General features: G+C 37.8%; 4 protein-coding genes, 1 long non-coding RNA gene and 5 pseudogenes across 11 annotated transcripts, besides 4 other annotated features; 2 read left to right on the forward strand and 8 right to left on the reverse strand.

Moving 5' to 3' along the window:
* Positions 22,570-23,070: an enhancer, noted in NCBI's record as "H3K27ac hESC enhancer chr8:82298809-82299309 (GRCh37/hg19 assembly coordinates)". NCBI's record gives its function as "activates a minimal SCP1, AML or CMV promoter by ChIP-STARR-seq in naive H9 embryonic stem cells {active_cell/tissue: H9 hESC(naive)}" and the evidence as "EXISTENCE:reporter gene assay evidence [ECO:0000049][PMID:30033119]".
* Positions 63,509-64,105: an enhancer, noted in NCBI's record as "OCT4-NANOG-H3K27ac-H3K4me1 hESC enhancer chr8:82339748-82340344 (GRCh37/hg19 assembly coordinates)". NCBI's record gives its function as "activates a minimal SCP1, AML or CMV promoter by ChIP-STARR-seq in naive H9 embryonic stem cells {active_cell/tissue: H9 hESC(naive)}" and the evidence as "EXISTENCE:reporter gene assay evidence [ECO:0000049][PMID:30033119]".
* On the reverse strand, positions 76,322-83,435 carry PMP2 (peripheral myelin protein 2). Of its 2 annotated transcripts, NM_002677.5 has the most exons (4): positions 83,310-83,435; positions 80,813-80,985; positions 80,496-80,597; positions 76,322-79,444 (listed from the first exon to the last, which is right to left on the reverse strand). In NM_002677.5, the coding sequence occupies exons 1-4, from the start codon at positions 83,380-83,382 to the stop codon at positions 79,394-79,396; spliced, it is 399 nt and encodes a 132-aa protein (NP_002668.1). In that variant the 5' UTR covers positions 83,383-83,435; the 3' UTR covers positions 76,322-79,393. The 2 variants fall into 2 exon arrangements, with proteins under 2 accessions (NP_002668.1, NP_001335310.1); NM_001348381.2 differs by lacking the exon at positions 80,813-80,985.
* On the reverse strand, positions 94,249-97,575 carry FABP9 (fatty acid binding protein 9). The gene is made up of 4 exons (NM_001080526.2): positions 97,447-97,575; positions 95,161-95,333; positions 94,598-94,699; positions 94,249-94,429 (listed from the first exon to the last, which is right to left on the reverse strand). Exons 1-4 carry the CDS (start codon positions 97,517-97,519, stop codon positions 94,379-94,381), a joined length of 399 nt encoding a protein of 132 aa, NP_001073995.1. The 5' UTR covers positions 97,520-97,575; the 3' UTR covers positions 94,249-94,378.
* Positions 97,454-215,440, forward strand: LOC101927118 (uncharacterized). Of its 2 annotated transcripts, none has more exons than XR_001745980.2 (9): positions 97,454-97,970; positions 161,839-161,960; positions 162,270-162,452; positions 190,553-190,704; positions 196,653-196,783; positions 197,369-197,517; positions 205,372-205,517; positions 207,677-207,793; positions 215,291-215,440. It is a non-coding gene; the product is annotated as an uncharacterized LOC101927118 (long non-coding RNA). The 2 variants fall into 2 exon arrangements; XR_242492.3 differs by lacking the exon at positions 97,454-97,970 and adding an exon at positions 159,053-159,314.
* Positions 114,415-119,229, reverse strand: FABP4 (fatty acid binding protein 4). Its single transcript, NM_001442.3, has 4 exons — positions 119,091-119,229; positions 116,422-116,594; positions 115,410-115,511; positions 114,415-114,911 (listed from the first exon to the last, which is right to left on the reverse strand). The coding sequence occupies exons 1-4, from the start codon at positions 119,161-119,163 to the stop codon at positions 114,861-114,863; spliced, it is 399 nt and encodes a 132-aa protein (NP_001433.1). The 5' UTR covers positions 119,164-119,229; the 3' UTR covers positions 114,415-114,860.
* FTH1P11 (ferritin heavy chain 1 pseudogene 11) lies at positions 157,516-158,423 on the reverse strand (annotated as a pseudogene).
* On the reverse strand, positions 160,977-226,135 carry FABP12 (fatty acid binding protein 12). Of its 4 annotated transcripts, XM_011517577.3 has the most exons (6): positions 226,049-226,135; positions 175,614-175,739; positions 167,239-167,369; positions 165,434-165,606; positions 163,016-163,117; positions 160,977-161,116 (listed from the first exon to the last, which is right to left on the reverse strand). In XM_011517577.3, exons 3-6 carry the CDS (start codon positions 167,309-167,311, stop codon positions 161,042-161,044), a joined length of 423 nt encoding a protein of 140 aa, XP_011515879.1. In that variant the 5' UTR covers positions 167,312-167,369; positions 175,614-175,739; positions 226,049-226,135; the 3' UTR covers positions 160,977-161,041. The 4 variants fall into 4 exon arrangements, 3 of the variants coding, with proteins under 3 accessions (XP_011515879.1, XP_006716528.1, NP_001098751.1); XM_006716465.4 differs by lacking the exons at positions 175,614-175,739; positions 226,049-226,135 and adding an exon at positions 169,798-169,938; NM_001105281.6 differs by lacking the exons at positions 175,614-175,739; positions 226,049-226,135 and adding an exon at positions 169,798-169,863 and having other exon boundaries at positions 167,239-167,386.
* Positions 235,920-236,695: an enhancer, noted in NCBI's record as "OCT4-NANOG-H3K27ac-H3K4me1 hESC enhancer chr8:82512159-82512934 (GRCh37/hg19 assembly coordinates)". NCBI's record gives its function as "activates a minimal SCP1, AML or CMV promoter by ChIP-STARR-seq in naive H9 embryonic stem cells {active_cell/tissue: H9 hESC(naive)}" and the evidence as "EXISTENCE:reporter gene assay evidence [ECO:0000049][PMID:30033119]".
* On the reverse strand, positions 239,880-267,273 carry IMPA1P1 (inositol monophosphatase 1 pseudogene 1; annotated as a pseudogene). Its single transcript, NR_146081.1, has 8 exons — positions 267,044-267,273; positions 262,883-262,948; positions 262,058-262,191; positions 260,353-260,455; positions 258,399-258,444; positions 256,004-256,109; positions 249,717-249,824; positions 239,880-242,822 (listed from the first exon to the last, which is right to left on the reverse strand). The product of NR_146081.1 is annotated as an inositol monophosphatase 1 pseudogene 1 (transcript).
* On the reverse strand, positions 253,143-254,241 carry NIPA2P4 (NIPA2 pseudogene 4; annotated as a pseudogene).
* Positions 263,243-263,795, forward strand: RPS26P34 (ribosomal protein S26 pseudogene 34; annotated as a pseudogene).
* Positions 266,750-267,044: a silencer, noted in NCBI's record as "tiled region #11945; K562 Repressive DNase matched - State 4:PromP". NCBI's record gives its function as "represses a minimal TATA promoter and a strong SV40 promoter by Sharpr-MPRA in K562 cells {active_cell/tissue: K562}" and the evidence as "EXISTENCE:reporter gene assay evidence [ECO:0000049][PMID:27701403]".
* On the reverse strand, positions 270,320-271,438 carry SLC10A5P1 (SLC10A5 pseudogene 1; annotated as a pseudogene).

Consider the following 286,712-nt stretch of genomic DNA (forward strand, 5'->3'; position numbering starts at 1 on the left):
CAAGAGATGATGGGATTTAGGGTGAGGAAGAAGGGGAGGAGTCTGTAAGGACATCTCCCAGGACTTGGAACTTGGGTGATGGATGGACACGTGAATGTTCCTTTTCAAAAAGTCTGGAGGGAAATCTAAGGTGCAAGACAGAGCAGCGGAGAGAAGCAGTGTCCAGGAAAGCGGTATAATTTTTTCTGATAATAGTATAGAGAAGCTTGAAATGGCTTACAGAAGGGGAGAATGCTGAGATCCTCAGCACACTCTAAATATTGTTGCATAGACTTCTGCCAGAGAAGAAGAATTGAAATTATTATTTATTATTGTTCTATTCACATGATATCTCCTTCTCAGGCTGGGATGCTTGTCTCACACATAAAAGGAATGCTATAGCAAGAGAGTACCACATTGTGTTTGCGTGTGTGTGTGTGTGTGTGCATGTGGTGTATGTGTGTGTGTGTTGCGTATGTTTCATATGTGTGATGTGGGATACTTTTTCTAATGTGACTTCACAGCATTATCCAAAGTTTCTATAGGTATCCTTTAACACAGTCTCAGACTAGGGCATAAAGGGGCTCAGAGAGTCTGTCTTTTGTTGTAGCAATGTAGTCAGGAGAGGGAAGTGAGAGATGATTTAGCCAAGAAAAACTCAGATAGGGGAAGGAGATGCTGTTGTATGAGGCAACACAGAACAGTGGGGCTTATGTTGCTGAAAGCCACTTAAAGTCACTGGCCCGAACATGTGATCCCACTGCAAACCGAGTTCTCCCTATGTGACTCACTGAATGACACAGTGTGAGCTATTTGACTTCCGGTTTCCTGCCCCATTTAACAGGAATAAAAAAGCAGATAGAGGTTTTATTGTAGTAAACAACAAATTAACATAAAAGATGTTGCATGCACAATAAAATATTCTTGTTAAAAGGTGAAATGATTGACAAATTTAGCATTAAAAATAATATCCTTTTGCATCAGTGTTTATACAGGAATTTCAGACCTCATTTCTAAACACTGTTGTCATTCATACAGTTTCATTCACTGATTTGGTGCTGTGGCATGTTAATTATTTTTTCTCAGAAGTCTTTCTAGTTTGAGAGATTCACAGTTCTTTCTAAAATTCAAACCAGAAAAGTAAATAATTAATGCTAGTATACTTAATCTTCCTACATCTTTAGAAGTGAAGAAACACAAGTATATCTTTATGGGATCATGTCCCCTTTGATCTTCACAGTCTTTCATAGCAGATTTTTTCCTTTAAACACAGAATAATTGATACCAATAGAGCTAAATGTGTTAAACACTAAAAGATAAACACTGACAGTACATAGTGTTTATATTTAAACAAAATAACAAGGAAATACTTGTTTAATGCTCATAAATTCCCTCTGAAGTTAGTACTATGATTATTCCAATATCACAAATGAGAACACTGTGACTTGGTGAATTTAAGCAACTGGGCCAAGGCCAAACAACTAAGTCTTTTTTTATTCCATTATTCTCATTATTTATTTATTTATTTATTTATTTATCTTTCCAACTTTTATTTAAGTTCAGGGTGGTATATATGCAAGCTATTTCATGGGTAAATTGTGTGATGCAAGGGTTTGGCATACAGATTATTTCATCACCCAGGTAATAACCATAGTACCCAATAGGTAGTTTTTCAATCCTCACTCTCCTTCCACCCTCCACCCTCTTGCAAGCACCAGTGTCTGCTGTTTCCTTCTTTGTGTCCATGTGTACCCAATGTTTAGCTCCCACTTATAAGTGAGGACATTCAGTATTTGGTTTTCTGTTCTTGCATTAATTCGTTTAGGATAATGGCCTCCAGCTGCATCCATGTTCCTGCAAAGGACATGGCCTCATTCTATTTTATGGCTGCATAGTATTGCATAGTGTATATGTACTACATTTCCTTTATCCAGTCCACCATTGATGGACATTTAGATTGATTCCATGTATTTGCTATTGTGAATAGTGCTGCTATGAACATATGCATGCATGTGTCTTTATGGTAGAATGATTTATATTCCTTTGGGTATATACCCAGTAATAGAATTGCTGGGTTGAATGGTAGTTCTGTTTTGAGTTCTTTGAGAAATCCTCAGACTGCTTTCCACAGTTACATTTCCACCTGATGTAAATTAGGTTGAACTAATTTACATTCCCACCAACAGCAGAGTATAAGCACTCACTTTTCTCTGCAGTGGCACCAGCATCTGTTATTTTTTGAAATAATAGCCATTCTGACTGGTATGAGATGATAGCTCACTGTAGTCTTTATTTGCTTTTCTCTAATAATTAGTGATATTGAGCATTTTTTCATATACTTGTTGGCTGTGCGTATGCCCTTGTTTTGAGAAGTGTCTGTTCGTGTCTTTTGACTATTTTTTAATGGAGTTGGTTTTGCTTATTTATCTAAGTTCCTCATAAATTCTGGATATGAGACCTTTGTCAGATACATAATTTGCAAATATTTTCTCTCCTTCTTTAGGTTGTCTGTTTACTCTATTGATAGTTCTTTCACTGTGCAGAAACTCTTTAGTTTAATGAGGTCCCATTAGTCAATTTTTGTTTTTGTCACAATTGCTTTTGGGGTCTTCGTCATGAAATCTTTGCCAGGGCCTATGTCCAGAATGGTATTTCCTAGGTTTTCTTCTAGAATTTTTATAGTTTCAGGTTTTACATAAATCTTTAATCCATCTTGAGTTGATTTTTATATATGGCCTAAGGAAGGGGTCCAGTTTCAGTGTTCTGCATATGGCTAGCCAGTTATTCCAGCAACATTTATTGAATAGGGAGTCCTTTCCCCTTTGCTTGTTTTTGTCAACTTTGCAGTGACTAAGTCTTATAACTGGCTTTCAAATTCCTGTTTGATCCTTTCTCAGAGACAGAAGGAAAAACAGTAATCTGAGAAGCTTTGCTTTTGTTTCCTTTACCAGTTTTTCCTTGCTTAGCTCACACCAGCTGCCTGTGTTCAGAGACACTTTATAACCTTGCTATTACATCAATGCATTTAAAGAAAATTATTCCTTTCACATATTTCTACCAGTGGTTTTTTACCCCCAAAATGAGAATTTGGTCATGTTATGCTTCTCTTTGAAAATATCCAGCAGCAATTTATTGCTTAAAGGATAGTTTAAACTCCATAACATGGCATGATACTGATAAACATATTAAATGAGAAACATTTACAATAATTGTTCCATATCTTAGTTTTTGTTAAAACACTCCTGTGAGAAAGGCACATGTCAAATATTCTCCCCAAATCGTAAACTGATGAAACACAGCTGAATTACTTTCCAAAGATATCTAGGAATTAGACGATGGAGCAAAGAACAAATCATATTTCATAGTCTCCTAGTTTACTCTATAACAATTTTAAAGAATCTTTTATCTTTATATCAGCTTTGACACATACAATAGGCACTCTGACATGTACCACACATTCCCACGTGCATACTAATAACTTATCCTATTGCTGGTTCTTTACAAAATCTCTCTTTTCTATACCACTCATGACATCATATTAGAGTATGATTGTGAATGAGGGGTAATGTAGTATCAAGGATATGAATGCTTGCAATAGCCAAGCTGTGGAATCAACCTGTGTCCATCAACAGATGAATGGGTAAAGAAATGTGGTATATATTCAAAATGGAATACCATTCCTCCTTAAAAAAGTAGAAAATTCTGTCATTTGTGACAACATGAATGAACCTAGAGGACATTATGCTAAATGAAATAAGATGGGCATAGAAAGATGAATACCACATGTTCTCACCTATATGTGGAATCCAAAATGATGGAACTCAGAAGCAGAGACTAGAATGGTGTAGGAGGAGGTCAGTCAGAGGGTACAAAGTTGCAGCTGGGAGAAATAAATAATAATCATTTAAGGTGATGGATATGGTAATTAGCTTGCTTCAATCATTCCACACTGTATACATATATCATAACATCACTGTTTACCCCATAATTATATACAATTAGAATTTGTCAAAAAAAAAAGGATAAGAATGCATGTTTTAAATATATATATATAGGAATTTGGGTTTAGGTTCTGATACCTACATGGCTGTAAGACTCTGGGACAAATTGCCGAACCCCTTACCACCACTTTTTTGTTTTGTTTTTTGAGATAAGGTCTTACTCTGTTTCCCAGGCTGGAGCACAGTGGTGCAATCATGGTTCACTGAAGCCTCTGCCTTCCAGGCTGAAGTGATCCTCCTACTTCAGCCTCATGAGTAGCTGGGACTACTGGCATGTGACAACATACCTGGCTAATTAAAAGAAAAAAAATGTATAGATGAGATCTCACTATGTTACCCAGGCTGGTCTCAAACTCTCCTGGGCTCAAGCTGTTCTCCCATGTTGACCTTCCAAAGTGCTGGCATTACAAGCAGGAGCCACCATGCTTGGCCTTTGAACCTCTTTAAGTCCCAATTTTCTTATCTGTAAAATGGGAAGAATAAAATATAGATCTTAGAGATTTTATGAGAATGGAATAAGATATTTGTAAAGTGCTTAGCACTTTTGACATATAAAAATTGTCCAAGAAATGCTCGTTTTAAAACTGTTCTGCTCTAATTTGTTTAGAAATTTCCTGTTTAGGGGTTTGAACTCTATTTTATTAACATGTTCCTTGCAACACAATCTCCTGATGGATCATGACACAGCAGTGTGTGATGATACCATGTTCCAGATAATACATCTTTAAAGTGGTTAACTAGTCGGGGGCACTGTCAGAAATCTCCCATGCAGTGTGACCTCCTCCAGATTTGGGCAAGCCTGAAAAGCAGGTACAGAGCACAGAAAGCAAGTGACGTAGCCTCTCTATCACAGCATCCCCAAACTGTTACTAAGTAGAAATGCAGAACAGAATATGAAGGCAAATTGCTGCAGTCAGTGGTTTATTATCTACAAGGCTTTTGAAAAGAACATTCTCTTGTATTAGGATGCCATTTGGGGCTAATAAATATTATACAAGCATTAAAGACATTTTTGCAATTGCTTATGTACTAATCGAAATATTGCCGATTCTAGGATTAATAAGAGCAGTACTAAAGCTGCTAAAAGCCAAACGTTTGACATCATCTGGAGCCCATTCAAGTCTTTGCTCCTTCTCTTACCAGCTTTATGTTCTTGAGTAACTTACGTGTCATCTCTGAATCTCTTTACACAGCTGTGCAATGGGAATAATAATAGGACTTACTTCATAGGTAGGTTGGTTGAGGATTAAATGAAACAATACATATAAATGCTTAGTACAGTACCTGGCTCATCTTAATGACTCAAACAATATTAACACTCATTTTTCTCATATGAAATATTTAACCAGTTTCTTATTTTATTTCATTTGAAATAGTCTTATTTTTATATCTAAGTTTATCCTCCCTTCCCTCTCCATACCACACACAGTTTTTCTCATCTCTGGGATTCAAAGAAATTGTGTATACAGCAAAGAAACCTCAACTGGGATGAAATGGAGCTGGATGACAGAGGACCTAGTGTTTGGGTTTCTTGGAAGAGCCTTAACTGGGACGTTGGTCAGGAAATGTTACCAATGCTATTTGTCATGCTAAAAGGAGATGTGACCAAATAGAAAGGACTGTGGGGACCATGAAAGGAGAGTAAATAGGCTCTGGCTGGTTCTGAATTCTGGGATCTCATTAACAGTCATCAGGAGCAGACAAGCTGGTCGTGTTCTGGGGCCTTCCAATTTGTGCCACAGAAAGGCTCTCAGAGAAAAGTGCCACTTAAGCCTTCCTGTCATGCCTGGGAGTGTCAGAAAGTTGTTTGGTATGACTCAAAGCCTGATTATAGTTTGGCTTGTAAAACCACCATCTGCCTGCATGATTTATCTCAGCCTTTTTAACAATATGGTTTTAGTTATAGCATTGGGAGTTTTTAGGTGTGATAAATGGTAAGAGTAAATTACCCCTTGAGATGAAGAAACATATGTTATGAAGATTAGCATTATCAAGCAGTTTATAATGTATTTTGTTCTTAAGGGAAAATTTTATGGAAATTTGAATCATCAATTACAATGAATCTGAAGTACCACCAAGAGTTGCTTCACTCCCCCATCTTTCTAAATTAATTAGTGCTGTCCTCATTTTCAATAGAACGGAGTGGCTGCCTTTTGTTCGGCTTGCCTAACAATGCAATTGCAGACCAAACTAGTGCCTGGAAGAATTCACATAGCTGCTTGAAAATTCAGTAACGTTGCAGGACATTGGACAGAAAACCCAAGATGTCTGGGACTATCAGGAAAGTTGTCAAAAAAATGTAATAGAAGATTATGGCCTAATCTGCAGCCTGTTTTTCTTAGCGTGGTGCCTCTTCAACATCTTCTAATCTATTCCTCTTTTGCTTTCACTTATATCCCTCCAACTGCCTCAGATAAACACACTTATGTATACATAAATGTGCTTTAATATTCATACGTCTAACATATTTATCCCTTCTTCAATCTTCCTCTTTTATGAAAAAAATAGAACAAGCTTTAGGAATCAGATGACTATAATGTTGTTTTTCGAATGATTTTAAACTTATTACTTGACAATTATGCATTCATTAGTAGTTCAGAAAACTAGCAATTTCACATGTAAGAAGTTAATTTCTTAGGTTAACAAAGATTACACAAGGCACAGGGAATGCAAAGAAGCTAAATAAACACTTGTTGTTTCTTTATTGTTGTTGTTGGTTATAATTCCCTCTAAGCTGTAAGCCCTATGAAGATGGAAATTGTGTCTGATTTTTCCACCATTATATTGTCAACACTTAAAACAATGTCCAGTGTATAGAAAGTGCTCAATAAACGTGCAAAGTGAATGATCTCGTTGAACACTTACTATATATATGTCATGTACTAAGTTCAGTTCTGAAAAGATGAAGCTTCAATATTGAATGTCTTTGCAGTCTACAAAATGCTGTGGGAATACAGATGAGGAGCAGTGAACTCTCCTGATGAGGCGATAATGGAAGACACAGGAAATCACATGAAGAGGAATTGAATTTCAAGCTGGGCTTGGACCAGCAAGTAGGAGTTCAGCAGATAAAATCGGAGAGTGGGGAGAATATGCTGAACAAAGAGAATAGGATTTAAAAAAGGGATGGAGGTTTGATGGTCCATTTGAGAACAATAAAGGAAAAATGTGGCCAGAATTTAGGCTGTCTGTGAAGGTGTGAGGCAAACAGGGCTTGAAAGGTAGCCAGAGTGTTTGAATTTCATCCTGTAGAGGGAGCCATTTAGGATTACAGTACTGTTATATATTGCCATAGAACAGTAACTGAACTCAAAGTGCATAAATGCATGAGAGGTGGGAAGTTGGAGCAAGGGCATCTTGTTTGGTAGGTATTGTAAAGGTCCATGAGGGAGCAGGGGGGTATGAATTGAGAGACAGCAGACAGGATAGGATGGAGGGGATAATGGTGGGATAGTTGGGTAGAGCTAATAGGATTTAGCCACTGAACTAATTGAATGATAAAGGATAGGAGGGAGTTAACTCCATTACTCTCTGGAGTGATGGTTTCTCTCTGGAGTGATGTGTATACTCAGATGACATTTGTCAAGACAGTAAATGGGAGAGTCGGAATATCTTTTGGGAAAATGATTGTTTGATTTGAAAGATGTTTATCAATGCTACCAGCTTTGATAGTTTTATAGTGATGGACAGGAAGCAATTGGAATATGGATTAAGAGCTCAGAAGAAATGTCAGTGCTAGAGAGAAAGTCAAGAATGATTTGCTTTAGAAGGGATAGTGGAAGCCCTGGATGAGATCATCAAGGTAGAGCATGCCAGATAAAAGAACAAGAAGACTAAAGCCTGAATCTTGGGAAATGTCTATATTTGAGGAGGGATGCAGAAAGGAATAAAGAGGGCACAGTTAAGAAAGAAGCCAGTAAGTAGTAACACAAACCAAGGGAGAAAAATTTCACAAAGGAGGGAAAATTAACAGTGTCAAATGCTGAAGAAGCCTGGTGACTCAGTAGAATGTGTTTGATATTGAAAAATCCACTGGTGTCTTTGGAAGTGTAATTAATTAATGACTGTGGAATTCAAATGACAGGGCCAGGGAGTTAAGAAGCAACTATGAAGAGAGGAATGAAAGCAGTGAGCATTGTACCTACTCTATCACAATGTTAATAACGAAGGGAAAGGAAGACCCATTGGGAACTTGGTGAAGTAGCCGTGTCTGGGAAGGTTTTTATTAAGACAAAGAGAAAAGTGGTCTAGGAAAAATAGTCATGGGAGAAAAAAGGATTGAAGGTCACAGAGAGAAAACATTACTCATGGACTGATCCAGAAAAATGGAAGAAGAAAATGGGGTATTTTACTTGGGCCTTAAAATGATTAAATTCATTCTCTCACTGTTGTCAGATGATGGAAATTGTGAGTTCTCTGAGGTCTAGAAACAATAAAGCTAGGGGATATTTATTAGCTGTACTTATTAAATAATATTAAGGTATGTTATTAAGAATATTTATTTTTATTTATTTATTTGAGATGGGTCTCACTCTGTCGCCCAGGCTGGAGTGCAGTGGTGTAGTCATAGCTCGTTTTAATCTTGAACTTGTTGGCTTAAGTGATCCTCCCACATCAGCCTCCCAAGTAGCTGGGACTACAGGCGTGTGCCACCATGCCCAACTAATTTATTTATTTTTTGTAGAGACAAGGTCTCATGATGTTGCTCAGGCTAGTTTTGAAGGAATATTTGTTAAGACTCACACCATTTTGAGGATTTTCTTTTTTAGGGCTGAAACTTCAGGATACATGGGAATACAAAGTGAGTCTGGCCTGAACTGAGAAGTGGTCAGCCAGGACTCTGCCCTGCATGTATGCAGAATGGGCACCACTGCTTTGGCTGCCTTTCCTTAGCCTTCAGCATAACCATGCCATTAGTTAGATTAAGGAAAGCAATTATTTGTAATAGAGTATATTTAACTTGGATCTACATTAGAAGAAAGCTCATTTCTGGTTATAATGTGGTTGTAAAACCTTACTCATGTACAGTGGGCAATCTGTGGGCTGAAAGATTAAAAACCCTGAACATATTTCTTCTGATTCTGTGTGCTGTGCTTAACATGGTAACCCTGCAGCATGAGTGAAGACTGCAATTGAATGGTTAGCCACTGAACCAATAAATACACTCATTCAGCACGCAGGCAATGGTGAAGCACAGAGTATTGTCCCTTCCATCATTCTTCCTGGAAAAAGCAAGCAAACGTAAGTAGAAGACATTTGCATTCGGTGAATGTGTTTGGTTGTAGAGGACTTGTGAGCTCAAGATGCTAATGGTTTTGGCAATACGCAGATAAGGAATGTGTTTAGACAGAATTATCTGCTGAGCTGTTACATGACCTTCATATTGGATTAAGCTTTGTTTTTCAGAGCAACCATCGATTTCTCATGAAGTAGAGTATATTTCATGATTGTTCTTTAAATGGGCTCTTTAAAAAAGTAATGACTATCAGTAATTAAAATATCTGGTGAATATCAAAACCATCAGGGCAGTAACTTGTACAAAAAAAACAGAGAGGCCTAAAAAAGTACAAGTTGTTGTTGTTTTTTTTTCACTTCTAAGCCAAAGGGAGAGTTACAGATTTACAGAGTGAAAACTTTGGCTGTTGGAACAAATTTGGTATTGCCTAAGTTGCTAAGTGAAGACTATCCTGAAGGAGAAGAGGAAGATATTTTGAATTTATTCAAATTAAATTTATTATTTAAGATATTTTGAATTTATTTAAAACAAAAGTGAATTTTTGAATTTTTGAATTTTGAATTTTGAATTTATTTAAAACGAAAGTGCTCAATATTTCTGAAAATAACCCAAGGAAAAAATCAATAGGATATAAAATCAATAATATAGGGTTCTCAGGTGTTTTTCTCAGCATACATTCTACGGGGCTGGTCTCTAATTTCTGACTCTGTTAGATGTGGCTTGTTAGCTACAGCAGTACAGGGCATACTGGGAAAGAATTTTGCCCTAAAACTAGACTCTCATCTTTGGAGATGGACAGAACTGTTTATAAAGAACCTAAGATCTAAGCCGAAAGACAAAACAGGGTATTGGAACAATAAGTCCTGGATATCTGAAGGCTGTGTCCCCTTGCTCTTTTCATCCCGAAGATATTGCATAATTCCCAGCATATGGAATTCACTCAAAAATTATTTGTTGACAAAAAGAAGATCAGGTAATGAATGATTCTACAGAAAAATACACTGTAATAATGGGGGTATCCAGGGATAGAAGTGTTCAGACATTCAGGCAATTGGCACTGGGGAAAAGTCTGTTAGGAAACAATGAGAGAGAAACATAGATAGGGGTTCAGAGTCAGGATCTAAGTCCCAAGAGAACAGGACTAGGGCTGGTCTTTGAGGTGCTGATAATGTAGGAAAGTTGCCAAAGCAAAATCCAAGTCTGAAGGATAAGACAAAATCTCATTTATCGAGCCTATGTGACTAAATCATTCATCTATTCATTTATTCATTCAACAATTTATTATTGAGTGTCTTCCCTGTGCCAAGTGCACTGCTAGATGCTAGGAATAAAACAAAAAGAGACAAAGATTCCTGTTCTCATGTGGCTAATAGTAAGAAGAGACAGAAAATCAAGAAAAAAAAAGATAATTAAAATACAGAGTTTACTAGATGACATCAAATACTTTAAAGAAAAATAAAGGAAGAAGAGATAGTAAGCATTGGACATTATCACTAAGGTGACATTTGAATAAAGACAAGAAAAAAAAAGGTAATGGAATGATCCCCAGAGATATCTCAGGGAGGAGTAGAGACAGAGGGAACAGCAGGTACAAAGGTCCTGGGCTCTGAGTCTGGAGTGGATCAGAAATTTTCCAGAAAGCAGGGGGCCTTGTGTAGCTTGTAGCAAGTGATCAAGTAGGCAAGTAACAGGAGATGAAATCAGAGAGGCAAGGGGAGGAGCAGAATGCAGGCAGATCCTGTAGGACTTTGTGGGATTGGACTAGATGTGCTGAAATCTGGCCTCTCTACAATCAGAACTGTTTTTCAAGATCAAGGTCAGGCAAAGCCTACTGGGATGGGTTTGATAAAAAGCACTTCTTGTGAGCTGTGAAGAGGTTGAGAACCACTTGGGTGCTATCAGTTAATCCTCAGGAAAAAAAAATGCTCAGGAAGCAAAATGTGTCATCAGCACCCTCAGCTTCTTCTGGGGACCTTTCCCATGTCACTGTGCCCAACCCTTAGAGGAACACACTTATGTCCTATTTCCATAGAATCTAATTTTCAGTGAAAAACTCAAGTATTAGTGTTTCTGGCTTAATATCAACCAAGGGTTATTTAAATTATAATTTGGCCAGACTACAAAGTCCTCGGTATGTAAAGTAACATAATGATGGAATGAGAAACCTTGAGTGAACATGCTCTGGCATGGAACTGGTTATCTTTGGCTGGTTTTCCACTGGCAACTCCTTGTATGCGCAGTACCTGATGTCTAAACACAGCTCCTGTTTTTATAGTTACTTTCTCTGTATATGTAGATGTATGTAGTTTATTATGTACATAGTTAACTATGTGTGTTGAAGTAAAATTCCTAGTGTAATTTAGCCTTTAAGTAAATATAATAAAACAAAATAAAGTCTGAATTTAAGAAATATAAGTGAGGCCAGGCACGATGGCTCACACCTGTAATCCCAGCACTTTGGGAGGCCCAGGCGGGAGATCACTTGAGGTCAGGAGTTTGAGACCAGCCTGGCCAATGTGATGAAACCCCATCACTACTAAAGATACAAAAATTAGCCGGGTGTGGTGGCACATGTCTGTAATTCCAGCTACTCAGGGGGCTGAGGCAGGAGAATCACTTGAACCAAGGAGGTGGGGGTTGCAGTGAGCCGAGATCATGCCACTGCACTCCAGCTGGGGTTACAGAGCCAGACTCTGTCTCAAAAATATAAAAAAAGAAAAGAAAAAAGAAAAAAAAAGAAAAAGAAAAGAAAAGAAAGAAATATAAGTATTCTCCAACATTCTAATTCTGGGTCATCAATGCCCCTCCATTATCTGTTTATTAAACCAGTTGCCCAGCAATATCTGACCCCTACATAACTGCTAGGGAAAGGACAAATGGAATTTACAGAAACAGAGACCCAGTAGAGGCATTTATGGACTAACTTCTATTTGCATAAAATTACCGGGTTTGTTCATTTTTAGATTATTTTGAAATGCTGAGAGGCCCTATTCCAGAAGGGATGGATGCCTGGTTCTTCACATACATTAAGCAGCAAGGGAGTGACAAAAAGAAGGCATATTGTTTTATCCTTTTTTTTCCGGGAAACAGGACCTCTTGAGTTGAGGGGACTCAGAACTCTCTAGGAATTTCGTTCTATTCTACTTCATACTCATCATAAGCCAAACCTATGCATCCATGAGTGTAAAATCAGTTGTTCAGCCACTGCTTAGCACAGCTAGTTTATCAAACAGGGTATTGTGGAGTCTAAATAGAAACAAAAAGCTTATTGATTTAGACAATTCTCTTGAGAGCTCATTGAATTTATTGTGATATTTTTCTTTATACAGAAAAGCAGATTAGTACCTGATAACAGATCAGCACATTTGTAAATGCTGAATGCTGAGTTGTAGTCAACATGTGATTGAATGCAGAATTCCTAATTATTTTGCTTTATTGTGTTAGCTGCAAGAACAGCGAGGGGTAATGAGGTTCTGATCTCTTCTGCAGGGGCCTAGCATAGCTATCGGAGAGGCAGAGATGGGCTAAACCCTGAGGTGCACTCCAGACCCAAGCGAGGCTGATTTCAGCAGTTGCTGAGAGGCTGTGCATGATAGGTGTCAGAGCTAAATGTGTACATTCAGAGAAGAAGGTGGAGGATGGAGGACACAGGTGCTCTGGCGGGTTAATCTGTACTTGAGATGACAGGTGTCCCTATTACCCCTGGGGTGAGATTTTAATTCCAGGGTGGAGGGGAGGTAGTGGTGAAGATGAATCCACACTTGGGGAGGAAAGCGTTGCTGTGGCGGTTATTCAGGAGGTAAGGGTCAAGGCAACTATTTCCCTGAATTATCAGGTTGAAAATACGGAAAACTTAAGTGATAATGAGATTAAGATCTAGTCCCTCAGAGGCAAGAGGAGATTGGTTTCCTTGGAGGTGAGTTGTACCCAACAGCTGTGTAAAGCGATATTTTTGTTTGCTATAAAGACAAAACAAAACAAGACACACACACACACACACACACTCTTTATTGATGCATGATATATACACAGAAATGTGCATATGTCATAAGCATACAGAGTGAGGAATATTTACAAACAGAGCCACTTGTGTAACCGGTACTCAGACCAAGAAACAATATTATCAACCAGACACCTCATAGTGTCCATTAGTTTTACCTGCTTTGGTATTTTATGTAAACAGCATCATGCTGTATGTAATCTTTCATGCTTGGCACCTTTCACTCAATGTTATGTTTGTAGGATCTATTCATATTGTTGCATGTTGTTATTATTTCTATAGAGTATTCCATTGTATGAATATCACCATTTTTATATCCATTCTACTCTTTATGGACATTTGGGTGGTTTCTAATCTTGAAGTACTATAAATAGTGTTTCCATGAGCATTCTTTTGGTGAATATGCTTACACATTTCTGTTGGGTATAAGCCCAGAAGTGGAGATGCTAACTGATGAGGGATATGATCTTCAGCTTTGGTAGATGCTGCCAGTTTTCCAAAGTGTGGTTGTACCAATTTTTGTCTGCCCCTATTTTTTTTTTAAATGTGAGTGGCACAAAAATTTTCACTTAGCTCTTGCCTGAAGTACTTCCTTATTTCCTTCTTGTCTTAAAGTGTCTAAGTTTTGGGTAACAACAAGGCTTTCTGCCAAGTCTCAAGAAGTTTAAGCTGTAGAATTTTAAAAAAGGGGGAAATTAGGGAATAAGTCTGAGCAATAAAAATAAAATTACATGAGGTTATTATGCAAGACTGGGCCCCCAAGTCTCTTTAGCTCTTATTTTCTCCCCCAAGTATCAGCCCTTTATTTAACTTTTGTGCCCCACTCTAGTATTTCACTGTAGTTCTTTTTTTCACGAAAGCTCCCAGTATCTTCAGGTTCCTGCACAAAGTCAAGTTGTAGAAGATGAATCTCAGAGTTCCCAGTACATTGGGATTTGTATTAGTCTGTTCTCACACTGCTATGAAGAACTACCTGAGACTGGGTAATTTATGAAGCAAAGAGGTTTAATTGATTCAGTTCCACAGGCTCAACAGGAAGCAGATGTTTTCATAAACAGATTCTCACTGTCAGCTTTTTCAGTCAACATTTTGCTCTTTCCCATAAATTTCAAGGCCCCAGGGGGAAAATTAATTTATATTTTTTGTTAACTGTAACTCTGTTTATGTGAGATTTACTTTCTTCTTAAAAAAAACAAAAACAAAAAATAACTGCTAGAATCAATGGTTAAAATATGCTCTTAAAGATAAGCCATGGAGCTTTCACTGTACTTTATATATTAAAGGCTTGAATTAAGAAAAGAATCATAGATAGAATATTTTACCTTAGGGAGCTTATATCTAGCTGGTGTATGGCTTTCATCAGAATTCTTCAGTTTCATTGATGGAAACCTAATTCAAACAGACTTAAAATAGAAAATTGATCATTCAATTCCTGCCAACATCTCTGCTCCTAACATTTCCACATTTCCATTTCCACTGGCCTAACTGCTTATTTTCAGCACCCTTTGCCCGTAAGCTCTTTCTGGCCTTATGTAGGGGAGAAAGGTTGGAAGTGCTCTAGAATTAACAATAAGGAGTGTCCATCTACCAATGACAGGGGTTGGTGAACAAATACCCCAGCCTCCTTGTCTCTCCAGGTCCTAGAGTTTCCTATTGAGATTAAATTCAAGTTACCCAACATGACACTTTGCTTGGTAATACACACTTTATTGGCTTTTTTCTTTTCTTTACCTTACTTCTCTACTCCCCTGATAGTATTTTACGACATCAATACCTAAATAAACTACTTGCACTATAAGCCTCATCTCGAGAACTACTTCTGGTGATAAAAAATCAGGTGCCACATGCAGGCTTAGAAAACAAAACAAAAACCCAACTCCTTCTGAGTGAACTCACACTAAAACAAGTGGCTTTTCTAAGAGAAAGAAATTCAAAGTAAATTTCAGGCACCCCTAAATCCAGGGGCTTAAGTGATGTCATTGAGAGTGCATTTCCCTTGTTTGTCTCTTCAGTTTTTTATCTTAGAGTTATTATCACCCATTGGCTTCTATTAAGATTGCCAGTGGCCCAGTGGCCCAAGATGATTGCAGTGGCCCAGCTGTAGACCATATTCTCTCAGCAGCACCAACTCCAAAAGAGCTATTCTACTCTGGTTTTTCTGATGGAAAGGGCTATGACTTCATTGGTCTGAATTTAGTCCATGTCTAGCTTTAATCCAATCAATATGAGAATAGGGATGGAATATACTGACTGGAATATACCTGGGTCAAGTATTTAATCCTGGAGCTAGGGTTGAGTTAAGCCCATCCACATCACATCTCTGCAAATAAAGGACAGTGGTTTTTTCCAAGGGGTAATCAGGTTTCTCTTTACAGAAAGAAAAGGATGCTAGAAAGGTAAACACTCTCAAGAAGCAAGATATTTATGTTCAAGATATTTACGTACAGCAGTGCAAGGCAAGTGTGGGTATCAAATAAGTGATGAAAGCATTTGTGATGTAGGCAGAATTATCATCCAGGAACTAAGAATGGCACCAGGAAGAGAAAAAGGAGAAAATGTTAATTCTTAATTCATCAATGGTCTCCATCTGTGAAACATGACTAATGTTATTCTAAAACATATAACTACCATCAGTTGAAGTTAGGCATAGGAAAACTCCTCCAAAGGTGGCCAGTAGCTTGCTGTAGTCCTGTGAAAGGATGGCTATTAATATACATTTTATAGCATAAGCCAGAGTACAGGAACCAATTCGTATAGTAAAAAACAATGGATAAAGAGCACTTTTATGGTCTTCTGTAGTACCATTTAGTACCATTTTATTCATAGTGGCCATTTTTATTTAAAGCATAGAATAACTATGAACAGAAGATTATAAAATATCAAATTGTTGTCCAGAGTATTGATATTTTCTACCAATATTCCTGTATAGCCTCTGTGTGTACAGTGAAGACATAGGTATATTGGAAGAGGAAAGAATTTGGAGTTGGACAGACTTGGGTTCAAATCATGGCTTTGTGATTTATAAACAGAATTTGTAACATTCTTCAGATCTCTCGACCTCAGTTTCCTCACTTGTAAGAATGATTTTATAATGCCTCTCTCACAAACTTGTGAGGATTAAATGAGATTATAAATAAATGAATTGGTCCTTAGTATAATGTGATTGTAATGATGGACACTGATAATTTTTAAAGAGAAAAATGTTGGCCAAAGGAGAGTAACAAGTAAAAAATAGTAATTAAATAACACAGTTTCAACAGATTCCATGAAAATTTGGCTGTTATCTTCAAAAATATTTTTAAGCAAGGAGAGACCATAGAAGCCTAATTCAGTTCAGGGTGTTGGTATATCCCACCAGTCCAAATCAATTTGACAATTCATTTTCTACTTTGCAGTAAGTAAAAGCAAAAAGAATGATTAACTTTTGTTCAAAAAGAAACAAATGCACAACCATGAAAAGAACTTCCCCCATATATCTTTGTGGGAAAATCAAGTAACCCTTTGCTTCTCTGTCCCTCTTGGGCATAGGAAATATGCTTTTGGTGGCACTGCGCCATTTTACTTTATTGCTTATAAGGAAGAAAACAGATGGAAATTTTCTCAGGAATTCTGATTGTCCTTTTCATGGTTAAAACATGGTTTGTGGTCTATTTTTTCTCAAATATCTGTTACATATATTAAGTAAGTTCATTGTTTTAAGAATAGATTGACAAAGTCATTCAGAAAGGCTGACAATAAGAGGAAGAGCAAAGGCAACCTATACAAATGCAAACAAAAAGAAAGCAAGAATCATCCTTTTTGGTGTTTGATTTTATCTTTTTAAAAATTTGTACAAATTTCTGGGTACATGTGAAATTTCATTAGGTATGTATAATGCATAGTGATGAAGTCAGAGTACTCAGCGTGTCCATTACCCAAGTACAATACATTTTTGTTTAACTATAGTCACCCTACTCTGCTGTCACACAATGACTTTATTCCTTCTATCAATTTGTATGCTTGTATACCCTTTAACCTATTGCTCTTCATCCTTGCTCTCCGATATTCACCCTTCCTAGTCTCTGTTACCTACCTTTCCACTCTCCACCCCCATGTGATCAAATTTTTTAACTCTGACATGTAAGTGAGAACATGTGATATGTCTTTTTGTGCCTGGCTTATTTTACTTAAGATAATGACCTTCCATTCATGTTGTTTTAAATGACATGATTTCGTTCTTTTTTTTGTGGCTGAATAAAGTATTTTGTTGTGTATATATACATTTTCCTTATCCAATCATCTATTGATGGATACTTAGGTTGATTTTGCAACTTTGCTATTGTGAATAAATCTGCAATAAACATGTGAGTGTGGGTATCCCATTGATACATTGATTTTGTAGACACGAATAGTGAGATTGCTGTATCAAACGGTAATTCTACTTTTAGCTATTTTAGAAATCTTCATAGTGTTAACTACAGTGGAAGACTAGTTTACATTTCCACCAACAGTGTATAACAGTTCCCTTTTCTGTGCATCCTCACCAAGATATGTTATTTTTTTTTTGTCTTTTTAATGATAGCCATTCAGACTGGGGTAAGATGACAAGTAATGTTGAGTATTTTTTTAATACACCTGTTGGCTATTTATATGTCTTCTTTTGAGAAATGTCTCTTCATTTCCTTTGCCCACTTTTTAATGGGATTATTTTGTTGTTGTTGTTGAGGTGGTTGCATTCCTTGTATATTCTGAATATTAGTCCCCTGCTAGATGAATAGTTTGCAAATATTCCGTTCCATTCAACAGGTTGTCTGTTTACTCTGTCGAGTATTTCTTTTGCTGTGTGGAAACTTTTTAGTTTAATTAAGTTCTATTTGCCTTTTTTGTTGTTGTTGCCTGGGCTTTTGAGGTCTTAGTCATAGATTATTTGCCTAGACCAATGTCCGGGAGAGTTTTCTTCAGGTTTTCTTCTAGTGTTTTTATATTTTCATGTCTTACATTTAAGTCTTTAGCCCATTTTGAGTTTATTTTTGTGTATGGTAAGAGATAGGGGTCCAGTTTCATTCTTTGGAATGTGGCTATCCAATTTTCCTAGCATAATTTTTTGAAAAGGTGGTCCTTTTCCAAATGTAAGTTCTTGTGGGCTTTATCAAAAAGCGGTTGGCTATAAATAAGTGGATTTATTTCTATATTTGGTTCCATTGGTTTATGTGTCTATTTTTATGCTGTTTTGGTTACTATAGCCTTGCAATACATTTTGAAGTCAAATAATGTGATGCCTCTAGCTTTGTTCTTTTTGTTCAGTATTGCTTTGGCGATACAGGCTCTTTTTTGGTTCCATATGAATTTAGGATGATTTTTCTAATTCTGGGAAGAATTATGTTGATATTTTGACAAGCATTGCATTAAATCTGTAGATTGCTTTGTGCAATATGATAATTTTAATGATATTAATTCTTCATCCATAGCATGGGATATTTTTCCATTTGTTTGTGTTTCTCTCATCAGTGTTTTTAAGTTTACCTTGTAGAGATCTTTCACCTCCTTGTTTAGATTTATTACTAGGTATTTTATTTTTCTTATAGCTATTGTAAATGGGCTTTTCTTCTTGTTTTCTTTCTCAGCTAAATCATTATTAGTGTAAAAAACACACTACTGATTTCTGGTAGGTTTATTTTGTATCCTGCAACTTAACTGAATTTGTTTATCAATTCTAAGAGTTTTTTGGTAGAGTCTTTAGGTTTTTCTAAGTATAAGATTATATTATCAGCAAAGTGGGACAATGAGACTACCACTTTTCCAATTTGGATGCCCTTTATTTCTTTCTGTTGCTTGACTGCTCTGGCTAGGACTTCCAGTATTATGTTGACTAGGAGTGGTAAAAGTGGGCATCATCATCTTGTTTTAGTTCTTACAGGAAATGCTTTCAACTTTTTCTCATTCAGTACAATGTTAGCTATGGGTTTTCCATACATAGCTGCTATTAATTTGAGTTATGTTCCTTCCATGCCTAGTTTGTTGAAGGCTTTTATCTTGAAGGGATGTTTAATTTTATCAAATGCTTATTTGCATCTATTGAGGTGATCAAATGGTTTTCATCCTTCATTCTGTTGATGTAATGTATCATGTTTATTGTTTGCATATGTTGAATCATCCCTGCATCCCTGGTATAAGTCCCATTTGATTGTGGTATATTATGTTTTTGATGTGCTGTTGGATTCGATTTGGTAGTATTTTGTTAAGGATTTTTGTACATCAAGCTCTAGGTTTTCCAGTTGGTCAGTGTATAGTTGTCCATAGTAGTCTCTGATAAGTTTTGTATTTCCTTTTTTACTTCTGACTTTATTTGGCTCTTCTCTCTTCTTTTCTTGGTTAAGCTATCTAGCGGTCTATCAATTTTGTTTATCTTTCTGAAGAACCAGTTTTTTGTTTCATTTTTCCTTTGTATTGTTTGTAGTCTTTATTTCATTTAATTCTGCCTTGATCTTTATTATTTGTTTTCTTCTGCTAAATTGGATTTCATTTGTTCCTGCTTTTCTACTTCCTTGACATGAACTATTAGATTGTTAATTTGTAAACTTTCTACTTTTTTTGATGTAGGCATTTAATGCTATAAACTTCCCTCTTAGTATTACTTTTGCTGTATTCCACAGACTTTGGCATGGTATTTCTCTTTTCATTTGTCTCAAGAAATTTTTTGATTTCCATCTTCACTTCTTCATTGACCCTATGGTCATTCAGGAACATGTTGTTTAATTTCCATGTATTTGTGTAGTTTCCAAAGTTATTGGTATTAAATTTTAGTTTTATTCAATTATGGTCTGAGCAGATACTTGACATGATTTTGATTTCTAAAAATTTGTTGGGGCTTCTTTTGCAGTCTAACGTATGGTCAATCCAGGGAAATGTTCTATATCCTGATGAAAAGAAAGTATATACTGCAGTTTTTGGGTAGAATTTCTGTAAATGTCTGTTATGTCCATTTGGTCTAAAGTCCAGTTTAAATCCAATGTTTCTTTGTTTATTTTCCTTCTAGATGATCTGTCTAATCTGAGAGTAGGATGTTGAAGTCTCCTGCTATCAATGTATTTTGGTCTATCTCTGTCTTCAGATCCAGCAATATATGCTTTATACATCTGAGTGATCCATTGTTGGGTGCATATTTATTTAGAATTGTTATGTCCTCTTGCTGGATCGATCCCTTTATCATTATATAATGACCTTCTTTGTCTTTTTAATTGTTGTTGACTTAGTCTTTTTTGATCTTATATAAGTATAGCTACTCCTGCTTACTTTTGGTTTCCATTGGCATAGATTATCTTTTTCCATCCGTTTACTTTCAGTCTATATACGTCTTTATTGGGAAGTGAATTTTTTTGTAAGCAACCTATTGTTGGATCATTTTTTAAAAATCCATTCAGCCATTCTGTATCTTTTAAGCAGGGAGAATATAATTCTTTACATTTAAAGTTATAATTGATATGTGAGTCTTTGTAATTTTCACATTCTTAATTATTTTCTGGTTATTTTTTATATTCTCTATTAGTTTCTTTTTCTCTTATTGTTAGTCTTTATGATTTGGTAGATTTCTGTGGTGGTATCATTTGAATCCATTATCTTCCTCCTTTGTATGATTGCTTTACCAATGAGTTTTATACTATCATGTGTCTTCATGAAGGTAAATGTCATCCTTTCACTTCTAGGTTTAGAACTCCCGTGATCATTTCTTGTAGGCCAGTTTAGTGGTAACAAATTCCCTCAGTATTTTATTTCTCCTTCATTTAAGAAGGATAATTTTTCTAGACACAGTATTCTTGGTTGATAGGGTACCTTTTTTTCAGCACTTTGAATATATATATTATCCCATTCTCTTCCAGCCTGTTAGGTTTCTGCTGAGAAATCCACATTAATCTGTTGAGGTTTCTTTATATGTGACTAGACACTTTTAATACTTTTAGGACTCACTGTTTATCTTTGACTTCATACAATCTGACTGTAATGTACTGTGAAGAAGACCTTTTTGCATTACATCTTCCTTGGAATTGCTGAGCCTCTCATGTCTGTATATCTAAATCTCTTGCTAGACTTGGGAGTTTTCATCTATTATTTAATTAAATAAATATTCTAACCCTTTCATTCTCTCTTTTTTCTCAGGGATACCAATAATTTGACTACTTGGCTACTTTATATTGTTCCTAGGGTGAAAAAAGTTTTGCTCATTCTTTAGAATTTTTTTTCCTTTATTTTTGCCTGACAGGCTTATTTCAAAATATTTCAAGTTTCAAGATTCTTTCTTCTGCTTGATCTAGTCTATTGTTCAAGCTTTCAAATGTATTTCGTATTTCATTAAATGGATTCTTCAGTTCCAGAATTTCTAATTGTTCTTTTACAAAATATCTATCTTTTTGATAAATTTCTCATTAACATCCTGAATTGTTTTTCTGATTTCTTTGTATTGGTTTGCAGAATTCTCTCATATCGAACTAAACTTTAAAATCAGTATTTTGAATTCCTTAACTGGAATTTCATTTTGATTGGGATCTCTTGCTGGAGAATTATTGTGTTCCCTTGATGGAATCATATTTTCTTGCTTTTTCATGTTTTCTATGTTTTTACATTGATATCTGCACATCTGGTGTAACAGTTGCTTCTTTTAATTTTTTGAGATTGCTTTTTTAGTAGAAGACTTTTTCCTGAAGACAGATATATATATTAACAAAGTTGGTGGATACAGTACTTTGGCTTTGATTTTGGGTGCCTGCAGTTGTGTGATCTTCAGCTGTAAACAGGTTTAGTAGTATTCCTGATTTCCTCTTTGGCTTAGGGTGTGGTTATGAGTAGAAGCTGTGGTGAAGTTTTGCTGGGGACTAGAATGCCAGATAGACTAGTCTTTGGGCCCCAGTGGTGGAGGTAGTGGGCTGAGCATGCCTGTTTGGGGGCCCAAGAGACACTGGCACCAGTGTTAGTGAGGTGGGTCTAGAAGGTCCAATTTTGGGGCCCCCAGGTGGCTTGCTTAGATACTGGTAGTGGCAGCAGTGGACTGGGCATGTGGGTGTGTTCTTGGGCCCCTGAGCAACTGGGGTGATGGCAGTAGTTATGGTAGAGAAACCTACTGGAACCCAAGTAGTCCATCCTGGTGTTGGTAGTTGCTACAACAGATTGAGCTGGCCAGTCTTCTGGCTCACTGGTGATGCATGTGGATGAGTTCCAGCTGTGGTGGTATAGTTAGGTTGGGCCAGCCTGACCTGAGACTCCAGTAGGAGTAATCAGGTGCCAATGATGGTAGACTGGCCTGAGATGGGTAATTCCCCGAATGGCATGCTCTAGTACTGAGGGGATGCAATTGGGCTGGTAGTCTGGCTTTCAGGCCCCCTGATAGTACATTCAGGCACTGACTGTGGTAGGCAGAAGTGAGGCTGCTGGCAGAATCCTCAGATCCAGGCACTGGTGGCTGCACTGCAGTTCTGCCACCAAGGAGGACAGTGCCCCTCTCAGCTGAAACAGTGCGGGTAGGTAGCTATGGGGAGTGTGGTTTACTCATGCCTCGATCCCACAGCAGTCCACAGCAGCAGCAGTGGGATTTGTCCTTAAGGTATGTGGCAATACCTGACCTCTCCTCTCCCTTTTTGGCTTGGCAGCAACAGTGGCAATGTCAGCCTGGCTCCAGGGTAGGATTCAGACCTTCAGAGCTTAGATCCTCAGAAGGGCACCAAGCTGCAGCTGCTGTGGGCTTGGATGCTTGTGGGACTCCATATAAGTTTCTTCTCTGGAGCAATGTCTCCGTGTAGTCTCTAGGCAGCTCCCTAGGTTAGTCTCGAGGCCCACATGGGTTGAGGGGTTCTCTTGTAGTTAAGACTGTAAAACACTGGCAGGAGTGTGCAGCCCTGAGAGTTTGGTTTCTCTCTTACTCTTTCCTCACATCTGGGAGCTTCTTACTGCTTTCCCAGCTGGTCCTAGTAAAGCAAGCTGCCTTGCATCCCTCTCCTTACTTGCTTTTGGTACTTTCTGTCACTCTGTTGAATCCCAGTATTCACTCTTAGATGATCTATTCAAAGCATGGATGTCTGCTTCCTATTTTTGTTCCTCTCTGTGGAGGAGGTATCTAGTCATCCATTTTGAATCAGTCTCCAAGGATTGTCATCTTAACATCAGTCATATCTGAATTTAGAGCAAATGAATTAAATAAGACAATGGAGAAAATTTTATAGTGAGAAACATTTTGACCCACAATAAAGAACATATATATGCCAATTAGCATAACATCACATAAATTATAAGGTAAAAACTACCAGAACTACAAGGAGAAATAGATGGAAACATAGTAAACTTTTCCAGGACATGGTTGATCAAGTCATGAACATATAAATAGGATCTGAAAAAACCTATGAGTTTTGGGAGGCCAAGGTGGGTGGATCACTTGAGGTCAGAAGTTCAAGACCAGCCTGGCCAATGTGGTGAAACCCCATCTCTACTAAAAATATAAAAATTTGCTGGATGTGGTGTTGCATGCCTGTAATCCCAGCTACTTGTGAGGCTGAAGCATGAGAATCGCTTGAACCCGAGAGATGGAGTTTGGAGTGAGCTGACATCATGCCATGCACTCCAGCCTGGGTGACAGAGTGAAATCCTATCTTAAAAAAACAACAAAAAAGAACCCCCAAACCCTATGAGGTAGGGATTTATTTTTATTTACTTATTTTTCTACAGGGAGAATAAACTGTTACAGTCTATCTTTGCCTCAATGATTTTCAATGCTTACTGTGTCATAAGTCAGGTTTCCATATGTGTAGATCTGTTTCCTGGGCTCTCTGTTTTAACCTATATAAATATAAAAAGATATCCAACCTTATTAGTCATAAAAATGCAAATTAAAGTCATTTCATATTCACCAAGTTGGCAAAATTAAGAAAGCAGGTAATATCAGATGTTTACACAGATATGAAACAATAGAGATGTTCACCCATTGCTGGTGAGAACGTATACTCAAAAATATTTAGAATGGTTTGGCGTTACCTAGTAAATTTGAACTCTCTGACCCAGTAATTCAATTTCTAGGCATGTTCCTCCGAGGAACTCTTCACCATGTATACAAGGAAGCATGTAGAAGAATGTTCACAACAGCATTGTTTGTAAACTAAAAACCTGGAAACAAACCAAACAGTTGTCACTGATAGCCCAGATATGTAACTTATATTGTATTCATATAATGAAAGATACTCAACAGTGAAACTGAATTACCAATGTGGCAAAATCTCAAAAATATACCATGAGTGAAATAAGCAGTCTCTGAACAATATATAAAGTATGAATAATAGATGATTTAGAGACATATACAGAAGTAATAAAACTATAAAGAAAGGCAAGGGAATGATTAATTCAAAAATTCAAGATGATAGTTTTATCTCCAGAGTAGGTTGGGATAAGGGGGGAATGTACTCAAGGGGTTTCTAAGCTATATGGTGGGTACATTAAAAATTATTTATTCTTTAAACTGTACATATAAAACCACATCATCTTTCATATATGTTATATGTTTTGTAATAATATTTTAAACGGAAATTATACAATATAATATCATAAATACTACCTAAGAATTATTTATTAAAATGTATTATGGAAGAAAATTGGAATAATTAAATAACCAGTTGCTAAGAAAGAAAATCATGGTATGCATTGGGCATGTTAAGCCAAAAAGCAGGGAAAAAGAAGTTAAATAGCTTTGTGGTCAGGGCCAGGACACAGTATCCAAGTGATAAAACTCAGGACAACAGACTGGACCATCAGAGGACAAATGATCCCTTGGTAGTACTAACAATTCAATGGGAATTTTATTACCTAACTCTTGTGTGTATGATCTTCATGAGGAGGAACACTTATTCTTCTGAGTGTACTAATTATTAAATATCATACCTTCTTTATTCCAACACAGTTTAAAAATAAGTTATATGTCCTGTGTTTTCAGAATCATTTTCATTGGTTACATTTTTGGTTGACTGCTTTATAGAAAACCACCTTAGATTGTTCCATAAATTTTTCCAAATTGTGTCATAAAAATTAGTTTTTTCTTATATTTTCTAGAAATACTTACTTAAATCAAGCTGTGAAGAATCTTGTTTAATTTCTTTATTTACAGAAAGTGACTTTCTCAACATCCCTAAGTTTAGCCGTCTATTTTTGGTTCTCAGTTTGCAGTAAGTAATTCAGTTACGATCTATTCCTTGAGATTGCATTAAACTTACTTTGATCTACACCAGAAAAATATTTAATTGAAAGAGTGTCTTTTCAAGTTAAAAAATAAAAAGTAAACAAATCTCAATTGTTTCTCTCTCTCTCCAAAGACAGTTTAAATTGTAGTACTGAATTAGCTTTTTGCAAACAATCTGTATGCCTTAACACTGTAAATGAAGAAATGTGTTTAGTTATGCTGTTACTAGTCTACACATCAGCTTCTCTGGGGTTCTTCAATCCAGTGTCTGGAGGATGATGATATGATATAGCAGTTCTATCCCTCCCTCCTTTACTTTCCTGACCCTGATCCAAGTCATTTGCCACCAGGCTATAAATCTGACTTTACTTGTCTTCCACTGAGTTTCTGTGAAAATAGCCCAATTGTAGTGGACTAAATTTATGGGCAATAAGAGTTGCAATGATGCTGGAACCACCCTGGTGGTTCAGCCCCAGGCAAGTGTTGATTTCTCAATTTCATTCAGAAGCAGGGCACAAATGTCACCTGTATTAACTGCCAGCTTTTTAGAGCTCGTTTTCTGAATTCACTTGGTCATAGCCACTGAGCTTTCTGGGAACTTTTTTGGAATATGATGGGTAAACAACAAGGAATTGGAACCAACTCCACATTCTTATTCTGAGAAAGCCCCTCCCCTATGGCAAATATTCAAGTATGGTGGGTGGGGTGGGGAGGAGAAAGAAAGAAACAAATTGTTCAAGGAGCTCTCTACAGTTTTGAAGGAAATTACTTCAGATATTGGCAGAAATCAAGAAATCTTTATCACATTGGGTCCACATAGATACTTCCTTTTCAGTTTAGGATTCAGTCCATTTGTTTTAAGGAAGAACAGCTGATTTACTCACCAAATCTCCAGCATCTGTACTTAGCAATCTTGCAATAATCCTAGTAATATTGACATCATCAGTCTTCAAGGTCTGTAAGGGAGGTTTGAGTGAATGAAATAATATAGTGTACTCTAAAAAAATGACAGCTTTTCATTATGAATCCCTTCATTTGATGCTGAAAATATGAATAGGTGATTTTAATCCTTGGGGCTATTCACAAATGTCCTATGTGCATAGTATTTGAAAAATAATTAGTAAATTTATAGAAGTCACATGATGCTGCTGGTAGAAATTCACTCAAAAGAAATAAATGACTCTGATAGTGTATTATTAGGAAGACTATGTCATGAGCTGATATCATGGGAAAATATAAACTAAGTCTGAAAAATAAATTCATTTGATTTATAGTTCCTATTAAAAACATCTGGAAGCAGGGTACAGTGGCTCACACCTGTAATCCCAGCACTTCAGGAGGCTGAGGCGGGTGGATCTCTTGAGCTCAGGAGTTCAAGACCAGCCTGGGCAACATGGCGAAACCCCATCTTTACAAAAAATGCAGAGAAATTAGCCAGGTGTTACAGTATGTGCCTGCAGTCCCAGTTACTCTGGGAGGCTGAGATGGGAGGAACTCTTGAGCCCAGGAAGTCAAGGTTGCAGTGAGCCCTGTCATCATGCCAATGCACTCCAGCATGGGTGACAGAGAGAGATCCTGTCTTATAAAAACAAACAACAAACAAATGAATAAACAGAAAATCTGTAAAAGTCTAAAGAAGATCAGGCCATAGATATGTTTAAAAATAATGAAATTGATCCACTTTTCAAGAAACAGACTATCAACTGCCAGGAGCAAATCTTGGAGTCAATGTCTTAGTTTCCCAAGACTAATCCTTGAAGCTATTGAAATAATGAAGTAAAACTGATTTTAATTTTTACTCTATTAAATAAAAAATAAAAAAGCCAAAATTGACAAATGGGATCTAATTAAACTAAAGAGCTTCTGCACAGCAAAAGAAACTATCATCAGAGTGAACAGGCAACCTACAGAATGGGAGAAAGTTTTTGTAATTTATCCATCTGACAAGGGGCTAATATCCAGAATCTACAAGGAACTTACACAAATTTACAAGAAAAAAATAACCCCATCAAAAAGTGAGCAAAGGATATGAACTGACACTTCTCAAAAGAAGACATTTATGTGGCAAACAAACATGAAAAAAAGCTCATCATCACTGGTCATTAGAGAAATGCAAATCAAAACCACAGTGAGATATCATCTCATGCCAGTTAGAATGGCGATCATTAAAAAGCCAAGAAACAACAGATGCTTGAGAGGATGTGGAGAAATAGGAACGCTTTTATACTGTTGGTGGGAGTGTAAATTAGTTCAACCATTGTAGAAGACAGTGTGGAGATTCCTCAAGGATCTAGAACTAGAAATACCATTTGACCCAGCAATCCCATTACTGGGTATATACCCAAAGGATTATAAATCATTCTACTATAAAGACACATGCACATGTATGTTTCTTGCAGCACTATTCACAATAGCAAAGACTTGGAACCAACCCAAATGCCCATCAATGATAGACTGGATAAGAAAATGTGGCACATGTACACCATGGAATACTATGCAGCCATAAAAAAGAATAAGTTCATGTCCTTTGCAGGGACATGAATGAAGCTGGAAACTATCATCCTCAGCAAACTAACACAGTAACAGAAAACTAAACACCACATGTTCTCACTCATAGGTGGGAGGTGAACAATGAGAACATACGGGCACAAGGAGGGGAACATCACACACTGGGCCCTGTCAGGTGATGGGGGGCAAGGGGAGGGATAGCATTAGGAGAAAACCTAATGTAGATGATGGGTTGATAGGTGCAGCAAACCACCATGGCACATGTATATCTATGTAACAAATCGACACGTTCTGCACATGTATTCCAGAACTTAAGTAAAAAAAAAAATTTTTTTAAGGGCAAGAATATTAGAAACAATAAAATAAAATTATCTATTTGACAAAAAATTATCAATTAACAAAACCAATGTCACATTTACTATCATATGCAAATATACAGAATACCTTAAAGATTCCTGTTTTAAAGTGTTCTTAATTCTTTTTATTATTATTATTATTATTTTTTTTTTTTTTTTGAGACAGAGTCTTCCTTTGTCATCCAGGCTGGAGTGCAGTGGCGGCATCTCGGTTCACTGCAACCTCTGCCTCCCGGAATCAAGCAGCCTCCTGAGTAGCTGGGATTACAGATGCCCACCACCACACCTGGCTAATTTTTTTGTATTTTTAGTAGAGACGGGGTTGCACCATCTTGGCCAGGCTGGTCTTGAAGTCCTGACCTTGTAATCCGCCCACCTCAGCCTCCCAAAGTGCTGGGATTGCAGGCATGAGCCACTGCTCCCGGCTCTTAATTCCCTTTAAATTTAGTTTTCTTGAAAGTTTGTATATGGGGGGAGTATAAGATATGAAACACTGAGAAAATATTTACTGAGTGGTACTTATGTTCTCTTGGTTAAATAAAATTACTGAAAAACTCGGGTTTTGTTGCTAGAATAGACAGAGAGGTTAAAGAATAGGAAGCAATGAAAGTGGGCATAAGGGATGTGGATATGGTTAGAAAAGAGAGGGGACAATGCTAATTGTGAGCCTGGAGATACAAATTTTATGAACTGATGATCATTTTTCAAGCTTATTTAAACACATAAAAAGACTGAGTAATTTAAGAACTCCATGGGACCTTCTCCACGATTATTTCTAGTTCCTTCCCAAACTTCCCTTCTCTCTTGATAAATTACACTGTGTCCATTCTTTTTTATTTTACTATTTTTAAACGATAACAAAAACTCTAGGGGTGTTTTGACTCTGCAGCTGCAGAGGTAGTTATTCTCGTCCAGTTGAAGTAAGGCTGGATACTGAGAGTTCAATTGTCAGGATGATGACCACTTCTGGCAAGCAGCTTTAGAGAGACCTTCCCGGTTTGCGTGACACAGGGCATGTTTTTCTGAACCAAAGGGAAGCAAATCAAAGTTTTGTTATCTCGACTTTTGAAAAATGGCCCGTAGTGGATGCAGTGATTGAAGCTAAAAGAATGATTGCATATTGAAATAGCTATGGGCTGTTTTCTCAAAAGTCATAGAATAGGGATAGGGTAGTCATCAGATGGAAATAGAGAAACTGACTTGTGGTGTTGCTATTAAAAAATAAAATAATTTTTTTTTGATTCAACGACTTCCTGTTGTTACTATAGAATGAGGTGACTGAAGGGAATCTTAAAAATACCTAATAGTGCATAGGAAGTGGAGGCTTCTTTTACACTTCGGAAGTTAACGTGTATCTTTTTTTCCAGAAATGCTAGGAAAAGAAGTGCCCCAAATGTCCCTCATGTTTTCTAGATTTATTCTTGGCACTGGCATGGAAATGGAAAAATCCAATCAACAGCTGTAACCATTTCCCTTTTTGAATTGTGATATTCCAGATAGAGTTGGTAGGAGCAAAAAAGCTCACCTCACACAAGGGGCTACTAAATGGATTCTAAAGTACCAGAAATCCCGTCTTCCCAAAATACCTCTTCTACCAAATGTAAATACCCTCAAGGTATTAACAATGGATTAGATAGGTGCATTTTCTCTATACAGCAGGTTTAAATTCTCTTTCAGTTTATTACAGAATATTTTCTAGGAGAAAGCAAGAGGACATCACAGCTTGTTGTAGGCAGGTCATGGTAAAAGGTTGATCACAACACTTGCCGGGGGAGTGGTTCCAGAGGAAAGCGAGAGGGATACTTGAATGCTACAAGAGTTGTTTTGCATAGTTCCTGTCCTCGATGGAACATTTATTTGCAGTGCTCCTTCATTACTCTTTAGTGAGTATAAATTTTGGAATTCTGTATTACTCCCGTATTAGAGGGAGAAATGTCTTATCAACTCTTACTCCTGGGAAATACAGTCTGGGGATTATTAGAGTGGGATAGCAAAGATATTATACAGTATTATTCTATCTCCTGAAAAAGCATTCCTAAGCTTGATGTTCCAGTCAGATAAAAATTGGCCAAAACCCAACTTCTTGGTTCTTCACTACTTCCCTCAGGTCATGGAAAAGTTCCAGAAATGACAGCTTTCTTCCTGCATGTTATCAGGTATGGACTCCACCCTGATGTTCTGTTAAAATGGTTTAGTTGCTGAAAAAAAAAAAAATGAAAAAAATGAAAGGTTTACTTGTAATCTCAATAGGCCCTAATTATGTATCTAAAATGGAGCCAAGACATAAAACTCCCTCTGGTGGAATTAATGTAGTGGAGTCAGCTGCACAGGTGAGGTCCATGAAGACACTGAAATGGTCTTGAGACTTTTAATGACTATAAGTATACATATGTCTGTGACCTTTCTGTGGGAAAGTGTCTGGTTTTTCATCAGGTTCTTAAATAGAACCATGACCCAAGAAATGTTAAGAACCATCATAGATGTGAAGCTTTGGGAGAATGACTCTGCTCTTAGGGGAATGACTGCAGAGAGTGATTGGGTTCAATCATTGTAGATTACATGTGTCTAGGACTTATTTCTGTTAGGTTCTTTGTTTTTTGACGTATTATTGTTGATAGTATTTTCTTATAATCTTTTGTATTTCTCTGACGTTGATCATAATTTCACTTCTATCCTCCAAACTTTTCCAACTTTTGCCCATTACACAGTTCTAAAGTCACTTCCACATTTTCAGATTTAATTATAGCAATACCCTACTCCTCGATAGCAATTTTCTGTCTTAGTCTGGTTTGTGTTGCTATAACAGCATACCTGAGACTGGGTTATTTATAATGAAAACAGACATATTTAGTTCACTGTTCTGCAGGATGTGAAGTTCAAGGGTATGCTGCTGGCTTTTGGTAAAGGTTTTGATGCTGCATGATAACATGGCAACAGTTCAAAGAGGCAGCAGGCATGTTTGAAAAGGGGCAAAACACAAGAAATATCCTCACTTTATAACAACCTGCTCTCACAGGAACGAAGCTATTTTCACATGAACTAATCTAGTCTCACAAGAGTGAGAGCTCACTCACCACGACAAGCAGGGCACTAAGTTGTCCACAAAGACAGGGCCCCCATGACTCAAAGGCCTCCCATTAGGCCCCACCTCTTAAAAGTTCTACCTCTTAACATTGTCATACTAGGAATTAAGGTTCCAACATGAGTTTTGGTGGGAACATTCAAATAATAGAAATTTCACTCTCTCCTGGCCTACAGTTTCTGCGGAGAAACCTCTGTAATCTTATGGTGATAACCTTGTGTGGGATGAGTCAGTTTTCTCTTACTGCTTTCAAAATTCTCTCTTTGACTTTGATAATTTGGTTATACTGTAACTTGGTGAAGATCTCTTTATGTTTAATCTCTTTGGGGTTCTTTGGAATTCATGGACCTGAATGTTCATTTATCCCTCCAGATTTGATGAGTTTTCTGTCATTATTTCATTAAATAAGCTTTCTGCCAATATTTCTTTCTCTGGTCTTTCTGCAATTTCAACAATGTGTATATTGGTTCACTTGATGGTGTCCTATAAGTCCTCTAGATTTTCTTTACTGTTTTTCATTCCTTTTTCTTTTTATTCTTCTGATTGGTTAATTTCAAATGACCTGTCTTCAAGTTTGCTGATTCTTTCTTCTGCTTAATTAAATCTGCTGTTGAAGCTCTCTATGGAATTTTTCATTTCAGTCATTATGTTCTTCAGCTCCAGAACTGTTTGGTTCATTTTTTATTGTTTCCATCTTTGTTGAATTTCCCATTTCTTCATGTACTGTTTTCCTGATTTCGTTTAGTTATCTATCTCTTTTCTCTTGTAGCTTACTGAGCTTTTTTAAGGTGATTAGTTTGAAATCTTTGTCAAGAAGTTTATAGATATTCATTTCCTTAGGGTCATTTACTGGTTATTTATTTTGTTCCTTTAGAAGTGTCAAGTTTCCCTGATTATCATTATCTTCATAGTATTGTATTGATGTGTGCACACTTGACGAAGTAGGTACCTATTTTAGTCTTTATAGACTGACTTTGACAGGGAGAGCCCTTCTGGGTGGGCCAGCTGCCAGGACCCATGGGTAGGCTTGCTGCAGGAGACCTTAATCTGGCTAGCCTGGTTTCTGCATCAGTGGGTAGGTGGGCCTGGTGCCTGGGGTTGTGGGGGAAGTCTTTGGGCCATGAGGGCTAGCCTGGAGCATGGGTCCACCAGGAATGGTGCAGTACTGTGGTGGGCCTGGAGCCACAAGGGGCAGGTTGATGCCACGGTTCACTGTTATGGGCCTAGCGTTTGGGAGCTACAGAAAAGTCAGGTACTCACTTCATTTTTCTTTTCCCATATGGAAGGTATTTTTCTCCATGCTACACTATGCAGAGTTTGGGGAGAGGTGACATAGATAATGTGAAACTTACTTTTCTACTCTCTTCAGTGTGTACTTTCTTATTTCTGTGCTCCATCCAGGTGCAGTAATCTCACCTGGGTTCCTTAGCTCTTGTGAAAGTATTTTCATATGTGGACGATTATTCAAATTGACGTTTCTGTGAGAGTGAGTGTTGAAAATGACTATTTTTCCCTCCTGTTGATGTTACTCCAGTCATTTCTTCTTAAAAAATTAAAAGTATAATTAATGCAGAATGAATATTTTTTAATAATAGTATTTAATAAGTATTTCTTTAATGGAAAATATAAACATAGTTTTCTTCCAAATACCCTTATCAAAAACTTTAACATAAATCTGAAATGCTTTTACTTTTAATATAAGATCTAAATAGTTCTTAAAGTGTTTACATAACAGCATATGAAAATACAAACCATCCTTAACTGGCAAGATAAAAGTGCTTTACCAATAATTTCTCTTTTAAAGAAAGTCAATTTCAGCCTATCAAAAGATAAACAAGAAGCCAGTTTGACCAATATTATTGTTCAGTTTGTCTCTTAAATTGCATCTTATGTGCATAGTGAATAGAGTAATGTGGTTGGATCACATGCTAAATAAGGAATACATTATTAAAGAAGGGGTATTGCATAGCTAACATGACATCAAGAAAAAAATGTTAAAGAGTAGAATAAAATACCCCTCACCTATTAAAAGGCAGCAGAAGTTTTCTAAAGGTCTCCTAAGCTTTGTAAGATCTGATTTGACCAAAGACAAATACTCCTACAAACTTATGACTTCAAAACATATGAACAATTACTAATTTTCATATAGTACTTGAAAAATTTTCCAGAGTGCTTTCAAACATATTTAATCTTTACAACAAACCTAAGAACTTTGGAGGAGAGGGTCTGTATCTCGTTCATGGTTTGAATTCAATACATTTTTAATGGATACATGAAAGAAAAGTAAAGTAACTTAGTCAAAACCATCAGTGTGTAAAGAAACTTGGGTTCAGTCTTGGTCTTACGATTCCGAATTCCTTATTTGGAATTGCATAACTCTAGCTCTTATTTCGTCTGTAAAGAAATAGTCAAATCTTTGATGCATATGTTTTCAATTTTTCCTTGATTAAAGAAAAACTTATTTTTCAGGATTCACACCCTCTTTTATCATTTTTAAACAGTGAAGTCAGGTAGTTTGAAATCAAATGTTGGCTGTCTTTTTCAATAAGTGGAAGATAGTAAATATTTCCAGCTTGTTAGGCTATGTGGCCTCTGTTGCAACTCCTCAACACTGTTGTTTTAGTACAAAAACAATAATAGATAACACGTAAATGAATAGGTATGGCTGTGTTCCAATAAAAATTATTTGAATACTAATACGCTGATTTCATGTAATTTCCTTGTGGGTCACCAAATATTATTCTCCTTCTGATTTTTAAAAATTACTCTAAAATATAAATGTTATTCTTAGCTTGTGGGCCCAATAAAAATAGGCAGTTGGTTAAATTTGATTCAGAAGGTCTTAATTTGAGAATTCTTGGTTTAAATAATGATAATAATAAAAAGAACTCGACCCCTCTGTACAGTTAATTAAAACATTCAGCCGAATCTTGTGTCAGTGAAAATAATATCTATTTGAATTTTCTCAGAGGTGTCTTTTTAATGCTGTTTGGTGGTAGGGCATTATTTCGTTTGGAGTGACTGAGTCAGAAAAAGTGACAGGGGATTCATGGGGTGGGGGGAGAAATGTCAAAGCACACTCTATTTCTGTAATTTGGTGACTTGAAATCAGTTCAGGATTGTGTCAGTATTGAATCTATCCAGGACTTCAGGAAAGGGAATGCTAAGTCAAACAAAAGAAAAATATTCCTGCTTGAGAACACACAAAGCATATTATTTATTTTAAGACAAAATATTTTTTGTTTGAAAACTTGTATGTTTATCCTGTCATGTTTACAATCAGAGTCAAGAACAAATCTCAAAACTTATATATGCTCTGGGGAAAGCAGACATAGAGAAATGTGGAATAAATTCAAAGAAAAAATTCAGAAGTGCTGCTGAGGGAAAGTTGAAGAAGTAGTAGAAGGAGACATTTCCAAAGCTAGAGACAAGAAGATGAGGCTTAACTGATTTAGAAAGAGAGGAACTGGCTACCTCCTTGGCTATGTATTGCATTAGTATTGTTAGAAATGCTTATTAAAATGCTGAAGTGCCGCCAGAGCATGACTATAAAATAATCTGCCATGTTCCATGAGAAATTGCACGAAAAATGGAACTTTAGAATAAGAATATAATCCCTGCATTCATTTATTCAGTTTTTTTGGTGGTTGGAGGTGAACTGATGAGAGAGTGAGAAAGGTAATGTCAGAATCATTTCATCATTGAAATGATTTTTCATTGATGGCACCATATTTTTCTGACCATTTTAAATGTGGTTTGGTCCCATTCACTCACTGAAACTCTCAAGGAACACAAATTTCTCTCATTGGTAACTGAAGGAAATGAGGATCTGAAAGATCTCTTCTGATAACTTAGTTTTCAATAATTTTCTTGGTTCTAGTAGGGACATATGTTTGGATTAGATAACTTGTCATTGTGTTGCTAAGTAAATAAAGAATTTATCTCCACTTGGACTGAAAGGATCATGTTCCAGAGAAGACCTTGTGAAACATCCTCATGAGAAACATTTTGTGTGAAAACTAGCAGACACCTCCTGGAAACATTCTTTTGATCTCAGGGAAAGACTGCCGTTATTCCAATCCACAAATTAGAGCAGGCCAAGCTATATCAAACACTCCTTCTCATTTGACCTCAAACTTTTGTTGTGGTTTTACTCAATAGGAGGTAAGACATGAAAACATGGAGAGACACAAATTCTTTTGAAACACCCAGCAGAGTCTGAGATACTGCTTGCCAAGAACAAAAGTTTATATTCTATTTTTGAATGTTTAGTTGTTTCTTGTATATAAAGCCTCTGCTCTTCAGTGTTGAATGGGGAAGTCACATAAACAGTTTATATTTCTCTTCTGTCATTTTTAGATGCTTATTTCTGAAGAATGAATGAGGGTGTATTTCCTGTGTGCCTTGTAGGGGTTTCTGTTTCATCTTCCTTCTCATTGACTGGAATATTAGACTATGACCTCCTGTTCTTGCCTTTTTAGCACATCCCGCATTTTCTCAGGTAAGTTTTTATGGACCTTTTGTACACCAACTTTGACAAGAGTCCAAAGAGAAAGATCTTATTTGCAGAGTGTCCTGTTTGGTGCCAAAATGGATACACAGTGGTCTACAGTGACAAAAACACACTGGTTTTTGTCAGCTCTGTCTTTAATAGCTTTGAAACATTGGAGAATTCACCAAATACCCTTCAACTTTTTCATTGTAAAATAAGGCGAATTGAACTACATTTCGGTCAGGATAAGGTTAGTTTTGCTCACACACCTAAAATTTCAGTTGTATTAAATAACAAAGGTTTTCACATGTCTATCATGGGATTGGCAGATCCTGGGTTGGGTAATCACTTAGGGATTCAGGCTCACTACCTTGTCAAATGCTAAGCAAAGCAACCAATGCATCCTACCCGTATTCAGTTTCAAACCTCTTCCTAAGACCTTGAGTTCATTAAGTACCTTATATGCTTCCAGTTTATCTCAAGTAAGGATTTACTGAAGGTTTGCCAGTGAAAAGCACAGACTGCCATCCTGTGGACTCCAAAGAACAGTTTCCTTGCCAGCCACTGTTTGGTTTGTAAACCAATACTATATATTTTAGTTTGGTACAGAACCCTATTTATAGATACTATTTTCTGTATCCATCAGGTTAGTATGGGTTGTGCTGTCATAGCCAATAACCTGCATGTAAATGAATGACAAAAACCAAAAAGTATTTCTCACTGAGGACACATTCAATTAAGTGTTGGTTGGATGTTTACACATTTCATTTCCTCAAGAATCCAAGCTCAACAAAGTATAGCCACCATGCCAAAATAGTTGGTTACTGTACCAAGGAGCAAAGAGAATCATAGAAGATCTTGCACCAGCAGCTAAAGACACAGCATAAGAGCATCATATGTCCCTTCTATTCAAGAAATGTCACATATCCCCAAGAAAATGTCACATATACCCAATAACGGGACTTGCTGCGTGCCCCGAAAGGGGACAACATGCAAACAATTGATAAGAAGCACTGATGACTAACACAAGCTAGATAAATCTCACATTCCTTTCTTTCTTTGTTTTTTTCTTGTTTTTTGAGCCTTGCTCTGTCACCCAGGCTGGATTGCAGTGGCGCAATCTCAGCTCACTGCAACCTCTGCTTCCTGGGTTCAAGTGATTCTCCTGCCTCAGCTTCCTGAGAGCTGAGATTACAGGCACATGCCACCACACCCAGCTATTGTGTGCGTGTGTTTTAGTAGAGATGGTGTTTCACCATGTTGGCCAGGCTGGTCCCTAACTCCTGGCCTCAAGTGATCCGCCCGCCTCTGCCTCCCAAAGTGCTGGGAGTACAGATGTGAGCCACCACACATGGGCTTATATTCCTTTCTATGGTCAAATTTCATGATGATATTATTCTTACTATGCTTCAAAGAAATCTTTGGGTGACTGTGCTAGCTAGGCCACAGAAAGATAATCATTATGCATGCATGAAACAGTTGAACATTTTGTTTTTTAAAAAATCCCTGGATTTGTAAAGGCTGTGCAAATTTCAGTGCCTGTGAATGAATATCTAACTATCACCACAGTGGAAAGTATGCTAACTCTGTTTGCATTCAGCTCACACTTCCCTAGCTACTGCCTTTGTTCCATGGTTTCTCTAGGACAAATGCAGTCAATTCCAGTAAAGATTGAAGTCAGGATTGGAAAAGGGCATGACACTCTCAGCTGGTTCTTAGCCAGTGTGTTGGCTAGTGTTGACGGCAGTGAATTTGCTGACAGCCAATTTTTTTCACCTACCTCTACTTCTCAGCAATTTTAAGGGAACTGCTGAGGCAGGAGTTATGAACAGAGGCATCTTTGGTGATGCTGCATGGTATTTTAAACACACTGATTGATGTGCAACCTGGAAACCACTGAAGCTTTGCTCTGTAAAAGTTTATAAGCCTGTGTATTGATGCAAAAGATGGCTGGTACAAAGGGTAGCTTGGAGTACTCTCCAGTTCTTTTATGTCTTTGTCCTTACCTTGCAGGAAGTGAGAAAAAAGAAATGTCACATTCTGTGGCCAAATGTACAAATGATTTTAGATACAGTTATCAGACTTCAAGTGAAAAAATAAACATTTTTCTCCCACGTGTGGCCCATAGTTTGCAGGCAGAACAACAAAGATAATCACTTTCAACAGGACAAACTACAGCCTCAGAGTTTGAGGAAAGGAATGACTGAGGTTGGATAGGAGAGTGATTAATGTCCCTGTAGCCGCTAGCCCTTATTCTTTCTTGGGGTCTGCTTATGAAATCTAACAAATGTTGAGTTTTATAATGAAGTCTTGCAGGAGTTTAGTCTTCTAGACTAGAAATTCTAGAGTCATCTTCGACAGCCTATCTCTGCAATCTTTCAGCTGCAGGACCTCGGGCAGTTATTTAACCTCTCTGTGCCTCAGTTTCCTCATACTTGAACACATTGCTACATGCAAAGCACTTAGTCCATAGTAAGCACCTAATCCATGTTAGCTTGAGGGTTCAGAATTTATCCATTTCTAAGGAATATGATTATATCCAATATTATTTCTGAATTGTGACTAAAGAAAAGATTCTCAAAGTGATCAAATACAGATGTTCTTGAAACAGATAATATGTAAGCATTTCCCCCTGCTCCTCCAGGGCTTTCTGCAAAGGTTTGATTTCAACAATTCTTGGTATACTTCTGTGTTCTAAAAGTCAGAAAGTTTCGTTCACAAAGACTCAAGTTCAGAATTCTCTGCATCTTGGTGTCTTCTGAGACATGGAAGTTGTGTTTTAAATACTTGTCTCAATCTGTTCTTTTCAACCCCTTTGAGAGAAAAGACTTGTCCATTACTGAAAAGTTGCCCTCAACAGGAACACAACTCCTCATAATAAAGCCCAAACTGACAGAGAATGTTATCTTAGGCCACTTTCCAGCGCTGATAAAGTCATTCCCTTATTATATTGAAGATAGCTCTCATTCCAAAGTGTATTCAGTTATTCTATACCCTAGGAATACCCACAGAATTCCAGGGAGAAGAGAAGGCTGGAAAGAAGAAGAATTTGAAGCTAAAATCAAGCAAATTATTTTACTCAGAGTTTTGGAAAAAATGTATACGAGAATTCTGTGTGGGCATAACATGTGGGATGTAGACTTGGTAGCTATAATAAAAGGGGCATAAATAAGATGGAAGTTGTTTTGCTCTCATATTCAAACCTAAGTCATATAGCAGCCTCTCTTCATGAAGCCAGCAGGGGCCCCAGGTCCTTTCATCCTCCTGTTCCTCTATCCCTAGGATGTTATCCTCATCTCTACGATAGAAAACGGCTCACCACTAAGTTCACATTCCAGACAGCAGGAAAGGGATAAAACAAAAAGGGAAGATACCGCCTTCCTTTAATGAGACAGCCCTTTTAGGTAACCTGAACTATTTTTATTCACATCTTATCTCAAAGTGGGGAAGTAATTAGATATAGCTACACAGGAACCGCAAATGTCATCTTTACTGTTGGTGGCCATGTACCCAACTAAAAATCAGTGTCATCAGTGGGAGAGAAGAGAGAAGAACAGATACTAGAACAAATAGCCTCTTACTCAGTAGGAGACAGGATGCTAGGTGATAGCCACATGTAAATCTGATACCTGCAGTATTTTATAAATGGTCCCAGGCTTGTGGATGTCTGTGTACTGTGAATTGGGTAGATGAAAGCTATTCCTGATGTTCTGTGTAATTTTCATCTGAAAAGCTGCCTGATATGTCTGTGCCTGAATCTGCCCAATTGCAAATTGGGAGCAATCACATTAACCATGAGAGAAGTCTCAGGAGTATTTGTTGGCTTGATGAATCTTAAATCAGAGTTTTTGAATGAATGAAACATTTTTAAAAACCAATTGAGTTAGTGTTATTCTAAAAAATAGTTTGTCATTGGTTGCATTCAATAGTTAAGAAGTGAGTGTTTTATTCTGCAACAACTTTATCCCTTAGAGAGAAGTGGCTGTTTTTATCTTTAAGTCAGATTTCAGACTCAAGAGGACCATTTATTTATTAAATTCAGGAGATGCCTCTCAGGCTAAAATGGCCACATTGTATCATAGTGTGTATGTGGTAGGTGAAGAAAATTTTTGATGAAAAAGTTGGGTTTGGTTTAAAAAAATGATGGTAGGAGAGCCAGTAAATCTTTAAAGCCTTAACATTAGGACTATACACATAAGCAACACCGAAACATCCCTTCATTCATTTGAAATATATTTGCTGGAACACCTACTGTGTTCTAGACTAGAAGCTGGGTATATAAGAATAATAAAGACAGACAAGATTCCAGTCCTCAACATTTTGCATGCTACTGGGGGAGATGGGCAATAAGCAAGTAAACACAAAAGGTAATAAAAGATTGTGCTATGAGAATCACTGAACCTGGGAGGCAGAGGTTGCAGTGACCCAAGATTGCGCCACTGCACTCCAGCCTGGGGGACAGAGCAAGACTCTGTCTCAAAACAAACAAACAAACAAACAAAAATAAAAAAAAGATTATGCTAAATGATAGAAAATAAATAGTATATTCTGACAGTGAGTAACAGGGGCTTCTGTTTTAGATGATGTGAGGGAAGTCCTTTCAGGACATTTAAGCAGAAACCAGAGGGAAAAGCTGCAGACATAGAAAGAGACAGGAGAAGAGAATTTTAGAGAACACAGTTCTGGGGCAGAAAATATGTTGGTCTGTTCAACATAAATGGCAAGGCTAGTAGGAACCAATATATTTATTTGCTGGATAATTTGGGAAAGTCTTGTGGCTTAGAACTATTACTTATGCTTCCTCATGTTCACTGTACCTTCTATTTTTTTTAAAAAAAACCTGTTAAATAATAGAAATTAAAAGAAATACAAAACACTGAAGTTTGATGGCCAAGTGGGAATATATACAAGCAGAAGCCCCTAGAATAAAGTCTTTCAGAAATGTGTATAGCAAATTACTGAAATGTAAAGTGCAAAAAATACTAGGACATGATTAATCTTAACCTTATTTAGGAAATCCTGGATGTCGCCAGTCTTTAATTGAGTGATTCTAAAACAGATCTCTCTTTAATTTTGAGGACACGTTGTCTCTCCCACATTTAGCTGTGGATATGTTTACTTTGTAATTGGAAAAATTATCCATTCCTAGTTCTGCTGGACTTAAGAAGGTTTGTTTTCTCCATCTTGAGTATAGGGCTCTTTTCCAACATGAATCCCTGAGGAGTCGTGCAATTCTATATCTGGAAATCCCATCATGTTGAGCACATAGCCATGGCGTCAGCCCTTCCGTGTTTTCAATGCATCCCCTTAAAGCACAGATGCTTGAGATATGCCTTGGAATCTTTACCAGCCATTTAGTGTGCTGACCCGATCCTCAAATATTGAGGACAGCATTTTGAAAATTATATCAAGAAAGTGTGCATTCTCAAATTGACTCAGTAACTTCCCAAATTGCCAAATCACCTTTCACCCTAAAATTTTCAAAAGGAAAGCCTTCGGAGTTGATAATAAAATTGGGTTTCTCTCTTTTTTTTTTTTTTTTAAAGATGTTCTCTTTTTGCCCTTTCGTGATGACCTGCCTAAGACTTGCATACAGTTTGGAATGGAATGCCTGGGCTCAAAGGCTACAGCCCACAGGTCAGCATCTGACATTTTCATGCACACCGTGTACAGCTCCCTGTGTGGTGGAATGTGTCATGTCAGAACATGAAGATCTGTGACAAGGCCTGGCAATGGCTTTGACAGAGAAACTTCTCAGAAAAACTTGCCTGTCTTTTTCTAATGAGGAAATCCCAAAAAGAGAAGCTGAAACTTTCCTGTTGTAGAAGGGTAATAAGTAAGCTGTGGAGAAAATTGGACAAATGCAGAAATCTATATAAAGCAAGTGTGACTTTTTCCCGGGAGAAGATCTTGCCAGAAAACATGGTGGTCGTATCATATCTGATTGACTGGTGCAAAACATGGACTAGGTAAGAATGGGTACCAGGAATTTCCTAGAGGACTTATGGTGGGGCTACAGCTTGACTGCTAAGTCTCCCCGCTGGTTCCTGCTTATGTGCTTGTAAGGGTCACTCGCAGGGAGAGCCTGGGGCATGCACAGCTTGTTTTCCTCTCCTCCCTTGCTCATGACTATGTTTAGCTCCCAAGCAGGAAGAGGCTGAATAGCTGTAAGAAAATCTAAGAGATTTGTTTGTATGTCCCTGCCATCAGAGGATGGAGTCTTAGATAATGGGACTACAAAACGACATAATTAATTTTCCATCAACTTTTTCCAAGGACTTTCAAATTTATTTTATGTCCTAAATTTATTCACCTTCACTGCCATTCTGTTTTCAGATTTTCTGTCCAATCATGGTACAGTAGCAAAAGTGCCAAACTTGGACTCAATAAACTAGTTTTATATGATTTGGGGCATGTCATTTTTATCAGTCGTGATATTTTAATGGATAAAATGAGAATCATGAAACACACGCCTATGCTATGAGCACCGAGTGGGTATGATTATGAAAGCATTTTGTACATTGTAAAGGGTTAAACATATGTTGGTTATTTATTTGTTTTATTTTGACTTGAGTGAAGAAGGTTTATTCTGGATTATTTATTAAATGCTAGGGGAGATGTAGAAATGAAAGTACCAAAAACAATCAATGCCCCAAGTTTCTTTAATTGTTGGAAGGGCAGACTATATCTTTAGGAAACTATCCTATATACTTTTATGTGCATATATATCACCTGGAGGATTTTCTTAAAATGCAGATTTTGATTCAGTAAATTTGGTGGAGTCTGAGAGACTGCATTTCTAAAAGCTCCCAGGTGAAGTCTGTAGAGCCAGTCCATACTCTACATTGAGTTGCAATGGATGAAAGAGAATGAGGTAAAGCGGAAAGGTAATACAGGTGAAAAGAGTGATCAAGACTGAGCTTTCCTGTCGGTTGTCCCTTTATCTTGAAACCATACTGGTGAAATGACTACATATAGAATAACAGTTGTTAAGTAATCTTCCTGCTGATATTGTATCTTGATATAGTTTGTTGTTCTTAAGCGAGTGCCATTCTTGGGGAGTAAATCTAGAGCAAGAGATAGATAGCACTAATTGTGGGCTTGGAACATGACAGCCCTGCCCATGATTTGCTGTAAACATGGTAGGAAACTAGGGAAATTCGGTTTGTAAAAGAAGTGTCTGTATTCTGCCAACTGAGGAGTGATCTGACAATGATAAAATCATTAGCCTCTATGACCTTAGCTGTATTTAAAGAGTATTCTCTTGGGACACCTAATATAATATGTCTTGATTGGACATTGTGAACTAGCATTCTTATTCACATTTAGAACCAAATGACTTCCTTCTGGCATTTTTACAGTGATTTGGTAGCCTGCCATGATATTATGCATTGTTCAGAATAATTTTCCATGTTGCTGAGGTTCATTTCCCTGATTTATAGCTATTTGTAAAAGTTGGCTCTCAAATGTCAAGAAGAAAATAACTTTATAATAAATTACTCCAAACGAAGAGGAGATGCTGAAATTCTTGAAATTCTGCTGTAATTCTGTAAAGGTATAGGGTTATAATACACAGCTCTTGGTGACTCAATTCTAATGGGCAACTGTTACACTTTAATTTTTATAGATACAGTAGTGTCTCGGCTTTTTGTTAGCTACCAAAATAACCACATCTGAAAATGTGCTGCTGTGGTTTGTAACAAAGCTACACAGGCATAAACTTTGTTGAGGCACCATTCTCTAAGATTTGCTGCTTACTGAATCACCCCTCTTGGATTGGCAGCATCTTGATTAAAATGATCAATAGGGGAACAGATAGTGAAATATCTACTAATAATATTAACTGATGAGATCCTTTAGCTCAATATTTTGAGCTCACTTTGTTGAGTGTATCTCACCTACACAATGAGAATTCTACCCTAGTGTTATGTTTAGTTTATTGTAGAGTTTTAAAAAGCATTACTATGGAGAATATAAGAAAACAAAAATACTCAATAGTTTGGTTCTATTATTAATTTCCTGTATCCTTTAAAAGGAATTCTTGAGGCTCTTAGCTGAGTGTAGCTGAGGTCTGTGAAATGATGCAGTCTATATCCAAGTTGGTAGTTGTTGCTGGCGTGCAAATCTGTTTCACATTCAACCTTAGCCATTATTGCTCTGTAATGATCCCATCTATGTACTGGGAATTTTAACAGTTATAGTGAATTCTTAGTTTCTCAGTTTCTAATTGCTCAAAAGTCTAATACTGAGTCTTCACCAAATATATTTCTCTAGGTTTAGTTTTCTGCACTGAACTGAAGACTGTCTTATGCCTCCAAAATGCACTGCAGAGTGTCTGCCAACAATTGTTCACTAGCTGTGAATGTTTGTTCCTTTTCAATGCTTCATCTAATTCCAGGTGCCAGTGACTTTGCTACCACTCTAAATGTGGTTAAAAAGAACAACTTTCAAATTGATTGTAAGTGGAAATAATAGGTCTTTATAATTTGTCTATAATATAAAGGACTCTAGATAAAACCGTTAAATCTCTCCCATGACTTACGTATAAAGTGCTGCTTTCATTTCACAAGGAAATTATTGATTTCAATTAGTTCTCTTTATACTAGAAATCATCTGGTATTAATTTAAAAATTTTTGAGATGTCTGTGGAATAAGCAAATGAGACAACAAAAAGCTATGTTTTAAAAAATAAAACTTTCTGATATATACAAAATTAATATTCTTTTGGGGAAAATTCAAAATATAGAAAATTATTGCTTAAGTCCCTGCAAAATTCTATCACCCAGAGATAAACATAGTTAACATTTCTTTTTGTGAGCATTCTCTAGAGATAATGCTTTTTTTCATATTCTTGGGCAAGTTATTCAGTCTTTCACTGTGTAAGCATATTTTTCCTCTTCTATAAAATGGGAATAAAAATGATACTTGTCACCTAGGGTTGGAGATTTAATGAGTTAATATGTATAAAATGTGTAACTTAGTACCTGAAAATAGTTAATAAAGATTTACTGACAAGGCATGGTGGCTCATACCTGTAATCCCAACCAACATATTGGGAGGCTGAAGTGGGAGGATCACTTGAGGCCAGGAGTTTGAGACCAGACTGGGCTACATAAGGAGACCCTGTCTCTACAAAACATTTTTTAAAAATTAGCTGGGCATGGTGATGCACATCTGTAGTTCTACCTATTTGGGAGGCTGAGGTGGGATGGGTGACAAAGTGAGACCTTGCTCTAAAAAATATAAGCTAATATTATAATCACCATATGCACGTATTTATAACTAGCAGGTATATTATTTCCAAAAATGAGGTAAAACTATACATATTACTTTTTAATCTTTCTTCACCTAGTAATATGTTGAGGTCATGTTTCCATGTCAGTAAACAGGGACCTATGATATTCTTTTAAATTGCTGCATAATATTCTATTATTCAAATGTAGTCAAAATTTTTAAAATTCTGGTGTTTATTTGATTTCCCTAACTGGTATATATTTGCACGTTTCCTTATACTAAGTTCTTAAAGGTGGAACACGGGTCAAACAATATAATTATCTTTGAAAGTTAGTGTTTTTAATGTAACAGCTAACAAAGCTTACTAAGAGGAGGAAGTGGAGCGATATGGCAGAATAGATGGCTCCACCAATGGTCTCCCCCAAAAGGACACCAATTTAACAACTATCTACACACAAAAAAGCACCTTAATAAGAACCAAAAAATCAGGTGAGAACACACAGTGCCTGGTTTTAACTTCGTATCACTGACAGAGGCACTGAAAATGTAGGAAAAACAGTCTCAGGTTGCTAACACCACCCTTCCTCCTTCCTCCAGCAGTGGCAGCATGGTGCAGAGAGAGAATCCGAGTGCTTGGGAGAGAGAAAGGACAGCAATTGTGAAACATTGCATCGAACTCAGTGCTGCCCTGTTATAGCAGAAAGCAAAAGGGATGAACTCAGCTGACACCTGTACACAGAGTATTTAGCCCAGCCCTAACCAGAGGGGAATTGCCCACCCCAGCAATTGAAACTTGAATTCCCACAAGCATCACTATTGTAGGCTAAAAGGCTTTTGGGCTCTAAATAAACTTGAAAAGCTGTCTAGGCCATAAGGACTGCAACTCCTAGGCAAGTCCTAGTGCTAAACTGGGCTTACAGCCAAGGGACTTGGGAGGGTGCGTGATCTACTGAGACACCAGTTGTGGTGGCTAGGGTAGTGCTGGCAGCACACTTCACCTAACCCCATGCAGCACAGCTTGCAGCTCCAAAAGAGACCCCTTCTTTCTGCTTGAGGAGAGGAGAGGGAAGAGTGGGGAGGACTTTGTCTTACAAAGACTTTGTCTTGCAAAGACAAAGATATGTAAACTTTTAGACAGGATTCAAAATAACTGTTTTGAGGAAACTCAACTAAATTCAAGGTAGCATAGAGAAGGTATTCAGAATTCTATCAGATAAATTTAACAAATAAATTAAAATAATTAAAAAGAATCAAGCAGAAATTCTGGAGCTGAAAAATGCAATTGACATACTGAAGAATGCATTAGAGTCTTAATAGCAGAATTAATCAAGCAGAAGAAAGAATTTGTGAGCTTGAAGACAGGTTATTTGAAAATACACAGTCAGAAGAAACAAAAGAAAAAATAATTAAAAAAAAAGCATGCCTACAGGATCTAGAAAATAGCCTCAAAAGGGCAAATTGAAGAGCTATTGGCCTTAAAGAGGAGGTAGAGAAAGAGATGGGGCAGAAAGTTTATTTAAAGTAATAATAACAGAGAACATCCCAAACCTAGAGAAAGATATCAATATCCAAGTATAACAAGGTTATAGAACGACAAGCAGATTTAATGCATAGAAGACTACCTCAAGGTATTTAATAATCAAACTTCCAAAGGTCAAGGATAAAGAAATCATCCTAAACGCAGCAAGAGAAAATAAATAACATACAATGGACCTTTGATACGTCTGGCAGCAGACTTTTCAGTTGAAACTTTACAGGCCAGGAGAGCATGGCATGACATATTTAAAGTGCTGAAGGGAAACAAAACAAAACTTTTACCCTGGAATAGTATATCTGGTGAAAATATCCTTCAAACATGAAGGAGAAATAAAAGACAAACAAAAGCTCAAGGATTTCATCAACATCAGACCTGTCATACTACAAATGCTAAAGGCAGTACTTTATTGAGAAAGAAAAAGATGTTAATGAGCAATAAGAAATCATCTGAAGGTACAAAACTCACTAGTAATAGCAAGTACACAGTTTTTAAACTACTCTTAAGTGTGGTGTATAAACTACTCTTAAGTAGAGCGACTCAACAATGAACCAATAAAAAATAATAACTACAGTAAGTTTTCAAGACATAGTACAATAAGATATAAATAGGAAAAACAAAAGGTTAAAAAGTGGGCAGATGAAGTTAAGGTGCAGAGTTATTAGTTTTCTTTTTGCTTGCTTGTTTGTTTATGCAAATAGTACCAAAAAAAGCAGGAATAGCTATAGTTATCGCAGAAAAAATAGGCTTCAAAACAAAAACTATAAGAAGGGATAAAGGTCACTATATAACAGTAAAGGGGGTCAATTTAGTAAGAGGATATAACAATTGTAAATATCTATGCACCCAACACTGGAACACCCAGATATTTAAAGAAAATAATATTAGAGCCAGAGAGCGAGAGAGGCCCCACTGCAATAAGAGCTGGGGACTTCAACACCTCACTTTCAGCATTGGACAGATCTTCTTCCAAACAGAAAATCAACAAAGAAACAGACTTAATCTGCACTACAAACCAAATGGAACTAATGGATATTTACAGAACATTTCATCCAATGGGTGCAGAATACACATTCTTCCTCAGCACTTGGATCATTCTGAAGGATAGACCATATGTTAGGTTACAAAATAAGTCTCAGAACATTCAAAAAATTGAAATAATATCAAGCATCTTCTCTGACCACAATGGAGTAAAGCTAGAAATCAATAATGAGGAATTTTGAAAACTACATAAATACATGGAAATTAAACAATATGCTCCTGAATGACCAGTGAGTCAATAAATTAAGAAGAAAATTGAAAAATTTATTGAAACAAATGATAATGGAAACACAACATACCAAAGCCTATGAGATATAGCAAAAGCAGTATGAAGAGAAGAGGTTATAAGTGTCTACATCAAAAAAGAAGAAAAACTTCAAATAAACCTAACAATGCATCTTAAAGAACTAGAAATGCAAGAGCAAATCAAAACCATAATTAGTAGAAGAAAAGAAATACTAAAGATCAGAGCAGAAATAAATGAATTCGAAATGACTAAAATCATACAAAATATCAATGAAAAAAATTGGTTTTTTGAAAAGTTAAACAAAATTGGCAAACCTTTAGTCAGGCTAACTAAGAAAAAATGACAGAAGACCCAAATAAATAAAATCAGAGATGAAAAAAAGACATTACAACTGATTCTGCAGAAATTCAAAGGATTATTAATGGCTACTATAAGCAACTATATGCCAATAAATTGGAAAACCTAGAAGAAATGGAGAACTTCTTAGATATGTACAACCAACTAAGACTGAACCATAAAGAAATTCAAAACCTGAACAGATCAATAATAAGTAATGAGATAGAAGCCATAATAAAAAGTCTTCCAGCCAGCAAAACAAGCCTGAGACTCAGTGGTTTCACTGCTGAATTCTATCAAACATTTAAAAAAAAAAAAGTAGCACTAATCCTACTCAAACCATTCTGAAAATTACAGGAGGAGGAGGAAATTCTTCCAAATTAATTCTATGAGTCCAATATTACCCTGATAACAAAGCCAGACAAAGACACATCCAAAAATACAAATAAAGAACCCATAGGCCATTATCTCTAATGAATATTGATGCAAAAATCCTCAACAAAATACTAGCAAACAAAATTCAACAACACTTAAAAAGATCATTCATCATGACAAGTGGGATTTATCCCCGACATGCAAGGATGGTTCAACATAGGCAAAACAACCAATATGACACATCATATCAACAGAGTGAAGGGCAAAAGCCATGTGATCATTTTAATTGATGCTGAAAAACATTTGATAACATTCAACATCCCTTCATAATAAAAACCCTGAAAAAACTGGGTATAGAAGAAACATACCTCAACATAATAAAAACCATATACAACAGACTCACAACTAGTATCCTACTGAATGGGGAAAACCTGAAAGCCTTTCCTGTAAGATCTGGAACATGGAAAGTTTGTCCATTGACACCACCGCTATTCAAACATAGTACTGGAGGTCCCACCTAGAGCAATCAGACAAGAGAAAGAAATAAAGGGCATCCAAATTGGAAAGGAAGAAGCCAAATTTTCCTTGTTTGCAGATAATATAATCTTACATTTGGAAAAACCTGAAGTCCTCACCAGAAAACTATTAGAACTGAATAAACAAACTCAGTAAAGTTTCAGGATACAAAATCAACATACAAATATTAGTGGCATTTCTATATGCCAACTATGAACAATCTGGAAAAACCACTCAAAAGATCAATGAATCCAGGAATTAGTTTTTTGAAAAAAAAATAAAATAGACCACTAGCTATACTAATTAAGAAGGAAAGAGAAAAATATAAAAAACACAATTATGAATGGTGAAGGGAATGTTACTACTGACCCCACAGAAATAAAAACAACTATTAGAAACTACAAACACCTGTATGCACACAAACTAGAAAACCTAGAAGAGATCGGTAAATCCATGGACACATACTCCCTCCCAAGACTGAGCCAATAACAAGCTCCAAAATTGAATCAGTAATAAATAGCCTACCAACTAACAAAAACAAACAGACAAACACAAACAAAAACAAAACAAAAACAAAAACAAAAACCCAGGACCTGATGGATTCACAGGCAAATTCTACTAGATGTACAAAGAAGAGCTGGTACCATTCCTACAGCAACTATTCCAGAAAACTGAGGAGGAGAGACTTCTCACCAGCTCATTCTATAAGGCCAGCATCATCTTGATACAAAACCTGGCAGAGACTTCACGCCAATATCCTTGATGAACATCAGTGCAAAATCCTCAACAAAATACTTGCAAACTGAATCTAGCAGCACAACAAAAAGCTAATCCACCATGATCAAGTAGGCTTCATCCCTGGGATGGAAGGTTGATTCAACATATGCAAATCAATAAATGTGATTAATCATAAACAGAACTAAAGACAAAAACTACATGATTATCTCAATAGATGCAGAAAAAGCTTTTGATAAAATTCAACATCCCCCTATGTTAAATACTCTCAATAACTTGGTAGTAAAGGAGCATACCTCAAAATATAAGTTATCTATCGCAAACCTATAGCCGACATTATATTGAATGGGCAAAAGCTGGAAACATTCCCCTTGAAAGCTGGCACAAGACAAGGATGCCCTCTCACCACTTCTGTTCAACATAGTATTAGAAGTCCTAGTCAGGGCAATCAGGCAAGAGAAAGAAACAAAGGGCATCCAAATAGGAAGGGAGGAAGTCAAACTATCTCTGTTCACAGATGACATAATTCTATATCTAGAAAACCCCATAATCTCACCCCAAAAGCTCCTTCAGCTGATAAACAACTTCAGCAAATTTGCAGGCTACAAAATTAATGTACAAAAATCACTAGCATTCCTAAACACCAACAATCAGAGAGCCAAATCAGAAAGGCAACCCCATTCACAACTGCCATTAAAAAAATAGCTAGGAATACAGCTAACAAGGGAGGTGAAAGATCTGTACAATGAGAACTATAAAGCACTGCTCAAAGAAATCAGAGGTGACACAGACAAGTGGAAAAAACATTCCATGCTCATGGATAGGAAGAATCAATATAGTTAAAATGGCCATACTGCCCGAAGCAATTTAAAGATTCAATGCTAGTCTCATTAAACTACCAATGACATTCTTCACAGAATTAGAGAAAACTATTTTAAAATTCATATGGAACCAAAAATAAGCCTGAATAGCCAAGGCAATTCTAAGCCAAAAAACACAAAGCTGTAGGCATCACGCCACCCAAGTTCAGATTATACTACAGGGCTACAGTAACCAAAACAGCATGGTACTGATACAACAACAGACACATAGACCAATGGAACAGAATAGAGAACCCAGTAATAAGACCACACACCTACCACTATTTGATCTTTGACAGAGCTGAGAAAAACAAGCAATGGGAACAGGATTTTCTATTCAATAAATGGTGCTGGGATAACTGGCTAGCCATATGCAGAAAATTGAAACTGGACCCCTCCTTACTCCATATACAAAAGTTAAGTCGAGATGGATTAAACACTCAAATGTAAGACCCAAAACTATAGAAAGCCTGGAAGACAACCTAGGCAATATCATTCAGGACATTGGCATGGACAAAGAGTTCATGACGAAGACACCGAAAACAATTGTAACAAAAAGAAATATTGACAAAGGGGATCTAATTAAACTTAAGAGCTTCTGTACAGTGAAAACCTATCAACAGAGGAAACAGACAACCTACAGAATGCAAGAAAATATTTGCAAATTATGTACCTGACAAAGGTCTCATATCCAGAATCTATGAGGAACTTAAATTTGCAAGAAACAACCCTATTAAAAAGTGGGCAAAGGATATGACCAGACACTTCTCAAGAAAAGACATACATGCGACTAACATCATATGAAAAAAACCTCAGCATCACTGATTATTAGAGAAACGTAAATCAAAACCACTATGAGATACCATCTCACACCAGTCAGAATGGCTACTGATAAAAAGTCAATAAATAACAAATGCTAGCGAGGTTGTAAAGAAAAGGGAATGCATATAAACTCTTGGTGGGAGTGTAAATTAGCTCAACCATTGTGGAAGATCGTGTGGCAATTTCTCAGAGACGTAAAGACAGAAATACCATTTGACCCAGGAAGCCCATTACTGGGTATATACCCAGAGGAATATAAATTGTTCTATTACAAAGACACATGCATGCATATGTTCATTGCAGCACTACTCACAATAGCAAAGAAAAGGAATCAACTTAAATACCCATCAGAGATAGACTGGATAAAGAAAATGTGGTACATACACACCAAGAAATACTGTGCAGCCATAAAAAAGAATGAGATCCTGTCCTCTGCAAGGACATGAGTGGAGCTGGAAGCTATTATCCTTAACAAACTAATGCAGGAAGAGAAAACCAAATATGGCATGTTCTCACTTATAAGTGGAAATTAAATGATGAGAACACATGGACACATAAAGGGGAACAACACACACTGGGGCCTATTGGAGGGTGTAAGGTGGAAGGAGAGAGAGGATCAGGAAAAATAGCTAATGGATACTAAGCTTAATACCTAAGTGATGAAATAATCTGTACAACAAAACCCCATTACATACACTTACCTGTGTGACAAACCTGCACATCCTGCACATGTACCCCTGAACTTAAAATAAAAAGTTAAAAATTAAATAGATATAAAAACAACTAGATTATATGCAAGGAGCTCAAACAACTCTATAGGAAAAAAAATCTAATAATTCAATTAAAATATGGGCAAAATCTCTCAATAGACATTTCTCAGAAGAAGACATACAAATGGCAAACAGGTATATGAAATGGTGCTCAAAATCATTGATTTTCAGAGAAATGCAAATCAAAACTACATTGAGATATCATCTCACCTCAGTTAGAATTGCTTTTATCTGAAAGTTAAGCAATAACAAATACTGGCTAGGATGTGGAGAAAAGGAATCCTTGTACACTGTTGATGAGAATGTAAATTCATACAACCACTATGGAGAACAGTTTGCAGGCTCCTCAAAAAACTAAAAATAGAGGTACCATATAATCCAGCAATGCCACTCTTAGGTATATACCCAAAAGAAAGGAAATCACTACGTCAAAGAGATATCTGCACTGCCATGTTTATGGCAGCACTATTCACAATAGCCAAAATGGGGGACAACCTAAGTACCCATCAACAGGCGAATGGATAAAGAAAATGTGGTACATATACAGAAAGGAATACCATTCATTCAGCCATGAAAAAGAATGAGATTCTGTCATTTGAAATGACATGGATGGAACTAGAGGTCTTTATGTTAAATGAAATAAGCCAGGCACAGTGTATTAGTCCGTTCTCATGCTGCTATAAGGACATACCTGAGACTGGGTAATTTATAAAGGAAAGAGGTTTAATTGACTCACAGTTCTGCAGGGCTGGGGAAGCCTCAGGAAATTACAATCATGGTGGATGGGGAAACAAACATATCCTTCTTTACATGGCAGCAGCAAGAAGAAGTGCAGAGCAAAGGTTTTTATAAGGGTTTTTATAAAACCATCAGATCTCATGAGAACGCACTATCACAAGAACAGCGTGGAAGTAACTGCCTCCATGATTCAATTACCTCCCAGTGGGTTCCTCCCACATGCGGGGATTATGAGAACTACAGTTCAAGACGAGATTTGGGTGGGGACACAGCCAAACCATACCACACAAAAAGAAAAACATCACATGTTCTCACTTATCTGTGGGTGCTCAAAATTAAAACAATTGAACTCATGGAGATAGAGAGTGAAAAGGTGGTTACCTGAGGCTGGGAAGGGTAGTGAGGGTGGGAGGTTAGGAGGGATGGTTAATGAGTCCAAAATTAGTTAGAATAAATAAGACCTAGTATTTGCCAGCATAACAGGGTGACTATAGTAAAAAATAATTTAAATATGCTTTTAAAAATAATTAAAAGGGTATTATTGGATTGTTTGAAACACAAAGGATAAATACTTGAGGTGATGGATACCCCATTTACTCTGATATAATTATTACATATTGCATGCCTGTATAAAAATATCTCATGTAACTCATATAATATATATCTACTATGTACCCACAACAAATAATGCAAATGCAATTAATAAAAAAGAAGCTGATTAAAAAATGCAATTTAATAATCGTATTTGATAGAGAAATGAAAAAAACTTGGTATTTGATTGTAGTCATAAGTAGTTGTAAGCACCAGCTTTCAGGAAGCTTATCAAATTCAAATTCAAGACTCACTAGTTGTGTGACCTTGTACAAGTTTTTAACCACTCTGCCTCAGTTTCCCTGTCTGTAAAATAGAAATAAAAAAATCTACTTTCTGGGTTATTTTAGTAATTAAATAGGTAACACAAACAAAATACTAAGAATAGTGACTAGCTTATAGTAAAAGCTCAGTAAATATTGTTTAACTTTTTTTATATAGGAAAGTGAGATAGCAGAGAGTACTTGTCAACTGAAATGGAACTTTATGTAACTTAGAAGTAATACAAATTTTCACAGGTTTCCCCAAAAGAACTATTAAACAACATTTCAATCCATTAAAAAAATTTTTCTCTCTCTCTTTCATGACATATATGCTGATATAGAATCACTTTCTTGGGCAATAGAGGACCAAATCATCTGAGTTAAACAGCTTCCTGAGCTGCTACTTCCCAGGGTGCTATGAATTCTGTCAAGTTATTTGCACTTAATTGCTTTAAACCCTAAGGCATTAACAGAAATCTTTCTTTTACTTTATCCAATGCTTGGCAATAGGATATAAAAGAAAACAATATAGTCATACATCGCTTAATGATGTCCCTTAGCATTACTTAACTACAAGAAGTTTTGAGATGTGTTGTTAGGTGATTTTGTCATTGTGTGAACATCATAGAGTGTACTTATGCAAACAGATGGTATAGCTTACTACACCCTAGGCTATTTGGTATGGCCTATTACTCCAAGGCCTCAAACCTGTACAGCATGTTACTGTACTGAATACTGTAGGCAATTGTAACATAATGGTAAGTATTTGTGCATCTAAACATGTAAACATAGAAAAGGTACAGTAAAAAATCATATAAAAGATGGTATGTCTGTATAGGGCAACCCTCTGTCATATATGGAGGCTGATGTTGACCAAAATGTTATGCGGGGTATGACTGTATTTTTAAAACATTGAAAAATACCAACTAAAACAACTTATTTTATATTGTTCTATAAAACAGCTTTAGTTCATTTCCAGCACTTACCCTATTAATAAGGTATGGTGTTCAACAAAGGGATGTAGTTAAAGTGAGGTGTAGGTTTTAATTAAATTTCTTTGGAAAATTTTTAAATATATTTTGCTATTTGGTTCAGCCTTCTTACAGACTCTCTCAATTCATGTCTTCCACTAATCATGCGGACTATTATAAAAGAAAAAGCAGAATTTGACCTTTGTGTTTACATGGCTTTCCAGACAAAAGTAATTTGCCAGAAACAGCTAAGACCCATACTGAATGTCATGAGAACTTTTAGTTCACCACAAAATGAGAACTGCCGGATGTCCTCTTTTAACACATTAAGATTTTCTCACGTACCTTGTATAGCCTTTACCTTGCTGGACTTGTTTGATTATGATTGGCTACAACTGCCAGCATAGTAAGTAAGAGATAATTGTGAGCATTAAGTCCCTGGTGCATGCTAGGCTGTGGCTGTGAGCATAGGGCAGGGAATTTGCACTGCTCATCAGGCCTGCCTGGGCTACACCACACTTGCAGTCGTAAGGGAAAGTTGATTTATGAAAGACTGTGGAAACTCCAATGATATAACTTCTAGGAAGTCTTCCTTTGCCCTTCAGGTAAAATTCTTAGTACAGACAGTGGATAATAGAGCATAGAACCACTCCATATCCATGTTTGAGATCATACCCAGTGCCTTCCTTAAATCCACCCTCAAAGAACAGCACCAAACTCATTATATATATATATATATTTGTTGTTGTTGTTGTTGTTGTTGTTGTTCACAACATGTTTCTGTTCTTCACCTCTGACCTGGTCCCCCCACTTGATGGCAGGGCCTCTTTTCACTCATCTTTCTTTCTCAGTAATATTTATTCAATGAAAGTCTCTGCCCATTGAATTAGGGCTGTGATTTGCCAAGCAAGTTACTTGTTTAAAGTGGTGTTTAACATGGTTTTTAAAAATTATTTTTAACAAATACTGTGTAGTAGAAATAGTGTGTTTTTCCCACTATATTTATTGGGATCAAGAAAGTGGGGAGGGGGATACAGCAGACTCAACTGATAGCAGTAATTTAAGTATGCCCTGAGAATGCAGATTCACCTGATCCGTATCAACTTTATGCTTTTTACAAATGGGAGTGGCTCTCTTGTCAAGCCCACTGCCACTGGACCATCTCTATGTCTTTTTACAAATGGTGGCAGTTCTCCTGTTCATCTCACAACCACTGGACCATCCCTGTATGTAAGTCCTCAGTAAATCCTATGTCTTGTTTGCTGACTGTGGGTCTCTTCTTTGGCCTCCTGGACATGGTGCCATCTCTGCTGAAGTCTATAGGGATTTCTCAGGACAATTGGTGAGCCAGGCAGGAGGTGGAGAAAACCCCAAGAGTGCAGAGATGACGGGATTAGGGAAGGGGTAATCCCTGGGGAAAATCCAGGCTGGCTGTCCACTTCAATGTGGGGCCTGATAGCCACCATCCCTGATGGATGGGGCCCACCATGTGGACACCCTGAAAAGGCTGGAGTCTGGAAGAGTTGTTGCAGGGGACAGATCTAATTGAGCGAAGGTCAGATTCCGAGTTGACTGGTCATTCCTGACTGCGCTGCAAGCTGAGGCTGAGCTCACAGTGCAGCCAAGAGTTCATCACTTGTTAAATGAGTTTTGACAAGATAGAGGTGCCAGATTAGTTCAGGCTGTAACACTGGAGATGTTACTGTCCTGCCTGAGGGAACAGGATGGCAAAATGGAGACCCTAGCTTATTGGCTAGTGTGTTTGAAGGGTCACCAACTCCCATGCCAACAAGATGAGGCTATGATGACTTAAATCGTCCTGGGACCCTAAGTCCTGGGACCCAATGGAGAGCTCTAGTGGGGAGGAGAGTGAGGTCTGGGAGGTGCCTAAAGAGGTTCCTGTTCTCTCTGCCCACCCGTGGTCACTACTGGAAAGGAGGCAACCTGGCCACACCCACAGGGAGTAGATCAGTAAAACTTGCCCCATCCTGAAAGACTGTACACTGCTGTGGAGCTGGTGGAGGTAAGAAGTGGGTTCAGGCAGTGGAGGAGGGAGTTGATCGCGGGGTGGCTTCTCCATCTGTGGGACATGGGGGCAGAGGGTAGTGTACTCTCTTGATTTGAGATGAGTAAAATGGCACCTATCATAGACCACTTGGCCCTGAGGCAGGGCCTCTATAGTGCTGAAAATGAGGATCGGGCCAGCCCCTTCCTCAGTTGGGTAGTTGTGGGTTACAAGGCAGCCTGGCCAAATGAGGTGAATGTCCCCACATCTCCTTTGCTATGGCAGACTATGGCGGAATTGCAGTACATCCCCTGGGAATTAGTGGGGAAGCATATTATCTATACTGACCGTTGCTGAGGTCCCGACAATGAGCTTTTCACTGCTGGCATGAAAGAGCCATCTTAAAGTCAGCACCCAACCAATGGTATGGTGCATGGGTACCCAACCTGAGCCCCTTGGTAGGACAGTCAGTGTCTAGAGCAGCCCTAGTGACCTCTGACTTAGGAGAGATGGAGAAACTCTATGGGCAATGGCGCTTTTGCATTTGGTTGCAAGGCTTCTCTGCATACCTGGCCCCAGGGAAATTGCAGAAAAATGGAGTGAGAGGAATGTGAGGGCCATTCAAGGGTATGCTGGGATGGAGTATCTGGCAGATGCACCTGACAGCAGTAGTTTAGCTTAAGCATACCCCGAGAATGCAGATGCACCTGATCTATATAAACCACATGCTTTTTACAAATGGTGGCAGTTCTCCTGTTCAGCTCACAACCACTGGACCATCCCTGTATGTAAGTCCTCAGTAAATCCTATGTCTTGTTTGCTGACTGTGGGTCTCTTCTTCAGCCTCTTGGACCTGGTGCCATTTCTGTTGAAGTTGATAGGGGTCCAGCACGACAGCGGTATTATTTAATGTTCTTGTGGCTTTGAACCATAATTTTACTTTCTGGAGTAATGCCACAAATCGTGATAGCCCTAATTTAATATTTGATGGTATTCCCTTCTTCCTACTTTCTCCAGGGAGGAGAACCTTTCATCAGGATAGATTTACATTCCTTTCTGTTCACCTGGGAGTTATTTCAGTTTCTACCTGGGAATTATTTCAAATACTTTCCCTCATTTCTCACCCGCTGCCATGCTGATGACCAGATCATTTTGGCTGAAAGCAGGCAAATATGCTTTAATTTAGGCATTTGCTGACTGTAGAATGGTCTAAAAATGATCTCACATTTCTACCAGCTGAATCTGCAAAGCGGATATAAATCAGCAGGAAGGCTGTGTGGATCTCTGATGGACCCCACAGGAATTCTGGGATTCAATGAGCTATAAAGATGGTTCACAAAAACGCAGAGAACCAAAGGAGTCTTCTTCCATGCTTTTCTAATAATTCCCTGTGTCCTCCTCACCCAAATGTTTTTGCACTCACATGAACATTTCAAAAATCTAAAACCAACATGAATTCTATGCAAGATAAATACAGAGCTTGCAATTGGAAATGATCTCAGAACTGCTGTAATCTATTTTGTTCAAGCAGAAATAAATCTTAATCATACAACTATTTCATAGACTCATTCATTCATCTGTGTTTGATGATTTTTAAATAAGAAAATCCCTGGCTTTCCTGTGGAATTATTTTAGGTACAATCTCTGGGCTATGCATGTGACTTACCAGAGAAACAGAGAAGCAGACAGATTTCCTGTTTAACATTCCAGGCCTAACCATTTCAAAAGGAAAGAAGGGGAAAATTAGACATGACAGCATACTATAATGGCCTTTCATTGTTCCTCTTTGTCTGCGAAATTCCAAGGAAAAGAATTTACCTTGACTAAACTTTGGGAAATTTATCCATCTGTTTGTTTTCCGACTCAGCATGGATGAGCCTTCTGTGTACAGGATACTGTGGCCAGAATTGGTGAACTGGTACTTATTCATGCATTCCTTTATTCAGCAAACATTTACAAAGACTCTTCTATAAATCAAACACTGTAGGCTGGAAGTTTTTAAAATTTAAAATTTAAATTTTTTTCAATTGAGCTCTCATTCTAGTATTAGAGGTTTAAATAAATTGTTATATTGCAGTGCTAGCAAAGTGAAGAGAATTATTAAATGCACCTCCTTCCGTTCAGGTCAGAGAAGTCAGAAATGAAATTTTTGTCTGTTGAAGAATGATGAGGTATCTATGGGATGGGAAACAAGGTGGGGTATGAAAGGAAATATGTGAAATACATATCTCTGTTCACGTAGAACTTCTGGAAGTGTTGGAAAGCAGACAGCTATTGAACAGAAAAGTTCACACAAAAAATGTTATTTCAATATCAAATAGACAATTATATTAGATACAACAGTATCAAAGTTATAACTAATTAGGATCTATCCAGATTAGCCCCTCCTTTAAAGATGGAGAAGCTGGGGCTATGCGATGATGGAATGAGCTGCGTGAGGTCACCCAGCTGGCAGGAAGTGGGAGCGGGTAATAGAACTAGGGTCCAAGTCTGCGATTTCAGATGCTGAATAAAACTCGATTTAACAGCATCTTATCTAATCTCTTTCCCTTTATTAGTTAGAACAAATCAAGGCTGTGTAATATACTTAATGTTATTCCCTCTATTTTTTACAACCAATTCAGGAGCCTGATAAACAGAAAAGGCTCTATATACAATCATTATTTGGAGCACTCATACAAGAAAGCCACTCGAAACAAAAAATCTCCACGCTGATTAAAAGGGTTTTGTATTCATGTGTGCTTAGAAACACAGGCATAATAATAACAATATTTTATGTACGAATAACATCTTACACTTTACAAAGTGCTTTCACAAGCATCATATATTTTTCTTCCATGTCAACTGTGTGGGGTAGCTATTATGGCTCCATTGTACAAATTAGGAAATTGCAAGTTAGAGTTTGTGACTTAATGCCACACAGGTAATAAGTGGCAAAGCCAGAGTTCAAATCCTTGTTTCCCCACTATACTTTCAGTATTCTTGCTTCTCTAATACACAGAATAGGCAATAGATGCCATGCAGCTTCCCATGTCAGCCTGGTATTTCAGTAATACTTGTGGTAACCTAGACTTTCCTGGGAGCTTTCATGGACACAAAGCAGTTTAGGTAGCTGTGTCCCACCTTCAACAGCACACAATCTATCTGAGGAAGATGTGACTGAAATGAACAAAATGAGGCATAATACAAGATAGATTTCAATAAAAATCTAAATTTTTGCTGGCTTTAAGGGCAAGTGTTCCCCAGAAGCCAAATTACATTAAGAAATAAAAGTCTATTGGTGATTTATTTTGGAAACCACCAAACCAAACTATCATCAATTTACACTATACTACTTAATTTATTTAATGCAATTTATATGCATTAATGATGCACTAATAATCTGGAAAAATGTAATTACAGAAGATCAAGAATAATAGTACTATAATGCCAAATGCCAGGTTGTGCAAAAAAATTTATGTCCTTCTTAAATTCCAACAAGGGAATAATACTATCTAGTTTTCTTAATGGATGAAAAACAGCCTTGTCGCAGATGGAGTTTTCAAAACCCTTTCCCGGTAGAAGCATCAATCCTTTGATGCTACCGGGAAATTCACTCTGTACCACCAGGCCAATTAAAACAGCTGCACAGCAGTTAGCTGCAGGGAGGATTTCATGCTCCAAAAAGACTGCCAAAATTCCAACCCAGATAACTGGGACCTGAAAACTTTGCATTCCATTATTGATGTTTTTTTAAGTAGATAGCAAAATGTGGGAAATACCTTTTAAATAATCAGCTCCATACTCATTTTTTTGAGTAATTTGACCTTTTAAAATACTGCTGAAAGATGATTTATATTTTGCAAAGGTGTATCATTATTTTATAGATCTGTTTTCCTTGTTGATCCACATTTTGCTATTTTTATACCTTCACTTTTCCATATGCTTTGTCTTGAGTAATGGCTAATTGTGTTGCTGCCTGTGGAAATAACAAAGATAAGATGTAAACGGTTGCTTCCTTAACAAAGGACTTGATTACATCTAAATTACTTTTAAGGTAGTATTTTTACTATCTACTATTATTTAATATCACATTGGAAACCCTTGGTACTCCTGACTTTGGTAACATTTTACTCCATTTTATTGACAGCAACACAATAGACTATGTTAAATTTCTAACTACGGAAGACTTTGGCACAGTGGTGCTTAAACTGGCCACATATTGTAATCACCTGGGAGATTAAGAAAAACAGTGTCAAAGAAAGTAATTAGGTTATTAGGCTGAGTGCTTTGGGTTCCCACCTAAGCAAAACTAAACACAATTTGGTGTAAACAGTAAAATGAAACTTAAGCTTATCCAATCAGAACTGCCAATTAACATCTAATTAGAGAATCTACCAATCAGAAACCACGAAACCACAAACTAACCTCTAACTAGAAATTTTATCAATAAGAAACTGCCAACTAATCTCCAACTAGGGATGTTCTGCTTTAACCAATTAAATATTTTCTGTCTTACTTCTGGAAATACCTTATAAAAGTTTTTCCCGATTCCTACCTGGTTAGAGCCCACACCACTTGTGATTTGGGGCTGCCTGATTTATGAATCACTGTTGGCTCAAATAAACTCTTTAAAATTTTTGTGTGCCTAAGTTTACTTTTTAACAATATTGGTGCCTGAGTCTCACCCATCACCCGTAATTTGTAAATCAGTGGGTCTGGGGTGCTAGCTTGGTATTCATATGTTTAAAAACTTCCAGGGGATTCTAACATGCAGATACGCTTAGGGAGGTACAATTTGGACTAGAGGAAATCACTCTAAAAGCTAAGCAGAAGTGACTTTTTTCTTAGACAGAAGGTCTCACTCTGACACCCAGGCTGTAGTGCAGTGACATAGCCATAGCTCACTGTAACTTCAAACTCCTGGACTCAAGCGATCCTCCTACCTCAGCCTCCCAAAGTGCTGGGCTTATCAGCACGAGCCACCATGTCCTACCGGAAGTGACTTTTTAAGAAATTGTGAATTAAATCGTTAGTTAAAAATTAGTAATATTATGGCCAGCATGAAAATAAGACTCTTGTTAATGAAATCCAAGTATTATGCTACTTGTAGGTAGTGATGTGTTAGTAAATGTTTAAAACCAGCTCCCTAAGAAACAAAGCTCTGTTTAGTTGTGTTTGTCTGTTTCTCTGGTTGTGTTTGTCTGTTTCTCCCATCATAGATGATTTCAAGCTACCAATGGTTTTACAACTGACTTGCCAAGTTTCTGAAAATTTAACTCTTAAGCCAATTTTAGCCAGCTTCATTGTACTACTGCATCTAAGAGAACTAGATCAGGCATGCCAATTATCACCTGATTAATATTAGTTATTTATCCTTTGGAGATAAAATGCATTTATTTAGGCCTCACTTAGGTTAGAGAAGATAATCATCAATTCCCGTTTTTTGAAGTTGCTTAGACTAGCAGTATTGTTAGTCTGTCTAGGATTAATTTTAACAAGTTTCTTGATTGTTTTTATCTTTGTGAAAATAATATTCTTAATAAATTTAGTCACTTGGTATGCAAATCACTTAAAACATCAACAGCTCTGAAATCTTGTGATGTTCTCTTCATTTTGAGGTATAATAAAATGTTCTACTTGAACATCATATATATTACTAGATAAATGATAATAAAAAGACATTTCTATAATGCTTTTTCTGTGCTAAGAACTGTTCTAAGCACTTTACATATATTAACTTAAAGTTAATAAATGTTTAACTTATAAGTTAAATATAAGTTAACTTAAACATGTTAGACATATAAGTTAAATATGTCTAACTGATATTTAACATAGAAGTTAAAATAAATATTAACTTATTTTTTACAGCTCTTTGAGATATATTCTATTGTCCCCATGTTTACAGAGGAAGGAACTGGGGGTGAGAGAAGTTATGTAACTTGCCAGTGACACACAGCTAGTAAGTAGCATATTGGAATTAGAACTAGACAGTCTGTGTTTTTTTAAAAAAAAAATTTTAATTTTTTTATTTCAATAGGTTTTTGAGAACCGTCAGTGGTTTGGTTACATGAGTAAGTTTTTAAGTGGTGATTTCTGAGATTTTGGTGGATGTATCACCCAAGCCGTGTACACTGTACTCAATGTGTAGTCTTTTATTCCTCCCCATACCCCACCCTTTCCCCCAAATCCCCAAAGTCCAATGTATCATTCTTATGCCTTTGCATCGTCATAGCTTAGCTCCCACATATGAATGAGAATCATATGAATTCTGATTCTCAATCATATGAATGAGAATACAATGTTTGGTTTTCCATTCTTGAGTTACTTCACTTAGAATAACAGTCTCCAGGGGGGAGGAGCCAAGATGGCCGAATAGGAACAGCTCCTGTCTACAGCTCCCAGCGTGAGCGACACAGAAGACGGATGATTTCTGCATTTCCAACTGAGGTACCGGGTTCATCTCACTAGGGAGTGCCAGACAGTGGGCGCAGGTCAGTGGGTGCGCGCACCGTATGCGAGCCGAAGCAGGGCAAGGCATTGTCTCACTTGGGAAGCGCAAGGGGTCAGGGAGTTCCCTTTCTGAGTCAAAGAAAGGGGTGACAGAGGGCACCTGGAAAATCGGGTCACTCCCACCCGAATACTGCGCTTTTCCGACGGGCTTAAAAAACAGCGCACCACGAGAGTATATCCCGCACCTGGCTCGGAGGGTCCTATACCCACGGAGTCTCGCTGATTGCTAGCACAGCAGTCTGAGATCAAACTGCAAGGCGGCAGCGAGGCTGGGGGAGGGGCGCCCGCCATCGCCCAGGCTTGATTAGGTAAACAAAGCAGCCGGGAAGCTCCAACTGGGTGGAGCCCACCACAGCTCAAGGAGGCCTGCCTGCCTCTGTAGGCTCCACCTCTGGGGGCAGGGCACAGACAAACAAAAAGACAGCAGTAACCTCTGCAGACTTAAATGTCCCTGTCTGACAGCTTTGAAGAGAGCAGTGGTTCTCCCAGCACGCAGCTGGAGATCTGAGAACAGGCAGACTGCCTCCTCAAGTGGGTCCCTGACCCCCGAGCAGCCTAACTGGGAGGCACCCCCCAGCAGGAGCACACTGACACCTCACACGGCAGGGTACTCCAACAGACCTGCAGCTGAGGGTCCTGTCTGTTAGAAGGAAAACTAACAAACAGAAAGGACATCCACACCAAAAACCCATCTGTACATCACCATCATCAAAGACCAAAAGTAGATAAAACTACAAAGATGGGGAAAAAACAGAACAGAAAAACTGGAAACTCTAAAAAGCAGAGCGCCTCTCCTCCTCCAAAGGAACGCAGCTCCTCACCAGCAACGGAACAAAGCTGAATGGAGAATGACTTTGACGAGCTGAGAGAAGAAGGCTTCAGACGATCAAATTACTCTGAGCTACAGGAGGACGTTCAAACCAAAGGCAAAGAAGTTGAAAACTTTGAAAAAAATTTAGAAGAATGTATAACTAGAATAACCAATACAGAGAAGTGCTTAAAGGAGCTGATGGAGCTGAAGACCAAGGCTCGAGAACTACGTGAAGAATGCAGAAGCCTCAGGAGCCGATGCAATCAACTGGAAGAAAGGGTATCAGCAATGGAAGATGAAATGAATGAAATGAAGCGAGAAGGGAAGTTTAGAGAAAAAAGAATAAAAAGAAATGAGCAAAGCCTCCAAGAAATATGGGACTATGTGAAAAGACCAAATCTACATCTGATTGGTGTACCTGAAAGTGATGGGGAGAATGGAACCAAGTTGGAAAACACTCTGCAGGATATTATCCAGGAGAACTTCCCCAATCTAGCAAGGCAGGCCAAGATTCACATTCAGGAAATACAGAGAACGCCACAAAGATACTCCTCGAGAAGAGCAACTCCAAGACACATAATTGTCAGATTCACCAAAGTTGAAATGAAGGAAAAAATGTTAAGGGCAGCCAGGGAGAAAGGTCGGGTTACCCTCAAAGGGAAGCCCATCAGACTAACAGCGGATCTCTCGGCAGAAACCCTACAAGCCAGAAGAGAGTGGGGGCCAATATTCAACATTCTTAAAGAAAAGAATTTTCAACCCAGAATTTCATATCCAGCCAAACTAAGCTTCATAAGTGAAGGAGAAATAAAATACTTTACAGACAAGCAAATGCTGAGAGATTTTGTCACCACCAGGCCTGCCCTAAAAGAGCTCCTGAAGGAAGCGCTAAACATGGAAAGGAACAACCGGTACCAGCCGCTGCAAAATCATGCCAAAATGTAAAGGCCATCGAGACTAGGAAGAAACTGCATCAACTAATGAGCAAAATCACCAGCTAACATCATAATGACAGGATCAAATTCACACATAACACTATTAACTTTAAATGTAAATGGACTAAATGCTCCAATTAAAAGACACAGACTGGCAAATTGGATAAAGAGTGAAGACCCATCAGTGTGCTGTATTCAGGAAACCCATCTCACATGCAGAGACACACATAGGCTCAAAATAAAAGGATGGAGGAAGATCTACCAAGCAAATGGAAAACAAAAAAAGGCAGGGGTTGCAATCCTAGTCTCTGATAAAACAGACTTTAAACCAACAAAGATCAAAAGAGACAAAGAAGGCCATTACATAGTGGTAAAGGGATCAATTCAACAAGAAGAGCTAACTATCCTAAATATATATGCACCCAATACAGGAGCACCAAGATTCATAAAGCAAGTCCTGAGTGACCTACAAAGAGACTTAGACTCCCACACATTAATAATGGGAGACTTTAACACCCCACTGTCAACATTAGACAGATCAATGAGACAGAAAGTCAACAAGGATACCGAGGAATTGAACTCAGCTCTGCACCAAGCGGACCTAATAGACATCTACAGAACTCTCCACCCCAAATCAACAGAATATACATTTTTTTCAGCACCACACCACACCTATTCCAAAATTGACCACATACTTGGAAGTAAAGCTCTCCTCAGCAAATGTAAAAGAACAGAAATTATAACAAACTATCTCTCAGACCACAGTGCAATCAAACTAGAACTCAGGATTAAGAATCTCACTCAAAACCGCTCAACTACATGGAAACTGAACAACCTGCTCCTGAATGACTACTGGGTACATAACAAAATGAAGGCAGAAATAAAGATGTTCTTTGAAACCAACGAGAACAAAGACACAACATACCAGAATCTCTGGGACGCATTCAAAGCAGTGTGTAGAGGGAAATTTATAGCACTAAATGCCCACAAGAGAAAGCAGGAAAGATCCAAAATTGACACCCTAACATCACAATTAAAAGAACTAGAAAAGCAAGAGCAAACACATTCAAAAGTTAGCAGAAGCCAAGAAATAACTAAAACCAGAGCAGAACTGAAGGAAATAGAGACACAAAAAACCCTTCAAAAAATTAATGAATCCAGGAGCTGGTTTTTTGAAAGGATCAACAAAATTGATAGACTGCTAGCAATACTAATAAAGAAAAAAAGAGAGAAGAATCAAATAGACGTAATAAAAAATGATAAGGGGGATATCACCACCGATCCCACAGAAATAGAAACTACCATCAGAGAATACTACAAACACCTCCACGCAAATAAACTAGAAAATCTAGAAGAAATGGATAAATTCCTCAACACATACACTCTCCCAAGACTAAACCAGGAAGAAATTGAATCTCTGAATAGACCAATAACAGGATCTGAAATTGTGGCAATAATCAATAGCTTACCAACCAAAAAGAGTCCAGGACCAGATGGATTCACAGCCGAATTCTACCAGAGGTACAAGGAGGAACTGGTACCATTCCTTCTGAAACTATTCAAATCAATAGAAAAAGAGGGAATCCTCCCTAACTCATTTTATGAGGCCAGCATCATTCTGATACCAAAGCCAGGCAGAGACACAACAAAAAAAAGAATTTTAGACCAATATCCTTGATGAGCACTGATGCAAAAATCCTCAATAAAATACTGGCAAAACGAATCCAGCAGCACATCAAAAATCTTATCCACCATGATCAAGTGGGCTTCATCCCTGGGATGCAAGGCTGGTTCAATATATGCAAATCAATAAATTTAATCCAGCATATAAACAGAGCCAAAGACAAAAACCACATGATTATCTCAATAGATGCAGAAAAAGCCTTTGACAAAATTCAACAACCCTTCATGCTAAAAACTCTCAATAAATTAGGTATTGATGGGATGTATCTCAAAATAATAAGAGCTATCTATGACAAACCCACAGCCAATATCATACTGAATGGGCAAAAACTGGAAGCATTCCCTTTGAAAACTGGTACAAGACAGGGATGCCCGCTCTCACCACTCCTATTCAACATAGTATTGGAAGTTCTGGCCAGGGCAATTAGGCAGGAGAAGGAAATAAAGGGTATTCAATTAGGAAAAGAGGAAGTCAAATTGTCCTTGTTTGCAGACGACATGATTGTATATCTAGAAAACCCCATTGTCTCAGCCCAAAATCTCCTTAAGCTGATAAGCAACTTTAGCAAAGTCTCAGGATACAAAATCAATGTACAAAAATCACAAGCATTCTTATACACCAACAACAGACAAACAGAGAGCCAAATCATGAGTGAACTCCCATTCACAATTGCTTCAAAGAGAATAAAACCTAGGAATCCAACTTACAAGGGACGTGAAGGACCTCTTCAAGAAGAACTACAAACCACTGCTCAAGGAAATAAAAGAGGATACAAACAAATGGAAGAACATTCCATGCTCATGGGTAGGAAGAATCAATATCGTGAAAATGGCCATACTGCCCAAGGTAATTTACAGATTCAATGCCATCCCCATCAAGGTACCAATGCCTTTCTTCACAGAATTGGAAAAAACTACTTGAAAGTTGATATGGAACCAAAAAGGAGCCCGCATCGCCAAATCAATCCTAAGCCAAAAGAACAAAGCTGGAGGCATCACACTACCTGACTTCAAAATATACTACAAGGCTACAGTAACCAAAACAGCTTGGTACTGGTACCAAAACAGAGATATAGATCAATGGAACAGAACAGAGCCCTCAGTAATAATGCCGCATATCTACAACTATCTGATCTTTGACAAACCTGAGAAAAACAAGCAATGGGGAAAGGATTCCCTATTTAATAAATGGTGCTGGGAAAACTGGCTAGCCATATGTAGAAAGCTGAAACTGGATCCCTTCCTTACACCTTATACAAAAATCAATTCAAGATCGATTAAAGACTTAAACGTTAGACCTAAAACCAAAAAAACCCTGGAAGAAAACCTAGGCATTACCATTCAGGACATAGGCATGGGCAGGGACTTCATGTCTAAAACACCAAAAGCAATGGCAACAAAAGACAAAATTGACAAATGGGATCTAATTAAACTAAAGAGCTTCTGCACAGCAAAAGAAACTACCATCAGAGTGAACAGGCAACCTACAAAATGGGAGAAAATTTTAACAACCTAGTCATCTGACAAAGGGCTAATATCCAGAATCTACAATGAACTCAAACAAATTTACAAGAAAAAAACAAACAACCCCATCAAAAAGTGGGCGAAGGACATGAACACACACTTCTCAAAAGAAGACATTTATGCAGCCAAAAAACACATGAAAAAATGCTCATCATCACTGGCCATCAGAGAAATGCAAATCAAAACCACAATGAGATACCATCTCACACCAGTTAGAATGGCAATCATTAAAAAGTCAGGAAACAACAGGTGCTGGAGAGGATGTGGAGAAATAGGAACACTTTTACACTGTTGGTTGGACTGTAAACTAGTTCAACCATTGTGAAAGTCAGTGTGGCGATTCCTCAGGGATCTAGAACTAGAAATACCATTTGACCCAGCCATCCCATTACTGGGTATATACCCAAAGGACTATAAATCATGCTGCTATAAAGACACATGCACACGTATGTTTATTGCAGCATTATTCACAATAGCAAAGACTTGGAACCAACCCAAATGTCCAACAATGATAGACTGGATTAAGAAAATGTGGCACATATATACCATGGAATACTATGCAGCCATAAAAAATGATGAGTTCATGTCCTTTGTAGGGACATGGATGAAATTGGAAATCATGATTCTCAGTAAACTATCGCAAAAACAAAAAACCAAACACCGCATATTCTCACTCAGGTGGGAATTGAACAATGAGAACACATGGACACAGGAAGGGGAACATCACACTCTGGGGACTGTTGTGGGGTGGGGGGTGGCGGGAGGGATAGCATTGGGAGATATACCTAATGCTAGATGACGAGTTAGTGGGTGCAGCGCACCAGCATGGCACATGTATACATATGTAACTAACCTGCACAATGTGCACATGTACCCTAAAACTTAAAGTATAACAATAATAAAAAAAAACAGTCTCCAATTCCATCCAGGTTGCTGTGAATGCCATTATTTCATTCCTTTTTATGGCTGAGTAGTATTCCATGGTACATATATATCATATTTTCTTTATCCACTCATTGATTGATGGGGATTAGGGCTGGTTCCATATTTTTGCAGTTGCAAATTGTGCTGGTATAAACGTGTGTGTAAGTAGCTTTTTCGTATAATGATTTTTTTTCCCTCTGGGTAGATACCTAGCAGTGGGATTGCTAAATCAAATGGTAGATCTACTTTTAGTTCTTTAAGGAATCTCCACACTGTTTTCCATAGTGGTTGTACTAATTTACATTCCCACCAACAATGTAAAAGTGTTGCCTTTCACTGCATCCATGCCAACATCTAATATTTTTTTTAAATTTTTTGATTATGGTCATTCTTATGGAAGATCTAGGATTCAAGGGCTGCTGTTCTTGCAGGAGTGAGGTAGTATTATTGCACTGTGGTTTTAATTTGCATTTCCCTGATAATTAGTGATGTTGAGCATTTTTTCCATATGCTTTTTGGCCATTTGTATATCTTCTTTTGAAAATTGTCTATTCATGTCCTTAGCTCACTTTTTGATGGGATTGTTTGTTTTTTTCTTGCTGATTTGTTTGATTTCTTTGTAGATTCTGGACATTAGTCCTTTGTCAGATGCACAGATTGTGAAGATTTTCTTCCACTCTGTGGGTTGTCTGTTAACTCTGCTGATTGTTTCTTTTGCTGTGCAGAAGCTTTTTCATCTCATTAAGTCCCATGTATTTATCTTTGTTTTTGTTGCATTTGCTTTCGAGTTCTTGGTCGTGAAGTCTTTGCCTAAGCGAATGTCTAGAAGGGTTTTTCCAATGTTATCTTCTAGAATCTTTATGGTTTCAGGTCTTAGATTTTTAAGTCTTTGATCCACGTTAAGTTGATTTTTTACATAAGGTGAGAGATGAGGATCCAGTTTCATTCTTTTACATATGGCTTTCCAGTGGTCTCAGCACCATCGGTTGAATAGGTTGTCCTTTCTCCACTTCATGTTTTTGTACACTTTGTTAAAAATCAGTTGGCTGTAAGTATTTGGTTTTATTTCTGAGTTCTCTATTCTGTTCCATTGGTCTATGTGCCTATTTTTATACCAGTACCATGTTGTTTTGGTGACTATGGCCTTATAGTTTGAAGTGGGATAATGTGGTGTCTCCAGATTTGTTCCTTTTGCTTAGTCTTGCTTTCACTGTGTGGGCTCTTTTTTGGTTCCATATGAACTTTAGGATTGTTTGTTTCTAGTTCCATGAGGAACGATGGTGGTATTTGGATGGGAATTGCATTGAATTTGTAGATTGCTTTTGTCAGTATTGTCATATTCACAATATTGATTCTACCCATCCATGAGCATGGGATGTGTTTCCATTTGTTTTTGTCATCTATGATTTCTTTCAGCAGTGTTGTGGAGGTCTTTCATGTCCTTAGTTAGTTATATTCCCAAGTGTTTTATTTATTTTGCAGCTATTGTTAAAGGGGTTGAGTTCTTGATTTGATTCTCAACTTGGTTGCTGTTGGCATATAGCAGGGCTACTGATTTTTGTACATTAGTTTTATATCCTGAAACTTTGCTGAATTAATTTACCAGTTCTAGGAGCATTTTGGATGAGTCTTTAGGGTTTTCTAGGTATACAATCATATAGTCAGCAAACAATGACAGTTTGACTTCCTCTTTACTGATTTGGATGCCCTTTATTTCTTTCTTATTGCTCTAGCTAGGACTTCTAGTACTATGTTGAATAGAAGTGGTGAAAGTGGGCATCTTTGTCTTATTCCAGTTCTCAGTGGGAATGCTATCAACTTTTCCCCATTCAGTATAATATTGACTGTGGGTTTCTCAAAGATGGCTTTTATTACCTTAAGGTATGCCCCGTGTATGCCAATTTTGCTGAGAGTTTTATCATAAAGGAATGCTGGATTTTGTTAAATGCTTTTTCTGGGTCTGTTGAGATAATCAGGAAATTTTTGTTTTTAACTTTGTTTATGTGAAGTATTACATTTATTGACTTACATATGTTAAACTATCCCTGCATCCATGGTATGAAACCCACTTGATCATGCTGGATTAGGTGTTTCATATGCTGTTGGATTTGGTTTGGTAGTATTTTGTTAAGGAATTTTGCATCAATGTTCATCAGGGATATTGGTCTGTAGTTTTCTTTTTTTGTTATGTCTTTCCCTGGTTTTGATATTACGGTAATACTGGCTTCATAGAATGATTTAGGGAGGATTCCCCCTTTCTCTTTTGGAACAGTGTCAATAGGATTGGTACCAATTCTTCTATGAATGTTTAATAGAATTTAGCTGTGAATCCATCTGGTCCTGGGCTTTTTTTTTTTTTTTTTTGAGATGGAGTCTCACTCTGTTGCCCAAGCTGGAATGCAGTGGCATGGTCTCAGCTCACTACAACCTCCACCTCTGAGGTTCAAGGAATTCTCCTGCCTCAGCCTCCCAAGTAGCAGGGACTACAGGTACGTGCCACCACATCTGGCTAATTTTTTGTATTTTTAGTAGAGATGGGGTTTCACCATGTTGGCCAGGCTGGTCTCAAACTCCTGACCTTAGGTAATCCACCCGCCTCAGCCTCCCAAAGTGCTGGGATTACTGGCGTGAGCCACTGTGCCCAGCCGGTCGTGGCCTTTTTTTTTGTTGGCAATTATTTTATTACCATTTCAATCTCAGCTTGTTATTGGTCTGTTCAGAGTTTCTGTGTCTTCCTGGTTTAATCTAGGAGGGTTGTATATTTCCAGGAATTTATCCATCTCCTCTAGGTTTTCTAGTTTATGTGCACAAAGATTTTCACAGTAGCCTTTAATAATCTTTTGTATTTCTGTGGTATCAGTTATAATATCTCCTGTTTCATTTCTAATTGAACTTATTTGGATCTTCTCTCTTCTTTTCTTGGTTAATGTCACTAATGGTCTAGCAATTTTATTTATCTTTTCAAAGAATCAGCTTTTTGTTTAATTTATCTTTTATATTTCTTGTTTCAATTTCATTTAGTTCTGATCTAATCTTCATTATTTCTTTTCTGCTCTATTTGGGTTTGTATTATTCCTGTTTCTTCAATTCTGTGAGATATGACCTTAAATTGTCTATTTGTACTCTTTCAGAGTTTTCCATGTAGGCATTTAATGCAATGAACTTTCCTTTTAGCACCGCTTTTACTGTATACGAGAGGTTTTGATAGGTTGTATCACTATTATCATTCAGTTCAAAGAATTTTTAAATTTCCATCTTGATTTCATTGTTGACCCAATGATCATTAAGAAGCAGTTTATTTAATTTCCATGTATTTGCATGGTTTTGGGGTTTCCTTTTGGACTTGATTTCCAATTTTATTCCACTATGATCTGAGAGAGTACTTGATATATAATTTTGATTTTTTAAAATTTACTGAGACTTGTTTTGTGGTCTATCATATGGGCTGTCTTGGAGAATGTTCATGTGCATATGAATAGAATGTATACTCTGCAGTTGTTGGGTAGAATGTTCTGTAAATATCTGTTATGTCCATTTGTTGTCAGGTATAGTTTAGGTCCATTGTTTCTTTGTTGACTTTCTGTCTTGATAAGCTGTCTAGTGCTGTCAGTGGAGTATTAAAGTCCCCCACTATTATTGTGTTGCCGTCTATCTCATTACTTAGGTCTAGTAGTAATTGTTTTATAAATTTGGGAGCTCCAGTGTTGGATGCATATATTTTTAGAATTGTGTTATTTCCCTGTTGGACTAGCCCTTTTATCATTTTATAATTTCTCTCTTTGTCTTTTTTAACTACTGCTGCTTTGAAGTTTGTTTAGTTTGATATAAGAATAGCTACTCCTGCTCACTTTTGGTGTTCATTTGCATGGAATATCTTTGACCACCTCTTTATCTTAAGTTTATGTGAGTCCTTATATGTTAGATGAGTCTCCCGAAGACAGCAGAAATTTGGTTGGTGAATTTTTTTTTTTTTTCTGAGATGGAGTCTCACTCTGTCACTCAGGCTGGAGTGCAGTGGCATGATCTCAGTTCACTGCAACCTCTGCCTCCTGGGTTCAAGCAGTCCTCCTGTCTCAGTCTCCTGAGTAGCTGGGACCACAGGCACATGCCAACACACTCAGCAAATTTTTGTACTTTTAGTAGAGATGGGGTTTTTCCATGTTCCCCATGCTGGTCTCAAACTCCTGACCTCAGGTGATCCACCCACCTAGGCCTCCCAAAGTGCTGGATTACAGGCTTGAACCACTGCATCCGGCCAGGTTGGCGAATGCTTACCCATTCTACCATTCTGTATCTTTTAAGTGGAGCATTTAGGCCATTTATATTCAATGTTAGTATTGAGATATGAGGCACTATTCTACTCATCATGCCATTTGTTACCTGAATACTTTGGTTTTTTTCATTGTGTTATTGTTATATAGGTTCTGTGAGATCTATGCTTTAATGAAATTCTATTTTGATGTATTTCAAGGATTTGTTTCAAGATCGAGAGCTCCTTTTAGCAGTTCTTGTAGTGCTGGCTTGGTAGTGGTGAATTCTCTCAGCATTTGTTTGTCTGGAAATATTGTTATCTTTCCTTCATTTATGAAGCTTAGTTTGGCTGGATACAAAATTCTTTCCTGATAATTGTTTTTGTTTAAGGAGACTAAAAATAGGACCCCAATCCCTTCTAGCTTATAGGGTTTCTGCTGAGAAATCTGCTGTTAATCTGATAGGTTTTCCTTTACAGGTTACCTGATGCTTTTGCATCACAGTTCTTAAGATTCATTTTGCCTTGACTTTAGATAACCTGGTGACTATGTGCCTAGGCAATGATCTTTTTGTGATGAATTTCCCAGATGTTCTTAGAGCTTCTTGCATGTGGATATCCAGATCTCTAGGAAGGCCAGGGAAGTTTTCCTCAATTATTTCCCAAAATATATTTTCCAAACTTTCTCTTCTTCCTTGGGAACACCAATTATTCTTAGGTTTAGTCCCAAACTTCTTGGAGGCTTTGTTCATTTTTTTTTTAATTCTTTTTTCTTTGTCTTTGATGGATTAGATTAATTCAAAAGCCTTGTCTTCAAGCTCTGAACTTCTTTCTTCTGCTTGTTTGATTCTATTGCTGAGAGTTTCCAGTGCATTTTGCATTTCTCTAAGTGTGTCCTTTATTTCCAGAAGATGTGATTGTTTTTTATTTATGCTACCTATTTCACAGAATTTTCCTTTCATATCTTGTATCACGTCTTTGATTTCTTTAAGTTGGAGTTCACTTTTCTCTGGTGCCTCCCTGATTAGCTTAAGAATCAACGTTCTGAATTCTTTTTCTGGCAATTCAGAGATTTCATCTTGGCTTGAATCCATTGCTGGTGAGCTGGTATGATCTTTTGGGAGTGTTAAAGAAACAAGTTTTGTTATATTACTAGAATTGTTTTTCTGGCTCCCTCTCATTTGGGTGGACTATGTCAGAGGGAAGATCTAGGATTGAAGGACTGATCATATTCTTTTGTCCCAGGGGGTGCTCCCTTGATGTGATGTTCCCCCTCTTCCCCTAGAAATGGAGCTTCCTGAGAGGCAAACTGTAGTAATTGTTTTTGCTCTTCTGGGTCTAGCCACCCAGTGGAGCTACTGGGTTCTGGGCTGGCACTAGGGAGTGTCTGCAAAGAGGCCTGTGATGTGATCTATCTTCAGGTCTTGCAGCTGTGAATACCAGCACCTGTTCTGGGAGAAGGTAGCAAGGAAGTAAAGTGGACTCTGTGGTTTTGTTTTTGTTTATTGCGCTGGTTTTGTGTTGGTTGGCTTCCATTCAGGAGGTGGTGCTTTCAAGAGCACATTAGCTGCAGTCCTATAGGGAGGATGCATACTTGCCCTAGGAACCCCTGGTTAAGTGTTCAGGTTTCCCAGGTGGTGGGCAGGGACATAGAGCTCTTCAAAGATTATGACCTTTGTTTTGGGCTACCAGGGTAGGTAGAGAAAGACCACCAGGTAGGTAGCGATAGGCGTGTCTGAGCTCAGACTCTTCTTGGGTGGGGCTTGCTGTGGCTGCTGTGGGGCATGGGGGTGTGGTTCCCAGGCCAATGAAGTTATATTTCCAGGGAGATTATGGCTGCCTCTGTTGAGTCATACAGGTCACCAGGGAAGTGGGGGAAAGTTGTCAGTCACAGGCCTCACCCTGTTCACATGCAGCCCACAGTCCCAAAGGCAAACCTCACTCTCACCAGAGCCCTCCAACAGCACTGAGTGTATTTCCAGGAAGCCTGTGACCAGGGCTGAGAAGTTGCCCCAGACCACGAGCCGCCCCATTGAGAAAGCAAGCAGACTCACAGTTTTTTGGCACCTCAGGGAGCCTGCAGTGGTGATCCAGTTCCTTCAAAGGGTCTGTGGATTCTCTCAGCTTTCCTGGTATGTCCCTGTGGTAGTTCTTGAAGCAAAAGTCTATACACTGCTCTGTCCATTGGAGCAGGAGCTGCAAGCTAGTCCTGCCTCTAGCTGTGTTCTTAACCACTGTGTTATATTAAAAAAGAATTAGAGAAGGAAAATTATATTCTGATCTATTTTTGAATATTACAGAACTCAAGTGCTATGGTCTGAATGTTTGTGTACCCCTAAATTTATATGCTGAAATCCTAACTCCCAAGTTGATGGTATTAGGAGGTGGGACCTTTAGGGAGGTGATTAGGTAATGAGAGTAGAGCCCTCATGAATGGGACTAGGGTCCTTATAAAAGAAGCCAAAGAAATCTCATTTTCCCCTTCTACCAAGTGAGGATGCAGCCAGAACATGCCATTTATGGACCAGGAAACCAGTCGTCACTAGAAATTGAATCTGCCACACCTTGATCTTGGACTTCCCAGCCTCCAGAACTGTGAGAAACAAAATTCTGTTGTTTATTAGCTATTCAGTTTATTTTTGTTTTGCTGTAACAGCAGCCCAAATTTACTAAAATATCATTTTGTTTTATTTTTCCCTCTCTTATGGTTGTTTTAAAATCGTTTTCAAATCTAACAAGTATACTGTTTGCTGAAATGATTATTTTGCCTTCCTTCTTATCAGTGTAGTTCAACATTTTCTTTTATGAAAATAAAAAGCACTCATAATTTTTGCATAGTAGAGAAATTATATTTATTGAGGAATAAATTTTATAACAAGTTGTATTATCACAAATCTCTAAAAATAACAACGCAGTTTTTAAACTCGTATTTTGTGAGTTGGAGCCTGGCAACAAAACAACAATAACAACAAACAACAACAATAAATAAAAAACCACTTAACACAGACATTTCTAGGCTGAAAAAGAGAAGAAGTTGCCAAGTGCGGGGTTTTTTTTCAATCATGTTTGGAAATAAGTTCCAACTTACAGAATAAGTTGCAAGAATCAGACTGTCTCAAAGAAAACACATATACCTTTTGCTCAGATTATTGTTAAATTTTACCTCATTTACTTTATCAATTGCTCTTTCTCTATTTATGTGTATCAGATTATTGTTAAATGTTACCTTATTTGCCTTATCAATTGCTCTCTTTATGTATGTTTGTGTGTACTGTTGCACATGCAAATGCACACAAATATATGTTTCTGAATTTTTTGAGAGTAGATTGCATACATTATGGCCCTTTACCTCAAAATACTTTATTGTGTATTTTCCAAGAATAGGGATTTTTTTTACTTAATCAAAGTATACTTCTTATCTGATTGACTGTCTATATTCCAATTTGCCAGTTGACCTAACATTGTCCTTTGGAGCACTTATGTTACCTCTGGTACAGAATCCAGTCTAGTATTACTTACTATGTTTAGTTGTCAGGTGTTTTTACTATCATTTAATCTGAAACATTTCCACAACCTTTCTTTGTCTTCTATGACATTGACATTTTTGAAGAATTCAGTCAAAACCCCCTGTCGTTTCTGGTTGTTGTTGTTACAGTGATGTTGTTTCCTTCTCAGTGGGTCACATTTGAAGGCACATGTTGAACATCCACCCTTTATTGGTGAGGTTAATTTTGATAACCTAGTCAAGAGGTTGTCCATTTTTTTCCATTGCATGGTTACTATTCTTTCCCCAGAAACTAACAACAATCTGTGAGGAGATACTTTAAGCCCAGACTAATACCCTAATATCCTGCTCCTAAGCGAAATTTCCCCCTAGCTTTAGCATTGATTGATAATTCTTGCCTGAGCCATATTTACTGTGATGGTTGAAAAATGATGGTTTTCCAATTCCAGAACTCCTTCCACTCACATTTAACACTGGTCCATGACGTTCTATTGCAAAAGAGAAACCTTCTCATTTCTCTATCTATCTATCTATCTATCTATCTATCTATCTATCTATCTATATATCTATCTATCATCTGTCAGTCATCTACCTATCTATCGATTATCTATCATTATATCAGTATGGATTCATGGATTTCTATTTTTTCCCAATGGAATTGGGAATTTATTTTATTTTTTTCTCAATTATCTTGTTATTTATTTTTCTCAATTATTTTGCTCTCAGATTGGCTCAAGTTTGGCCAGTGGGAGCCCCTTCAAGCTGGCTCTATGTTTTGGCAATATACCTCTATTTTTTTTTTTAACATTACTTTCTGGCATAACAAGATATTTCAAGCTCATCTTGTTCCTACCTTGCCCTTGCTTTGGAATCATCCATTTTTCCAAGTAGCCTTGGTTCCTTTTAGTGGCAAACTATATTAGACACGAAGATCTGAGTGCTAGGTATATTCATTTCTGCTGAGGTGTTTTTGTGTCTAAGCCATTTTGGCAGATAGGATTAGTAAATATATGCATGTGTATACACACACGCACATAAATGCATGTGTATTATCACACACATATATGCATGGAGGCATGTGTATGCAATTATAATACATATAAACGTACATATACATGGTTTAGAAATTATGAATTTATACCAATTCTATTCCATTTCCACATGGTTCTTTCTTGCCTTCCCTCATTTCATATTTGTATATTTGTTTTTCCATAGTGAACATCCTGACTCCCATCAACATCAACATGTTTTCTCATTTGCTCAATCATATAATACATCTGAAATAGTTTTATTATTACTTGGGCACAATGCAATGGTCCCCCGTTCCTGCCTGTCAACAATTACTGGACCTAATGATATGACTAGTTATTTATTTAAAATAAAGGGACTCCTATGTTTACAAAAAGTCTTGTACAAAAATATTTGTAGCAGCTTTATTCATAGCAGCCGAAAATTAGAAATAGCTCAATTGTCTTAATAGTAGAATGGATAAACTGTGATATATTCATACAATGAAATAGTACTTGGTAATAAAAAGAAACAAACTACAGCTGCATGCAACAATGTGGATGTATCACAAAAACATGATGCTGAATTTAAAAAAGGCAAACAGAAAAGAATGCATGATGTACAATTCCCTTCATATGAGCAGGTAAAATTAATCTATATGATAGAAACCAAACCACTACTTGCTTTTGGTAGGGGTGGAACAGAAAAGGACACTGATTGGGAAGGGACAGAAAAAAATGTACTAGGATTAAGAAAATGTTTTGTGTCTTGAGTGGGATGTGAGTTATATTTAACTCACATTTACCTGTCTATAAATTATCTGTCTATAAATTATCCATTTTTACTTAACTGTCTATAAATTTAACTGTCTATAAATTATCCATTAATTTTAAAATGTTGGCTGGAGTAGAGGCTACCCCTTTTAACTGAGACTACAATTCTTTACATTATAATAGCCCATTCTCCTAGCTTGCCTCATTTCTGATGCTCCTTCCCCATATCTCCTCTGGCCCCTGTCAGCATTTGAGTTTGCTACCCTGATCAATACTTTGATTTCATTTTACTAAGAAATTATATCCTTTTTATTATCATTTCAAGTATACAAAGTTCAACATAGATTAGAATTTTGTAGTTAATTGAATGACATCATCAACTGTTTGTGTCTGGCCAATATATATGCTTTGATGTAATAATGACATGCATGCACATTGAAAATGTTTAAATAACACTGACTTTTAGATTAATTCTCAGTTTAGGCCTTTGCATATCTGATATATTAAGACAAAAGCAAAAACAAATATTTGCAGTGTATTCAGTTTTGTCAATGGAAGCAATTGATTTCCATCATTAAATGATAAAAAGCCACTTCAATGAAGAAATGATTTTTCAGACCTTCTCATAGATTCTGGTGCACACCACGCCCTTCATTTTACATTCCTTAAAAAAGAGAGAGGTTAATTGAGTATCTCAAGTTCAAACCAGAGAACAGAAAATTTGTAATAAAAATAGAAATTCAAAATAAACTCATAAGATTAATTTAGAAAGGAATAAAATATCAGTATGTCAGTCTCCAGTAATTCAGAATTATGACCATTGAAATAGAAGAAACAATTTAAAAGTTGATCTACGTTGCTGTAAAGGAATTTTTTTAAGTGGCAAGTTTTTATGTATAGTTCACTTGCATTTAAATCTAATAAGACAGTGGTTTTCAAAAATGTCTACATATTTGCGTTACCTGGGGAATATTTAAATATAGTGATGGTTCCTCCTCCCCCAAGAGATTTACATTGAATTATCTGTTTGGAGGCCTCCATATTGGTATTTACTCCCCAAGTAAATCTGTTGTGCAGCAAGGGCTAAGAACCACTGTACTAAAGAAAGAAACATTCGGAAGAGTACATGAATCTATTTACATTCAATGTATGTGTTAATTAGTGAACATAAAGCCTTAACCCTAAAAAAAAAAAATCATCAAAGGTCATCACATACAACCTTTGTCATTATTTTCATCTGCCAACTAGAAGTCTCCAATGAGCTCAGCTTGCTTTATTGACATGATTGATTCTAAGTTACTATGGGCTCTTGAATTCAAAATTGTGGGATATCTGCAAATAGTCTACAAATGACTTTGCAAATAGTCTACAAAATACACCTTGCAGAGAGTGTTTTGCTTTTAAAATTTAGACTTGCTTTCTTCTTTGTGAGCCCAAACTAGTAAGATTTACCTATACTTTCTTTAACCTTACTACCATTTTTAGGTATTTTTATTTGTAAAATAACAAATGGCTTTTTTTATTTCTAAAATCTTGGGTCAGTACTTGAAGATGAGTCTGTAATAGTTTAAATATCACTGAAGCATTAACTCTTACTTTATTCTTAGTCATTTTTATCCATTCATATTCCAAAGAACAAAGAATATTTTGAAAACAATATAATCAAATTATTTATATAGCATTATTTCTCTATTTAGAAGTAAAGATACTCTTACCGCTACCATTTTCCCATTCACTAGCTTTCTCTTTATGGTTGTCTCTTTGCCATCCCATCTCTGCACTTGATTCAGTGATCCTCTCTGCAGGGTTACGATGCTCTGCAAAGACAAGGTCATGCAATTGACTTGCCTGAAATTTGTTGATCAAAGAAGCAGTTCTTTCAGTATGGAACCATTTTCATAATAGATATAGATGTCTCAGGAGGTACACTCCTTTTCAACAGAATTGAGTCTACCCTTTTACACTAGCAGGAATATTCCTCTCTCTCAAGCAGCCCACTGGGCCAACTTTGAAGAGAAACATTAAAGATTACCTTGGTCTTTCTATTGTCAGCTGTGGTTTCTTCAAATTCCTGGCCTAGCTTGAAGGAGATTTCTGTATTTTTAAAGGTACTTTCAGTTCGTATAGTTATAATATCTCCTTTCTTGCTGATGATCACAGTGGGTTTGGCCAAATTTCCCAGTTTTCTGGTGGCTAACCCCACACCTGAAAATTAAGATAGTGTTAGAATTATGTTGACCAAGAGAGCATAGCCAAAGAGACTGTGGTGGCCACATCCTACGCTCAGTGGTGCCCCAGGTGAGTTGATGGCAGGTAATATCACTTACTACTAAGCATCTCCTCCCATGTTTCACTCCTAATGGAAATACATGCCCAGGACTCAAACATTTTAGGTTTTGTTGTTGCAAAAGTAAAGTCTGCAGATTTTCTTTTTTTTTTTTCTTTTTCTTTTCTTTTTGAGACGGAGTCTCGCTCTGTCGTCCTGGTTGGAGTGCAATGGAGCAATCTCGGCTCACTGCAAGCTCCGCCTCCCAGGTTCACTCCATTCTCCTGCCTCAGCCTCCCGAGTAGCTGGGACTACAGGGGCCGCCACCACGCCTGGCTAATTTTTTGTATTTTTAGTAGAGACGGGGTTTCACCGTGTTAGCCAGGATGGTCTCGATCTCCTGACCTCGTGATCTGCCCTCCTCGGCCTTCCAAAGTGCTGGGATTACAGGCGTGAGCCACCGCGCCCGGCCAATGTCTGCAGATTTTCAAGAGTAAAAGTTTCCAGCTGAAATAGCTACTGCAAGTCATCCATTTTTATCACATCCAATCCTATTCCCCATTGAAAATTACTAATTATAGATTTGCATAAATCATTCTAGAGATTTTAGTTTGTATGTACAAATACTATAGATATATTTTAAAGATGAGACTATAGCATATACGTATTGTTCTATGATATTTTCCCTCAATACCATATTATGGATATAGAGAAGTATTCCCCTCATATTTTTGATAGAATTTCACTTCTGAAATTTTGTGGCTTCTATATCTAGCTGGTAGGAAAAAAACTATCCATCTAACTTTGAGATCTATACTATTATAAATGATCATAGAGAAATAAAATATTTTTTAAAAAACTCTTCTACATTTCAAAAATGAAACAAAATTAGACTCTTAAGTTTATTACCATTATTACCAAGACTATAAAATATATGGAAAAGGGAAAATGTAAAATAAAAAATATATGAAAGAAAAACTAATTTTCCAGGAAGTCTCAATGGTTGAATAACTTTTTCCAGTTAAAAAGATCTCAAACTTTTACATACTGAATAAGAAGTTAAGAGTTACAGCCAATAAACTATAAACTATATTCTTTCTTCAAATTCTGATTAATCTTTTGTTATTTTATACAGTTTAGGACAATGTTTCTCAAGTTAAATCATAATCTCTGGGTCAGAGCCTGAGAATTTATATTTACCAAATCCCAAGGTGTTATTTTGCATGCTAAACTGGAAAACAGTGGAATTAGAAAATCCTTCACTGAGACTTTCTTTTATTTGGCTTCTTCCTCAGCTGTAAAGTGAAGTCTTTAAATCTAACCGATCTCACAGTATGAATTGATCCCCATAAGTTCTCTTACTGTTCCAGGCAACAATGACATGACTTTGCTCATTTTATCTAAAATAGAACATTTTATACAGGCTTTCTGAACAGTTAAGTAAAGCTGTAGGCACTTTGACAAGCACAGCAAACTCGGGTCACTGGCATCACTCTTTATTGTATTTATATAGTTCTGAAAATTCCCAAAGACTCTTCATATCTATTGTGTTTATATCGATGGGACATACTCTAGAAATAGTATAAAATAAAGTTGTTGTAACTAATGACTCGGTTTTCCATCTTCACTCACTGCTCCAACTCCAGAAACGTCTGATGTTAGCGAAATTGAGTTTGAATTCACTGCCATAACTCCAGTTCTTTTTCTCTCAGTAACTTCCCTAGACTATGAACACAGTATTTTAGGAAGTATTTTTGTTTTTCAAACTCTCTGTATCTACATGATTGTGTAATAAAGGACAACCTAGAGGTAGAGAGAAAAAACTGTTAGTTTAGCTAAAACTTAAATTTTTAAATTGAGATTTTCTAGGATTTGCAATATATTCAATTCCTTATTTTATGAACACTTCAGTTGCTATGAACGTAGCTCTCAGAAAAGCCAGAAAATGGGTTGACCATGCTTTTAAGCTTTCTCTCCTCTGGACCTGCAACCAAAATTCTCTTGGTATGAAATTGCCCTTGAAATCAGTGGGCATTCCATGCATTTAAGCAGCTCTCTCATTTAAGTTAATTCTATTAAAAATTACCACAAATAAAATTCAAATAAATTATCTGAATGACACAACAAAAGATTAATCCTAAAAGAGGATTGTACTGCAGCCTTGCAAAACTCCCCAGTATCCTGTTAAAAGTAGTAGATGAAAATGTCATGTAGCTTTCTTAAAAAGGAGCTTTTCAGCAGAACAACAAAAAGCATTTCTTACCCAGAGCTTTCATGTAATCGTCAAAGTTCTCACTAGAGACAAGTTTCCAGGTGCCCAGGAATTTGTTGCTCATCGTGATGGGTGAGAGCTCAACACAGTTCTAAGTGGGATTCAGAAGACTCAGATAAAATGCTGAGGCCTCAGAAGATTCTTTTCAAGGATGCCCAAAGCGTGTGACTCTTACAGAGACCCAATGGGGAAAGGCAGTGTCGGGACTAAGCAATGAATGGCTCTTCAATGGCCAGCTGCCCGCCCAATAGGATAAAAGAAAACCCCACATAATACTTCCCTTTGTCTCCAAAAAAATTTATAAAATGAATGAGATTACTATTTGAATCTTCAAAAATTTTTTGATCAATCTTACATTTATAAGAAGGCTTAGGCCCTTCATGCTTTGGAAAAGACTGCATGAATTCTGTGATCATGAATGAATGTGTGTGTGTTTAGGCATGTCGGTCACTCTCAATCCTGAGTCTGCACAATTAAGAATTCTTATTGAAAGGGAAGAAAAAGAGGAAAATGTCTGTAAGTATTATGATAACAGTCTCAAATATGTTGTGGGAGAGAAACGTAGGGGAGCAGTGTGAGGAAGTATTCATAGGTAAGAAGGCTTGGCATAGTTCACATATCCCAGGCAGGCAGAGTAGGCAGACAAAGAAGTCAGTCTATTGCAGCAGAGCACAGAAATTGTATTCATGTGATGAAACAAGAAGTAGCACTATAACATGTTCTTTGAGCACAACAAAGATTTTCAGCTAGAAATACTTAAAGTCTGAACTAAGCAGGTTCCTGGATACTATAACTATTTGTGTTTAAGTCATTTAAAATGAATCTACAATTTTATAAAGAGGATTTTCTATAGAAAGAGTACTAATTTATATTGACAACTCACTATGGGCCAGACACTGTGCTAAGTGCTTAATACGGGTGATCTCATTTAATTATATCACTAATTCCAAGAGTTAGGAACTATTATTATATCCATTTTACCAATGATAAAAATGAGCTTGGGGACATTAGGTAAATTGCTCCCAAAAGTTGAATAAGGAGAGGACAGGTTTGAACCCAGCATTGCTGCCAGTGCCCGGGTTCTGAACCATGATCTTACCCTGCTTCTATTATACTATACCATACATGCTACGTGCACGGAGGCCCTGGCCAGAGATCACCTGATGCTGATAGCACCACGATTAGCTAGAAACACTCTCTCTCTTCTCAAAAATCAAGAGAGGTAAAAAATCAAAAGATCCAGCCTACTATATTACATCAAAGCCCCAGTCTTTGGCCAAGGGGAACAAACGTAAATCCACTTAGAACATAAGTGTTGCTCTTGAGAATCTCTGATTACTGCTATATCTTTCCTAGCAGGTTTTTTGTTTGTTTGTTTTTGTTGTTGTTTGTTTGTTGTTTGTTTTTACCTTAGCATTAATTCTGGCTGGAGACAACTGATATTACCAAGTTTTATACATTTAGTAAACAGGTTGGCACTGTTTACAACAACAAAAATATGATGAATTTGCTCATAACAGGTAGAATTACTAGCAAGAAGGGCTCAAGAAACCCAGTCGCATAGCTGTGACATAACTATTGCAGTTACATAGTTAGAGTTCAAGCTGAGTAAAACACGTGAAATCATATACAGTGGGCTGAAGTTTCATTTACAATCCCAGTGCCTGAATAGCTCAAGGTGGGAAAGAAATGGTGAATAGGAAAATTCCTCAGCTAACCAACTAACCCAATCCTAAACCCAAGAGAATGTAACTGGAGGGAGTACATTGTACTGGGATAGAAAAAACAACTGTGAAAGAAAAAGCTTTTGATTAGTGGATATGTTATTTTATTTTCCAAAACACTTTACAGAAATGATGATATCACTTGTACCTTCAAAACTTTTTTTTTTTTGTTAGCTGTACACTATTAAGGAGTACAGCATTCAACATTTAGGTTTTCTGCCTAAATAAATGAAGGACTCCCAAACCCTCACACTAGAGCTGAGACCTTGTATTCAGTGGGACTGCTACAAGAAAGCTGTGTGAATTTTAAGCTGACTCTGTGTTGCACATAGGAACAGCAGTGGAGTTTAAAACATAAACATTGAGCCATATATTTCCAAGAGAGAAAACTTATAACTTTGAAGCAATATTAGACCAAGAGAAAAATTTTCTACTTAAGGCTTATCAGCAATTGTACCTGACTGCTATTAATAGAACTGACCAGACAAGTTTGGACCGTGATGGGATTCTGAGGCCAATATATGGGCCAAAGGCACAGATCAAAGCAATGAGGGAAGACCCGGACTGAACTAGGCCTGAAACATTACATCACTCCTAGCTAAGAAAGTCATCAATGTCCTAACAAGAAAGAATGCATAGAACCACATTATAACTAGATGTATATATTTAGACTGAACTACATGTTTGTAAAATACATATAGTCTCTCTATGATGTGTATTCAGTTCTTCTCTCTTCACCAATTTATTGTCCATGTAAATTCTCAAGATACAGCAAGTTATTTGACTCATACACTGAAAGGAAGATCCAAAGGTCCAAACAAAATAAATAAGGAAAGCTTACTCTATATAACAAACCATGTAAGTGTTCCTTATAGATTGTCTTCAAGCTAAATCCAATTATATATTTGAAAAAGAAATAAGATAATCAATCATTACATAGCAAATGAACAAAGAATTCCTGACCCTCCACTTGGATGCCAAAGATCCAACTCAACTTTTGCTGTTTATTCAATTGCAAAAATATTTGTTGAGAGCTTATTAAGTGCCAAGCACTGTTGAAAGTGCTGGTTAAACATTATTGAATCAAATTCCTTGCCCTCATGGAACTTACATTCTACTCATGATTTGATAAAGGCTTGAAGCAAGAAGTATTAATTGTAATGAATTTGAAATTATTTGTAATAATAATTGATATTGTGATAATAATTGATGACAAGAGAAGCATACCATAGAATACCAAGATAAATAATCAACTTAAAAGGGTCACTTAAAAAATTGTGGGTTCATAGTAGGTGTATGTATTTATGGGGTACATGAGATGTTTTGGTACAGGCATGCAAAGCATAATAACCACATCATGGAAGATGGTGTATCCACCCCCTCACACATTTATCCTTTGTGTTACAAACAATCCAGTTTTACTCTTGCTTATTTCTAAATGTACTATTTAATTATTATCGACTATAGTCACCCTGTTCTGCTATCAAATACTAGGTCTTATTTATTCTATTTTTTTTGTAACCATTAACCATCCCCACCTCCCTCCTACTCCCCCACAATTCCTGCACTACCCTTCCCAGCCTCTGATAATCATCCTTCTACTCTCTGTCTCCATGGGTTCTCAAATGTTTTGATTTTTAGATCTTGTAAATAAGTGAGAACATGTGATATTTCTCTCTCTATGTCTGGCTTATTTCACTTAACATGTGCTCCAGTTCCATCCATGTTGTTGCAGATGACTGAATCTCATTCTAAAAAGTGTCATTTTTAAATAAATAGTTGGGAAGAAAATAAAAATAGAACTTAGAACTTTCACTTCTAGCCATGATAGATGAGGAAATTAAACTCACTTCTCAACTGTAAAAAGATGAACAAAATTAGGAAAAAAAATCTTCAAGGCATCAGAGAGATAAAAAGGCAGAGAAAAACTAAGGGCTTAGGACTTGGGAAAGAAAGGCAAGTCCAGAGAGACAAATCTCATATTTGGAGCTTCTGCTCCTCTAGGGATCTATGAATTCTGCAAGAGGCAGGTTAGAGGTGAAAAATCCAAGGAACATTTAGGACAATGCTACAGGGTTAGGGGAAAAGTGAAGAAGAATCCTGGTTAATCATTACATTTTGTCTTGAGACTCCTTTGCAACATAGGATTAAGGATAAGCTCAAAATATACCTGTGCTAATATAAAGTCAATTCTTAAAATTAAATTAATGTGATCTGGGATAGCTAGTGAACCGAGCTACTAGTCAGAAATGAACATAAACCCTCTTCAGAGAAAGAAGATAATGTCACCCGAGGTCTAAATTTATTTATATAATTTTTATATACATTGCTAATCAAAAATAAATAGAACAAAAAGAGAAAATATACTTAAAAGCTAAAAGAAACAATGGACAATGGAAGTAGATAATTCATAGAGCAGATAATAAAAACAAACATGATAGAAAATATCAACAAACCCAAAAGCATTTTAATGACTAGTAAGATCGATAAACTTTTAGGAAGATGGATTAAAAATAGAGAAGACAAAATTATTGAACACAGAAATGGAAAAAAGCATATTAATATATCCTACAGATATGAAAAAGATCATAACAATATTATAAACTACTTCATGTCAATAAATTAAAATTTTTTAAATAAAAAAATTTAAAAGAGACTTACAGGTTTCTTAGAAAACACAGTTTATCAAAAATGATGCAAGAAAAAGTAAAAATCCTGAATACTCCCAAATCTATTAGCATTAAATCCATATTTAAAATCCATCTCATGAAGATACCCTATGCCCATAGGCTTCACCAATGAATTCTTACAAATATTTGAGGAAAAAATAATACCAATGTTACACAAACTCTTCTAGAGAATAAAAAAGTCCTAGTTTCTAGGTTGCCTCCACCAAGATCTCTGCACATGTCGTTCTCCTTTCCGGCAATACCTCCCTTCGTCTCTTTCCCTGTAATATGTAATCACTCCCACATGTTTAATCCTTAATTCTCAGCTCAATCATCCTTTCGGACCTTTAGAGCGACATTCTCTTGATATTAACTCAACCATCTTTCCTAAAATTTTCTTTACCATGCATATCATCATTTAACAGTTACTGCAATGGCAATGTTTATAAATTTTGAATATAACTTGATAAATAGCTTAACTGACGTCTTGATTCCATGTGATCAGGGACAATGCGTGATTTTGCTCATGTAGTATCCCAAGTGCAAAATACCATGCATGCATACAGTAGGTAATGAATAACCATTTGTTGACTGACTGAATGAAGAAAACAGAATATTTTCTACTTACAAGGGTTTTTGTTTGCATCAAATCAGATAATAAATGTTATGAAAGCATCAAAAACTAGTGCTTATGATCAGTAGTAGTATTCTTCTAAACTTCTTTCTCCCCTCTCCCTCCCCTGCCTTCTCTTTCTTTTCTTTTTCTGGAGACACAGAAAGAGCAAGACTTGGGATATAACTAAGTGACACTCATTCCTTCATTTGGTCTTTCCTTTAGTCAGCAGTAAAAGCAGGCAATTGTTTCCATGTTCAGTATGACATAATCTTATTATGATACTAGGAAAGTGCATGTAAGATGATTCTAAGATTCATTGTACAGTATCTCACAAGCCTAAATGCAGACAATTATTCAACATATATTTGTTGAACTATGATAGTACTAGAGATAATATGATGAGTGAAATAGCAACAGCTCCTTCCCTCATAAGCCTTATACTCTAGTTAGGAAGACAGACATTAAGTAAACAATCAAGACACATGATATCCAATTATTTCTTTTTGTCATTTGCAGATGGATACTGTGAAAATGCCATTAAGAGCCCGTTGACCATTACTATCTAGGCAGATACCTTATGAAATTTCTTAGACACCATCATGAGACTATTGATCTGATTTATCTTTAGGAGTCAGCTACTAGAGCAGCCAGTACCTTTCCCAGACAGGTATTTAGCAGAAGGTGACAATGGCACTTCAGGACAGATAACCTCCTCTTCCATGTTTCAAATAAGTGTTTTGCTCTAAGTTTAACAATGTCAAATTAAAATTGCTTTCTTAATGCAAACCATCTCATGCAACTTCCTCGGCTACCAGTGGGTATTTGGTCTTTTGGTTACTATGGTGACAATTGCATTTATGCAGCCCCAAAGGTAGTTAATAGTTTTTCTTTTCTGTTGAATGGCAACAAAGAGAGGAAAGAAGTAGTCTGTGATTCCTCTAAACAATTCAATTAGCGGTTTTTGTTTGTTTGTTTGTTTGTTTGTTTGTTTTTTGCTAGAATCTAACACACCGAGGCCTCTTTTCCAAAGGCTAATCTAAGATTTCACATCATTGTTGCTAATAGAACACCTGAGAATTGGAGTTACTCACTCACTGGGGAGTAAATAGAAGACAAGATTTCTGCATCTGAGTTTCTTTCTCTGGTCATCATAACATAAACTGAGTTTTCCCCATTTTTCTACTCATTTGCATTTTGTCTTAGAGAAAAGGTGATATTAACACTTTCCAGATACAGGACATCCAAGTAGATTGTACTTCAGGTATTAGCACAAAGAGCTGTGGGAGACACTTTTCAGGATTTAGCCATTTGCTCCATATTGCTATAAAAAAAAGAAATCCCTTAAAAATAATTCACTTGCAAAACATAGTGAAAAATGTGTGTGTATGTGCTTAGCTTGATTTCATCAGGAGAAAACACAAACTCAAAAATTCAGGTGATTTTCTAATCATGTGGTATCCAGGTAGCCTACGTTGTGTTCTACTTTATTTCTTTGATTGTGTCTTACAATTTTTTTGAACAATTAAGATGGTATGATGGCTTGAAAGTATAATTTACATACGAACTTTTTACATCTATATATGTATTTCAGACTAAGTAAAGTTAGATCAGAGAATCAATTAAATTCATGTTTAAACAGTGTTTTTTTTTAAAATTCATGCCAATCCATTCCTTATTTCCTCAAATAACTGAAAACTAGTTTTTTTTTTTTAGTTAAATTCCAGCTTATAACATGTTCGTGACTGGAGATAAACTGTAAAAATGACATCTCTTAAATTTCACACTTATTCGGAGAAATATTAGCTGCTGTAATACACTCCAGGATTTCAGTGGCTTATCCTGGAAGTTTATTTTTTGCTTGATGTCCAGTCCAGTATAAGTGCTCCTGGCCTATGGGTAGCTTTTCTCCATGAGGTGACTCAGAGGCCTTGGATCCATTTATCTTGTGCCTCCACCATGACCTCAGGTTTCAGAGTCCTCTCCTCCAAGCAGGCAGGCACAGATTTCCTTGACCCAGAAGTGGCACATATCACTTCTACTCATTTTCTAATGCAAAATTGTCATAAGGCCCCAGGGAGACAGGGGAGGGACTGGGCAATGCAGTGCCTGGCTGGCAGACTCTTTCTAGCAACAATGCTGTAATATGGAAGCGTAACCCCAGATTTCTAGTGGGTAATTAACCATCTCTGTCACAGTGGCTTTCAAATTGTGGTACATCATGTTCTGACATTATTTCTTAATTTAGGAAGATAGAATGTGATAGTGAATTTAGAGTAAGTTCTCATTTAGCTTTATCACTTACTATAATAAGTGGATTTCATTTGGGCTGAAGTTTTATTATCTGTAAAATATTGATTATTTTGAGGATCAAGAAAGATAACTTTTGGGAAGTTGTTTTGTAATTTATGTCTTGAAAGATATTACTTTTAATAAGCATCTACTCATATTCAAACTCTGTTTTACAAAGTAAACTAGAATCCATATTCCCTGCTCGTTTTTCTCAATTAGTTGCTCTAAGCTTACCTCTGCTGAGACCCTCTTGATCTCTTTGTCTGGTCACTGTTTTAGTGCACATGCTCAACAATTACATTGTTCCTACTCTTTGCATTCTAATTTCCTTATAACCTCAGAAGGGGATCTGGAAAAAATGAGAAGACCTGAGGGATTTTCTGTGTCAGTCCTTTTGATAAGGCTTCATTTACTCTCACAACCCTGTGAAGCAGATAAGTCTCCATTTTGCAAAGGAGAAAATTTAAGTGATTAAGCAGCTCATGCTTGCTCATGTAGCTGCCAGTGGCAGAAGCAGTATTCCAGTCCAGGTCTGACTGGTCCTCCAACCCCATTCCATTCACGGCATGCATCTCTGGGTCAACAGGTGAGTTCCATTCTATGAGCAGGGCTGGTAGTTAGATGGTCAATCCCCACCTTCCTGGAAAAAGGGACACAAGGGCCTGGATACCAAACTCCAAAATGAATAGACTATATTTTTGGACTAAATGTTCAGGATAGAAATCATAAGAGTGTATGTTTTGGGACTAGACTATGTCCTGATACTTCATCCTAATGTTTCATCTACTTTTGGTTACTACCTTTGGGATAGTCCATTCCCTTTTTATAGCCAGTGAAGAAAAGCATGTCCATTATGTTTATTGGATTTTTGTGCAAAAAGTATAAAAATTAAATACTACTAAAAATGTTTAAAACAAATTAATTTTAATTTTAATAATAAATTATATTAATGACTTATTTTATTATATTAATAATATGTAACATAATATAATATATAATTACCAATATAAATGTTTATTATATTAACATATAATAAAATATAATGTATAATTGTCTCTATATTATATATTAGTGTAATCATTTAATTTTTACTTAATTAAATTAATTTCTTTAATTAATTAATTTTAATAATATTATTCAGTAATTTATTAATAGTGTTAAATAGCAAGGAAAATCTGGTGAATGATTCTTGACTCATATATTAATAATGGCATTAGTATGATTGATCTTTAAATAATTAATACTTTCCTACAAACTTCAGTGTGGATTTGACATACAATAATATAAATATTCAGAATAAAATATATTTATAAATTATATATTATAAAAATATGTATAAATATTCTGAATATCATATTCTGAATTATATTATTTTGCACACACTGAAGTCCTTTAGGAAGGAGGAGGACATGGTATGCTGGGATGACCATCATTGCCCACATCCAGCAGCTATGTAGCCAGCACCAAGCCCATCACTTCTGGCCACAGCTGAAATCTCACAGGTTTTCAGGGTTTAATGTGACAACCCTAGTTTCTGAATATAAATATTATATTCTGAATATTTATATTCTGATTATTTAATATTTATATTTTATTTATATTTATACATGAGAGAATAGAAACTTCTCTCACTTATTTTATTTTAAACCTGCTTAGAAAGTAAACAAATAATGGCTTTACATTAACTCACTATAATGAAAAGTCCCTCTTTCATTATCTTTCTTCTATAATAAATCTAATACAACATAACAAACATCATGTTGTCATTTACTTAGAGATAGATGATAATTTTTGAAGGCAAGTCAGATGTACCAAGAGATTGATTATATGAAAGTTCTTAATAAAGACAATGATTCTAAGTATACTGTTTAATGTATTTTTAAAAGAAAATTTTCACATGATTTGACTGAAATTGAAAGGATTCATGTTTCAAGATGACTCTGCTACATCAAATATAAAAGGGAAGTTGTGAACACCATACCTAACTCTGATGTTTTCTAGTCCCTAAGACAGCATCAGACGCACAGTGATCACCGAGAAGAACTTGTGGATGAGTGAATGAATGATTTCCTCAGGAGTAGTATCTTTGGCTCCACCTACTAAAATACTCAACATAGGGGTTTGTTTCTTATTCAGGCTCATTGTAGTTTGAGCTTTGACATATATGAAAAGAGAAATATCTTGAAAATTAGGAACAGCATTATTCTTTTCTTAATCGTGCCTGTGTAAAGTGAAAGATTTAAGTGAGTAAGTGCTTAGTGCTTTTTAGCATAATTTCTTCTTCCTAACAGTTGTGGAAAACTCTCTGACCCTGCTCTGAGACGTCACTAAAGCAGCTGTCATTTCCAGCTCCCTTGCAGAGGCTGATTGAGGAGGCATTGGTCCATGTTCCCCTTTGTGCAAGACACCACTTCTGGGGCTGAACACCATCTTGACTTCTGGAACACACACATGGTTACATTTTGTACACACTCAAGTCCTTTAGGAAGGTGGAGGACATGGCATGCTGGGATGACCATCATTGCCCACATCCAGCAGCTGCGTAGCCAGCACCAAGCCCATTACTTCTGGCCACAGCTGAAACCTCAGATGTCTTCAGGGTTTAATGTGACAACCCTAGTTTCTTTCCTTGGCCAGGGATTCAGTTCATGTCTCAACCCCATGTTGTAGTCCTTTTGTTCATTACCCTTCAATTTCACCCTTACTAAGGTGCCAGTAACCCCCAGTTTGCCTCGAGCAGTCCCAGGTTATGCCTACTCTCCAGATGTAATTGTTAATAGTGCCCCTTTTCAATTTTAATTTCTCATCCAGTTTGGATGACAAATTACATGGACATTCTGCTCTAGTGAATACACATGACTCTAAGGACTTACATTTGACCAAATACGATCTATGTTTCAGTTTAAGGCACAAAATGATTATTTACAAAATTCCCCCTCTTTCTTTCTCCTTTTCCCACTGCTATAGGTACCCACAGCATTTTAGGCTTTGTCCTTTAATTTTACCTCCATTAGGCTGTTTTACCCTAAGCCCTGAGAACATCAATTTCTACCAACAGCCTTTGGTGAAACTATTAACGGACTGTGTGTAGCTCTAACAATTACATTCTTAACTAGACATTTAGAAACTCAGGACTGGCATTTAATAAAATGTCATACGGCAAAGGCTAAGTTGTAAACAGTTGTGACAGATGCACCAGCCTGATTATTTTAAATGGATTTATGGAGAAACGAGATGACTCTTTTAAATGCTCTTTTATAGCAACTTATCCACAGTGTATGACATCCAGTCTCTATTTAGTGCTATCTATCTGTCTGTATCATCATCATTTAATCTATGTATCTGCTTTAAGTGGGCCACACTTCTGAAAAAATAAAAAAATCAGCAATGTTGGTTTTTAGAATCTGTGCTGCCTAGGAGATCACCTGAATTTCCACAAGGCTTTGATAGAATGCCTTAACCTAAATGGAATGGGTCCTTCAGTGAGAGCTCAAGGACTGTGGAAGTCAAGTGGGCAGAGGACAGAGGGGACTTTGGTGCTGTTACAATCACACTGCAGGCAAGTAGCTTCTTGCCTCAACAATTCATTGGTTTGTTCCTAATCCTCATTATTAAATAGCTTCAAAACTGCACTTAATTTGATGCTTTTATTAAGCAAATTTATATTGAGACATTTTTTAAAAATCACCAGCCCTGAGGCATATCTTCTTCAGGTACCAGTTCCTTGTCAGTGAACAAGTTTTCATTGCTGTGGACCTTTCTTCACACCTTTTCGTAGATTCTGGTGCTGACAATATTATTCATTTTACATTCCTAAAAGCAAAGAGGAATCTATTAGAGCTGGTAGATAACAGGCTAAACTTGCCCTGCCCCTTTCTCCTCAGACCAAACCCTTAATTCAGGATGCAAAAACAATTGAATAACTTGAAAGGCATGTATCAAATAGGAACATATAAAGACTTCAATTTAAAGAAAACTTACCACTACCATTTTTTCATCCACAATTTTTCTTTTGATTGTTGTCTCTTTGCCAAGCCATTTTTGGACGTGAATCATTGAGCCATTCTCTAATGTTATGGTGCTCTATAAATGCATAAAGAAATCAGAAGTAGCAACTCACTACCTTCTAACCTACATGAGACCACATATCTACTTTTTAATTTCTATTTTGAAATTCTTTTCTTAAAATCCTCACTTTTGTTGTCATGATGTAGTACTATCAAACTAGAAGTCTCAAGAGATTATTCAATTAGTGCTCTTTCCTAGGCAAACAATGCATAAGCTATTTGTGTTTAGTTGTTTCTTTCTATGTGCTCTTTCATATGACAAAGAGATAAGAAAAAATGAAATGAAAACAATTTGAATCTTTTAGCCCTATTGTTAACCATCAAAATAATTAGCAAAAGGATTAACTTTAGAGATGTGCGACTATTAACAGAACAAGCCCAGACAGACTTGGTGATAAATCAAATTACAGTAAACCATGCCTAACCACCTTCTAACTTTTTCCTGATTGTTGAACACCAGGAAGAATTAGTTCTGACCTTTACTTTCCGGTTGTCTGCTGTAGTTTCATCAAATTCTTCCCCCAGCTTGAAGGAGATCTTAGTGTCCTGGAAAGAACTTTCTGTTCTTATGGTCATCATTTTCCCATCAACACTAATAGTTACTGTCGGTTTCACTAACCCTGCCATGTTCCGGGCTGCGAAATTCACTCCTACAAGACAGAGATAGCCTTGGACCTTATTAAGACATTGTTAACAATCACTCTGGAAGTCAATTTTCAAAGAATGCTTACTTTACCTATTTTGAAATTTTGGATAATGTATAGTAACTTATTTTATGTTTTCTGTGATATCAGGGCTGAGCTAGATCCTCCCAGTCATAAGGTATATATGTGACATTTTGAAAAGCTAAATTCACTCTCTGAGACTATTACACTTCCTCTAAAATGTAAATTTGTATGGTGCCTTTCAAGAGATCAAATGCTTGCACTTCACCTTGTGGAGTGTTACGATAACCTTGTGGGTGCGGGAGGAGTTTGACTTAGAGCCTGGCCCTGTGGTTTGGTTGGGAATTTCCCATTGTCAAACTTGACTCCTGCAGTTGGTGGGCAGAAGAGCTGACTCCTTCTCTGTCCTGATATCAAACTCCATTTCACATTTAGATTGTGGAACTGATATGACACATCTTACTGTAGAGAAGCAGTGTTAGACATCTGCATCACAAAGAAGAGTGAGATGGTTAAAACCCAGGCTCTAACTTGGCCACTTGCTAGCTTGGGCATATTATTTACCTCTCCTAACCTTCAGTTTTCTCAATAGTAAAGTGTGGATAACTGTATACTTGACCTCGCAAGTTTTTTTTTTGTTTGTTTGTTTGTTTGTTTTTTGTTTTGAGACAGAGTCTCGCTATGTTGCCCAGGCTGGAGTGCAGTGGCACAATCTCAGCTCACTGCAACCTCTGCCTCCCAAGTTCAAGCGATTCTCCTGCCTCAGCCCCCCGAGTAGCTGGGATTACAGGCACATGCCACCATGCCCAGCTAATTTTTGTATTTTTAGTAGAGATGGGGTTTCACCATGTTGGCCAGGCTGATCTCGAACTCCTGACCTCAGGTGATCCACCTGCCTTGGCCTCCCAAAGTGCTGGGATTGGAGGCCTGAGCCACTGTACCCAGCCAGCGGATGTTTTAAAAGGTTAAATGAAAGGGGTTAGCATGGTACTGGCACATAGAAACTGCTCAGCTGTTATTCTTGCTTGTATTATGCCTAAACCCAGCTCCCAGTCAACACAAGTGCTACTCTGGCCATAAGGCCCAAGTTTTTTATATACCCCCCCAATTTTTATTCAAAACAAGTGAGTCTATAAATCTATGAAGAGACAGAAAAACTTGTTTCTTATGACCCTCTGAGAAAGTGAATATTGACTACATCAGAGGAACAAATATTACATTTATAAGCACATTGACTTATTATGGGGATAAGGCATTGTTATTTCATTGTCTAGAATGAGTAAACATAATTAATAATTGTAAGCATCCATTAAGCATGTTATGTAAGTTAAAAAAAAGTAAAGATAAGAAAGTCCTTGGCTTTGTATACAGTTTACTACAAGGGAGGTTTCTCTTAATTAAATATGAAAAATATGAAATAATTGCTGTTCTTCCATTAGTAAAGAACAGTTTAGCTATTATACACCCAAGTCATTATAATTAATGTGTAACTAAATGACTTGAGTTAGAGATTAAAGGATTGGTAGGGTTTATAATTCTGAGGAATATCCAGTGGTGAGACATTCAATGAGTAAAAATGTTGTGTTTCTTCAGATTTGTAATTCTTCAAAACCATGTTTATAAAATATCTCTCACATTTATGAGAACTCTAAAAATTAACCAACTAGAAATTTTGTTAGTTGATACTGCTGTTTTAAAGCTATAACTTAAACCTTGAAACAAATTTAATTGATCAATTTAATTGTAGGTAGTGATTACTGTCTATAAATTTGAAGCTGGGAAAAATGTTATTAAATGAAATGACCAAGCTAAAATGAAATTCTATCTAGAAGTTAGGTGAAGTATTTTCAAAAAGGATAAATGGGCTTAAATATATGGATCATGACTGGACAGAGGTGTCTGTGGGCCTAGTCTTCCAAAAAGAGACAATTATTACTAGTAATTTAAAAAAGCAAAAGTAGAAGCATACATTGTGTTAGTCTATATACCCTAGGATCACAAAAGGAAGATAATTGTAGGAAAATTCATGGTAAAGTACAAACCCAATCACATCACAAAATGCTTTGCCAATTTCCAAATTTGTAATGGTATTTCTCACCCAGTTCTTTCATGTAATCCTCAAAGTTTTCACTGGAGACCAGCTTCCAGGTTCCCAAGAAGGGCTCAACCATCATGGAACACTTGCTGAGAAGAGCCACTCGTAATTGAAAACCAAAGAAATATAGGCATTACGGTGCTGCCAGTAGTTTAATTTAAAGAGCGTCTTCATCACGTGACTCTTCTGAAATGGCCAATGGGCAACAGCAGCAAGACTAAAGATTCTAGGCACCAGCATTTGACTCATTTTATTTACCTCCAAATTAAGAGACAGAAAATTAGCATGTAAAATTAAATTCTGGTCAATGATTTTAGCTTCTAGCAAAAAGATTTACACCCAAGTCACCTGACAAATATTACTTGTGGAACGGAGACAATCTTCAATAGACATCAGCTTTTTGAACAATGAATACTGAGTCAACCCTGGAGGAATATCCTGACAAATTGATAAACACCTGGCTGAGATGTTTTCCTACCTAAGACAAGAAATCCTTGCTTGGTCCACCTCAGCTGTTTTTTGTTTGGGTAAGTCACAGTGCTCAAACATCCTCTTCATTAAAATAATATCTTCCCTTCCCTTCCTTACAGGGTTGATGGGTTGATATTAGTTAATGTAACTAAAATGCCTATAATTGCTTGGAGGGAAATGGAGGGTATTATTAATATATTATCATTGTTGTTAATCGAAGGTAATTGAGGACAGGAAAGAAAGGTGACAATTATCATTGGATAATAGTATATGATTTAAGCTCTGAAAAGGAAGCAGAGCGAATGCCTACAAAATTCGTCTTTCAGGCTTACAAAGTAAACTCTACATTAAAAGATATTTTAAATTATAAGAAAAAATTTTGGCAAGTTTCATATAGAAAAAGATGTTTGGAATCTGCATTCTAAAAGAAAGACAAAGGCAGCAAATGGTTTCAATCTCTGTGCCATTACTTCTGAAACCATCTTCTGCAACCCCAATAATGGAAGTGGACTTTGCAGGTACTGAGTTTAGTAAGAAGGAGTAGATTCAGTAGCTGTTGATTTACATTACGGTTTTGAACTCCAGTTAACTTTAGAAGATGTTGGAAAGTTAGTGTCAGGGACCAGAAGAAGAATATTTATATTTTTACCTGCTTTGTATGAAGTATTTATTTAATTCAGAAAATATTGTTTGTGAACAAAATAAACAGGAGGTTGATATTTTGGTACTGTAAAACAATAACTTAAGTGGAATAAAGGATGGCTTTTGATGAAAACATATAAAGAAGAAACATATAATGTGATATCTTTATGGGTGGGACAATTATTAAATTATCTACAGTGCAAAACAGGGTAAGTGAAAATCCTGGAGTTAATTTCAGGAAACTAAGACCCAAGCTCAAAATAAGTGCCTCAGCAGTTGAAAGTGCATTCAGAGGTGATGTTCAAATATAGAGCAAGTTGTTAAACGTTTGCTTAACTGGTTCGAGATGTGTATGCACTCTCTGCTTTAAAGAAAGCAAGCATACATTGCTATGCCTGTTGGCCAGCTGGGTAGTGTAGCAAAGGTCTCCCATCAGCATAATCTTCCTTGTTGTTTTGATTCTCCTGTCATAGAATGATATTCCTGTGGTCCGTTTAGAACTCAGTTGGCCCATGAGACAAAAGCTAACATCAGATTTCTGGTTTCAATTATCCTCAGCAAACTAACGCAGGAAGAGAAAAACACCTCATGTTCTCACTTATAAGTGGGAGCTGAACAGTAAGAACACATGGACACAAGGAGGAGAACAATGCACACTGGAGCCTGTTGGGGCCAGGGCTATGGGGGGAGGGAGAGCATCAGGATAAATAGCTAATGCATGTGGGGCTTAATACCTACGTGATGGGTTGATAGGTGCAGCAAACCACCATGGCACACATTTACTTATATAACAAACCTGTACGTTCTGCACATGTATCCCAGAACTTAAAATAAAATAAAATAAAAATTCTGGCTTCTGTAAAATTCCCCACCCCTAGGAGAGAACCAAAGGGAGAGACAGTCTCTCTTTTGCCTCTACACATTTTTCTATCTCACGTGATATTTACAAGTGCTGCATCCATTGTGTTACCTCCTCAAAGATGGGGCCAGAACTGAGGATAGCAGAGCAGAAACGTGGAAGGAACTGAAGGCCACTTTATTTCAAAAATTTATATTATGTTAGTTAATAAATTCCATTCTTATTTAAACAGTTTTGTCTCTGAGCTTTTGTTACTTGTAGAAGAAGTCTTCATAATTACTACGCCTTTGTAAATAGCTTCACCAAATGGTGAATTTGGACCTTCACAACAACCAGTTGCATGAATCACATAGAGCTGGCCTCATGACAGCAGAGACCCATCTTCCTGAACCAACTCAAACATCTCTTTCCCTGTGACACTGGTTCAGAGCTAGATAATCCCCATGGCGTGAAGATAGAAATAAATGTTTAAGAGAAGTATATTAGCTTATTTCATAGTACTGCAAAGAGCTATTTCCCAGCTGTCTCCTGAGCTATTCTATGAGTATATCAAAAAAAGAAAATATTTTCCACTCACTTCTGTATCCTTAAGACAGTATCTGGCATATCATAAGTGTTCAATAAATGTTTTATGGATGAGTGACCAAAGAAATAAGTAGTATTTTTTTTAACTGGTAATTCTCATTAGTGTTCTTTATCTCTCTAACAGTGACTAAAGACAGAGTTTTAGTACATTATCTTCTCCTGACCTGGTCCTATGACAGGCCTTTTATTCTGGTCATTATCAGATGGTGGAGGGATGCTCAGACTCTCTTCATCTTTCTCAGTTATATAGCACAAGTCTCCCTTCTCAACTAAGAAAGTTCTCTGCTATTTCTGTTGCTACCACCGCTAGCCTTTGGCACTTTGGTTTGATTATATAAAAAAAGTGAACACCATTTCCTCAAGTAGAAAAAAAATTTTTAATCAGATTGTTCCTAATGTTAATCCTAGTAAAGGAACTAGAATACTGTAGTTTGTTATAGAATAGTTACATGTCTTGTTCTTATGACAGTTTCAAGGCTCATTTCTCCAATATGTCATTTTTCTATGAACTTTCAGCATCTCATTTTCTATATTGATTTTCTTGTGACATTTTAAGACATCAAGTAGTTTTGAATAATTTTTAATTTTGAGATGCTATGGTTGCCACTGATGATGGATACTGGTAAAGTTAAACATATACTGGAAGCTACACAAGTATTCAGAAATATGTCTGATAATTTATTGTTGCACATATAGTACTTTAGCTGGATTTGATAAAGCATCTAAGATTCTTATTTCCACATGCAGTGACACCTCTAAGTATCATATTCCTTACTGTGTTCATCATTCAATTTCAATTTTAAAGATGCAATAATATAATGACTTTTCAAAGTGTACATTTAATCTAGGACTCTGAAAAGTAATTATTTAAAATTTTTCTTTTTAAGACGATATTATATTATCCAATAAGGAAAACAAGTATTTTGAAATTAACTTTGGTTAATAGTCTGAATGTGATATTTGTCATTGAAATAGTCTTCCATTTGCTAGTATTTTCTACACTAGAGGAATTGATGTTATAATTTCAAGAGACTATTTGCTTAACATAAAAGATATATTTTTTTAAAACATCACTTTTTCCAATAATTTTTTTATATATGGGGCTTATAAGAGAATTTTTACATTGTTTTTACTTCTGGATCACTTCACTTATAATAAAAATTTTACTTAAAACAACCATACCAAATTAACTCTGAGCAAGTAATTGTTTTAATATGACAACTTCCAGTTTATTTTTACTAGTTACAAAATAAGTCCATCTCTTATCTATTATTTACTGCTTAATAGGTATATATAAAAATAGCAATTTCTTTCTTTTGTTTTTGGTGAAGGTTATTTATTTGAAGTGCTCACTATTTAAGAGCATATGGAGGCGGCTGACCACCTTGAAAATTCACCTGTAGTAGGACTGTTCCTTTTTTTTTTTATTTTTAATTTTACGTTAAGTTCTGGGATACATGTGCAGAATGTGCAGGTTTGTTACATATGTATACATGTACCATGGTGGTTTGCTGCACCTATCAACTGTCATCTAGGTTTTAAGCCCTGAATGCATTAGGTATTTGTCCTGATGCTCTCCCTCCCGTTGGCCCCCACCCCCTGACAGGCCTCAGTGTGTGATGTTCCCCTCCCTGTGTCCATGTGTTCTCATTGTTCAACTCCCACTTATGAGTGAGAACACGTGGTGTTAGGTTTTCTGTTCCTGTGTTAGTTTGCTGAGAATGATGGCTTCCAGCTTCATCCATGTCCTTGCAAAGGACATGAACTCATTCTTTTTTAAGGCTGCATAGTATTCCATGGTGTATATGTGCCACATTTTCTTTATCCAGTCTATGATTGATGGGCATTTGGGTTAGTCCAAGTCTTCGCTAAAAAATAGCAATTTCTTTCTAAGGAGTTATGCATATCATATTTATTAACATGTAAAGAATTTTTAGGCAAATTCATTTTTTGGCAATTGATATTTTCTCTTGTTTCATGCCACCTTCTTCCCCTAACTTTATTCTATTTGGTTGAGGTTTTTTTTGGTTACCTTTTAAATTTGAAATAATTACAAAAACACTTCCCGAACAACACAGAAAACTCCCATATATACTCTTTGCCCAGATTTCACAATTGTCAACATTCCAACACTTTTGTCCCTACCTCTCTCTATCTCTCTCCCTCCCTCCCTCCCTCTCTCTCTTCATAAGAAGCAAGCTGTTTGTTGCTCAGTCATTGAGAGTAAGTTGAGAAATGTTGCCCCACTCCTCTCCAAACAAGGATCTCAATCAGGAAATCAACACTGATGGCAATACTGCTATCTAATCCACAGACCCCACTCAAACCTTACCAATTGTCCTGACAGTTTTTCCTTTTCCTACTAAAAAAAAGGGAAAAAACCCAGCCTTTCTGACCCAGAATCCTGTCCGTGATCATGCGTTGCTTTCAGCCATCATGTCTCTTTAGTCTCCTTCAATCAGGAACAGATCTTTAGTCATTCCTCATCTTTTAGTACTGGAGACACTGGGGAAAAAAATCACTGTTCTAAGCAAGAGGCTGGGTCATCTGCTGAAAACTGACAAGTAATTTTTACATGAAAACTGAGGTCAGTAATGCTTCAGACTTTGAAAGGAGTATATCTAAATCAGAAATTGTAGCCCTTTGATGGCTAGAGTGGGAATTAGGGAAGAGGGGATAGCCAGCTCATTACTTAACCTGATCCTGTGTTTCTAAAGAGGGAGTGACTGGCTTTTTGGACTATTCATATCTGCTTCAAGATATAGGTGGACTCTATGACCACACTGTGGGTTTTGGAGAGGTACTCACTTAATCCTGCCTCTCTTCCTTTCAGAGTACAGTGTCCTCTATGCCTTTATGTATGTATTGATAGAAACAATGTCAAAAAGTGGAAAATTATATGAGCTTCACAGAGATCCCAGGCAAGATAAATGGGATAAATTGGGGAGCTGTTACTTGAAGATCTTTCTTGGATGTATCTATGGACTTAGTTTTATGGTGAAAATATAGGAACGTGAATTTGACTTATCTATCAAATTTATATTGAACTGGATCTTCTTATTCTATGATTCCACACCAATTGAAAAATAATAATTAGACTTGAAGACTACATTTTCAAAAATGACTAAATTCACAAATATACCTACATAAACGGACTTTGTAAAGGATTAGCACAGAGGCAACATTAGGGATGAGGAAGGCTTGAGAAGAAGGGAGTGGGAAAAAATGAATTCTGCCCAGGAAGAAGCAGAATGTAAAGTACAAAACAAACAGAAACCTTGAGGCAAGAAAGAAGATGCATGTTGGTATGATGGAAGCAAGAAATGTGAAGAGAACAGAGACATGATAAAACTGGAGAGTTAGATTTAAAAAAGGCAAGGATAAGACAGCTTCCACATGCCATGCTAACAGGATTGGACCTTTTCTGCCTACAATGAGAGTCACTAAAAGGTTTTAATCAGTGAATGTCCCAGTCAGATTTCCATTATCTAATCATTCATAAAGTCTACAGGGCTTAGGAAAGACTGGAGGTAATAGAGACCTAAAGACAGAACTCTGAAGTAATTAAAGAAAAAAATTACAGTAATATGGGTGGTGGGAAGAAGAAAAGCAAACATAGTAAAGAAGTTTGAAGTTAATATAATCAATATTTTAAAAAATAAAGTAAATGTTATGGAGTGAGGAAGGAGGATTATTCGAGAATGATTTTAAGAGTTTTGAAATGAAAAACAAGATGGAACATTCTGACGTTGCTGAGATGTGGAAAAGAGGATGAGGAACAAGTTTAAGGGAGAGGGTGGAAGGAATTGCTCATGATAAATTTGGGTTTAGGGGCCGGGGACATCCACTTGTACACCTTTAACTCTTTTTAACTCTCCCTTCTCCTTTGGTTATATAATCACCTTTTTTTGGTGGGAGAGTTATTGTGGTAAAATACACAAAATATTTGCTATCTTAACCATTTTAAGCATGCATTTCAGTGGTGTTAAGTACATTCATATTGTTGTGCAACCATCACCACCATCCATATCCAGAACTCTTTTCATCTTGCAAAACTGAAACTCTGTGCCTGTTAAATAGTAACTTTGTATTCCCCTTTTCCCACAGACCCTAGGAACCATGGTTCTATTAATACATTCTATCTGTGATTTTGACTACTCTAGGTACCTCATGTAAGTGAAATAATATAGTGTTTGCCCTTTCATCACTGGCTTATTTTACTTAGCATCATGTCCTCAAGGTTCATCTGTGTTGTAGCATATGTCAGAATTTCCTTCTTTTTAATACTGAGTAATAATAATTCATTGCATCTATATACTACATTTTGCTTATCTATGCATCTGTCCATGGATGCTTGAGTTGCTTCCATGTTTTAGCTATTGTGAATAACTTGCTATAAACATGGGTGTACAAATATCTCTTTGAGACCCTGCTTTCAATTTTGGGGGTATACATCCAGATGTAGACTTGCTGGATCACATGGTAATTCTATTTTTAATTTTTAAAGGAATTGTCATACTGTTTTTTACAGTGGCTTTACATTTCTACCAACAGTATGCAAGGGTTCCAATTTCTCTACATCCTTGCTAACACTTGTTATTTTCCAGTTTTTGTTAATAGTCGTTATTCTGATAGGTGTGAGAAGGAATCTCATTGTGGTTTTGATTTGCATTTTCCTAATAATTAGTGATTCTGAGTGGAAAAAGCACAAACTATTTTTCCTCTGCTCTCATACTACAACAATCAACACTGAAAACTTCTGTGACCAAATATGTGGGGATTTCTCCCCACCAACAAGCTCGTAATAAATTCTACAGCAGACACCAGCTGAGTGTCCTCTAACTCAATTCAATTCTGACACAATCTCCCTGGAGGTAAAATCAATCTCACAAGACTGCCCCCAACTTCAGACACCAGTAGCAAGTCCAGGCCGCTGGAACTTCTGACCAACAGGCTTCAAGCTGGGGTTTCCATGACCGCCTCCTGGGGTTTGATTAATTTACTAGAGCAGCTCACAGAACTCAAAGAAACACTATGTTTACTGGTTTATTATAAAGGATATTACAAAGGATACAGATGAAGAGATGCATAGGGTGAGGTATGGGGTCAGGGGCATGAAGCCTCCCCAGGTACTCCACCCTCCAGAAACCTCCTGTGTTCAGCTACTGGAAGCTCTCTGTAACCCATCTCTTCAGACTTTAAGCAGATGTCATCAGACAGTCATGATTGAAACACAGACAACAATGTAGAAATGTAATTGGACCAAAAAAGTATGATTATAATACAAAAGACTGAGTGAGGAAACCCAGCAAGGCCTACCTGTTTAGTTCTTCTTTGGTTCCCTGGAGCAGGACCCCTTTCTTGTAGTGTCTCTGCCTGGCCTTACTATCAGGATAATGCTGGCCTACTAGAATGAATTAAAAACGGTTTCCTTCTCTTCAACATTTTGGAAAAATATGAGAAGGATTGGTGTCGTTCTTTAAATGTTTGGTAAAATTCACCTGTGACGCCAAGAGGTCCAGAGATTATCTTTGTTGTGAGATTTTTTATTATGATGACCTGCAATCAGACAAGGTAAGTCAGAGCATTTTTTCATGTCCAGCTCCAACACAGAGTGGTGGGGTTAGAGGAGAGTATATTTTTAGCTTTTATGACCTGCCTTGGGGAGAAAAAAATGTTCCCGGACCAAACTGAAGGTTGAGCTGCCATTTCTCTTGGCCCCATAACAAGATGCAGAAGAAGTGGGGAGGAAGAAAGTTTTAATTTCTGTAACCAGTTACAGAGAGAAGGCCTGGAAATTATTGCCAGACCAACTCAAAATAACAAAGTTTTCCAGAGCTTCTATACCTTCTAAGCTATATGTCTATGTGTAAATGTGCATTCATCTAAAGACATAAGTGATTAACTTCTTTTAATCTATAGCTAAGGTCTGAGTCCTGAAGACCTTCTTCTGGAGCCTCAGTAAGTTTACTGAATCTAAATGGATCTAGGTGCTGGGGTGATTACCTTTATCTTGCCTCCCGCTAAATCATAAAGGTTTGGGGAGTTCCTTTAGACACCAATAAACTTTTTTGTGGAGGCCTGGGGAGTTTCTTCAGACCCCCAATAAAACTTGTTAAATCCTAAAAGGGTCCTATTAACAATTCCTTCATTATCTTGTCATGCTTCAAGGCCCAGGAAAAGACTAGGCAAAAACTCTTGGTGAGCTCTTTGTTACACTCCAGCCTTTGTATACGGGCACTGGCTCAATCATCTTTTAATGGTTAACCTTGTTACTCAGTCAGTGCTGGGACAGTTGTAGTGGAGGCCTGCATTAGTGAGACCTAGCCTGCCACAAAAGGAGCATATGAAAGGAGGGCAGGAGAAGGTCAGAGAGAGAGAGAGACAGAGATTCTGTTTTCTGAGGCCTGCTTCTGAGGCCAATATTGTAACAAAACGCTGTCCTTCATGTTTATTGCTCTGACACTTTCCTGAAGTTGCTTCAGGGATCAAAGACAGAAGGCTGAATACCTAGCTACTTATGAAATAACAAGGCTGTGGGAGTTCTGAGCCAAGAACCACGGACAAAAATAAATAAATAAATAAATAAATAAATAAATAAATAAATATATCTTACCCTTCATATAGTCACAGGGATGTTGAGCATCTTTTCATATGCTTATTGGACATTTATATATCTTCTTCTTTTTTTTTTTTTTTGAGACAGAATCTCTCTCTGTCACTCAGGCTGGAGTACAGTGGCATGACCTCGGCTCACTGCAACCTCCACCTCCCAGGCTCAAGCGATTCTCGTGCCTCAGCCTCCTGAGCAGCTGGAACTACAAGCATGCACCACCTTGCCCAGCTAATTTTTTTGTATTTTTTGTAGAGATGGGGTTTCATTATGTTGGCCAGGCTGGTCTCAAACTCATGGCCTCAAAGGATCTGCCCTCTTCAGCCTCCCAAAGTGCTGGGATTATAGGTGTGAGCCACCACACCCTACCTTATATAACTTCGTTGGAGAAATGTCTATTCAAGTTCTTGGCCCATTTTGTAAATCAGGTTGTTTGTTTCTTCTTGTTGAGTTTTAGAGGTTCTCTAGATGTTCTTTTTTTTTTTTTTTTAGTGATGGGGTCTCACTCTGTCACCCAGGCTGGAGTGCAGTGGTGGAATTATAGCTCACTGCAGCCTCAAAGTGAGTAGCTGGGATTATAGGCATGAGCCAGTGTGCCCAGCTGCTCTGGGTATTAATCCCTTTTCAGAGATATGATTCACAAATATTTTCTCCAGGTCTACCTTTCCACACTGCTGATAGTGTCTTTTGATGTACAAAATGTTTAACTTTCATAAAGTACAACTTGACTATTTTTTCTTTTGTTGCCTGTCCCTTTTGTGTCATATTCAGGAAATCACTGCCAAATCCAATGGAATGAATTTTTTGCTCTATGTTTTCTTCTTTGCTATGGTCTAAATGCTTGTGTGCCCCCAAAATTCGTATGTTGAAATGTTAACCTCCAAGTTGATGGTATTAGGAGGAAAAGCCTTTTGGAGTTGATTACATCATGAGAGTGAAACCCTCTTGATTGAGATTCAAGCCCTTATAAAAGAAACCCCAGAGAAGTAGCTTATTGCTTCCACCATGTGAGGACACAATGGGTAGGCAGTAAGTGGACCCTTCCCAGACATTGAATAACACTTTAATCTTAGACTTCCCAACTTCAAGAACTATGGTAAATAAATTTCTATTATGTATAGCTCCCTAGTTTGTATTGATTTATTATAGCCTAAATGGACTAAGGTAGTCTTTGTGTCTACCTTTCTGCCAAGACTATACTATTTTGGTTATTATAGCTTGGAAATAAGTTTTGACAGCAGGGAGTCTGAGCCCTCCAAATACATTCTTTTTCAAGATCATTTTGGCCATTTGGGGGTCCTTGGAAATGTTATGAATATTAGTATGGATTTTTCTATTTCTGCAAAACATGTCATTGAAATTTTGAAAAGGATTACATTAAATCTGTAGATTGCTTTGGGTAGTATTAACATCTTACCAGTATTGAGTCTTCCAATTCATAATCATAGGATGTCTTTCCATTTATTTATGTCTTAATTTATTTCAGCAAAATTTTGCAGCTTTCATTGTACAAGTTTTTATCACATTGAATAATTCCCAAATATTTTATTATTTTCAATGATGTAAATGAAATTCTTTTCAAAATTTCCTTTATATTGTTTATTGTTAGTGTATAGGATTACAACTGATTTTTATGTTAATTTTATACCTGAAACTTTGCTGAAATTATTTATTCTTCCTAACAGTATTTTGTGTGGAATCTTCAGGGTTTTTTACACGTAAGATCAGATCATATGTGGAGACAGTTTTACTTCTTTCTTTCCAGTTTGGATCCCCTTTATTTATTTTTCTTGACTAATTGCTCTAACTAGGACTTCCAGTACTATGCTGAATAGAAGTGGTGAAAGCTGGCATCCTTGCCTTGATCCTGATCTGAAAGAAAAAAACCTTCAGGTATTTCACCATTATGTGTGATGTTAGCTATGGGCTTGTCATAATTGGCCTTTATTACGTTGAAGTAGTTTCCTTTTATTCCTAGTTTTTTGAAAGTTTTTTTTTTTTTTAATCATGAAAGGGTGTTGAATTTTGTGAAATGCTTTTTCTGCATCAGTTGAAATGATTGTGTGTTTTGGTCCTTCCATTGTGTTAATAGAATGTATTACATCAATCAATTGTTATATTTTGAGCCATCCTTGAATTCCAGGAATAAGTCCTGCTTGGTTATGTTACTAGTACTTTCTTGAAGATTTTGCATCAATGTTCATAAGGGATATTACTCTGTAGTTTTATTTTCTTGTAGTGTCTCTGTCTGGATATGGTATCAGGGTAATGCTGGCTTCATATAATGAGTTAGAAAGTGTCTCCTTCTCTTCAATAGTTTGAAAAATTTTTGAGAAGAATTTATATTACTTATTCTTTAAATATTTGGCAAAATTCACCTGTGAAGACAGGAGGTCAAGGGATTTTCTTTATTGAAAGATTTTTTTGATTAAATTTCCTTGCTAGCTATAGGTCTATTCAGATTTTTAAATTTATTTCTTTATAATTTAGTCTTGATAAGTTTTGTGTTTCTCAAAATCTGTCCATTTCGTAAGGTTATTTCATTTGTGTACAATTTTTTATAGTTCTTTCTTCTAATTATTTTTATTTCTGTAGAATTGGTAGTAATATACTAACTTCCATTTCTGATTTTAATAATTTGAGTTTTCCCTCTTTTTCATTCTTAGTCCATTTATGTCTGTCAATTTTTTTTTTTTTTTTTTTTTTGAGATGGAGTCTTGCTGTCACACAGCCTAGAGTGCAATGGCATAATCTCAGTTCACTGCAACCTCTGCCTCCCGGGTTCAAGCGATTGTCCAGCCTTAGCCTCCCGAGTAGCTGGGACTACAGGTGTGTGCCTCCATACCTGGCTAATTTTAGTATTTTTGGTAAAGATGGCATTTCGCCATGTTGGCCAGGCTGGTTTCAAACTCCTGACCTCAAGTGATCTGCCCACCTCGGCCTCCCAGGGTGCTGGGATTACATGCATGAGCCACTGCACCTGGCTCTGTCAATTTTTTTTTTAAATATTTTCAAAGAATTAACTTGGTTTCATTGATTTTTTCTACTGTTTTCTCTATCTCTCTTTTGTATATCTCTGCTCCAATTTTTATTATTTTCTGACTTCTGCTAGCTTTGAGTTTATTTTGTTGTTTCTCAGTTCATTAAGTTGTAAAGTTGCATTTTTTATTTGAGATCTTTCTTGTTTGCTAATTTAAGTATTTATAGCTCTACATTTCCTCCTGAGCACTACTTTCACTGTACCCCATAAGTTTTAGTATGTTGTGTTTTCATTTTTATTCAATTCTAAGTGTTTTCACACTTCCCTTTTGATTAATTCTTTGATCCACTTATTAAAAGTGTGTTGCATATGGACACATATAGGGGAACAACACACTGGGGAATTTCAGAGGGTGGAGGGTGAGAGAAGAAAGAAGATCAGGAAAAATAACTAATGAGTACTAGGCGTAATATCTAGCTAATGAAATAATCTGTTCAACAAACCCCAATAACACAAATTTACTTGTGTATCAAACTTGAACTTGTACCCTTGAACTTAAAATAAAAGGTTTTTTAAGAGTATTGCTTAATTTACACAATTTTGTGAATTTTTTAGTTTTACTTGTTATTGACTTCATGAGGAAACTGTGGATATTTTCTATCCTATAACATCTATTGAGACTTAGTTTGTGGCCTAACATATGGTCTATCTTGGAAAATGTTCCATTTACAGTTAAGAAGAATATGTATGCTGCTGTTATTTGGTGGAATGTTCTATGTATGTCTGTTGTATCTAGTTGGTTTATTGTGTTGTTTAAATCCTCTGTTTATTTACTTGTCTTCTGTCTGGTTTTATCCATGGGGGTTGGAGGGGGAGAGTATTATTGAAATCTCCAACTATTACTGTAGAACTGTTTGTTTTTCTGTTTGGTTTTGCTTATGTTTTTTATTGTCATTAGGTGAGTAAATGTTTATAATTGTTATACTTTCTTGATGTATTGAAACAATATACATTGCCCTTCTTTGTCTCTTGTGTGTAATTTTTTTTTTTAATTTAAAGTCTATTTCATCTGATATTATTATACCAACCCCTGTTCTCTTTTGGTTACCATTTACATGAAATTTATTTTTCCATTCTTTTACTATCAATCTATTTTTGTCTTTGGGTCTAAAATAAGTCTCTCGTAGACAGTGTACAGTTGGATCATTTTTTAAAACTTTATTCTGACAATCTCTACCTTTTGATTGGAGAGTTTAATCCATTCACTTACTTCTGTCATTTGTTGTTTGTTTACTATATGCATTATAGCTTTTTGTATTTCGTCTTCTGCATTACTGTCTTGTTTTGTGTTTACTTGGTTGTTTTATAGTGAACACTTTAATTTGCTTCTTATTCCTTTTTGTGTATATTCTATAGCTATATTTTTCTGGTTACCATGGGGATTACATTTAACACCCTAAAGTTATAACACTCTAATTTGAATTTATACCAATTTAACTTCAGTAACATACAAACATGCTGCTTCTTTACAATTCTGTCCTATCTGGTTCAATTATTCATGTCACAAAATTACAACTTCATACATTGTATGTCCAAACACAAAAATCATCATTTTAAAAATGCATCCGTTTCTTTATGTAAAAAACAAAATATAGAGTCACAAACCAAAGCTAAAATAATACTAGTTTTTAGGCTAAAAATCTAAATATTTTTAGTTTTAGACTAAAAATATATTCGTCTTTTAAATAATGTAGAAAATAAAAAGTGGATTTACAAACTGTTGTTACTACAATACTAGATTTTAGAATTGCTCACATATTTACCTTTATTGAGATCTTTATTTCTTCATATGGCTTTAAGTTACTATGGAGTGTCCTTTCATTTCAACCTGTAGGACTTCCTTTAGCATTTGTAGGGCATCTCGTAAGGTAGGTCTAAGAGTAACAAACTCCTTCAGCTTTTGTTTTTCTGGGAAAGTCTTAATTGCACCTTCACTTTGAAAGATGGTTTTGCCTAATACAGGATTCTTGGTTAATAGACTTTTTTTAATTTTAGCATTTTGAATATATTATCAGTCTAATGCCTTCTGACATCCAAAGTTTCCAATAAAAAATCTGCTGATAATCTTATTAAAAATCCCTTGAATATGGTGAGTTGCTTCTCTCTTGCTGCTTTCAAGATTCTCTGTTTGTCTTTGACTTTTTAAGTTTGATTAGAATGTATCTCAGTATGGGTCTCTTTGAGTTCATTCTAGTTGAAATTTGTTGAGCTTCTTTGATGTTTATAGTCATGCCTTTCACCAAATTTGGGAAGTTTTTGGTCATAATTTCTTATTCTCTCTGACTCTTTTTCTCTCTTCTCCTTCTGAGACTCTCTCAATGCATATGTTGGTCTGCTTGATGGTGTCTCAAATGTTCCTTAGGCTCTGTTCATTTTTCTTGAATTTTTTTAAATGTTCCTCAAACTCAATAATTTTCATTGCACTGATTCTTTTTGCTATCTGCTCAAATATGTCTTTGAATCCTGCTAGTGGATTTTTTTATTTCCATTGTTGTGCTTTTCAGCTCTAGATTTTCCATTGGTTTCCTTTTTGGTTTTCTATTTATTTACTGATATTTTCATTTTGTCTATTCCTCATTTTCTTGACTTTCTCTACGTCATCCTTTAATTCTTTGAGCATATTTAAGGAAGTAATTTTAAAGTCTTTGTCAAATAGGTTACCATCTGGTCTTTCTCAGGAAGAGTTTCTGTTGGTATATTAATTTATTTTTTGAATGGGTCATACTTTCCCATTTCTTTGTATGTCTTGTGTTTTTTTGTTGCAAACTGAATATCTGAATCTAATATTGTGATAACTCTGGTAATCAGATTCTTCCCCACCTGAGGAATTGCTGTTTTTGTTTTGTTTAATTTTTTATTGTTGTAGGCTATCTATCTCCAGAGTTAGCCTAAGGAATAAACTTAAGGTCTTCTCAGGTTCTTTCTGAGCCTGTGACTTCCCTACGTATGCATACTGACTTTTTAATTTTCCTCATACATGTGGTTGCTTGAATGTCCTAGTCTTTAATGTCTGGATCCTAAAAAGAAAAAAGAAAAAAAATATGATGTGGGAAGTAGGGAAGGAGCTGACTTTTTAAATACACTGGAAGCTGCTTCAGCCCAAGAAGAAATGACTTACAACAATAAGGGGTGTTGTGTGTGTGTGTGTGTGTGTGTGTGTGTGTGCAACAATAGCTGCTGGCCAATGTGTCTGCACTTTGTGATCAGAAGCAGCAATCATCAATCAAAACACAGATCCATAACATTTGGAAAACTTGGTTCTTATTGCCCATCCTAGTTCCTGCAAGATGACTGCAAGCTGCTCCAGGAACATGTGCAGAGTGGCCTCCTATGAGGGTTGTGGGTGGGTATGAGTATCTGCAACTGGGTTAAGAGCTGAAATTGACCAAAATTAACTGCAACTTATCATCTAAGACTTCCCCTGAATTTTGCAAGGATTCAATAGATTTCAGAGTTTCAAAATAGATACGTTAGACAGATTCTGCCAGTGCATTTTTTGTCTAGGTAGGAAGACAAATTCCTGTTCATCCTACTCTGCCATCTTCCAGAACCCTCTTCAAATTGACTTTATCACATTTTCTGAATGAAGTTACCACTTGGGCACTTATGGCTTCCAGGTCTATATTCAAGACAGGATAGCTCTCTTGAATTTCAGATTCTTATATCTATTTCTTACTCAGTTTTATGATGTTTAGCTCTGTGCCTCAATTTCTTTATCTGTAAACAGAAATCCAAATCCTCCCATCAGATTATTTTGATGACAAATGATTTAAAGCTTGCAAAGTGCCTGGCACCATCATTAGTACTTAATAAACATTTGTTTACCAAGAATTGTCCTTATCAATGCTTATACATCTTCTATATTTAAGTTCCTCAAACCCAAAGTGAGAGTCTAACTCTATGTTTTTATAAAAACAGTAAATTCTTATGGTCAGTGAACTAGTCCATCTCTTCTGGCCTCTGCATATCATGGTGTTATGCATAGGATAAGTATGCAGGAAATGAAAACCTTTGGATTTATTTTTAAAGAGAGAATCACAAACAGAATTATATCAACAGCAATATACACTTTGGCAGATTTTGTCTTACTATAAAATGTAAGCATGTGATTTGTAAATTTCAGTCTACGTACAGGAAACCTCAATAATATGGAAAGGTGCTTCGTAGCTTCTACAAGAGGTGGGAAAAACATACAGACGACACACACATACACAGACATACACATTCACACACACAGTACCTTGGAAAACTCATTATCAATTTTGTGTGTTTTATAAGCTGAAATCCCTTGGATATTTTATTTGAATCAAAAGTTCCATTGGTGAGAAAAATAAAACTTTGGAAACCACGACAATAAAATTTGAATCTACTCATGTACAAGACTATCTTCACTTTTCTGAAGTGAGTATGATGGAATTATTTGCACTGAATTCTGGAGAGATATTAAAAATATTTTGAGAGGGAGAGAGAAAGAGAGATCACATACACATAATTTTATTATAGTATATTGTTATAACTGTTCTGTTTTATTATTAATTATGGTGCCTAATTTAAAAATTAAACTTTATTGTAGGTATTTATGTTTAGAAAAAAAACATAGTATGTATAAGATTCGGTACTATCTGTGGTTTCAGTCACCCACCGGGGGTCTTAGAATGTACCCCTGTGGATAAGGGGGAACTACTGTATATACTCCTCTCTTGCAACGCACTAAGACAGAGCGGGTATAAAATGTGAGCACTTGGGCCAGCTTGCTGTGGACAATTTCACTACATTTAAAACTACCTTAGGTTTCTGAGATACACCTACTTAACTGTAGCTATGGTAAAGAAGGATTTAATATTCAGTAATGGTACATACTTGTTATCTCCTACCTAGGGAAATCCATAGATATCCCTTTTTACCTTGAATTATTATGAAATATGTTATTATTCATATCAGAACAAAGAAATAATGCAAATTTCCCATTTCCTTCACTCAGTTATGACTAAGAATACATCATAAGCACAATGAATACATCATTACATCACCTTCTAAATCTAAAAAAAGTTTATTTAACCAACGTAACCATATTGAATAAAATCAGCTTGGGAGAAAATTAGTTGCTTGCTAAATCATGGAAAACAACAATATCTTTTTGAACAATATATCCCACAGAATGTTGTAGAGTTCAATGCGAACTTCAGTCCAGGTCAACGTCCCTTGGCTTATGCTCTCTCATAAACTCTCGTGGAAGTGACGCCTTTCATGACGCATTCCTAGACACAAAAAACAATTCTTGGTCAATCACTGGATTAAACCATGGATTTATTTATTGTCTCTCTGAATGTTGGGAATAAAACAATATTCATTCCAAAGATATTCATTTCTGGACTCCTATATATGTAACCCATATATTGTAATAAGATAGGGAGATATAAAGACCAGGAAAATACAAGTTTTCCCCTCCAGGTGCCTTAAAATCTGTATGGTGACTGAGAAACATAAGCAGAGATAGGTAATACAATATGGTGGAGGTACCACTGGAGACAGCCTTAGGATGCCTGGAAGCAGGCAGAGAATGCTTCCTAGAAGACAGCATGCCTTTGTTGAACTCAAAAGCATGAAGGGCAAATGCCAGAGTGGAAGCATAATTCCAATAAAATCCTCTTTTTGTTTCAGATAATCAAAAGGAAAATCTGTTTCCTTAAGTGGAATAGTGATCATGAGATAACCTAGCAGTAAGATCCAGAATTAAGTAGCTAGAAGATACTCACCACCACCAGTTTATCATCCTCTCGTTTTCTCTTTATGGTGGTTGATTTTCCATCCCATTTCTGCACATGTACCAGGACACCCCCATCTAAGGTTATGGTGCTCTGTAGGCATAAGAAAATGTAATGACAATGTGCAGAGGGAGGCAGAAAAAAATTTAAAATAGAGTGCCTTTGTTCAAAGGAATATTTTGAGGTCATTAGTAATTCTAAATGACAAGAATATATTGCAACAAGAAAAAAAATGAGTCTCAAAAACAACAACATAACCACTTATGGATACGTTATGTCCAGAGTGTTATACAAATTACATAATTGGAAAAATTACTGTGAAGGAATATGAAAAAGAAATTTACATTGCGATGGTAGTAGTATGGGTGGTTTTTCTATTTCTTTCTTCCATTTTTATAAACATTCTCTTACATTGTTATAGTATTTTAATTCACTTGAAATACTCTATGTATTGTATGACTCAAATAAATTATGTTAATAATTTTTTTGTTAATTTGGAGACAGGCCAGGTGTGGTGGCTCACAACTGTAATTCCAGCATTTAGGGAGGCCAAGGCAGGAGGATTGCTTGAGGCCAGGAGTTCGAGACCAGCCTGGGCAACATAGTAAAACTCTGTCTCTACAAAAAAATTAAGAAATTAGCTGGGTGTGATGGCACACAGCTGTATTACCAGCTACTCAGGAGGCTGAAGTGGGAGAAACACTTGAACCCAGGAATTCGAGGCTGTAGTGAGCTATGATTGTGCCATGTCACCGCAGCCTGTTTGACAGAGTGAGAACATGTCTCTAAAAATAATAATACTTTTTTAACATGAGGACAACTTAATAAAATGGGGAAAAATTCACCAACTCTATATCTAAGGAAACACAGTTTAGATGTAGGAGTTCAGGGATCTTTGGCTTATGATAAAATGGTGTTCCTCCTTTTATCATAAAATGATTTCTTATAGCAGTGGTGATTTAGAAACCAGGCATGTACTCTGTGCCACTTCCTTATTTCTCACCTTGACTTTCCTGTCATCTGCAGTGACTTCGTCAAATTCCTGGCCCAGTATGAAGGAAATCTCAGTATTTTTAAAGGTACTTTCAGATTTAATGGTGATCACATCCCCATTCACACTGATGATCATGTTAGGTTTGGCCATGCCAGCCACTTTCCTGGTGGCAAAGCCCACTCCTACAGTTAGGAAAAGAAAAGATGTCAGATTTACATTTTCTCTCACGTACTTATCCAAGTCAGAGAATGTGTGTGTGCACACAGGTGCATGTGCAGGAGGAAAAAGGCACAGAGAGTTTCTTAAAGGCCTAATTTAAACAGCTCCTGCAGATAAAATCAGGCCAATACTTAAAAAAAAAAAAAAAAGAAAACCCACAAAGAAAACAAAAACACAACCTCTGAGAAACAATAGGTGTAGGCCTATTCTTTAAACTTCCCTTTCTCTGGTCTGGATACAACTTCTCAGGAGACCCATTGTTTATTTTCAACAAAAATATGTATAAAGGTTAAGTGGTTGGGAAGATATATATTTAAAATGTTAGCCACTGTTATTTTTCTCTCTTAATAAAATACTTGAGGCTACTTGACCATTCCATCTTAGATACTCAATATTACATTTAAGAAGGCACAAAGACAGAATTTTCAACAGAATTTTGGGGGTTAATGTAGAGTTATTTAGTTAAAGGTTCGTCTGTTTTGAGTATACAAAAGTCACATTTCATAGCATTTGTTGCCAAGTCTACTTTTCTGTGCTTCTTTCTCAAATTACTCCACCATGAAATGAAGATTTTCATGAATTTCTACAAAAGGCAAAATGTTTCCTACATTTATAACATTTTAGAATGGTGATATCATTGCTAATAATTTATAGGGGATATTTAAAAGGGACTAGTCATCAAATTGTGAAAACTTTAACATTTAATAAATCACTATTTCTTAGTTTAAAATAGGTTAGAAGCCAATACTTTGATTTCCAGTCACCTAAGTTGTGAACTTTTCTTTCTTAAAAAGGGGAATATATTTTCTTGTGCAAGGTATGGAATGAATAATTTACAGCCTAACATAGCAGTAACTTGCTGACACTGTGTATGTCATGCAGAGTTTATGGCAGTCATAGATTTGCTGAATTTTTTAAACATGTGCATGTAAATCTAAGCTCTTTCTTTGACTAAAGGCAACCAAAGGTTAGAAATTGGGAAGAACTGGGAGAGATATATGGCGCAAAATAAGTAATGCTGAGGCTCCGATTTGGCTGTCTGTCTGAAAAATGGCCACAGGTGTGTCTTCATGTCCTGGCTCAGTTACAAAATATAACATTAAATGTATGAAGTGAGTCCACTTCGTGAATGCAGGCAAAACTGAGTGTGATTCTAGAATGACTGACCTTGGGAAAAACCAGTCTCCATTTGCTTGATTTTGCTTTTATTTGATGATGAAGACAATACCTGCCCACTCATCCTCAATTACAGCAGCTAATTTCATGCAGAAGGTGTTTTATTGACTTTAATTATAATCAGCCCTTTATAATTTAAAAACACAGTATTATTAGAAAATATAAATATTAAAAGTATAACATTTTTCTAAAAATAAATAGTTAAATGGCCCCAAATCCTGGCTTTTCTGCATCAGTGCATATTAATTAGTTTATTGAATCACTCTAGTTTATTCTAGAAAGTCTCTCTCATGCTGAAGTCACCAATTTCCCTATCATCTAAAAACAAGAAACATAGTTACAGACAAGCAAAAAAATATATACTGTATAATTTACAGGAGGGTTAAGTGTTTTGCGATTTAATGATTACATTCTAAACCCTAAGATTGCATAAAATTCCTCCCCAGTTTGCTAACCCCAGTTCTGACTTTATTGGACTGTCATGCATGGGGTTGAGGGAGAAAGGTTTTCAAAGTAGAAGCTGCCTGAGTGAGAAGTTGTCTTTTCTGATTTACCTCCATAGTTATCTGAGAGACATTCATCCAATGACATGCTGACAGTTAACAGCGTCTAAAAAATTAAAAACCTCTACTATCAAAGAAGAGGTATGTTATATGCGTAACATTCTCCTTTTAAATTGGTTGATAATTCTATGGCATACTATGTCATTTCTAGTCAAAGGAAGTATTTAAGCCATTTAAGAAACATATTTTCTGAAATTAAAATTTTTGTCTATCATAAAACAACCACATATTTTAATAGATTAACATTGAGACAAGAAAATAATTGGCTAACATACGGTTACTGAAAAAGAACCTTGCATTAAGGGAACTAGAGTGCTTTCAGTTTGAAATGAAAATTATTGCATACTAACTTTTTTCCAAGTTATTGCTTAATTTACATGCAAAAGGGGATGAAAGAGAAACAGGCAAAGAGCTAAGTAAACCAAGGATACCCAAGTTTTTCAAATAAAGTCAAATCTTATCATTTCTAAAGACAATAAACATTCCATTTAGACACCTTTTTATATTGGTACACCTTTAGGAAACATTAGTTGTAGCTTTGGTTCAGAATTTCTCTAGAAACAAATGATTATCACTTGCTATGTGTGCAGCCTCTCTATAGAAAGCAGCATTTTTCATTTCTGGCCAGGGCTTCCAGACATTGCTATAAACACAGCTGTAAACTCTTTTTCCCAAAAGAAAATATTATAAATCCAGTCATTCCACAACGCATTTCCTTACCTACTTCTTTCATATAATCATCAAAGTTTTCACTGGAGACAAGTTTCCAGGTACCTACAAAAGCATCACACATTTTGTGAGTTTTCTAGGATTATTCTTCAAGGTGAGAAGGAAGCTGCAGTTTTCAGGAGGGTGCTGTGACCCTCTTGAGTCCAGATAACTTCCTTTTAAAGATGCTCAGAACATGTGATCTTAGGAATGACCAATTGGGAATGAGATCCAATCATTTCCTTCATTACCGGCCTCTGCATTTTTTTCTCTGAGTCATGTTTTTAATAGAAATTTCTCAACTTTGGTTCTCCCTGGCAAATAGTCACTGGACTTAGAGTACAAATTATTTTTAAACCACTAACAGGATATTTTAAACATTCCTGTTTTGACAGCTTAATGCTCAGTGCACTGAATTTCCCCCTATTATTCCTATACATATTTATCCCAGTGTAGAGAGGGGAAATTATTTTGAGATAAACTTCGACCTTATTTTGTGTGTGTGTGTGGGGTGTTATTTAAATTGCAGTTATGTGGTTCTTTTGAATTGAGGAACATAAGAACTGCCTCGGAGATTCTTACATAATTGCAAAGGCTCTTCGGGACACTCCTGTCTCAGGAATTACCTGGCGATTAAAACAAAATAAATAATGGGATTTAAAAGTACTCCAGATTTCTGATTTCAAATGTTTTATATGAATAAAAAAGTACATTCAATTCATCCACCAGTAATCTGGACTGTAGATTTAATCGAAATGATAATTTAACCTCACTCTTTCCATCTCCTAAATGAGAGCATAGCATTGATTTCCACAGATCCTTTGAAAAATAGGCCTTATTCTAAAATACTTTCCTCATATTGAGAAACTGCATTCAATTTCTGAACTGTATTATAAGTTCTGAATTTATTCAGATCAGAAATGGTGTGTGGTCACAAGCTACCAAAACCAATATCCTTCTTTTATACAGTGACCAATCTGTGAAACTAGTTTTCTAAAGTAATCGTGGTTTTCAATTCCCTTTGCCTCATGCAAGAATGACAGAAGTTGTTCACATGTGCTGCAAATTCCCACGAACATACCCAGATTTAGGGGAAAAAAAGAAACTAAAATATTTCAGAGTGATGCATCGCTACACTGTGTATCCCACTGAACAGTACCTGCTGAGCATGTGATTGATTCACAAGCCTGTGTAAGTGTCCTGAGGGCTTCCCAAAAATGTTTGTGGCAGGAAATTCTGTAAGCAACAGGATTTTCTGTAGGAAAGCAAGTTGCTATGAAAGCCTGATAAAGTTAGGTTTTGCATTTGTTAATGGCACAGTAATAACGCTCATCTACTCTGGACTGTTGCATAGATACACAGACTGTGGTGATGTACCATCCAGGTAGGCTTGCTATTAGTGATCCACCTGTTTCCCATTGAATAAGACTGTTCAGATGGAAAGTAAATAAAAGTGACAAATCTTAATAGAGGGATGTTTTTGATAATGTTTTAAATTAATTTGCTTCCTACAGGTTTTTAAATGATTGAATTTGAATACATACTATGTGTATTCTAACACTGCAATTTGGTTTTTTAAAATTTTTGTTTCTATAGATTTCGGACTACATGTGCATTTTTGTTACATATGTATATTGAGTTGTAATAAAGTCTGGACTTTTAGTGTAATCATCACCCAAATAGTGTATATTGTACTCAATTGGTAATTTCTTTCTTTTTTTTTTTTTTTTTTGAGATGGAGTTTTGATTTTATTGTCCAGGCTGGAATGCAGTGGCGCGATCTTGGCTCACTGCAACCTCTGCCTCCCAGGTTCAAGCGATTCTCCTACCTCAGCCTCCCTAGTAGCGGGGATTACAGGTGCCCACCACATGCCTGGATAATTTTTTTTCTCATATTTTTAGTAGAGACAGGGTTTCGCCATGTTGGCCAGGCTGGTCTTGAACTCCTGACCTCAGGTGACCCACTCGCCTCAGTCTCCCAAAGTGCTGGGATTACAGGCGTGAGCCACTGTGCCCGGCCCTGATAGGTAATTTCTTATCCCTTGCCCCCTCCCACCTTCCCACCTTCCCACCTTTTGGAGTCTCCAATTGTCTATTATGCCACTCTGTACGTCTGTGTGTACACATTGTTTAGCTCCCACTTATAAGTGAGAATATGTGGTATTTGACTTTCTGTTTCTGATTTATTTCACTTAAGATAATGGTCTCCAGTTTCACCTATGTTGCTGCAAAAGAAATGATCTCATCCCTTTTTATGGCTGAGTGGTATTCCATGGTAAATATATATCACATTGTCTTCATCCAGTCATCCACTGATGGACACTTAGGTTGATTCCGTGACTTTTTTATTGTGAATAATTGTTTTAGAGATTGACTCTCTGGTAGTGTAATCTCCGGTCACATGTGGCTCTTAAAATGTGGCTAGTATGACTGAGAAATTGAATTTTTAATTTTACTTAATTTTAATTAAAATGAAAGAAATGATCCTCAATTCAGTTACTGAAAAACTTTTAAATATGTTTGAACCAATGTGGCTATGTCAATCTACTTTTTCAATTGTAAATTTTATGAAATCTAAATGTTGGACAAGTATTTCAAAAGAAAATTTAGAATCTGAATTGAGATGAACTGTTAGTATAAAATATATACCAGATTTTGAAGACAATATACAAATATATCCTATATTATTCATTTTCTTACATTGATTACATGTTGAAATGACAACATTTTCGATATGTTAGGTTAAATAGAATGTATTACGAAAATTAATTTAACCTATTTCTTTTTTACTTTCCTTATGTGGCTGCTAGAAAATTTTAGATTATATATGTGGCTTACATTATATTTCTCTTGGGCAGTGAAGTTTTAGAGTACCATGGTAACAGCAAGCTTCGCTTATTTATTCAACATGTGATCAGGCATTGTGCTAACCAATGCGGATTCAACAGTGAGCCAGCCAGGGCAGGCATTTGCTTGCTCTCAATGAGCTTATATTCTAATACTGGAGAAGGTCATATACAAAGAGACCTTGTGTATGAAATATGAAATAAATAAGCCAATCACAGGTAGTGCTGTGTTTTAGAGCAAACAGAATGGGGTACTCTGATGTAATGACCACTGTGAGGGTTGGAGCACTAGATGGGGCAATCCGGGAAAGTCTGTTAAAGAAGGTAGATAATTGAGCTGTTAGCTGAATGATGAGAAGAAGACAGCCACAGGAAGATCAGGAAAGAGACTGTATACGGGACAGAAAACTGCGGGAGCTGCTGGTTCCATTACCTTTCAGAACAATTTCACCCAAACACAGCCACCCTGACATATACAGATATATGTTCCTGGTGAGCAAAGTCCAAGGTCCATTAAGGAAGAGACTTTTGTTCAGATTAATTCATTGTTAGATACAAAGTAATTATATATTCAGTAAAACGCCTGAAGGAAATCCTTCTTCGACGGGTTAGTGAGAGTCCACCAGCACGCCTATAAAAAACAACAAAAAAAACCTTGAAGAATGTATTTGTAGGCCAGTAGCCTCATCTTCTATACCAGCATATTCAGTGCCTGATCATCGTTGGAGAAATGGCGTAGTTGAGATTTTCTAGAAACAACTATTGGCTCTTTTAGAGTTCATATAAACAAGAATAGTAGTAACTTATAGTAAAGGATCTTGGTAACTTAAACAGCAATGAGAGAAGTAAGATGTGAGAAGGTAGTTGAGTCCACAGGAAGACCTTTCATATGATCACTTGTTAAGAGTAACAAGGCTTGGCAGAGTTTCTTACCTGAGAGATATTGCCCTTAAAAGCAGCTCAGTGTATATCCTAAACACATGGAACATGTTGTGGAATACTAATATTCTTACTATGCAAAGGTCCACTAGGTTTTGTCTCGTGTAGGGTAGAGAACTCTTTCTGGATGATAAGCTGTCCAGAAATTGAATGCAGAGGCCGAAAACTCCTGCTCTGCAGTATAAACAGGAATGTAAACAACTGTTCAGCTCCTAAAGAAATTATTTTTATCTTAATACCTAAGAGTTATTCTTGCCGACATGGAGAAAATGGAATGTTCACTCATCAAATTACTATCATCTTTCATCACAATGTTGATGGATTGCTATGTGAATGAAGCAATACAAAATAAGAAGAATCACATGAAAAAACGAATTCAATATTATACGACCTTGGCCTCAATGCTCTGTGAAGGAAATCCTCACTAAGCATTAATGAAGAGAATCTGGACTTCACCAAAATTTTGGTGGTCATCCTTTCTTGAAAACTAGTAGAAATTATACTATTGGCATTTTCAAACATAGTTTCATTGTATAAAGTGCACGCTGGCAAATAATTTACAAAAAATCTTTTTTTGCAAGCCTGTTATGCTTAAGGCACTGTACTACATAGGGGTAAGGGAATATAATAATAAATAAGACATAATTTGTGTCTCTCTTTTGTAATCTATGCTCTCATTCTAGTTACCAGCCTGGGACCAAAATAACATACAAAGCATTTTAAAAGGTGTTTTGTTTTGATAGTCTTCTTGATATTAGCATATTTTGTACAGAAGGCACTAGTAGCTCTTCCAATTTTTTTTACACTTTTATCACCTTTCATTAGCATGTAATGTATACAAGATGAGAGATACATTCATCCCATTCCCGATCTATCCTCATTCCTGACTTCCCTTCTCCATCCCAAACTCTATCCCATGCATGACTTAAAGTTCCTGGCACCTGGTTCTTCACCAAATACTTGAATTAATAAATAATTAACAAAAGGAATAAGATACGGATTTAAACTACATATTCATGCTTAATGCTTGTATATGTGTTTAAAACCCCCCATGGGCTCCTATTTCAGTTTTAGAACAATGAATACAGTGGCCCTAGGCAGAGTGGATTATAAAGGATAGAGTGAGCAGATGTAAATCTGCTCACAAGGCAGGAGTTAAGAGATGATGGGGGCTGGGCAAGGGCAATGAAATGAGACAATGGGGTAGCAGTGAAAGATATTGAGAAACAATATAGAAAGTACATAGGACACTCCTTCCCTTTTGGAGGGGCTTAGTACTCAGAAACAAGGTGCATAGGAGACAATTTGCCTTTGACTATGAAAAGAATTCCCACAGAGGTGACTATACTTTTATTCACACGTACCCCAGTACAGCATAGACATGCACACACCAGGTCAGAATGTTTCCTTAGGGCTGTGGGAAGGGGTCTTCAGTAGCCAGAGTTTTGCTTTTCTTTGGGGATGTGGAGACTGGGGACATAGCCCCAGACCCTCAGTGCTTCATAGCCCTGGCTCAGGCCGTCTGCCTTGCACTTTGCTCTCCTATGGACAGCTTCCATGGAATGCATCCCTCTGACCTTTGCCTGTGTTTATTTCTTTTGGAGGAAATGAGAGCATTTTTTCTGACAATTTTTAGGTTGAAGAGGAAACATACCCTCTCTCTGGATGATGAGGAGTAGGGACAAAGCCCTGATGAGGGGGAGTGTTTTCACAGCATGTATGTCATAGGTTAAGGATCATGCCAAGGCTCTCCTTTTATTTGAAACAAAGTTCCTTTCTGAATGCATTATTATTACCAATGTTTTGGGATTTGTTACGAGTTTTAAGACGAAACCCCGACAGGAAAATCAAGCATATTTTATTTGGTTCTCTCTCCCCATGGACTAGTGGGAACATTTAAGATGAGAATTGCTTTACATTTCCTACCCTGGGTTAAAGACGCAAAGTAAAGGTAGCTCTGTACAAGTTTGTGTGTCATTTACTGCACAGTAAGTGGTCACTGACTCTTGACTCTAACTTCAAAATGGTGACAGTTTTGGAAAGAATGAGTAAGCCATAGGCTATGGATCAGTTCAAGGCTAATTATAGACTTAGGTTGTGCCTTGAAGTGTTGCCCAACACTTCACTTGCCCTCTTACTCATTAAAGGGACTCTTCATACATAGTGTAGTGGGTACAAGAAGGAGCTAACAAAAGAGCTGGCAAAGCGCATTCTGAGTGTAAAGTAGTATGCCCTACTTTGTCTTTATATAATAAAGCAAGCTTCACTATGAACTGACTGTGGGCCAAAGAGAACAAATCGCTAGAAAATGTCCAAGGGGACAGACAGAAACACACACACACACACACACACACACACACACACACACACGTAAACATTTCACGTTTGTTCTCTTCTTTGTATTTATGTAACATGAAGTTATTCCCCTTCTAATTCCCAGGTGTGAGCTCTTTGGGGATAGAGGATATGTCTTATGCATCCTTGTATCCCCAAGGCTTATGTCTGACATGTGGTAGTTCTGTCTAGTTCATTGTTGATATAGGAGAAAATCAATCAGGTTACTTTAAATGGCATTGAGGTATAAATGGCAGATGTAAGTATTTGCATTTAAATCCTGATTGACCCCTCCCCAGTGTTGTTTGTGACAGAGTCAAGGGAAAAATTTCAGGTGTGGCCCTCCGAAGCTGTGATAGTATGTAAACTGCTACTTGTTTTTATGAGAATTGTTTTCAATCCACAAGGAAGGAACATACCCTGTCTCTTCCAAACTTCTGTTCATAGCCTCACTTTTGCCAATCTCAGTCCATTTACATTTTATCTGCTTTTTAAAATAGCATACATATTCTGTAATTTAAATTACACAAATAGAGCTAAATGCAAAGAAGACATTCAGCCACGTACTCACTAAATGCCTAGTGCCAGTCACTGTGCTTGATGCTCTGGTCCAAGGATAAATAAAACAAGTGGGGAAAGCTACACGAGGACCACTACGAGGTCAAAGGATTATACGTTTAAAAAAAAAAAAAAGGCTGGGCGCGGTGGCTCACTCCTGTAATCCCAGCACTTTGGGAGGCCGAGGCGGGAGGATCACGAGGTCAGGAGATCGAGACCATCCTGGCTAACATGGTGAAACCCCATCTCTACTAAAAATACAAAAAATTAGCCTAGCGTGGTGGTGGGTGCCTGTAGTCCCAGCTACTTGGGAGGCTGAAGCAGGAGAATGGCGTGAGCCCGGGAGGCGGAGCTTGCAGTGAGCTGAGATTGCACAACTGCACTCCAGCCTGGGCGACAGAGCAAGACTCCGTCTCAAAAAAACAACAAAACAAAACAAACACACAAAAAAAACCCCACAGGATGCTATGGGAGTGAAATTGTACCTCATGCAGCCTTGATCAGGGTGGAGGGGATCAGCAATGACTTCCCAAAGCCCTGACATCCAAAATAAGGCTGAAGGATGGCTCAGAGTGTGCTGAGAAAAGCGGGGCCAGAGAGGTACTGTTCTACACAGACAGAACATTTTATGGGGGCACCTAATGGGAGTCTGGGAACATGAGGGAGGCTCCGCCTTATGGCAAATTGAAAAATGCTGAGTGGCAAGAATGTGTATGAGGGGTAGTAGAGAATTAGTGTTTAGAGCAAGGAAGGCCTCACAAGCTAGGTTGAATATTGTGGATTTAGCTAAAGAGCATTATAGAATAACTGAGGAAATTTAGTGAGGTAGTAGCATAGTCAGATTTGAGTTTTCCAAGAATATCTTGGATGAAGAGTAGAAAATGGATTGAGGTGGGACTAGGAAATTGGTGGGGAGATTTGAAAATAAAATTTACTAATAAATACTCATCCAGAAATTACCACTGAACATTTTGATATACATTCCCCAGACTTTTTGTATATATTAATATACTATTTTGTAAATGGCATTATAGTCCACACTGGTTTAGAATTGACTTTTTCACTTAAAGAATATTCATAAAATGTATTTAAAATCTACTATGTATCAAGCAGTATTCTAGGCACTGAGAATACAACCATGTACTCTGAATATGATTCTGTGTCCATAAGTATACTGGTACCATACCATTTTTAACGACTCCAAAGTCTTCACTGATTGAATGTATACTGTATTATATACCATGTATAATCAATATTTTACAATAAAACATCTTGTTTTTTTCCAAGGCTTTTTTGCTGCAATAGGGAATACTGTACCCCAGTGACCATCACTATGCAAATATCAAAACAGATATTTCCAATGATATCCATAGGATACATTTTTGGAAATGAAAATGTTGGGTCAAATAAATAGATATTTTAAGGCTTTAAAAATGTACTGCCAAATTTCTCTCCAAAATATTTGTACCGGTTGACCATCTTATTTCATGTGGATATATGTCCTAAAAACATTCAGACCCTTTAGAATTCAAGAAATTTCAAAATATTATAGGTAGAAGATATTTTATACATATATAGTGAAGTTAGTTTTTTATGAGAAAATGGACCAAGGTTAGACAAACAATAGTGGCAGAGTTGCCCTAGTAACCAGGTTTTCTTCTTCTTCTTCTTTTTTTTTGTAGACAGGGTCTCACTCCAATTGCCTGGGCTGATCTCAGCTCACTGCAGCCTTGACTTCCCAGGCTCAGGTGATTCTCCCATCTCAGCCTCCCTGAATAGCTGGGACTACAGGCATGTGTCACCATGCCTGATTAATTTTTTGTATCTTTAGTAGATACAGGGTTTCATCATGTTGTCCAAGCTGGTCTTGAACTCCTAGACTCAAGGTATCCAGGTTTTCTGAGTCCATTACTCTTCCCATTAATCTGTGCTCCTCCTTCCAGAAAGCCTGGAACTCCTTAATCAATAAGCAAAGCAGTTTTTAATCACATCATAAACTTTATTAGAGTGTAACATGCAAATGGATTTAAGGAACATGAGATTTTAGTTCAATTTCTCTGAAAAGCCATAATTCTTCTGTGATCTCATAGCACTTTGCACATCATAACCATATGTGCTTATGTTTCTGACCTCCAGACTATGAGCGTCTTGGGTTTTTTTTTTTTTTTTGACAGAGTCTTGCTCTGTTGCCCAGCTGGAGTGCAATGGCACAATCTCAGCTTACTGCAGCCTCTGCCTCCCAGGTTCAGGCGATTCTTGTGCCTCGCCTCCCGAGTAACTGGGATTACAGGAGTGCACCACCACACCTGGCTCATTTTTGTATTTTTAGTGGAGACAGGGTTTCACCATGTTGGCCAGGCTGGTCTGGAGCTCCTGACCTAAAGTGATCCACCCACCTTGGCCTCCCAAAGTGCTGGGATTACAGGCGTGAACCACCGCATCCGGCCTCAGACTGTGAGCTTCTTGAAGGGGCAGTTGTACATGCAGAGCATTTCTGGCAAACAGTAGGCATGAGTTTCTGGTTCATAGTAGACACTTGGGAAATAATGTTTGAGAGAGAAAAATGGGGAAGAGGTTAGAGAGGAGAAAGAGAAAAATAAGGAGAAAAAAAGTAAAGAGGAATGAGAGAGGAAGGGGAAAAGTGAGAGATGGCACATTGGGATGAAGACACAGGTACCTTAAGTTTGCAGACAAAGTGAGAACCATGTGCTGGAATGAAAACACCAGATAGCAGCAGATGCCACAATAGGCACTAACTGTGATGAGATGCTGATAAAGAGACAGAACAGGAGCAGCTCATCCAGGAACAATTTTGATTACAAGGAAACACTGAGTATTCTTTCTGGGAGGCACTTTTGCTGTGAGATTTCCCCCAGTGAACTCTGATCGAGTAAGAAACCACAAACGTCAGGCATCTGTGAAATACATTTGCCATCTGGGTGTTAACTTCCCTCTTGACGAAAATCCTCTCTCACTAGGTGAAATGTGAATAAATGCAGAATAAATTACTGCATTTATTACTGTGGCTTGCCAAGATTCTCCACATCTAGATGTTATTCCTTCTGCTGCAAGATTCTTGATGGCAATTCTATGCTGTGAAGAGACTATCATCCTTTACAACTTTGTCATTGTATTAAAGCTTATATTCAATGGATATGAACATACCTGTGACATTTTCTTGGTTGCCTTATAAACTGTGTTATGGAATAAAACAACCATGAGCTCTGGTATTAAGACATGTTGAAATTTGATTGGCACTATTCACTAGCTTGTGATCTTTGGCAAGCTAGTTAATTTCTGTGACACTCAGCTTTCTCATCTGTAAAATTGAAAAACTATGCTTTATTGCTATTGTTTAGATTAGCAATCTTAAATGCCAAGTATTTTGCATGTTGCTTAGCATATAGTTGCATATGTTCCTTAACATATACCTTACTCGGCAGGTGGCAGCTTATATTAATAATAGTAGTAATAATAATAATATAGTCCTAGAAGACAAATCACAAACTTGGGGTTGTGTGTCCTGGGCTGGGAAAAATTAGAAAATTTTCTCTGATGCAGAATAGCCTCTCTGAGCATCATCTTTGGTCTCAAAACTCTCAAAACACTGAGCTTTCTTTAGCAATAATTCTGGAGTGAAAGTTTAATTTTGAGACCAATCTCAGCTATAGAAATTCATAAAATTCAAAATGAGTTTTGTTGATATCCATGACACAGAACAAGATTTTTTTTCTTAAGAGATAATACCATGTTAACACTCTCCTCTTTTCATAGTGGAAAATTTTCTTCTCCAGATGAGAATATTTTTGATATTTTAAAGATTAATATATACTTGATACAAAAATTCAAACTATATAGAAGAGAAAGTAATTGTGTCATTCTTCAGTGATCATAAGTTTTAACAATTCCATGAATACACTTTTCAGTCTTTTTCAATACATATGCAAACATACACATGGAATATGAATTTTATTAAAGACATTGGATAATATTGTGAACCCCAAAAATCTGAGACAGCTCTCAGTTAGTTTAGAAAGTTTATTTTGATAAGGTTGAGGACACGGGCCCGTGACACAGCCTCAGGAGTTTTTTTTGTTTGTTTGTTTTTGTTTTTGTTTTATTTTGAGACGGAGTCTCGCTCTGTCGCCCAGGCTGGAGTGCAGTGGCGCGATCTCAGGTCACTGCAAGCTCCGCCTCCCAGGTTCACGCCATTCTTCTGCCTCAGCCTCCCAAGTAGCTGGGATTACAGACACCCGCCACCACGCCCGGCTAATTTTTTGTATTTTTAGTAGAGACGGGGTTTCACAGTTTTAGCCAGGAACGTCTCGATCTCCTGACCTCGTGATCCACCCACCTCGGCCTCCCATAGTGCTGGGATTACAGGCGTGAGCCACCGCGCCCGGCCTAGGAGGTCTTGATGACATGTGCCCAAGGTGGCCAGAGCACAGTTTGGTTTTATACATTTTAGGGATGCATGAGACATCCATCAATATATATGTAAGTTGAACATTGGTTTGGTCCAGAAAGGTGGGACATCTCGAAACAAACATGCAGGACAACTCTAAGCAGGGAGGGGGCTTCCAGGTCATAGGTAGATAAAAGACAAGTGGTTGCATTCTTTTGAGTTTCTGATTAGCCTCTCCAAAGGAGGCAATCAGATATGCATTTATCTCAGTGAGCAGAGGGGTGTCTTTGAATAGAATGGTAGGCAGGTTTGCCCCGAGCAGTTCCCAACTTGACTTTTCCCTTTAGCTTAGCGATTTGAGGGCCCCAATATTTATTTTTCTTTCACAATATCAAGACTGTGTATGTATACACTCTTTCCATAACCTTCCTCTCCACTTAGTAATACACTGTGGTCATCTTTTCGTGTCAGTGGTATAGATATGTCTTATTTTTTAAAAAAATTGCTGCCAAGTATTCCATTTACATAGGTGCCATGTTTTAACCAATACTCCAGCTTTTCATTATTAAAAATTGTTTTAGTAAACATTCTTGTACATATATACCTTTGTTTAGTTGTGTAAATATTTTGCTATAATTCATGCTAGAGGTAGAATTGATGGACCAATGGTTATATACATTTAAATGTTGATATATATTTAAAGTTTTAAAGTGCCCTCCAAAGAGATCATATTCTTTAAACTCCTACCAATAGATGACCTATTTCCTCTCAGAGGAACTGGCTTAAAATGGGACTTGCTTTCAATGGGACTTATCACTTGAAATAGCCAAAATGGGCACAAAGCAAGTAGATTTAAAAAACACAAACTTGAGTACTAGACCAAGAGCCAGAAGCTTGTACAGACCCTGATTCACAGTAGTCAACAGTCACTCGACACATATTTGGTGACAGACTGAGTATCTGGCTATCTATCATCAAGGACCCAGCTTGGGAAAGGGCAAATAATTGAATGAGAAAATAAGTAACATTATATGTAAACATTAGTATTCATGGTCTTCTGCTAAAAGAAAAAGTGTGTGAGTGAAGAGTTTGAAGCAACTTCTCTTGGAAAGACTTAGAGCAGATGATGGGACCTTTTCAAATTTCAATTGGAGAGGTGAAGTCTAGAACCTTTGACTGTGTATTTTCATCAGCTTCTGAAATAATGAGGCATGTAAATTTCTGGGACTGTATCTAAGTCATAACTACTTTCTCAAGACCACTCAAGACCTTACAGCAGGGCATGGTGGCTCACACCTGTAATCTTAGCTACTCAGGAGTTTGATCAGGAGGATCACTTGGGCCCAGGAGTTTGAGACCAGCCTAGCCAACATAGCAAGACCCCATCTCAGAAAAAAAAAAAAAAAAAAAAAAAAAACCAGACCTTACAAAGTGTGCTTGGGAATTTGCATAGCTCTCAAGGCAGGTGATTTTTTTCTCATAGTAGGTATAGGAAACCATTTTAAAATATTAAATTTTTTTCTGAGATAAAAAGACCTTGTGATTTTAATTCTCTTTTAATGCTGATTCTCTGAAGTGCATTTCATTGGAGAGTGTCCTACATGTACTAAAGACAATGTTGTATGAACAGGTTTATCAGTCAGAGAACTAGGTAGCCTAATCAAATTAAGAGCTAATTTGCAATAAATACACAAATAGTACAGTACTTCCTTAAACATGCAAATCAACAGAGAAAACCCAGCATAAAAACTAATTTAACCTTCAGGAAACTGTTGATTGTGTTTCCTAACATTATGATTTCCAAGACGAAGAGTGTACCTTTGGGACCATCTGTCCTTTTCATAACCCTCCCATGGCTGTGTGCATGATGAAGCTGCCTCCAATCATTAGTATTGCAGAGAGCAAGGAATTCTACCAAGAATAATTTGGTTTGCCCAGACAAAAATATCAATCGTTCTTCAGAGGTATATCGATGAATACAAATGCTTAAAAATGTCTTTTAAAATCTCTGTTAATAATTGCTACTAGTGTTAAATAATAATGAATGAAAATTCTAGGTAGCAACATTTTCATCTAGTGCAAATAAAGAGAACCCCTTGATTATTTCTGAGTAGATTAACACTGCATGTGTGTGTAAAGAATCATGCATTACTTTGACAGAATTGATTTTTTTCAGGATTTCTCTTATGTCCTTTTTTTCTGGGGAAATAATTTAATGTTTTGGCAAAAAAATTGTGGAGTTTGTAAGTTCATTTGTACATTGAAGCCTGTGCTTTTTCATATAATCATTGAAGTTTAACTCTATATTTTTAATATTTGTGTTGCTGCTCCAAGATGTTCTCTGGAATATATTTATATTCTTTAAATTGTCTTAATTATTTATTTCTTAAATTCCGAAAGGAAGGAGTTCTGGCTTAGGGAAAACATCTAATTGGAAATGCTTTTTTCTTTGCCCTAACATGTCCAAATTTTAAAGACTGTATTTCTTTTCCTTTTCTGGTTTAGCCAAAGGAAAGAATCAGAATCCTTTTAATAAGATTATCAGGCAAGACTATGAGCTTAAACATTCCCAGTAATTCCAAAGTGAAATTTCCCTTTTTCCAGGTCCCTCTGGGGTTTTGATTTCTGATTGCCCTGGAACTTGGAAGAAGTTATTCTAGCTCTTGCTCTTTTTCCTAGTTGTCTTGCCAAACTCTGCAAATGTAATTCTTACTTTCTCACAAATCAGACCAAGGGACATTGTCCTCACTTCTTTCTGGATGGCTTTTTTTCCCCCTTGCCCTTTGACATACTTCTGAGTTCCTCTGAACTCCAGAACATGGGCTATTTTAAATCAAGTCCATGACACACTGTCAGTTCCCATATTCATGTTTTTTTACTTAAGTAAGCGTATTGCCTTTATTTTAAAATAACCCTTACCACAGAAATAGTAATCCAGAGTATAACACAATTATGTCATAGCTGCAGAAATATCTGGAACATAAAACTTCAGTGAACATATCTTTTTAAAAGTACATTATTTATATTAATTGTTAGATACTTGTCTAATAATATGATTTGGAAGTGCAAATGAAAACATTTAAATATATAGAAGAAGGTATATGATAATTTTACACATAGTACTTAGGCTTTACTTTTTGATATTTTTAAGTTAATTTTTCCAAAATGTTATTTTTCTTTCATGAAGTATAAAGTATATTGTTGTTTATAAATGTACTACTTTTTACTCTTCCCCTAGATTCCTTCAATTACTCAGATTTTATAATGACATCAAGAAAATAATTTTAAAAATCATGGAATTATGCTGCTGTTATTGACCTCCAATGAATTTTCTTTATTTTATGGATGAGAACATAGGGTCCCAGTATGTTATATGGCTTGTTCAAAGTCACATGGATACTGAGTCAACCAGCTTCAAAACAGAGTTAACTTTTTATGTTCTCTTCCATACTGAAAACTTATTTTCTTGGTGTCTTTCTATTTTTCCTAAATTATAGTCTGATGTATACTTTATTGGCAGTTATAATATTCACCCTCTATACTGGACACATTCAAGCATCTACTTAGATTTTCTCGTTGTTGTTTCTTGGGCCTTCAGCTATTTCCTCTGCCCTGGTCTCCACAGCAGCCAAGACGGTAAATCATAAATAATACTGCATTCCTAAAAGGATTGTATTGGCATCACCACCAAAGATTTTAAGAATGCAGAGACTGTGGTCCTTATCCTATTCTTATTCCATTTACCTGTCTAGCCCCTGACAAAAACTAAATAGATCATGGCAGATGGTGACAAACTACCATCAACTTAACCAGATGAACTCGCCAATCTAAGCTGATGTGCCAGATGTGATACCTTTACTAGAGTGCCAAGCACATTCGGAGAGCCAGGTGAGCAGGCACTCTTGGGTGGGCCTCTTATGCAGGTAGCAGGATCTCTAGGACAAGGCACACTTGGGACTTGACCAGGAGTCTGATTAACAACATGAGGCCAGCCACTGGGGTAAGACAGTGGCTTTCACCCTGGATCTATTACACAAAATAGGCACCGGGTCCCCAAAACAAGAAGAAAGCCCAATTACCAGAACTGGGACATTAATGCCTTGGAGCCTGGGCTGCAAGATCAGAGGGCGAGATGAGGCTGTCTCTGAGCAAGGACTCAGTGAAACTTGGGCTTCCCCAGGACAGGGCTTGTTCCAGAAGTAGAGGCAAGGCTAAGACTCCAGAAAGGATGGAGTGGCCTCAGCCATGGCGGGGGGCACTCTGAGTGACCAGGGCATAAACAGGTCAAAATACCATGCACAGTTCCACCCTCTGTCCACTGACTTAACTTTTAAGGTCATTTTTTTCCTGTGTATTTCTTCACACATGAATTTTATTTCAATATCTATCTTCTAGTTTTCTTTGTGAGCCTCATTGTTGAAGAAGAAATTTTCAGACAGAAAAAAATAAACAACTTTTGGTACCTCCTTTTTGCTCTCTCTGCTAATAAAAATACTGCCCAAGAACCCCCTGCAGGTCATTTGCTAGTAGCAACAGCCATAACTTTTTACTTAACAACCCTTCTGAAAACTTGGCATCATTTTTTCATTCATGTATTTATATACCAATAATTTATTCATTCAACAAATGTTTACTAAGAGCCTACTGAATACAAAGTGCCTACTCTGAAGTCAGACAGACCTTTTGTCTAACATTAACTGGCTGTTTTTTATGGGTGGAACCTATTTCTTAACATGGCAGAAGGATTAAGTGGCATAATTCACATAACTCATAAAGCATAGAAGCTTGCCACAGTAATTAGCAATCATTGAATAGCTATTATTACTTTTACTCTTATTAATATTAATAAGTATTAATATTAATGTGAATAAACATTAGGATAAAATAATATTGAAACATGGTTGCAGTCGTTTGTGCAGAATAGACTTTAAAATAAATAAATATAATATAGAGTAATAGGAGCTATGGCACATGTATGTACAAGATTCGAAGAGAAAAGTAATTCTCCTCAGACAGGTCATAGATGCTTTCACATGATGAATCATGCTTTAGTTTAAGGTTGAAAGTTGAAGAGTCTCCCAGACAGTCACGGAAAGCATGTTGCAGGCAGAGGCATGTGTTCGTGCTATTTGAATCAGCACAGAATGTAAAGCTGGAAATGTACAAGAGGCCAAATGACAAACGGTCTGAAACCCTTTGCAGAGGAGTCTGGATTTGGTAGGGAAAAATTATTGTGTATGCTTAAAGAGTGTTAATTCCTGGAGAAACAAAAGTTACCTTTTACAAAAATAATTCTAGTAGCAATATGAAAGTTGGAGCTGAAATCAAATTGGGGAAAGGGAAAGATGCAAGCCAGGAAGACATTGCGGGTAAGGCTGGGGAGGAGCTGTTACAGCAGATGAGTTGGGGGGGGGGGGCGTGAATGTCTGCCTGGTTCTGTGCCTTTAAACAGCAAGATACACCAGGAAGAGCCCAGCCCTGTCCCCATAGTCGTCTTCCCCACCCTCATTCTCTCTCTGGCACTGGTGTGTCTAGACGCAAGTAGATGCCATGTTTGGAGGACTGCTTTGCAACTGGCCTTGGAGAGACAACAGCTGAGCCTCACAAATGTGTCATATTCTTTCACCCTGTGCCCATCTTTGGCCAAACCCTTAATGGAGCAGTGTTCCCTAAAGTGAAATACACTGGCCACCTGTTTCAAAAGCACCTGGACAACTTGTTAAAAATGCCTATTTCTAGACATCACCCAGCAATGAGAATCCCTTGGAGTTGGACATGAAATCTGCACTTTTTACAGTCTCTCAAGGGGAGACTGATGTTAAGAAGCCCTGCAAGAGGGCACTAGACAAGTCTTTCTGAAACAGAACTAATCATGTAACCGGCAAGGGTAACTTTTAAAAAATAGCCTTTAAGATCCCATCCCTTTAGAGATCTGGAGGCCTAGGGTCAAGCAGGGAGTCCTGACACAGCAAGAGCACACCTGGAGCTGGATACTTAGTCAGATTTAGGAACAATTGCCCAATGTTGTCATCCTGATAAATTACCCTTCTACTGCTTGAATGCATGAAATAATTAGTTCACAAACCTTTCCTGGTGTAATTACAAAGGGATAGCTGAGTTGTAATTTTATTGAATTGCTACAGAAAGATTTTGAAAAACAAAGAGGCTAAGATGAAAGGTCTTAATTAGCTGTAAGAAGGTCCATCTCACAATTTATTGCTATTAGGAGGTGGCCTTGAGGAGGAACAACTATAGATGGCCACAGCACTTATTAACTTTGTGCACTGCAAGGTGTGCATTACGGGGAACAGCACCTGACATGGGACGAAGAATTCCCTTTGATCTAATCACTTGCATCAGGCACTTTTCCAGCTCCTCTCTCATTTGCCTCAGAAGTCAAGGGGGAACTCCCTTTAACCATGTTATGCCTGTGTTTCCAGTTCAGAAAGCAAGGATCATCATTTTTCCATTGCTCACTTGCTAGGAAATGTGGAGTTCATTGAGCCTAAAAAGGATCTAACATAATCATGGACCTGCTTGGGAGGTAGGGGTAGGAGTTCGGGCAGAGGAAGAATTTTGGATGAAGCTGCTTACACAGATGAGAGTTATCAATTCCACGCTCATGTTTCCCAAACCTGGTGCCACATCAACCACTTAGCATAAAACCACAGCAACAAAACAGGTTGCTGGGCCTTGTGTACGGTATTAGAATCTAATGACTGCTATAGAGATTAAAATGAGATTAAGGAGTTGAGGTGGAAAATCCTGCAGAAACAGAGCATTATACCACTTAAAGTCTATCTGGCTCCACTGTTTATTTTTTCCTGGTTTCATGACTCCTCCATGATTGTGCCTATTCAAGCTCTTTGCTCAATAAGAAACTCTGTTGAATGTATTCAAGGGAGATTTTACTGGTTTGTGAGCTGGGATGATGAAGGGACGGTCTTGAAATATCTTTCAAATGAATAATGGTATCAGCCCAACGTTTTTGCTTTAATTCACCATGGTGGGACAGATAGGTAGGCTTCCAGCAAGAAATCTTTCAGAACTTGCAAGTAGGAAAGAGGATGATCATCATCTATAATGAAATGTGAGCCTTCCCATTCATTCCTCTTGTTTATACACGTTCATAGAAAGAGAATAGCACAAGAATATGACTGACTGATCCGTTCTACCTCCAATGAGAACAAGAGGAGAATTACCTTTGAAGCCCACACCTGCCAGTAATAGTGTTTCTCACCCATTTGGCTGGGAAATTCCAGGAGGATCTTCAAAAGACAAATGCCACTGCAAACTAGATGTACTTAGTCCAGAATTATTAGGGAAGGGCCAACTCCATCCAGAGAGTAGGAAAGACTTCCCTGAGAAAGTGTCACTGAGCTAAACGTAGAACGATGAATATATACAAGCTTGCCAGGTGGAGGAGGAGAGAAAGGACAATGTAGGGACTGACCAGAAGGAAAAGAAGTTTGAGAAGGCTGGCAAGGAGGCGGGGCAAGTGCATGGGCAGAAATAAGAAAAAAAAACCTAGTGCTGAAAGTGTGCGGGAGGGTGGAGATCAGGGCTTGAGGTGTCATTCTTTGGGGACAGGCGATCTTGTAGCTGTAGGTCATGCTAAGGAGTTTGTCCCTCAGCAACAGGGAAGTCATCACATATTGCCAGCGGGAAAATTTATTTAGAAATCTGGTTAAAGTTTTTTTGTTCTTGTTTGTTTGTTTTTTGAGATAAACTGTTGCTCTGTCACCCAGGCTCGAGTGCAGTGGTGGGATCTCAGCTCACTGCAACCTCCATCTCCCGGGTTCAAATAAGTCTCCTGCTTTAGCCTCCCTGAGTAGCTAGGACTACAGGCACCCACCACGAAGCCCAGCTAATTTTTGTATTTTTGTTGAGCGGGGATTTCACCATGTTGGCCAGGCCGGTCTCAAACTCCTGACCTCAGATGATCCGCCCTCCTGGGCCTCCCAAAGTGCCGGGATTACAGACGTGAGCTACTGTGCCTGGCCTGGTTAAAGTTTTAACAAGGTGATTTCTAGTTGCAGAGTGGTTTAGTTTAAGGAGCAACGGGCAATTGTGACTAGGAGACCAAATTAGAAGGCTACTGAAATCATCTTCAAAAAAAAAAGAAGAGAGAGAGAGAGCTTTGTGCAGTGGCAGAACATAGCCATTGAGGTTCATCTGAGGTGTAATTATTGCTAATAAAAAAAAAAATGAAGACAGGGAGAATTAGGATGGGGATGAAGCAGCACCAGAAGTTAAAGCAAGTTGACTACAGTCACACAGAGAGGCTTCTTGACTTGCAATCCTGTGATTTTTTTCATGCTCTCCTCTCTTTATTACTGCATCATAATTTGCTATCATTTGCTGTTTTTAAATAATATATGTCCTCTTATCTCCCACACCCACAGCAGTCTCCCTTCTCTGAAATACCACTGCCCTCATCACATTCTAACTTCCAACGTTTGTAAGCTAGTTTGAGATAGGATTTGCTTCCCTGCTTTAAATCCAGCTTTGGATGTAGCTGCCTATCTCTCTGCATAGGATCCAAAAAAACACATTAAGTGGGATGCTAAAGCAAAATACATTCTTCCTGGACTCAAATTTTTGCAGAACTTTTCAAATTCCTGGGCAATGATGGCAGGCCTCCATTTTTCAGCTGTGAAAGAAATTTTGAAAACTAGGAAAACAGGTAATGAATACCAGTGATGAGATAAATCAAATATTTGTCAATTTATCAGGATTATTCTTAACGTAGGAATATGGCACAGGATGTTCCCTGGTTATCTATAATATCAAAGCACCATTTTCCAAATGAGATTCCCACATTTGGTGACCATATGAGGGTCTTATAAAAACAATGGAAATCCCAGGCCCTAGCCCACCTACTGAGTCAGACTCCCGAGGGTTTTAGCTCGAAATCTACATGTTTAAAAATCTCTGTAGGTGATTCCTATGCAGTAAACTTATTTTTAAAAATCACTGGACTAAAGACTTAGTCACCGAATTTAACCTCTTCAGATGGTTTGTCCTTAAAATATATTTTTATCTGCAAAATGAGATAATAAAACCTTACTTCCTTAGAATCAAGAGGCTAGATCTGGTGATCTCTTTCTGTACCTCAAGGTTCTAAAATCTGCCATTCAAATATTTATTATCAATCATTACTGATGATTCATTACTGTTTCTGTGTTTACACCATCCCCTTCACCCAAATTCCCCTATAAAGTCTTTTCTCTCATGTAGGATCCATCCCCTCTGTGAAATTGTCCTCAAGTGAGTTTACTCTCTGAGTAAACTCTGCCTCTTCTCCAAATCTTGAGGCATTTTTGGTCCCAACACTGATTTTGCCCAATGCAGCAATTGCTTTGTGGTGACAATCTTTGTTAAGTCCCTGTTATGACTGCCATCGTGAGAGCAAGGACTGTCTTTGTTGATGACCATGATGTTGACCATACTAGGTAAACTATCATTGCAAACAATTTTGTGATCATTTTAATGTGCATAGTCAATCAATGTGAATCAGATCCTCTGAAAAGCCTAATATGCACAGACTTCAAGCTTAGTTTCTGATAGATTTAAACTCATAGGAGTTTGGCTTTCATTAGCTAAATGCAGTTTAATCTCCCATGTCTAGCTCTCTAGACTCTTTAATTAAAAAAAAATGTATACGCCAGGTGTAGTGGCTCATGCCTGTAATCCTAGCACTTTGGGAGGCCAAGGCAGGCAGATCACTTGAGGTCAGGAGTTCCAGACCAGCCTGGCCAACATGACGAAACCCTGTCTCTATTAAAAATACAAAAAAAAAAAAAAAATTTTAGCAGGGTGTGGTTGTGCATGCCTACAATCCCAGCTACTCAGGAGGCTGAGGAACAAGAATCGCTTGAACTCAGCAGGCAGAGGTCACAGTGAGCCAAGATCAGACGCTGAACTCCAGCCTGGGGGACAAAGTGAGACTGTCTCAAAAAAAAAAAAAAAAAAAAAAAAAAGGATAAATTATTTCCTGGCTACAAAGAAATTTTAATTAAACTAAAAAAATACTAAGTTGAAATAACCAGTCTTTGCTTACTAGGGAAATAAATATGTTTGAAAGATATAATATCAAGCATGAAAACAAGGAGATAGCCAGCAAGCCAGAACTTCTCAAGGTGCCCTGAAAATGGATGAGAATGGAATAGATTTTATTTTTGACATTGAAACAGGCAGCATTCAATTTACCCCCAAAACAACACCTCTGTTTACATCAGGGCTATTCATTAAGTTATACTGTGAGTCTCTGGTCATGAGTTCCTTTGATGTAGGATTGCAAGAAACAGTCCTTAGTCTTAACAAAGTTAGTATGAGAAGATGCTTAAATATTATCTAATTGTAAGCTTTAATGTCTCTGTTTTTTTTTAAGTAATCTGTTGTTCTCTTATTTTAAACTCAAACTCTTGAATCTTGAGGCATTAAGATTTGTAATTGGAAGAAGAAAAGTAATCTCCTGAATAGATAATTACATAGAGAAATCCACTGGAGAATTTGAGTGATGTCAAGGGGTTGCCGAGATTGGAGGACCAGCATTTTCAGAGTGAGCTCTGGTGTTTCTCTGGAAGTTCTCTATGCATTCAGGGAAAACAAATGTGGCAAACAGAAAGAAATCCCATAAATCTTTCTCAAGGTTGATTGCTTTGCAGTGGTCCACCATTACCTTAACTTGACCCTTTTCCATAATTGTTCAAATGGCTGAATATCAATTAAATTTGAATTATTATTTTTAATAATTATTTGAAGTATTATTTTAATATTATTAATAATTTAATATTAATTAGAATTATTATTTTTAATATTAATTAATAATTTAATAATTAATAATTTAATATTAATTAAATACAAATTATTATTTGATCTCATAATCGGTTTTCTTGATCAGTTACCTGACACTATTTGGGTATTCTAGAGTGTGCTCTGTAGGAAAGGAAAGCAGGAAAGGGTGGGGACTAGGGAACAAATAAGGAGCTAAGAAAGCAAGTGACATGAAAAATATTCTATTGGCTACGATTTAACAAATAACTAGAAAGCAATCCAAAGGTTATATGCAACAGCATTGTTCTCCTAGGGAGATTACTAGAATTCACCATCATCAAAGTATTGAAACCAAAAGTGCAGTGATGGTTAATCCATCAAACAATAGCAACTATATTTAACGATAACGAATCAATGCAGGGCAACATTATGACTTTCATGGACACTTGCAATTTTTGCCTTCATAGGTCCTTCCCACCATAATAATATCAATATTAAAAATTATTTTTTATATAACTTTAAACATTTAAAATCTCGTTTCTCTGTTAAACTTGTGTGGGCCCTAAAACATTGTATTTTTTGGCATGAGAAAAAATTAAAACATTATTTGACCCTAAAAGTTTATTTTTTTCTTTTGGTTTTGAAATAAAGTAAGATTTTCATGGGTTCCTAAAAGTATCACCGGCCATGTGCACTATGCTACTGTGCCTAGTGGATAAGTTGGTCCTGCATCAATGAAGTGGAGACCATAATTGGTTTGAGGTAAAATAAGTCTTTTTCATTCTGAACTCTTATTTTGTCAGATGTTACCTGGTACCAAAACCCCCTCCAGGCTGGATGCTCAGTGGTACAGTTAAAATCAAGAGAAATTTGGAATAATATCTTCTCTATAAACCTGCTTCTCTTACAGGATTAGTTTTCCTAGCTGACAGAAAATCCCAGATTTATTTTTTGGCTTTCAAGTAATGACCTGAACTGGGAAATCATATTTACAGCACTAGACTAAGACGGTTTTTCAATGTCCTCTGACTCAACTAGCTTGTGTGATGTTCTTGTGATATTTGACCAGTAATTACCTATTACCCACTGGTATTAGAGACCTGTTAACATTTTCAAAGATTGTCATTAACTAGTCAAATTTAGTGACTAAAGTAAGGATTGATTGATGGTGATGATGATGACCACGATGAAGACTACAATCATTGTGATTTTTAAAATACATGTTTATTCATTCAAGAAAAGAATACAAGTATGTGAATTTTAGTTCTTTTCTCCTCCAGATCAACATACCTAACGGGTTCTGCTTGTTGTTTAATAGTGTTATTTCTATCACCCAAAGAAAGAAAAATAAAATAATTTTTTTTAATTTCAAAATACTTTACATTGACTTAACAATAATAAAATCGAATTAAAATGGCAAGAAGAATATGATATAAAGAGCACTGGAAATCTAGAAGTTTTGGCCTTTCTTCTGCCACTTAAACTGTATTTGGGAAACTGACATGCCTTTTCTGGATTAAGGAAATTGAGAAGGATGGGAGAATTCTGAAGACCTCTTCCAATGCTAAAATTGTGTAAAGAAAATGAAAGGCTTATCCCTAATTAATAAAAGTATTTATTTCAACATTGCACTTATACATATCTATCTGGATTGCAAACCCTTTTGAAAATTCTGGTCCCTAGGCTGTAATCCATGCCTTCAGAGGTTCTGATTTTTCAACAGGCACCCTAGAGTTGGAAAACACTAATTAAATACTAGAAAATTTATAAATGTTTCTATTTTGCAATAATTCTGGACTGTGTTTTAATTAACAAAGATGATGTTGAAGGAATTAGTTGCATTGCAAGGCCGGGAGGAAAGCAAGGTACTTAACTATAGCAACAATGCAAAGGGCTAAAGGCATGAATAAAGTGAAACAATAAAGTCACAGTACCTGGGCATAAAACCGCTTTTCAGAAATAGAACATAAATGCTAAAGTCAATTATAGATCAACAGAGTCAGAAATAAGAAGATTTCTGAAAAAATATTAAATCTTTCTTGTCTCAAAATTGTCTTTAAAAATTAATTTTGATATAGGAAAGATGTTAATTTCATCAAATGGTTTGAGTTTGGAATATCTAACTCTCTATTCCTCTGTACCTCTTGTATTTTCTTTAGTGTTGAGAGGCAATATTTTTGACATTGTACCACCATAATAATAATTATAAGTAATACTTAAATCGTGCTTACTATGTACCAGGGAATTCAGTGAGAGATTTGTGTAGACTAAACAATTTAATCCTCAGAACAACCTCATGAAGTAGGCACAATCATTATCCCAGTTTTACAGCAAGACAGACTAAGGCACAGAAATGTTTGGTAAATTGATCAAAGTGACAAAGGTGGTATAGCACCAGAGTCTTTACACATAAACCCAAGTTAAGTATAGACCAAGTCATTGAGTGTTTCCACTGAGGGTTACATAATAATATCAGCATTCAATTATTCTTTCCCCTACCTGAATACTTGCTAAACTCTATCAAAATCTTAATTATCATCTTGCTAACTTCAAAATACTATGTAATTCATTTTATTTATTTATTTATTTATTTTTAATTTTTTTTTTTTTTTTTTTTTTTGTGATGGAGTCTTGCTCTGTCGCCCAGGCTGGAGTGCAATGGCATGATCTTGGCTCACTGCAAGCTCCACCTCCCGGGTTCATGCCATTCTCCTGCCTCAGCATCCCAAGTAGCTGGGACTACAGGCACCCGCCACCATGCCCAGCTAATTTTTTGTATTTTTAGTAGAGATGGGGTTTCACCATGTTAGCCAGGATGGTCTTGATCTCCTGACCTCGTGATCCACCTGCCTTGGCCTCCCAAAGTGCTGGGATTACAGGCTTGAGCCACTGCGCCCAGCTGATGTAATTCATTTTAAATATCTTTTTGGTATAATCCTACCACCACCACCATATGCCAGGTATCAAGAAAAGGGAGAAGGTGAGGAAAGGGGATAACAAATACACATTAAGATATGTTATCTGCTAATGCAATAAGACAAGAAAAGGAATAAAAGATATACAGATTGGGAAGGAAGAAATAAAACTGTTTCTGTTTGCTGATGATACAATCATCTATGTAGAAAATCTAAAAGAATCAACAAAAAAAACCTTCTGGAACTAAAAAGTAAGTATAGAGGGGTTGCAGGATACAAGGTTAATACACAAATGTCAATTGCTTTTCTATTTACCAACAATTAACAAGTGGAGTCTAAATTAGTCTCCACAATACCATTTATATCACCACCCCTAAAAATGAAACACTTAGATAGAAATCTAACAAAATATCTATAAGAACTAAAGGGGAACTATAAAACTTATGAAAGAAATCAAGGGAAAACTAAATAAATAGATATTTCATGCTCATAATAGGAAGACTCAATATTGTCAAGATGTCAGTTCATCCCATCTTGATTTATAGATTCAATGCAATTTCAATCAAAATGCCAGCAAGTAATTTTGTAAATATTGACAACCTGATTCTAAAGTTTATATGTTGATACAAAAGACCGAGAATACCCAACACAATATTGAAGGAGAAAAAGTTGGAGGATCGACATCAAGACATACTATAAAGTACAATAATCAAAGCAGTGCAGTACTGGTGAAAGAAAGGGCAAATAGATCAATGGAACAGAACAGAAAGCTCAGAAATAGACCCACATAAATATAGTCAGCTGACCTTTGACAAAGGAGCAAAGGCAACACAATAGAACAAAGAGTCTTTTCAGCAAATGGTGCTGAAACAACTGGACATCTACATGCAAAAAAAGAATCTAGATATAACCTCATACCCTTCACAAAAAGTAAGTCAAAGTGGATTACTGACCTAAATGTAAAATGCAAAAACTATAAAACTCCTAGAAGAAAACATAGGAGAAAAATCTAGCTGATCTTTGGTATGGTGATGACTTTTTAGATATGACTCCAAAGGCACAATCCATGAAAGAAATAATTGATAAGCTGGACTTCATTAAAATTAAAAAATGCCTGCTTTGCAGAAGACACTGTCCAGAGAACAAGAAGACAAGCCACAGACTGGGAGAAAATATTTGCAAACAATATATCTGATAAAACACTGTTATTCAAAATGTACAAATAACTCTTGAAACTCAACAATGGGAAGATGAATAACTTGATTTAAAAATGGGCAAAACACTTGAACAGATACCTCACAAAAGAAGATAAACAGGTGACAAATAAGCATATGAAAAGATGCTCCACATCATATGTCATCAGCGAATTTCAAATAAAACAACAAGATACCACTACATGCCTATTAGAACGAACAACATTCAGAACACTGCAACACCAAATGCTAGTGAGGATGTGGATCAATGGGAACTCTGATTCATTGCCAGTGGGTACAAAATGGTACAGCCACTTTGGAAGACAGTTTTGCAGCTTACTTCAAAACTAAACTTACTCTCCCCGTCATCACTATACCACGCAACTGCACTCCTTGGTATTTACCCAAAACAATTGAAAACATATGTCCACACAAAAATCTGCACATAGATGTTTTAACAGCTTCATTAATAATTTTGCTCTAACTTGGAAGCAACCAAGATGTCCTTCAGTAGGTAAATGGATAACCCGTGGTACATGCAGACAATGGAATATTCAGTGATAAAAAGAAATGTGTTATCTAGCTATGAAAAATCACACAGGAAACTTAAATGCATCACTAAGTAAAAGAAATCAATAAGAAAGGCCACCTACTGCACAATTCCAACTATATAATATCCCGGAACAAATGAAAAAGATCAGTGGTTGCCGGGAGTTAGGGGGAAGAGAGGAATGAATAAGCACAGAGGATGTTTAGGGCAGTGAAACGATTCTGTATGATACTATAATGGTAGATAGTTGTCATTATACATTTGTCCAAACCCATATAATGTACAACACCAACAGTGAACTCTAACATAAACCAGGGACTTTGGGTGATAATGATGTGTCAGTGTAGGTTGTCCAGTTGTAACAACTGCGTCGCTGTGGTGGGGGATGTTGGTAATGGGAGAGGCTAGGCATGTGTAGAGACAGGGTAGATGAGAAATCACTGTATCTTCAACTCAATTTTGCTGTGAACTTAAAGGTGCTTTAAAAATAAAGTTTATTTTAAAAGTAAATAAATATTTAGAAAATTTACTACAGTTGACTCATGCTGCCCCATTAATACATAGATCACAGTTCCCAGTGCAAATACCATCATTGCTTCTAAAGGATGAAAATACTGATGTGTGGGTTGACCAACTGGTATGTTGATCCATGGGAGGCTGCACAGAAAACCCTGTGGCCAGGAGAAGCATTTTTAGTGGCATGTCTCTTTCTGAGCTCTGCCCATTTGTTCTAGGTGAGGGTTATGTATACTGCTCTTATCTCATAGCCCTACCAACATCCCTATGGCTCCTGTCACAAGATGCCTTGCCCAATGGCTCTCTCAAGGCCAAATGAAGCCTATAGTTTTGGAGAGTAAAAATCCCTTATTCACATTTGCTTTTATTCCTCTGATACACTATCCTGCCTTTGTTCCGTAGAGATGATTTTATTAGCATTTCATTTGTGTATGTACTGTATTTTATTTGTGTATCTCCTGAATTTGAATATCAGCCAAAAAGAAAACATAAGAACAATCTGGAAAAAAAGTTATCTGAGGAATCAATTAAAGATGCTCTTTTTTAATAAAAAAGAGAAATATTATCTGTGCTCATAGAGTTGACAAATATTGACATATTTGCTATGATAAATTTGTTTTATATTTGCATTCACCTGTGCTTAGATTGTTAATTTTTCATGAACAATGTGAAAGAATGCACAATATCTATGGTAAAACAGAGTATCTGCAGCAGTGGAATGGGCATAGCACACTTTTAGCTCCACAGAGCTCAGTCAGGTATTTGCATTTATGAGTAGCCTGAAATCTTTAGAGTTTTGTAGGAGGGCAAAAAGGAGAGATACTACCCTGATGGTGCAGTTACATCAATAGCCTGTAGACCATAAGGCTGCTTGCCCATAAGACCTTGCAAAACTTAAACTCATCCAGTGTTAGGTGACAACTGGGCCTAAGGTAGTCCTTTTCCTTTAAGTAGTATTTGGTTTCAAAATGGAACTCTTGAAGATAGAAACATTTTGAAGAGTCAAAGGGAAAATGTGTCATTAGAGTTCTCCTGATAGGAGATCTCAGAGGAGAAGGGGAATGAAGAAAAGCTTTCATGATATCTCTCAAATTATTCCTCCTGGACCTGTACTAGTTTCTCCTATATGGGAGGCTAATACTTAACACATGGACCTTATTGTCTCTAGAGTCAATCTTTTTGAGAATAACCCATCATAATTTTACTCCCCCAATTTCTTAAAAGACATTTTCTTCATTCATACATTTCACCTTTATGTCTAATAATTAGGGTCAGTATATATAAGATTTCATAGAACTTATAAAAATCTGGAAATGTATCTAAACATAGAAAAATTATAATAAAAAGAGGACGGTCACTACTATACACATGTTAGAATAGCTAAAATGAAAAAGACTGACCCAAATGTTGACAAGGATGTGAAGAAACTGAAACTTTCATACACTGCTGGTGAGAACGTTAAATAGTATATCCACTTTGAAATATTGGTTGAAAATTTCTTTAAAATTAAGCATGCACTTACCATATGATCTAGCCATTCCATCCCTTGGTATTTATCCAAAAGAAATAAGTGTCCAGGGAAAGGTCTATGCATAACTGCTTATAGCTGCTTTATTTGCAATAGGCAGAAACATAAAATAACCCTAAAGTATACCAATAAGTGAACAGATAAACAAATTATGGTATCTATACAAAGAAATACTACACAGAAATAAAAAGAAATGAAGGATACATGTAATTATGATGAGTTTAAAAACCCAGAAAAAAAAAAGAGAAAAGAGTGTATGATTCCATTTACAAGAAACTCTAGAAAATGAAAACTAATCTATAGTGAAAGGGAGGTGATCATCAGTGATTGCCTTCAGATGGGGTGGGGCAAAGACAGGGGGAGTGGCATGGAAAGGGACACCAAAGGGCAGGAGGAAACTTTTGGGAGTAATGGATATGCTCATTATCTTAATTGTGGTGATTGTTTCACAGGTGTATGCATGGATCACAATATATCAAAGTGTATAATTTAAATATGTGTAGTTTGTTCTATGTCAAATATATCTCAATAAAATTATTTAACAAAGAGACTGGTCAGTTTAAAATTCGACTGAGAAAAATACTGGACAACAGACATCTAGAACAAAGAAGAGACAGAGAAATGAAAACTTGAACATTAAATGTATGAAAGCCTTTAGATAAATCTTTCTATAATAAATGATAGAGAGAGTAGGTAGAAATAAAGCAGTAGATGTAATATCTTTCAGGAAGTGTTCAAAGGCAAGTCTGCTTGTACAACTAGGTAGAGATAAACAAGGGGAGGAAAAGGCAAGAAAACCAATGCCTCTGACAATCTAGTAAGCCTCTGCCCACAAATAACATAAATCTAAAAAATTGGAAAATCAGAGAGATGGGAAGATTTAAAAATTACATAATAAAAGAAAATATCGAAGCTATACTAGGAAAAAAAAGTTTTAAAGGTGACCCTTAAACTGTACTACACAGCACCACCTTGAGGAAAACAATAGAAAATACTATTTCATGTTTAACAGAGCCTAATTGATTCACTGATTTATTCATTCAGTATTTATTAATACTTAGCATTTCTAGGTATGCCAGACACTGTTGGGACAACAACAAAGCATAAATGAAAGCAACAACCAAAAATCCCTATCCTCTTAGAGCTTGTCAAGAAAAGCAGCTTTGTTTTTAAATAATTTATGTTGTCTGTAAATTCGTTTTACAAACTTTTAAAAAAATTCAGTAAGGATTTAAAGGAAGCCCTTTGTATCAAAAACAAAAAAGACTATTATGATTTTTCTTTTTAAATGAGTTTTCATAGAAGAGATTTGCATAAATCAGAGTTTATTTGTAACACTCCATAGTCAATTCCAAGATTTCTCAAAAAAGCAAAAACAAACAAACAAAAACAATGTAGTGGATGCTGCCTTGTACTCCTTTATCCCATGTCCAAGATGAGGCACACATAAGCCCAGCTGCCAGGAGTGCAGGTTTCACAAGGCTAACAGCTGTGCCCACATCCTGGAATGATTATACCCTCATATCAGACAGCCATTGTGTCATGGCTGCCCCTCCCTCTGGGAATGTATTTAAACTTGGGCAAGGGAGCTCTTTTTAGCCAAAGGATTTCTCAGTCTTCATTTCTGTCTGTGCTTCAGCCTGGATAGATTCTATTGCTGCATTTTCAAGTTCACTAATCTTTTCTTCTCTAGTTTCTAATCTGTTCTTAATCCTATCCAGCAAATGTTCATTTCAGTTATAGTATTTTTTTATTTCTAGGACTTTTATCTTTCATTTATCTTTTCATTATGCTCAAATTCATCAAATCCCTGAGCATTTGAGCATATTTATATGTTTTAATTTGTGTCTGCTAATTCCATCATCTCTGTCATTTCTGGGTCTGTTTCTATTAAGAGATTTTATTTCTGATTATAGATTTCATTTTCCTGCTTCTTGTCCTGTATAATAATTTTTGACTGGATGCCTGGACATTGTGACTGTAATATTATTGAATGTCTGAATTTTGTTGTCTTCCTTTAAATAGCATTGGTCTTTGTGCTGACAGGAAACTAAGTTACTTGCAGATAAGCTTCTCTTTCCAATGCTTGTTTTTAAGCTAAGGTGGGTCTAGTGTAGCCTTTACTCAAGGGTAGTTCAGCCCTAGTACCAAGACAATACCTTTCTGAGGTCTCTTCTGAATGCCCCAGTTGAGTACTGACCATCTCCACTCTGGCCACAGATTCAACAACTCTCTGCCCTGTATAAGCCCCAGGAATTGTTCAGTTGACAGCCCTCTGGTCATTCTTTCCATGGCTTCATTGAAGTTTTACTCTATGCATGCACAGCTAGGGATTTCGCCAAGAATAAAGAAGACTCTCCATACTTATTTCTAGAGGTCTTTATCCCACAGATTTTATCTTCCTTTCCAGAATCTCTTCCTTTCAATATCTCTCCTCACCTCAGGGAGGCCACTGCGCTCTTCCTGTAACCCTGCTCCCTGCATGGCCACTGGGGATAAGCCCCAAGGCAGAAAGCTGGGAGGATGGTAGAAGTTCACCTCCAATGTTACACTTTCCTAAGGCATCATGATCCTCCTGCATCTCCTGTTCTCCAGTATCTGAAAATAGCTTCTTCATATATCTTGTTTAGTATTCTAGCCACTTAGGGGATGAGGGTAAATTGAATGCTTGTGACTGTATCACGGTTAGAATCCAGTCCCAACATTCTTCTTTAGCTCATCTATGCATGCAGTGTAGCATTAATACAAGCTTATTTCAGTAATGCATATCTTCCATTTTTACAACATTGTTCTTTAAGAAAATGTCTTTGAGGTTCTAATGTGAGGAGGTGGTGAAGAACAGAGCTTTTTCCCCCTGTCAGTCCTGGAGTAGTGGGAAAGGAAGCAGGTGCTGGAATAGAGAATTGAAACGGGGTATGTCTATAACCCTCAATGCCACAATATGCCAACTCTGTACATTTCTATATTTGTATAGGATTTGGGAATCTTAGGTCAGTAACTGTCTAGGAGAAAAAACAACAGCAAAAACAAAACAAAGAGCAGTATCACAAGGGAAGAAAGTAGCTAGAATCTAGACTCAAAATGATGCAGACTTGAACTGTTCTAAGTTACCCAAATGTTTCCAAGTAGTGGCCTTCTAGGACTTTATTATTTTGAAACACTTTTTAGATTGCACTCAAGAGAATAGACAAAAGTTGCCAAGTATTAGATCTAATACCTTGCATGTAAGAACTTCTGTGTTCCACGTTTGATAAACTTGTTCTTGGTGTTCAAAGGTCACCAAACTACCACTACCAAAAATCAAGCAAAAAAGGATTCGTAATACTTCATTGTAGGCATTGGAATAATATTTACAGAATTCTTGAGGCCAGCTTATCTTTTATCCCTTCCCCAGCCTTCAATATCTACCAGAGGTAAATGATTAGGAAGTTACCAAAATAGAGTAGATCATCCAATCATGGAGGAGATTGCTACCAGTTCTTAGCTTTGGAATGCATTTTTGTGTCTTATATTTTATATGGAAAGAGTTTTATATGGAAGAAAATATATATTCTTCATATATTTTATATGGAAGAGTTGCTTTCTAGTTACAAAGTCATTCAAATGAAATTTTTAAAACAAATAGAAATAATCCTGGCTTTAGCCATAATCCTAGAAGTAATGTCAAAAGCCTCACTTTTTTTTTTCCAAAGCCCTTTGTCCAGCTACAGTGTTCTTTAGTGATAGGGAGCGCTTACAGTGAGATGAAGCCTTTACAGTGAAATAGACTGCAATCCTGGAAGTACTATAAGCATCATTATTTAACTTCTCTGAGACATAAATTTCTTAATTATGAAATAAGCATGGTTTTTATCTACCAAATTGTGTTTTACTAAAAATTTTTAAGATGGCGTAAGTGACTTAGTACATCGTTTGACACATCATAAGCATTTTATACCAGTCAGAAAAGTAAAAATCACACATCAGAGATTTTAAAACAAGGAAGTGTTGAAGCTGGTATTGGAGAACTAAAAAAATAACACAGAGGTAACACGGAGTAATAGCAGGACTCAACTACTACCCATATGGCTGCAGGAGCAAAAGAAAGGGACGGAGTTTTAGAATGCAAAAGCTTGGAGGAGGGGTCCTATAAAGCTGGGACTCAGACTTCAGAGCAGAGAGCAGGTGGCTGAGCTGGTGCTGGTACTCCTAAAGGTATACTAAGAGGCTGGGGCAATGAGCTGATTTCATTCATTTTTCTTCTCTCTGGAATCACTGTTCTTTTTGGGTGATATCCTTTGTCTTGAAAACAATTTTCATATAATTTGTCCATTTTTTGTTGTTTCAGGTGGAAGGATAAATCTGGCCCCTTTTACTCCATCTTGGCTAGAAAGGGACGTCTCTAATGTTTTCTAGGCAAACAGGTTAGCAACTTAGCCACTTTTTAAAGATGAGTTCAATAGGTTCTGTCTCATGTTGTTTAGTTTTTCAGTGTACTTATAAAATCAGGCAATCGTTTTGGCATAGTTTAGATATAATGCCCTTTAATGACATGCAGCTTTCTAGGATCTAAGACCAAAAACTTTTAAATCACTCTTAACTCTCTCCTGCTTTCAAATCCAATCCATCAATACATTCTGTAGCTCTAACTTAGAAAGTCTTACTACTTCTCATTCTCTCCACTGTCATCCCCACTGCAAGGCACCATCAGCACATGCCTAGAATACTGTTAAGACTTCCTAATTGACTTACTTCTGAGTTTTTGAACCCAACAGCCATGATTCCCTTAAACTGTACATCAGATTATGTCGCTCGTCCCCTAAATACTTTCCAGTGGCTCCCATTTTTCTCAGAGTAAAAGCCAAAGTTCTTGCAATGGCCTTTGAGGCACACCATAATCTGTCTCTACTATTATCTCTCTGCATTCATCTCATGCTACTCTCTCCCTTGCTCTGTCTACTCCTGCCACACTTAATATCTTTCTTGTCTTCAATCACAGCATGCTCCTACCTTAGGGCCTTTATACAGTCTCTTCCCTCTGCCTAGAATGCCCTCCCCTGAGTTATATGCCAGGCTCATTTTCTCTCTGCCTTCATAGCTTTACTCAAGTGTCATATTTTCTGCTCCCATCAGCATGACCTCAACAATCTTTCTTTAGGCTGCCAGCAGCAGTAGGTTACAGTTGCTGCAATTAATTTCAGTTCACAATTTTTTATTGTCTCTGAGCCAACCTCATGGCACTGCCTCAGAGAAACCAGCACAAACCATCTGGAACCTTCTCCCTCTTCTCATACATCTCAGACCCAACCCGATGGGGCCCCATAGGAGCAGTGCCTCCTCTGAGGCCTAAATTTCAGCTCTTACTGGTCGCAGTGGCTTGTGTCTGTAATCCCAGCACTTTGGGAGGCTGAGGTGGGAAGATCATTTGAAAGCCAGGTGATCAAGAACAGCCTGGGCAATATAGAGAGACCCCGTCTCCACACACACACACACACACACACATTCTTAAGTGTTACCTGCTTTCTGAAGTTGCTACTTGTGTGAAATCTTAATGTTCTTTTTATGCCATTTAAGCTTTTTATACCTGTTAACAAATCTTCATATTAAATTCTCCCTATTATTACATAATATAACCAGTATGGTTTCTAAGTCCTGACTGAACCCAGAGCGATAAAGAAATTAGTACTAGGAGTAAGTTTTTAAAGATAATGTCTGAGTGCATTCTCTGTTGCTTATAACAAAACACCTGAAACTGGGTAATTTATAAGGAAAAGGAATTTTTGTTTTCAGTTTTTTTTTAATTGATACATAACTGTACGTATTTATGGGGTACATGTGATATTTTGATCCATGCATATATATAATGTGCAATGATCAAATCAAGGTATTTAGGATATCTGTCACCTCAAATACTTACCATGTCTTTGTGTTGAGAACATTCAAAATCTTCTTTTCCAGCTATTTTGAAATATACAATAAATGATTGTTAACTATTGTCACTCTACTGTGCTATCAAACACTAGAAGTTATTTCTTCTGTCTAACTGTATTTTTATACCCATTGACCAACCTCTCTTCATCACCCCCACCCGCTTCTCGGCCTCTAGTAACTATTGTTCTACTCTCCACCTCCATGAGATAAACGTTTTTATCTCCCACATTTGAGAACATGTGATATTTGTCTTTCTGTGCCTGGCTTATTTCCAGGCACAGGTCATTACATAATGACCTCCAGTTCCATCCATGTTGCTGCAAATGACCAGATTTTATTTTTTTATGTGGCTGAATAGTATTCCAATGTGCATCTACACCACATTTTCTTTATCCATTCATCCATTGATGGACACTTAGGCTGATTCCATATCTTGACTATTTTGAATAGTGCTGCAATAAACATGGGCATCCAGATATCTTTTTGATATACTGACTTCTTTTTTATTGAATATATACCAGCAGTGAGATTGCTGAAATATATAGTAGATCTATTTTTAGATCTAATTTTTAGGAAAGTCCATATTATTTTTCACTGTTGCTGTACTAATTTCCATTCCCACCAGCAGTGCATTAGCATTCCCCTTTCTCTACATCTTCACCAGCACCTGTTATTTTTTTGTCTTTTTGATAACATACATTTTAACTGGGGTAAAATGTTATCTCTTTGTGGTTTTGATTTGCATTCCATAATAACTAGTGATGCAGAGTATTTTTGCATGTGCCTGTTTCCCATTTGGATGTCTTCTTTTGAGAGATGTCTATTCAGATTGTTTGCCCATTTTTAATCAGTTTATTTGCTTTTTTGCTGTTGAGCTGTTTGAATTCCATAGATATGTTGTTTATTAATCCCTTGATGGATGAACAGTTTGCAAATATTTTCTCCTATTCTGTACATTGTCTCTTCACTCTGTTGATTGCTTCCTTTGTTATGCAGCAGCTTTTTGGCTTGATGTGATTTCATTTGTCCAATTTTGTATTTGTTGCCTGTGCTTTTACGGTCTTACCCAAAAAATTTTGCCCAGGCCAATTCATTTCTCCAATACTTTCTTCTAGTAGTTGTATAGTGTCAGGTCTTACATTTAAGGCTTTAATCCATTTTGATTTGATTTTTGTATTTGGTGAAAGAAAAGGGTCTGGTTTTTTTATTTCTATATATGGATATATAGTTTTCTCAGCACCATTTATTGAAAATACTATCCTTTTCCCACTGAATATTCTTGATGCCATTATCAAAAGTCAATTGGCTATAAATACATGGATTTATTTCTGGGTTCTCCATTCTGTTCCATTGGTTTATGTGTCTGTTTTTGAGTTACTATAACCTTGCAGCATATTTTGAAGTCAAATAGTGTGATGACTCTAGCTTTGTCCTTTTCTTTTTGCTCAAGATTGCTTTGGCTATTCAGGGTCTTCTGTGGTTCTTACAGTTATGGAGGCTGGGAAGTCCAGGATTATGGGATCACATATGGCAAGAGCCTTCTTGCTGGTGGGTACTCTCTGCAGAGTTCTGAGGCAGTGCAGGGCATCATATTGTGAGGGGACTGAGCATGCTAACTCAGGTCTCTCATACTCTTCTTACAAAGCCACCATAATTCACTGACTCATTAATTCATTGATCCATGAATGGACTAATGTATTCTTGAGGGCAGAACCCTCATGACCTAATCTCCTCTTAAATGTCCCACCTCTCAATACTGCCACATTGGGGATTAAGTTTTAACATGAGTGTTAGTGGGTACAAACTTTCAAACCATAGCAGATGAGATTTGTGGTTTAAGTTGGTTGCATCCTTGCTCTTCAAAGTAGGTTTGAGCTCCTTGCTAATAGAAAATGAAGTGGTAATGGCATCACAGTTAGATTAATTATTATGTGTATTGATTGTGATGAAGTGTGTATCCTGATGGCTGTAGCACTTGTCCATGAAGGCAAGAATGGAATGGAATGACTTCTTTTGAATGCTGTGGAGTTCTTATCCAAAGAAAATGACAAACTCATATCATTATACTCTCAGTTTAAGTCATGTTCAGAGAACTAGAAAGCATGTGCAAGGACCTAAAATTAATATTTTTATAATGGCAGAGCTGACTTTGCTGACAATGAGGTGCAAAATTTAGTTGTGTGGGGTAGAGTTACAATGTAAGTTGAATTCACGTCTTCACTAAGTTTCTCACTTGAAAACTAGGGCAGTCATTGGGAAAGAGTGAAATAATGACACTTGGAATGGGGACATCTGGGTGATCACAGCTGAAAATTTGGAGCTCTAGAATCACTCTGAGCCTCTCTTGACAGTAGAAGCAAACTGCCTTTCAGTGTCTGAAAAGACTAACTCTTTTTGCTTGATGGCCTTATCTGGAGCAGTTGCCTTGCAAGAAGGTGCCTTTCTCCCTAGGACTCACTGCAACCATACATGGTTGCCACTACAACCAAAATTAGATAAGATCTCCCCATGTTCTAGGAGGACAAGGGTAAGGTCTGACCCTGGAGGAAACGTTATACTCTAAAAGAATTTAAAGATGTTCGTTTATATTGACAGAGATCTGGGTAATACATATTGGAGTGGATTCTAAGGATATTAAACCAAGGAGAACAAACTACAACACTTCATTAGTCCAACTTTATTCATATGACTTCATTTACCAGAGACTCTTCATTTAATTGTTAGCTTGTGCAGCTAGCAATTTATTCTAACAATTTATCCCTAACAATTTACTTGGTTAATTGACTTGGTTAGTTGAAACTTGGGCTCAACAGCAGACTGATATTTAATGAGACTGAGATTCTAGAATTTCCTTGGTCTGACATAGAGAAGGAATCCAAAATCTTAAGGAAATTAGAATTTGGGAATAGTCTATCATATGCTAGGCCCAGAAGATACTTCCTTCACTAAAGTATGAGAAATAAGTGAGAGGAGCATGAGTGTCCTTAAAGAGCTCTGTGGTAACTGTTGTGTAGATGGGATACCATGGTGAGAGGTGCCACCACAACACAATTAATCAACATTTGGTTGTTTTCTGCTTCTGTTTCTTCTTCTTCTTCTTTTTTTTTTTTTTTTTCATGTGAGACAGAGTTTTGCTGTTGTCACCCAGGCTGGAGTGCAATGGTGCAATTTCGGCTCACTGTATCCTCCGCCTCCCAGGTTCAAGCAATTCTCCTGCCTCAGCCTCCCAAGTACTTGGGATTACAGGCATGTGCCACCATGCCTGGCTAATTTTTGTATTTTCAGCAGACATGGAATTTCACCATGTTGGTCAGGCTAGTGTCAAACTCCTGACCTCCAATGATCTGCCCACCTCGGCCTCCCAAAGTGCTGGGATTACAGGCATGAGCCACTGCACCCAGCTGTTTTCTGCTTCTTAAATCTACAGCTCCAAAAAGTAATCTTTCTGATCAGTTCAGGGCATAAGAGTTCATGTAGGGTGGATTTCTCAGGCTTTACAAGTTCAGGTTAGTAGTTTTAATAATGCATTTATTTATCATATTCATTATTACATAAAAAGACTCTAAAAGAAACTCTAATAATTATTTTCTTGATTTCTGGAGATGCATTCTGGCATGCTTCTCCAGAAATTAAGACCTATTTTGAAGTCTGGCCTTGGTATTGATTAGCTGAGGAACTTTAAGGAAACCATTTAGCCTATCTGAGTCTCAGTTTAATCTCAAAGAGAAAATGAAGTTATGCATAGAAAGTTTAAACATAGTGCCTGACACTTAGCAAGACTCAATAACAGCTGTTATCATTGTTATTATTTCATTTTCCATCTCAGGTTGTCAATTGACTTATTCAAATAAAACATGATTTTCCCAAACTTATAGACAGGAAATATTCAACATTAATTCTACTGTTAAATAAACCTAAACGCCTCCTCTTTCTTTTTTTTAATTTTTTATTTATTAATTATTTTGGTACCAAATTTCTTTATTTGAAGGAATGGTACAAATCAAAGAACTTAAGTGGATGTTTTGGTACAACTTATAGAAAAGGTAAAGGAAACCCTAACGTGCACGCACTGCCTTGGTGACCAAGGAAGGCACCCCACGGCTATGGGGAAATTAGCCTGAGACTTAGCTTTCATTATCACTGTCTCCCAGGGTGTGCTTGTCGAAGAGATATTCTGCCGAGCCAGATTCGGGCGCTCCCATCTTGCGCAAGTTGGTCACGTGGTCACTCAATTCTTTGATGGCTTTCACCTGCTCATTCAGGTAATGTGTCTCAATGAAGTCACACAAATGGGGGTCATTTTTGTCAGTGGCCAGTTTGTACAGTTCCAGTAGTGACTGATTCACATTTTTTTCCAAATATAATGCACACTCCATCGCATTCAGCCCGCTCTCCCAGTCATCACAGTCTGGTTTCTTGATATCCTGAAGGAAGATTCGGCCACCTCGTTGGTTCTGCAGCTTCATCAGTTTCTCAGCATGTTCCCTCTCCTCATGAGATTGGTAAAGAAAGTATTTGGCAAAGTTCTTCAAAGCCACATCATCGCGGTCAAAGTATAAGACATGGACAGGTAAAAGTAGGAGGCGCAGAGCTCCAGGTTGATGTGGCGGTTGATGGCGGCCTCTGAGTCCTGGTTGTAGTCCTGGCGCTCCTGCGAGGTGGACGGGGTCGCCATGGCGGCGACTAAAGAGAGGCGGCTGCAGCGGCGGCGCTGGAGCGGCGGCGGGGGGACCTTGGGGCGGTCTGAGGGGGCGGTGAAGAGGTGACGGACGGCTGGCTATGGGCGGCCGGCCGGGCTAGGGGAAGAGCGCTGGGTTCCGTCCAAGCACTGTTGAAGCAGGAAACCCCGACGACTCTCGGCGAAGACCGTCTCCGCCTTCTCTTTCTTTAGTTGGTGTTTTTTAAATTTCTGTTCTAGCAATATTTTGGCTACGTCTGAATCAAATAATATGGTTTTGTTTAAAACCCCAGACTTTTCCCAGCTTAAAAAGAACAGGTTATGCCTCACTAGGAATAACTCCATATTCCTTAAATATCTTGACTGATGATTACTGACTTGAGCTGAATTAATGCAAACTGCACTGAGGCTGTGGCCCAGAAAGAGAGATGTCATGAAAAGGAGTGATAGGAGTCCATTCATGCTGATATGTCTGCCGCCCTATTGCTAGTTGTCTTCCATCCTGGGCAAGGCAATTATTCACCAAGAAAGTGGTTTTAAATCTTTCTTTCCAAGTAGAAACATTTGTATTATGGCGGGGCGTGTGGCTCACACCTATAATCCCAGCACTTTGGGAGGCCGAGGTGGATGGATCAGTTGAGGTCAGGAGTTCCAGACCAGCCTGGCCAACATGGCGAAATCCTGTCTCTACTAAAAATACAAAAATAGCTGGGCATAGTGGTGTGTACCTGTAATCCCAGCTACTAGGGAGGCTGAAGCAGGAGAATCGCTTGAACCTGGGAGGCAGAGGTTGCAGTGAGACAAGATTGCACCACTGCACTCCAACCTGGACAACAGAGCGAGATTCCATCTAAAAAAAAAGAAAGAAAAAAGAAAAGAAACATTTGTTTTATAATCTGTTGCTTATACATTCCTGGAGATTAGTACACCCATGTGATGTCTTTCCAATATATCACTTCTCTATGGAGTTGATCAAGATCAGCAAGCATGACTTCATTCTCCTTCTATCCCCGGCTCTCATGCAGTGTCTGGTGCACAGCAGATGTGCAGCAAATCCTGAATTACAACATCACTCAGGAGCTGTGGTATGTCTTGTTTGATTTGGTTTATTTAGATCAGTTTCCCAACCATCCCTGAGAGATATGCACTTCGATCAACCACAGTAAATGATTTTCTACTTTAATGATTCTCAACTGCATAAAGGAAATGAGAAGACAGGAGGCATGCTGCTCATCTCTCCTGGAAATGTGCAGTTGCTGTTGTTGTATTTTTGTGGGTTGTTTTTTCAGTTGAGTACTCAAACATCCCTAGATTTTATCAGATTGTTGACAAATGAAATCATATTAACACCTACATCCAATGTCATGCTCCTGTTCATGAAAAACTCTAGCCCTTGAAAGTCCATCCTTCTCCCAGCCCCTGGCCCCCAGGTGTTCCTGAGAGTCATCAGGGATGTCTTTCCTGGGTTCTCCTGGTATCTGCTAACTATCCCTTCAGCACAAGGCTTCCTGCATTGGTTCTTATTGCCTATGAGAGTATCTTCATGACCACAGTAGGCAAGACACCCTAATGCCAAAGCCAGGAGCACCGTTTTTCAAAGTTCCCATAGCTACTGACTGTGGAGGTGTCAGAGCAGTGCTGGGCTCCTTTCCAATAGGGGGACTGCTTCTCCTCTGTCTTTGCAGCAAGCTGTTACTTGGGCCTGCAGTAGAGCTGCTCACATCCACAGCCATGCACAGGGCCTCAGGAAAACTGCTCTTTCAGCGTCTGCCTCGAATCCTCTCTCTGTCCAGTCCAAGTAGCTGAGGGTACAGATATCTTTGTGTGCCTTCCATTGTCCTCTTCGTCATTTCAGTACACCAAAAAATAAACAAGCACTTCTTCCACATCTACCAGACGACTGAGATCCCCCATATATCAATTCAGACAAATAGGCAATGACAGGCCTCAGGTTCAAACGGTAAAACTCTATATCCTCATCTGGACTCAGCTGTGGCATCCTGCTACACATTTTAAGACAAATGGAAGCTTGTTTATTCATTAGTATAATGTAGTATTACACTTGGTTCATAATTGTACACCATAAACCTCTTTCTACCTAACTGTTCCAATCTAAGTTCACTTTGTTATGGTTGTAAGGTTAATAACTGGGCAACATGGATTCTGGTTCTAATTCTTCCTGAAACCATCTGAGTGATAGTAAAGTGTACAATTAACTGTCTCGGGCCTGTTCCCCCAACCACAAAATAAAGTGTTCAGTCCACACAGTTTCTAAAATCCCTCCTAAGCCTGAGAGTGCATGAGGTTTTGTGCTAATAAAACAGAATATTCTTTGCAGTGGCTTTCAGTGATGTTGGTAGTGGATATGGAGTTCTCTGTCATAACAGTTTAGTATTACATTAGGATGTCAATTACTGCCTTAGTTCTAGACATGGTTTCTTATCTTTTCATATATAACTGAGGTGTACCTGCAAGGTGCGCTGTATTCTATTTATTAAAAAATATTATTTTCCCAATAAAGTGCAGATTATGTTGAATTTAGAGGGTGGACATAAAATGCATCATAAGAAAAAAATCAACATGAAGTGCCTCTCTGAAAATATCCCAGCCTTGCATTGAACAGGATATATCATCCTGGATTCTCATGGCCGCGAATGCCAAAGTACTACATGATACAGGCATGTGCAATTTGGCAAGCAAAATTATTGATGCTTGTGCAAAGAAAGGCTCTCTCATATTAATAGTCGTAATATTTTACTTTGGAGTTTTATTTAAACAACCTCAGTAGTTTGGATGACAGCTTGAGAAAGCCTTAAGAGTTTGAGACTGAGTTTGATGATACTTTCTCGTATGTTCGTGTACAGATAACACTGTTCACAGTACTTTCCTACAAGACAAAAGAAATATGAGGTATTTCAGTATAGTTAGTGAAATTAACATTTAGAAAAGTGCAAACTAAGTACTATCCACACATACATTCCTTAAAAATATTGAAAGAGAGGCCGGGCGCGGTGGCTCACACCTGTAATCCCAGCACTTTGGAAGGCCAAGGTGGGCACATCACCTGAGGTCAGGAGTTCAAGACCAGCCTGGCCAACACGGTGAAACCCCGTCTCTACTAAAAATACAAAAATTAGCCGGGGATGATGGCATGCGCCTATAGTCCCAGCTACTCAGAAGGCTGAGGCAGGAGAATCACTTGAACCTGGGAGGTGGATGTTGCAGTGAGCCAAGATCACACCACTGCACTCCAGCCTGGATGACAGAGTAAGACTCCGTCTCAAAAAAAAAAAAAAATAGATAGATAGATAGATAGATAGATGATAGATAGATAGATAGATAGATCTATATAGACTATAGATAGGACCTATCTGTTAGCTGGTTTTGCCATGTTCTATATAACCTATGTATGGCGAATCACATACATGTGGTATATTTCGGGTATATATAATGTTTATATATGTATAAAGCAAGGCATACAATTTGGAATTTAAGTTTTTATTTAAATATTTTAAATGCCAACATTGATGCATTTTGCTATTTTACATACTCTACACTTTCTAAATGATAATACTAGCTTACATTGATGTAGTATTTTATGGTTTTCAGGGCACTAATATACACATGATGATACTTAATTCTCTCAGAAAACCTTTGGCAAAGACACTTTCTACATCTTGAAGGCAAGGAATCTGAATCTTGAAGAGATTAAATGAATTGTCCAAAGTCACGTAAGTACTGAATGGCAGGGGTGGAAATCCACATCCTTTGATTCTGAGTGTAGCATTCTTCCTAATGAACTATAAAAGCTTTCTGTTTATTGGCTAATGTCATTATAAACAGCAATAAAATCAATCATCCTTAGTCTTCCCCTTGTGAATTTATAAGGAATAAAATGTACTCTTCATTGTAGAAAGAAAAAAAATCACTGTATTAAGAAACAAGGTTAGATTTTTGTAACCTACACACGAATCTTGCATATTCCCTTAGAACTATTTTATATTATGTAGAAAGTTACCTTTTTACTCATTTTGGTATAGGTGGGGGTTTGGGAGAAGGAAAATCATGAACACACATTCTTCTACTCTGGAGAAGTGGGGAAGGTGACCTGGGAAACCATCTGAAAGGGAGCAGGATGGATTCTATAAAATATAGAGTGTTCAATGAAAACAACCTGATGCTCCTCCCAGTACCATCACATTTTTCTAGCTGCATATCCTTAGGTAAGTCAATGTCTGAATTTCAGTTTCCTCACTGTTAAATGGGATAATAAGCTTTACCTTACAGGATTATTGTGGAAATTGGGAAATAATATTAATATATGAAAACATAGGGGCATGATAGTGACATGTATTAACTCATTCATACACCAAAAAAACACCACTTCAGCTTCTTATCCCTGGTCTAGAATTCCTTTTCATGTTTTTGTTTGGTGTTGAGATGGAAAAACAGTGAGAAGTTAATCCTGGAGTGGAGTAGAGGATTGGCAACAACCCTCAACCCCTGCTAAAATCTTCATTGCACAAATACATGCTTGCTTTGTTTTACCTGTGAGTCAAAGGATTAGGCTGCATGATATTTTCATTCTCTTTAGTTTTTTAGTTCCTCAATCCACACACATTTTATATAATGCTTACGATTATACATTTATCTCATAATTTTTTTCTCATTCTTTAAACTATGAGAACAAGGAAAATGGCATTCATTTTCATTGTTTGAGAACAAGTTGTGATTTTATATTAGTCGTTGCAGAAGGTGGGAAGAAAGCGAGGATGGGCTAACTCACCACCACCATTTTCCCATCCACCAGCTTTCTCGTTATGGTGGTTTCTTTGCCATCCCAGTCCTGAACTTGAATCAGGGACTCCTTATCTAAGGTTACTTTACTCTGAAAAACAGAAAAAACTAAATTCAGATCAGCTTGTCATATTTCAACATTAAAATTTTATCAGGCAGCAAATTCTTTTTAGCTGTTGTAATACTCTCAGGTAGTTTTAGAATGGTATTGACAACTCTATTTATTTTAAGACTTTGTCAGCAGTAAAATTGTTGCCTAATTCTGCTGAAGAAAAAAGGTTTTACAAGAGTAAAACTGTAATATTATCTTGAAGAATAAGTAAAATGTTCTTTCTTTTTCTTTTTTTTTGAGACAGAGTTTTGCTCTTGTCACCCAGGCTGGAGTGCAATGGTGCGATCTTGGCTCACTGCAACCTCCGACTCTCTGGTTCAAGCAATTCTCCTGCCTCAGCCTCCCAAATAGCTGGGATTACAGGCACATACCACCACGCCCAGCTAATTTTTGTATTTTTAGTAAAGACGGGGTTTCACCATGTTGGCCAGGATGGTCTTGAATCTCCTGACCTTGTGATCTGCCCACATTGGCCTCCCAAAGCACTGGGATTACAGGCATGAGCCACCACACCCGGCCATGAAATGTTCTTTTTATCTTTGACTGTGTAAGCAGAGTATTATCTTTTTGCATAAAGAATTACAAATACATTTTAACTTTCAAAATAAGTGTGAAACTCCAGCCTGGACAGCACAGTGAGACCCCCATCTCCATAAAAAATAATAAATTAGCCAGGTGTTGTGGCACATGCCTATAGTCCCAGCTACTTGGGAAGTTGAGGTGGGAGAATCACCTGAGCCTGGGTGGTTGAGGCTACAATGAGCCAAGATTGTACCACCGCACTCCAGCCTGGGCAACAGAGACCCTGTCTCAATAAAGAATAATAATAATAATAATACATGTGAAACTAATTCAAACTCCCATTATATGAGCTTACTTAAAAGAAAGAAGGCCTCTTTCCTCTTCTTATCCCAATAATATTTTCCAGTTTTTTTTGTTGTTGTTGTTGTTTTTGGAGATAGGGTATCACTGTGTCATCCAGGCTGGAATGCAGTGGTGCAATCATGGCTCACTGTAGCTTCAACCTCCTGTGCTCCAGCAATCCTCCCACCTTAGCCTCCTGAGTAGCTGGAACTATAGGCACGCACCACCACAGTGGCTAATCTTTGTGTTTTTTGTAGAGGCGGGATCCTGCTATGTTGTTCAGGCTGGTCGTAGACTCCTGGCATCAAGCAATCCTCCTGTTTTGGCCTCCCAAAGTGCTGGGATTACAGGCATGAGCTACCGCACCCAACCTAGCTTTTTTATTCTAGTAGATTTTTAAGAATTTAGCATAGAAATCCATATTAAGCATTTAAGTCAAAAATTTTCTTCCATTTTATATGGTACAAGAATTTAAACTCTCATATTCATTTAGTAACTATTACAGTGGCATGATAGTTCCTTTTATCAGGATATTATCCTCCATATAGTTTAACAATCCTCTATTGAGTTCATTCATTCAAATAATAAATATTTATTGAACAACTGTCATGACCAAGCACGGGGTTCTGTGAAACAGACAGGAAATCCTGTTTTGGATGAGCTCTTACATTCTGGTGTAGGGAAAAAGACTGTAAACAATACGTGTAGAAGTAAATTACATATTATAAATAAATAATATATTCCTGAGATATGTGCCCTTGAGATATGAATGAAAACTCTGTGTGGCACTTTCAGGGTGAGACAATAAAAAGCCCATGTCTCTTTATCCTGGTGTTGGAGAAGACCAGGATGTCCACAGGTGGTAGTTGAACCTCTTTTGGCATGGATCCCTGAGAGATTAGGGGGAGCAGATTTCCTGTTTACTCCACTACACACACACAAACTTCCCCAATGCCACCCAACACTACGTATGTACTATAAGTTAGAAATAAATCCCCATTGTGTTAACTCACTCCAGGCTTGTGGTTCATTGTCACGGTGGCATAACCTTACCTCTGCCAGCTAATACGAGGTTTATTCACTGTAATTCTATGTGTAGAAAACTGCTACAAAATGGATAGGGAAAACTTTTGTTTCTGAGAGGACTAAACAGTAATCTAGGGAAATGATTCTCAAAATGTGGTCTGCTAAGCGTCTGCATCAGATTCATTAAAAATGCAATTTTCAGGGCCTCTGGCAGTGAGCAGGAGGCATTTTTCACAAGCATCCCAGAAGATTTGTATCTTCACATTGACATCCTTAGACCTATGTTTTAGACAAAAGTTCCTCTTAAGGACTTTAGATATGTTTGCTAGAATTGCTTACTTACCGAGGATGATATCTGACTAACATTCTTTTGAAATGTGTCTGAAAGACTGTCGTAGGCCTCACCTTTGTTTTGTGGCCACCTGGCGTGATTTCCTCAAACTCTTCTCCCAGCTTAAAGGAGATCTCATTATTTTTAAAGATGCTTTTGGTTTTTATTGTGATGACATCTCCATCTGTACTGATGGTCACAGTGGGTTTTGCCAAACGGCCCAGTTTCCTGCTGGCTCTTCCTATACCTGGAAACCAGATAAAAGGAGTATTATCTTTTTGCATAAAGAATTACAAATACATTACATTACAATACAATACTTAAATCTGTTGTTGACTCCAAAAACTCAACATTATCTGTATAATTCTTTGCTAACTAGGAGGTTTGCGAATTGAACAGATTTAATGGTGCATGACTTCACATATCCCAAGCCAGCAGCTCCACCATGACATGTTAAAATAGACTATCTTTGCAGAAAAAAAATCTGTCTCTAGTTGTTGTTTAGTGAGTATTCTTTTTCACTAGTCCAGTAGCTATTAATCTTACTGATTTTTGAACCCCTTTGAAAATCTGATTAAAGCTATCAACTATCTCCCTATTTTAAAATTATATCCACTCACATACAAACAAAATACTTTGGTATGGATTTTGCCAGATATTTAGCTCTTCACTTGTATTCTTACATGTATATATATATGGGTTTGTTTCCTCAATGATGTATGTTTTTATTGTGGTAAAATATTTATAACATATATTTACCATTTGAAGTTACAATTCAGTGGTATTGAGAACATCACAATGTTGTGCAAGCATCACCATTATTTATAGGATTTTAAAAAATATGTTATATCTACTGTTTTTCAACTTGCTTTTTCCCCTTATCTTGTCTTGGAAGTTTTCCCCTTATCTATGTCTTGAAAATTTTCCATGTCACTCTATATAGATATATACTTTTTCATAGTACATAATATTCCACAGTGTGTATAGACCAAAATTTATTTTGTCTGTCTCCCTGTTGATGAACAATTCATTTGTTTCCATTTTGGTTATTACAAATAATTATGCAGTGAACATCCTTGTATACACAGCTCTGTGCAGCACATGTAGGAGTATTTTCAGTAGAAATAGCATTACATATACTGCAATACCTAAGTTAAAATTCTAAGGGAAGATATATTGGGAAAATACTATAATGTAGTTCATGGAATTCATATCATAAAACACAATCACAGGATGTGACAGATTGGATAATGGTTCCTAAAGATATTCACGTCTTAATCCCTGGAACCTGTGAATGTTACCTTTACATGTTAGGAGACTGTACAGATGTGGTTAATTTAAGGATCTTGAGATGGGGAGAGTATCCTGGATTATCAGAGCAGATCTCAAACATAATCATAAATTTCCTTTTAAGAGGGAGGAAGAGGGATGCTATACTACAGAAGAAGAGAGAGCAGTGTGAAAATGGGAGCAAAATTTGGAGCATTGCTGGCACACACTAAGGAAAGCCAGTAGCCAGCAGAGGCTGAAAAACAAAATCTACTCTGAACTTTATTCTGAAGATCCCCTAAAGCTTAGAGCAAACATTTACAAAATAATCATTTTAAAAAATAGTTGTATTTTTTTGTTTTAAAACATTTATTAAAATCACTTGCTGTTTAGTTAGTTTATGTAAATTAATGGTAACTTATATGAGAGATTATTGTCAACTCCAACATAGTTTTGCACAGAACTATATCCTGGTACTCAATCAATATTTATTTTTTCCTATGTGAAAAATTAGGGAGTTCAAGATTAATATTATTTTATACAGAGCAAGTTCTGTGCTATCAAAATGCCCATTTTTACTGGATATGATATGCAAGTAAACATAGCTCACCCAGCTCCTTCATGTAGTCTTCGGAATTTTCACAAGAAATGGACTTCCATGTTCCTTGGAGCTGGTCAATCATTCTGTCTGAGATAAGTTGATCTCAAAGAACAGTAGTTTCATGTGTATGCTGGTTTTCCCTGAAGTAGTATGGGAACTTGTTTTTAATACAATTTTGGGTAGAGAATGAGATGAGAAAAGTTAGGAAATAAAATAAGGAACTCTAATCCTTGCAATGTTCCTTGAGTATCATCTAAAGCAGAAAAGCTTTCTTAAATTTAAATACATCAGGATGAAAATGGAAACACAGTAGAGTGTTTAGCAGAACTAGATATACCTTTTCCAACACCAATTTAGCATCAAAACTAAATGTTACTTTCCTTCCCTAGGACCTGCCAGGCACAAAGCAGTGTGTAAGAGCTGGGCCTGGACAGCTGTGTTTATGCCGTGGAACTTTTGTGCCCAGGTCTCTCTCTCTGTCTGTCCAAAGATGATTCAGAAAAAGCCAATTTATTGGCTGTTTGAAGATCATTCTCATTCTTGATAGTTTCAACTAAACACCAGACAGACTTCATAGATGGTACTTGACATTTGAAGTAAAAAGTTAAGTTTAGTAAGGGCTAGAACAACCACTTTAAGTCATGTGCACAATGAAAAAGAGAATGGGACAGAGAAAAAAGAAAGGAAAGAGATCATGTTACAAACACATGCACACACACACACACACACACACACAGCCCTGTTACTGACACTTTTCCAGGTGCCAGCTCAACTTCCCAACGGTTTAGAGAGCCATCATTGCCATGAGAACACCAAATATCTTTTAAGTCCTCTTTAATTTAGGCTACTTTCTGTTCCTTTCAACCCTGACTGTAAAATCTCAGTGTCCACTAATAACTGTAAGTCAGAACAGGGGTCAAGGAATATAACAGCAAATCCATCAGCTAGAGAAGAGGGGACTCCAAATGCTAAGTAAAGGACAAACATGCCCTTATACATTCCATCAGCCCCTGAGGACATCATTGTTAATTCTAGGCAGAGCTTGATGTCCATAGGTTGACACAAAGCTATTAAGAAATACTGAAGTTATAAAATTATTTTAAGACAAGAATGGGGACATGGCATTTTATAATTCCCATTAAAATGTTAAATTTCCAAATTCTAATATCCAGGCCAATAGTCTTACTGATAATTATTCAACTAACATTTATAAAGCAATTAGCATTATATGCCTAATATGAGGCAAAAATTTTGCATACACTACTGATTAAATGTTCCAGATATGGTTGGTAAAGATACTATAGTTTGGCCAGGTGCAGTGGTTCTTGCCTGTAATCCCAGCACTTTGGGAGGCCCAGGCGGGCAGATCATGAGGTCAGGAGTTCAAGATCAGCCGGGCCAATATGGTGAAACCCTGTCTCTACTAAAAATACAAAAATTAGCCAGGCATGGTGCAACGCACCTGTAGTCCCAGCTACTCGGGAGGCTGAGGCAGAAGAATCACTTGAACCCAGGAAGCAGAGGTTGCAGTGAGCCAAGATCGTGCCACTGCACTCCACTGCACTCCAGCCTGGGCAACAGAGCAAGACTCCGTATCAAAAAAGCAAAACAAAACAAAACAAAAAGCCTTAGTTCATTGGTTGGTTTTCCTGAGTAATTTGTACGACTGTGCTCATTCAACTTAATAGGCATGAGGCTGAAGCCAGGAAATGACCCAACATTGAGGGTAATCTGGGCACTGAAGGCACTACAATTCCCAGGATTTTTCAAGAAAATGTCGAATGTGCTGCCACATATGTCGGATGCACATGGATCCCCTCCCACAAGGAAAATCACGATTGAAGATCACCTCCTTGAAGATGTCGTATTGGGAGCGGTGTTTTTCCCTGTTGCTGACAGGTTAGACTTGCACAGGCGTCAGTACTGAGGTGTGAGACGGAGCCCATGTATGGCTTCTATCTCTGCACTGTGGCTGCTCCGTTCATGTGTCAGTCACATCAGCTCAGAGACTGCCTAATGTCAACTGGCCTAGTCATTTTGTCTACTCTGTTGTTCAGTGCCTCTTCTGTGATTGATGCTTTCTAGTGTTCATGAATACAAGAGCCAAAAATCTTCACATATTTTGCCCACTCCTATAGGTTCACACACATTCCTCTCCACCAAACATTCTTGTCTGCAATTTTTCAGTCCTCCTTCCAGGTCCCTGACCAGCTTTTCAGACGATTCGCTTCCACCCATGAGTATATATATGTTCCCATTCCAAGCCACTGTGTCCTCCACATGAAATAGGGAACAGGTGCATGACTCTGAGCTTTGTCCATTGATATGATTTTCCTTACCAGTTCCTCAAGTCCCCCCCACATCCCAAGTGTCATGAAACCACTGCCCATTTTTAACTTGCCTCCACACCCTGTGCTGACTGGTACATTAAACATGCTCAGGTTTTTTCTCCTCCTTTAGCTGGTCACGTGGGACCCACATACTGTCTGGGGCATGATCTGAAGGAGGGGTGCTGGTGCTGCAGTGGTGGGTGACATGGGGATCTGCACCACCTGCTCATGCAGTTACCTTAGGACTTCTGGTCTTGTTTAGGCTTGACCCCAGATGCACAATCTGATCTCACGATGGACTTCTGCTGGACATACCTGACTTGATGACTCTGTGGGTCTGACGGAACCTGGCTCATAATGGACACTTCCAGATACATTGTTACTTGATATCCTATAGTCAAGAATTCTGTCTCTATGGGGCCCCAGTAACACATTAGGCACTCTGTTTTAATAGGTGTATAAGTCTCTGTTACAGATGGCATGATCTTTCTTCACAACCCCAGACATTGGTGCTATGATGCTCACCCACACACATACATACACACACTCTCTCTCTCACACACATACACACACACCATACACATTATATTGCATATTTTCCTCTCACTAACACCTCCAGCACCGTGGAGTTTACCAATCACATGACCCAAGCATCAGGGCAGCTCATATCACAGCCCTTCCTTCCTGCAGACCCTTTCCTGCTCTGGGCTCCACTCAAAGCAGGGAGCCTTTCATGCCATCCAGTATATGGGCTGCAGCACATGCCTAAATGTGCAATATGTTGCCACCATAAGCCAAAGAGTCCCACAAGAATTTTGATAGAACAGGCAAAATGTAGCAATTTGTCTTTTGGAAAAGATTTCCTTATATGTCCCTGGTCAAGCTGGACCCCTAAAAACTTTACTAGAAGTTGCCTCAATCATTACCAACTTTAACTCTCATATTCTGTGTTGAATGTGTCTTACCAAGGCCTCCATTATACTAGCCACTTCTTGTTCATCCTGCCTGATAACATGATATTGTGCCAAGTGTCCAGACAGCCTAGATCTCATCTGATTATATTATGATAAAGAGTAGGAGTTAACATAGCCACAGGACTATGTAACAGGTGGCTCATGCCTGTAATCCCAGTACTTTGAGAGCCCAAGGTGGGAGGATCACCTGGGGTCAGGAGTTTGAGACCATCCTAGCCAACATGGCAAAACCCCGTCTCTACTAAAAATTACAAAAATTAGCTGGGTGTGGTGGTGGGCACCTGTAATCCCAGCTTCTCGGGAGGCTGAGGCAGGAGAATCACTTGAACCTGGGAGGTTGCAGTGAGCCGAGATCACACCACTGCACTCCAGCCTGGGCAACAGAGTGAGACTCCAACTCAAAAAATTAAAAAAAAAATGTAAACATGTGTCATTGTCTGTTCCATGCAAATGCAAATGGTTTCTGATCTTTCCTGATTGAGGTAGGAAAGAATGTGAAATGTGGTCTGACTGAACACCATGTACCTGACACTGTATTAATCTGCACTAACAAAGATAACACATCAAGCACAGTAGCCCATCATTGGGGTTATTAGTTGATTTTTCACTAGGCTAGAAATATTCTAAGATTCACTTGGATTTTGCAGTGATCAGACTCATGAATTAAATGGTGCTATGATATGAACCACCACCTTCTGCAGTCTTAAAGTCCTTTTGAGTAGCCCCAATTTCTGTCATTCCTCACTCCTCCCCTGCCACCGAATACAATGTTTTTTATTCACCATCTTATCAAGGGATGGAGAGAGGATAGCAGTGAAGAAGGTGGGAGTGTGGGGGTGCAGTTTCAGAAGCTTCCATTTTGCCTTCCCCACTATAATAATTCTTGTTTGAATTAGAAAATGAGAAAGGTGGAGCTTACTCCAACAGCCAAGGAGTCAATCCCAATTACGCATTCAAGGCCTAGGGAAATGACTTCTGGAGGAATCCACAGACCTACCGGACCTACTGAGACCTAGACTTTGGCCAGGATTCTATTTATTACCTAGCTGCTGTATGTCTTCACTCTAACATGATGATTTGGCACTCTGTGAATCGACAATAATTCAGACCCGAGGCTGTCAGAATATCTGGATTTTCCTCTTTCCTCATTGCATATTTTCTCAAGTAAACGATAACAGATCTCCTTTGAGGAAAATGGGGGACATTAACAGTTTATGGTATCTCAGGGTTCTTCCTTCTGTGGGCTTGTCACCTATTGAGACAAAGGATTCTGGGTCTGAAAATTGGCTCAGATCTGGAATCTGAGCAAAAGATCATGACTTTCTACTGGGGCGCTCATCCTTAGTCTGCTGCCCATCCATTCCTGCCTTCTTTTGATTGTATGTATGAAGCAGCACCCTTGTTGGCTAATCATCTATTTTGCCTCTATGGATTCAGTGTTATTTTAATCATCTCCATAACCCCTTTCGGGTCAAACACCCTTAGCTGTGCCTTCAGCCTTGCCCTATTTTATGGTGAAGTGCAATCAATCCCCTGGTTTCTGGCAGTAATGTGCTGCCATCTGGCCCAGATTGAATCAAATTCTCTTCATTCCCATTGCTACCAATGAGCTGAACTCTAACAACCCAACAAGAGCAACCACTGAAACTCTTAATGATGCTGTGGCCCTCTCACCAGTGCATTCCTGATGGCCCAGTAAATACGGAACATAATTATCTGTTGCTCTTCTGATGTATATACACATATACATGCACACACACACTTTTTCTTTCTATAGAAAAGTATTGTGACTATATTTATTCATAACAGAAGTACAGATCTCATAACTTTCCTACAAAGCAGGAGAGGAAAGCCCCAGCAGGCAAGATTTTCCAGTCTTTTGTCATATTAAACTTGAGTTATTTCAACGAAGCAATTTGAAGTGTATTGGAGCTGGACAAGACATAGTGGGCACTCTGTAGATATTGGCATGCAAGGAGAACTCAGGCCTTACTCATTTGCAACTAATTCAATAAACACTTGAGTGCCTACTAAAGGAAAGATCCCTAGGATAGGTCTTTCCCACCACTGAGTATATAATGGGGATTGAAATAGAAATCCGAAATGTTTCCAACTCTGTGAAAGAGAATCTGAAACTACACTGAATTCCTTCATGTTTCCCTGTGGGTATCTAGCAATATAATACACAGCTGGAGAATAAGTTGATATTTTAGATCAGGGGTTGGCAAACTATGACCCATATACTAAATCCAGCTGCCACGTGTAGATAAAGTTTTATTAGAACACAACCACACTTATTCCTTTACATATTGTCTATGGTTGCTTTTGTGCTGCAATAGTGAGGTTGAGTAGTTATAACAAACATATGACTGGCAAAGCCTGAAATATTTACTACTGGCTCTTCACAGAAAAAATATTTGTCAACCCCTGTTTTAGAGTCTCAAGTATAAATTTTTAAAACTGGGGATCATAACTTAACAACTACTATAGGCTTTCTTTTCTTGGGATAGAAGAATGGTGGATACCATTTTTCATTTAAGATTTTTCATCAAAAGACATTTTTATATTTATGCCATGGATAATGCCAACAGAAAAATTAATATAAGGAGCCAAACTCCGGCATTTATAAAAGTAACATGAGATGGTTATCAGTCAAATATATGGAATATTTTTAAAATCACTCTAAGTGCTGTAAGACAGAAAGATACGAGAATCAAAAATTAATTGTGTAAGGAAATTGAGGAAAGAAACCTAGTTTAAAAAGCTGTCCTGCTATCTGCTTCTTCCTGAGTCTAAACTGGAATGGTTAATGAGCCTGTTAAATTATAAAGTTTCTTCAGAAATAGCCCTCAGTAGCTATAAAATTCTTCTACTTTTTTTTTTATCACCTTAGCAATATTAAGCCTTCAAGTTTTCCATGCGGTTCTAATGCACTTGGATTAAAACCATTCTGTAAGGAAAAAAATTTACAGTGGCTTTTTAAAGTAAAATTTATTGAAAATGGAGAAAGTTCACTAGAAAAATTTAAGTGCTGTGGCAAACAAAAATTAGCGACCTAAATATCTGCATGAGTCTCTTCTTATATTGGGTGGGCTTTGTAGGAAGGGCATTAACGAAACTGGGTCATCTCTTAGTATTTTCTGGCTAAGAACATCGGGAAACTTGGCCATTCATGAGGCTCAGGGTGTTTCTGCCTTGGTGCTGCTACTCAAATGCACACCTGGAGGTGGGCAGTGGACAGGAAGCTGAGCTGAATGGCTGGGATGAGGCACGTGGTCTTCCAAGCAAGCAGTAACATGGCACTGCTCCATGCCAACATTCTTCACACAGTTCAACTTTTTTTTAATAGTGTTGGGAATTGTGTTTGACCATTTTTGTGTTGCTATAAAGGAATACCTGAGACTGGTAACTTATAAAGAAAAGTGGTTTAATTGGTTCATGGTTCTGCAGACTGTACTGGAAGTATGGTGCCAGCATCTGCTTCTGATGAGGGCCTCAGGAAGCTTACAATCATGGCAGAAGGCAAATGGGGAGCTGGTGTATCACATGGCAAGAGCTAGAGCAAGGGACAGAGATCGGGAGGTGCCATGCTCTTTTAAACAACCAGATCTTGTGTGAGCTCAGAGCAAGAACTCACTCATTATTACGAGGGCAGCACCAAGCCATTCATGGAGGATCTGCCCCCACGACCTAAACACCTCCCACCAGGCCCCACCTCCAACACTGGGGATTATTACATCTCAGTATGAGATTTGGAGGGTGTAAGCACCCAAACTATGTCTGAAACTGTAGTGGGTTGAACTGTGTCCACCACAAAAGATACGTTCAAGCCTTAATCCCCAGTACACTTGTAAATGTGACCTTCTTTAGAAATGGGATCTTTGCAGATACTAATTAAGGATCTCAGGTTGAGACTGTATTGGATTTAGGCAAACTCTAAATTCAATAACATATGTTCTTATAAGAGAAAGGAGAGGGAGATTTAAGACATATGGAGACAAAAGAAAAGGTCACATGAAGATAGCAATTGACGAGCTGCCATAAGCCTAGGGACACCATGGATTGTCAGCAGCCACCAGAAGCCAGAAGAGAGGCATGAAAAAGATTCTCCCCCAGAGCCTTCTAGAAGCTACCAACACCTTAGTTTCTATCTCTGGCCTCCAAATCTGTAGGAGAACACATTTCTGTTGTTTTAAGCCTCTAAGTTTGTGGCAATTTGTTGTGGCAACCCCAGGAAAGTAATACAGAGAAAAATCTCATTTTAAAGAATCTTAGGGACCTTTATGTTTTATTTTAATTTTTATTACTTTTTAATTTTTTTATTGTTTTTGAGATGGAGTCTCACTCTGTCACCCAGGCAGGAGTGCAGTGTGCAATATCAGCTCACTGCAACCTCCACCTCCTGGGTTCAAGAGATTCTCATATCTCAACCTCCCAAGTAGCTGGGATTACGGGCGTGCACCACCACACCCAGCTAATTTTTGTATTTTTGATAGAGATGGGATTATGCCATGTTGGCCAGGCTGGTCTCAAACTTCTGACCTCAAGTTATCTGCCCACCTCGGCCTCCCAATGTGCTGAGATTACAGATGTGAGCCACCAAGCCTGGCTACCTTTATGTTTTAAATAAAAAGTTTATTTTATTATGTAAAATGCCATTTAAACTTATTTGCAATTGTCTTTATTACACAGAATTGTTTTTTGTCAGTTAAAAATGATAATACTTTTCATCATATTCACCAAGGATAAAGGTAATTTTTATAAGTAATAGTAAGTTATTATGATAATGGAATAAAAGGCTGAATAATAATTATAATAATTATATGATAAAATTATATAAATTAAATTTTTTCTGAAGTTCATGTAAGAAAAACATTTTCCTTACTTCTTTAGTTCTTTTTTTTTTTTTTTTTTTTTTTTTTTCTAATCTCTCCCTCCTTCATCACCCACTCCCGTCAATTTTCTTTTGGAATCTTTGTAATCATACAACATCTTTTGCGTGAATACTGAAGAACTTAAGATTTAGGCAATAAAATAAATTAGTTGATGCTGGTAAACAGCATGCTATGCGATGCCTTACTCTGTTTTAGAATTTCAGCAGACTGCTCACTGAAGGCTGCTCTTAGGGTTGAGTGCTGGCTTGCTGGTGCTGTCTGCTTCTGAGCAATCATGTGATTCAGACAAATCAAAATAATACACGGAATTCCTGGAGGGATGAATAAAGACAGCAAGGTCAGACCCAGGCAGCCTGAAGGCCTATGATTCAGACCCTGCTGGGTTCCCAGGCTCTCCCACCCTTTGCTTCTTACAGCTGGAGCTGTTGGGACCCCACCTGCTGCCTGAGCACTTGCCCCCAGGCTCTCGGCCAATTACGCTTTAATCAGATTATTGCAGAGTAGCAGTAACCTCATGGTTCTCAAGCCTGACTTGCATTTGTAAAAATGCCAACTCCTATGAGCCGGCATAGGTCAGAATTGCCAAGGACAAAGCCTGGGAATATATATTTCTAAAATTATTCCCAGGCAATTCTGACTGAAGTCTAAGGCTCAGCAACTAAGGACAAATGTTCTAGACCAGTAGTTCTCAAAGTGTGGGCTTTGGACTAGGCGGCATCACCATCACCAAAGAACTTTTTAGAAATGCACATTCTTGGCCCCAGCCCCAGGCCTGCTGAATCAGAAACTGAAAAAAGAGCATAGTTTTTATAAGTCCTCCAAGTGATTCTGATGCATGCTCAAATATGAGAACCATTGACCACACTTAGACTCACTTCCAAAGAACAGAGTGTGAAAAGGGAAAAATAGTAACTTCAGCAAACTGGTAAATATCACATTAACCACAGGATCAAGTTTAATATCCCCAGTGTAAAGTCATGCTGTCATGTACCCTCTGCTAGGATGCAATGAGAAGGCATTTCACTTCTGTGGTCTTCCTAAACACTCATAACCCAAATTTAATCTTCATGTAATCTCAGATATATGAAGACAAAATTGAGGGATATTCTACAAAATACTCTTCAAACTGTCAAGGTCATGAATCACAAGGAAAACCTGGGAAATTGTCACAGATCTGTGGAAACTAAGGAAACATGATGACCAAATGCAATGTGGGATCCCAAATTGGATCCTGGAACAGAAAGAAACATTAGTAGAACAAATGGAGAAATCCAAATAAAGTCTATAGTTTAGTTGCTAGTATTGTAGCAATGTTCATTTATTGGTTTTGAAAAATATACACGTTAGATGTTAACATTAGGGGAAGCAGGATGAAGGGTATGTGGGAGCTCTGTACTGTATTTGCAACTTCTCTGTAAACCAAAAATTATTTCAACATTTAAAAACAAATCAAGGCCAGGCACGGTGGCTCACACCTGTAATCCCAGCACTTTGGGAGGCCGAGGCGGGTGGATCACGAGGTCAGGAGTTCAAGACCAGTCTGGCCAAGATAGTGAAACCTCATCTCTACTAAAAATACAAAAAATTAGCCAGGTTTGGTGGTGGGTGCCTGTAATCCCAGCTACTTGGGAGGCTGAGGTAGAGAACTGCTTGAACCCGGGAGGTGGAGGTTGCAGTGAGCCGAGATCACGCCACTGCACTGCAGCCTGGTTGACAGAGTGAGACTCTGTCTCAAAAAAAAAAAAAAAAATCAACAAATATAAAAAGACACACACACAAAGCGTGTATCACAGATATGCAGTATCTGCATCACCTGGAAGCTTGTTAGCATTGCAGATGATCAGAACCAACTCCAGATTTACTGAATCAAAAACATGCATTTTTCAAAAGATTTCTTTGGTGAATTGTTTAAACATACAATAAAATTTGAGAAGCCCTGTTGTTTACCATCAGCCTGGGAATTAACATTAGCTCAATCTTGTCTGGACCTGAAATACATATCAGTTTCGATTATTGAGCATCTGTGTACTTTTGAGACCCCCACGCTCAATTTGCAAACTAATTCTGACTGCTAAGTTTCTGAGCAATTCCCCTGGCCTCAGTCCTTGCATGGTAACACCCCTGATGAGGCTCAGACCATATCTTGTGTTTGCAAGGTTTTTTCTTTTTTAACTGAATGGAGTTTTGCCTTTGATCCCTTACTCTGTGCCTGTGGACCTGCTACCTGCCAAAGGCTTCCCTCTTGCTGACAGTCAACCTGCCTGGTATTTTAAGTACTGCCTTCTAGAAGTCTCCATGTGTCTCCCATGCTGACGATACTTGGATTTCTATCTATTGTTACTATAACCTCAGATGTTGTGCTTTACTTGTCAGATCCGACCATGACTTGGAAGTATCCAGAAATAGGACAGCGTGTAGAAATACTTCCCAATCAACAGCTCAACAAATAGGACTGGACTTCCAGGAGTCCCAGGGTTTAAAAAAAAAAAAAAAAAAAAAAAAAAAAAAAGACAAAGAAAATCTTTCAACAGGATCTGAGCCTAGAGGTAATGTCTAGGAGCCACTAGAGGCCTGGGAATAAAACTAGAAAGGTAAACAACTTCCTCTAGGGCCAGACTTTCTTTACTTTTGTGTCAGTGAAGTCTCAAAAACAAGAACCTACTGACTCTGTAAAGACAATTTGCTGATGGAGTATTGTTATAAAATCCCAGCCAGAATGGAGAAAAGGGAAACTTCCCGGGAGCTACTGGCCTTGACCTCCTTCTCTTGAGGAAAGGGAACGAAGTGAAATGCTGAAAGTTAAACATCAGGAGAACTTACTCTTAAAAATCAGGAGAACTTACTCCTTAAAAATGTTCCTGACCCAGTCTGTCATAAGGGAGCCTGGGGGGGTTCTTGCTTTATATAGGGTAACACTGGGCACTCACCTTGGGGCATCTTGGCAACTATCATCTTTGGGAAATATGGTCTGAATGGGACCATGGCACAGGGATTTTTAAGGGAACAGGAAGACCAGCAGTCAAATGACTTGGAGGTAATTGAGGCAACCCTACAAGGACCCGAAAGCTAGAACCAACCTGGTGAGAGGACACAGGGAAAAGCTTATGGGATTCCACATCTCTCTGAGTCATAAATGAGCTCTGGATGGGGCTGGATATTCCCACAAGTCTACAGGTGAGGGATAGGTCATGGATAACCAATATGCAACTCTCTGGGAGTGCAGAGTGTACTCAAGTTGCCAGTGATCTGCAGACAAGCCATTGGGTCACTAATCCATATTTACGCATGCACCCATTTCTAACTTTTATGTGTCTGATTTCTAATCTCCTCTTTTGAAAAGGTCTAATCTTGTTGCTGATGAACTGAGAAAAGATTTTCCCACATTTTGAGCAGAATAGAGATGAGATTAATATCTTTCACAACATCAGTGATTAAAACAGTTGCAAAATTTGGTGAGTCAGGATAGCTGGCAGGGGTGGGAGGTGTGGAGGACAAAGACTACCTGACAACATTGGCCCCTTGCTGCTGTGGAAAAGGCAACCTGTGCTCTAAGGGTTGACTTCAGTGAAAACTGTGGGAAGAAAATCCACTGTTCTATCAAAAGCTTTATAAAATATTCTGATATAATCTCCAATTTAGGACCTTTAAGCTTAACATTTTCACACTTCGGAGTCTAAAAATTACAATGAAATATCCAGTAGTAAAAGACATTGTCATTGAAGGCAGAGCACTTCCATCTCTGGCTTTGTGATCATACATGTACTTACGAAACTAATTAGCTTCAGGCTAGGCGGTATGTGAGTAATTTATCCCTCCCATATTAACATCAACTGTGAAATCTAAACTGAATGATGACATTCCAGAAACAATTGCATATGATGATTCTTCAGCAGGTTTGGGCAATGTAGAGTAGCTTTCATGAGAGACTACATCATCTCATGCTATTTTAATGATTATGGCTCTACTGGAAAGGAACACAAGGTGGAAAACTAGTTTAGCGCCTGGGCTCTGGTTCAAGTCAAAGTGAAGATGATGAGCAAGCACTATTTTAAAATTAATTTAGGAGATTATTGGTAATTGATGAGAAGTTATGTTTCAGAGATGCCTAAAACAAACACTGACAATTCTGAAAACAAGTGAGATGTTCTCATTAACCTATAAGTATATAAAAGTATGTATACCCTGATCACAAATATGAAAAAGCAAAATGGCTGGAATGAAGTGCACTCAATGGTTAATGGTGATTGTCTTAGATGGTGAGGTTAGGAGTAAGTTGTTTTTCTTTCTATTTTTCAATAATTTCAATTTATCTAAAATTGTTCTATAGTTAGAAGAATAAATTCTGTCTTAAAAAATATGTTCAACAGGGACTTGTGATGCTGATAGGATTAAGAGTTCATATCAGAAATTATTGTAAAGTGCCCTCCCAGTGGTACCAGGCAGAAAATAGGCCATCCAAAAGGAGTTTTATAGGAAAGAGAGAGAGACAGAGAGATGAGTGTATTTTGAACAACCTACAGGTTAGTACATTTACAGTGTCTAACAGGAAGTTGACTAAACAGATATAGAGCACAGGAAATAAAGATCTGGATCAGAAAAATACGTGGTGGTCTGGAGTAGGTAAGTTCACTCTAGGTTACAGTGTAAAGTAAGAGGAGCAGGTACAGAACTATGGGGAAAACTATCATATAAGGAGGCATCAGAATAACAAATAATGGAGGCAACTGAAAAGGGAGGAGTTTATTAGATTCCTAGGGCTGTTGTAACGAATTAACGTTAACTGGGTGGCTTATGGCAACAGAAATGTGTTCTTTAGAAGCTCTGGAGGGTACTCTAGACGTTCTGGAGGGTAGAAGTCTGAAAACGAGATGTTGGCAGGGACATGCTCCCTCTGAAGTTTCTAGGGGAAAATTCGGCCTTGCCTTTTCCAGCTTCTGGTGGTTCCAGGTTCCCCTGCTTGTGGCTGGATCACACCAATCTCTGCCTCCATCTTAACATTGCTTTCTCCTCTTTTATTTCTTACAAGGAAACTTGTCATTAGATTTAGGGCTTAAATCACACCCCTAGGTTTCTCCCATTAGAGTGTGGACATATTTTTTTGAGGGTGACCATTCAATCTATTACTGAGGGAGAGTGATCAATTGTGAGAACTATGGGGAACAAGGTCTCTTAATATCTTTGTATGAGTCAGGCAATGAGAAGTTCTGCAGTTAAAAAGAAAAAAAAAAAGACCTGCTTAATTTTGGGTAACATACCTTTCTCCAAATGCACTTGGCACTCTTTTCTCCCAGAGTAAATACAAAGATGAATAAGACCCAATCCCAGACCTCATGAGGTCTGGTGGGAGAGAGAAGTATGTAATCAAAATAACTGCAGTGACCTGTTCAAGTGCTAAAATAGAAAAATATCTTAAGTATAATGGAAGCCCAGTGAGAGGTAAAAGTAATTTTCTTCAGGATCAAAGAAGAGTTTACTGAGTGGAAACTCTGATTTTAAAATGATATTGTGTAATTCCAGGAAGAGATTTTATGGCCAATGGCGTAGAGGCCAGGAAGTACTTACAGAGTGTTTAGGAGACTGAGAGGTTGGGTAACTCTTTTTCTTTTTGGGACAGTTTCATTCTTGTTGCCCAGGCTGGAGTGCAATGGTGCAGTCTTGGCTCACTGCAACCTCCACCTCTCGGGTTCAAGCGATTCTCCTGCCTCAGCCTCCCAAATAGCTGAGATTACAGGCACCTGCCACCATGCCCGACTAGAGGTTGGGTAACTCTTGGGCATAAGTGAACAAGAAGTTGTGGCAGAGACTAGGACTGTCAGCAGAACATAAAGGGCCTCGTGCTCCATTCTAATCTAGATCTGGAAAACTAAAGGGAGTCACTGGGAAACAAGGGGATTTTTTCAAATAGAGAGGGACATGATTGGACTTCTCTTTCAGAAAGATTACATTATGTGGATGATTGATTAAAATGACAACTAGAGTTTGAGAGACTAATCAGTTTCAATTAATGAGTGTTTTTAAATGAATTCATTAAAAATTAGTCCAGTGAAAGAGCTGGAATTAGTCTAGCATTTTGAAAAGATTTGTGGTCAAATACATTGAAAATGGATGAAGGATATAAATAATCCTGCAGTTTTGTTTTTTATTTCAATAAGGGCTTGCTTAATTTTATGTACTTTTCTCCAAATGCATTCAACAGTCACCTCTCACAATGTAAAAGGATGACCCCGATTATTTCTCTTTTCTGAGTTGTTAGAAAGTTGTTTCTAATTACTTCGAAAACTGGTTTTCTATTTTACAAGATTCCAAATAGTGTTTTAAAAGTTTTTTGGACTTAAAGGACTATATTATAGGGATGTTTTCAATCCAGAGACTCATTCAGGGTCACTCATTCTCCCCACATATTCCTTATCTCTAGCTTCAAGTTCATGGGCCGAATCAATCCACTTGGGAATCTTCTCTAGAAAGTCATAGGTCCACTCTCTACCTGAATGCAGCCCACTCTCATCCCTGGAGTTGTTCCTTTAGTCTGGATACACAATTAGTAAGATACCAAGATCTCACAATTTAGTGGAAGGTTGAAATGTCATGAGTATCCTAGGGCTTTTGCTTTGCACCTTCATCAATTAATGACTTCATCATACACTGTCCCCTGCAAAGTTACCATACATAGTGGGGGTATATATAGATAATTTATTGGAATGACAATGGTTCTTAGAAGTAGCCTAATGCTTTTGCTTATGTCTCTGTTATCAAGCCAGTCATAACGTGATCTGTTTCTTGCCAATCAATTTCAGAAAAGAGATGAAAACCTGAAAGTGTTGTTTATGACAAGTGATTTTTATTTTCTTTACAAAACTAATGCAGTAAATGCAGCACCAGAGTTTAGTTTCTGCCTTTTCATTATAGGAATCTTAACTATTGTGTCATAAATTTCAAAATGGCTGGGCGCAGTGGCTCCCGCCTGTAATCCCAGCACTTTGGGAGGCGGAGGTGGGTGGATCACGAGGTCAGGAGATGTAGACCATCCTGGCTAACATGGTGAAACCCCGTGTCTACTAAAAATACAAAAAAAAAAAAAAAAGTAGCTGGGTGTGGTGGCGGGCGCCTATAGTTCCAGCTACTCGGAAGGCTGAGGCAGGAGAATGGCGTCAACCTGGGAGGTGGAGTGAGCTGGGATTGTGTCACTGCACTCCAGCCTGGGTGACAGAGCGAGACTCCGTCTCAAAATAAAATGAAATAAAATAAAATAAAAATTTCAAAATATAATTTAAGGTTTAATGTATATAGTAGCCCCACATACAGATTTTCCTGTGTCGTTTTTTTCATCCAAGAAAACTTCTGTGATAAAATGTCAACTGGTAACCCTTGCATATTTTGTTTCGACGTCTTCACTGTTACTGAATCAAATTAGCCCAACATGGAGAGCCTCCTGTCTTCACACGCCCACCTCAAGTCACAGAACACCCAGGTTTTGTTTGAAGCTAGACCCTTGGCATATAGCATTTTTCCTCAGGCTGTTATTACTTGCTCAAGCAGGTTCCTAAGAGTTCTTTGCAAAAACTCACTTGTTCCTTTTATGTTTATTTTCTGAGTAACATGAGGAAGAAAGAAAGGGAAAAAAGTCAGAAGTTCCCACACTTACAGCTAGAGAGAAGAAGAAAAGCGGAAGTTGAATAGCTAGTGACAATTTAGAAATAAAAGTAGCCCTTCACCAGCTCACAGAGTCCTGACACAGGGACCAAGTTTAATTCAACATTTTGTATTGCAAAGTTTGCATTTCACCAAACTGTGTGTTTGTGTGAACACAGGCACACCACCGGCAAATGTGGAGTTCACACATACACACCACAGACAAATGAATGGACAATTCAAAAGTGTGCTCCTCTCTTCATTTCCCTATGTAGTCCTAGCATTACACAATGACCTTTAAGGTCTCTGAGAGTCAATGAAAATTAAGCATGTTATTGCAAGTAAGGTTTGGGACCAAATGAGTTCATTTGATCACGTTCCAGTTTCTTAATTACTATGCCTTCATTTTAATAAGAGAAATTTCACACAAACTATAACTGCTCTTCTTTTTAGCAGGTACTGACAGAAATATAGCATAAATAATTGCAGCATATCCTGTGATTAATATTTACCGTCTTATCTCTTCCCTGGAGTGGGACAGTGGAATCCACAAAGCCAACAATTAAAATGAGACATTATCACGTTTTAGTCCCAGATAATGTATCTATCATTTAATTTTTCATAACTCATTCATTCAATACACATTTCACGTGTATTAAGTTTTTGTGCCCACAGAATTCCTGCCAGTGTCAGAAATAGGATGAGAACACCAACTTTTGAAGGAAAGGGAGTTCACTTTTGATCAGCATCTGCTATGTGACAAATAACTTGTCATCTCATTTATTCTTCAATACCATCATTATTGATATAGGTATTGTTATTCCCATTCTATAAACATGGTGAACTGAGGCTTAGAGAAGTGAAAGGACTTTTACAGAATTCATACAGAAAAGAAAATGATCAAATATTTGACCCATTCAATCAAATATTTGACCTACTACACATCTGGCACTGCCCTGGGTACCAGAGATATACCATGATACCAAAAGGACAAAGATTCCTTCCTCTCATCTCTTTTCACAGTAACTGTGATTCTCAGTCCTGGTTGAGAATACACTGGAATCACCTGGAGAACTTCTAAAACATACTGGTGCCCAATGTCCACCCCTGGTAATTAAATCAGAAGCTCTGGAAATGAAACCTGAGCATAGGGATTTTCAAAAATCCACCAAGTGATTCTAAAGTGAATCCAGGGCTGAGAATCTTTTCATGTATTAGATTATGCTGTATGCTGTATGCTGCATATGTTTTGAGGTCACTACCCTCAAAACACATTGTACAGAAATGCATATAAATAGAACACACTTAGAAAACTATTTTAAGGGGATATAAAAGGAAATTTGAAATCGTGTGAGATGTATTCAAAGTGTTGGAGTTTACAAAAGGAAAAATTACTTTTGGATTGGGATGAGATCATGCAAGTATAACTTTTTAAATAAAGGGAATGTCGAGGGGCCACTTGAATGTAGGATATACCTTTGACTAAAGAAATGTTTCTCAGACTTTGGTATGTATCAGAATCATTTATGAAACTTGGTAAAATGCAGATACCCAGGCCCTGTGTTACTCCCACAAGGTCGGGCCTCTCTATACTTTGCTAGTTCTGATGATTACAACACACAGTACAGTCTGGTAATCATCAGGAGAGAATTTTGAAGACATTTTTGGCAGATAAGAAAGTGGTTTTTACTGGGAGACAAAGAAAGGCTAGAATGAGTATAGCATGTATGGTGTGGGGGTGGGGCTGATAATGTTAAGGAAATCTACATAATTTAGATAGAAGATGTGATGATTAATTTTGTGTGTCAATGTAGCTGGGCCACAGTGCCTTGATATTTGGTCAAATATTATTCTGAATGTTTCTGTGAAAATACTTTTTGCATGAGATTAACACTTAAACAGACAGACGTTGACTAAAGCAGATTACCCTCCATAATGAGGATGAGCCTCATCCAATCAGTTGAGGATCTTGATACAACAAACACTGACCTCTCCCAAACAACAAGGAGTTGTCAGCAAACTGCCTGTAGGACTCAGACTACAATTCTTTCCTGGGTCTCCAGTGCCAGCTTCACCTGAAGATTTTGGACTTGACCCTCCATGATAGTGTGAGCCAGTTCATCTCTTTCAATCTCTCTCTCTCTTTCGCCTCTACACAGACACACATACACACACACACACACACACACACATGCACGTACACACCCTGGTTGGTTCTGTTTCTCTGGAAATCCCTAACAGAGAAGGAGAAATTAGAAAAATGACAGAATACATTAACAGAAGGCCTTGATGGACACGGTAAAGAGCTTGGTCTTTATCTGATTGTAATTCTGGAAGTTTTCAAATAAACCAAGGGAGACTTCAGAGTACAGATGTTGCCTTCGCCACTCACAGACAGAGCAAACACCAGTGTATAGCGTTGGTCAATCCCAGTTGTTCTTTTCTTGTTAAAACTGGCACCCCAGAAAGAGAAGCAGCTACGTAGAAACATGTAATTTATAGAGCAAGATTTAAAAGTTCACTGAACTGTGAGTTTTCTTAATTGGTATACTAAGGAACCACTAAGATATTCACAGGGATAAAGTGCAATAGAAGTGAAATAGGGTACTGAAGAATGAGGCTGGAGATTTCAAATCCTTGAGGTACTAACCTCATGTTCTGCTGTCATTTTGTGAGATGTTAAATCTGTACTTTTTGATGCAGTAACCATGAAAAAGTCCCTAGTGTTTAAACAAATAAATCAGGTTAGACTTCAAATGATTTAAACAAAGAACACTAGAAATTTTGTAACCTGCATTCCTAATTTCATTTTCAAAACTTTTTGCTCACATACATCTTTTGTCCCCAGTGCCACTAGACAGATAGGAAAAGCTGCTGAATATGAATTTGCTTTAAAAATGTTGCTGAAATTATCTATGCTTATTATACTCTGTTATAGCTATGGAGTTAAGCGAATTTTCTCTGTTCTAGACCTGTAAAGATTTTCTTCTGAATTTGTCTCAAATCTGTCCATTTTCTTTCCAGTGTATACTAGGCTGTGTTGAAATGCTACTCCATTCATTCATATACCCACTTATCCTATTCAGCATTTATTAAAGAAATATGTATTGGGTACCTACCTTAAATCCCACACAGTGCCAGCTACTGGGGATACAATATTGATCAAGACAAAAGATACAACCTTGTTCTCATTAGAGTCTTATAATATTTTTAAATGATGTCTCAAAATGAAAAGGTAAATAAGGTAAAATGTTCCAAATGATGCTGACCCAGTGACCTGATGAAACTGCATTGGCTTTGCAAACATGTTGAGGTTTTCTTTGTTGGTGCTTGATTTCTAGAAACTGCATGGAGCAGAACTTTCATGAGTGGAGATTCTAATAGACATACTTTTCCAGGAGACATGTGATGTGAAGTAGTTTAAAGCTTTCCTCCTTCCTCACTTCCCCAACCTCTCCTCTCTTTCATTTCATGAGTATGTTCGAATCTCTACTAAGAACAAGGTTGGGTAAGGATATGGTGAGTGAAAACACAGTCTTTCCACTCCTAGAGCTTACAGTAAAGTAGGGGAATAAGGAAGGAATTTTTTAAAAATCACACAAATCAATGTAAGCTCTATTAAAAGTACAATTATTGAAAGGCACATATAGAAATGACAGAGGGAGCTCACTTAGTCTGGAGAGTCAGAAAAATTACCAAACCTAGGTACCTTTATTTCTACTCACAGAAAATTATAAAGTTCTATTCATGCAGTAGCTCAGTTAACTTAGTATCAATCAATGTCAGGAATAACATGATTCTTTTCTCTGAAATGCTTTATAAAATGTCTGCTGTTAAATATCCCAGAAGAGGTTACTTTTCTTATTTGTATGGCCAGACAACTCTATTACATAATTGTGAGGAAGGTTAATTTCCCTTCAGAGTGGGTAAATAGTATCTGAGTTGAAAATGGATTCCCCCATAGGGCAAAAATAGAGACAACCAGAGCACTCTCTGCTATAATAACATTAAATCTCCCTTCTGGATGTGCAAGTCCAAGTGGCTGCTATTTAATCATTATATATATTTGTCTTATGGGCTACAGAAATGGTCTTTAGGATCACCTGGAGAGCTGAAATACTGACTCCTGAGGTCCATCCCTAGACATGTTGATGGGTTTGATTTAACTGTGTTTTTAGAAGCTCTCTAAGTGATTCTAATGTGAAGCTATGATTTAAAACCATCAGGCAACAGTGATCTCAAACCTCAGGTCACTGTCATTCTAAATGTGACCTATATTCTCTGGTCACAGTCTTGCCTATTATTCTCAAAGTTTTGCACTCTACCAGTGTTTTGACTCTGGGAAGAGAGGTCCCAGTATTCTCAGAAGTTAAGAAGCATTCTGTGCTAATCACATGTTATTGATCATTATTGGTTAATACATTTCAGAGGTGAAATACTCGTTTTATAAAAAGACTTAAGGCAGGGAATGTTTGGGGTACAATATGAAAAACTATGTGTGGGTTTGAAATGCATCTAAAGACTGAATCTTGTGACACAAAGTCTAGTGGGGATGTATATTGAAGTATATTTAGCTCAAGAGACACTTAAACCAAAACAAAAATTTGCAGTTACAGTAACCATAAATTACAGTATCTGGAATGCTGAGAAAAATTTCTATCCAAATTCAACTAGACTTAAACTATAGTAATGATTCTTAAGGCTAGACAGTGATGTGTGTGTCATGCTGGACCCCTAGTGACTTCAATAGGGATAACACTATGTTAGAGAGGCCTAATAGTTCTGGGTGTCTGCTGCTCCAAGTGTTCATCTCATTCATTCATTCATTCATGTATTAATCATTCAATCATGTAATAAATATTTAAGGGTCTAGTCGGGGCCCCATACTGTGCTAGCTTCTAGGATGTAGCAGAGAACAAGGCAAACGAGGTCCTTGTAATACAATGCTTATCATCTAATTTGGACCACAGACTAGCAAACAAGCAACAGCAGGAATCTGTGACTAATGCAAGCAGAGATCTGATGTGGGGTACGAGGGAAACTCAACACAGGAGCAGCTCACCAATCTATGGGGTACAGAAAGGGCTTCCCTGAGAAAGTGACATTTAAGCAATAGCTTGAAGAATGAATAGGAACAGTGAGAAAAAGAAGAAAGTGGGGAAGAACATTCCAAGCGGAGATAACAACAATTACAAAAGCACAGGGTGTGAGAAACAGAGCAAGGTCCTTTAGGGCAGTTGGAAGAAGTTCAGTATAGTAGGAGCAGGTAGTGCCAAAGCAGGAAGTGTTACAACAGGAAACACTTAAGGAAGAAGGGTCAGGTCACAAATGCTTAAAAGAGATTAAATGGTACCCTAGGGTGTTGGCAGCTGTTGAAGAGATTTACACTGGGGAGTGATTTGATCAGATTTGGATTTTAACATGTTCACTCAGGCTACTGGATGGCAAGAGAGTTGGAGGCAGGATGAAAGGAGACTTGTTAGACTGTCAGAGGAAATAAGAGTGGAGAATGCTTGGAAGTAGGGTAATGACAATGAGGTAAAGAACACTGGATGAATTTGTGAGAGATTTAAGAAGAATCAGGGGCACCAATGCTTCATTTAAATTCCACAGAGGAAAGTAGCTTTTTTGGGTCTATTTTTTTCACTGATAAATCTCAAATGCTTTGACCAGGGCCTGGCACACAGTAGAAGATGATGAATATTTGAAGAATTGATTGGATATAGTAGGTAACTTAGAAGAATGGATTGAGAATATTATCCAAGTTTTGGGCTTGGGAAACTGAGAAGCTAGTGGTTCCATTTACTGAGAGAGGAAGGAAAAAAAGGGGATGTCCAGGGGGAACAATGGGACCAGTCATGTTTTAGATATGTTTTGTTTGACAAAACTTTGAAACATGGAAATGTGAAGTAGGGAGTGAGAACTCAGGAGAAAGTTCGGGGCTAGGGATTTGTGAATCTTTAATGTAATTTTTATTTTATCAATGGAACATTTAATGTGACCATGGTGGAGATGGCTATGTAAGGTATGCAGAGGAAAAACAGAGGAATATCTAAGATGCACCCCAAGGAACACTAACATTTAAGAGACCTAGAGAAGAAGGGATTTCTCTCTTTCTCCAGATACCTATTTTGCACCTTCTTCATAATATGCCACTAGACCTATCTCTTCCAGGAGCTCTTATTTTATTAACCTTGACTCAAGAAGAGAGAACATTAATATCTATAATTTCTCAAAATCCCTTGGTGTCTAAAATGTATGGCTGGGTGATCACTTCTTCATTTGCTACCTTAAATCTTGTTTTCAACCTAACGAAGATTTTGGACACAGTGCTATTGTATCAATTTATACTATATTTTCACAGTGCTATTGTACCAATTTATACTATATTTTCACTTGATATGGTAAAGTCATAGTCACAGACATCCAATTTAATGGTAATTATTATCATTTTTTTCTGCAGAGCAGAATTATCAAATTCAGAAATGGGAGAACCTAGAGAAAGCATCTGTCATGCTTTTATTTTACACAGGGAATTTGTACTTACTCAAGATTATTTGGCGGCAGAATGGAGATTCGAATACAGAGTTTCTAGCTCGCAGTTCAGGCTTATCCCACTATTCTACCCTGTGTCTCATACTTTCATAAGTTTTAGTTTCTGTGCTTATTTAGGTTAAAACCCCTTGAAGGCAAAGACCATGTTACTTTTGTAGTGTTTCTTCATCCTCGATGTACGTAGTGCAGTGCTCAAATGTAGAGAAGGGGAAAAGGAGCGCTGGGGCTGATGTTCTGGATGCTACAGGGTCACTGTTCAAAATGATCAGACAATTCCCTTGCAACATAACAAGGGTTTCTTTCACTCATGTAACCTTGGTGTCAAAGATGCAGCACGCAGAGAATCTAAGTACTTCATTAAGGTGTCCCATTCCTTTAGCTCCAGAAGACTTCTTAACTGACCTATCCTGTAGCTTAAATCCACCCCCTTCCACTTGCAACCACACAGTGTATCAAAATTAAGTATTATTTTAAAAATCAGTAATATATGCATATAATGCCAGTTTATGATACAGCTATCTTGAGGGTGTCATTCTCTTTGCTCAGTTGTGCAAGGCACCTAAATTTATCAAGGACACCAAAGATAATGGCAAGGGAGTGTTGGGTTATACAAACAATACCGTCTGTATTTTCCGACTGGATATTAAAATAACAATAGAAGCCACATTGGAAGGCCTACTATATGCAAAGCTCTGTACTAGATGCCTTGCATAAATAAACCTATTTCAATCCCCTCAAAAACTGTGAGGTGCAGAAACCAAGAATCAGAGATTGTGGGGGATTTTCCTAAGGATACACAGTCCCTAAATGGCAGAGTCAGGATTTGAACTCAGATCTGATTCCAAAACCCATTCCCTTCTCATTATGATACATTGAAATAACTGAAATTCAACCTTCTGTTTATCTCTCAATAGTAAAGAATATTATTTTTATTCTACAGGAACCACATTCTACTTGTGTAGGAGCTGCGACAGTAACCAACTCATCCTGCCCTACTCACAGTATAGCATCTTTAGGCATTGACTACAATCAGCCAAGTCACCGGCTGAGGGGAAGAACAAGAACCAACCTTGAACTATGATCTAAGACAAGGTGTCCAATCTTTTGGCTTCCCTGGGCCCCATTGAAAGAAGAATTGTCTCGGGCTACATATAAAATACACCAACACTAACGATAACTGATGAGCTTAAAAAAAAAATCACAAACACACAAATCTCATAAGGTTCTAAGAAAGTTTACGAATTTGTGTTGGGCGGCATTCAAAGCCATGCTAGGTCGTGTGTGGCCCAGGTGGGCCACAGGTTGAACAAGCTTGATCTAAGATAAAGTGGTTCTGACCTTCAGCCTAAATTCCTCTCACTAGCATTCGAGATGGAATGAGGTCAGGGCACACACTTTCATGTTTTCTTGCTACAAATTACTTGGATGAGAAATTTCCCTCTGAAAATACTAAAAAAGTGAAGAGGAAAACAGCTACTTCACCCTTAATTCTGACCAAGAAGGGAAAATTGTGAACTAAAAGGCAGCCACATGTTCCTTGGGAAAGAAACAATCACATGATCTTCGTTTAATTAGCCAGATAATAAAACCACGGATTTGTTAGTCAAAATATATTTGACTATTCTGTGCCAGACATTGTTCTAGGCACAGGAGAGAACAAGACAAAGACCCATAGCCTCGGATTGCTGACATTTCTATGTACAGAGAAAAATAGACAAATAAACATTAAGATTTCAACATTTATCCTAGAGTTTAGAAAATCTAACTTTAATTGTTTTTAGAAATTTTTAAAATCTAAAGTCCTAATACCAGACAAATGGTTCCAATTTTTCTTTTTGATTTTTAAAAAATTTACAATAAGATACTTTGAAAATGGAAACCTGGTTTTAAAGTGAAAATGTATTCAGTGACTAATGAAATTTCCATGGGAACAGTGGAAAGAATACTGTCACAAAGGATAGTTGCCATCTTTTGATGGTTATTTAAAGTCTTGGATATGTTAGAAAATGTATCGCAATTTTAAAATCAGTATTCTTTGTTACTTTGTATCAATTCAATTAAGGCAACATCCTATTCCATAGTGAAAATATAGCTATTCTGTTAAACTCCAGCTTGGAATACATTTTAAAGTGCATTCTTAATAAAAAATTTTAAATAGGAGAACATGGAACAAAATTAAAAGTATTCAGGAAAATAATTTTATACCTAGAGACACTAGAGAAGAAGGTTAACTCAAGAGTGACCAAAGACTTTAGATGTTCTAGTATTTTTTTTTCTTTTTAGAAATTAGACAAATTTAATTTGTGGAAAATTGCTAGAATGAATTCATGAATATAGTTTGCGAGCATGTAGGAAATGAAATGGTGATTTTTAGGGGATCATGGGTATCTTGGTAACAGATCATGCTTTTTTAATGAGCAGAACAAAATGTGCCACAAACACAGTGCCTTGGTATTTGTAAATCATTTTCCAAAATTTTTCACAATATCTATATAAATAAGATTTTTAAAATTGTATGTATAACACTATAGTTGGCAAGTTTCATTCCTGGTTCCACAATAACACTGATTAGTGGTTGGATGGAAAGCCGGCAGGAATGTGTTGTGTCTGTTCCTGTTTAACATTTCTGTAAGTGATTTGGTGAGGATACAGAAGGCATGTTATTGAATGTGTAGATGGACAAAGTTTAGGGTAAAAGTTAATGTGTTTGAAAAAAGAGGTTATATTAAAAATACCTTCATTGACTGGAACAATTGGAAAGGACATACTTGTCTGCCTACAGGGACAGAAAACTCATTACCATGGTGGCTTTTTCATTGGGTTTGCTAGGGCCAGAATCCAGAACTCATTGAGTACTTCTTCTTATAGCATATATAGCAATTCATTAACATTGGGGAATAATAATAATACAATAGTCATTGTCCAGAAAGGACTAACTTTAATGGTAAAAGGCTTTTTTTGTCATCATTTTCTTCAAAAGAATAAAAATATAAAATATTAAAGTAGGAAAATATCCCATAGAAATAATGCATTTTAACTTTTCTCTTTTAATACAAAGATCTTCTATAACATCACACATATGTGGCTATCAAACCTTATTTATATATATAAAAATATATAATTATTATTTTATTTTAAATATATATTTATATATAAATTATTATTTTATACATATATATATGGTGCTTAAAACAGTGCCTAGAACTTACTCACTCAAAAAATATTTGTTGATTAAATGATTTTATGGAAGGGAAGTGTACATCTTTTTTTTTTTTTTTTTTTTTGCGAGACAGAGTCTTGCTCTGTCACCCAGGATGGAGTGATCTTGGCTCACTACAACCTCCGCCTCCCAGATTCAAGCGATTCTCCTGCCTCAGCCTCTTGGGTAGCTGGGATTACAGGCATGCACCACCATTTCCAGCTTATTTTTGTATTTTTAGTAGAGACGGAGTTTCACTATGTTGGCCAGGCTGGTCTCGAATTCCTGACCTCAGGTGATCCGCCCACCTCAGCCTCCCAAAGTGCTGGGATTGCAGGCATGAGCCACCGCACCTGGCCAAGCTCACACCTTTCTTAAGTACCATATTTCATTTCTAGAAGCTACTAATTTTTGAAATAGTCTTCCTCATACTGAGTCAAACCCATTTTTCTGTAACTCTTTACTTATAAAACACAATTATGCTTTCCTGATATGGACAAAGTAAATCTAGCTGTCTTCCAAATATTTTAAGACAGTTGGCATTTTCCCTTTAAGTATTTGTTATTTTTTCCAGGTAGAAGTTAACTAACTCCTGAACCTTCTTCATATAACATGGTTTCCTATCCCTTCATCATTCTTATCATTTTCCACTGAATGTGGGTCAAATTTTCGAGGATTTTCTTATTTCTTAAAATGTGTTGCCCTGAACTAAAGAACTCTTCAGATGAAAGTTAATCTGAACACCACAGCACATTATTGTAAGATATTAGCTATCACAGACAGCTATATAAGCAGTGATTATTTCAGTCTGAAATCAATTAAAATCTTTAAGTGTTTTCTGAAACTACAGGGAACTCCTAGCTGACACCTGAGTTAAACATGTTAACGTTTTTTAAAAGTAAAATTATACTTTAGTTTTGTTTCCTATAGCGAGTCTTTTAGTTTCTCATTTTCTTAGCAGAAGGATAAAAATGAAGCATTTATTATAAGAAAAAGCTTTTTTTTCCTGTAAAATCATTTAAATTTGGTTTTAAAATCTCATACAGGCCTAATCAGATGACATTCATTTTTCTCTGTGTTTAGTCCTGAGTTTTGAAAGTAACACCCTGGTACTCATGGCCTTGGCCCTCCCTGGGCAGGAAGCCTGCCCAGGCCCTAGGTCAGCATGGGCACTCGGTGAGGGAGGTGCAGGAGGCCAGCTGGGGAAGAGGCCACTGGAGCACAGCAGAGCCAGATTGCCCAAGTTTCCCTCTAGGCCAAACAGACACGAAGATTGCATGAGCATTATTATTGGCAAATCGGGAACCTTGCTTCTCTACTGCGTGCTCTGAAAGGAGGAAGAATGCTAGGGTTTTTTCCCTGGAAGGGAGAAAAGAGTAAACAGACAAAAAAGCACATCAGGACACATTCCTCCCAGTCCTCCTCACATACTGAGGCTGGAATGAATATGAGTCAGAGGGGAGTCTCTTCCATATGGACCTAAGAGGGTGCATTGCAATTAGAGTAAGAATTCTGTTCATTCATCCTTAGGTAACGGATTTTGAGCAATTTGCAGGTCTAGGAAAGGTAACAGTAGATGTGAGGAAGACCCAGTCTGTACTCGCAGGAGCCCCCTCCTCCATCTTTCCTGCACCACAGTGAGCCAGCCCTGCCTACCCACTCTCTCTTCCAGGCTGCCGCAGTCCCTGAGCCTGCTCCACGTGAAGGCAGCCATGGCCAGGCAAAACCCATGTGCCCTCAGGGGTCACATAGCCGAGATACTCTTGGCATTTAAGTGCATAGAAGTTGGATGAGGGCAGGGCGCGGTGGCTCGTGCCTGTAATTCCAGCACTTTGGGAGGCCGAGGCGGGCAGATTGTGAGGTCAGGAGTTCGAGACCAGCCTGACCAACATAGTGAAACCCCGTCTCTACTGAAAATACAAAAATTATCCGGGCATGGTGGCACACGCCTGTAATCCCAGCTACTTAGGAGGCTGAGGCAGGAGAATCGCTTGAACCCGGGAGGCAGCAGTTGCAGTGAGCTGAGATCATGCCACTGCACTCCAGCCTGGGGGACAAAGTAAGGCTCCATCAAAAAAAAAAAAAAAAAAAAAAAAGAAGTTGGATGAGTACTTCCAGGGGAAGGACAGAGAAGGAGGACCTACTAGTGACAGGGGACTCTTTCTAAGGTCCTGGCAATTCCACTCCACCTCCAAACTTACACACTACACTCAGCCAAACACAAACTTGATCTGAGAAGACTCTTTCTCCTTAGAAGAGAGGTTAGCTACCATATCTTGTTCTCTGAGCATTCCCCTTTGGAGTCTTATCCCAAATTTCACCCACTTCAAGCCACTTATCAATGTATTCCTTTAAACACCTAACAGTTCTCTCCCTGAGAGGAGTTCCAGTGATAAAATTTTCTCCATTCCAAAGAGGGACACAACTTTGCAAGTCTAGACCATACATGCAGTTGGCTGCACAGTAGCAGTCCCAGTGACGTTTTATGCCCCCCCGAGTTGTTAGGCTGTTAAACAGCTTTTCTGAGGCAAATAAAACAAGGCTATTTAACAGTGGTGCCTTGGAAAATGCCCTGATGGCCAACTGATCAAATATGGGATTGTCCAAGGCTAGATCTTACGTTCTTTTCATGTATGGGTCTAGGCCCCACTTCCTTTTCTAGGCCAGGGTGATCGGGGGCTGGTCCAAATGGAGCCAACAGTGATGTGATGGAAATGAGCTCTTTCTGCCTTGCCACGTAGCTTCTTTCCCTTGCCATGAGTCTAGTTTTCTGCAACTATAATAAATCTGGAATGGCAGATCCTTGATCTACACTTTTCTGAGACCTCAAAGGATGAGTCTTCCCCAGTAACACTGGCTAACTCTTTGCAGAAATTTCAGTGTCTGATGCTCTGTTCCTAAGAGTTCAAGAAAAACCTGGGTGAGCCTTGCAACACTACTGCCCCCTAGACTGGGGAGAGGTTCAAGCCACTGGATACAAGAAGAGGTTAAAATTTGTCTACAGGATGAAGTGATCAACCTCTAGAGTCTAGCTCAGGAGGAAGCAATTTCATTTCTGAACTACTGAACCATAATTCACAAGCGGAAAGGATTTCCACATAGTTCAAACCATTCTTTGTAGGAATGCAATGTTCAGATATCATTATATGGGAAAATAATATGTTCTATTTATTTATTTGTTCTTTCTGTCCTTCCATCCTCATCCCCAGCCAAGCCACAATCTCTTATTATGAATTCATTTTGAGAAAAAAATAATTAAAAGTATTTCCCAACAGAATAGTTTCTCACCATTCCCTCAGCTATATTTACATATGGCTGCTGCAATGGTCTCCAGGTACAATGAGACGAAGACTTACAATAAAGAATGTCAACTGAAGGAAATGAAGAAGTAAATAACCAGACATAATTGGCCCCTACTGCCCTCCCCTTGGCAGGTAATCACTTCTATTCTCTATTTTCCTCATACTTTTTTATGCTGAGATGACAGGATTTGGAGAGACTCACCTTACCTCTAAACTCAAGAGAAGATGCTGGAACAAAGCTCTAATTTACAAATTGAAGGAAAAATTTAAATGCAACACCATCTTTAAATTATAGTCAAGGCATTTCTCATCTTATTTTCCTTTCTTTTTTTCTGTTTTTTGTGAACAAATAGCCTTGTTTTATTGGCCTCAAAAAAGGTTGTTTTACATTCTAAATACTGGACAGGCCATCCCCCCATCAGCCAGACAAAACACATTAGTGGATTGTATTCAGCCAGAGGAACACAACTTTGAAAGTCTAGACCATACATGCAATTTACTGCAGATTTTTAAAAATCTCATCTTTTATTTCTTCCAAGTTCCTCAAGAACTCTGTAGGAGTCATCATTACCTCATTTAGTCTCCTCAGCAACAAATAAGAGAAATATTATCTCCATTTTACAGAAGCACAGACTGCAGAGATTGAGTTCCCCCAGGAGCACACAAGCTGGTAGGTGGCAGAGCTAAGCAAGGACGCTGTGACATTAAAGTCCATGCTCTTAATCCTTAGGCTGTGCTGCTTCTAGGTAGTAAGTGAGGAAAGCAAAAGTAACCTCCGTGTTGAACTCACATTTGGCTGTTGTATCTTCAGGGTGTTACTGTGGCCTGAGGAGCCACAATGCTGCGGGGCAAAGGAGGGAAGGTGACCCGGCCACCCTTCTCTGCACACAACTTCTCATCCCACTCTATGTTTGTATCACATGTCTTTTCTAAGAACCTCTCGTTCTCTTTTCCCAGCCCCTAGAAGCAACAGGATTTGGTGGAAAACTGGCAGAATTTTTTCTTCCTAGTCTAGTCTATTTTTGGTCACTGTGAGAGCTCGGGCAAGTCCTAATTGTTCTCAGTTCCAAATCTCTAAAACAGAGTAATTATCTCCCACTCTTTCTGAAAGAATAAAATGATAACAGTGCATATGAAAGTACTTCATAAATGGGAAAATAATCTATATAATAGATTGGTCCAAGCTTAAGTTTGAAAAGTTGAGAACCCACTGGCAAAAAATAAAGTGGCATAAACTGATTTTTTTCTCTTCTAGTACTGTACCTAAGGTCCTAAAACATATTGGTGATATGGAAGGTAGACAAAATGGCCAAATAGAAGCCTTCACCCATTGTTCTCCCTGCAGAAACACTAAATTGAACAACTATCCACACATAAATCACCTTCATATGAAGCAAAAATCAGGTGAGTGATCACAGTATCTGGTTTTAACTTCATATCACTGAGAGAGGCACTGAAGAGGGTAGGAAAGACAGTCTTGAATCACCAATGGCACAGAGATAGAATCTGTGTGCATGGGGGAAGGAGGGCACGGTGATTGTGGGACTTTGCATTGGAACTCAGTACTGCCCTGTCAAAGCCGAAAGCAACACTAGAAGAACTCAGCCGGTGCCCACAGAGGGAGAACTGAGGCCAGCCCTAGGCAGAGGTGAGTTATCCATCCCAGTGTTTGGAACCTGAGTTCCAGCTAGCCCCATCACTGAGGGGCAAAGTGCTCTGGGGTCCTAAATAAACTTAGAGGCCAGTCTAGGCCATAAGGACTGCAATTCCCAGGAAAGTCCTGGTGCAGTGCTAGGATTGGAGCCAGTGAACTTGGGATGCACATGACATAGTAAGCTACTATCCAGGGTATCCAGAGAAGTGCTTGTGTCATGCCTCTTCCAACACCAGGCAGTACAGCTCCCAGCCCCAAAAGGGATTATTTCCACTTGAGGAGAGGGGAGAATAAAGAAAACTTTATCTTGCAACTTGGATACCAGCTCAGCCACAGTAAGATAGGGCATCAGGCAAAGTCCTGAGGCCCCTATCCCAGATGCCAGCTCCCAGATACACCCTGGGCTAGAAGGGAACCTGCTGCCTTGAAGGGAAGGACCCAGTTCTGGCAGGATTCATCACCTGCTGACTAAAGAGCCCTGAATAATCAGCAGTGGTACCCCGGCAGTATCACTATAGCCCTTGGGTAAGACTCAGAGATGTGTTGGCTTCAGGGGTGACCCAGTCTTTTCCCACCTTGGGTGGCTGTGGGGAGGGACCCCTTCTGCTTGAGAAAAAGAGAGGGAAAAGTAAAGGGACTTCGTCTTGTAGCTTACCTACCAGCTTGGCCACAGTAGGGTAGAACACCAGGTGTCATCTTGGGGTTCCCAATTCTAGGCCTTGGCTCTTGGATGTCATTTCTGGACCTGCCCTGGACCAGTCAGGAGCTCACTGCCCTGAAGGGAGAGTTCCACATCTGGCATTTACCACAGCTTGACTGAAGAGCCCTTGGGCCTTGAATGAACATTGGTGGTAGCCAGGCAGTACTCACTGTGGGCCTGGGGCAGTGGTGGCCACAGGAGAGAAGAGACTCCCCTGCTTGTGGAAAGGGAAAGAGTGAGAAGAACTTCATCTTGTGGCTTGGGTGCCAGCTTAGCTGCAGTAGAATAGAGGACCACATAGATTCCTAAGGTTTCTGACTCTAGGCCCTGGATTCTAGATGGCATCTCTGGACCTGCACAGGATCCGGGGGAACTTACTTACCTAAGGAGAGGATACAAGCCTGGTTGGCTTCACAACCTCTCATCATAAGAGTCCTGGGGCCTTCAGCCTTGAGCAAATGTAAGTGGTAGTCAGGCAATGATTACAGCAGGACTTGTGTGAGACCCAGTGCTTTGCAAGCTTTAGGTCAGACCCAGCACAGACCCAGTGGGGGTGGCCACAGGGGTGCTTGGGCCACCCCTCCCGCAGCTCCAGGCAGCTCAGCACACAGAGAGATACTTTGTTTGAGGGAAATGAAGGAGTGAAGACCAGTCTCTGCCTGTTAATCCAGATAATTCTTCTGTATCTTATCCAAGTCCACCAAGGTGGTACCTCTATGAGTCTGCAATAGCCACAGCATTACTGGGCTTGTGATACCCCTAAACAGATACAGCTACAGTGATCAAACACTTAGATCACAGCATGCAAGTCCCTTCAAATACCTAGAAAGCCTTTCCAAGAAGGATGGGTACAAACAAGCCCAGATTGCAAAGACTATAATAAATACCCAATTCTCCAATGCCCAGATGCTGACAAACCTCCACAAACATCAAGACCAGCCAGGAAAATATGACCTCACCAAATGAACTAAATAAGGTACCAGTGACCAATCCTGGAGAGACAGAAATACATAACATTTCAGATAGGTAATAAGTAATTTTGAGGAAACAATGAAATTCAAGATAACACAAAGAAGAAATTCAGAGTCTGATCAGATAAATTTAATAGGGAGATTGAAATCATTAAAAAGAATCAAGCAGAAATTCTGAAGCTGAAAAATGCAACTGACATACTGAAGAATGCATAAAAGTCTCTTAGCAGCAGAACTGATAAAGCAAAAGAATTAGTGATCTTGAAGGCAGGCTATTTGAAAATACACAGTCAACAGAGAAAAAAGAAAGAAGAATAATAAAGAAAGAAACACACCCACAAGATCTAGAAAATACCCTCAAAATGACAAATCTAAGAGTTATTGGCCTTAAAGAGTAGAGGCTTTAAAGAGTAGAGGGTAGAAAGTTAATTCAAAAGGATAATGACAGAGAACTTCCCAAACTTAGAGAAAGATATCAATATTTAAGTACAAGAAGGTTATAGGACACCAAGCAGATTTAACCCAAATATGACTACCTCAAAACATTTAATAATCAAACTCCAAAAGGTCAAGGATAAATAAAGGATCTTAAAAGCAGAAAGAGAAAAGAAACAAATAACATGGTGTTGCTCCAATATGTCTGGCAGAAGACTTCTCAGTGGAAACCTTACAAGGCCAAGAGAGAGTGGCATGGAATATGTAAAGTGCTGAAAGAAAAAAAAACAAATACATCCAGCAAAAATATCCTTCAAACATGAAGAGAAATAAAGACTTTGCCAGACAAACAAAGGCTAAGGGAATTCATTGACCACACCTGTTCTATAAGAAATGCTGAAGGGAGTTCTTTAATCAGAAAGAAAAGGAAATTAGTGAGCAATAAGAAATCATCTGAAGGTATAAAATTCACTGGTAATAGAAAGTACACAGAAAAACACAGAACATTATAAAATATAATTGTGGAGTGTAAACTGATAACTTGAGTAGTTTTTCTTTCAGAAAAACTGAAAGATAAACCAACAAAAATAACTACAACAGCATTTCAAGATAGAGACAATACAATAAGATACAAATAAAAACAACAAAAAGTTCAAAAGTACAAAGACAAATGTAAAATGTAGTTTGTATCAGTTTTCTCTCTGTCAGTTTGTTTATGCAATTGGCCCTAAGTTGTCATCAGTTTAAAATAATGGGTTATAAGGTGTTATTTGCAAGCTTAATGGTAACCTCAAATCAAAAAATGTAACAACAGATGCACAAAAATTAAAAAGCAATTAAAAGATACAACCATAGAAAATCACCTTCACTAAAAGGAAGACAGAAAGAAAAGGAAAGACAAAACTGCAAAATAACCAGAAAACAAATAAGAAACTGGTAGGAGTAAGTCTTTACTCCTGAATAATAACATTGAATGTAAATGGACTAAGCTCTCCAATCAAAAGAAATAGACTGTCTGAGTGGATTAAAAAACAGGACCCAATGATCTATTGCCTACAAGAGACACATTTCACATGTAATGACACATATAGGGTGAAAATAAAGGGATATAAAAAAACAATCATACCAATGGAAACCAAAACAGAGCAGGAAAAGCTATAATCATATCAGACAAAATAGATTTCAAGAAAAAAAACTATAACAAGAGACAAAGAAGATCACTGTATAATGATAAAGGGGCCAATTCAGCAAAAAGATATAACATTTTAAATATATATGCAACCAACACTGAGACACCCAGATATATAGGGCAAATATTTTTAGAGCTAAAGAGGGAAATACAGTCCAATACAATAATAGCTGGAGAATTCAGTGCCCCATATTCAGAATTAGACAGACTATCCAGACAGAAAAATCAGCAAAGAAACATTGGACTTAATCTGCATCATAGACCAAATGCACCTAATAGGTATTTGCAGGACTTTTCATCCAATGGTTGCAGAATATACATTCTTCCCCAGCACATGGATCATTCTCAAGAATAGACCATAAGTTAGGTCATAAAACAAGGCTCTAAAAATTCAAAAAAAATTGAAATTATATCGTGTATCTTCTCTGACCACAATGGAATAAATAACAAGAGGAATTTGGGGAACTATACAATCATGTAGAAATTAAACAACGTGTTGTTGAATGACCAGTGGGTCAATGAAAAAATTAAGAAAAAAATTAAAAAATGTCTTCAAACAAATGATAATGGAAGCACAAGATACCAAAACCTTTGGGATACAACAAAAGCATTACTAAGAGGAAAGTTTATCAGTATAAGCACCTACATCAAAACAGAAGAAAAACTTCAAATATACAACCTAATGTTGCATCTTAAATAACTAGAAAATAAAGAGCAAACCAAATCTAAAATTAGGAGAAGAATTAATAAAGATCAGAGCAGAAATAAATGACATTGAAATGAAGAAAACAATACAAAAGATCAATAAAAGGAAAAGTTGCTTTCTTGAAAATATTAATAAAATCAACAAACCTTTACTCAGACTAAGAAAAAATGGGAGAAGATCCAATAAATAAAATCAGAGATAAAAAGGAAACATTACAACTGATACCACAAAAACTCAAAGGATCATTATTGGCTACTATAAGCAATTATATGCCAATAAATTGGAAAATCTAGAGGACATGAATACATTCCTAGACACATACAACCTACCAAGATTGAACCATAAGGAAATCCAAAACCTGAATAGACCAATAACAGGTAACAAGATAGAAGCCATAATAAAAAGTCTTCCAGCAAAGAATGCCATCAGTGACCCGATGGTGTCACTGTGAATTCTACCAAACATTTAAAGAAGAACTAATACCAATTCTACTCAAACTATTCCAAAAAATAGAGGAGAAGGGAATACTTTCAAACTCATTCTACAAAGCCAGTATTACCCCAATACCAAAATCACACAAAGACATATCAAAAAAAGAAAACTACAAGCCAATATCTGTGATGAACATTCATGCAAAAGTTCTCAACAAAATACTATCAAACCAAATTTAACAATACATTAAAAAGATCATTCATCATAACCAAGTGAGATTTATCCTAGGGATCCAAAAATGGCTCAACATATGCAAATCAATCAGTGTGGTACATCCTATCAATAGAATGAAGGACAAAAACCATATGATCATTTCAATTGATGCTAAAAAATCATTTAATAAAATTCAAAATCCCTTCATGACCAAAAAAACCATATATAGATGGAAAATATCTCAACACACTAAAAGCCATATAAGATAGACCCACACTAGTATCATACTGAATGGGAAAAAACTGAAAGCTTTTATTCTAAGATTTGGAAAGTGACAAGGATACCCACTGTCCCCAATATTATTCAGTATAGTACTGGAAGTCCTAGCTAGAGCAATCAGACGGGAGAAAGAAATAAAGGCATACAAATTGGAAAGGAAGAAGTCAAATTATCCTTGTTTGCAGATGATATAATCTTATATTTAGAAAAACCTAAAGACTCTATCAAAAAACGATTAGAGTCAACAAACAAATTTAGAAAAGTTGCAGTATACAAAATCAACATCAAAAAACCAGTAGCATTTCTACATGCCAACAGCAAACAATCTGAAAAAGAAATAAAGTAATCCCATTTACAATAGCTACAAATAAAATTAAATACCAATAAATTAATTTAACCAAAGAAGTAAAAGATCTTCAATGAAAACTATAAACTATTGATGAAAGAAATTGAAGAGGACACAAAAAAATGGAAAGATATTCCATGTTCATGGATTGGAAGAATCAAGATTGTTAAAATGCCCGTACTACTAAAAGTAATCAAAGCATTGGTAGGGATTCAATACAGTCCCTATCAAAATACCAACGATCTGCACAGAAATAGAAAAAATAATCCTAAAATTTATATGGAACCATAAAAGACTCAGAATAGCCAAAGCAAGCCTGAGCAAAAAGAACAAAACTGAAGGAATCACATTACCTGACTTCAAATTACACTGCAGAGCTATGGTAACCAAAACAGATGGCATTGACATAAAGACAGACACATAGACCAGTGGGACACAAGAGAACCCAGAAATAAATCCATAAATCTAGAGTAAACTCCTATTTGACAAAGGTGCCAAGAACATACATTGGAGAAAAGACAGTCTCTTCAATAAATGGTGCTGGAGAAACTGGATATCCATATGCAGAAGAATGAAACTAGACCCCTTTCTCTTGCCATATACAAAATTCAAATCAAAATGGATTAAAGATTTAAATCTAAGTCCACAAACTATGAAACTATTAAAATAAAAAATATTGGGGAAACTCTTCAGGACACTGGACTGAGCAAAGATCTCTTGAGTAATACTCCACGAGGACAGGCAATAAAAGCAGAAGTGGATAAATGGAATCACATCGAGTTAAAAAGTTTCCACACGGCCGGGCGCGGTGGCTCACGCCTGTAATCCCAGCACTTTGGGAGGCCGAGGCGGGTGGATCATGAGGTCAGGAGATCGAGACCATCCTGGCGAACAAGGTGAAACCCCGTCTCTACTAAAAATACAAAAAAAATTAGCCGGGCGCGGTGGCGGGCTCCTGTAGTCCCAGCTACTCGGGAGGCTGAGGCAGGAGAATGGCGTGAACCCGGGAAGCGGAGCTTGCAGTGAGCCGAGATTGCGCCACTGCAGTCCGCAGTCCCGCCTGGGCGACAGAGCGAGACTCCGTCTCAAAAAAAAAAAAAAAAGTTTCCACACAGCAAAGAAAACAATCAACAAAGTGAAGAGGCAACCCACACAATGGGAGAATATATTTGCAAACTATCCATCTGACAAGAGATTAATAACCAGAATATAGAAGAAGCTCAAACAACTCAATAGGAAAAAAAACCAATAATCTGATTTAAAAATGGGCAAAAGATCTGAATAGATATTTCTCAAAAGAAGACATACAAATGGAAAACAGACATATAAAAAAGGTGCTCAACATCATCGATCATCAGAGAAGTAGAAATCAAACTACAATGAGATATCATCTAACCTCAGTTAAAAATGGATTTTATCCAAAAGACAGGCAATAACAAATGCTGGTTAGGATGTGAAGAAAAGAGAACCCTTGAACACTGCTGATGGGAATGTAAATTAGTACAGTCACTATGGAGAACAATATGGAGATTCCTCAAAAAAACTAAAAATAGAACTACCACATGATGCAGCAACACCACGGCTAGGTAAATGCCCAAAATAGAGGAAATCAGTATATCAGACGTATCTACACTCCCATGTTTATTGCAGCACTATCCACAATTGCCAAAATTTGGAAGCAACCTAAGTGTCCATCAATGCACAAATGGATAAAGAAAATGTAGTACATATACACAATGGAATACTAAGATCCTGTCATTTGTAGCAACATGGATGGAAGTAGAGTACATTATGTTAAGTGAAATAAGTCAGGCACAGAAAGACAAATTTTGCATTTTCTCACTTATTCTTGGGAGCTAAAAATTAAAGCAACTTAACTCATGGAGATTGAGAGTAGTATGATAGTTCCCAAAGGCTAAGAAGGGTGGTGGTGGATGGGTGGGGGAGTAGAGATGGTTATGGGTACAAAAATATAATTAGATAGAATGAATAAGATCTATCACAACAGGGTAACTACAGTGAACAATCATTTATTGTAAATTTTAAAATAATAAAAACAATATAATTGGATTGTTTGTAACACACACAAAAAATAAATGTTTTGGGTGATGGATACCCCCTTAACCCTGATGTAATAATTATACATTGTACACCTGAATCAAAATCTCATGTACCTCATAAATATATATATCTGATATATACCCACATAAAAATTTTTCAAAAAGTATTTGTGTTTAAAATGTTGACTTAATCAGATAGATGTTTCTTAGAAACCAAGATCGCCATCAAACCGGTTTTTCACATTGTGGTTATTGTATGGTTCTGTATTGTAGCCACATTAAACAATGATGAGTTCAAATGGAAACATACAGCCTTTCAACACTGGCTCCAAGAGATGGCATCTAGAAGAAACAGACTGATTCTGCAGAGTTCTGAAGGGAGCAGGTGACTTAGCAATTCTGTCTTCAGTTTCTCTGTGGTGAGTTGAGCACAAAAAGAGAGCAAAGCCTGAGATTATGCTTCATTTAGTCTGTATCTCTCATCAAAACAAAAAGAACAAACTGAAGAGACTGCAAACACAGTACATGCTCACTCCAAGATTGAGTAAGCAGTTTTAAACTATGACAGCCCCCTCAGAGGGCCCAATTTATTCCAAAAAGCTTTGGGAATGAAATGGGTTATTTACCCTTGTTGTTAAACAAACCAGCAGTCTCTTAGTCATAAAAGCATTCCCTCCAGGTAATAAGTATCATTTTCTTTAATATTATTGTTACGGGATCTTTGGGGTGTTGCTTTTCTGGCCAGAAACCTGTGGCCGGTGGTGCCTTTGCCCAAGTTTTGCTCAGGCCTACTGGGCTCGTTCTGCCCGCTCGGCCTGGCAGGCTGCACTCAGTTCATGCTACTGGCCTGAATCCCAAGTCTCCAAGATAGACTGGAGTCAGGCATGGAGCTGCAAGGAGCATGGGGTCTGGCCACTGTGCAGTCAGGCATGCCAGTTGCTGCCACGGGGCGGGCAGCTCCAGGTGCCAGCATTGGTGCCAGCTTTCTGCAAGGCTGCAGCTGGACCCGGTGCATTGCAAACAGCTTCCCCAGCTGGCACCAGGGAATGTGGTGGTGCCCAGAAGCTTGGAGATGCCAAGATCCACAAGGACCCAAAGAGTGAGTCACAGCCCTGGCTGAGGGAGCTCCCAGGTCTGGGATCCCCAAAGGGCTACAGATCTTCTCTCCTTCTCTTTGCTCACAACATGGCAAGCGAGGCGCATGTTTCAGCCCCGTTTGTCTTATAGCAGCTCTTTAAGCCTCACCATTTGGCAGGTCCGAAGTTCTTGTTCTGCTACCAGGAAGAATGAGGCATGCAGACACGTGAAGGGTGAGCAAGACAAAGAGGAGCTTTACTGAGTAATAAAACAGTTCAGAGAAGACCGCAGTGGGCAGCTCCTCTTCGTTACCAGGGTGCCCTGACTAGTGTTCAGCTCCTAGCAGAGAGGGCAGCTCCTCTCAGCAGGCAGGTCGTCCTGACAAGTTTTCAGTTCTCAGCAGAGAGGGTACCTCTCTGCAGCTGGTTGTCCCGTTGTCTCCAGCTCTCCGCAGAGAGGAGGCCCTAGAGTGGGTGGCTCCTTTCTGCAGGCAGCTTGTCCCATCGTCTGCAGCTCTTGGCAGAGAGGGTAGTTTCTCTCTGCAGCTAGTCGTCCTGTCATCTCTCAGTCCTCTGCTGTGCTCTGGCTAAACCCGGGACTTTTATTGCCTTAAAGGGGAGGAAGTGCGCACCAATTGGTTTATGAGTGGCCATGAGTGGGCCTAGAAAAGGTACCACAGGTCCCCACTCTGGTCCGCAGGACTGGAAGCCCAGCCCCCAGCCTTCAGGCCCTCCCTGGCCTGAAGATGGGACCTCACAGGGACCCACCCCCTTCTGCCCAGGAGCCCGTATGCCTCCTGCCACCGTCCATGGCACCCAGGCTGCGAGCTCCAAGAGGCACCTGCAGGCCAGCGCCGAGCCACCCTCAGGCCCCCACTCAGTCCCCCCACCCCACTTACACTTGTGGGTGGCCAAGGTCTGGAGGAGGCCAAAGTGGCAGAGCCCCAGCATGAACACGCTAGGCCAGGCTGTGATAGTACTTGGGCTCGGCCTCAACCCAGCTCTGAGATCAAAGCTGGTGCTGGGAGCAGGAGAGAGGCCAGGCAGCCAGAGCAGGCACCTCCGAGCCTGCAAGGGCAAGTGGGGGACCTTCCCAGGCCCCCAGGAGTGCAGAGAGGCCCAGGTCCATAGCCCCAACTTGGGCCTTGAGTAGCTGCAGCCGCACTTGGTCATCCCGATGTGGAGTGGACCCTGGGGTGGGTCCGCCTGGCCGTAGGAGGATGGGGGCGGCGCAGATGTCTGCCTCGAAGACGTGGGGCACAGGGGACGCACTGCTGCTACTGCTGCTCCCTCAGCCTCCTCTGCTGCCGCCGCCCACACCTCCCCCACTGTGGATGGCCTGCTGCTGCTATTATTAACAAATACTTTCAAATACCGTAACTTATTTTATGTGAGGAAGGATTATTCCCTTTTTATAGACGAAGAAACTAAATTTCATGGAGACTAAGTCACATGGCTAGTAACTGACAGAGCTAAACCTGAACCCAAACCAACTTTTTCAGAACATCATCAATGTTTTCCTGTGCTCCAGTTGTCAAACTTCATCAGCGAAATGTTGGGGTCATTTAAAGCTGCTGCTTTGCATTCACTGAAACGACTAACAACCACAAGGAAACATGGTAAATTTACATAAATCATTTATTCTAGATTTTGTGAAATAACCCAAATTGAAACTTGACTTCCTCCAATTCTTGAGTCTATCATAACATCCTTCCAGAAATATGCTTACTATTAAGATTTTTAAGATATTCTATATGACTATAACATTATTTTTTTTCTTTTTATTATTTTTCCATTAGTTATTGGGGTACAAGTGATGTTTGGTTACATGACTAAATTCCTTAGTGGTGATTTGTGAGATTTTGGTGCACCCATCCCCCGAGCAGTATACACTGCACCATATTTGTAATCTTTTATACCTTGCCCCCTCCCACTCTTCCCCCCCAAGTCCCCAAAGTCCATTGTATCATTCTTATGCCTTTGCATCCTCATAGCTTAGCTCCCACATATCAATGAGAATATACAATGCTTGGTTTTCCATTCCTGAGTTACTTCACTTAGAATAATAGTTTCCTGTCTCATCCTGGTCACTGCAAATGCTGTTAATTCATTCCTTTTTATGGCTGAGTAGTATTCCATCATATAAATATGCCACAGTTTCTTTATCCACTCATTGATTGATGGGCATTTGGGTTTGTTCACGATTTTGCTATTGTAAATTGTGCTGGTATAAACATGTATGTGCAAGAATCTTTTGCGAATAATGACTTTTTTCCCTATGGGTAGATATCCAGTAATGGGATTGCTGGATCAAATGGTAGTTTTACTTTTAGTTCTTTCAGAAATCTCCACACTGTTTTCCATAGCGGCTGTACTAGTTTACATTCCCACCAGCAGTGTAGTAGTGTTCCCTGATCACCGCATCCATACCAACATCTACTGTTTTTTGATTTTTTGATTATGGCCATTATTGCAGGTTGAGGTGGTATTGTGTTGTGATATTGATTTGCATTTCCCTCATTAGTGATGTTGAGCGTTTTTTCATATGTTTATTGGCCATTTGTATATCTTCTTTTGAGGATTATCTATTCATGTCCTTAGTCCACTTTTTGATGTGATTGTTTGTTTTTTTCTCACTGATTTTTTGAGTTCATTGTAGATTCTGGATATTAGTCCTTTGTCAGATATATAGATTCTAAAGATCTTCTCCCACTCTGTGGGTTGTTTGTTTGCTGCTAACTGTTCTTTTGCCCTGCAAAACTCCTTAGTTTAATTAGGTCCCAACTATTTATCTTTTTTATTTATTGCATTTGCTTTTGTGTTCTTGGTCATGAAATCCTTGCCTAAGCTAATGTCTAGAGGGTTTCTCCCAATATTATCTTCTAGAATTTTTATAGCTTCAGGTCTTAGATTTAAGTCCTTAATCCATCTTGAATTTATTTTTGTATAAGGTGAGAGATGAGGATCCAGTTTCATTCTCCTACATGTGGCTAGCCAATTATCCCAGCACCATTTGTTGAAAAGGATGTCCTTTTCCCACTTTATGCTTTTGTTTGCTTTGTCAAAGATCAGTTGGCTCTAAGTATTTGGGTTTATTTCTGTGTTCTCTATTCTGTTCCATTGGTCTATGTGCCTATTTTTATACTAGTACCACGCTGTTTTGGTGACCATGGCCTTATAGTATAGTTTGAAATCAGGCAGTGTGATGCCTCCAGATTTGTTATTTTTGCTTAGTCTTGCTTTTGGCTATGCAGGCTCTTTTTTGACTCCATATGAAGTTTAGAATTGTTTCTTCAAATTCTGTGAAGAATGATGGTGGTATTTTGATGGGGACTGCATTGAATTTGTAGATTGCTTTTGGCAGTATGGTCATTTTCACAATATTGATTCTACCCATCCATGAGCATGGGATGTGTTTCCATTTGTTTGTGTCGGCTATGATTTCTTTCAGCAGTGTTTTGTTTTCCTTGTAGAGGTCTTTCGATTCCTTGGTTAGGTATATTCCCAAGTTTTGTTTTGTTTTGTCTTTTGCAGTTATTGTAAAAGGGGTTGACTTCTTGATTTGATTCTCTGCTTGTTCACTCTTGGTGTAATAGAAGAGCTACTGACTTGTGTACATTAATCTTGTATCCGGAAACTTTGCTGAATTCTTTTATCAGTTCTAGGAGCTTTCTGGAGGAGTCTTTGTGGTTTACAAGGTAAACAATCATATCGTCAGCAAACAGAGACAGTTTGACTTCCTTTTTACTGAATCGGATGGCTTATTTCTTTCTCTTATCTGATTGCTCTGGCTAGGACTTCCAGTACTATGTTGAAGAGGAGTGGTGAAAGTGAGCATCCTTGTCTTGTTCCAGTTCTCAGAGGAAATGTTTTCAACTTTTCCCCATTTAGTATTATGTTGGCTGTGGGTTTGTCATAGATGGCTTTTATTACATTGAGGTATGTCCCTTCTATGCCGATTTTGCTGACAGTTTTAATCATAAAGGGATGCTGGATTTTGTAGAATGCTTTTTCTGCATCTACTGAGATGATCATGTGATTTTTGTTTTTAATTCTGTTTATGTGGTGTATCACATTTATTGACTTGCATATGCTAAACCATCCCTGCATCCCTGGTATGAAACCCACTCGATCATGGTGGATTATCTTTTTGATATGTTGTTGGAGTCGATTAGCTAGCATTTTGATAAGAGTTTTAGTATCTATGTTTATCAAGGATACCAGTCTGTAGTTTTCTTTTTTTGTTTGTGTCCTTTCCTGTTTGGTATTAGGGTGATGCTGGCTTCATAGAATAAATTAGGGAGGGGTTCTTCTTTCTCTGTCTTGTAGAATAGTGTCAATAGGATCGGTACCAATTCTTCTTTGAATGTCTGGTAGAATTCTGCTGTGAATCATCTGGTCCTGGATTTTTTTGTTGGTAATTTTTTAATTACCATTTCAATCTCACTGCTCGTTATTGTTCTGTTCAGGGTATCTAAGTCTTCCTGATTTAAGCTAGGAGCATTGTATTTTTCCAGGAATTTATCCATCTCTTCTAGGTTTTCTAGTTTATGTGTGTGAAGGTGTTCATAGTAGCCTTGAATGATGTTTTGTATTAGAGTCGTGTCAGTCGTAATACCTACTGTTTTGTTTCTTAGTGAGGTTACTTTGATTTTCTCTCTTCTGTTCTTGGTTAATATTGCTAATGGTCTATCAATTTTATTTATCTTTTAAAGAACCAGCTTTTTGTTTCATTTATCTTTTGTATTTTTTTTTTTGTTTCAATTTCATTTAGTTCTGCTCTGATCTTGGTTATTTCTTTTTTTCTGCTGGGTTTGGGTTTGGTTTGTTGTTCCTGTTTCTCTATTTCCTTGAGGTGTAACCTTAGAATGTCAGTTTGTGCACTTTCAGTCTTTTTGATGTAGGTATGTAGGGCTATGAACTTTCATCTTAGCACTGCCTTTGCTATATCCCAGAGGTTTTGATAGGTTGTGTCATTATTGTCATTCAGTTCAAAGAATTTTTTAATTTCGATCTTGGTTTCGTTTTCAACCCCATGCTCATTCAAGAGCAGGTAATTGAATTTCCATGTATTTGAATGGTTTTGAAGGTTCCTTTTGGAGTTGATTTCCAGTTTTATTCCACTGTGGTCTGAGAGAGTGCTTGACATAATTTCAATTTTCATGAATTGATTGAGGCTCGTTTTATGGCCTATCATATGGTCTTTCTTGGAGAAAGTTCCATGTGTTGTCAAACAGAATGTGTATTCTGCGGTTGTTGCATGAAATGTTCTGTATATACCTGTTAGGTCCATTTGTTCCAAGGTATAGTTAAAATCCATTGTTTCTTTGTTGACTTTCTGTCTTGATGACCTGTCTAGTGCTGTCAGTGGAGTATTGAAGTCCCCCACTATTATTTTGTTGCTGTCTATCTTATTTCTTGAGTCTATTAGTTATTGTTTTATAAACTTGGGAGCTCCAGTGTTAGCTGTATATATGTTTAGGATTGTGATATTTTCCCTTTGGACAAGGCCTTTTACCATTATGTAATATCCCTCTTTGTCTCTTTTAACTGCTGTTGCTTTAAAGTTTGTTTTGTCTGATATAAAAATAGCTAGCCTCCTGTCAGATCAGTGGCAGCATTAGATTCTTAAGATTCTCATGGGAGCCTGAACCCTACTGTGAACTGCTCATGTGAGGGATCTAGGCTGCATGCTCCTTATGAGAATCTAACTAATGCCTGATGAAACCACCACTCCCCAAACCCCTGTGTATGGAAAAATTGTCTTCCACGAAATTGGTTTCTGGTGCTAAAAAGGCTGGGGACCGCTGTTCTATATAGCTAATCAGAAGCCTTTATTTAAAAACAAAACATCTTAGCTGATAAGAAAGCAAATGTATTTGCAAATTAAAATGATAATTTTCAATCAACTAATATTTGGAGACTTTCTTGGCCAAAAATACACAGCTATAAGACTAATGACTTTTCTCTTAATTTCTAGACTTTACTTATGATTTGAATGATATAACGATAGTGATAAAATCTCAAATAAGAAGCACAAAAAAATCCCATTTTCAATGCCACATTTATGAGATTAGCATTTAGAGGGGGGCCTTGAAATTTTTTTCCAATGAATGATTCATATAAAATATTCATATATATTTCTCCAAATTTAATTTTTAATATATAATATTTTCACACAACTAAAAATGCAAGTATGTATATAGTAAAAGGTCTTCTCCCACTCTAGTTCTCTATCAAGTATTTTTTCTTATAGGCAATCGAAATTTCGAGGGCCTTGAGTATGTTTCCAGAGGTGTTCTATGTTATATATAACACAAACACACACACACAAACACACAAACACACACACACACATTATACTATATATACTGTTCTGCACCTTGATTTTTCCACTTAACAATATATCTTAGACAATATATATTGGACATCACTCCATAAATACATAAATTGTTTCCTTTTTTAACAGAATAGCCATTTCACATTCAGTTAAATGGATATGCTGTTAGTATAGCCTAGGGTATGTTCCAGTGACAAACTATCCCCAAATCTGAGTGGCTTAAAACCACAAAGTTTTATTTCTAGCTCATGCTATATGTTTATCATGAGTAGGTCAGGAGTTCTATTCCATGTCTACATCAGTAGGCCATCCAGGCAAATGCAGCAAGCTTTATCTAGTCATTTTGGCAGTACAAAAGAGAATTTTAGACTCACACTAAAATTAAATGATTCCATCTAAAAGTGGCAGAAGTTATTTCTGTTTATGGCATTGGACAAAAGGGTCACATGGCCATATACCACCTCAATAGAACCAGGAAGTGCTGAAAACATTTGAGCATCCCTAATAACCAGAGGGTCTATCATACTTTTAAAATCAGTTTTCTACTGATGATCCTTTAGCTGTTTTCAATTATTTGCTACAATAAATAAATACTATAGTAAATGTGCACATGTCATTTTGCATGTGTGAATACATCTATAGGGTATATTCCTGGAAGTAGAATTTTGCATGCATCTTTACAAGTCTACCTGTGGCACACAGCACACCAAGAATTTAGTTTCTCCACATTTGACATACACTGAACACAGATTATTAAGATTATGTATTTATTTTTGAGGTGGGATATGAAAGCAAAAAGATATTTCAGTGGAGGTATTTCCTTCAAAGATCCCAAGAATATGTTGTATTAATTTTGATTTTACTAAATGTATTAGATAAAGAATATTATGTTTCTTGGCCTTTAGCTGCTTTAATATATTTAGTTATTATATGTATCTTCTTTTAGAAGTCTTCCAATGGCTGGGTGCAGTGGTTCACGTCTGTAATCCCAGCACTTTGGGAGGCTGAGGTGGGCAGATCACTTGAGGTCAGGAGGTCAAGATCAGCCTGGTCAACAGGGCAAAACCTTGTCTCTATTAAAAACACAAAAAAATTAGCTGGGCATGGTGGCACAGGCCCGTAATTTCAGCTACTCAGGAGGCTGAAGTAGGAGAATCGCTTGAACCCGGGAGGTGGAGGTTGCAGTGAGCCGAGATTCCGCCATGCACTCTAGCCTGGGCGACAAAGTGAGACTCCGTCTCAAAAAAATAAGTAAATAAATAAATGAGGTCTTTCAGGGACACAATTTATTACAGTTATATTCTCTGAGCCAGAATAGGGAACAAGAATAGCTACAATGTTTTGTGTTTAAATCTTATTCCCAATATTCTCACAATTACTTTTACATTTCAGTTAAGTCAGAATCATAGTCCTGGATGTTGCACTGAAGGCTAGGATTAGATGATGGAATCCTCTAATTATTTGTTTTTACTAAATATCCCAATAGACCCATGGAAGGTTGATTGTGGTATATTAAAAAATTATTCTGACTATATTAGTTTGGGAAGCATCAGGTTAAACACCAGTGAACTTTTTAACCACAGGACTTTACACAGCCTCGTTTAATATAGGTGCAGAAACTAAATTTCCGACATAAGAATACACCAGATGTTTCCTCAAATTTATTTCACCATGGAGCTAATGTTTTATGAGCTTCTGCCTAGAGAACCTAATTCTTAAAAGAATACATTTAGATAAATATTGGTTTATAGTACTAAAACCATAATTCGACAAGTAGCAATTGAGCATGAATTATATTTTAGTCCTATGTAATCATTCTGTGATTACATAAAAGTAGGCCAAAGTCCTTGTTTCAAGTAGTCTGCAGGCTTATGGGAAATAATAACACGAAAAATACAAGTCACTGCTATGTATACAGAATATAAATGAGAATTTGCCTGAGACAAAAGAATTATTTAATTTTCTTTTCTTTTTTTTTTTTTTTCGAGACAGAGTCTTGCTCTGTCGCCCAGGCTGGAGTGCAATGGCATGATCTCAGCTCACCGCAACATCCACCTCCCAGGTTCAAGCGATTCTCCTGCCTCAGCCTCCAGAGTAGCTGGGACTACAGGCACACGCCACCATGCCCGGCTAATTTTTGTAGTTTTAGTAGAGATGGGGTTTCACCATGTTGGCCAGGATGGTCTTGATCTCTTGACCTTGTGATCCGTCCACCTCGGCCTCCTAAAGTGCTGGGATTACAGGTGTGAGCCACCGCGCCTGGCCTATTTAATTTCCAATACAGAATCTGACACATTTGTTCAAGTTTTTTTTTTTTTTTTTTTGAGAAGGAGTCTCGCTCTGTCACCCAAGCTGGAGTGCAGTGGCACAATCTTGGCTCACTGCAAGCTCTGCCTCCCTCCCGGGTTCACGCCATTCTCCTGCCTCAGCCTCCGGAGTAGCTGGGACTACAGGCGCCCGCCACCACACCCAGCTAATTTTTTGTATTTTTAGTAGAGACGGGGTTTCACTGTGTTAGCCAGGATAGTCTCGATCTCCTGACCTCGTGATCCACCCGCCTCTGCCTCCCAAAGTGCTGGAATTACAGGCGTGAGCCACCGCGCCCAGCCTCAAGTGTCTATTTTGATGTTCATTCACTTTTTCATTATAAGGAAGTAAATTACTTAGCACAAGAGAAAAACTTTTTTTTTTTGCAATCTAAAGTGTTCCCCAGTGAAATTCTGAGGAAACAAATGTTATCTCAGTTGACTCATGGCTTTAATTTTACTGTTTTCAGATTTCTCCGACAGCAATGAATAAAACAATTGCCTGACTAAAGAGGAGATATCCTCTTTAGATAAAACGACTGAAGACCCATTACCAAAATAGGGAAAAAGAAACAATCTCTATGAAAGAGTTTCAAATAAAAATATGTAGGTGCTTTGGACTTTTTTATTTCTTTATTTTCCCAGCCATGTCATAAATGTTTAGATTGACAAATATCTGAGAAAAATCATCACATAAAAATCCCCTTAAAGCAAATGTCATTTTGGTGCAATTAATTCTTGATTACTCTTTGACACTTGCTAAGCTTCTTTCAGATGAAAAAAGTATACTCTTGTTGGCATGTCACTAGTGTAATGCCCTCAAATATGTTAACATTATTCATGACTTCGTTCTTAAGTACATTTTGACTGAATTATCTTGAGTCAGGATATAAACAAAGTGATTTTACAAATAAATGTTTTGAAGGGAAGTTTCTTGAGATGCTTCTTTGATGATGTAAAGTCAAAGGTTTAACCATATTTCTTTCAGCAATTATCTGAAAATTGGTTTTTATTCTTAAAAATGTACAGATATGTCTATTTTATTTGCATTTATTCTCTTTCTTTTTTACCTAATGAAAAAAAAGTAACAGTGGGTTCTTATGAGCTATTTTTACAAAGGAAAATTGAGTTCTCTTCTGAGACAAAACTGAGCTGTAAACATACTGGTTTAAAATTTGTAAAAAACAATGTACACACCTACTTTCCACCTGGTACTTGCCAGTAAGAGAAAAGCGTGACAATTGTCCCTATATTGTTGCATTTTGACCTTACTGGTCAACAGCTGTCAGCTCCTGTAGAGCTCCATCAAGCACCTAAACAAATATACCCCTGCCAGGCCACCTTTTAAACATATCTTTCCAAGTCCCTAGTGATACTAAAGTTAGAATGAGAGATTTAACATGTTTGTAAGTTTTTAGGTTCTAATTACAAATATATGTAATTTGTTAAAATTTTTAAATCTTATTTTGGTGCCACTTTATTTGCCCAATTTACTGCTATTTGAAATAGAAACTAATACACTTACATGCCTTTAGATGAACTCTATTTTACTTTTATAAGTTTTAATCTGAGCCATAACATCTTTGCTTTGAATATATTGTCAACAAAATGAGCTCATTAAATAAAACTCTTCTATTAATTAAAAAGGCCAGTGGTCTGCCCAAGTAACTACCTTATCATTTCTACACAGGGTAAACAGACATTCAATATGTTGGTAAAAATATAGACTTATCACAAAAAAAAAATAAAGGAAGAACTAGCATCTAGTCTTCTTTAGTTGTTTTAAGACACATTCTATGGACAAAGCATGTACTTTCTGCATCAGAATCCAGATGTTGGCCACAATCTAGTCTCTTGGAGTTTCCCATTGTCCCCCCAAAGGCAAAGTTCTGTCAATGCCTCTCAGCTGGACCCTAGGCACAAGTCTAGCTTATGCCCACCCACCCTGCCCAACTGTCTCCTTAAAACAGGCCTTTCTACCCATATTTTTGTTCATCCAGAAAGGGAAGCTATGGTAAGAGTCTTGAGTAAAATATACAACAGAATACTTTATAAATATAATAAATTCAATTTTATTCTTCCTATTGTGTAAGACTCGGGATAGACTGAGAACTTTTCCTGCTTCTCTAACATTTTTGATCCAAGCTGCTTTATCCTAGAGGTTCTCTTACTCTCAGGGGAGAAATAGTAGGACTTTGCTTTTGACTGCATGGCCTAAAAGCATGGCCTGGAGCAAGTCTCCAAGACAAGGGCAAGAGAAAATCAACAGGACGGGGAAAAGATTGAGAAGAGTCTGTTGCTGGGTAGAAATGCTAAACTCTAATCAGAGTGCCAACAAGGATACAATGAAAGCTGGAATGAAGGCAGAGCCCACTCTTAAAGGCTCTTATGCCTTTGTTGAACCCATAGGGGCCAATGCTACCCAATCACAAGGCTTGAAAAGGGAGGACTTTGATTGTGATCATAAGTGTCTCTTTCCTAATATTTTTACCTGTGGAAACACTCTTCTGCTCCAAAAGTCTGGTTTGACCCTCAGGAAGGGGAAGGAATTCCCTACCCATGACTAAGATTGAATTTCTTAGCATCCTGGGGGGATAAAGCTCAGAACCAGATTTAACTTCATTTTGAACAAATAAGGGAATGTAACATTTCTACATCCCTAAACAGATACAGTGCCAAAAAGGTCTTCTCCATGGCATATTATAGTCAATTTTTTGAATGTCAAAGACAGAGAGAATTCTAAAAGCAGCAAGAGAAAAGCATCTAGTCACTTATAAAAGAACCCCCATCAGATTAACAGTGGATTTCTGAATAGAAACTTTACAAGATTGGAAAGAATGAGATAATATATTCAAAATGCTGAAAGAAAAAGAGTTAGCCACAGATTCCATACCCAGCAAAGTTATTTTTCATAAATGAAGGAGAAATAAAGTCTTTTCTAAACAAGCAAAAACTGAGAGAATTAATCACAATTAGACTGACTCTACAAGAAATGCTCATGGGGTCCTACACCTGGAAGTGAAACAGCAGTATCTACCATCATGAAAACACACAAAAACATGAAAACAACTGGTAGAGCAAACACACAAACAAGGAAGAGGAAAAGCTCAAATATTACCAATACAGAAAACCACCAAATGACACTGAAACAAGGAGAGAAAGAAAAAAACAAAAAATAAACAAAACAACCATAAATCAATTAATAAAATGAAATAAGCATCAATGTATCAGTAATAACTTTGAATGTTAATAGGTTAAATTTCCACTTAAAAGAAATACATTGGCTAACTGGAATTTTTTTTTTTTTTTTTTTTTTGAGATGGAGTCTCGCTCTGTCACCCAGGCTGGAGTACAGTGGCATAATCTCGGCTCACTGCAACCTCTGCCTCCCGGGTTCAAGTGATTATTTTGCCTCAGCCTCCCCAGTAGCTGAGACTACAGGCGTACTCCATCACGCCTGGCTAATTTTTGTATTTTTAGTAGAGACAAGGTTTCACTATGTTGGCCAGGCTGGTCTCAAACTCCTGACCTTGTGATCCTCCCGCGTTGGCCTTCCAAAGTTCTGGGATTATAGGCGTGAGCCACTGCACCCAGCCCTGGATTTTTTAGTGACCCAACTATAAGCTACCTACAGGAAACTCACCTCACATGTAAAGACACATGTAGACTAAAAGTAAACAGATTGAAAAAGATATTCCATTGAAACAAACCACAAGCAAGCAGAAGTAGCTATAATTATATCAAATAAAATAGACTTTAAGTCAAAAATAGTAAAAAGAGACAAAGAAGGTCATGATATAATGATAAAGATATCATTTCAGCAAGAGGTTATGACAATTCTAAACATAAATGCACCATGCACTGAGGATCCAGATATATATAACAAATATTACTAGATTTAAAGGGAGAGAGAGACTGTAATACAGTAATAGTTGGGGACTTTGATACCCCATTCTCAGCATTAAACAGATTATCTAGAAAGAAACTTAACAAAGAAATATTGGATTTAAACTGAACATTAGATCAAATTAACCTAACAGACATTGACAGAACATTTCATTCAGCAATTACAGAATACATATTCTTCTCAGTACATGGGAGATTCTCCAGGATAGACCACATGTTAGGACACAAAACAAGTCTCAGCAAATTTTAAAAAATCAAAATTATATTAAGTACCTTCTCAGACCACAATGGAATAAAACTAGAAATGCATAAAAAGAGAAACATTGAAACTATACACATATATGAAAATTAAACAACAGACTCTTGAAAGACCACTGGGTCAAGGAAGAAGTTAATGAAGAATCAAGAGCCTCTTGAATCAAATGAAAATCAGCACACAACATGTCAAAACCTATGAGATACAACAAAAGCAGTGACAAGAGGGAAGTTTATAATAGCAATAAGCACCTATATCAAAAAAGTAGAAATATTTCAAATAAACAATCTAACAATGCACCTCAAGCAACTAGAAAAGCAAGAAGAAACAAAACTCAAAATTCACAGAAGGAAAGAAATAACAAAGATCAGAGCAGAACTGAACAAAATAGAGACAAAGAATCAACAAAACAAAAAGTTTGTTCATTTAAAAAGATAAACAAAATTAATAAAATATTTGTTAGACCAATCAAGAAAAAAAGAAAGAATGCCCAAATAAACATAATCAAAAATGAAAAAGGAGACATTATAACCGATATCACAGAAATACAAAAGAGCATCATAGATTATTATGAATGACTACACACTAAAAAACTGGAAAGACTGGGGGAAATGAATAAATTCCCGGACACATACAACCTACCACGATTGAGTCAGGAAGAAATAGAAAACTTGAACAGACCAATAACAAGTAATAAGATCAAGGTAATAATAAAAAGTCTCCCAACAAAGAAACAGCCAGGAATCGATAGCTGCACAGCTGAATTCTAACAAATATTTAAAGAAAAACTAACACTAGTTTTCTTCAAACTCTTCCAAAATTGAAGAGGAGGGAATGCTCCCTGACTCATTATATAAGGCCAGCATTACCCTGACACCAAAAGCAGACAGGACACAACAAAAATAAAAAACCTACAGGCTAATATCACTGATGAATGTAGATGCAAAAATCCTCCACAAAATATTATCAAACTGTGTCCAAAACCCCATCAAAAAAGTAATACACCATAATCAAGTGGATTTATTCCAGGGATGCAAAGATTGTTCAACTACACAAATCAGTCAATGTGATACATCCTATCAATAGGCTGAAGGACAAAAAACATATAATCATCTCAATGGACAAAGAAAAAGCATTTGATAAAATTCAACATCCTGGAGAGTGACACCAGCAAGTTGGGTGAGTAAAGAAGCCTAGAATTCTTCCCCCAACAAGAAAGGACCAAGTCAATGAATAAACAGCTAAGATTTGACTAGAGTGTCAAAGGCGTGGTGTTAGACTGCAGGAGGTGAGTGGAGATGCACCTGTGGTGATTGCAAGTCCAGGAGAGAAGCATGGAGGCACCGGCCTCTGCAGCTCCATCTTCCCCACTCAGATCAGATTGGCCTGGACTCAGAAGAGACTTCCCATTATAGGTAAAAGGTAAGTAAGCAAAAGATTCTTACCAGCCTCCATTGCCACAGCAGATACCTACAGTTTTTACAACAGGCAAATCCCACAGTCCTCACAATTTCTGAGACCAGTTTGAAGAGCTACTAGGAATTCACACAGCTGCATTGCCCTAGATTAGGAACACAAGGTGTGTGGCTTCCCACCCTGACCCAATCCCCTGTGAGCCAAGCTGCTGCAGATATCTCTTTGATATATTGATTTCCTTTCTTTTGGATATGTACTCAGAAATGGAATTGCTGGATCATATGGTGATTTTATTTTTAGTGTTTCTGAGGAACCTCCGTACTGTTCTTCATAGTGGATATTCTAATTTACATTCCCACCCACAGTGTACAAGGGTTCCTCCTTCTCCATTTTCTCACCAGCATTTATTAGATAATAATCTTTTTGAGGAAGGCCATTTTAACTGGTGTGAGATGATATCTATTATAGTTTTGATTTGCATTTCTCTGATGGTTAGTGGTGTTGAGCACCTTTTCATATACCTGTTGGCCATTTGTTTGTCTTCTTTTGAGAAATATCTAGTCAGATCTTTTGGTTATAAATCCCTTGTCAGATGGATAGTTAGCAAATATTTTCTTCCATTCCGTGGATTGTCTCTTCACTTTGTTGATTGTTTCTTTTGTTGTGCAGAAGCTTTTCAGTTTGATGTTATACCATTTGTCAGTTTTCGGTTTTGTTTCCTGTGTTTTTAAGGTCACAGCCCAAAAATCTGCCAAGACCAATGTCTTGGAGCATCCCTTCAATGTTTCTTCTAGTCGTTTCATAGATTCAGGTCTTAGACACAAGTCTGTAATTCATTGTGATTTGCCGCTTTTTGTGTATAGTGAGAGATAAGGGTTCTATTTTTATTCTTCTGCATATAGTTATCCAGTTTTACCAGCATCATTTATTAAAGACTGTCCTTTCCCTATTGTATGTTCTTAGCACCTTCATTGAAAATGAGTTGGCTGTAAATATCTGGATTTATATCTGAATTCTCTATTCTGTTCTATTGGTATGTGTCTGTTTTTATGCCAGTCTCCTGCTTATTTGGTTACTATAGATTTATGTTAAAATTTGAAGTCAGGTAGTGTGATGCTTCCAGCTTTGTTCTTTTGGCTTAAAATTGCTCCACCTATGAAGGGTCTTTTGTGGTTCCATATAAATTTTAGGATGTTTTATCTATTTCTGTGAGAATATCATTGGCATTTTGGTAGGAATTTTGATGAATCTGTAAATTGCTTTGGGTATTATCATTTTCACAATATTCTTCTAATCCATGAGCATGGAATAACTTCACATTTTTTGTGTGTGTCCTCTTCAATTTCTTTCATCACTGTTTTATTGGTTTTTTTAAATAGATCATTAACTTCTTTGATTAAATTGATTCCTATGTATTTTATGTTCTTTCTTTTTCTTCTTTCCAACTTTTATTTTAGAGTCAAAGGGTGCACATGCAGGTTTGTTACGTGGGTAAATTACATGTTGTGGGTGTTTGGTGTACAAATAATTTTGTCACCCAGATAATCAGCATCATATTCAATAGGTAGTTTTTCATTTCTCATCCTCCTCCCACCCTCCACCCTCAAGTAGGCCCTGGTGTCTATTGTTCCCTTCTTTGTGTCTATGTGTACTCAATGTTTAGCTCACATTTATAAGTGAGAACATGCAACATTTGGTTTTCTATTCCTGTGTTAATTCTCTTAGGATATTGGCCTCCAGCTCTATTCATTTTGCTGCAAAGGACATGATCCCATTCTTTTTATAGCTGTGTAGTACTCCATGATGTATATGTACCACATTTTCTTTATTCATCCGACTGTTGATGGGCATCTAGGTTAATTCCAGGTCTTTGTTATTATCAAGAGTGCTGTGATGAACATACGCATGCATGTATCTTTATGATAGAACAATTTATATTCCTTTAGGTATATACCCAGTTATGGGATTGCTGAGTCAAATGGTACCTCTATTTTAAGTTCTTTGAGAAATCTTCAGACTGCTTTCCACAATGGCTGAACTAATTTACGTTCTAACCAGCAGTGTATACATGTTCCCTTTCCTCCACAACCTCACAAGAATCTATTATTTTCCACTTTTTAATAATAGCCATTCTGACTGGTGTGAGATAGTATCTCACTGTGGTTGTGATTTGCATTTCCCTAATGATTAGTGATATTGAGCATTTATTCCTGTCCTTGTTGCCCACCTGTATGTCTTCTTTTGAGAAGTGTCTGTTCATGTCCTTTGCCCACTTTTTTAATGGGGCTGTTTGGTTTTTGGTTGTTGATTTGTTTGCAAATATTTTTCTCATTCTGCAGGTTGTGTGTTTACTCTGTTGATAGTTTCTTTTGATGTACCGATGCTTTTTAGTTTAATTAAGTCCCACATCAATTTTTGTTTTTGTTGTAATTGCTTTTGGAGTCCTTGTCATGAAGTCTTTGGAAGGGCTAATGTCCAGAATAGTATTTCCTACGTTTCCTTCTTGGATTTTTATCGTTTTGGGTTTGACATTTAAGTCTTTAATCTCTCTTGAGTTAATTTTTGTATATGGTGAAAAGTTGGGGTCCAGTTTCAATCCTCTGCATATGGCTGGCCAGTTATCCCAGCACCATTTGTTGAACAGGGAGCCCTTTCCCCACTGCTTGTTATTGTTGGCTTTATTGAAGATCAGATGGTTGTAGGTGTGCACCTTTATTTCTTGGTTCTCTGACTTGTTACATTGGTCTATGTGTCTGTTTTTGGACCAGTACCATGCTTTTTTAGTAACTGTAGCCTTGTAATATAGTTTGAAATTGGGTAATGTGATGCTCCCAGGTTCGTTCTTTTTCTTTAGGATTGCTTTGGCTATTCAGACTCTTTTTTAGTTCCAAACGAATTTAAGAATATTTTTTCAATTTTGTGAAAAATGTCATTGATAGTTTGATAGAAACAGCATTGAATCTGTAAATGTCTTTGGGCAGTATGGCCATTTTAACAATATTGGTTCTTCCTATCCATGAGCATGGAACGTTTTTCCATTTGTTTGTGTCATCTCTGATTTCTCTGAACAGTGTTTTGTAATTCTCATTGTACAGATATTTCACCTCCCTGGTTAGCTGTATTTATAGATATTTTATTATTTTGGCTATTTTGAAGCCACAAAAGCATTAGTAGCATTTCTATACACGAGTAATGCCCAAACTGAGAGCCAATAACTTGATTTGGCTCTCAGCTTGGACATTATTGATGTATAGAAATGCTACTAATTTTTGTACATTAATTTTGTATCCTGAAACTTTGCTGAAGTTGTTTATCAGATCTAGGAGCCTGTATTAGTCAGGGTTCTCTAGAGGGACAGAACTAATAGGATAGATGTATATATAAATAAACGGGAGTTTATTAAGGTGTGTTGACTCAGGCAATCACAAGGTGAAGTCCCACAATAGGCCATCTATAAGCTGAGGAGCAAGGAAGCCAGTCCAAGTCCCAAAACTTCAAAAGTAGGGAAGCCGACAGTGCAGCCTTCAGTCAGTGGTCAAAGGTCCAAGAGTCCAAGAGCTGAAGAACTTGGAGTGTGATGTTCAAGGTCAGGAAGCATCCAACAATGTAGACTGGAAGACTAAGCCAGTCTAGTTTTTCCACGTTCCTCTGCCTGCTTTTATCCTAGCCACACTGGCAGCTAATTAGATGATCCCCACCCAGTTTTGAGGGTGTGTCTGCCTCTCCCAGTCCACTGACGCAAATGTTAATCTCCTTTGGTAACACTCTCACAGACACACCCAGGAACAATACTTTGCATCCTTCAATCCAATCAAATTGACACTCAATATTAACCATCACAGAGCCTTTGGGCAGAGACTGTGGGGTTTTCTAGATATAGAATCATATTTTCTGTGAAAAGGAATAGTTTGACTTCCTCCCTTCCTATTTGGATGCCTGTTATTTCTTTCTCTTGACAGATTGCTCTGGCTAGGACTTCTGGTATTTTATATTCTTTGTAAATTGTAGCTATTACAAATGGGATTGCTTACTTGATTTCTTTTTTAGATTGTTCACTGTTGGTATGTATAAATGCTACTGATTTTTGTATGTTAATTTTGTATACTGCAACTTTACTGAATTTATTAGTTACAACAGTTTTTTTGTGAAGTCTTTATGTCTTTCTAAGTATAAGATCATGCTGTCTGTCAATAAGGCTAATTTGACTTTTTCTTTTATAGTTTGGATGCCCCTTTATTACTTTCTCTTGCCTAATTTCTCTGGCCAGGACTTCCAGTATTATGTTGAATAAAACTGGTGAAAGTAAGCATTCTAGTATTATTTTAAATCTTATAGGAAAGGTCTTAAATGTTTCCCCACTCAGTACAATAACAGACCCTTTAAGGAGACGTGATTTGGAGATACAGGTTTGCTGGAAACACCACAGGAGGAGAAACAAAGAGGTGCAGTCATCAGATGAAAGCCATATGAATATCCCAGGTGGGGGCTGGCAGTGGATATGTCCAAACTTAGAAGTGAATCACGGGAGCTTTAAAGGCTTGAACCCACTTCAATAGGGCATGTTGGAGCCACAGCCCATCCCTAAGCACAGCACTCCAGATCAGCAACTATGGATGAGGTGACTGTGACCTCCCTCAGGTTGCATAAGTAGGGATATATTTATGCCTTTCAAGATGCTGAAGGAACCAGCAACTAGAGGAGAGAAAAGGGAAAGCTCCATAAAGAGCAAATCATGCCGCCTTCCCGAAGGAAAAAGACTGGGACTGGATAGTTGGATCTTGCCAATGCTGGAGTCATGGGAGGAATCTTCAAATTAAATTTGCGAGTTAATTTTTTAAAATGAACAGAAATGAATCCTTTAAAACAAAACAAGCCCTGGCAGGGTCATTCATGCCTATAATCTCAGCACTTTGGGAGGCCAAGGATTAAGGACTGCTTGAGCCTAGGAGTTTGAGACCAACCTGGGCAACATAGTGAGACCTAGTATCTACAAAAAATAAAACAAATTACCCTTCTTCTGTCTGCAACATCTCTCCAGCTGACAAAAACACAGGGGATCCATCACCTTCACCTCCCAGAAATCACAAACAGCGCTGACCTCCCCCTGGCCCCACTCCTAACCTGGCAGTCCCTGAGACAGCAGGTCACCCAATTCACTTTCCCCCTGTTTAGGGAGAATAAGAAAGATTGACAAGCCCCTGCTTAAGCAGACATTTAAAAAATAAGTATCAATCTTCCTTTTCTTTAGACAGCACCAAAACTTATGAAGATTCTTTTGGCACCTCCAGCTCTTTGGGTTGCTGGGAGCAAAGCATCTCTCTCTCCCTGCAAACCACCTTCTAAAACAGGCTGCCTTTTCCCCTCTGTGCAGGCAGGCATCAAGTACCCAAAGAAAACAGCTGGCTCTGAGTGGTCTCTCTCTAGTTAGCCTTTTGGGAAATAGTTGGCCTTAAATATAGATGCTTTCTTGAATTTAAAATTTGAACCATATAATGACTTTTGTTCATAATTTTGAGCCACTGAAATTCCAACATGAAAAATTCCAGACAACATTGTATTATTTACACATATATAATCAGTTCAAAAGGCATTTCTAAAATTGTTCTAATTGTGATAACATAATCTCCATTTAAGCAATAGATTGTCCTACCTGAGAATTCCAAGAAGAGAATTGAAGTGAACCTGAGGAAAGACCATGGGACTTCCACCTGCATGTTATGCAGAGGCAGCACTTAACAATGAGTCCTCTGAGGTTAGAGGATTTCCAGGCTCTGTTAGAGGATTATTGTTCTATTTATGCTTCTCACCATTTCAACATATGCTCAGCATTGGTTTTACAGGGACCATTTATACTTTACAAACTACATCCAAGAATAAGAGACAGAAAGAAGTTGTAATGAAATGCAAAATATTATGATTCTCAAATTGTCTGGATTGAGCTTTCAAGAAAACATGCAAAAAAGCAGCAATACCGGCTAATCTTCATTCCTAAAACAATCAAGTGATAACGTTTTTAAAGCATCATAATTTGAATGCCCAAAGATTTTTTTAAAAAAATTCAGCTTTACTTATTTTGCTTCTTTCTGCTAATAAAATAAAAAGGATTTATTTAGTGTTCATTCTTCTTTTACAAAGTTTGAATGACTGTAGGAATCACATTTTGATAATTTCTTTTGACTGCTACTTGATTTGATCTGAGACTATTTATTTATTTATTTTATTTTATTCATTTATTTTGAGATGAGTGTCGCCCAGGCTGGAGTGCAGTGGTGCGATCCCGGCCCACTGCAATCTCCGCCTCCTGAGTTCAAACGATTCTCCTGCCTCAGCCTCCTAAGTAGCTGGGACTATAGGCGCGTGCCACCATGCCCGGCTAATATTTGTATTTTTAGTAGAGATGAGGTTTCACCTTGTTTGCCAGGCTGGTCTCAAACGCATGACCTCAGGTGATCCGCCCACCTCGGCCTCCAAAAGTGCTGGGATTACAAGCGTGAGCCACCCCTCCCAGCCTGAGACTATTTATTTTAACCATCTACTTAAATAAAAATGTGCAGGACAGGCCATTAGATCTCATCATTGTTCCACTAACTCATCATTTTAAAACAGCTTCATCTGAGCTTGGGAAACACTGACTTATGTTAAGTAATAGCCTCCCTCTAGTGGATAAAGATGGGAGGAGCAGACTGAGTTTTTTTTGGTTTTTGTTTTGGATTCCCCAAAAGCTAGACTTTGTTAGATTCAATTTATCAAGGCTCCAGCAAGCAATGTTGAACTTCTTTGTGGTTTAATTTCATCTGCATTGTTGTATTTTATTTCCATTATGGTTCTCTTCATCCTTGAAGTCATTCAGCTAATAAATATTTATTGGATACCTGCGATGTGTCAGGCACGGTTCCATGCCCTGGAGATACAGCAGTGAGTGAACAAAACAATTTGAAATCCTGTCTTTGGGAAACTTAAAACAATATTAGATTGTTATCATCATGTGCTTTCTACATGCCAGACTATGTACTTAGTTGTTTGCAATTATTATTAAATTGAGTCTTTCCAACAGTCATGTTTGAAAACTGAGAAGCTAAGAAACTTGCCCAAGATCACACAGAAACTGACGGACCAGAACACCTCAGGAACTTCTCTGACCATGTGGTCAATTACAGACAACCCAGTAATTCTGAGTGGCCCTGTCTTGATTTTCATTGTGTTATGCTTTTTTTAATTGTCTGCTTCTCCAACTAACATCATTATAACCCTAGCACCTGAAACCTTCCACTGGGTTCTCCAGAAACACCTGGTTAAATGACTTAAGGATAATGAAATAAATGAACAAAGAGTCAAACTCTGGACTATTTGACAGCAAAGCCCTTCTCACCGATGTCTCCACTGCCTGCATGAGTGTCCAGAAAACAGAAAGCAACCCCTTCCTGGATGGCTCAGTTGAATTATTTCAGAGCTATATGTCGACTCCATTTTCTTAAAGAGTAGGTGAAGAAAATGAGTCTAACATAAGTGAGATCTGATTCTGTGGAAGATTTTTAAATCTTTAGCCCTTTTCCTGTTTAGAAAAAAAAAAAAGTGCAGCTCGCTGCCAGTGCTCATTTTATTTTACATAAACTTGCTCTTTGAGGCTGAAGCAAATCTCACTGATTTTCAACATGAAAATACAATGTAAAAATTGTTCTTTGAATTATCTCTAAACAGAACTAATATGAAAACTGTCTGAATCATTAAAACTATTTTGGAAAAATCTGATTCATCAAATGAATCTTTGGCCAACAACTGTTCAAGAACAACGGTAGGAATACCATGTTTTTTTAGGATTTGACATTTTCAGTGAATGAGAATTACTGTATTTTGTACATGGAAATACCACCTCTAAAAACAGAATGCTATAAATAGAATGATGGATTTTGCTTCCAAAGTCACTATACTAGAGAGATGTGAAAATAATAATAAAAGTGAGATACTTCATGGAAGTTATCTCGGAGTAAATGCTGCAGCTGTCAGCGCCACTGGCAATTACTCTCAGGGAGAATGGGAAAGGGGTTAAACAGGTTCTCATTTGCCAACTCTCCTGGGTTTTACCACTAGAAGAATCAGGGAGAAGCTAAAGGTGCCTTCAACTTTTGGAGGAATGTATTCCCCTGAAAGGGCCTATTCTGCTGTGGGCAGCAGGAACTTACCAGAGAGGAATAGATTCAAAACCCGCTAGAGATATCATCTATTGGAATTTGGCAATGATTAAAGAGATGGTGATGCAGGACCAGATGTGGGAATGAGTTCTTTTGGGGACATGATGAACTTTAAGCAAGTATAGGAAGTCCAGGTAGAGATGCCCAGAGGGCAGCTGGAAGAGCCACCTGAGTTTGGGAAGGGAGAATTAGGAAGATTAAGAGTTATCTGCTGAGAGATGATAGTTGACATTGTAGAAGAGGTGACTGCAGAAAGGCAGGAGGATAAGATGATTTAGAAACAATTTTTCCTTAGAGGATCTTCTTAGTGTGGATCCAACCTATTGGGGAAAGATTTATCAAGGAAGTTGTTATATGAGCTGGACAGAAATGAGCTGCCCTTGCATGTGCAGCAAAACCTGCTGTGAGTAGAATCTAATGCCAGTATAAAGGAGCCCGTTTGCATGGTACTATTTTGTTATTCTATAGTAGTTATTTCATCAATCATTATATGCTCTATACCATTACTTGCCACTAACCAAGTAACTTGAGAGTGTCATAGCTATCATTCAAATCTATTAATCTTTCTTGGTGTGTTTAAAAGTCATTAGCGTTCTGGCCAATTGCAGAATAGTAAATATTGAAAGAGTTGTCTTACCATTTGAAGTGTTTTCTGGCTACAATAAATATTTGTTCAGGTTGTAGCACTGCCTGGGTAATCACTAGGTAAAAAGGCAGGATCAACTTCCAGTGCTAGAACAAGCAGAAAAAATTACTAGGTGCAGGAACAGGTTTTATGGTGGATCTCTCTTAACCTACTCTTTATGTTTGAATTTTAAAGAGGAATTATCATTGTCTGCTCACATTACACAATGCACAGTAAAACAAACCAAAAAGAACAAATGAAAAAGGGCTTATTTTAGGACAACAGTTTTAAAAAACAAAACAAAACAAAAACCAAAACAGGGTGATCCTGAATATTGCAAATCAAGAGGCCCAGCCTGTCATCCAAACCTCATTAAATTCACAGAAGTGGTTCTTCCCTCCTTGTCAAGCTTTTTCTGTACACGGAGTTTTGAAAGATAAGCTTGCCAATTGATTCTCTGCAGTTCTTTCTTCATCTCACCCTGATTGTTTTCTCCAGTCAGATTAGGGTGATAACTGACAACAAACATCTTAATTAGAGAGGTCAAGATATCAGTTTCTGGTAGGTTAAAATGCTCTTAGAGTCACTATTTTTATTTTGCATGTAACAACCTCTTTGATAAACCTTTCTTCAAGAGGCTAGATTCACACTAAGTAGATGCTCTGAGGATCCTTCGTCTCTGATTTCATCTTTCTGCTTTAGTGCAAACACCTGTCCTACAGTGTTAACTATCACCTCTCAGCAGACAACTCTGTCTTCCTAATTCTCCTTCCCACACTCAGTTGGCGATTCCAGCTGCCCTCTGGATATCTCTACCTTAATTTCCTACTCTTACTTGAAGCTCAGCATGTGCCAAAAAGAACTCATCTCCAAATCTGCTCCTGCACCACAATGTCCCTAATGATTGCCAAAATCCCATGGATGATATCTCTACCAAGGATTTTTGATCTGTCCCTGTCCTGTGAGTTCCTGCTGCCCACAGTCAAGTTGCCCTCATTCATCATTTCTTGGACTATTATAAAAGCCTTTTAACTGGCTTCTATTATTTCTGAATACACTTCTGTCTGCATGCTGCCATTCATCAATCTCTGAATCCGGTGTGCAAGTTGCCATTAATCTCTCTGCTGTTCAACAGCCTTGAGCAGCCCAGCCTGGCATCCAGGACCCTGTGCAATAGGGTGTCTCCCAATATGTTCTTAAACCTAAGTGCATGCTCCCTAAACCAGAGTTCTCGCCCTTCCCTAAACTAATCAGTCTTTCCCTGTCTCCCAGGGTTTTCTTATACTATTTCTTCTTCATGATATGCCAGTCACATCTCTATCTTTCTGGATTTCATCCATTCTTTAAGGCCTTCAAGTTCAAAAGCCAACTTTTCCACAAAGTATTTCCAATTCCTCCTGGGAGTTTTCCCTCCAAATCTTTATCACACATTGTTGTCTAATTTCATCAAACCTTCCTTATTTTTTTTCTTGGTATTAGGGTTATTAATATAATTTTTATTAATTTATAATGTTTTATTTATTAATAAGACACATTAATTTATGTGTCTTCTTCCCCCTATACCCACACACCCCCATGCTGGATGTGGTACAGCAATGAGGCGTGAAGAGAAAATAAGTCTCAGGACCACTAAATCACTAAGCCAAAGGGAAAAGTCAAGCTGGGAACTGCGTAACAGGCAAAGCTGCCTCCCATTTAATTCCTAAATAAGATGGCTACAAAGATTTTTAAAAGCTACATACCTCTCTCACAATTTTCTCACTAGGAGATTCCTTGTGGTCCCCAAGATCCTTACCCTAAAACAGTTCTGTCGAATTTCACACTGACAATGTAAATTGATAGATACGGGAGAAAGGATAGAACTCAAAGTCATCCCTCAGCTCAACTGAGACAAATGCATATCTGATTGCTTCCTTTGCCCTGTGTTTATTTTATCTTATGTAAAAATGCAGGTTCACTGAGTCAGATAAATGCAAAAGTGACTATTCTGGCCGGGCGCGGTGGCTCACGCCTGTAATCCCAGCACTTTGGGAGGCCGAGGCGGGCAGATCACGAGGTCAGGAGATCAAGACCATCCTGGCTAACACGGTGAAACCCCGTCTCTACTAAAAATACAAAACAAAATTAGCCGGGCGCGGTGGTGGGCGCCTGTAGTCCCAGCTACTCGGGAGGCTGAGGCAGGAGAATGGCGTGAACCCGGGAGGCGGAGCTTGCAGTGAGCCGAGATCGCGCCACTGCACTCCAGCCTGGGCGACAGAGCAAGACTCCATCTCAAAAAAAAACAAAGTGACTATTCTTCTGCCCACCTCTCACATGTGAAAGGCTGATCAAAGATTCAAAAGAATGCAACCATTTGCCTCTTATCTACTCACACCTTTTAAATATTTTTCCCCTTTCTCCACTACCCTTCCCCCTTTAAATATTGAAGCTCTCAAAATCATCTTTGAAGAAAGGCACAGACCTGTCACCCAGGTGCATGTCCTTAACTTTGGCAAAATAAACTTCTAAATTGATTGAGACATATCTCAGATACCTTTTTGTTTACACAGGAAAAAGCAGGTGCTTTGAATCCTAATTCTAACACCTATCTGCATAGTCAGGAGTAGTTTCCTTATCCATTCTAGACTTATTTTTTTCTTATTTGTGAGAAGGGAGTAATGCTCAACTTTTTCAAATTAAATTAAATCATGTATATTAACTACCAGGTACTCACTAAATGCTCCTCTTATTAACTATAATTATCCAGAGGGGGAGCACTCAGCCTTCTCATCTCCAGACCCCTGCAATGCCCTGCCCATACCTCCAGAAAACAGGTGCTCAGAAGCTTGGTTGAACTGAAGGAATTTGTCTTTAGGTGGGTCCCTTTGCTTAATACTTACCTCAGAATTTAGAAGCAGTTTGGCAAGCCCTGTGCTGATTGATGGAGCACTAAAGGATATTTCCCCATTAAATTAGTCAGACTTGGGTTTCAGCTGGATGAAAATGGCCCAATTCTTGCCCAATTATTATAAAGCTGCTGTTGGTATGATGAAGCCTAGCTGTCATTATGTTTCAGAAAAGATGAAGGCATGTGACAAGTAAGTATTTAAAAAAGTGAAAACACAGTAAATGCAATGACGCCCAAAAACCTCAATCCTGGTTTCCAAGGCAGAAAGTGGCACTACACTGCGTCCTCTAATGGCTTCTGGGAGTCATTTAGCTGAGAGGTCTCAAATTTTGGTCTCACTGGAGGTTCCTCATGGAAATGACTGGGGAGAGTAAAACAAAATAAGAAAATCTGTATTTTCCAGCTGTAACACATGGCCAATCATCAGACAGATAAATCAGACCGTCCCCAGTCCCGATGTGGTACAATTTCCTGACTTAACTCCATTTGTAGTGATTCTCACAGGCAGGGAGGTTGCGGTACAGATAGAAAGGCTAGAACGAATTTTCCCTTATGGAAACATTTCAAAACAATCTAGGGGTAGCCTTCACTGCCAGTAATTCTGAGAATCATTCTTTAAAGCTCCTATAAATTAGTGGCTTTATGGTGATTAGCTAGCAAGTAATGAATACAAGACAGTGATTAAGGAGGAAAGGTTTATGCCCAAGCAAGAAAAGTCACAAATGGGGAAAAGTTGTCTCACCAAACATCCAAGCCACTGTTTCAGAAGTTTTCTAGCTGGTACCATGAGTTTAATAAAGAGAAAATAGGACATATAGTTGCTTTATGACAGTAAAATAAAAAAGTCATTCACTGATCAACAAGTACTGTATTTCTCTAGTACATATGCACAACCTCCTCCTCCATACTTCCAGCACAAGTGAGCATACACACACACACACACACACACACACACACAGCTTTCTCCAGGTCTGCCAAGGGTGCTTACTCTGCACCAATTGCCAAGAATACCTTGTTCTCTACAGAAGCTGAGTGTAATCATTATTTTTCTATTTGTCTGGCTATCTACCTGCCTGTTTCTTGCCCTGTTTCAAAAAATCATTTTAGATGGCTATATGGATATATAACATAACAAGAACTTAAATTAGAAGTGAGATAAAAATAGAAATAAAAACAAATCAAAGATGAAAACACAGCAGACAGAGAAATAACTAAAAAGCATAATGCTCCACACAATTGCTACCAGGGAATCACAAATTTGTCTATAAGTTTTCCAGTGGCCACATTTGAAGAGAAACCTAGTCAATTACATAATTCTGGTCTATAAGAGAGATTCCCAAAGTTTTGTGTGCATCTGAGTCACCTGAAGAGCTTATAAAATGATAACCATAATTTCAAATTCTGTAGCTCTGTGGTAGGCTCCTAGAATGTATAATTTAAGCAAGTTCCCATTGACCTTGGAGATGAACACATAAGGACTCGGGAAAAGAACAGTTTTTTTTTATATTAAAATCTTAAAATCATAGTGAACTTTCTTCTAGGGAGTAACAAAGAGAACCTTGTGAGATACAATGAACATTCTTACAGTGATGCAAAATGAGTTTCAGAGGTCACTGGCTGCTGCTTACAATAACATTCAAATAGGCTTTCACAGAGCTTTGTAAAAGTAATTATATTGAGATTTGGTGAAAGTGGAAATGAGGGCAAACTATATAATAGTGTTTCCCAGGAACTTGATTTTTGCCAAATTGGCTTGACCCAGGATAGGAACTAAAAAGGACTTTATAACTACTCAGTGTCAACTTTATACCAAGCAAAAAGGTAAGAACCCCTTAGTAACTATCCCAGCAAAGCATACAAGCTTCAGGTCAGCACCGAGGCTGATCTACAAACTATAATGTGGTTTTGAAGGAGTGTAATCTAATTAATCTTGTCTTTAAAGTTTATTCTCCTTCAGGGCTTTAGTTGTGATGGAGGGAGGAGGCAGAGAGAGCCTGAATGGAAGGGACTGAGTAAATCCCCACTATGGGGATTGCTCTTCGTGAAGACTGTTTTAGTGGGCTAAAACAGTCTTTAGCCCACTTTAGTGAAGTTTGTTTTTAGTGGGCTAAAATCATCCAAATTTCTCAGTATGATAAAGTTGTCAATATAGATGCATTTTACATAATCATTTAAATTTCCTTCATTTCAGTTTTATAGCAGAAAATATTTGTTTTATTATATTTTTCACATCTCATATCTGTCAGTTTGATCTGAAATGACTGCAAGATTTTGGGGTGCTTCATGGGGTTTTGTTTTGCTTTGTTTTGTTTTTTAACAAATCAAGTATTATATGAGCTGGTCCTTTATGTGAAAAGGAGAAAATCTGGACTACTTTTAGACTATCTATTATTTGCAGGTGCGCATAAAATTATGGCCCTCAAACCTGAGTATAAAATAGCATAAGAGAGATGCTATTAGATATTAAGATTTCATTCATTTATTCAACAAGTATTTATAAGAACTTGGTATTTGCCAAGCACTGTGCCAGATAATTAGAGTACAAGAATGAGCAAAACACTGCCTCCACAGTGTTTATAGTCATGTCCTTACAGGCAAAATGCAATTATAACATAGTGTGGTAAGTGGTCTGAATGAAGAAATGCAGAAGACTCAGGAGAGGAAATAAACCCACCCTTGGGTTGTCAGGAAAGGCTTCTTGAAGGAAGTCACAGGGAAGGTAAGACCAAATATGTAGGTAATATACAAGTGGAAGTTAGACATGTGTGGGTGGGTTCAGTGTGAGTTGGGATGGGGTTCAAAATAGAAGGTGGAAGAGGGTATGGTCTGACCTCTGTATCTGCAGGCTGTGCATCTGCAGATTAAACCAAATGCAGATGGAAAATATTTGAGAAAAACAACCAACGACAACAACAAAAATACAACAAAAAAGAATGATACAAGCTTTTAAAATACAGTATGACAGCTATTTACATAGCATTTATATTGTAATGTAACCATCCAAGGGGTTCACCTTGCCTGCTGCCTACATACAGCTGATTTATCAAGACTGGGGAATTGCGATAGAGAAAGAGTAATTCACGTAGAGCCAGCTGTAGGGGAGACTGGAGTTTTATTATTACTCAAATCAGTCCCTGGAGCATTTGGGGATCAGAGTTGTTAAAGACAATTTGGTGGGAGGGGAGGGGCATTGAGCCGGGGGGTGTTGATGGGGCATCACTGTCTTCTTGCACTGAGTCAGTTCCTGGGTGGGGGGTCACAAGATCAGATGGGGCAGTTTCTCAATCTGGGTGGTGCTGGCTGTTCATCAAGTGAAGGGTCTGCAAAACATCTCAAGCATTGATCTTAAGAGCAGTTTAGGGAGGGTCAGAAGCTTGTAGCCTCCAGCCACATGACTCCTAAACCATAATTTCTAATCTCGTGGCTAATGTTAGTAGTCTAGTCCCCAGGCGAGAAGGAGGTTTGTTTGGGGAAAGGGCTGTTATCGTCTTTGTTTTAAACTATAAACTAATTTCCTCCCAAAGTAAGTTCCGCCTATACCCAGGAATGAACAAGGACAGCTTGGAGGTTAGAGGCAAGATGGAGTCATTTAAGTTGGATGGATCTTTATCACTATCTCAGTCATAATTTTGCAAACGCAGTTTCAGTATTAGGTATTGATATGGTTTAGCTCTGTGTACCCACCCAAATCTCACCTTGAATTGTAATCTCCATAATCCTCACGTGTCAAGGGTAGGACCAGGTGGAGGTAATTGGATCACGGGGGCAGTTTCCCCTATGCTGTTCTCGTGATAGTGAGTTCTCATGAGATCTGATGGTTTTATATGCATCTGGCATTTCCCCTGCTTGCACTCGCTCCATCCTGCCACCCTGTGAAGAAGGTGCCGGCTTCTCCTTTGCCTTCCGCCATGATTATAAGTTTCCTGAGGCCTCCCTAGCAATGCAGAACTGTGAGTCAATTAAAGCTCTTTCCTTTATAAATTACCCAGTCTTGGGTATTTCTTCATAGCAGTGTGAGAATGGACTAATACGGGTATTATAAATAATCTAGAGATGACTTAAAGTATAAAGGAGGATACCTATAGACTATATGCAAATACGGTAATGCCTAACCTTGTTTTTACTCTAACTCGTTACTTTTAAGTTTTCCCTGCTTGTCTCCTTAGTTACCCAGCCTTGTTTTTCCCATACGAGTAAGACTTTCTCTTGGCTGGGAAAGCCGGACAAACTCCATTTGGCTTCTTGATGTTTACAAGACATTAAGGGCTCCTTACCCAACCCCCTTCCTCAAGGAGTTAACCTGTGTAAGCAGATCAGCATTTCAAAGGAGCCCAATTGACTGATGAGGTACTGAAACAAACAATGTAAGAAGTTCCCAGGATTTTACTCAAAGAGGTAACAACATAAAGCCTTGAGACTGTGTCCGGCATAGCATCTATATCTAACTCTAATAAAGGACTTAGAGCCCCACACCTGGTTCCACTGTTTTTTTGTAACCATTTGTCTTTTAAATTGTTTATCTCTCTGTAACCATTTGTTTCTTTGATTCTTGCATGTTTTTACTTCTGCAGAATTATTGCATTTGAGTTCCCCTCCCCTTCCTAAACCAAGGTATAAAAGTTAATCAAGCCCCTTCCTCAAGGCCGAGAGAATTTTGAGCGTTAGCCATCTCTTTGGCCGCTGGCTTAAATAACGGACTCTTAATTCATCTCAAAGTGTGGCGTTTTCTCTAACTTGTCTGGGTATAACAATACTACACCATTTTATATTGGGCATTTGAGCATCTGCAAATTTTGCTATCAACCAGAGGTCCTGGGACTAACCCCCAAAGACACCAAGGGAGGACTGTATTACCTCTTACCCCTCAAAAACGAAAAAAAAAATCTCAGCTTGTTGTGAAGGTTCACAGCAGAGGAAGGAATGCTGCTGCAGCTGAAAGAAATCCAGTCTGAACTTTATGTCAGTGCGTGAAGCTGGAGGTGAAAACCCTGAGATGAGGAGCGGGGGATCAAGCCTGATGACCTTATAATCCATATTAAGGAATTTAGACTTCATCCCAAAACTGAGGAGCCATTAAGCTGGTGATCACTGATTTGCATTTAGAAAGAGTATTCGAACATCTACAGCCCTCACACCTCACCTTTCATCATGTGTAAAGTCAGATGAATGATAAGGGGTTAACACTTGAAACTCTAAGGTAGTAAAATAAATTCAGAATGGAGAACGCTGTGGTAGGAAAAACTCAAGCACCATGCACAGGTGCACAGGTCCTCACTGCCCTGAGTCTGCCAACTCTGAAGTGACCAGACAAGTTGCTGCCACTTTGAAGTCAGGGATATGAAGGTACGTTGCCAGTTATGAGAAACTAAATCAATGATAATGTTATTACATTTTTCCTCAACATAACATAAATAGTAATTGTATACTTCTCTTATATTGTTCCTCACAAACCCCACCTCCATTACTCCATCATGCAAGCAAACACAATTTCTAAGAAAAAAGAAAAGGAAAGTGGACATATAGTAGTGTCTAAGCGCCCCCTGCCTTGTACCCCTGGAGATACAAGCTCCCAAATGTTTTTATTAGTGAGTCAATTATTTAACAGGGATATTGAAATTATTTGTGGAAAAGTGTTCTCAGATGTGATAACAAAAGACAAGTATTTTATTTTCTATATGTTTGTGATTAATGAACATCTTTTAACAGCTGAACCTGGAAGGCAACTGAAATCCAGGCCATAGTGTGTACAGGGCACCTATGGCTCTGCTGAAGGGAATGTGAGTTAACTCACGACCCAGAGTAATTCAATTTATGAAGGATTCCCTTGGTTTTAATACTATTTTACTAAACTCAAATATTGGCTAATGAGGTTATTTGAAGAAAAAAATAGTGTTTCAGAAATGGAAATACTTAATACAAGATGATTCCTTATGTGTAGTTTGTCATCTAGTGTTAATTTGTGGGAATTAAAAAAGGCAGGTACAATAATATCCAAGGAGGCTCATCAGGTAGCAAAGCAACATTTTAATTTTAAGGTATCAAGTTGTGTCCTAAGACCCTCTAAGCTTCCTGGAGGTGGATGAGTAGGTGGGTATGTGAATTGGCTACTTTTAAGAAATCAAGCCAGACACAGTGGTCCTTGCCTGTAATCCCAGCACTTTGGGAGGCTAAGGCACGAGGATTGCTTGGGCTCAGAAGTTTGAGACCAGCCTGGGCAACACAGAGACTACATCTCTATAAAAAGTAAATAAAAACAAAAAAGCCAGGTGTGGTGGCTCACGCCTGTAGTCCCAGCTACTCAGGAAGCTGAGATGGGAGGATTGCTTAAGCCTGGGAGGTCAAGGCTGCAGTGAGCCATGATTGGGCCGCTGCACTCCAGCCTGGGAGACAGAGCGAGATCCTGTCTGAAAGACAAAAAAAAGTTACATCCAGGAAACAAAATGGTTCTCAATTCTGGCTGCTTGGTATCACCTGGGAAACTTAAAAAATACAGATGGCCAGGTGACCCTCCAGACCTGGTCAGACTCACTCAGGTGGGATGCCAGCAGTGGCTTATCTATAAGCTCCCCAGGTGGTTCTAACGTACAGCCAGCAGGAGGACCACTAGGCAGGGGGTTAAGACTGTGCACCTCAGCGGTGTCTCTGCAGAAGTGTCATTGCTTAGCTATGTCACCCTGAGCAGGGAAATTGGGCTAATTAACATCTATTTGCCTCAGTACAAGGAGGATAATGATGTTTCCTGGGGTTATTGTGAGGTTTAAGTATGATCATGAGTATCAAGTGTTTAGCATAATGCATGGTACATTGTGCTCAGCAAATGCTAAATATCATTAATAACATTTTATCAAGGAAAATATTTCATGAATTACTTAAACTACCTAAGGGATATGAAGGTATTATATAGGACATACTGGAAGTAAGAACATATTACCTATGGCATATTTCCATTCTTCTTAAACAGGCAGCCTGCTGGGGTTGAATGCTGATACCCAGCTCCATCTGAGAAGCTTGTTACTTCTTTTCCAGTGCTTACTTACCTAAAGTGCTTTATAACACATTGAATTATTCCCAATTTTTCCTAATCTCTGTCTTTGGGTTCAAAATATCAAATGCCCTAGCAAATTTAATTTGTCCTTTTGGGTCAGATATCCTTTCCTGAATTAAACAAGGAACAGAGCCACACCATCTACAGATGTGGTGACAGTCAGCACAGTCCTGTTTGTTGGGGTCAACTCCCAGAGAAAGGAGAATCACTGTAACTTATAGTAAACTTCACAATCATAAAAAAGTAATCTATTATTAGTGTAGACTATTCTGGGCAGAATGACGGTCATCTGAAAAGGCTCAGAGGAGGCCAGTGAAGAGCTAGTGTTCCAGTTTGGTTGGACAATTGAAACATGACTTATGACAAATTGGATATGAAGACTAGGGAAAGAGAAAACTCAAATATATTAGGTGCTAATTTGAAAGGGCCGAGGTGAATGCTGCAGTATAGTAGTAGAAAAGCATGAGCAAAAAATAGAAATATATTGAACAGATCAAGTATGGGCAGGAGATGCAGGGGGAGAATTCAGATGGGAAATATGGGCTGTAGGTCAAGACTGGGGAGTCAGTAGAAAGGATGTGATGGTTGAAATCATGGGGCTTGCATGGGTCTCCTCAGAGTGACTTGACAGTCAGAAGGTAAACCACCAAGGAGAGCACTCTACAGAACTGTATTATCACCAGAGAAGAAAAGTCAGCAAAAGAAACAAAGAAAGGAACAAAGAACATTTCAACATGGGATTTTTTTTTAAAACAAAACAAGCAAGGGGGAAGGACTGAAGAGAGGTTAAGTTCAAAGCAGAAACAATTTGGCTTCTGTAAATTATTAGGATATCGTTGGTGATATCAAAATGTGCAGAACCATTGGAAGTTAGAGCTTCAGCCAGATTGCAATCATCCACATTATTGCGTGTAACTGGAGTCTATTTTTTCATTGCTACAGAACATTCTTCATGTGATTAGACCACATTTTTTAAAAAAAATCCATTCTGTTGGCCAAGGATGATTAAGATATTTATTGGTGGCTGGGCGTGGTGGCTCATGCATGTAATCCCAGCACCTTGGGAGGCCGAGGCAGGTGGATCACGAGGTCAGGAGTTTGAGATCAGCCTGGCCAACATAGTGAAACCCCACCTCTACTAAAAATACAAAAATTAGCTGGGCATGGTGGCGCACACCTGTAGTCCCAGTTACTCAGGAGGCTGAGGCAGGAGAATCACTTGAACCCAGGAGGCAGAGGTTGTGGTGAGCTGAAATTGCGCCACTGCACTCCAGCCTGGGCAACAGAGTGAGACCCTGTCTCAAAAAAAAAAAAAAAAGAAAAAAGATATTTATTGGTATTTACTGGCCAGGTTGGTGTGAGACAGAGGAAATTGCAAGTCATACTTGTCTGAAAAATGTCATCTATTCTCTTACTTAAAGGCTGAATGGAATCCAGTTACAATGAAATTATATAAGGATTTGGGAGGAAACCAAATAGTTGAATATTAATAATAATGCATAATTTGCCAACATAAATCAGCATCAACATCTTTGAAATGTGACTATTGAAATGAGTAAAATGTTACACTGTATCTAAATATATCAGATATCTGATGAGAGTGCTTTTTGGGAACAGTTTCTTCTCTCTTAGGGAGTTTAAAGCAAATTAAAATACATACCTTAACTAAGTGCTTTGGAAAATATATTTATCGCAGAAATGCCTACAATAAGCAACTCTATCTGGCAGTATGTTAATGTGAAATATACAAAATATAACTAGACTGTTTTTACTTCAAAATTCACATCATCATGAAAAATACAGCAAAAGTACAGAATGGTGAGCTCATTATGTATCTACTCTATATAATAACTAGGAATTGATGACTTCAAAATATTCATTCTTACAATGTTTAATTTTGATTGCTAACTGACAAGCACGGTGCTAGGTGTTATATGAGCACTGAATAAAACAAAAAAGTTTCTCTGCAAAGAAAAAAACCTTGGTCTAGGAAGTACTCAATATATCCTTACAAATTTAAATATGGCTTTTGAAACCAAACAATTTTTTTTTCCAAATAGGTAACTTTCTAAGCGAGTGTCTAGGCATACATATATATAGCAAGTCAAAATTTCAGACCATTGATACTCAGAAATGCAAAATTGCTAACTATTTCAGTTGATGTTATACTTATTTCATCAACTATACTTTTTGTGTATTTTTCCTAAAGCTCTTACATGCAATTTTTTTAAACAATGAAGTAAACATCATGTCTATTCTTGCAAACCTAGCCATAGTAAAATATGAAACAAGTTCAAAATTCTTAATCTGGACAAAGACAATTTAAACTAAGCATATAATACATCTGAAACACGTATCCACAGTGAGTCAGCAAATCTGGGGAAAAGCAACTGTGATTGACTATGAGGCTGCTGTAATTAATCTTCATCATCTCATTGAAAAGGTGCTACCTGAATTTCTTTGGCTATCCTTTCTGCTAATGCTGTACAATTTGCAGCAATTATTCTCCGTGACATTAAATGGAATGGTCCACCTAAAACAAATCAAGTATGGTAAATAGTTATATCTGGTACAAAAATAATTTATATCAAACAAGTACAGCAATGTGCACTATGGTCAATCACGACATTTTAATACTTTCAGTTTTCTTTTAAAAATCTACTGTCACATAACTACAATGTTTAAGCTTTGGCAATCCATAGCTGAGTTTCTAAGTATATGTTTTTTAAAATACCAGTTTTTTGGTATTTACTGGCAAGGTTGGTGGGGGAGAGAGGGAGTCTCAAGTCATGCTAGTCTGAAAATGTCATCTATTCTCTATTTCTTTGTTTGTGTGTGTGTGTGTGTATATACACTGTTATTACCTCTTTACTGTTTAAGAATCTATGGACAGAAAATGTGACTCCAATTAATTTTCATACCACTATCCTTCCCATTTCCTTATTTCTTTGTTGCCTTTCTCTCAGATCACTGGTGAATTCTTTGAACCCAGGTTCACTCTTCACTTCAAAAATTTCACCATCAGCTCAAAGCAAATATTTAACTTCTCTAGTCCCAACACAGAAGGTGATGGTGGAGGACTGAAGTCAATCATCAACTATCACAATGGTCAGCATTCAAAGAACTCTAAATACAAGCCTCAGAGTCAGTGACTCTCTAGGCTTTCTCAACAGCCTTTCAGGAGTTCCTATTACTCACATTTGAAAAGGCTTAGCCATTTATCACTATCAGTCCCATATTGCCATTAGTTCTCATCCTTGCCTCTATCTCCTAATGTTTATTTTGATTTTGCACAAAATTATATAGCCTGTTTGTCTTAAAATCCAAGCTATCATATGTATCAAACTTTTTTTAAACTCCATATACAGAGGAAAGTCCAAGAGATGTAAAGGGAAAAATGATTCACTATCTCATAATTTTACCAGTAACATCCATTAGCACGCCACCAGCTTCAGTAACAATAATGGCAGCTACTGCAATATCCCAGCAGTGAATTCCCATTTCATAAAATGCCTCTGCTCCTCCACTTGCCGCAATGCACATATTAGTAGCTGCTGTTCCAACACTCTGGATCCTCAAAAATAGTATTCAAAAATGGCAGATTGAAAAAATAACCTTTCAAGTAAGGTATTCCTCCTAACTTCAGTTTGAATGTTGATTGAGATAAGTTGAACCAATCTAGAGAATAAATGTAAAAAAAGATGGTATTTAATCTTAAAATAAAAATATATAAAATCCAGTTATCGTGATATACTATATAAATCCCAAAACTAATCCTCACAAAGCAATAATTTAATAAGATAAACATGAAAGCAATAATTTTGCAGAAAAAAAGCCCTAAAAATAATGCTATAATTCTACTATAACAGCATGCAAATATATTCATATTTTTTTAAACCCAAGGCAACCACAGCTTATTTTACACAGATACACACACACATGCACACATACACAATGCACAATAATCTCTAGGGAGCATAAAGTATCATGATATTGATCATTCCCAACTGGATGTGCATCATATCTAGACCTAAAGGGATTGCAACCCACCTGGGTTCTGCACAAACCTAGGCCTCTCTTGAAAGATTACTACAGGTTTTTCCTCTCATAGCACCTCTTCCTTGAAAATACAGCAAGGTAAGATGAATGTGTAAGATATAAGTAAGAATAAGTAAGATACTACTTGATAGCAATTATAGTAATAACTTATTCAGTAAAGAATCATCAGCCGGGCGTGGTGGCTCACACCTGTAATCCCAGCACTTTGGGAGGCCAAGGTGGGCAGATCACAAGGTCAGGAGACCGAGACCATCCTGGCTAACACGGTGAAACCCCATCTCTACTAAAAATATATATTAAAAAGAATTAGCCAGGCGTTGTTGCGGGCACCTGTAGTCCCAGCTACTCAGGAGGCTGAGGCAGAAGAATGGCGTGAACCTGGGAGGCAGAGCTTGCAGTGAGCCAAGATCGAGCCACTACACTCCAGCCTGGGCAACAGAGCAAGACTCCATCTCAAAAAAAAAAATCATCAATAAATGTTAAAATTAATGGGTAAAAGTTTGATATTTTTGGTATCAAAGTATCTCTCCACAAGATATATAATAAGTACAGTGAGGAAAAAATAGCATTTTTACAATGATCTATCTACCATTACCAAGTAATCAAAGTTAATATCACCCATAATAGGACAAAAAGATACCATGTGCCTCCTGATATGATGCACTGAGAAGTACAGAACATTACTTCTGTGACATTCCTGCCAAAAATTCATAATCCAAATGTAATCATAAATAAACTAGACAAATTCAAATCAAGAGATAGACCACGAAATAATTGGCCTATACTTTTGAAAAATGTCAAGGTCATAAAAGATAAAGAAAGACCAAGCAAGTTATAAATTAAAGGAAACTGAAGAGAAATGAGAACTAAATGCAATCAATGTATGAGTCTGGATTGGACATTGGGTTAAAATTTTTTTCAAAATTTGAATAAAGTCTTTATATTAGATTATGTATCAATGTTAATTTCCTGACTTTTATAATTGTGCTGTGGCTGTGTTAGACAATGTTCCTTTTTATTAAAGAAATACACACTGAAATGTGTTTTTAGAAGAAAAAGATCATTATGTCTGCAAGTTAATTGCAAATGGTTTCTATTCAAACTCCTTTTGTGACTGTTTAAAGCTCTGGAAATAAAGCAGTGGGTTCTATTTACCAAGATCTTTCCCAGTTTATTTTTTTAAAAAGTAATGATAAATTGATTACAAATGTGGTATTTATTTTGTATTGTATTGTAAAAAATATTGCACCTAAGTACATCCTTCATCTCAAAGGGACTTTTTAAAAAAAGGATTAGAATGATATAATGTCTTTGATTTGGAATTTTTTCCTGCCTATGTTTTTGCTGCACATCTAATTTAAGAAAGAACTAGGAGGTGCAATAAATTTCCAAGATGTTTGTTTCCCAAATGCATGAAATCAAATTAGCTTTTGTGGCATTTTTTCAGTTATAAAGAAAGATGTGTTTCTCCCCTTTTCATATGAGATATGTGATAGCTGATATCTCATATTATAGAAAGCAAAGACCAAGATCTTCTACAAGTAATCCCTTAGTATTCTATTCAGAGAATCCTAGGCTAGCAGAACAACAGTGATAGCAACTAGTGGTGCTTCCATCACTTCTAATGCACATCATGGGATCTCAGGCAAGGAGTCTTGTAGTCAGCTAGAGCATATATTTTGTGAGCAAATATTACCAAAGAGATTACTTATATTACCAGGTAATTAAGGCTATGGTATAGATTCTACAATGTGCCTTCTGAATCCTATCTTAATCTGATCCTCCTATACAGCTAATAGGGTATATCATAAAAAAGCCTATGTTTGGGGTCACAAAGAGTTGAGTTTGTTCCATGCTCAGCTGCTTAAAAACCCTAATCTGGGCCAGGCATGGTGGCTTATGCCTGTAATCCCAGCACTTTGGGAGGCCAAGGAGAGTGGATCACCTGAGGTCAGGTGTTTGAGATCAGCCTGGCCAACATGGTGAAACCCTGTCTCTACTAAAAATACAAAATTAGCCTAGTGTGGTGGCACATGCCTGTAATCCCAGCTACTTGGGAGGCTGAGGCAGGAGAATTGCTTGAACCCAGGAGGTGGAGGTTGCAGTGAGCCGAGATCACACCACTGCACTCCAGCCTGAGCAACAAGAGTGAAACTCCATCACAAAAAACAAAAAAACAAATCTGGACCAAGTTTCTTCTTTGAGTTTTAGCTTTCTTGTCATCAAATAGGGATACCAATTTGCCTTAGATCACTGTTACAATAACTACAAATAATATTTGTAAAGCACCAAAAGAGTGCCTGCCATATAAAAGATACATAATAAAAAGTAGCTATGTTTATGACAAAATTATTCTCAAAAGATGATGCCAGAAAATATATACCAGGTACATTTCATCTAATTAAATTTTGAAAAATTAAAGGAAATTGAGCCACAATAATTGTTGTCTTAAAAATATTTGTTCCTAGTCAGGAACCTATTAGACTGTTTCTGCTTGTTTAAAGCATTCATTCAGATTATGACTCCCTTTAGTTTCATTGTTTTGTATAAGTAACTCTGAAATCACATTGCTAAACTAAAGAAGCAGCTGAATGCAAAAGATCTTAAATCAATGTCAGAACTTCTCCTTGGTAATATTTCCCTGGTTACACTTCTGAAAAAATCCTGAAGTAAAAATTAGTTTTTACTTTATCCAACAGCAAAATTAAAGGTTAAAATTGTAAACCTCTTGCAGCTCTTTTATGACTAACATAACCATTTTATAGCCCATGGTTACAGTCCTTGCTTCAAGACAGCACACTGTAGCAATAAGTTTATTGCCCTTCCCTCAAGGACATCATTCTGGGAGGTTCTGTAGCTATTTGACAGAGGCTCTCTCTCTTTTGCTTTACTCATTACTATATAGAACAAAGATGTATAGTATAAAATTAGTTTGTACATGGCCAAACTATATTTTTAAGGTCCCGACTCCTAAGAGAAGTCCAATATTGGAGAAAGATAAATGATCTGGGAGCCAGGATTCTAGTCATATTTCCACCCAGCTGTTCGATCTAAGGCAACCACATCACCTCTCTGAGCCTCAGTCGACTCACCTACAAAAAAAGGCTGGATTATTAGATGATCTTTGATCAGGTTTAAGACTCTTATAACTCAGTGATGATATTTTCAAAAGGAAAAAAGGTAGAAACAGTAGGCAGTAAAATATCTGTTATTCAAAACTTAACAGATTTTGTTGAATAACAAAATTTATGATTTTTAATGCAAACAACTACAATAAAGGTCAGAAATTCTATTTAATATAGCATAACTATATTAAAGACTTCAAAACTCTAGCTTTTCTTGAAAATGTAAACATAAAAGTAAGGATAGATATTTGCTTTTAATTTCTTCATTTATGAAACTGATTACAGAAGGACTCTGAGGTTTAGAAAGGAATAGTGGCATGCTGATTTTGAAACTCCCCATTACCCACCTGAAAAATAAAATTAAATAAAATCAAAAAGGAGGACAAATAAAACACACAAGACCTATTCCTTCAGCATTTCTAGGAATCGGAAAATACAAATCTCAAACTACCTGTAAGCAGAAGAAAGAGCAAACAAACTAATTCTAACACAGCATTCCTAGCCTGTGGATACACGGAGTGGAGGAGAAGAGGCAGAAAAGACTTTGTGAGGGAGAGCAGGGAGGAGCCAAGGACCCACAGGGAACACAGAAAAAACCACCCTCAGAAACGAGTATAAGTGAGACAATAAATGCAAAGACACTGAGCACAGATCAGCCCTTGGTAATTCACAGTCCAGCTACCTCGGGGAAACTGTGATTTTGGAGGAGAATCAGATAAGACAGAAGAGGTGGTACCTCTTGGAGACCAAGTATTCAAAGAAAAGTTGGGACTAAGATTGAAAAATTAAGGATCCTGCAGAAATCAATGATAAGCAAGACAAGCCAACCCTGCCTACCACAACCACTCAAAAGATATCATAAAGGAAACTACACAGAAGGGCAGAACTGACAAAATACAGAGCTCTGAACCAAGGAGCCCTGATAACAAAATGAATCAAAATAGAAAAAAGTAGAGCACATCCCCACAAGCCTGCAAAACATCAGACATTGCTAATAAAAATGGGTTTCTTTTTGTTTGAAGTCTCTCCAGAAAACCAACATTGTGAACAGTGAGAACACATGGACAAGGGAGGGGAATATCACACACTGGGGCCTGTCAGGGAGTGGGGGATAAGGGGAGGGAGAGCATTAGGACAAACACCTAATGCATGCGGGGCTTAAAACCTAGATGACAGGTGCAGGAAATCACCATGGCACATGTATACCTATGTTAACAAACCTGAACATTCAGCAAATGTATCCCGTAACTTAAATTTTTTTTAAATTGCTGCTGTAACACAACAAAAGAAAATAACAACATTCTGTCTTTTAAAATAAAAAACAATAATGAAGCAGAAGAAAACTGAAACATCAATACAATCTGAGTTAAATGGCCTCAAATACTTGTGGTTGTGAATATGAAAAAAAATTGTTAAATCTGAAATAGAGACTGAAAGCAGAAATGAAACAAAATTTTTTTAAAAAAAAACAGGATAAGTGAACTCAGGAAAGAAATGGGGACAAAATGAAGAATAAATTACAAGGTGCCCAAAAGGGCACAGATGCAAAAGAAAACTTAAAGAAAATCAGGAAAAGCAATAAAAGAAAAAGAGACTGAGAGAAAGCAGCTGAAATGGAAGACACAAGGAGATGGAATATTCATATTGGTGTCTCTGAAGAAGAAAATGATAACCGAAGTGCAATAATATTTAAAATTATATCTCAAGGAAATTTTCCATAAGTAAAGAAGATATGTATCTACATATTAAATAGAAAATTTATGCAGAATAAGCAATTCTAAGATATTCTTGTAAAACTGTTAGTTAAGACTTTAGGATAATGGTAATGAAATGTATGAATTTGTATGTGAGAAAGACATGAGTTCTGGGGGTCAGGGGTGAATGCTGTGGTTTGAGTGTTTGTCTCCTTCAAAGTTCATGTTGAAACTTAATCTCCAGTAGCAGTATTGAGAGGTGGGGCCTTTAAGAGAAGATTGGGTTGTATGGGCTCTGCCTTTGTGAATGGATTAATCCATTCATGGATTAGTAGTTTATTGAGTTCTCATGGGAATAAGACGTATTGAGTTATCATGGGAATATGGCTTTATAAGAACAGGAAGAGAGACCTGAGCGAGCACGCTCTGCTCCCTCACCATGTGATGCCCTGTGCTACCTCAGGACTCTACAAAGAATCCCCACCAGCAAGAAGGCACTCACCTAATGCAGCCCCTCGACCTTGGACTTCTCAGCCTCCATAACTGAAAGAAATAAATTCCTTTTCTTTATACGTTACTCAGTTTCAGGTATTCTGTTATAAGCAACAGAAAACAGGCTAAGACTATCTGTCCTTGTGAAAATTTAAGAATTAAACTCTTGGGTGAAAAAGGAACTACAAACAAATTACAGAACTTATGAAATATACTTATTATAATGAAAACAATAAATAGAATGTATGGAAGATACTGAAAGCAGTGATCAGATAAAAATTCATAGCCTAAAAACTTTTATCAATAAATATCAAAGAATTAAAATTTTCTACTCAAAAGGGAAAAAAGAAAACAAAGTGGACAAAAAGAAAGCACAAGGATGAAAATAATAGGGTGGAAAAGAGAAAAACAGTAAATAAATCAAAATTCTGGGTCTTTGATAAACCACTAGGTAACAAGACTAAAAACATGAACAAAGAAAAAAAGCACAAATACACAAAATAAGTGAGAAGGGGGAAATAATTATTGATATGGAGAAGCCAGAAATTGTTTATAAAATTCTACCTTGCAGACCTCTATGCAAATAATTTGAAAACTTAAAGGAAATGAGTAATTTCTTAGGCTATGGAAATGTTCCAGATCAAAGGAGGCTAAAGAGACATGACATCTAAATGTAATGCTCACCCTAAACTGAATCCTGTACCAGTGGAAGGCAAATGTTATAAAGGATATTATTAGATCTACTGACAAAACTGACAAGACTGAATATGGATGGTAGATTAGACAAAAAGTATATTTTTGAAGTCAATTGTACTGTGGTTACAGAAAAAAACACAGTATTATATACTCTAAAATAATGAGGGAGAAAAAAATGTGTGTGTACACACACACACACACACACACACACATACAGAGAGAGAGAGAAGATGAGAAAGAATAATTAAATGATAAAGCAAATGGAGTAAAATATTCACAACAGGCAAATCTATTAAAAAAGGCAATTGTTCTTTGCACTATTTTATTTCTACAACTTTTCGTTATGTTTGAAATTATTTTCAAAGAAAACATTTCAAAGCTACATTACAAAATTAGAATTATGGTACCAATCCCATTTCTATTAATATTTCATTTCTAAAGGAAAATATATTATTTTAAGATGTTAAATGATCTAGAACTTTAGGTGTAAAATGAAAAGAGCTCACCGTGAATAGGAATGCAAGAAAGCTTTTCCATATTGGAAAGAATAGTTCTTACAATTTCTGATGTTCTGCAATAGCCCAGCTCGGTCACCAAGAGTGATTTGGTAATATCTAAAAAGGAAATGTTTTAAATAATCACTAGATTTTAATAACTAGAATTCTAAAAAAAGACACTTTTATTCAGAAGAAAATATAACATGTTTATCCCTCTTCCTAGTTTTATCAAATTCATTTCTAAGTTTTAAAATATTAAAACTGATAAACTTATTATTTCCAAGTCAGCTTTTTATAAGCATCAAAAAGAGTCCAGCTCCTTAGACCATTCCCCAAATGTACAGAATATAACCAATTTGCCTGCAGGCATGATACGTGTAGTGAAAAATGAGCAAATATCTTAAACACAAAAAGGTAGATGTTAGAAACTAAATTCAATAGCGAACTTATATATAGATTTGAAAGAAAACAAAAATGAAAATTACATGGTAGCTCTTCTCTCACTTCCATTTACAAAGCTGGCAAATTATCCAAGGCTTTCCATTTTCCTCTGAAACATCCTGACTGCAGCTCAGGACACACTTGACACCCCACACTTCACCTCTTCCCATCAGACAAGATATATGTTCACCAGGTGTGTTTGTCAGCATTTTTGTAACTGTTGTACTGCTTTTTAAAATTAATTTTAAGTTCCAGAGTACATGTGCAGGATGTGAAGGTTTGTTACATAGGTAAATGTGTGCCATAGTGGTTTGCTGCACCTATCAACCTATCACCTAGGTATTAAGCCCAGCATGCATTAGCTACTTTTCCTGATGCTCTCCTGTCCCCCAACTCACCCCCGACCGACAGGTCCCTGTGTGTATTGTTCCCCTCCCTGTGTCTGTGTGTTCTCATTGTTCAGCTCCCATGTACAAGTGAGAACATGAAATGTTTGGTTTTCTGTTCCTGCGTTAGTTTGCTGAGGGTAATGGCTTCCAACTGCATCCATGTCCCTGCAAAGGACATGATCTCATTCCTTTTTATGGCTGCATAGTATTCCATAGTATATATGTACCATATTTTCTTTATCCATTCTATCTTTGATAGGCATTTGGGTTGATTCCATGTCTTTACTATTGTGAATAGTGTTGCAATGAACATATGTGTGCATGTATCTTTGTAACTGAATAATTTATATTCCTTTGGGTCTATACCCAGTAATGGGATTGCTAGGTCAAATAGTATTTCTGGTTCTAGATCTTTGAGGAATTGCCACACTGTCTTCTACAATGGTTGAACTAATTTACATTCCCACCAACAATGTAAAAGTGTTCCTATTTCTCCACAACCTTGCCAGCATCTGTTATTTGACTTTTCAGTAATTGCCATTCTGACTGGTGTGAGATGGTATCTCATTGTCGTTTTGATTTACATTTGTTTAATGATTAGTGATGTTGAGATTGCTTTCACGTTTTTTGGCCTCATGAATGTCTTCTCTTGAGAAGTGTCTGTTCATGTCCTTTGCCCACTTTTTCACGGGGTTGTGTTTTTCTTGTAAATTTGTTTAAGCTCCTTGTAGATGCTGAATATTAGAACTTTGTCAGATGGATAGATTGCAAAAAGTTTCTCCCACTCTGTAGGTTGCCTGTTCTCTTTGATGATAGTTTCTTTTGCTGTGCAGCAGCTCTTTAGCTTAATTAGATTCCATTTGTCAATTTTTGCTTTTGTTGCAATTGCTTTTGGCGATTTCGTCATGAAATCTTTGCCCGTGCCTATGTCCTGAATAGTATTGCCTAGACTTTCTTCTAGGTTTTTCATAGTTTTTGGTTTAACCCATCTGGAGTTAATTTTTGTATAAGGTGTAAGGGTCCAGTTTCAATTTTCTGCATATGGCTAGCCAGTTCTCCCAGCAGCTTTTATTAAATAGGGAATCCTTTCCCCATTGCTTGTTTTTGACAGATTTGTTGAAGATTGATGATTGTAGATGTGCAGTGTTATTTCTGAGTTCTCTATTCTGTTCCATTGGTCTATGTGTCTCTTTTTGTACCAGTACCATACTGTTTCAGTTATTGTGCCTTGTAGTTTGAAGTCTGGTAGCATGATGCCTCTAGCTTTGTTATTTTTGCTTAGGATTTTCTTGGCTATATGAGTTCTTTTTTGGTTCCATGTGAATTTTAAAATAGCTTCTTCTAAATCTGTGAAGAATGTTAATGGTAGTTTAATGGGAATAGCATTGAATCTATAAATTACTTTGATCAGTATGGCCATTTTAATGATATTGATTCTTCCTATCCATGAGTATGGAATGTTTTTCCATTTGTTTGTGTCCTCTCTGATTTCCTTGAGCAGTGGTTTGTAGTTCTCCTTGAGGAGGTCCTTCACTTCCCTTGACGGCTGTATTCCTAGGCATTTTATTCTTTTTGCTGTACTACTTTTAATAGTTAAATAATTTAATACTTTGTAAAGTGAAGAATAATTATGCAAAGGAAAAGAGTTGTTTCTATGAAAGCTACCACATTTCTTTGGTTCATACATATTTCTATTATCCTATGATTTACTTTACCTATTTTATATAGATTATCCTCTGATTTACCTTACCTATTTTATATATATTATATTTATATAATTATAATTTTTATATAAATATAATATATATTATATTTTAACTTTTCTATAAAATATATGTATTATATTTTGTTATAATAGGTAAGGTAAATCACAGGATAATTTTGGGATAATTTTGTTCTTTATTAAAATCAAAAAGCCTATATGATTAGGGATTAATGAAGTGGGGATGACAAATAAATGTACATTTCAGACTTTCATCACCAATGAAAAAATAAAGCATTTTTATACACTTAAAACTGTCATTTTAAGCAGTGTTAGATTTTGGATAAGGATTCAAAATGTAAAAAAATCTCTACAGTAATACAATGTTAATAGAAATTAGTCATGCACTGAGTTCATTTTGGTGAGCTACCATTGTTTAAATTTCAGAAAAGTAGAGCCGGGCACGGTGGCTCATGCCTGTGAACCCAACATTTTGGGAGGCCAAGGAGGGTGGATCACAAGGTCAGGGGATTGAGACCATCCTGGCTAACATGGTGAAACCCCATCTCTACTAAAAATACAAAAAATTAGCCGGCGTGCCTGTAGTCCCAGCTACTCAGGAGGCTGAGCAGGAGAATCGCTTGAACTTGGGAGGCAGAAGTTGCCATGAGCCCAGATCATTCCACTGCACTCCAGCCTGGGTGACAGAGTGAGACTCCGTCTCCAAAAAAAAAAAAACAAAAAAACCAGAAAAGTGATTTCTTAGTTCAAATTAGTGAAACCTTTAAAAGGATTGTCTTTAAAGATCATTATTTGAGAACAGTGCTTTTTCAGACATATTCTGATATTCACATTCACTTTATAACAGAATTACAGATTAACCTTTTAATTATATCTTTCTTAAAAAGCTGTCAGAATTCCATTTCTTCAGGAGATATTTTCACCAGTGTGTAGTTTGATTCCACAGATTAAGCTTTTGCTTTCTTCATTATTATTAAGAACTTCTTACATATTAGAGAGATTGCCATTCATTGCTTTTTTGTCTTTTCGAAGAGACACAGGCAGACTTGCTAGACTAAAGCTGACACTCTTAAAAGCATGCAACAAGAATATCCCCACGATTATTGTAAAGCCAGTCAAAAGTACCAGTGACATCATCAATGGGCATATCTTGCCACTCCTTAAAAATAATAGCTGAACAAGTTTAAAAACTGATGTCGTAAAGAATATGTAATGTATTGGAGTCATGATGGAAGTGTTAAATATATCCAGGGCGCAATTTAGGTAATTAATCTATGTGTTCACACAGACAATGAGGCTTAGCAGCAGAACACAGGCCAGGGGATGTGGCAGTGCAGGCTTTCCAGCAAACAGCTCTCTGATAGCACTGCCTAGGCTCTTAACCCAGGAGACTGAAAATGTGCCAATTTGTTACATACACAAATGTGCAAATTGCTACATACACAAGATCGTTGTCCCTGGTGGGGACCCACCAGGAAGATTAATATCATGGCCATAATGACCACAAGTGTTGCAAAGTCCACAAAACCTGGATCACCTAGCTTGTGAGATATTTTATTTAGTCTCAATATCCTCTTCTTTTGGAGGATGAGTGATCGTAACTGTAGATCCTCAAATACTTAGCAAACATCCAAATTTCCCGTAAGGATTAAATCTTTCATTTAGAAAGTATGAAGAAAGAATAGCACTTACTAGGACGCTGAGAGTTCCTAGTGGAGTCACCAGTGTGGCCGGTGCAAACCCATATGCAGCTGAGTTGGCCACCTCGCCAGCTGCCATTGACAGCAGTCTAGCCCACCACAACCATTCTTTAGGATATGCGTGGCCACCTTGACCTGCTCTCAGAGGACCTTTTCTGGCAAGTCGCAGAAAGCCTTTTTTTTTCCCCTCCCCAAATGAAACTACCTCCAGTGAAAATGCTGGAGCTCATAGCTAATCCCAGACCAATATAAAAGTCATATTTTCCACACCCTCGGCTCATTTAACAAAATGTTCCTGTGAATCACATTGATCACAGAACAGAGAAACTGCCAGTACTGGAGGCAGAATGATGCAATTTTCAAATAGTTTGAAAATAGGACATCAGTGTGAATGTCCTTCAAGGAATGAGTTGCTTTGTTATCTCAGACCTGGTCTCCCTCCGCTCTCAGTCTCTGTAACTGAAGGGCAATCACAGCTAGGAGAGTGCGTAAGTTTTATTTGGTCTCTTATGAAAAAAAAAAAAAAAAAGGCTGGAGGAGGTTAGATATGATTTACTCTCTCTCATTTTCTCGTAAATACTACCCTTTATTCTCATTTCAAGTTTTTAAACCCTAGCAGAGTAGCTCCAGCCTGAAAGGAAGGAGTGGCGACCTCACCCCAGTCTGCAGGCCAGCCTCCCAGCTTCACTTCTGCGATCTGGCCCTGGGTACCGTGGCTCACACCCGCACACCCGCACAGAGACCGCCCCGTCTTACGCAGGCCATCCCGGTAGGAGGTGCGAGCATTCCTGGCGGCATCCTTGTGCAGCTTTCTCCCTTCAGAAGCGCCAAGAAGCCCCGCTTCCTTCAGTTCTAAGATGCACGTTTTTTCACGTTAACATCTCGAAAACTAGGACGCCTCAACCAATCTTTGGGGCCTTAGAATTCAATAAAAAGAAAATGACCTAAAAATCTGCTCTCAAATTAAGTGATTGAGGAGAAAAATTAAATAAAAGTCTAGGAAGATTCTGAACTCAAATTGCTTTGCAAGCATCTTTAAATTCTTGCTGCATTTAAAAGAATCTCAAAGTGCAAACTGGAAAATGTTGGATGTAGTTTGTGGAAGAAACGTAGCTCAAAACTTCAATCGGCTGTGAGAAAGAAGGAAAAAAAAAGACTTTTTTTCTGTGGAATGTCAGCCCCTTTAAATTATCAGGCCCAGAGAGGCATTTAAAGTATACTAGCAGTCAGTCTCACTCCCCCTTGAGCTAAATAATTGTTTCTTGAAGCCACTTGCTATGCAGGCTCTAGACTAACTGATGCCAAGTAGCCATAAAATGCCATATGCTCTATAGTTCAACAATGTATAGCCAATCACTAATTAATGTGATACTGGTAAACCAAAGAAAATTCCTGAAAAGCATTAGAAATGACCTCTTCTTCTGATTTATCCTTTTTTCTTTAAAAACTTGAGCCTCTCCTTAGTTCTCTGGAGCACTCTCTAAGACAACCTAGAAGTGCGTCCTGGGCTGCAGACCTCAACCTTGGCCCAAATAAACTCTCTATATTAATTTTGCCTGAGCTTTCTTCTTTTAGGTCGACAGCTGTCACAGAGGAAGAAGACTTTAAATGCCAATCATCCAGTTCATGTAAAATGTATGTGTATCATTATAAGTGATTCCATCTTTAATTGACTTTTTTCCCCAAATTACTTTCCAGTAATTTGTCACAATGGCATCAGATCAGAGGAATTCTATAAGGAATTTTAGCTACAATGGCTAATACATAAACCATGAACTCAAACGAGGGTAGGAAGCCAGTCTTAATCATCTTCCTATCTCCATCGCCAAATCCAATGCTGAGCCTGAAGTGTTTGCTCAATTACATTTGCTTTCCCTATTTCCACTCCACATTCAAAACTGAAGTTGAAATAACAGAACAAAGAGAAAATAAACAGTTTATGAATCACTTAACAACTGGGGAATTCCATAGGTAAATATTAAAAGAACAATAAAATATGAGTACACAATATCAATTGCACTAAAAATTGGAGAATAAACCTACCTTCTTGTGAAACCTGTAGTTTTTGACCATTATAAAAGGCACCTTTTCCTTTCCTGACAGTGTACCTCTTGTCTTCCACACAACTGTACACAACTCCAAATTCTATCTGCAGAAGAAAAACAAGTTTCCTTTACCAAACCTGAGTATTTTTCAACATTAAATCAATGAATTGTTCTAAGATCATGACAAGAAAATATCATATACTACTAATAATAGATTGAAATGGCTATACTGTAGGATGCTTTCCAGCCTAATCAGAGAAAGAGTTCAACAGATCTGGAATCCTCCACTCTCACCTCATCTATGTCCAGAGTTAATAGTATTCACCTTACCTCTCTCCCTCCTGCTCCAGAAGAAGACAGAGTTTTTCCATTTTCTAAGGTGAACACACCTCCTGTGTTAGGATTTCTACCCTCTCTTATATTCTCTGAAAAACTGCTCCATCAACTGCTACCTCTTCTCTTGGATTTTTCTTCTCATACCTTCTCACCAAGTTTCTCCCTCCCTTACAAAACCTTCAAAATGTTATTCCCTCCTTTTCCCTTTACTGCCAATGAGTAGTCTACAATTGCATCTCCTGTGCTCCTCTTAATACATTACAATTTGGCTTCTGCCCTGATCACTTATTCTTCTGAAAGCCCCTCAGAGAATATCAGTGAACTTTCCTGACCAAATGTATTGTCTGAAGAATTGGAGACTGCTGGCCATCATCAACCCTTATTTAATACTTAATTCTGTACCTCCATGTTTCCAGAATTACTCTTTCAGTTCTACCTCACTCACCAATCCATTTCAGAGTCACTATTTTAGAAACTCCTTCTCTGCCTCAGCCTTAAAAGTTAGGTACTTCAGGCTTTTCTTCCTTCTTCCATTACTTCCATTTCCCTTGTAGCTCTCCATATTCATACGGGTTGGCCTTTCCAGTCCACAAATTCAACTTATGAATAATTTGGCTCCCATCAACCCCGTAATCATAGATAAAAACATATACTTTGGAACCTAGTCTTGCAGAATCTCTATCAAGGAGGTCAAAATCACTCATTGCCTAATTACCTCCCATTGCTTCCCCATAAATCTCATCATTCAAATTTAATCTTAAAAACACTTCCCAATTCTGGCATTTCCTTGGCTATTCTCACTGCCTCTACTTAGTTCAGAATTACCCAAACCCCAGTATAATCTGTACATTGTTAGAATTATCTGTCACTTTCCACTCCAAAACCTCTTCTGTTTCCCAACTACCTAGAAACAAAAACTAAATTTTCTCACATAGATTGGCCACTGTGCCTTACAGTAAGGCCAAACTAACCTCTGCCCCGGCCACTTCCAGTGCTTCCCTCTCCATGACCATCTCACTGTTCCATGCACACATCATGGTCTTCGACTTCTCCAAGCTCTTCTTTGGATTAAAACGCTTTTCTTTTTTCTTTTCCTTTTTTCCCCCCATCTGGCAAAGCCCTAGTTTTCTAAGGATCAACTCACATGACCAACTTCTAAGACCCCCTTCTGTTATAAAGATTTTCCCAACCCACTTTTGGCAGATTGGTGACATCCTGTGTTCCCACAGTATTTTTTTGTAATAGTTCCACCACATATCATCTTTACCTGTTCACACATCCAACTCTGTGCTGAGCTGTGAGTTCAATGGCAGGACCAGCACACAGCACAGGGCTGATTATAGACTGAATGCTCACTTAGCTCCTTTTGGACGTTCTCATGATTAATACAACCCTAGGGCTAAGCCTCCATTTGTATTAATTTGTGTTTTATTTTCAGAAATTTCTTTAGTGTTTTTGTGTACAGGTTGATCGAACATATCAAAAATTCCCCGAAGACAGGGATGTAAGATAGTAGCAAACATCTTCACTGTTTAACCAAACAAACAGCCAAACAGCAAGGAAATGCAATAGCTATGGATTTTACTCTGCTGGGCTTTCTACACAAGTATTCAATAATGTGTCGATCCCACAATACACTTGCTATTTTCAAACCATGCATTGGCCCTTGCTAATTCTTGGTCTTTAAAGGGCTCTTTTCGCTGATACCTATTGAAGCATTCCCAGCTTAAATCCCACGTTTTCCATGAAGCATTTTAGATCACACATAAACTCCTATCCCATTTCACTCTCTGACACATACAATGGTGGCTAAATACTGAACTTTCAGTTACTTGTGTGCATTTTCTCCTTACAACCCCTGCTTCTCAGAAAGCATTACATTTTCTTCACTGGAAATGTGTCATGAACATTTTAACAGTCCTGTAGCTTATATTCAAAATAATGCAGTTATATGAATTGAAAATAAAGACATCTAAATTTATTATGAAGATACATTTACTCTTTCCCAGAAAACGAAAGCAAGGCATTTAATCAACTATACATTTAAAACAACATACCTTCTTATTTACAACAAGGCCAATCGAAACAGCTACAAAAGGAAATCTTAAAAAAAGACAAAACACAAGTTTACCAAGATAGAACTTATTGTTAATATAGTTACTAAAATTCATCTTTTTGTAATATAAGTTCTCATAAAATTTTTCCTATAAACAGTCTTATCCCTCCTCCCCGCAATATCTAAGATGCAGAACAGTGTGTATTGTATACAACTCCTTGTGTAAATAGGGAAGGGGACATATTATACACACATACATGCATTCACACAAGATGCTCCTACAGGCATGAAACCTCTCGGAAAGGATTCATAAGAAATGGATAACAATGGTCACCTGAGAGATGGGTCCTGAGAAACTGGGGACAGAAGTGGCAAGGGTACCTTCTACTGTATGCCATTTCCTATCTTTTGAATATCAAATGCCATAATCTAATGACTGTGAAAATATCTTTTCAAAAAATAAAAGTAAATTTTAAGAAAATTAAAGTGAATTCTTAAAAAGAAGAGTCTATTTTCATCATTTTTCCTGCAGCCTGGAGCCTTGGTAGACACAGGTACTGCGTTGTTCAGGATTGCTGTTACTTGTCTCTATTCCAACACCAAACATGTAACTTCACATCTGAATAGTAGACAGTTCACCATTATTTTTATGGTTGCATGACAGTTTAAACACATAGGTTGAAATTTCTGACCCACAAGAGAGTCAAGATCAAGGCAAAATAGGGTCAACATAACTACTACAAATAAAAACCTCTAAATATGAGTTTTTATTTTAACAAAAATAGGATCAAACTATACACACTGTATCATATAATCTTCTCCTTTTACATTAGATCATAAGCATCTTTCCACATTTAAAAGATACAACACTATCATGTATATAAAGTCTACAAAACTTTATAGATTTTAACTATTCTGTACATAGTACAGATGTGTACAACTACATGGCAACTTCAAAAGTAACACTGATGGGCCGGGTGTGGTGGCCCAAGCCTGTAATCCTAGCATTTTCGGAGGCCAAGGTGGGAGGACCGCTTGAGGCCAGGCATTTGAGACCAGCCTGGGCAACATAGTGAGACCCTATCTCTACAAAAATAAATAAACTAGCTTGGTGTGGTGGCTTGCACCCATAGTCCCAGCTGCTTGGGAGGCTGAGGTGGGAGCATACTTTGAGCCCAGGAGTTCAAGGCTGCAGTGAGCCATGATCTTGCCACTGTACTCCAGCCTGGGTGACAGAGTGTGACCTTGTCTTAAAAAAAAAATAAGTAACATCTATGTGGAATCCCACCACAGTTGGCTACTCATTTTAACTCACATGCACAATTCCATCAGGCTTTCTTCTAGTGATATCATATACTTAAACTCTGTGCCAGGCACTATACTAAGTTCTTACATAAATGTACCACTCATAGAGTCCCATCAATAAACAATTCTATTAGACAGGTGACATTAATATGGTCTTTTTTAAAACTGAGGCTTAAAAAGATTAACTTGCCCAAAGTCACAAAGTCAATTTAAAAACACCAGAATTCAAGCCTAAGCCTGTTGAACCTAACACTCCTCCAATTTTTAACCCTGTTTTCTCTTCTGGACTGAACTCATTCTGTATTGACAGCATTCCAATAGTGACCTCATTAGTTTCTTTCTCGATCTCAAAGAAGCAAGGTTGTTTGCTTCCATTTTTATGTGGCTCCAAGAGTAAGAAAAGAATGGTGAACAGGGCATGCTACTCCACATAAAAAGATCACACCATTAATATTTCTTTACCTCCATATCCGATGAGAAGTCTGCATAGTACAATTTGCTCTGTTCACTTTAGATACACTTTCTTAGAATAAAGATGCATAAACAAAGTGCACAATTCTCTAAAATGTGTATGTTCCCGCACAGAGCACTCTAAAGGGCTATCCAGGTAATATACGAAGAGCAATTGTACTAAAATGTTTAAAACATACCTATGGACAAACTTAGTTGTTCCATCAATAGGGTCAATGATCCACGTAGGGTTGTCAGTTAAGACACCTTTTTCCCCAGCTGCCAGATTCCTCACCAGTGAAACTAAAAGCAAGAAGGACACACTCCTATTAACAATTTCCAAACCATGACATTTCCTTAGCTACACAGTCTTGTATAAAATATAAAAGTCTGCACCCTACTTTTCTATTGTTGCTTCTTTGTCCCTAGAAAGACTGATAACAGTGAGAGGGAAGATTTATTTTATTTCACTGAAAGTAAAGTCATGTGAAAAATTACAGAATTCAAAATTTTAAAATGTGGCTGGGCATGGTGGCTCATGCCTGTAATCCCAGCACTTCAGGAGGCCAAAGCGGGTGGATCCCCTGAGGTCGGGAGTTCAAGACCAGCCTGACCAATATGGTGAAACCCCTCTCTACTAAAAATACAAAAATTAGCTGGGCGTCGTAGCGTGCACCTGTAGTCCCAGCTACTCAGGAGGCTGAGACAGGAGAATTGCTTGAACCCGTGAGGTGGAGGTTGCAGTGAGCTGAGATCGCACCACTGCACTCTAGCCTGAGTGACAGAGCAAGACTCTGTCTCAAAAAAAAAAAAATTATAAAATGTAATACCAGAATAAGTAATGGCATATGCATGGCATGCGCGCACACACACACACACACACCAGACAAGAGCAGTTTTTGGAGATGAGAAATCATTAAGGAAATGCCATGATTTTAAAAATGGGTCCAGACACTCTCTAATACTCCCATCAAGAGGCAGAGCCTAATACCCCTTGCCTTGAGTGTAAGCTACACTTGGTAACTTGTTTCTAACTAAATCTTATGGAAATCCCATAAATGGTGCTAGACTTCACTGGTTTTCTTCTTTCCTGTTTTCTTTTCTATTTATTTTCTTTCATTTAAAACCGAACTGTCTTAATAACCACTATCATCATCTTTATTTATCTCTTTTTCTCTTAGCTATAAATATTTTTATTCGGAAGAAATACACTTAGCCACGGCTTTAAACATTTTTTCTTCTCAATGGCTAAAAACACCAGGAATGGCCAATGACATGACTAGGAAGAAGTCCAGAATCACAGTGCTAACAGTTTAGAATGATAATGTTTCTGTTAAATTTCTGTGCCTGTAAAAGAGCTCTAATTTCAGGATTTTCTCTCAGACTTTCTAGAGCTACTGCCACTCTACCATATAAAGAAGTTTACGATACACAGAATGAAATTGAACTTTTAAATCATGCCAACGGCAGACGTTTGTCACGTTAGCTTCCCAGCACCCAACCATTCCTTTTACTATGAAGGAATCCAAATATTCCTCTTTCCTACTCCCTGTCAGCTTGAGCATATGCAAAGCACCTAAACTCAGAAACTGCATATCCCTGTCCAGAATTTGTAATCTTAAACTAATGAGGTAAAGATAAAAGGTTAGTTAGAAAGTATTCAAACCATCAGAGTCAGGAGTGAGGCTACCAGTGGCCTCCTCAGCCATAGCTCCTGTGTTCCCTCAGATACTCCTCCTCCCTCCCATGGTTCTGGCCCAAGGAGCCCACACCCACAACATAAATCCCTTTTCAGCTTAAGCTAACTAAAGTCAATTTCTGTGTCTAAAATCAAAATGCTTGCCTGGTATAAGTAACTCCAACTTAGATTTCATTTTATCATTTGAAATGGAAATAAAAAAATACCTATGAGATGGATACTTTTCCTTTATGGAAGAGATAAGCATTTTTTCAACTTTTTGGTCAGTAGCAGTTACCAAATCAACTGGAGAACCTTTCAGGATAACATTCACTTCATTTTTAAGAGCATCATGAACCACCTAAAAAGGGTTTTTGGTAGGCAAATAGAAAAACATAAGTAATTTTCAATCAAACAAAAAGATAAAACACAAAAATGGTTTACAACATTCAATCTGACTTTAAATAACATTCCTTAAAGATATTCTTGGCTGGGCACGGTGGCTCACACCTGTAATCCCAGCACTTTGGGAGGCCGAGGCAGGCGGATCACCTGAGGTCGGGAGTTTAAGGCCAGCATGACCAACATGGAGAAACCCCATCTCTACTAAAAATACAAAACTAGCCAGGCATGGTGGCGCATGCCTGTAATCCCAGCTACTCAGGAGGCTGAGGCAGGAGAATCGCTTGAACCCGGCAGGCAGAGGTTGTGGTGAGCCGAGGTCATGCCATTGCACTCCAGCCTGGGCAACAAGAGCGAAACTCCGTCTAAAAAAAAAAAGATATTCTTAAGAATTTCTTATAAAAATGTTTATAACATAAGCCTTCAATAATTATGACCTTTTAGGTACAGAATTATATATTCTAACATCCTATTTTAGCTTCACAACTGTGATCACAAGACGTTTAATGATATAAAATTGAAGTGCTCACTATAAAGTGTTTAGTAAAAGGAAAACAAATGCAGACTGAACAAAATACATATTTTATTTAATAAGGCAACCACACACTTCACACCCATCACATTATGGCTGACAAAATTTTAATTCATACCTCTCCAGCTTGTCTTGCTAGGGTTACTGCATAATCCATGCATTCCTGCCAAGGATCAGCCATCTTCTGAAAATATTTAACACATGTCAGCACAAAGTGGTTAGAATTCTCTAAAAGTCTTAATTATAGAATAGTTTTTTCCACAAAAAAATCTTAATTAGCAACAGACTTTCATTTTGAATTTACCCCCTGCCCTATTCCAGAGTTCAATTTTTTTTTCCAAGATTTACTCCTAGACCAATTAAAGAACATTTTCTACCTGGATTACTTCACTACTAATACAGAAATATACAAAAAAAAAATTCTATTAAATTATCTCCAAATGTGTCCATACCAAAACACATTAAAAAACAAAACACACTCTCTGGTGCACGCCTCCAAGATGACAAAGAAAAGAGGGAACAACGGTTGTACCAAAAAAGGGCTGCAGCCACGTGCAGCCTATTCTCAGCACAAACTGTAACCAATGCATGCCCAAGGACAAGGCCATTAAGAAATTTGACATTCGGAACATAGTGGAGGCCACAGCAGTCAGGGACATTTCTGAAGCAAGCATCTTCGAAGCCTAGTTGCTTCCCGAACTGTATGTGAAGCTACATTACTGTGTGAGTTGTGCAATTCACAGCAAAGTAGTCAGGAACCGATCCTGTGAAGCCCGCAAGGATTGAACACCCCTACCCTGATTTAGACCTGCAGGTGCTGCCCCACGACCCCCACCAAAGCCCATGTAAGGAGCTGAGTCAAAGACTGAAGACGGACTATTCTATGGAGAAAAATAAAATAAAAATTGTGCTTAATATTGCATGTTGAGTGTATCTGTGCCAGATAGGGTGGGGATTTTGTGGGCGTTAGAGCAAGTGAGAAGTTACACATAGTATTTTCATCAGAAAGAAAGCTTATTCATGTAAATTAAACCTTAATTGTTTGTGGTCATATCCCTGGCCTCGCAATTTGCATAGCTGGGTGAAATAAAGGGAGTTTAGGAAAAAAAAAATCAATAACTGGTTTAGGAAATAGAGAAAAAGGACCCAAGAAAACATTTTAATAGATAGGTAAACGTTTGGGTGAGGGATAAAGTGAAGATAAAAGAAAGAACACTGGGAATACTGAAATAAAAGAAGTTTTGAAAGGAAGGAGCAAAAGGCACATGTACTAACTAAATGCCAGGCAGGCAGGTGCTCTACACAGGAGATGGATTTTTTAATAAGATTATAAAGATCAAGAACTTAAGGCTTAGAGATGAGAACTTCTGTACCCAAGATGATAGAAAGAAATAACACAGTAAGAATTTGAACTGATTTTAAATTCCATTGTTCTTTCTATTATGGCAATCTGAGAAAAGAAAATTCCAGGACCAAAAGAATAATAAAAAAAGAAAAAAAATGAGATGTATTACTCTGAGATTAGAGAGGAGAAAAAACAACAACATTTATTTGTGTTCTGAAGTGTCCAGCTTTCCACTGACTTCTGAAGACTAGAATAACTCATCAGTGGCTTGATCACACTCTAAAGACTGTACCTAGCACAATGAAGCTTTTTAAGCTGTCAGATTCCAAAAATGTGGCCTCAGTATAAAGCAACCCTAGTTTTGTCTTCTTTACAATGGAGAATAGCTAACATAGAGTTGCATCTTGAAGATACTCAGAAATCCCTATGTTGGGGCTTACATTATAGGAAAAGAGACAGAAGAGGAAAGGAGGGCAAAGGACTAATACAGTGAGTTTCTGCCTGTTGCTTTTTCTTCCTGATAAAGGCATTAAAAAAATTTTTTTAAGGAGGCCAGTCTCTGAGTCATATAAGTAACTCCTTAGAGATCTTCAAGAATTGTTACCAAGCTTTTTTTTCATTCTGACACTCATTCTGCTCCACTAGTCTTAACAGAACTAGACATTTTCAAGCTGCACCTGCTTTCCTGCCAGAAATGGCTCAAGCCACTCACAGCACTAATGTCACTTCGACCAATTCTTCAGGGCCTATTTCAAAAGCTACCCTCTCTTCTAGGGATTCTTCACCCAGAAGTCACTATGTGTTTCACCTTTAAATAGATGTTTGCTGAATACTTATTATACCCTATACACTGCACCATGGGGAGGAAAACCAGGTCCCATTCACACTTACTCTCTAGGAGGGGACTCAGATATTAATCAAAAATGCACAGACCACATGCAAAATCATAACTGTAATAATAAAGGCTAAGTAGGAGAAGTGCAGTGAGAAGCATCTAACAGGGGAGCTTTCACCTGGACTTTGGCATCAGATCAGGTTTCCCTGAAGACAAGATTAAGCCAAGATGAGAAGAACAAGTGAACAGGCATGAACTCACTCAACTGCAGGATGCCTGGTACATGAAGACTAACTGAAGGGCCTAAGTGTGACAGCTCAGACGTCAAGGGAATTAGGAGGGATAAAGCTGGGGAGGAAGTGGGGTCCCTTACAGGGTAGGTCCCTTACAGGTCCTTGTAGGACCTTACTGGACCTTACAGGTAATGAGGTCCCTTACAGGACTTCAGGGATAAGACTTTGATGGGAGACACTTGAGGAATCACTGCATTGTGGCTACTGAACAGACTGGCAGAAAGTGGGTGTGGGTAGACGGTTAGATGATTTACATTCAGGATGCAGTAGAGCGGAGGAGACCTGATGATTGGCTGAAACCTGGGGAGGGAAGTTTTCTGGTGGAGAAGCTAAGGGAGTCAAGAGATAATCTGTTTTGGGAAATAAAATTGGGGAGACTCAGTAACAGATTGGCTATGGAGTATGAGGGAGAGGAAGAGTTCAAGGATGACCAGATTTTCCAGTCTGGCAACCGAATCCATAACGGTCACATCTACTGAATGGGGAGTAACAAAAAAAAGAGTCAAGTTTGGGATGTGGGTAAGAGGTTGGAAAATTAAGAGTTCAATTAGCAGAGATATGAGGCCTCCCTGAAATCAAAAGAAGCTGTCAATTATTCAGCTGAATAGATAGATCCTGAGCTCAGAAGAGAGGTTTGGCCTGCAGATATAAACATGTAAGTTACTTGAGTAGATAGCAACTGAGGGCCTGAGTCTGGACTTCATCGGATAGGCATGATTGATAGATAATTGTGTAGGAATATCATCCCACAAAATCTGTATGATCTAATAGTAATAGACCAGGGAAACCCAGTGAGGTCTGTCTGTTCAGATTCTTCTTGGTTCCCCTTTGCAGCATTCCTTCCTCCTGGGTATGGAGCGGGGCCTCTTCCGAAATGGGAGTCTTATGAACTACAATCAGACAAAGATAGGCCAGAGAATTTATTTATAACCAGCTACAAGACACAAAGGTAGGGGAAGATCCTTACCTTGGGGAGAAAAAGCAGCAGATGAAAGGAGGACAGAAGGTCAAAGAGAGAAATTCCATTTTTCTGGGGGCTGCAGTGCCCCGACATTATAACAAAAGACTGTAACAAGGGCTTATGGGAGTTATGAGCCAGTAATGGTGGATGAAAACATATATATGTAATACATTTATTCTGATATACACATATGTATCATATCACAAGTACATTTCTTAATGGAAAGGGGCCGTATTTACTCACTTTCATTTTCCCAAATCCATAAACACCTGAACTGTTTCCTGCTGTTTCTGTCCTGGTCACACCCTTCCCAGCGTGGGAGCCAGGCCATCTTCCTCTCGGCTACCTGTCCCCAGCAGTGCGACTGGCGCTGCGCCATCTCTTACGGTGACTACCTGTAAGTGATCTCTCTGCCATCTGTCGGCCACCTGTCCCTAGCAGCGCGACTGGCGCTGCCAGTCATCCGGGCGCTGCCCCATCACTTACGGTGACTAACTGAGCCTGGGATGCGCCAAGTTTCTCTAAGCTTTTCGGAGTAGGGAAAATGAAAAGCGGCAATGATTCCACAGAAGCTGCCACAGGGGTTAAGTGCAGTGGCGTCCGCGAACCGCTACTCCAACATCGGGAGTGTTCCTGGTCACCCCAGGGCAGCTCCAGATAACGTGGCAGGCAAGAGTCACCCAGATGCGGCCTTCGCCCCAGGGGCTGACCGCACACCGCAGACCGCCCTCGCCCCCACCCCAGCAGAGAGAAGCGCCGAACCCGGAGAGGGTGGCGAGGGGGGCGGGGAAAACAGGAGCCTCACCTCGAGTCGGCGAGCGGGGCGGGGAAAACAGGGGCCTCACCTCGAGTTGTCCTGCTAGCTGGGTGCCTGGTGCTATCCAGCCTCAGTGCTTTGGGAGGCAGAGGGGCTGCCCGGGACCAAAAGGTCGCCGCTTCTTAAGCCCATCAATGAGGGGGCGTGGTTGCTTTGCTGGGCCCCGCCCCGAGCTGCGCCCTGAGAGGCTCTGCTAGGCCCGGCCCGGGTCTTCACCGGCGCAGGAGCCTCAGATCTGGCCTCTTCTTTCCCAGTTCTGGTTCTTCTAACTTCTTTTCTCCTGCTTGCCCCTTCTTCTCTAAATCTTTTTAAAATTCAATTCCTCTTTATTTTTCTCTTTTCTTCTTTATTCTTCCATTCACTCGCCTTTTCCCATTTCTCTTTCTTTACCCTTTCTCTCATTTTTCCGTAGTACCATTTTGACAAAACACAAATTGGAGATATGACTTCGGTTGAGCAGCTTTTATTTGCCAAAGCATTACCTGGTAAACTTATATTAATTTTTTTTAATAGTCAGTAGCCAGAACTAACTGCCCTTTTTCTCAGTGATATATTTAGATACCACCTATCGAGGACTTACTATGCTTTCAGCAATTGTGTTTTTATATGCATTATTTTTGTTAAACGTTGCCTGAGGTACGTATAATTAGCTTCATCACACAGATGAAGAAACTGAGGCTCAGAGAAGGTAAATGATTTGTCCTCACACAGGTCACAGGTCACACAGCAAGAGCAGAGCAGTGAAACACACTGACTCCAAAGTGTTGGGGCTCAGAAAACGACACCCCAAAATGAAGTCCTCAGAAGCAGCCTCACAGAAAAAAAGTTATTTGAAGCCTCTTGCCTTCCTGTCTCTGGCCCCACATTCTCCCTCAAGGCTTGCCTTAGAAACTGGAATTCTTCTTCCCCAAGGCAGGTCCTAGAAACCCAAAAATATTATTCTAATCTCCCCAATTTTTCGCGTAAAAACAGACCATAAAGAAATTATCCAACCCACTTTTTCTGACTGTAGGTCTCAAGACCCCCATTCCACAGAGGGTCTTGCCCAATGCACAGAAGGAAGGAATGCACCACAGAGAGGCCAAATAAAATCTAAACAGACAGGCTTTGCTGGGTTTCCCCACTCAGTCTATTTGCATTACACTATACACTTTTGGTCCAATCCTATTTCTACACAGCTGGTTATACTTTGTTTGAACCTAAACATAAAAATGGACTGTTCCCCTGTATCTTGGGTCTTCATTCTGAAGGCTCCCATGTCACTTAAAACTATGATCAAATAAATTTGTACCCTTCTCTCCTATTAATCTGTCTTTTGTCAGTTGATTTTCAGCAAGCATTCAGAGAACAAAGGGAAATTTTCCTTTTGGTCCTACAAAAGTCCTCACGCAGAGAATGTACGGCACAAGGAGGTTGCATTATACGAGGTACAAGGACTAGTTTATGGTCCTTAAAATGTTTCCTCTTCTTGAAGGGGCAGCATCGTGGTACATACATCATCATCATGCAAAAACTGTTGCACAGATATAAGATGTCCCAGCCACAGCAGGAACAGAAAAGTGAGCTATTTGGCTCCTTGCTTAGGAAGTGATTGTTTCTCTTCATTTAATCTAAGGACAAGATGTTGTCACAATCATGTTGCCAATGAAACACTTCCCAGAGATTAATGATATGAACTGTGGACCCAATTCCCACACCCCACAAAGAGCAAGAAACTTGTCTTTAATTGTCTAAAGAATGATGCCTAGGTATCTGGTTTGGATATCTCTATTTGCCTATTAAATGATTTTTTGTTTTGTTTTAAAGACAAGCTTTCAGAAACTAGCTATTTCATTCTTCATTGTCAATCATCTTAAAAATCTTGCCAACTGCATGATGACAAGTGTTAATTCATAACTAAATAAAAATTTCCAGGCTTTTGCAGAAATGTCATCCATCATCTTTTAACCTTTTTAAATGAATGTGGTCCCAGTGATTTGGCAAAGCTGCTAAAATCAGTATAATCAATTTGAAGCAAGAGAGATTCAATATCACCTATCTTATTCCTTCAAATGATAACATTTCAAATTACCTGTGTCAGGTGAGCAAGAAGCCTAGTATTTTTCTAGAGACCTTAGCATCTGCCTCACAATTGTTGTCAGGTAACCTAGATTTTTTCAGTCCAAAGAGGCCGTTCTGCTTCCAAATGCCTACTGAAAGTGAAATGCAAAATCTGTCGGTACACAGGGAAGTCTTAGTGTTCAGATTTGATTGTGGTAAAGCTGCAAACTGGTCTCACAAATCCAAAGGATCTTTGGTCCAATATTGTGAAAGTAGTTCAGAAAGTTGCAGAGACCTCAGTACAGGATGCACTACCTCTGAGTTCCCAAAGGGGCAGTATCTAAAACTCTGGTCCCATCTGCAGCCACTGTTCCTAATCCTAAGAACGTCTGCCGTGCCCAGGTGTTGTCGGGGGCAGGGGACAGCAGCACAAACTCTGCTTCCTGGCATGATGTCCAGCTCCTCACTCTTTCAACCTTCCCTAAGGGAAGCTCCCTCTTGGAGGCCTTTGGTATCCTTTCCTGTCAGCTGACTCCCATCTGTGAGAGAGGTTGTAATTACGCTGAACCTCAGAATGAAAGAGAGGTGAGATCCAATGCCCCTGACACCTCCCCAGACAGCTGAGCATACAGAAGAGAGTTCTAGGGAAGGGTGGCCCTGTGAAGCCACAAGAAGGTCTGTTATCCTTTCCCAAAGGCAAGGATGACAGTGCTTACTTGCCCTGTATTTGCATAATAAAGAGAGGCCGCCACAGGAATGAGTGGGCAATTTCCCTCCCCAGAAATCATAGGCATCTTGTCAACTGCACTTAGTCTTTGGAGTTGACTTCTTTTAAATGACCTCTCTCTTCATTAAAAAAAAAGTTTTAGCTTCTACATGCCATGATATTCTCAGTTAATAGTTAATGATTTAAGTGGACTCTGACCTAATATAATTATATATACACCATGGCAGCTGGTCAGGGGTGGAGTGTCCAGGATAGCTAATAAGATCTTACGTTTTGCTACCATAATAAAGTATCATATTCACCTTGTACTCCATAAAACATTCTCAAACCAACACAACTGAAAAGTTACCGCCTTCCTCTGAACTCCTGTGTAGCATTCTACTGTTGGAAGCACTCTTTGGATGCTTAACATTTATGGTGTTGGGTATATATACACATGTATTCTTCCTCACCCCATGTCAACTTTTTTATCAGCTCATAAGTGGCTTATGAATGGACATCATTTTAGTTACTCTTTGACTCTCCACAGTGCCTGAGTAGGAATTCGGCAATGCTTTAATTGTTAAGCTAGGCAATTTCTTTTTCTCTTATCTTCTAAGATAAGGGTACAGCTTTTCTTAGCCTTGTAAGACCAAAAGGAACAGTAACATTTCACATCCAGAACACATGGCTCCTGTAAAAGGAGCCACAGAGGCTAAGTTTGCCTTGGACTTGGAAAAGACAGCTGAATAATGGCCAGGACTAAGAAACTATTTAACAACCAACTTTCAATAGCAACAGTTTTATAAACAAGAAGACACAGCATACAAACTTTAGCAAAAAAGTGCCCAAATGAGAAATGTGAAGCAGGAACTAAGAGACCCAACAAAAGCACCTCTAGGTTATCTGTTTTTAGAAACATTAATCCCACTCTGAAAGTCAAATAAATCCCTATGAACATTAAAATAAAACTCAGAGGTCTAATTATTCTCTCTAAGAAGTTTGCTCTTTCAGGTATTCTACGCTTGATGACTATTTCAACAGATACTGATAAAGTATGAAAAGGAGTGTTGACACAATTTTAGAAATAGGAATATGAAATGTACCTGACAACCCTAATATCTTACTGTATGTGTAAAATTGACAGGCATCGTGATCGGGGCAATAATGTTAATGTGCAAGTCATCAAAATGGCCAATGTGAAATTTCCGTCTAGAAGCAGAGAAAAGAGACAGCCCCCACCCTTCCTGGGCACGTGCAGGTCATTACAAATCCAAAAGCTTGTGCCTCAGGCAATGCCACAATCTGAGACAAAAGAAATCCACAAAATGGCATCAAAAAAAAACTGTGTAACTGCCCCAAGAATTACTGGCAAAGGTCTCTTCAATGCTGTTTGAAACACCTGTAATTCAATATTGCAACTAAATGTGCATTTATTCAACAGTATTAGTAGTAAAATAAGCATTAGGATATTTCTGTCAATATGCATTGGTGCCTGGAGAAGACTGTCTTTTTGTCTGAGTACTTTGACTTTCACATTCTTGATTTCTTTAATGAGTCTTTCTTGCCTACCTTCAGAATCCCAGAATTGAATAGTCACATTTGTTTCTCCTTCTTCATCAGTCACCAGATTTATGGTACAGTTTATAACATATGATGATATCTTCTTGGTCAAATAAAGGGTTCAGTTCATCTATAAAAGAGAGACACTACAAAACTGGATTTAAAAAACAAAGTCCAGCTATATGCTGCTTATAACAGACATCCTAAAACAAACAACACAGGAAAGTTGAATATAAAGGGACAAAAACAAGACATAATAGTTAAATATTCACCAAAAAAAAGCTAGTGAAATGATATTATTATAATTCAAAATAGGATTTAAGGCAACATTCATAAAGAGCATATAAATGCAGAAATTCTATGCACCTAATAATATACTACTCAGCAAAACCATTAGAATTATAAGAATAAAATGAATAAAACCACAATAGTGGGAGATTTTAACACATCTGTCTCAAAAACTGATAGATCAAGTTGACCAAAAACTAGTTAAGTACACACACACACAAGCACACACACATCAATATGTGCATACATATGGACAGAGGGGGACTGCAAATGATAAAACAAACAGGACAAAGGTAAATAATTGGTGCATTTGGGTAAAGTCTATGGAAAAGTTATATGTACTATGTTTGGAACTTGCCTGTGTTTTAAATGGTATCAAAATAAAGATCATAAAAAATCACATCCAAATAAGTAAATTAAAAACAGTAAGTTTCCCATCCTATTTGAGGAATTGGAAAAAGAACATCAGATAAAATCTTTTTAAACAGCAGACAGAAGGAGATAATACAAGGGCAGAAATTGACCAGGCACAGTAGCTCACGCCTGTAATCCCAACACTTTGGGAGGCCAAGGCTGGTGGATCACCTGAGGTCAGGAGTTCAAGACCAGCCCAGCCAACATGGTGAAACCCTGTCTCGAGAAAAATACAAAAATTAGCCGGGCATGATGGCAAGTGCCTGTAATCCCAGCTACTTGGGAGGCTGAGGTGGGAGAATCACTTGAACTCGGGAGGTGGAGGTTGCAGTGAGCCGAGATTGCGCCACTGCAGTCTAGCCTGGATGACAGAGCGAGACTCCATCTCAAAAAAAAAAAAAAAAAAAAAGTAGAAATTAGTGAAACAGAAAGCAATGAAACAATAGGGGAATAAAACTGATATATGTTTCTTTGAAAAGACTGACAAAAAATAAAGATGAACCTCTAACTGTACTGTTTAAAGGGGAAAGAAAGAAAACTACAAATGACAATTATTAAAAATGAAATGGAATGGCTAAAGACACAATAGAGATTTGGGAATATAAGAGAATAACTTGAACAACTTTATAACATCTTTATAACGGATAAACACATGTATTTATATTTAAGTAGCAATTTTGAATCAATTAATACTTGCAGATTTTCTTTCCAAAAAGATAGCTAATGCCTTTCTTTCCTTTTAATTCCTAGTCTTTACTTATGATTTGACCTGAGTAATATAACAATAGTGATAAAATCCCAAATCAGAGGCACCAAAAAATCCCACTTCAATGTCACCTTTGCCAAACTGGCATTTAGGGGGGGCCTTAAAACTTGTTTTTTCTGATGCAAGATTCATATAAAATCTTTGTATATATTTCTCTAAATATAATTTTTAATACATAATATTTTCACACAATTAAAAATGCAGGTAAGTATACAGTAAAAATCTTCTCCAATGTTTGCCTCCTGCTGAGGCAGAAGAATTGCTTGAACCTGGGAGGCAGAGGTTGCAGTTATCTAAGATTGCACCACTGCACTCCAACCTGGGCAACAAGAGAGAAACTCCATCTCAAAAAAAAAAAAAAAAAAAGATGTTATTTGCAAGCCTCATGGTAATTAAATTAAAAAATAAAAAAACTACAAAGTTACACAAAAAATAAAAAGCAAGAAATTAAAACATGCCACCAAAGAAAATCACTTTCATAAAAAGGAAGACAGGAAAGAAGGAAATAATGAAGAGAAGACCACAAAACAACCAGAAAATAAATAAGAAAATGACAGTATTAAATCCTTACCTATTAATAATAACATGGGATATAAATGGACTAAATTCTCCAACCAAAACACAGAGACTGGCTAAATGGATGTTTCAGTATACACTATCATTCCGTGTGATAAATCATATCAACACAATGAAGGACAAAATCATATGATCATTTTAATTGATGCTTAAAGGCATTTGATAAAACTCAACTATAGGCACCTACATCAAAAAAAGTGAAAAAACTTCCAATAAACAACCTAACAATGCATCTTAAAGAAGTAGAAAAGCTAGTTCATGATAAAAAACCCTCAAAAACTGGGTACACAAGGAACACACCTCAACACAAGAAAAGTCATATATAACAGACCCACAGCTAGTATCAGTCTGAATGAGGAGATCTGAAACAAGAATGCCCACTTTCACCACTATTATTCAATATAGTACTGGAAGTCCTAGCTAGGAGCAATCAGACAAGAGAAATAAATAAAGTGTATCCAAATTGGAAAGAAAGATGTCAAATTATCCTTATTTGCAGATGATATGAACTTATATTTGGAAAAACCTAAAGACTCCACCAAAAAACTATTCAAACTGATAAGCAAATTCAGTAAAGTTTGAGGATAGAAAATCAATATACAATAATCAGTAGCATTCCTATAAGACAACATCAAACAATATGAAAAAGAAATCAAGAAAGTGATTCCATTTATAATAGCTACAAATAAAATAAAATACATAGGAATAAATATAACCAAAGATAAGGACAATCTCTCTGTGAAAACTATAAAACATCGATGAAAGAAATTGAAGAGGACACAAAAAATGGAAAAATATTCCATGTTCATGAATTGGAAGAAACAATATTATTAAAATGTTGATGCTACACAGAACAATCTACAAATTCAGTGCAGTCCCTATCAAAATATCAATAACATTCTTCACAGAAACAGAAAAAAAAAACTCTAAAATTAATATGGAACCACAAAAGATCCAGAATAGCCAAAGCAATCCTGAGCAAAAATAACAAAACTAGGGAATCACTTTACCTGAAAATTAACTACAGAGCTATAGTAACCAAAATAGCATGGTTCTGGCATAAAAACACACAGATAGACCAATGGAACAGAAAGGAGCCCAGAAATAAATCCATATATCTACATAGAACTCATTTTCGACAAAAGTGCCAAAAATATATATTAGGGAAAGAACAGTCTCTTTAATAAATGGTGCCCGAAAACTATATTCATATTCAGAAGAATGAAACTAGATCCTTATCTCTTTCCACATACAAAAATCAAATCAGGCCGGGCACGGTGTCTTATGCCTGTAATTCCAACACTTCAGGATGCCGAAGCTGACAGATCACATGAGGCCAGGAGTTTGAAACTAGCCTGGCCAACATGGCGAAACTCCATCTCAACTAAAAACACAAAAATTAGCCGCATGTGGTGGTGTGCCACTGCAATCCCAGGGAATGGGGTGGCTTAGGCAGGAGAATCACTTGAACCCAGGAGGCAGAGGCTGCAGTGAGCCAAGATCACACCACTGCCCTCCAGCTTGGGCAACAGAGCAAGACCCTGCCTAAAAAAAGAAAAACAAAATCAAATCAAAATGGATTAAAGATGTAAATCTGAGACCTCAAGCTATAAAATGGCTGACAGAAAACATTGGGAAGACTCTCTAGGAAATTGGTTTGGGCAATGATTTCTTGAGTAATACCCTATAAGCACAGGCAACTAAAGCAAAAATGGACAAATGGGATCATATCAAGTTAGAAAGCTTCTGCCCAGCAAAAGAAGCAATCAACAAAGTGAAGAGACAGCCCACAGAATGGGAGAAAATATTTGCAAACTATTCATCTGACAAGGGATTCATAACCAGAATATATAAGAAGTTCAAACAACTCAAGAGGAAAAAGAATCTAGTAATCCTATTTTTTAAATCGGCAAAAGATCTGAAAAGACATTTTCAAAAGAAGACATACAAATGGCAACCAGGTATATAAAAGTGCTCAATATCATTGATTATCAGACAAATGCAAATGAAAACTACAATGGGATACCATCTCACCCCAGTTATATACTTTTATCCAAAAGACAGGCAATAATAAATGCTGGCAAGGATGTGCAGAAAAGGCAACCCTTGTACAGTGTTGGTGGGAATGTAAATTATTAATACAGCCACTATAGAGAATGGTATGGAGCTTCCCCAAAACACTAAAATAGGGCTACCAAATGATCCAGCAATCTGACTGTTAGGCATATACCCAAAAGAGAGGAAATCAGCATATTGAAGCAGTATCTTCACTCTTAGATTTATTGTGGTATAATAGCCAAGATTTAGAAGCAAATTACGTGTCCATCACCAGACAAATGGATAAAGAAAATGCAGTACATATACACAATGGAGTATGATTCAGCCATAAAAAAGAATAAGATCCTGTCATTTGCAAGAACTAGAGGACATGGATGGAACTAGAGGACATTATGTTAAATGAAATAAGCCAGGCACAGAAAGACAAACTTCACATGTTCTTACTCATTTGTGGGCACTAATAATTAAAATAATTGAACTCATGGAAATAGAGAGCAGAATGATGGCTGGGAAGGGTAGAGGGGAGGCAAGGTGAGTGGGGATGGTTAATGGTACAAAAATATAGTTCAATAGAATAAATAAGATCTAATATTTGATATCACAATAGGGTTACTTCAGTCAACAATAACTTATAGTACATTTTCAAATAACTAAAAGTGTATGACTGGAATGTTCTTAACACAAAGAAATTATAAGTGAGGTAATAAATGTCCCACTCACCCTGATGTGATTATTACGCATTGTATGCCTACATCAAAACATTTCATGTACCCTATACACGTATATATGTACTATATACCTATAAAAATTAAAAATAGAAAAAAATTAAACATTTTAAAATGAGAAATATGATAAATCCAGAAAAAATACATTTTATTGTAATAATATATGATTTATTTTCACACTATTACACTAGCAGCAGATGTCACTTTTTCAGATGGCCTTTGTTTCTCTGCCATACTCTCTTGTTTGTGCAAAGACCAACCTAGCACCCAACAGTGTCAAAGCTAAATAAATGTTTGTTGAATGAAAAAAAAAAAGAATACACCAGGTAGTTCCTCAAATTTATTTGACCATGGAGGTAATGTTTTACGAGCTTCTGTCTAGAGAGCCTAATTCTCAACAGAACATATTTAGGGAAATATTGGCTTATAGTATTAAAAACATAATTCAACAAGTAATTATTGAGCATGAATTATATTCTAGCCCTATGGCAATCATTCCATGCTTATAGAAAAGTAGACTAAAGTCCTCATTTCAAGTAGTTTGCAGGCTCTTGGTAAATAAACAACAGGAAATATATAGCAAGTCACAGCGGTTTACACAGAATATAAATGAGCATTTGCCTGAGACAAAACAATTATTTAATATTCAATATAGAGTCTGACATATTTATTCAATGCAAGTGTCCATTCTGGTGACCAGTCACAATTTCATTTTTAAGGATGTAAAATATTTAATAGAGGAGAAGAATCCTTTCTTTCAGTCTAAAGTGTTCCCCAGTGAAATTTGAATTTTACTGTTTCCTCCTCCCACAGAATTGAATAAAACAACTGCCTGACTAAAGAGGAGGTATCTTATGGTTTAACTGATTAAAGCTCCACTACCAAAATAGGGGGAAAAAACAATCTCTAGAAACAAGTTTCAAATTAAAATAGGTGTTTTGGACTTTTTTATTCCTCAGTTTTTTTCAGCCATATCATAAATGTTTAGATTGACAAATATGATCCAAGTAAAATCATCACATAATGATCCCCTTAAAACAAATGTCATTTTGTACAGTTAATTTTTTATTATTCTTTGGCACCTGCTAAGCTTCTTTCAAATGAAAAACTATACTCTTGCTGGCACGTTACTGGTGTAATGTCCCGAAATATGTTAATATTATTCATGATTTTGTTCTTAAGTACATTTTAACTGAATTATCTTGAGTTAGGATATAAACAAAATGACTATGACAAATAAATGTTTGAAAAAAGAAATTGATGTAATTTCTTTAATGTTTATTCTTCTATTACAAAGTTTGAGGAAATATAAGAATCACATTTTCATCATTTCTTTTCGATACTATTTATTTTTTATCTGAGACCATTTAGTTTAACCATCTGCCTAAATCAAAATGTACAGGATAGGTCATTAGGTCTACTCGTTGTTCCATTAATCATCATTTTAAAACAGCTTCTGCCGTGCTTGGGAAAGGCTGACTTGTGTTAAGTAATATACGCCCTCTAGTGGATGAAGATGGAGAAGAAAGTATTTGAGTTTTTCACTTAGGGCTAGTTATGAGTTCAATTTCTGAGCACTAATTCTGTTTTCTAGCTTGGATTTCCCCAAAAATGTAACACTATGAGTCAAGTCATGGTGGCTCATGCCTATAATCTCAGTACTTTGGAAGGCTGAGGCAGGAGAGTCGCTTGAGGTTAGGAGTTCCAGACCAGCCTGGGCAACATAGTGAGACCCGATCCATACCAAAAATTAAAAAATTAGCCAGGTGTGGTGGCACATGCCAGTAGTCCCAGCTACTTGGGAGGCTGAGACGAGAGGATTGCTTGAGCTCAGAAGGTTGAGGCTGCAGTGAGCCATGATCCCATCACCCACTACACTCCAGCCTGGGCTACAGAGTGAGACCACAATCTCGAAGAAGAAGAAGGAGGAGAAGAAGAAGAAACATTTTGTTATGTTAAATTTACAAAGGCTCCATCAAGTAGTGTATGAATTTTCCTTGTGGTTTAATTTCATCTCCGTTATTGTCTTTTTGTGCCATCATGGTTCTCTTCATCTTTAAAGTCAGCCAACAAATATTTATTGGATGCCTGCCATGTGCCAGGCATAGCTCTATGCACTTGGGATGTAGCAGTGAGTGAACAAAACAATTTGAAATCCTGTAATTGTAAAATTTAAAACAATATCAGATAATGATCATTGTGTGGTTCCTACATACCAGACCACATAGTTATTTGCAATTATTATTGAATCGAATGCCCAAGAACCCTGTTTAAAAACTGAGGAGCTTAGGCTGGACACGACAGCTCACGCCTGTAATCCCCGCATTTGGAGAGGCTGAGACAGGCAGATCATCTGAGGTCAGGAGTTCGAGACCAGCCTGGCTAACATGGCGAAACCCTGTCTCTACTAAAATACAAAAATTTGCCGGGCGTGGTGGCGGGTGCCTGTAATCCTGGCTACTAGGGAGGCTGAGGTGGGAGAATCACTTGAACTTGGGAGACAGAGGTTGCAGTGAGCCAAGATTGTGTCATTGCACTCCAGCCTGGGCCACAGGAGCAAAACTCTGTCTCAGGAAAAAAAAAAAAGAAGAAGAAGAAGAGGAAAGAGAAGAGAGAAGAAGAGGGAGAGGAAGGAGAAGGAGAAGAAGAAGAAGAAGACAACAACTCAGGTGCTAAGACACTTGCCAAAGATCACACAGAAAATCCGAAACTTGTGGCCTTGTTTTGAATTTTATTACGGTATTTAAAAACTTTTCCCCTGCAGCTAAAGTGTATGCTCCATGAGGGCAGGGACGGTATCTACTTGTTCATCACCATAACCCTGGGACCTGAAACCTGCCACTGGGTTCTCCAGAAATATCTGGTTAAATGACTTAAGGATAATGAAATAAATGAGCAGAGAGCTGAACTCTGGACTAATTGACACCAAAGCCCTTCTCACCAATGTCTCTACTGCCTGCATGAGTGTCCAGAAAACAGGAAGCAACCCCTTACTGGATGGCTCAATTGAATTATTTCAGAGCTATATGTCGGTTCCACTTTTTTAAAGAGTAGGAAAAGAAAATGAGTCTAAAATGAGCAAGATCTGATTATTTAGAAGATTTAAAAATCTTTGGCCGGCACAGTGGCTCATGCCTATAATCCCAGTACTTTGGGAGGCCGAGGTGGGCGGATCACCTGAGGTCAGGAGTTGGAGACCAGCCTGACCAACATGGAGAAACTCCATCTCTATTAAAAATACAAAATTAGCTGGGCATGGGGGTGCATGCCTGTAATCCCAGGTACTCGGGAGGCTGAGGCAGGAGAATCGCTTGAACCCAGGAGGCAGAGATTGCGGTGAGCCGAGATCACGCCATTGCACTCCAGCCTGGGCAACAAGAGCAAAACTCCATCCACCTCAAAAAAAAAAAAAAAAACAAAAAAAAATCTTTAAGCAGAATCTCCTTTGCCAATTCTCCTGAGTTTTACCACTAGAGAAAACAGGGAGAAGCCAAAGTGCCTTCACCCATGAAGGAATGTATTCCCCTTAAAGGGCCATTCATGCTCTTGGGCTGGAGAGTGGAGCTGGACAGAATTGAGCTTCCCTTTCACTTGCTGAGAAACCTGCTGTGAGTAGCCTCTCATGCCAGTATAAATGGGTTCATTTCCATGGTAATATTTTGTTATGTATTTTATAGTAGTTATTTCCTTGATCATTATATGCTCTATACCATTATTTGCCACTAACCTGGTGACTTAAGAGTACGATAGCTGTCGTTCAGATTTATTAACCTTTCTTCGTATGTTTGAAAGTCATTATGAGTGTACTGGCTTAAGCTAATAGCAGATTAGTAAATATTGAAAGAGTCATCTTGCCATTTGAAGTGTTTTCTGGCTAGAATAAATGTTTGTTCAGGTTGTAGCCCTGCCCAGGTAATCACCAGGTAAAAATACAGGATCAACTTCCAGTGCTGGAACAAGCAGGATAAATTACTAGGTGCAGGAATGGGTTTTATGGTGGCTCTCTCTTAACCTATTATTTAGGTTTATATTTTAAAGGGGAATTATCTATGCTTGCTCCTATTACACTGGACAGAGTAAAACAAACCAAAAGAAGGAAACAGAACAAAGGTTACTTCAGGACAATAGTTATAAAAATAAAACCAAACAGGGTGATCCCAAATATCACAAATCGGGAGGCCTAGCCTGTCATCCAAACTTTATTACAATCACAGGGGTGGTTCTCCTCTCCTTGTTAAGTCTTTTCTGTATGACGAGTTTTGAAAGATAAATTTGCCAATTGATTCCTTGCAGTTCTTCCTTCGTGTCACCTGATTGTTTTCTCCATAGTCAAATTGTGCTCTTAATTGATAACCAACATCTTAGGTCAAGATATCAGTTCCTGGTGGGTTTAAATGCTTTCAGTCACTTTTATTTTTTATTTTTTATTTTTTTATGATGGAGTCTCTGTTGCCCAGGCTGGAATGCAGTGGCTCTATCTCGGCTCACTGCAAGCTCCACCTCCCAGTTCAAGCAATTATCCTGCCTCAGCCTCCTGAGTAGCTGGGATTACGGGCACCTGCCACCATGGTCAGCTAATTTTTTGTATTTTTAGTAGAGATGTGGTTTCACCATGTTGGCCAGGTCTCGAACTCCTGACCTCAAGTGATCTGTCCACCTCGGCCTCCCAAAGTGCTGGGATTATAGGCATGAGCCACCGTGCCCAGCCTCAGTCACTATTTTTATTTTATACATAACAACCTCCCTGACAAGCCTTTCTTCAAGAGGATGGATCCACACTAAGATCCTCTAAGGAGGATCTTTTACCTCTGATCTCATCCTTTTGCACTTCTGCAATCACCTCTTTTCCCATAGTGTCAACTATCACCTCAGCAGAAAAATCTCAGTCTTCCTAATTCTCCCTTCCCAAACTCAGGTGGCGATTCCAGCTGCCCTCTGGGCATCTCTACTTGGACTTCCTACTGTTGCTTGAATCTCCACATGCCCCCAAAAGAACTCATCCCCAAATCTGCTCCTGTGTCACCGTCTCCCTAATCTTTGCCAAAATCCCATGGACGATATCTCCACGAAGAGTTTTGGATCTGTCCCCATCCTGTGAGTTTCTGCTGCCTACAGTCAGGTTTCCATCACTCATTCTTTCTTGGACTACTTTAAATCTTTTAGCTGGCTTCAGTCATTTCCAAATATACCCCTGTCTGCATGCTGCTATTCAACAACCTCTAAATCCTATGTGCTAGCTGCCATCAATCTAGGCTCCACAGCCTTGAACAGTCCCATGGCAAATTAGAGAGAAACTCCTTGGCCCAGCCTGGCATCCAAGACACTGCACAACAGGTCCCTCCCAAGGGTTCCTTAGACTTACCCTGCATACTCCTTAAATCGGAGTTCTCACCCTTCCCTAAACTAACCAGTCCTTCTCTGTCTCCCAGGGTTTTCTCCTGGCGTTTCCCCTTCATGGTATGCCAATCCCCGCTCCAGCTTTCCAGATTTCGTCAATTCTTTACGGCCTTAAATTCAAAAACCAACTTTTCCATGAGGTATTTCCAATTCCTCCTGAGAGTTTTCCTTACAAATCTTTTTTGTTTTGTCTGGTTTTGAGACAGAGTCTCACTCTGTTGCCCAGGCTGGACTGCAGTGGTGAGATCACAGCTCACTGCAGCTTCTACTTTGCAGGCTCAGGCAATTCTCCTGTTTAGCATCCTGAGTAGCTAGGACCACAGGCACATACCACCACACCTGGCTAATTTTTAAAACTACTTGCAGAAATAGGCATCTCCCTATGTTGCCCAGGCTAGTTTCAAACTCCTGGGCTCCTACCTCTGCCTCTCAAAGTGCTGGGATTACAGGTATGAGCCACCACACTGGCACCTCCAAATCTTTATAGCAGATAATTGGTCTTATTCCATCAAACTTTCCTTATATTCTTCTTCTTAATATTGTAGCTAATTACATTAAATCATGTATATTAACTGCCAGGTGCTCACTAAATACTGCTTTTATTAACTATCATTATCCAAAGGGAGAGCACTCAGCCTTCCCATCTCTAGACCCCTGCAGTGCCCTGCCCATACCTTCAGAAAACAGGTGCTCCTAAGATTGGTTGAAATGAAGGACCTTGTCTTTAGGTGGGTCCCTTTGCTTAATACTTATCTCAGAATTTAGAAGCAGTTTAACAATCACTGTGCTGACTGACGGAGCACTAAAGGATATCCTCCATTAGATTAATCAGGCTCTAGGGTTTCAGCTGGACCAAAACAGCCAAATTCTTACCGAATTATTATAAAGCTGCTCTTGGTATGGTGAAGTCCAGCTGACAGGGTTTCAGAACGCATGGAACCATGTTATAAGCAAGTATCCAAAAAAGTGAAAACCCAGCAAATGCAGTCACACCCAACATTTTCAATCCTAAATTCCTAAGGCAGAAAGTGGCATCGGGCTACATCCCCTAATGTCTCCCTCAGGTTAGCTGAGAGGTCTCAAACGTTGATCTCACTGGATCTTCTTCATGGTAATGACTGGGGAGAGTAATACAAGATAAGAAGATCTGGTTTACCTGGCCTGGCCGTAACACATGACCACTTGTCAGATAAATCAAATAGTCTCTCTATGTGGTATTGAGGCAGGAAAATAGGGGCTGGAGGGAGGGAATGTAAGGCCAATTCACACTTCAGCTATAACAGGAAATATCCTCTCCATAGGGCATATGCCTAAATGACTTTGTAACTTTACTTCATCCTCTCCATTTACATAGGGCGTACTGCAAGTAACCATGGGGATTCTCTCGGGGGTATTTAAACTCCCAAAAATTCTGTAACAGGGCCTTTGAGCCCCTGTGCTCAGGCCCGCTCCCACACGGTGGAGCGTACTTTCATTTTTTACTAAAACCCTCCATTCTTTCCTTGCTTTGCACATTTTGTCCAATTCTTTGTTCAAGATGCCAAGAACCTGGACACCCTCTACAGTTAACAGTGTAATTCTTAGGCTCAACCCCATTTATGGTGATTCTCACAGGTAGGGTGGTTGTAGTACAGATAGAAAAATGGAAAGTGAATTTCCTCTTATGGAAACATATCAAAACAATCTAGGGGAGGCCTTCACTCCCAGGAATTCTCAGAATTACTCTCTAAAGCTGTTGTAAATTAATGCCTTCATAGGGATTAGCTAGTAGGTAACAAAGACAACTAAGGTGGAAAGGTTTGTAGCCAAGCAAGAAAGGGCACAAAAGAGGGTAAGGATTTGTCCTATCATCCACATTACTGTTTCACATGAGCTTTCTAGCAAGTACATGTACCATGAATTGAATGAAGAGCAACAAGGAAGTACAGTTGTTTCTTTTCTCTTCTTTTTTTTTGAGACGGAGTCTTGCTCTGTTGCCCAGGCTGGAGTGCAGTGGCACAATCTTGGCTCACTGCAAGCTCAGCCTCCCGAGTTCATGCCATTCTCCTGCCTCAGCCTCCTGAGTGGCTGGAACTACAGGCGCCCACCACCACTCCCCGCTAATTTTTTTTTTTTTGTATTTTTAGTAGAGACAGGGTTTTTGAGACAGCGTCTCACTCTGTCACTCAGGCTGGAGTGCAGTGGTGCTATATAAATCACTGTAACCTCCAACTGCTGAGCTCAAGCATCTTCATTCCTCAGACTCCTTAGCTAGGAATACAGGTGCATGCTGCCACACTCATCTAATTTTTAAAATTTCATATAGATGGGGTCTTGCTATGTTGCCCAGGCTGGTCTCAAAATCCTGGCCTCAAGTGGCCTTTCTGCCTCAGCCTCCTAAAGGGCTGGCATTCCAGGCAGGAGCCACTGAACCCAGCCAACAGTTGCTTTTGGATGGAAAAGTAAAAAGTCATTCACTGGTCAATAAACGCAATAGTTTTCTAATTCACATGCATGACTTCCTCTCATCTACTTAAATGACACATACATACACAACAATACACACACACACACACACACACACACACACACGGCCTTCTCCAGGTTTGCAAAGGGTGCTTACTCTGCACCAGTTGCCAAGAATACCTTGTTCTCTACAGAAGCTGAGTGTAATAACTATTTTTCTATTTGTCTGGCTATCTACTTGCCTGTTTCTTGCCATGTTTCAAAAAAGACTTAAGATGGCTTGTGTGGATATGTCATATGACAAGAACTTAAATTAGAAGTGAAATGAAAATAGAAATAAAAACAAACCAAAGGTAAACCCACAGCAGACAAAGAAATAACTAAAAATCATAATGCTCCACACATCTGCTACCAGCGAACCACAAATTTACCTCTAAGCTTTCCAGTGGCCAAATTTGAAGAGAAGCCTAGTCAATTACATAATTCCTCTCTATAAAAGGGATTCCCAAATTTTGTGTGCATCTGAATCACCTGAAGAGTTTATAAAACTAGAATCACTGAGGCCCCACTTACAGAATTTCAAATTCTGTAGATCTAGGATGCGATGCTGGAACTTATAATTTCATCAAGTTCTCACTAATCGCTCAGGTAATAACAAATGAATCACTCAAGACAACAACAGTTATTTGTGATATTAAAATCATATAGGATTTTCTTCCAGGAAGTGGCAAAGAGAACCTTGTAAGATACAATGAATGAACACAGAGATGCGTTTCAGAGGTCATGGGCTGTTGCTTACAATAAACAATAACCTTCAAGATAGACTTTTACAGAGCTATTTAAAAGTGATTATGTTGGGATTTGGTGAAAGTGGGACCAAGACAAAAGTTATGTTTCCCATGAAGTTTTTTTTTTTTTTTACCAGTTTGTCTTGACCCAAGGTAGGAACTAAAAAGGACTTTATTCAGTCTCATTATCTTTCTACCAAGCATAAACTTAAGAACCCCTTAGTAAATATGATAGCAAGGCATACAAACTGCAGGGCCTTGGCAGCACTGAGGTTTATCTACAAACTATAATGTGGTGTTGGAAGAATGTAATCTAGTTAATCATATCTTTAAAGTTTATTCTCCCTCAGGGCTTGAATTGTGATGGAGGGAGGAAGCAGAGAGAGCAGGAATGGAAGGGACTGAGTTCATCACCACTATGGCAATTGCTCTTTGTGAAGACCTAAGTCTGTTTTTAGTGGGCCCAAATCATCTAAAGCAAGCTTGTCTATCCTGACACCCACAGGCTGCATGTGGTCCAGGATAGCTTTGAATGTGGACCAACACAAATTTGTAAACTTTCTTAAAACATTAAGACTTTTTTGCTTTTTTTGTTTAAGTTCATCAGCTATCATTAGTATTAGTGTTAGTGTATGTTATATGTAGCCCAAGACAATTCTTCTTCCAATGTGGCTCAGGGAAGCCAAAAGATTGGACACCCCTGATAAGTTCTCAATATGGTGAAGTTCTCAGTATACCTGAATTTTGCATGGTCATGTAAAGTTACATTCATTTTGATTTTGTAGCAGAACGGACAGAAATTTTATTATATTTTTCATATCTCACATCTGTCCCTTTGAATCTGAAGTGAATCTGCAAGACTTTGGGGTTCTTCATAGCTTGGCTTTAAAACAAAAACAAATCAAGTACTAGATGGGCTGGTCTTTAGCTTTTCTGGGAAAGGGACAATTGGGGTGGTTCTAGGCAATCTATTATTTGCAGGCATGCATATATTATGGCTCTCAAACCTGAGTACAAGATGGCATAAGAGAGGTGTCGTTAGGTATTGACACCTCAAGTATTCAACAAATATTTATAGAGGGCTTGTTATTAACCAAGCACTGTACTGGATGTTGAGAATACAAGAATGAGTAAAGGACCGCCTCCATCCTCCATGGTGTTCAGAGGGCCATCTTTCCCTACAAGAGGCAGTTATAACAAAGCAGGTAAGCCGTCTGAAGAAATGCAGAGCACTCAGGAGAAGAAATATATCCACACTTCGGTGGTCAAAGGATTCTTGGAGGAAGCTAAAAGAAAGCTAAAACCAAATATGTGGGTAATATGTAAATAGATATTAAACATGTAAAGGTAGGTTAAGCCTGAGTTAAGATGAGGTTCAAAGGGGAAGGTAAGAGAGAGCATTACTAAAAACCAAATAAAGTGAAACGAGCCAGCTTGTTGTGAAGGTTCATAAGCTAGAAGAAGGCATGCTGCAGAAGCTGAAAAAACTCCAATCTGACCTCTATGTATGTGAGGCTAGAGGTGAAAAGGCTGAGCGGCAAGGAGAGGGGACCAGATCGTGAATGGTCTTCTAATCCAAATTAAGGAATTTAGACTTTACCCCAAGAAAACTGAGAAACCATTAGGCTGGTGATCATGTATTTGCATTTAGAAAGATTACTTGAACCTCTACATCCCTCACACCTGGCCAGGCACGGTGGCTCATGCCTGTAACCCCAGGACTTTTCAGGCTGAGGCAGGAGGATTGTTTGAGACTAGGAGTTTGAGATCAGCCTGGGGAACACAGCAAGACCCAGTCTCTACAAAAAATTTAAAAATTAGCCAGGTGTCGTGGCACATGCCTGTAGTCCCAGCTATTTGGGAGACTGAGCGGGGAAGGTCAATAGGTCAACTGAGTCTATGAATTCGAGGTTACAGTGAGCCTGATGGCA

The sequence above is a fragment of the Homo sapiens genome, chromosome 8 (assembly GCF_000001405.40).
Source record: "Homo sapiens chromosome 8, GRCh38.p14 Primary Assembly".
In the NCBI taxonomy this organism is placed as follows: domain Eukaryota; kingdom Metazoa; phylum Chordata; class Mammalia; order Primates; family Hominidae; genus Homo; species Homo sapiens.

Excerpts from the sequence above, each read along its gene's own strand:
- FABP12 (XM_011517577.3), bottom strand. The coding sequence starts at position 167,311 with ATGATTGACCAGCTCCAAGGAACATGGAAGTCCATTTCTTGTGAAAAT. Across the intron at positions 165,607-167,238 it reads AGACTACATGAAGGAGCTGG|GTATAGGAAGAGCCAGCAGG; the intron begins GTGAGCTATGTT and ends TCTGGTTTCCAG. Across the intron at positions 163,118-165,433 it reads CAGGTGGCCACAAAACAAAG|AGTAAAGTAACCTTAGATAA; the intron begins GTGAGGCCTACG and ends TCTGTTTTTCAG.
- PMP2 (NM_002677.5), bottom strand. The coding sequence starts at position 83,382 with ATGAGCAACAAATTCCTGGGCACCTGGAAACTTGTCTCTAGTGAGAAC. Across the intron at positions 80,598-80,812 it reads CTGACAATAGAAAGACCAAG|AGCATCGTAACCCTGCAGAG; the intron begins GTAATCTTTAAT and ends TTGTCTTTGCAG. Across the intron at positions 79,445-80,495 it reads TGAATGGGAAAATGGTAGCG|GAATGTAAAATGAAGGGCGT; the intron begins GTAAGAGTATCT and ends CTCTTTTTTAAG.
- FABP4 (NM_001442.3), bottom strand. The coding sequence starts at position 119,163 with ATGTGTGATGCTTTTGTAGGTACCTGGAAACTTGTCTCCAGTGAAAAC. Across the intron at positions 116,595-119,090 it reads TGATTATATGAAAGAAGTAG|GAGTGGGCTTTGCCACCAGG; the intron begins GTAAGGAAATGC and ends TCCTAACTGTAG. Across the intron at positions 114,912-115,409 it reads AGGATGATAAACTGGTGGTG|GAATGCGTCATGAAAGGCGT; the intron begins GTGAGTATCTTC and ends TTTTGTGTCTAG.
- FABP9 (NM_001080526.2), bottom strand. The coding sequence starts at position 97,519 with ATGGTTGAGCCCTTCTTGGGAACCTGGAAGCTGGTCTCCAGTGAAAAC. Across the intron at positions 95,334-97,446 it reads GGATTACATGAAAGAACTGG|GAGTGAATTTCGCAGCCCGG; the intron begins GTGAGAAATACC and ends TCTGTCTTGTAG. Across the intron at positions 94,430-94,597 it reads TGGATGAAAAAATGGTAGTG|GAATGTAAAATGAATAATAT; the intron begins GTAAGTTTTCTT and ends CTTTGCTTTTAG.